This window comes from Carcharodon carcharias, chromosome 5 (genome assembly GCF_017639515.1).
Source record: "Carcharodon carcharias isolate sCarCar2 chromosome 5, sCarCar2.pri, whole genome shotgun sequence".
NCBI classification, from domain to species: Eukaryota; Metazoa; Chordata; class Chondrichthyes; order Lamniformes; family Lamnidae; genus Carcharodon; species Carcharodon carcharias.
In genome coordinates, this window is record NC_054471.1 from 78,610,338 (window position 1) to 78,898,695 (window position 288,358).

The following is a 288,358-nucleotide window of genomic DNA, read 5'->3' on the forward strand; positions in this document are numbered from 1 at the left end:
CATCCCACCTAATTAAGTGCCCTTCCCATCCTAAGCTTGCCACCTCTGGGAGCAAAAGATTCTGACCATAATGCATTGCAACATGCTAACTTAAGAGTTTAAGAATTGAGAGGGCCACTAAAACTACATCTCATCTTTTGTGAGAGATTGCTAGGTAAGGGAAGGAAGGAAGGTCTTAGAAAAGAGAAAGAAAGCTACAAACTAAAATGAAAATAAGGATGCTTCAAGAATAAGTGGCATGTTGTGGGAGACAGAATAATGGGTGCTTCAAGCACGGCATATGGAAGGATAATGCATTTCAACTGATAGAAGCAAAGAGCAGGATTGGTGGAAGAGTTATAGAAAGGAGGGAACCACATTTGATGAAAATCACTGCCAAGCATGCATAACCACAATTACAGATTTGCTAACTGGAAAAATTTATGAACTGAAGAGCGAAGGCTCCCAGAGGTGGCTGGTACTCAGCTAATGATATCAATAGTACAAAATCTTACTCAAATTATGTTTTTTATTGTTTCATTTCATTAGTACCTTCTCTTCATAATCAAACTTCGAAGGGCTGATAAATCTATCCCGATGCCACCATATCTTAAAACAGGATCTCTCATTGTGCATTTTTTTAACAACTATCATTTACATAGGTGGCTGAATGTCCCAAAGTGCTAAACAAGAGTTATAATCAAAATTTGTCATCCAGACATAGGAGATATCAGGACAGATGACCAAATGTTGCTGTGAGTTTCGATATGGGCAGCAGAGTTTTGGATTAGCTCAAGTTTATGAAGGATCGGAAATGGGAGTGCAGCCAGGAGAGTATTGGAATAGTTAAGTCTAGAAGTAATAGGGGCATGGATGAGCGTTTCAGCAGCAGGTCAGGTGAAGCAGGGTCAAAGTCAGACAATGCTATGTGGATGACATTGGGTGTGGACTTGGGAATTATTGTTGTTTCAATTAGTAATCAATATTAAAATAAGCATTTACATGTGTTAAAAGTAACTTTCTGTTGTGTTAATGAATAAGACACAAGGCACCAATCACTCGTAAGGGATTAGGTAAATACATTGTGGGTTAAGTTATTAAGACTAGGCACATAAGAACAACTTACGTTGTTGTAAAACTTGGAGCACTGGGAGCTCTGTCTACTCTGCTGCCTAAAGCAAAAGTGAAACTAAAATTGGAACACACAATATGCACATCATTTCCCTTCTCATGATGTATACCGAGGCAAGCTCAGATCCTTAAAGGCATGCTACAACACTTTTCAGATTCAGTTCACTTGACGCTTGGACAAGCTTTTAGATTTGGTTTAGACTAGTTTGTGGAGATTTGGGATGAGTTGTAAACCCAGACCCCTAATATTTCACTCCAGGGGTGTGACCATGACATTGGGCTGAACGTTCCCCTGGGAATCGGGACCCCAACATCGTGTCCCTATATTGGTCCCGAGCCCATACATGGCTTCAACCTGCCTGCTGGAGTAATTTTACACAAAGCAGCTTCCAAATTGGAATCCCACACGTTCACCGTCCAATTAAGGACAGTAGGTGGGATCGTGATGTGGGAGGTCCAATGAGCCCTTCGCAGCATTGGAACTCATGAGACTCACATGAACTAATATTCATTTTTCTGTGGTCTTCATACTGCAAACCTCCTTTTCTCTCCACCCCCAACTTTTACTGTGTGAACGTGCGGAGTGGGAAGTGGCAAACACTCCTTTTTTCCAAGTTTTGAATGTGTAAAATAAACTAAAGTTCTGAGTTAATCCTAACTCGAGTTTGCTGTGGATTATTGTAAAATTGAATCTCAAAAACGGAGGGATTGGGGAACGCGCCATCGCCTATTCCTTTAAAAGCTAATTCAAAACACCTGCTTATGGGCAAGTGGTAAGAGGAATCAGTGTAGTTTTAACTGTCGCTCTTCTGTCTGTAACAATGTGTTAGGACTTCCATGGGGTCCTGATGCGCATCTTCCAATTTAGGGCCAGATTTCGAAAATCCAGACACTGGAAGATTTGGGCCATTAAAGATGTTATACTGATATTAAAGCATTTAAAAACTGGTGATCTTCTCTGAGTATTTTAGTAGTCACATACATTATACTGTAACGTAACTGGATGTGTGTGGATATTGTATGTTTTAAACTGTATGTTGCAGGTGTCACTGAAACTACTGCCAACAAGTTGTTCAAGGAGTTTGCAGCTAAAAAAAGCAATGTAGCAATGAAAAGGAGGGGGGCAGATACTATACCCCAGAGGCAGAAGGTCATTAGTGTTAACATTTGTGATTATAAAAAAGAGGATCTTGCATGAATGCTCAGCAATTTACTCATCTAAATGAATGGTTTGAATTGGCACATCTACTCAAATTGTGACTCACCTCCTAGCTCTCTAAAGCTCTCCTGCAAAGCACGAGTCAGGAGAGTGATGGAATGCTGTTCACTTGCCTGGATGAGTGCAGCTCCAACACATCATAAGCTCGCACCATCCAGGACAAAGCAGCCTGCTTGATTGGCACCTCAACCACCAATTCAAATATCACCCCCTCCACCACCGACGCACAGCGGCAGCAGTGTGCACCAATTACAAGATACACTGCAGCAACTCACCAAGGGTCCTTCGACAGTACCTCCTAAACCCGTGATCTCTACTGTGTAGAAAGATAGGGAAAGCAAGCCCATGGGAACACCAACTGCAAGTTCTCCTCCAACCACTGACTTGGAAATGTACTGCTGTTCCTTCACTGTCACTGGGTCAAAATCCTGGAACTCCTTCCCTTACAGCTCTGTGGGTGTACCTACACCACATGGACTGCAGCAGTTCAAGAAGGCAGTTCATCACCACCTTCTCAAGGGCAATTAGGGATAGGCAACAAATACTGGTCTAGCCAGCGACACCCACACCCCATAAATGAATCAAAAAAAACTCCACAATCTTTTTTAATTGAATATTTTGTATTTGTAAGGCTGGTTCTCCTGTGCCCAAATCCTACTACAGAATACAGCCGTATGATTTGACGTTGGTCCTATGTAGGGTTTAAGGTGACTTGTTTTATTTTTAAGCATGGTGTTAGCTGCATTTTAAACTCAGTAAAAACTGTAAAACCCAACAGACACCCATCTTTTATCTCACTATCGTTGGTCTGTTCCAAAGCCCTCTATAAATATCTCTATATTATTTAACATTTAGGATGTATATGTCATCAGTGAGTCAGTCAATTTTACGAATTAGTTAACCCACCTAGTACACAGTTCTTTATACTGAGAACTCAGCCAGCATGCATTCCCCCCACCCACCTGCTGATTTTCTGTCTTTTCTTTCAATTGATGGAAAATTGTACGGACTGTGTCGAACTTTGAACCCGAGCTCCTGATGTGGGCTCTCGCCCACGAAGGTTTGCACTGAGAATGCTTAAAATGTGAAACTCCATGCCATAATCAGTGATTGAGGCAAACAGTACAGACGCATTTGAGGGGAAGCTAGAACATGAGGGAGAAAGGAATAGAAGGAAAATATTATGGACGCTGGAGATCTGAAGTAAAGACAGAAAATGCTGGAAAAGCTCAGCAGGTCTGGCAGCATCTGTGGAGAGAGAAGCAGAGTTAACATTTCAAGTCCAATATGACTTTTTTGGAATTGGAAGAATTAATCAATTTTGTTTTCAATTTCCCCCCTCTCTCACCTTCCCAAGGTCCGTCTCCAACACTTCCCTTCCCTTCCTTGAGTTCTCTGTCTCTATTTCTGGGGATAGACTATCTACTAATATTCATTACAAGCCCACCAACCCCAACAGTAATCTTGACTACATCTCCTTGTTTTGAAGGGGACTCTAGGCATGGTACTTAGTTACTGGGCAGTGTGTAGTCATACCCTGGTACTTGCTTAACTCTTGTTTATTAGTACGATATCCAAACAAGTAGGCACGTTGCTCCTGGGCATGGTGTTCCAACATCTTCCTCTCTCTCTCTCTCTAGTCCAACACATGACTGACAACACATGACAGTGATGCATCATCATCTATGTCATATATTAGCATATCCCATCTGTTAATGCTTTACACTACACTCCCCAAGCCCTGCTTCCTGTAAGGACTCCATTCCATTCTCCCAGTTTCTCCATCTCCATTGTACCTGTTCCAATGAGGCCACCTTCCATGACGGTGCTTCTGACATGTCTTCCTTTCTCCTCAGCTGAGGGCTCCCCACAATCCCCCCCACACCCTTCACTGTGCTTGACAGGGCCCTCAACTGTGCCCGACCCATGTCCTGTACTTCTGCCCTCACCTCTTCCCCCTCCCTCCCAGAATCACGATAAGGTTACCCTTGTCCTCACTTTCCAGTCCTCCTGTCTCCATATAAAAAAAAAAGTGCAGAAGGATATACTGATAGGGCTGGAGGTTTGAGAAGGAGCCAGGCTCATGTGGAGCATAAACACCAGTGGACCAGTTGGGTCAAATGGCCTGTATCTGTGCCATGCATTTCATGTAAATCACAAAGGAAACCCATTTCTTTTAAATATCACCAAAGACACTGAGAAACACAGATTACAGCTAAATCACAGACATGGCAATCAAAATGCTGCACATAGTTTCTTTTGTGTAAACATTAATTTATTGCTATGCATGATTAAGCTAACTTGATCCTTTGGTATAACAGCACTAGAGATACTTTAATCATTTGATATTTTGCTTTCAGAAGAATTGAACTTTAGACCCCATGACATGACACAGTTACATTAAAATGGCAGCAGCTATGCTGCAAATTAATTGACATTGGCAAGCCCTGCTTCTTCATGCATGTATAAAACTTAAACATAATGAATATTCAGAAGGCAAGGGAGCAAAACATGGATCAGGTTGCTCTGAGCAGTGAAGCAATATTTTAATTTACTTTGAAGATTTAGGCCCCATTTTATTATTCAATCTCCTCTTTCTAAAGTTGCTGGCGAATATGGCAACACCGTTTCATGGAGACTGAGACTCCACTGATACTTCACCCAAGATGTCATAGCCAGAATTTGATGCCTTTCCCTGCAGCGAGTTATCCCCATGGTGGGGAGGGTATTTAATTGGGCTGGAGGGTACGAGGTGGGGGGCCTGCCACCTTCCCACCTCTGCTCCAATTAAGTCCATGGTGGGAAGGCGCATGGCAGGACTTCCTGCCCCACCACCAATTGAAGCCCTTAAATGGGCAATTAATGCACACTTAAGGGCCTCATCTCACCACTGCTGGTTTTGCTCCAGTGGTAGGCAAGAGACTTGCCATGCGGGGCGAGCATGAAAAGCAAAACATGTTGGTGCCTGATCGATGGACCTGTCCTCAGGAAGACGGCAGGGGGCCTGCCGAAAGCCACCCTCAGCCCTGCTGCCGTCTCCCCTCCCCTGCGATCCCCACACTGCCCTCCCCCTTCCTGCATCATTTACCTGTGGCCTGGGTCCCTTGGCAATCCTGGGCCTCAAGTGGGTGCATTATTGGCGCCACTGATTGGCCAGCAGCTCTCAAAAGGCAGGGCTTCCACTCCCCCGGTCCTCGATCCTGGGGAACACCTGCTGCTGTTCAGTTAAGCACCCGATTGGTACTTAATGCAGCAAGCCTTCCCATAAAGAAGTGATGGCAGACTCACGCCAGCTCTCCACCTGGGAGGTGAGAGTCCTGTTGCTTACACTAAATTCCACCCCATGTGTGAGGCTAGGCGTCAAGTTATAGAATATATGATAGGGCAAAAGACAGGGGAACCATGGCATACTTGCATTGGGGGCAGTACAGTGATGGTTCACTAAATTGGTTGTTGGGATGAAGGGGTTGTCCTATAATGAGAGGCTGAGTAAATTGGGCTTATATTTTCTGGAGTTTAGAAGAATGAGAGGCGATCTTATTAAACCTAAAAAATTCTGCAGGGGCTTGTTAGGGTGGACGCTGAGAGATTGTTTCTGCTGATCAGTGAATCTAAAACACGGGGACACAGTCTCAGAATAAGCGGCCAATCATTTAGGACTGAGATGAGGAGAAATTACTTCATTCAAAGGGTTGTGAATCTTTGGAATTCTCTACCCCAGAGGGTTGTGGATGCTCCAACTTTGAATATATTTAAGGCTGGGATAGACAGACTTTTGGTCTCTCAGAGAATTAAGGGACATGAGGAACGAGCAGGAAAATGGATTGAAGCCCAAGCTAAGCATGATCATATTGAATGGCAGAGGAGGCTAAATGGGCTGTGTGGTCTACTCCCGCTCTTATTTCTCATGTTCTTATATTCTTACAGAGTACTACAGCACACGAAGTGGCCATTCAGCCCGTTCTTCCTGTGCCAGCTCCTTGAAAGAGGTATCCGATTTGTCCCACTGCTCTTCCTTTCTCCCCTTAGCCATTCAAAGTTTTCCTTATTACGTATTTATCCAATTCCCTGTTGAAAGTCACCATTAAATCTGTTTGCCTTTCAGACAGTGCATTCTAGATCATAACAACTCGCAGTATAAAAATGTTCTCCCCATTTCTCCAATTGGTTTTGCCAATTAGCTTATAATATTCCTGCCAACGGAAACAATTTCTCCTCATCTATACGAGCAAAACCCCTCATCAGTAGAACTCTTTGACTATGCTGTATATGGTAAGGCAGTTGAGCTCACCTGACAAGCCCATGCAGGGGCAAGTGTTACTTGATAATGACAGAAAGTCCTGAGGCCAAGTATGTGAAGGTGAATCCCGGCTTCACATTGCCTCAGCTGAGATACATTTTTTATAAAAAGCGCAGACCAGAAATTGAACTCCAGGATCCTTCTGCGAAATTATTTCAGCCCTGCTGAATGAAGCACATTCACCCACTGTGAAGTTGTTAAAATCAGGAACAGGCATTTCAAAAGTGGTTTTATCCCCTTCTTTACCATTCCTGAGATGCTTTGGTTTAGCACCTTGGTGAAGCGGTCGCTAGATAGATGCAGCTCAGGGAAGGCATTCGATCCATCCTATCTCATCTATCCAAAGAGATCTTATCAGCTCCCCTTTCTCTTGCCATATCATGGTACCCAGCTACTTCTTAGTTTTTCTTTTTGTGCAGTGAGTTGTTGTGATCTGGAATACACTGTTTGAATGGGTGGTGGAAGCAGATTCAAATGTGACTTTCAAAAGGGAAAGAAAATTGCGGGGCTGTGTGTAAAGAGCAGCAGGTTGGAGATAATTGGATAGCTTCTTCAAGGAGCCAGCACAGGCACAATGGGCAAAATGGCCCCTTCCATGCTGCATTTTACCATTCAAGAGTTTTCATCTGCACTACTTTAACTAACTGTTCATGTGAAGGAAAATTTAATGTGGGAGCACGGTGGAAAGGAAGCAGGATAGCTGGGGAATAACTGACACCACCTCCCTCTGCGTTCCACCAGTTGGAGGCAATTCAAATGGGGGCCTTTGGGTTTTGATCTTACCGAACACACATCCATCCTCTACCTTTGTCAACCATGTATATTTACAAAGACCAAGTTTCCATTTCAGACTTGAAGGAGCATAATTTAAATTAATCTGACTGTAATGCTGACCTCCATTGGCTAAATTTTAAGTCCCGCAGGCGGGCACACACCTGACCCGATCAGGCATAAAATCGCACGAGAATATGTCGAGCTAGCGTCCCGATGACATTGCACACTCATATGATATTTAGTTCGATGGACAAAAGTTGGAAGCACACCCACTGACAATTAAGAGGGCAATTAAACCCACTAATGGCACAATTGGCTTGAATTTTTCATGGCCCGTCCAACCTTACGGATGAGCGAATCGGCCAGGCAGTCCTTGCACTTTTCATTAAACCTCAACCAAGGGTGGGATGAAATTTCCATTATGAAATAAAATAAACCTAAATATCTATGGGCAGCATTTTTATCAGCTACATTTTCAGGGGATTGTGATGCATGGATTTTTTTTTTGCAGCTTTTTAAAACTTATTTTAAGCTTTTACAGGTCTCCAGTTCCCTAAGGCAGCTGTCCACCTTCAGGGAGCTTTCTTGCAGCGCTTGCCCGCACCCGCGGAAACGTCATCACCTGCTCTCTCCCTGCCCCTACCCTGGCAGCATTAAGCATTTCAGCGCACGTTTCATGCTGGCTGGTTATGGGCCCGTTTCCCATCCGTTCCTGGGCCCACCGATTGCACATGCGCGCTTGGCAAAGGTAAAATTCAGGCCCATGTAGTCATGTGTAGGGCAAATGCCATGTTTATATATTAGTGCAAAACATCCAATATTACAGCCAACAAAACCATCAAAGAGCCTCACAGGACAGTTTCCGCAGCCCTTTTCTCTCAAATTCACATCAGTGTTTGTATTAATTGCCACAATTGGTAATTTTGCCTGCAGTATAGAACCATGGTAATAGCAGAGATGGTAAGGTTTCCTCAGGCTATATCTGCACAAGGCCAATTTACTTTGATATTTGCTGAGGAAAAAGCTCCCCAACTTGTGGTTCTTGGACTATGTGTAGACAGAAATTAAGTGATGGGCAAGAGAAGGATCAGATGGTCCACGTAGCCTGCTCCACACCATATTGGGAAGACCATCGTGATTAAACAATTCTTCCCTTCCCTCACCTCCCACCACCTCCTACCCCTCCCCTTCTAGCAACTAAGTGATCTCCTAGGAGAGGCAAAAAAAAAGGAAAAACCCTGGACCAAGCAGGAAAAATACGGTGGAAAATTCCTCTCCGGCCTACTCAGGTCATCAAAGCCACTCTAGGAGATCACATCCTGCATTACCTGTAGCAACAATAGTTATAGTTATAATGATTGACATGATCTTCCATTGCAAAATTGCAGGACCATTGGGAGATGGCATTCAATGACAAAAAATGCTGTCATGTGTATCACCAACAAAAAGGATCCACCAACAGCTAGTTTTAAGTTGTGGAATCAAATTCTCCAACAGGTAGATACACAACCATACCTGGTGGTTCATCTTTAAACTGATCTGCAATGGAGTTGCCACACTCAGCAGATCACATCCAAAGCAAACAGGGCTCTTGGATTTCTGAGGAGGAATATTTGGTATTGAAACAAAAACATCAGAGTTATAGCTTATCAAACATTTGTTCATCCAATCCTGGAGTATATGAGTTATGTGTGGGATCTTTATATGGCGAGATATATAAATAAAATTGAAGTGATCCAAAGAAGTGCTGCCCGATTCCGCACGAATCAGCATGGGAAACACACCTGTGTCACATCCTGGATCAAATATTTAGAATGGGAATTGCTACAGCAAAGGAGGGAGAAAAGTAGGCTGACTGTGTTCTATAAAATATGGAATGGACTGGTGGGAATTGACAGAAACAAGTAGCTGGTGCCCTCCAGCAATGACAAAACATGAGGTGACCATCCACACAAACTAGAAAGACCACATGTTTCCAAGACAATGAATCAACAATCTTTCTTCACAAGGACAATCCCACAATGGAACAAGCTGCCAAAGGAAATATTCACAGCCCCACCACTTGAAATCTTCAAGACCCATCTGTAGATTCCATGTATAGGTTTTATCAGGATTACCATTTCAGGAGGGAATGCCTAGTTTAGCTGGTGCTACCCATATAAATGTTGGCGGAACACGGATATTTGTCTGTGATGTGAACACAACTGAGGCAGAAACAGAAGTCGTTGAGGTTCTCATGGCTCAAGCAGGAGTTGTCAGTCTGTGGGGGACAACTAAGGAGGTTGAATGGTGGAAATGGGTGGTGTGTTTGTTGTTGAGGGATCAGATAACACTTCTGCAGAAATGTCTCTCATGCAATTAAACAGCTGCAGGTAGATCATCTCAGTCTTTGATGGGTCTGATGGCTGTTTCTTATTCCCACTCCTTTCAACGAAATGCTCTTAAATTCTTTCATGGCTTCTTGCCTACTGCATGCGGTCAGTTTAAATATGGCTGACTTCTGTAGCTTGAAAACAGCCTCTGCTCTTGAAATGTGTGAGTGTCCATGCAAGCCGAAGACTAGACTTAATTATACTACAGCACCAAACTAAGCTGCCTGTCACTAGTGCATTATTAATAAGGATTAATTGCAGTGTTAGATGTATGCAGTTGGATAACGATGTAACTAGTTTGCCAAGTAGAAATGTGATGCTTGGGTCAGGATTATGCTGGATCAGGGTTTCTATGGAGCACTTTATAAAATGTGACCAATTTGTAACATTTGTACCTCAGTCCATTTAATCAGCTTCACACTGCAATAGAATCTAAATTAGAACACTTTATTGCAGGAAATATAATTTACAAGAAGTTGTTCAGACCCAAAGGATGGCTGACAGGCCCGACTGATAACATTCAGTGCGTTAAGCAATGAATAACCTGGAAACATTTATTCCAGGACTGACATTACAAATCTGAATTGTCTGCCAGGCTGACAAATTCTTTATAACGTGAGTGAATGGAAAGTGATTAAGGTACAATTGAATTCAATGCTTGGATCAAGCATGTGTTTATCTGCAGACTGCTGCAGTTTTGAGTTAATTTAAATGAGCTTTCCTGAATCACTTGAAATTCAGCAGTCATTACAGCGGGCGCATACTTCTGATCCTGACGCCAAAACAAAGGTATCAATCAACTGATCAATACAACAAGACAAATATGTTTTTCTTTTGGTTCAGCAGCTTCACTGTCTATGTCAGAACGATCAGAAAATTATTTTTTTTTACTTCAGACATTTGATTTAATTCAGCCATGGTCATCATGGTTTCCTCACAGGTTGACCCATTAATTTAGGAACAATGGAATAGCATTAGGAGCAGGCCATTCAGTCCCTTGAGCCTGTACTGGCATTCAATTACATTGTTCATCTCCAGCTTAACTCCATCTCTTTGACCAAGCTTTTGGTAATTTGTCCTAGTATCTCCTCATGTGGTTTGCTGCCAAATTTTATTTGATAACACTTCTGTGAAGCTCCTTGGGACACTTTGTTAAAGGTGCAATATAAATGCAAGTTTTGTCCACAGCCAACAAAATCATTTGAAAGATAGTCACTGACACAGTTCTTGAGGCCAATTTCTTAGAGTCATGGAGTCAAAATGGCACAGAAGGGAGCCATTCATCCCACTGAGTCCATGCCAACTCACTATAGAGCAATCCAGTCAATCCCATTGCCCTGCCCTATCTTTCTGCATTGTCTCACACTCTTCTGCTCTGCCAAAAGAGCTGACAATTTCAACTGTAAAAAAGAAATAACTAAAAATACTGGCCGTCACTACAATGGAGCTGGGAGGTTGTGGCACTATTTGTTATGAAACATTAAATCAAATCTACCCTCCTGCAGCAGTGGTGTGATTTGGTTACCAACTCTGGTTGGAGTTATTTCTGGAAGTATAGCCACATGAGCCTCCTACCTCCCTGCCCCTATGCTACTGGCATTGGTCTCCTTCCTCTGGGTACACCCCCTTGCCAGAGCCAGCTGGACAAAGAATAGATTTGTTATAACAATAACTTATATTTATATAGCATCTTTAATCTCATAAAACATCCCAAGGTGCTTCACAGGAGCATTATAAAACAAAATGTCACTAAGAAGCAGAGGTCAGATGACTAAAAGCTTGGTCAAAGAGGGAGGTTTTAGGTAGTGATTTAAAGCAGGAAAGGGATGTAGAGAAGCAGAGAGGTGGATGGAGGGAATGTCAGAACTTGGGATCTAGGCAACTATTAGTTATAGGTGGCGGCCTAAAATTTGGGGATGCACAAGGGGCCAGAATTAGAGGAGCACAGAGATGTCAGAGGGTTATGGGGTAGGAGGAGGTTGCAAAGATAGGGAGTGGTGAGACCATGGAGGGATTTGAAAACAAGGATGGGAACTTTAAAATTGTGGCTTTGCTTGTCCAGGAGCCACTGTCGGTTGGACAGCACAGGGGTGGATAGGCACTATGAGTTAAGACGCAGGAAGCAGTGTTTTGGATGCCCTCAAGTTTACACAAGGTAGAATGTGGGAGTCCAGCCAGGAGTCCATTGGAACATCAAGTTTCAAGACAATGGTTGATTCTTAACTGTTAGCCAAACAACTTTTAATTCCCAACTCCAATATTTTTATAATTAGTAAACAAATGTGATCATTTTCAAAGAAATATAATTTTTTAATGTCTTCTGAATTTTCTCCCACAATTACTCACAGCAATGTTCAATAGAATAGTCTTAAATTCTTGAAAACTTCAGGGTAATCCTGAGGATTGGATGAGATCTACGAACATACGAACAGATAAACAAGGAGCAGGAGTAGGCCATTCAGCCCCTTGAGCCTGCTCCTCCATTTAATAAGATCATAGCTGATCTGATAGTAGTCTGAAATCTGCATGCTGTCTACCCCTGTTAACCTATCACGCCCTTGCTTACCAAGAATCTATCCATCTCTGCCTTAAAAATATTCAAAGACTCTGCTCCCAACACATTTTCAGGAAGAGGGTTCCAAAGACTCATGACCCTCTAAGAGAAAATATTTCATCTCATCTGTTTTAAATAGGCGACCCCTTATTTTTAAATAATGATCCCTAATTCTAGATTCTTCCACAAGAGGAAACATCCTCTCCACATTCACCCTGTCAAGACCCCTAGGATCTTATTTGTTTCAATTAGATCACCTCCTATTCTTCTAAACTCCAGCGCATAGAAGCCTAGCCTGCCCAATCTTTCCTCATAAGGCAACCCACCCATTCCAGGTATTAGTCTGGTAAACCTTCTCTGAACTGCTTCCAACACATTTAAATCCTTCCTTAAATAAGGTGACCAATACTGTACACAGTGCTCCAAAATGTGGTCTCAATACTGCCCTGTACAACTGAAGCATAACCTCCCTACTTCTGTATTCAATTTCCCTCACAATAAATGATAACATTCTATTAGCTTTTCTAAACACTTGCTGTACTTGTTTGCTAGCCTTTTTTGATTCATGCACTAGGACACCTAGATCCCTCTGCACCTCAAAGCTCTGCAATCTCTCATTGTTTAGATAATATGCTTTTCTTCTATTCTTCTGCCAAAATGGACAATTTCACATTTTCCCACATTATACTCCATCTACCAGATATTTGCCCACTCACTTAACCTATCTATATGTAGCCTTCTTATGTCCTCTTTACAGCTTACCTTCCTACCTATCTTTGTGTCATCAGCAAATTTGACAACCATCCCATCCATCCCTTCATCCAAGTTATTTACATAAAATGTAAACAATTGAGGTCCCAGCACTGATCCCTGTGGCACACCACTCGTTACATCTTGCCAATCTGAAAAAGACCCATTTATGCCTACTCTGTGCTCCCTGTTAGCCAGCCAATCGTCTATCCATGTCAATTTGTTACCCCCTGTACCATGAGCTTTTATTTTCCGCAATAACCTTTGATGTGGCACTTTATCAAATGCCTTTTTGAAATCTAAGTACAGTGCATCTACCGGTTCCCTTTTTTCACAGCAAAAGTTACTTCCTCAAAGAACTCCAATAAGTTGGTTAGATACCATTTTCCTTTCACAAAACCATGTTGACTCTGCCTGATGACCTTGAGTTTATCGAAGTGCCCTGCTATAACTTCTTTAATAATGGCTTCTAACATTTTCCCTACAACAAATGTTAAGCTAACTGGTCTGTAGTTTCCTGCTTTCTATCTCCCTCCCTTTTTGAATAATGCAGTTACATTTGTTATCTTACAAACTAATTTGACCTTCCCCGAATTTAGGAAGTTTTGGAAAATTAAAACCAATGTATCAACTATCTTACTGTCACTTCTTTTAAGAGCCTAGGATGAAGTCCATCAGGACCAGAGCTCTTGTCAGCCCGCAGCTCCAACAATTTACTCAGTACCACTTCTCTGGTGACTGTCATTTTCCTGACTTCCTCCCCTACTTCCATTTCCTGGCTTATAGCTGCTTCTGGGATGTTAGTTGTATCCTCCAGGGTGAAAACTGATGCAAAATGTCTGTTCAATTCATCTGCCATCTCCTTGTTTTCCATTATCAATTCTCCAGACTCACTTTCTGTAGGACCATGGTCATGACTCCAGCTTATTACTGTTGAGCCACATAGTGTGTGTCACAATGCAAAGGTATAAGCCATTTAATGACAACACTTCTTGGGTGAAATGAGCTTTCTCAATCCTGTTATCCTAACATTTTACTTATTGTAATTTAAATTGCATCATTTAGTACAGTGGAGAGATAGTCATTGTAAAAGTAAGGATTTGAAATTAGGCTTGGGTTACTAATGTCGGGAGTGATTGATACATTCATCTGAAACACTTCTTGCCACTATTTTAATGCAGATGTTCACCCATTTACTTTAGGATTACTGAAAACTAGCCATGGAGGATCAGTTGAATTAATGTCTAGCTTAGATAGACCATGAATTTCTTTAATTGTGAAAAGCAGGGTAGGGAAGCCCAGCAAATTATTTACCTGGAGAAGGGTAAGTGGAGACCTGGAAACCAGCATAGGAACAGGAGGAGGCCATTGAGCCCCTCAGGCCTGTTCCACCATTCAATGAGATCATGCCTGATCTGTATCTTAACTCCATCAACATGCCTTGGTTCCAAAGCTTTTACTATCCTTTTTTAAATTTATTTACAGGATATGAGCATTTATTGCCCATCCCTTATTGTCCTTGAGAAGGTGGTGGTGAGTTGCCTTCTTGAACCACTGCAGCCCTTATCTAATAAGAATGCTTTTGCAAAAGCCATGGGGAGAGGAACAAACATTAAAAGCTCTAGCAGAATTTGAAGGCTGAGGTGGCTTTTTTATTGCTGGAGCTTAGCAAATCCAACAATGGTTTTCATGTCTCTAGTGGGCAAAGGACGTCTTGCGGCGCTGTGGTAGCATTCCTATCTCTGGGCAAGAAGCTACTGGTTCAAATCCCACTCCAGGACTTGATAGCCACAGAGGTAGGTTCATGAAAGGACCAAATAGGTTGATTATCAGCCTGTAAATGCTTCCAATACACGTGGTTGCAGGGGGTAGGAACAGGAGAGTTTCCTGGTCAGCCACACTGCAGAAGGCAACAGCAAACCACTGCAGCACTTTGTCAAACATAATCATGGACCAATCCAATGAACATCCATGGTTGCCAACACCCTCTTAGGGCAGGGTACCAGAAGGAGGAGGAGTAGACAAAGCTTCATGTTGTGAGCTTGGATTTGTAATATCAGCCCTATTGTACAGACAGCAATTTTAACTCTAAGATTGTTGCCAATCAGAACTGGCAACCATAGTGTCTGATCCCATGAAGCAGCTTTTGTCATCTATGGCAGGCCAGAGAAAGGAGGAAATGCAACATTTCCATGTGGCTCATAGATATTGTAAGTTGGGGGACTTTCTTCTAGAAAGTAAAGGCTGGATTTGAAAGCGGGTCTGTCCAGGTGAATTAGCATCATGTATGAATCTCTCAAAAAGCAATGGCAATGAACAACTTGTCACTTGTATTTATAATTGCACTTTCAACATAGAAAACAGCCCAAGCCACTTCACAGCGGGGCAATCAGACAACATCAGCTGAAGATATTAGGACAGGTGACCAAAAGCTTAGTCAAAAAGGTAAGTTTAAGGAGGAGCTTGATGTGGAGAGGAGGAGGAATTTTGGGGGTGTTGAATTTGGCAGTAACTGTGTATAATAATACTGCAACATTGCTCAATAAAAAAAGGCATTTAGGAAATTGTGGTCCAATTAACTTACCTCAGTTGTGGATAAGCTACCATAAGGTCCATAGTATCAGATAAAAATAGTGAACATTTTGAAATTTGGCATGGATTTGAAGTGTGCAGATTGTGCTTGATTAATTGACTGACCTCTTTGGGAAGTCACAGTGCATACAGGATAGGCACATGACAGGACTGGAGATTGTAGTGGGTCAAATCACAGCACCTATTTCTGTTGGTGTGCTACATCAGTCCATTGAACATCCTTAACAAAAACAGAATTACCTGGAAAAACTCAGCAGGTCTGGCAGCATCGGCGGAGAAGAAAAGAGTTGACGTTTCGAGTCCTCATGACCCTTCGACAGAACTTGCGTTCGAGTCCAAGAAAGAGTTGAAATATTTCAACTCTTTCTTGGACTCGAACGCAAGTTCTGTCGAAGGGTCATGAGGACTCGAAACGTCAACTCTTTTCTTCTCCGCCGATGCTGCCAGACCTGCTGAGTTTTTCCAGGTAATTCTGTTTTTGTTTTGGATTTCCAGCATCCGCAGTTTTTTTGTTTTTATCATTGAACATCCTTTCTCTTTTAAAACTGCACTCAATAGGACAGCTTTCTAAAAGGAAGTTGAAAACATGTTACAAGACTTTGTTTTGTTGACTGAATTGGTGGCTGGGATAATTAAACTGCACGGCTTACTTTAGAGGTGATAAATTGCAGGGTTGAAGATCTAATCTGCGTGCTTCCCCTTCTCCCCTCAATCTGAATGCTTTAGCAGTTATCTAGCAGATGAGCTCTTCTTTGCACCTGATGACATGCGAATAGCGCTGGCAGAAAATAAACTATGACAAATCAATCACTGCAGTAACTTTCAGATGTGCAACATGGCAGGCTTTTTACTCTGTAAATATTTAACATCCATACTTTACCTCACTAATGTAGAATAAGCCTGGGGCTCCAATAGTGTTTATTCAGCATGTCCAACCTTTTCAGCAGATTGGTCAATAACATCAACTTGTATTTACACGGCATCTTTAAGGTAATAAAATGTTCCAAGGTGCTTCACAGGAGTATTATAAAGCAAGGTTTGACAGCAACGCATGGAAGATGATATTAGGACAGATGGCCAGAGCTTGGCCTAAAAGGTAGGTTTACTGAATGTTCTAAAGAAGGATAGAGTGGCTGAGAAGATTAGGGAAGGAATTCCAATGCTCAGGGCCTGGGCAACTAATGGCACAGTAGTGATAGAGCATCCAAAATCGTGGTTGCCCAAGAGGCCAGAATTAGATGAGTACAGATATCTCAAAGGGTTGTGGGGCTGGAGGAGCTTACAGGGATAGGGAGGGCTGAGAGCAGGGAGGGATTTGAAAACAAAGCTGCAAATTTTAAAATTGAGGCATTGTTTGTCTGGAAGCCAATATAAATCAGCAAGCACAGAGAGGTGGGTAAAAAGGACTTGGCCTGAGTAAGGATGAAGGCAACAAGAGTTTTGGAATGGCATCAAATTTACAGAGGTATATGGGAAACCTTTGCTGATGACTGAGAGGAGGTTCATGGGTGGTAATTGGTCAGGTTGGATTTGTCCTGCCTTTAGGAGTGCGTTAGAATAGTCACATCTAGAGGTAACAAAGACTAAATGAAGGTTTCAGCAGCAGATAAGCTGGGGCAGAGGGTGGAGTTGGGCAGTGGTATGAATTTGAAAGAGGTGACCTTAGTGACGACGAAAAATACCACTACACTTACGATTATGTCATGAATGCAATACAGCTTGCAATTTCCTCCTCATTCACACCCACCTACATTCACAATCTGGACACAAATTAATCACCCGTGTGAAAGGACTGTGGATTCTTTGGGCATAAGTGAGTTATAAGTAAATGTCCTTGATCTTTTATGTCTGTCCATGTAACCCTCCATCCTAATGAAGATCTGAGTCTCAAATACAAGCATCCTCCAGTTGTGCTCGTTTAGGGCTGTGGGTGGGAGTGTACCTCTCAACATTGCAGGCAGCTTTTCAGATGCAACAGAAAAGATTATCATTGTTCTTGCCTTCCAATTGCAACTCTTTAAGTGATCTTTTAAAGAAAAGTATCCTCCCTGAGACGTGTTCCGTATTTTGTGTTTCTTTGAATAGTTTTTTTATGGCAGAAGTATAATCCACATGAATAACTGAAATTATTCCCCATTGCAATTTCTTAAATGTCCTGTGCCTGAATGATGATTATATGACCTGAAACTTAAAATTTCAAACTTTAAGGAGAAATATATGTGATATCAAGAAATGGCTGAAGGCACTGGATATTAAAAAAGCTATGGGCCCTGACAACATTCCAGCAACAGTACTGAAGACTTGTGCTCCAGAACTTGCTGCGCCCCTAGCCAAACTGTTCCAGTACAGCTACAACACTGGCATCTACCCAGCAATGTGGGAAATTGCCCAAGTATGTCCTGTACACAAAAAGCAGGACAAATCCAACCCGACCAATTACCACTCATGAACCTCCTCTCAATCATCAGCAAAGTGATGGAAGGTCAGGGCTATCAAGTGGCACTTACGCAGTAATAACTACTCAGTGATGGTCAGTTTAGGTTCTGCCAGGGCCATTTAGCTCCAGACATCATTTCAGCCTTGGTCCAATGAATTGAACTCCAGAGGTGAGGTGACTGCCCTTGAAATCAAAGCAACATTTCACCGAGTGTGGCAAAGATACTTGACATTGATGATACTGGATGCATTTTGGGCTCTTTGTAAATACAAAGTACCTGTCTACAATTAGAAAAGAATCATTGACCATTCAGTATCCAGCCAATGTGTAGTGATTGCCAACAAGGCCATGAGGTTGGATGTTAAGGACAATTTCATACAGAGATAATTTAATGAATGCATGTTTCTAGAGCACTAGCAGGAATTGTATATCCATTCAAGGGGATGAAATTTATCCTTTGTAAGCCAATCCATATTAAGTTGGTCTGTTATAAATAACTGGTGAAGGCCCATTAAGGAACACTGGGGCAGATTTTACGAGTTTGACATTAAGAAATGGATCTAGATACTGGCGATACTTCAGAGAGCGGTGACAGAGGTGATTTTATGATATAGTGCTGTCAGGTAACAGGAATTCACAAGCTTTACTTGCCATATTTTTATGGGAACAGGTTTAAAAAAAAAGAAAATATAAATTAAGCTGAGCCCAATCTACATTGATCAGCTCTGTCTTAGCACAGATATCTGTCTCAGAGTAGTCTCAGTGCAGCCTATCCCCGCTCACATAACATGGATGAATTGTCAATGGATGAAGACTTTCAGTTGACACATCAGAACGTGAGCAATTTATTCACAGATCAACACTTCATAAATTATGTTTTTTAGTTACACTCGATTTAGATCGCAAGCATTATCAGATTGGAGACAAGGAACAAATGCTCCTCAATGAGGTACTCAGCACCAGCTTGGCTCCCCTGAGCTGACACTTGTCCTACACAATGAAAGTGTCACCAGAGAATGCAAAGAGCTTGCTTCACAAGCCAGTTTCGAGTTCTCATCAAATTCATCACATTTGATTTCAGAGTACAATCCATAGTTGATGAGTGATAAAAAAACAGTTGATAGTGATGTTCTGCAAGACAATATTTTCCTCAGTCCTCTATTACCATTGACTGCAAAGGAAAATAGCAAGTAAATCAGCACTTATGCTTCTGGAACAACCTGGGTAGACCAACTCAGTCCCTTGAGTCCATTCTGGCATTCAATTAGATCATGGCTGATTGGTACATGTGCTCCAACTACATGCTTTAGTTCCATTAACCTTAACACCCTTGTCTAACAAAAATCTATCAACTTCAGCTTTGAAATATTCAATTGATCTTTTTGGGGAAGAGAATTTCAGATTCCCAATATTTTTTGTGAAAATGTGCTTTCTGACATCACTCATGAATGGCCTAGTGCTAATTCTAACGTTATATCTCATTCTAAACCGTTTCACCAGAGGAAATAATTCTCCCTATCCAACCTGTCAATTCTTGAAGCATATTAACAACTCAATTAGTTCACCCCTTAATCGGTCAATAGTTACTTTTTGCTTTCTCCAGCCCTCCACATCTGTAACGTCACATCCAACCTCCTGAATCTAGGGACCAGATATTCATGGAGGAAGCAGGAAGATTGAGTCTGGAAACTTTCTGACCTAACAGACCAGTGTCCTTTAGAAAGGCCCTTGTCCATCATATTTTCATTCCAGAAAGGCAGGGGCAGAATGGAGTTGGCCTGTGGTGACAATGATGGCAGGCAAATGGGAAGGCTGACAGGCTAGAATGCCTTCTCCGTTTACTGGGACATCGGCTAACTTTATTGATGAATGTCAAGTCCTCAAACCCTCACCTCTTGCCCTCCTCAACCCCCACCCACATTACATGTCTTCCATGCCCCCTCACCACCCATGAACCTCATGCCTCCTCACATTCCCCATGGCCCTGCCAACCCCCATTCCTTCTCCATGCTCCCTCATCCCCCCCTCCCCCCCATATATTCTCCATAGTCACTCACCCAGTATCAACTATGGGCAGACCATAGGAACCATGTCTTTGAAATGGGGATGAAAAATACTTTGAAGGGTCTACCTAAGCTGCCACTCAAAAACACTTTATACTGAGAGAAATCACATTCAATAAAGACATTCAAAGATTTTAAATTCCCCCAAGCAGTCAATCTGTTGTACTAACAAACATCTTTTTCACTAAGCACATTAAAGCAGATAATCCTAAAATAAGTTCTTAAAGTTGTTAAACTGTGAACACAGACACCCTATTGGGAAAAGTGGTTCTGGAATTTTTTGAAACTCAGCCAAGCATTCATAATAACCTCAGCTATCAGAACAAACCGCAGGCAATGAAGCTTATTGAAATTGCAAAATATAGGTGGCTATAATTTATTCTAAGCTACACCAGATGGTCTGTTAATCAATGCACTCCAGCAGTAGGTGGCTGCTTTTTTCTCCAAGCTAAAGCTGCAGACTGTTTTGTTTTTCAATTGTAAAGGACTGCAAACATTTAAATCACTTCAGATCATTTCACTTAGAGTTCCCAAACAGTGTTTTCTTCAGGTTTGAATGCATAATTGCACTTTTTAAAATGGGAAAGGTACTCTAATACATCTCAAGACTTACACAATGTAATGGCCAATCACTGCAGTAAAAACACATTTACCTTACAATACAGCATCTAACTATTGAAAATGAAAGAACAGGTTATTTTCTTGTATTTCAAAGCCTGCCTATGAAAGGCTTCCTGGAGCAGATAACTTTTTTTGGTTCCTTAGTTGGGACTTGGATGCCCCGTGGTTCATGACTCCTCTGAGGCGATGTGAACCACGTGTTCTTACAGAAGGGGCCAGACTCCACAGGAATTGCAGGGGTGGGGTTGGCGGGGGGGGGGGGGGGGGGGGGGGGGGGGGGGGTGGAGGGTGGCGGTGGTTGGGCTAAACTGCCTGGGGAGGGTAGAAGTGCTGTGCGCAGGCTTATCCCATTCTGGCAAAAATAGCTGGAAATGGGAATAGGCATGGGAATCCCAGAATCACGTCCCACCTGCCATTTCTGAAGGATTCATGAGTCGGATCAACTGGGCAAAAATCCGGGCCCAGAAGTTTGTCTGAGAATTGAACCTCAATATGCGGAATAAATTCTTCCTCTGACCAAGCTGTTCAGTGCATTTTCCATTTGTTAAAGATCCACATAGAAGCAATTTGGAAGATTTAAAATGAAAGTGAGCTTTGCCATTCTACACTGATTCAGTTCTTTTCACTGGGAAATAATATACTCAGCTGCACTGCGACATCTGCCAAAGGAGATGTTTTCTTTTCTTGTCGAGTTAGTGGCTGTGAGCAAAAAGAGAATTGAGCATTGCAAAGCCTGGAGAAAATCAATAAAATAACAAATGGCAAAAAGGCTGTAGCTGACAGAACAATCGGGGGATGAGGCCAATATAAAGGATTGTGATGGAAAAGATAAATAATCTGATTTACTGCAAGATTAGAGAGGGGAATCCATAAATGAAAAAGCAAAGTAAATATTGCTACAGGTACAAATACAGTATGGCTGGCACAGGACATGCCAGCTAATGGGAGTTCTAAGGAGGACTGGTAGCTGAGAGGCTTCTCCCACTGCTTTCCCCCTTTTGAGACCTGACTTTGAATCTCCCACCTATCCTGCTTGAAATGGTTTCAACTTAATGCAAAGCTTAAGCAAACGGACTGCACAAAGGTAAAAAAAAACATGTTTCCTTTATTCCACCAGCATCAAAACTGTACAGACTGTCAAGGGAAAGTGTAACTCTAAGAAACAACTATTTACAGAGAATATTCCCCACCGATGCTCCAGTTTTCTGTCCTACTCAGGGCCTCGGCTCCTCAGCGCAGCATTCACCTGGCATATTAAGGCTTGTCCTGCTGCCCAGATCCTGGCTGCAGTCCTGCTCTTCTCTCTCTCCAAGAGACTTCTCAGATTCAGAGATGCTGCCAGTCAGTCTGACTAGGTCCCAATTCTCCTTCCCGGCTTTTCAGCCAGCCTCAGGGGCTTCAAGCTGCTCTAGGCTCCCGCCACACTGTCACTCATGAGTCGTGGCTGTTTTCTCCCTCCTCTCACAACATCTGCATCTGCCTTTGTCTCTGTCTCTGCCCCTGCCCCTCAGCTTGTCAAAGACAAGTATCTGACACAGGCTGACCAGTTCCCCTGTTCAGTGCTTTCCCCCACCATCACCACTTGCTGCTAGAGACCCCAATACAGAAAGAAAGGACTTGCATTTATACTATGCTTTGCATTGCTTTCACTAAGTGCTTTACAACCAATTAAGTACGTTTTGAAGCGCTGTCATGGTTGTTAGGAGGAAAAGGGGCAGCCAAATTGTGCACAGTGAGCTCCCACAAACAGGAGTGAAAAACTCAATTTCACAAAATGACCCAACTTGGGGTCAAAGCAGGCACTCTCCCTCAAGGTAACTATGAGGATTGATAATAACAGAAACATAAAAGCTGCTAGTGCTAAGGAATAGGACAATTCGGCCTTTCAGCCCGCCCTGCCTCAACCAACCTTAGATCAGTTGCAGCAAAGCCAATTGCAGAGTAAAGCCCCTTTTACCCTGTTCCACCAAATATGCCTACGCTTCAGCCTCAGAAGTGCTCCCACTTATGCTGTACCTTTGTGATAGTTCCTTTTCCTTTGTGATCTCTCAAGCGCAAATTCAGTGCAATAGCATTCCAACAAAGGAGTTCTCGCGTAATGGGAACATTGAACAGAGATGGAGCGAGCACACTATAGCCTGATCCCCTGCTATACTCTTCAGTCTAATGGGACTTTGGACATAGCAGCCTCACTGAATTTTCTCATTTGTGGAATAGTCAATTTAGTGCAAATGTTGGGGCAGTTTTGTGTTGTGGGAATCTCCCAACAAAGAGATGCTTCTACTCCTTCAATCTGACATAGATTTGAAATCAGTTTCCAGAGCTTATAGGTCTTTCTTCTAAATTCCTCCAGCATAATGTTCCTTTCTATGGTCCTTTGAAGTAGTGATTTGGAACATAAATCAGAGCAACAGTAAAATACAGAGAGTGCACAGAGATTTATCCTTCAAACATGATACACTTCACTTGTTATTTCAAGGTTGATTATGACTGCAGAAATGGTTGGTACTAATGGGGAAAAACTACTTTTGTGTATAGTATGTAACAGAATCATAAATCTGTTCATAAGGAACAGGTTTATAACTTTCTTGCATGTAATACAGAAGTGAGGCCTTTCTTTTGATGCTTCAATCGGAGTTCAAAAACTCGAGGGCCAGTTCTCTGAATGCCCAGTGCCAGTAAATTATGCATAGGCTGCCTATGCTGTCTCTTCAACGGGTTCTGAGATGGCTGGTAAGTCCAATTCACAATCTGCAAGCTCTCCACATGCAGTACAGGTGGTGCTTGGGTGTATGGGTTGTTTGGAGGTTTGTGTACTCTCTCCAATGTCTTGACATCAGCTCTGCGTGTTCCTGATGAAGTCTCTCCAACTGTTCGATGCCTTCCCGAATAAGCCTTCTCCATTTTGGTCGGTCACAAATCAGGGTCTCCCATGAATTGGTGGGAATGTTGACCTCTTCAGGGATGCTTTGAGGACATCCCCAAAGCATTTTCACTGTCCTTCTGGGTTCCTCCTGCTATGACCAAGTTCTGAGTAGAACAGTTGCTTAAGGAGCCTGGTATCAGGCATACGGACAATATGTCCTGCCCAGCAGAGCTGGTCTTGAATGATCTATACTTCTGACGGGATGCTCTGTGTTGTGTGCAGACTTTTGGAATTTGGCCCTGGAGTTTAATACACATATCACCACTTTCACACACAAGCACAACAATGGCTATTTTAGTTTTGGAAACATATGGGTGTTTAGATCTAGACTGATATTTCAGCACAGGATGGAGTGCGGCACAGTGGAACATGCCTTCTTTCAAGTAAGACGTTAAACTGAGGCCTTGTCTGCTCTCCAAACTGGACAGAAAAGATCCCATGGCACTAATTCGAAGAAGAGCATGGGAGTTCTCTCTGGTATCCTGGACAATATTTATCCCTCAATCAACATCACATTAAAAAGATTATCTTGTCATTTTCAAATTGCCATTTGTGGGAGCTTGCTGTGTGCAAATTGGCTCCTGCGTTTCCCACATTACAACAGTGATGACACTTCAAAAAGTAGCTAATTGGTTGTAAAACACATTGGGATGTCTGAGGTCAAGAAAAGCACTAAATAAATACTAGTCTTCCTTTCTTTAAGTTCTGGAATAGCCATTTAAGACTCTCCACTCCTTGTGTAGTGTTATTCCTTTACCCATTAATGGAGAAGTTTGAGAAACCCTGAATATTTGGCCTTGCACTTTATTGTAGTGAGGAAAGCACTGCAGAAAAGGGAAGGTTAATGAATATTGGCCAGGACACCGGGGAGAATGTGCCTGCTCTTCTTTGAAATAGTGCCATTGGCCACAGTTTAACATCTCAGCACTCTCTCAGTACCATGTTGGAGCGTCAGCTTAGAATTTCAACTGAAGATTCTAGAGAAAGATTTAAATCCACTTAGTGATGGCTCATGTCTCCTTGTCCCAAGCCATTTCATGCTTGCATATAGAGCACAGTTGAAGACTTGATCTTTGAATAACATTCTCTAATTCTCTCATCAGGAGAGTGAAAATAGGAGGAACTGAGCAATACTGTATGAAAATGCATTTTGGGGTGTTGGAGCAAATCTCTGATGGGTTTTAGACAGGCTGGAAGGTAGCATTCGGCATGATAAGAAATGCCTTCATATAACCCCTGCTGCTAAAGGATTTGTAGTCATTTATTAACACAATCTGGATAGCATAACTTATTCCAACTTGAAAGGACAGTAAACAGCTCAATCTGGGAACACGCTACAAAGAAAATGCAATTATTTTCAGTCTGCTCTGAAGCAGAGACTAGACAAGCTGTGGTTCTTCTTCTAAGAGCAGAGAAGGTTAAGTGGAGAAATAATTGAGGTGTTCAAAACCATGACAGGTTTTAAGAGTAAAATAAAGAGAATTTTTTTGCACTGTCATGAAGGTCAGCAACCGCAGCACACAGATTTAAGATAATTGCAAAAGTATCAGATGGGAGATGGGAGGGGGGTGGGGGGGGGAAACTTTTATGCACCACATTATTATGATCTGAAACATGTTTGCTGGAAAGGAGATTCAACAATAACTTTCAAAAGGAAACCTGAATGGGAAACATTTTCAAGGCAATGGGAAAGGGGTGTGGAATTAATTGAATCATTCTTGTAGAGACATGATGGACTGAATGGCCTTATTATGTGTTCCATGATTCTGTGAATCTACTCAAAGGAGGAAGCACTTCGGTAGATCCATGTTAAGGTAAGCTTAAATAAAACTTACCTGCATTTTTTTTCCGTGGCTTCCCCATCCCTCCTGGACTTCCTTGTGGGCACGGACTAGTATCCAGGTTGGGAAACATTGGTCAGGTCGTGACAAGTCGAGTTGCCTCAGGGCATCTGATTGATGCCTGCAGCTCAATGCACTTATAAGAAAGAGGCCCATGGACCAATTTAGGATCGTGACCATCCATTCCAATGCGCCTGGGCTACAATGCCTGGTGAGATGTTGCAACTCAATGTTCCACACAGAACATCAGAACTGGAAGAGTACTAGGCCATACTACCTCTCAGGCCTGCTCTACCATTTAACATGGGCGACCTTCCATGTTGATTCCATTTCCCACTCTATCTTGTATCCCATGATTCCATGAAGGCCCTAAAATCTACCGATCACAGTCTTCAATATCCTCAGCAATTTAGGGCAGAGGCCCAAGCCAATGCTCTGAGGACAAGGATTCAAATACCACCAAGGCATTTGGTGGAATTTAAATCCAATTAATAAAAAGAATCTGGACAATAAAGCTAGTCTCAGTAACGGTGACCATGAAACTATCATTGATTGTTGTAAAAATCCCTCTGGTTCACTATTGCCCTGTAGGGAAGGAAACCTGCCATCCTTATCTGGTCTAGCCAATATGTGACTCCCGACCCACAGCAATGTGGATGACTCTTAATTGCCCACTGCATTGGTCTAGCAAGCCATTTAGCTCAAGGGCAATTAGAGATGGGCAATAATTGATGGCCTTGGTAGCGATGCTGACACCCCATAAAATAATTTTTAAAAAATTGGGCGTCTTACAGTCCACCGAGGTAGATTCATGATCCTCTAAGTGAAGAAATTTCCCCTCAACCCAGGCCCTAAGGGCAGACGCTTTGTCCAGAGACAATGACCCCCTAGCTCTAGACTCTCCAACCAGGAGAATCAGCTTCTCAGCATCTACCCTGCAAAGCCCTCTAAAAATTAGGAACATAGGAACATAGGAGCAGGAGTAAGCCATTGGGCTCATCAAGCCTGCTCCGCCATTCGGTATGATCATGGCTGATCATCCACTTCAATGCCTTTTTCCACACTATCCCAATATCCCTTTACATCATTGGTATTTAGAAATCTGTCAATCCCTACCTTAAACTTACTCAATGTCTGAGCTTCCACAGCCCTCCGGGATAGAGAATTCCAACAATTCACAATCTTCTGAGTAAAAAATATTCTCCTCATCTCAGTCCTAAGTGGCTTCCCCTTATTTTGAAATTGTGTCCCCTGCTTGTAGACTCCCCAACCATGGGAAACATCTTACCTGCATCTACCCTGTCTATCCCTTTAAGTATTTTGTAGGTTTCAATGAGATCACCTTTCAGTCTTCAAAACTCTAGAGAATACAGGCCCAGTTTGCCCAATCTCTCTTCACAGGACACTCCTGCCATCTCTGGAACAAATTTGGTGAACCTTTGTTGCACTCCCTATGGCAATAATATCCTTCCTAAGGTTAAGGAGTCTGTCACTGCACACAGTAATCCAGGTGCAGTCTAACCAAGGTTCTATACAATTGAAACAAGTCTTCACTACTCCTGTACTCAAATCCTCTTGTGATAAAGGCTAGCATTACATTAGCCTTCCTAATTGCCTGTTGCACCTGCGTGTTAGCTTTCCGTGACTTATGGACAAGGACACCTAGGTCCCTTTGTACATCTATACTCTATAATCTCTTACCATTTAAGAAATACTCTGCACATCTGTTCCTTCTACCAAAGTGGATAACCTCACATTTTTCCACATTATATTCCATCTGCCATGTTCTTGCCCACTCACTAAGTCTGTTCAAATCCTCTTGAAACTACTTTGCATCTTCCTCACAACACACATTCCCATCTAGCTTTGTGTCATCCGCGAATTTGGAAATATTATATTCGGTCCCCACATCTAAATCATTGACATATGTTGTCAACCAGGGGTCTAAGTACTGATCCTTGCAGCACCCTACTTGTCACAGCCTGCCAATGCGAGAATGGCCCATTTATTCCTATTCTCTGTTTTCTGCCTGTTAACCAATCCTTACTCCATGCCAGTATATTATCTCCTATCCCATGTGCTTTAATTTTGCTAACCAACCTCCTGCCGGGGACTTCATCAAAAGCCTTTTGAAAATCTAAGTACACTCCGTCCACCGACTCTCCTTTATCAATTCTATGAGTAACATCCTCAAAAAGCTCCAACTAGTTCATCAAACATGATTTCCCATTCATAGATCCATGCTGACTATGCCCAATCAGATCATTATCGAAGTGTCCATTTATCACTTTCTTTATAACAAACTTCCTCATTTTCCCCACTGCTGATGTAAGGCTAACAGGTCTGTACTTCCCCATTTTTTGTCTCCCTCCCTTTTTAAATAGTGGAGTCACATTTGCTACCCTCCAATCTGCAGGAACCATTCCAGAACGTGTTTCAATTAGATCACAGTTCATTCTTCAATTCTCCATAAATACAGGTCCATTCTACTCATTTTCTCCTAATAGGACCCTCTCATTCCAGGAATCAATCGAGCGAACTATCATTACACACACACCTCTCCACCCCTAAGACAAATGTATCCTTCTTTCAGTAAAGAGGCCAAAGCTATACACAGTAGGGCAGGCTCTTCCGGTCGGCGAGCGGGGGCAGGGTCCACTCACCAATGCATAAAATGATGCGGAATGACGTCGAGTGGAACTCCTGCCGTCACCCGGCGTCATTTCCATTTTCAGGTCGGCGGGGGTGCAGGCAAGTCAGCTGCGCACCCGTCAACCTGTCAACGGCCTATTGAAGCCATTGAGAAACTAATTAAAGTCATTAATGGACCTGCCCGTCCAACCTTAAGGTTGGCGGGCAGGCCAGGAGCCCTGGCAGGCTTCAGAAAAAGCAAGAAACCTCAACCACGGGCGGGATGAGGTTTCATGAGGGTATTTAAATTTGTAATCAAGGTTTCAATAAAAGTTATGGACATGTTCTCCCAACTCATGTGACAGATTCACATGAGGGGACAAGTCTGGGAAATTTTTATATCATTTGTATTGCAAATTTTAATTCGGATCCGATCTCCCTGAGGCAGCTCTTAGCCTCAGAGAGATCAGTGTGTTATTTCGTGTGCATGCACAAAAGAGCGCACTCCTGGCTGAGGGAATACCCCCTCCACCTGCACAGGGAGCGCATTGCACTTCCTGGCGGACATCATGCTGGGCAGGCCTTAATTGGCCCGCCCACGTAAAATGGCGGCTGAGGCGTGCTCGCCCGTGCCTACTCCTGCACTTCCCCCCAAACGGGGGGAAGAAATATTTCCCCTAGGGTTGCTTCACCAAAGTGCTTAATAAAAAAGCAAAATACCATGGATGCTGGAAATCTAAAATAAGAACAGAAAATGCCGGAAATACTCAGGCAGCATCTGTGGGGGTAGAAGTGGAGTTAATGAGCTGGACTTTATATGCCCCCACTGGGCATGTTTTCAGCTGAAGGGTGGTGGGACATGTAAATTAGGGTGGGTGCCAACCCCACTAATTTCCTGCCCACTCCCTGACCTTACCCCCATAGCACACAAGATGGGCGGGTGCCCAAGCCAATTGACCCTGGTAATATGCTGCCCATGCCATACAACGGTTGGCATGTGCAGTTGAGTAGGAATGTGCAGGCCTTCATCTAAAACTTTTTAGAAGGGCGGGAAGGAAGGGGCTATTATTTTCGGGAGGTGTCTTATGTGTATCGTTGGGACAGCCATCCTAAAATAGTACCCTCCCTTTCTTCCTACCCATCTACTTGCCAAAACCCATTACCCCACCCCCATCCATAAGCTGCCCAAACCCTCTCTGCCCTATACCCCAGACTTACTTTGCTCTGGGATCCATCAGGCCTTTTTCTTGGGCCTGTTTGCAGTTCTGGTAATGACCACTAATGTGTTCTTGGTGCTGCTGGGACTGCTGAAACTACTGGCCAATCAGATTGGCCGGCAGCTCCCAAAGGCGGGACTTCCTCCCCAATTTAGCTTGCCTACAGCACTTTAAAGCTGCAGGGTGGGCTTGCCTGAAGTGAGTTGGTGGAGGGGGGGGCACCAGAATACGCAGCCCAATGTCTCAGGTCGGTGAGCTTCATTCTAATGAAAGGTCATCGACCTGAAACATTAATTCTGTTCTCTCTCCACAGATGTTGCCTGACCCACTGAGTATTTCCAGCATTTACTGTTTTTGTTTCCAAATAGAACCCCTCTCTCTCTTGCAAGACCCACCAGCCCCCGTTGTCCCAAAATAATAAGAGTACAATGTTTTTGAACAAAGTTTAAGCATAAAGAAATGCAACTTGACTGGAACAACACTGACCTGCAACTGAAGTTTGTGCCTGGCCCATCCACACATGCTCCTTCATTGAGGCAACGGCTGAAGTTCAGTGCATTGTCTTCACAAACATCAAGGTCTGCTTGGCAGTTCACACCATCATATCCATCTGGACATAGGCAGGTGTATGCGTCAACTAACTCCTGACATATTCCACCATTTAAACAAGGATCGGAACTGCATTCCTAGAAGATGATAAAACAAAATTCAAACAGGAAACAACAAAAATGCTACTTTCAAGTTCCATGTTAGACTCGAATGCTACTTCCCAATGCAAGATTCAACTTCTAACTGCACCAAAAAAAGTGTGGAAAATCAAGGCAGAAAACTCTGGTATACAACCACCCCTCCACTTCCCCTTCCCCCAATTTTCCCTGCCTCTGTATTTGCTTAAAAATGGTTTACTCTCTAACTTCATCCAACTCTGATGAAAGGTCATTGACCTGAAATGTTAACTCTTTTTCTCACTCCACAGGTGCTGCTAGACTTGCTGAGTATTTTTAACATTTTCTGTTTATTTTCTGATTTGCAGCACCTATTGTATTTTGTTGTTGTTCAACATGAATGTACAGGGTAACAAAATCAGGTCAAATGCAATCTTGCTTGCGGAAGTGATCCAGAAAGCATTGCTGAGCCCATTCCCATGCAAAGTATTTCATATGCAGTCACTGGCACTGAACGTAGAACAATGGACTAAATGGCAAAGAGTTTTTAGTAGTAATGATGGTCAAACTGTAAGTGTTTGCCATCATTACTTCTTGAAACTGACAGCAACTTCTGGAGCCCGCACATGCACAGAACAATGTGGAGAACCAGTTGCGATTAGTGATTCTACATTTTTCCAGATGGCGCGCTGTTGAGCTCAGTCCAGAGTGCAATCCCTATGCAATCAGTAAATTCATGAAAAAAATTTACTTTTACGTGATTACTCTCATTGTAAAACACCCTTTAAAAAGTTATACCTTACTGAATGAGGTGTTACTAAGCATTTAACAGTGTACCAAGTTCATAATTACTGTTAAGTACCCGCACTGGCCCTAAGAAGCTAATTCCATTATTATGGAATGCCAAATTTCTCCATTATGATTTGAAATTTCCCATGTTTTTATTTTTAAAAATTTGTTTACACTGATATTCTAGCTCCTTCCTTAATCCAATCATAATCATTTATTTTGCTGTCTGATCATTTAATTTAAAGGTGGTTTACCTTCCTGGTTTCCTGTCTGTGAGAATTGGTGTCTGTTGATATCACTGCTACTGTTCTCCTGAAGTCTCCTTGGCTTGGTGCCAGATTTATATTGCCATTGGAGAAAAGGAAAACCATGCCACAGAGGTCACCAGACCTTTATGGGCAGCTTTCTTCAAGGTCAGGCTAATGTAATATGTTGTCCGGCCAGTACAACTGGAATTGCACATCAAAGGATTTGGTGCTTTTGGTATTGATATTGAAGATGCGTATTAACATCTCTGATACAAGTTTACTCCAAAGAGCAACATATGTAGAGCTCACTTGATTGACATTAATATGTCACATTGCAACATGCGGGTGTCACTTAGGCTCCTGTTTAAAATGGAGCCATTTTGCCTCCAGTGGTAGGTAACAACAGATTACTAGGCTATATTCAGGAGAAATTACATAGTTACAACAAAGAGAATTCAACAGATATTGAAGTAATTTTAGCCAAATCTTCCCAACAAATAATTGATGGGAAAGGGGGAAAGCTTGTTTTATGGCCATGCATGATCTTACTCCCTGCTCCTGCTTTATTCTGCTTTGTCAGCATCAAAGACCCACAGGGCCCTGATTTCAGGAAGAGAGGAAAGAATAGAAAATAAAGAGAGAAGGAAGGAAAAGACTTGCATGAATATACCGCCATTCAAAACCTCAGGAGGTCCCAAAGGGCTTTTGAAGTGTAGTAACTGTTGTAATATAGAAAACCCAGCAGCCAATTCTAAACAGCAATGAGATAAAGGCCAATTGAATCTGTTATACTGCAATGATGTTGAATGAAAGATAAATATCTTACAGGACACTCAGGAGTGTGGCCGACAAACTTGCTAACAATCATTTTAGGATATTGCCCAAGTCAAAATTGGTGGCGATCTGGAACTCTCTCCCCAGAACTTTTGTTCAGGCTGGAGGCCAACTGAACAAATATTTTGTTTCTGTCTTCACTATAGAGGGTGAGAAAAACATTCCAGTAATAGCTGTAAATCAGGAGGTAGAAGGGAAAGGGGAATTTGGTGAAATTATAATCATTAAGGAAATGGTACTGAGTAAACTGATGGAGCTGTGGGCTGCCAAGTCTCTGGGTACTGATGGACTTCATCCTAGGGTCTTAAAAGAGGTGGCTAATGAGGTAATAGACACATTTGTGTTAATTTTCCAAAATTCTCCAGATTCTGAAAAGGTTCCATCAGATTGGAAAGTAACAAATATAACCTTCTATTCAAGAAGGGAAGGAGGCAGAAAACAGCAAACTATAGGCCAGTTAGCTTGACGTCTGACATGGGGAAGGTGTTAGAGGTGGGGACTTAGAGAAACACAAGGTAATCGGGAAGAGTCAGAATGGTTTTATGAAAGGGAAATCATGTTTGACCAATTTATTGGAATTCTTTGAAGGAGTAACATGCACTTGGGTAAAGGAGATCCTGTATATGTGCTGTACTTGGATTTCCAGAAGGAATTTGATAAGGTGCCACATCAAAGGTTATTGCAGAAAATAAAAGCTCATGGTTTAGGGGGTAACATATTAGTATGGACAGAAGGTTGGTTGTCTGGCATAAAACAGAGAGTATACATAATTGGTTCTCTGTCTGATTGGCAGGATTTGACTAGTGGGGTCCTGTAGGGGTCTGAGATGGGCCTCAACTTTTTACAATTTATATCAATGACTTAGATGGGGGGAGTGAAGGCATGGTAGCTAAATTTGCAGATGACACAAAAATAGGTAGGAAAGTATGTTGTGAAGAAGACATAAGGAGGCTGCAGACAGATATGGATAGGTTGAGTGAGTAGCAAAAATCTGACAGATGGTGTATAATGTAGGAAAATGTGAAGTTGTTCCCTTTAGCTGGAAGAATAAAAATGCAGAGTATTACAAATGGAGAATGGCTGCAGAATTTGGAGGTGCAGAGGGATCTAAGTGTTCTAGTGTATGAGTCACAAAAAGTTAATATGTAGGGACATCAAGTAATTCAGAAGGTTAATGCAATTCTATCCTTTATTATAAGAGGACTTGAACATAAAAGTAAGGATGTTATGCTTCAGTTATACAGGGCATTGGTGAGACCAAATCTCGAATACTGTGTGCAATTTTGGTCTCCTTATTTAAGGATGTAAATGCGTTGGAAGCGGTTCAGAGGAGATTTACTAGATTGATACCTGGAATGAATGGGTTGTCTTATGAGGAAAGGTTAGACTGACTGGGCTTGTTTCCACTGGAGTTTAGAAGAGTGAGGGGTGACTTGATTGAAGTATAGAAGATCTTGTACGGTATTGACAAGGTGGACATAGAAAGGATGCTTCCTCTTGTGGGTGAGTCCAGAACGAGGGGACACTATTTTAAAATGAGGAGTTACTCTTTTAGGACAGAGATGAGGAGAATTGTTTTCTCTCAGAGGGTTGTGCGACTTTGGAACTCTCTGCCTCAGAAGGCAGTGGGGGCGGAGTCATTGAATATTTTTAAGGCAGAGGTGTTTAGATTCTTGTTAGGCAAGGGAATCAAAGGTTATTGGATATAGATGGGAATGTGGAATTCAAAACACAAACATCAGCCATGGACTTATTAAATGGCAGAGCAGGCTCGAGGGGCTGAATGACCAACTCCTGCTCCTATTTCGGACGTTCGTAATTGAAAAATCCAAATCTGAGGCAATAGATTTTTGTTCGACAAAGGTATTAAATGATATGGAGCAATGGTGGGTAGGCAGGATTAAGATACAAATTACCCATGATCTAACTGAATGGAGAAACAGACTTGAGAGGCTGAATGGCCTATAGGCACATTTGAAGTTCCTCATAGCTTTATCCCATAAAAAATGGGTTTCTGCAAATTTTCCACTGGAATTAGAGAGGGAGGAGACCTGAGGAAATTTCCAGTGAATGAACTGCTTGTGATTTTTATTTAGAACAATGCAGAAGGCTCAGTCACATAAGCAAAACCTAACTTCAACGACTTGATACACAACTGTATCATTTTTTTACACATTCTTTTCTTGAGAGGTTGGAAGGATGTGAGAGATTTATTCAAGTATAAGTCTCTTTTAGCAGAAAAAGCAAATGTAGATTTTCAGTGGGGAATTCTGTCAGAATGTCATATATTTGTTAAATATTATGATACATAGGCTATAGAATTATTATAATCTGCACTTCACACTGATTGAACTATGAATCCCATGCAAAACATAAAAAATGTTGATTTTGGAGGCTGCCACATATATTATCCCATAATAACGGCTTCTAAAAGGTCAAAATTTAAAGAGGAGAGATAATTTTTAACGATAATCAACTCATCATTTTTAATTGGTCCTGTATTCCCCATTCCAGTGAGTCTCAGATATTTACAATAAAGCTGCTCTAAAAAATGGTACCTTGAGTCAAAGCAGAATGTCAATGTTCCTACTGCAAAGAGAAGGCGAGAGAGGGAGAGAGAGAGAAAGAAAAAGAGACAGGGGGAGACAAAGAGGAAGAGAGAGAGAAACAGGCAGAGACTGTGGGATATAGGATGACAGAGAGAGAGAGAAAGAAAGAGACATAGGGAGAGGGAAGACAGGGAGGTAAGTTTAAAAAGACATGACAAAGAGAGGGGGCAAGAAAAGAGAGGTGGAGTCGAGAGAGAGAGAGGGATTTAGAGAGAGAGAGAGAAAGAGATGGAGAGAGAGGAGTAGATGGAGGCCTGGATTTATGCCTACTAGTCAAGTGTGCAGAACCAAGGAGAATTCCTGACTCTGTGAACCCAACTTTTAAAAATGACTGTCCAGGTGTTGGATTTTCAATATGGGGTTGATGGGGTGGGGGTGTTGGGGCAGTGGTGCAGCCATATTAGAACTCAGGGCAGACAACCCCAGAAGAAGTTGAGAGGAGGATGTCGGGCGTGGAGGCTGGCTGGGTGGAAGGCCTGCCTTGGGGCTCTGGCACTGTGTCCAAGAATTTAAGAAGATGAATAAAACATGATACATCCATCCAGTGCTCATCCCCCACACACTCCCCATGCCCCACCCATGCCAACCCATGGCTCCTTATGCCCTGTGCCCAACCCCATGGCCCCTCATATCCTCCATGCCAAACTATGCCCCTGTACTCAATCCCATGGCCCTTTATTGCTCCTATGCCAACTTAATGCAAGCTCCTACCATCCCATGTCCCTCACTCTACACCCTTTGTCCTTATTCCTGCCATGCCAACTCACCCAGTATCCACCATGGACAAACCTCAGGACCCATGCAGAGGTTAGATAAAATAAAGTTCTATAAAATAAAATTCTAAATATCACTTTCAGACTTCACTATATTGAAAAAACACACTCATTCAAAAAACCTTATTACTACATTACATTCTTTCAACTACATAAAGCCTTGGAAAAACAAACATTTCATTTAAGTTCATAGTCCTTTACAAATACAAGCAAGGGAATTCTTAGTCCTGCTTCAAAGAGTCTAAAATTCATTGTAGCTATCAATCAAACTGTGAACAGGCAGGCATCCTACTGTGATAATGGAAGGTTGTGAAATCAGTCATGCAGCAGTAATCCAGTAATGGAAGCATTCAGGCTTATGTCAACAGGCAGAGTGAAATAGCAAGCAATGATCTTTTTAACATTCCAGGCACTTTCTGAATGATTTAAAGGGCTGGACTTGACAGCTTCACAGTGCCCATTGTAAGATGCTTTTGACAGTTCATCTTGACACTTTTGACAGTTCATCTTGACAGATCTATTGACAGTTCCAATGAGCTCGACAGTTAATGAGCTTATGCACTTCTTTACACAAATTGATGCCTTCTTTTAACAATGTCAAAGAGCACCCTAACTCCTCCAAAGGGCACCTGACTTCCACAAAAGGGCACCTGACTTCCTTCAAAGGAAAGCTTACACCTGCCACCCTCTCCACCACCACCCCCCACCCCCCGGAGCCTCAAAGGTGCCCAGGAGTCATATCCAAAGGGTATTTTATCTCTCCACGAGTACCCTGGTAATCCAAATAAATCCGCAATGTTCAGGCCTGCTGTTCCCAGGTCTATTCTGCAAACTTTGAGTTTCATAATCCTGGGCTACCAACATCTCTAGCAAAACTGGAGTCAATGGGAATCAGAGGGAAAGCTCTCCAACAGTTGGAATCATACCTTGTACAAAGGAATATTGTTGTGGTTGTTGAAGGTCAATCATCTGAGGCCTGGGACATCTCTGCAGGAGTTTCTCAGGGTAATGTCCTTGGCCCAACCATCTTTAGCTGTTTCATCAATGACCTTCCCTTCATCATCAGGTCAGAAGTGGGGTCATTGATGATTGCACAATGTGCAGCACCATTCATGACTCCTTAGATACTGAAGCAGTCAATGTCCATATGCAACATATAGACCTAGACAATACTCAGGTTTGGGCTGATGGGTGACAAGTAACATTTGCGCCACACAAGTGCCAAGCAATGAACATCTCCAACAAGAGAGAATCTAACCATCACCCTTTGACATTCAATGGCATTACCATCGCAGAATTCCCCACAATCAACATCCCACGGGTTACCATTGACCAGAAACTGAATTGGACTAGCCATAAAAATACTGTAGCTACAAGAGGTCAGAGGCTGGAAATCCTGTGGCGAGTAACTCACCTCCTGACTCCCTAAAGCCTGTTCACCAACTACAAGGTACAAGTCAGGAATGTGATAGAATACCCTTGTCTGGATGAGTGCAGCTCCATCAACACTCAAGAAGCACATGACACCGTCCAGAACAAAGCAACCTGCTTGATTGGCACCCCATCCACTATCTTAAACATTCATTCTCTCCACCACCAAAGCACAGTGGTAGCAGTGTATACAAAGATGCGCTGCAGCAACTCACCAAGGCTCCTTTGACAGCATCTTCTGAACCCATGGCCTCTACCATCTAGAAAGACAAGGGCAGCAGACACATGAAAATAACACCACATGCAAGTTCCCCTCCATGTCGCACACCATCCTGATGTGCAACTATATCTCTGTTCCTTATCTGTCGCTGGGTCAAAATCCTGGAACTCCCTCCCTAACAGCACTGTGGGTGTACCTACACCACATGGACTGCAGTGGTTCAAGAAGGCAGCTCACCACCACCTTCTCAAGGGCAATTACGGATGGGCAGTAATAGCTGGCCTAGCCAGCAACACCCCAATCCCTTGAATGAATACAAAAAATATTCATTTAGAGGAGGCAGCTGATGATTTCATTGCCAGCTGGCCTCTGTAAACTGCATATATGCAAAACGTGAACCGCCCCACAAAAATGGAAAGTGCCATGTTGGAGAGTGGGACTTACAAGTTTTTTGCTCTCCGTCCTGGCAAAAATCTGGGCCGGAGAGGCAGAAACAGACAGAGGTGGATAGAGAGACCAAGAGAGATATAAAGACAGAAAAAGAGACAAGACTATATGTGTGAGAGCGAAAGAGACATTGAAAGACAAAGAAACAGACAGGTGCATGTGAGAGAGGGATTTAAAGAGAATGAGAGAAATAACGTGAGAGAAAGAGAGAATGGATAGAGGCAGAGAGAAGGGGATTTAAAGACAAAGAAAGACGTACGGAGAAAGAGAGAGAGAATCAGGGAGAGTGTGCTATAAAAAGAGAGAGGGAGAATGAGAGAGGGAGCAGAGAGAGAAAAACATACAAACAAGAAGCAAAAGTTTACATTTAATAATACCTATCTTTTACATATAATTGTATCCTCAGATTTGTACTTATGGCAGTGTTTTCATTTTTATCACTCAATTCAGGAGTTAATTATTTGGCTGCTGAGTTTTCCTGGGGGATTTATTCCTCATTGAAGCTTGAAGGCTGATTGTGTTTCAATCTGGCTACAAGTGAGGTTGATAAAAACTGTAGTATTAAAAGGATAAATCCTAGCACATGGATTCACTATTAAAGCTGCATCCAACCATTTAATTTTTTAAATCAAGTGTGTGCACAGCTATCTTTCACACCTACAGAACATGGGTCATAGTCATCTTGTGGGTGAAGAATGTCCACATTTCCGTCCCAAGATCATCCTTCTTCACGAGTGGTTTCACATCTATTCATTTCTTACTGGAATAAAGGGTCAAGCCGGGAGCAATCCTCAAAAAACGTAGCAATCATCAGCTCAGGCAAACTCAATCAAACAAGGCCTCTTCCAGCCAGAACCATCAAACTAGCTTCAGAAATAGAGAGACTTTGACCTCACACCATCTTTAAACTAATATTTGGTTGCCAGCATGACTAGAGTTCACAGGAACAACTGCTCTTCTTAATAACTATTATGAACTACACCTGAGAGATTCATTCAACTTCACAAATTAACATCGGATAAAGATTAAATTAGACTTCAATGCAGGATTTTCCTCCTCAATTGTGCATATGCCTAAACTGCAACCCTCTGCCAACTTCTCTAAGCCAATGGGTTCCCAGCTATTCATTTTAACACAGCAGAAAATCTCCCTCTAAGCTCAAGGAGGAAAAAATAAACTTTAAAGTAATCATAATAAGCAATAGGCAAACTAGGGCATCCCAAAGCAATTTGCAGCCAATAATGTACATCAGATGTCTAACATGAACAGAATTACCTGGAAAAACTCAGCAGGTCTGGCAGCATCGGCGGAGAAGAAAAGAGTTGACGTTTCGAGTCCTCATGACCCTTCGACAGAACTTCTGTCGAAGGGTCACGAGGACTCGAAATGTCAACTCTTTTCTTCTCTGCCGATGCTGCCAGACCTGCTGACTTTTTCCAGGTAATTCTGTTTTTGTTTTGGATTTCCAGCATCCGCAGTTTTTTTGTTTCTATTTAGATGTCTAACATGGTTTGTTGAAAATAGCGGCATTGCAGTGAATGCCAAGCCAATCTGTTTCAGGGATAAATATTGGGCAGCACACTTGGCGAGCTCCCCTGCTCTTCTTCAAAATGGTGCTGTGGGATCTTTTACACCCATCTGGGAGGGCTAATGGCGTCTTCAGTTTAACATCTCATTCAAAGGTCTGACAGTGCATGATTCCCTTGATACTGCATTGGAGTGCCAGTCTATATTTTTGTGCTCAAGCCTCTGGAGTGGGACTTGAACCCTCAGCATTGGAACAAGAGCCATTCAATGAGGTCACGGGCAGAATTTTCATCTCGGTGGGCGGGCGCGCACCCGAACTGCTCGAGTGCGATATGACACGCGTTAGTTTAGTCAGCAGGCGTGTGCGGGAATTTGGTTGGCGGGCAGGCGAAAAGGCCAAGCGGGCTTTGCATTTTTTTGAAAACCTCATCCACTGGGAGGCTGAAGTTTCCAAAAGCAAATGAAAATAAAATATAAGTTTTAAAATGTAATTAATAACGTGTCCCTGCTCATGTGATGAGGGGACATTTTTAATACATTTTTCAAGTCTTCATTTAAAAAAAAACTCTTCATCTCCCTGAAGCAGCTCTGTGCCTTGGGGAGACTCTGAAGCACACGATTGCGCACATGTGCAAAGTTCATGGCTTGCCCCAGTTGCCTTTCCTCCCAATGCCACCTGCAAAGGTAGCGCTGAGCGCTGCCGCTCGCATTTAACACTGGGCAGGTCTTAGTTGGCCCGCCAGAGTGAAATCACCTTCTGGCCTCGATCGCAGGTGGCGATCAGCTTCCCAACCACCCCCGGCTGCCCCCACCTGACAAGGGCCAAAGTCTGCCCCACATTTCACAACCACCTTCTCAAGGGAAACGAGGGATGGGCATCAAAAACCTGCCTTTCCAGCTATGCCCGCATCCCATGAAATATTTTTTTTAAAATTGCCTGATTGGGATTATCAAATTTCTGACTTTGAGGCAAGACTGATACCACCCAGCCTGGTTCATTCTTCGTGGCCTCTTTTCTGGGAACGCCCAAATTTCAGACCAGAAGCTTCAATCTCCTGGCTGTACATGCTCTTTATAACCCTAGACAAACACAACCCACGGAGATAGGCTTGACTGTCTTTTATTTCTGCATTCAACCAGTGAAACCATGAAGCCCAGCACACTGGGATACCCTCTCCTGAACGGATTTAATTGGCTGGTGTAAATTAAGGGCAAAAGGTCCTGGAGATCCACGAGGAGATTCCAAACAGTTGGTGAGGCTATCCAATCTTTACCTGCCCTGGTGCCAGCCATGTGCGCCGTGTCTCAGGAATGCAACATGCGACACAGTTTTTTCCCAAGTGTTGACTTACTTCATGCAGTTTTTACTTCTTTCAGGGTTCCACCTATCGTACTCAAGTGGAATTTGGTTCATTTTCTATTTTTGAATTTTGTATCTCTCCTCACGCTAAAGGCAGGGGGCGGGATTTTCCCTGTGGGCCTCGGAACCCCTGCTGTCAGACTCAACCGGGAGTCAGTAGCCAGCACCGTGTGGGAAACGGTCGCTCAGTGTGGTTTCCCTTGAAGTGACAGTAGCAGGATGTTATGGCAGGTAAGGGAAGGAGAGGGTGCCTCAAAGTGGAGGCACCTTGTCTCCAACCTATTTAAGCTTAAAGTAAAAAAATAGATTTGGCTGCTGGCCACCCCTTCCAGGGAGCTGAGGGGATCTTCTCCACAGGAAGGTCTGCAGCTTTCTGCTGCACCCAAGCAGGCAAGGAGGGCCTCAAAGCCTGCCTGGAGCCAAGGCCCCTACAGTCTCCTGCCAGGAGGCCACCTCCAGGCAGCTAAATTGATCCTTGTCACCTGCGGGGACTTGGAGGCCAAGTGGAAAATCGACCCAACAGGCCTTTAATCACTTCAATTGTCGACCCGCTGCTGGTGGGCAGGTAGCCCTGCTGGTGACTCCTACCCTCCCCCATCTTACCTCTGAGAAAATGGCCTGGCATTTGGAACTGGGAAACCAGCACCAAAGCCAGGGGCACCATTTCATTTCAGCCCTGGAGGCGGCAAAAAATCCAATCCTTGCCCAAAATGTTTATATTTGCCATTAACCGCCAGGCACGGCTGGTGGATTTATTCACTTAAAGGGAGACCTGCCAGCCTCAAAACTGTACATTTACACAAACTCTTGTAGTTTTGGGATAACGGGATGACTTGCAGTTCATGTTTGTTGATGGTTTTTCTGGTTTAGTTAAAACAGGTGCCAGAGGATCCTAAGCCAAAGAAGAGGCATTTCAATCAGAATGGTAACTCTCCTTAATGGTTCAATAAGTTAACAGCACCCATCACCCCTCACTCAGACAAGTTTTTAAAAAAGATTTCTTTCTGACCCTCTTTCTCATTCACTTTTTCTCCATGTTACCCTCTTCCCTTCTCATTTTTTCTCCATCACCCCCTGCTTTTTCTCACTCACGTTCTCTCCCTGTCAACCTCCCCCCCCATCTCATTTTCTCTGTGTCTCACTCTCAGAGACACTGCATTTGTGTGTGAACATATAAATAGCACTTAATACGAAAAAAGAGCACCAGTTAGCTTGGGAATCACCAGCTTGAAGATGGAATGAGAAGGACAGGGAAGTGATGGATTTCCCTCTTAAAAATGTATTTCATTTAGTCATAGAGCCACCTGAGATATGTTAATATTTATAGGGAGTCTTTGGGAGTGTGTCAATATTTGTAAGGAGTCCCCACACACAAGTGATTAAAAATCAGTGTCTTACAACCTTGTTATTGATTGATTTTATACTGTACACATGGTTGAAACCAATTTAGTAATTAAGAAGTGAGACCTGCTACACCTGGCTGATTTTGCAGTGTAACCATTTCAGCTCCAATTCCTTTTTGCCAAATCTGCAGAATCACTGCTACTTCTCAGGTGATCTTGGTTTTCCGCTAAACTCCCTCTCTGTCTGTGCCACCTTTCTTCAGGCTTCCACTTATCTCTCATATTTCCTCCCCTTTCCTGACACTGCTTCACCTCCCCACTGTTCAACATTCACCTTTCATTTCACAGAGGTGGACAGTGATTACAATTGCCATTCTGTCGCAGTGGCATTGCCCTCAACATGAGCCACCTATCCGTTGCTCTTCCACAAACTTTGTAAACTTGCCATGGGCATATCTTGCCCTGGGTGCTGGCATATGCCAATCTGTGACCTCCATCAATGGTTGAGGGGAAAGGCCAGGGTCAAAGGAATGGGCCTTTGGCAAGTTGGAATTCCTACTTCACAGTGACCAGGTGGCTATAATATTCTTGGTAATGCTTGATGAATACAGAATATTTACTGAGCCTGAGAGGTATGTAAGACAGGAGTTTTATTGAGAAACAACTTACTGTGATGGCTGCATCTCACATGAGGCTTCAAGAGAGAACAAGCCATGTGATGATGCATCACTTCCTGCGATGATATACACAGTATAGATTAACATATTAAACAGTTAGAATTAACCCCTTATCCACCACCCACTACCACATCCTCCCACTTCCCCCACATGCCTCCACCCACCACCGCCCCACCCCCCAACCCCACCCCCACCCCCGACCAAGTCTCTGACTTCCATTTCTGTACTGTGAAGATCAAACAAGCTTCAACTTTAACTCTGGTGCGTACGCAGTCCTTGATTTTCAGAGAATTGTTTTGGTGCAGAAGGAGGCCATTTGGCCGACCGTGTCTGCACCAGCTCTCCGAATGAGCAGTTCACCCAGTGCCATTCTCCCACCTTCTCCCTGTAACCCTGCACATTCTTCCTTTTCAGATAACAGTCTAATTCCCTTTTGAATGCTTCAGTTGAACCTGCCTCCAACATAATCTCTGGCAGATCCTAACCTCTCGCTGAGTAAAAAAATTTCCCCTCATATCACTATTGCTTCTTTAACTAATTACTTTAAATCTCGCTCTCGATCCTTTCATGAGTGGGAATGGTTTCACCCTATCTACTCTGTCCAGACACCTCATGATTTTGAATACCTCTATCAGGTCTCCTCTCAACCTTCTTTTCTCTAAGGAAAACAGTCTCTAATATATCTTCATAACTGAAGTTCCTCATCCCTGGAACCATTCTCGTGAATCTTTTCTGCACTCTCTCCATTGCCTTCACATCCTTCCTAAAATGTGGCACCTAGAACTGGACGCAATGCTCTGAGAGAGATTGAACTAGTGACTTATAAAAATTCAGCATAACCTCCTTGCTCTTGTGCTCTATGCCCCTACTAATAAAGCCTAGGATATTGTATGCTTTATTAGCTACTGTCAGCTTGTCCTGCCACCTTCAATGATTTATGCACAAATGCACCCAGGTCCCTCGGCTTCTTCTTTTTATTCATTCTTGAGATGTGGGCATCACTGGCTAGGCCAGCATCCCTAATTACCCTTGAGAACTGAGTGGCTTGTTGGCTATTTCAGAGGGCATTTAAGTGTCAACCACATTGCTGTGGGTCTGGAGTCACATGTAGGCCAGGCCAGGAAAGGACGGCAAATGTACTTCCCTAAAGGATATTAGCAAGCCAGGTGGGACAATTGACGATGATTTCAAGTCATCATTAGACTTTTAATTCCAGATTTTTTTCTTGAATTCAAATTTCATCATCTGCACACTTTAGGTGTCTGGATTACCAGTCCACTGACAATACCACTATGCCATCTCCTCCTTCACCCCCTTGACAGTTGTACCCCTTATTTCATATTGTCTCTCCATGTTCTTCCTACCAAAATAGATCACCTCACACTTCTCTGCATTGAACTTCATCTGCCACCTGTCCGCCCATTCCACCAATTTGTCTATGTCTCTTTGAAGTTCTACACTAACCTCTTCAAAGTTCACAATGCTTCCAAGTTTTGTATCATCTGCAAACTTTGAAATTGTGCCCTGAACACCAAAGTCAAGGTCATTAATATACATCAGGAGAAACAAGAGCCCCAACACTGACCCCTGGGTAACTCCACTACAAACCTTCCTTCAGCAAGAAAAGCATCTGTTAACCACTATCCTCTATATCTTGTCGCTCAGCAAATTTTGTATCCATGTTGTCACAGTCCCTTTTATTCCATGAGTTATAACTTTGCTCACAAGTCTGTTGTGTGGGATTGTATCAAACACCTTTCGGAAGTCCACATACACCAGATCAACAGTATTGCCCTCATTAACCCCCTCTGTTAGCTCCTCAAAAAACTCCAGCAAGCTGGTCAAACATAATTTTCCCTTAATCTTGTTTTCTTCTCTTTGGTCTTATTTCCTCCCTACCTTTTTATAAGGGCAATCACAGACAGTTTCATGGCTGGTCATCCTTTGACCTCGTACTCTCTAACCTGAGCACGTTCTTCATCAGATTTCTGTGCATCTCTGATTTCATTCAGTAACTGAGTGGATGTTGGTAGAGTTGTGGCTGTTCTCAATGCAAACAAGGCTTACATCACCTTGTTCAGGTCTTGCCACTGGGATATGGGACAAAGCATCCGCTAAATTCTGATGCTTTCCCAGAATATATTCTGTCTTTTCATCAAACCTCATCACCCTCAGTCTGAATCATTGTACTCATGAAGGTATTTCTGCTAACTCCATAGAATTTAAGAGTGTCACTGTGGGTTTGTGGTCTGTCTCCATCTCAGCTTCTCTCCCCTCTGAACTACTTTTCAGGATCCCATCCCCCTGCCAATTTAGTTTAAATCCACCCCAACAGTGTCAGCAAACCTCCTCACAAGGATGTTGGTCCCGTTCCTGTTCATGAACTCTAGTGTTACGTTCTGTCTGAGTGGATCCATGGATCAAGACAAGATCCATGTGACATGCGACCATGCAACTCCATGCAGTCGTTTTAGGATGCTTGACATTGTCCTCTGGAAGATTTATGGTGCTGATGTGATGCCACAGGATGGTGTGTTGAAACAAGGACTCCCAAGGGGAGTAATGAAGGTTGTGAGCAACTTAGACTCTTCATCTCTGTCTTAAATGAATGGCCCTTTATTTTTAAACAGTGACCCCTAGTTCTAGATTCTCCCACATGAGAATCTACATCCACCCTGTCAAGACTCCTCAGAATTTTAAAGGTTTCAATTAAGTGGTAAGCCTGACCAAATGGCTGATACAAAGGCGTTGGCTTGGGCGCTCTGATTGAGCTCCTCTGCCTCCTCCGATTTTATCACTACCATTAGGAAATCTGATGGAATTTCCACGCAGCGCCCAGTTTGAAAGGAGGAAGAGTGGTGATCAAGAGATTAAGATTTCAGAACGCGACTGGTCTATACCCAATTGTTTAAAAGTGGGAGGCCGAACGAGCTTGGTGAAAGATCATTGCTAAAGGTTTGAAGCATTTTCTCCTGCTGGATTTGACAGTTTGCAAATCGGGCTCTTTGGACGATGTTGTAATCAGGCGAAGTGTGTTCCCAGAATGAATGGGTGTGTGTACGGCACAAAGATTATAATTCAGAAAATAAGCCTGTCTTGGAGCAGCAGGGCATTTCTTTCCTTCATGTGTGCGACTTGTCAATCACAAGGTTTTGCCACACACAATGATTTATTTTCCATAATCCAATGGCTAGCTCATCTGGATCCTCTAGTTATCAGTAATTGCACCATCCCTGGGGAACACTGTTTTGTCAAATACTGCTGATCTGTCACTTCAAGTTTCAAATATTAGACCTTGTCACTGGAAAGACAGTGCTGAAAGAGACCATTCAGCCCATCATGCTGCTGTTGGTGCAAGCTCTTCAGTTGCAACTGTGGACTCTAATGCCATCCTCCTCCTTCTCTTTTTCAGTTAAATCAGGCCTGGAATTTGTGGGAGATTTGATGTCGCGCTGTAAACGTTTGCTTTCATTGCCCTCTTGAATCTGAACACAGCGGGGATTTAGCATAAGCGCAGCTTGAGAAGAGAATTCTGAAGTTGAGGTCTGTCATGCTCTGGTCTGCCACAGGTTTCACCATGGATCCCCCTTGCCCCAGAGCCAACAATCAGTGAAATCACTAGATCTGGTGGGAACTTGTCCTTTACTGATCTCATATCGTTGTTAGAAACCCCATATAAAGTTAAAGCTTGTTCGATGAGGTGTAACTGGGTTTTGATTGGCAATCAATTAATAACTATTGTGAAACAACAAAACTGGTCCTCAAAAAGTATGCATATGTTTGTTAAGTGCCTCCGTTATGATTAACCACTAGATTAAAAAAAACTATATCTTTTAAAGTGTGTTCATGATATTTCTTTTACCTCAATCCCGTATGTATCTCCTAACCTTTGTTTCATTCTTCATAAAACTTTGAAAATGTGCTTGATGATTAATGCTTTATGTTTTCTGGTTGTTGTCTGTGAGAATTCGTTAATGTGATTGGCCATTTGAGCAGCTGATGACATCATTGCAGTTCCATGCTGGGAATCCCCATTAAAGAACATTACAATGAATCATTCAGAGAGTTAAAGCTCTCTGCACGGGGATTGCTTGATCTCTCAGTGAAGCTTTCTCCGAGGTCAGAGGTGAGTGCCCTTGCTTCACTGCTGACCGCAAATTATGGGCCATCACATTCACCCCACAAATACAGTTCATCTACGTTTCACAGACAGGATAGAAACTCACCTATTTAAAGAGTCAGAATGCAGTCATTAGTGCAACTGGAGACATGCAATGAAAGTTCAGTCACATCTCTGTATACAATGCACTATCTTCAGTCTACCTGTTATCAAACACTTTCAGATTCATGATTGAAACATCACACAGAAATCCTTAAACCATAAAGGCTCCTCCGCCAATAATTATATTCATATTTTCGCCCTCATTGCTGGTACTGAAAAGCATACGTACTTTGTTATCTTTTTTTGATTGAGGTAAGAGCATATTTGGAGAGGCAGATGACAAATTGATTCAATATTCAAGGCAGGATACAGAGGGGTCACCCAAAAGGCTTTACTGTATTTTCTTCTCATTTTAAACACTTGCTGGAGATGCCCAAGTGTTTTCTTTTCCATATTTGATGGTCTTTAGCCGCAATATAAAAGCTAGCATTCAGCAAACATAATTTTCAAATCCCTCCATAGACACCCCCATCTCTATCTCTGTAATCTTCCTCAGTCCCATAATGCTCTGAGATTTCTGCGCTGCTTCAATTCTAGCCTCTTGCGCAACCCCAATTTTCATTGCTCCGCCATTGGTGGCCGTGCCTTCAGTTGCCTAGGCTTCAAGCTCTGGAATTTTCTCCCTAAATCTCCTCACCCCCTTTCCTCCTGCAGGTTACTCCTTAAAATCTCTCTCTTTCACCGAACTCACGTGCCCTAATATCTCCTTGCATGGCTCAGTGTCAAATGTTGCCTCATAATGCCCTTTTGAAGCACCTTGGGATATTTCACTATGTTGAAGAAGCTATAAAAAAGCAAGATGTTGCAGCTGTTGTTTTACAGGTGTAAAACAGGCGCCTGTTGTGTGCACACAACTTCTCCAACCACTTTGGTAAAGGCTCCTGTATCAACTTTCAGGGCACCTGAAACAGCTGGGAGTTCCTCTGAATGTGCAAATCAGTGGCCACAATGGTTTTTATAGGCCCCCTTTGCAAAACTGATTGCAGTATTTAGATTCATAGATTGCTGCTCCCCCACTTCACCTCGATTCCCAGGGTTCTGCATACACGGCCCTGCATGTCAGGTTGGCTCACTGCACCTCGGCTGGTTCCGCTCCCCAGCAGTTTCTCTGTAGCTCCGAGATTTTTTCCCGCTAGTCAGGTAATTATCCAATTCCCTTTTGAAATCCACGATTGAACCTACCTCCAGTACGCTAATGCCCTTTAGGGATGGAAATCTGCCATCCTTACCTGGCCTGGCCTACATGTGACTCCAGATCCACAGCAATGTGATTGACTCTTAACTGCTCTCTGGATTGGTCTAGCAATCCACTCAGTTCTCAAAGGCAATTAGAGATGGGCAACAAATGCTGGCCTCGCCAGCAATACCCACATCCTATAAAAGGGTAAAAAGTAAAGATTCTCACACAATGCATTCCAGATCCTAACCACTTGCTGTGTAGAAAAGTCTTTCCTTAAGTCACCATTGGTTCTTTTGCCAATCATCTTAAACCAGTGTCCTCTGCTTCTCAATCCTTCCACCAAAAGGAACACTTCCATCAAAGCACTCCTCAATCTTCTTTTCTCTCAAGAAAACAACCCCAGCTTCTCCAATCTATTCATGTTATTGAACCATTCTCATGAATCTTTTCTGCACCTTCACTAAAGCCTTCACATCTGGCCTAAAGTGCAGGGCCCAGAATTGTCCAGTTGAGGCCGAACCAGTCTTTTTTTAAAGGCTCATCATAACGCTCTTGCTTTTGTGCTCCATGCTTCTACTTACAAAGCTCAGGATCCTGTATGCCTTATTAATAGCTTTCTCAATTCCTGCCTTGCCACTTTTTAGCACACTTACACCAGCCAGTCCATGTCCTCTTGAAGTCTATCACTATCCTCCTCACAGTTCACAGTACTCCCAAGTTTTGTGTCATCCGCAAATTTTGAAACTGTGCCCAGTACACCCAAGTCTGAGTCATTAATAAGTCAAGTGACCTAACATCAGTACTATGTGAAACCCCACTACAGACTTCCTTCCAGTCCGAAAAACAACCATTCACGAATACTATTTGTTTCCTGCCAGTCAGCTAACTTTGTTGCTACTGTCCCTTTCAGTCCATGGGTTTTACCTTTGTGGACAAGTCTACTATGTGGCACTTTATCAAACTGTGACATTTCATCAAATGGACCTTGGTGCCTCAGGACAAGCGAGTCACATCTGAGGTCATGACTGGCGCCTGCATCTCGCCGGTAATGAATGAAGGAGTCTGGAGGATCAATTTGCCCTGGTTTAACACTGGATTGATTAGGATTAATGGCAGCTTGTCTTTCCTGACCCATGTTGCTCACCTCTGCCCAAATTCAAAAAATCTGGGTTTAAGTTGTGCAACATAAAGAGGCGGGAGCCAGAGGCACGTGGCCATTTTGTGTGGTGAATTTTCACTGGTTGTGGGTGAATTGCACTTAACAAAATACATCTGAGTTACACTGTTAGGCATTTTTGCTTTCAATTCTGAAGAAAAGGGAGCTATTTGCAAATGGCACTGGGTGAATTAAAATTTTCTAGACTCTGTCCGATCGAATTTTGTAAGTTAAGAGTCATGTGAGCTGAATGGACAATGGCTGCATCCCCACATACATGCTCTATGGTGAGCTGGCTCTCGGCATGAGACCAAGAGGTCACCCACGTCTGCAATACAAGGTTGTCTGCCATCGAGGTGTCAAGTTGACTGGGATTGAAGTTGATGCATGGGTAGCCCTCGCTGCTGACCAGAGTGCCTGGAGCCAAGCTGTCAGGAAGGGCATGGAAAAAGCAGAGGGGCTAAAGAAATGAGATGCAGAAAAGGGAAAAACATCAGTCAAGCTCGGGCCAGCACTCTTCATCTATGCCAGCTGCGGAAGAGACTGTCAGTCATGAATCAGCCTCTACAACCATAATAGATGATGTTCACTCCGGAAGTGGTTTAACACTGAGTCCAGGAACAGAGAAACCTCGGTGTGTACGTACATCAGTAATTGAAGATGGCAGGGCATGTTAAAAGAGCAATTAATAAAGCATATAGTATCTTAGGCTTTATTAATAGGAGCATTGAGTACAAGAGTAAGGAGGTCATGTTGAACTTGTATAAGACACTAATTAGGCCTCATCTGGAGTGCTGTGTTCAGTTCTGGGTGCCATACTTGAGGAAGGATGTGAAGACATTGGAGAGAGTATAGAGGAGATTTACAAGAATGATACCCGGGATGAAGAACTGTAGCTATGAGGATAGACTGGAGAGGTTTGATCTGCTTTCTTTGATGAAAAGAAAGCTGAGAGGAGATTTGATAGAGGTATTCAAGATCCTGGGGGGTATGGACAGGATAAATAGTGAGAAACTGTTCTCACTCAAGAAAGCATCAAGGACAAAATGGCACAGATTCAAAACAATTGGCAAAAAGAGTAGAAGTGACGTGAGGAAAAATTTTTTCATCCAGAGGGTGGTTGGAGTCTGGAACGAACTTCCTGAGAAGTTGGTGGAGGAGGGTTCGATTGAGGTATTCATAAGGGATAGAAACAGAATGTGTTAGAAAAACTCAGTAGGTCTGACAGCATCTGTGAAGAGAGGATCAGAGTCAACATTTTGAATCCGTATGACCCTTCTTCAGAGCTAAAGAGAAGTAGGAATATGATGAAATTTATACTGTTTAAAGGTGGGAGGAGCAGATGAAGCTGGATAGAAGGCCAGTGATAAGTGGGGGCTAAGGAGAGATTAACAAAGTTGTCACGGACATAAGACAAAGGGAGTGTTAATGGTAGGGGTAAGGGCTAACGAAGGTGCTAATAGTGGCCTAAAGGTAAGAGAGCAGAATGTGTTAATAGCAGAAAGGTCAGCACTCTGTGAAAGAACAACATGGAACAAGTAACAGATGGCCCTTTGGGGGATGGGGTGGTTGAGGAAAAAGATGGAAAAAGGGATAAGGGGATAAAAAGGAGGATAAAACAATGAATAAATGAATAAAAATAAGTAAATAAAATAATAAAAATAAATTTAGAAAAAACGGGTTTAAAAAGGATTGTAGATAGAGGAGACAGTTCACGATCTGAAGTTGTTGAACTCAATGTTGAGTCCAGAAGGTTGTAACGTGTTTAATCGGACGATGAGGTGCTGTTCCTCCAGTTTGTGTTGGGCTTCGCTGGAACATTGCAGCAGGCCAAGGACGGACATGTGGGCATGAGAGCAGGATGGTGTGTTGAAATGGCAAGCGACAGGAAGGTCTGGGTCATGTTTGCAGTTAGACCTCAAAGCGGTCACCCAGTCTGTGCGAAATCGTGGTCGGGGGGCCGATCGCGGGCGGCAGGCCATTTCCCGGTCACTTCCGGGCCCACCCAACGACCTCAAAATTCTGCGCATAATGGCAGCAAAGTGCCATTGTGCCTCTGTTAATGTGAGAAATATTACTAAAGGGACATCATTTCTGGACAGCCTAATGGACCAGCTGAGAAACACTTGGAATGTCACCTAATAACGGTTGTAACTATAGCAAATGTGAGTTCAAAAGTGGGGGCCAGGCTACCTTCTGGGAATAGACTCACATCTCTCGTTATTTGAGAGGCTTCACACCTGGATTGCACCACTCAGTTTGTGATGTCAGCACCACTTTACAATCTTTTTGGGATTGCAACTGAACGGAGTCAACAGCAAACATGTTTCAATACAGGTAAGTCTCATGGCCAGTACGGGAATCGAAACCACAACCTTGATGTTATTAGCCTCGTGATCTAATCAGCCTAAAATTTAATTACAGATGCCAGTGAGGATTGACTTCAGGACCACTGGTTTACAAGACCAATATTTTAACCATTGAGCTATGCCAACAGCTCCAGCAGGTACAAAGAGTACCACAGGTTCTTTTACATCCACCTGAGTGGGTCAATGGGGCCTCAGCTTATCCCATCTGAAAGACAACACCTCTGACAATGTAGCACTCCCAGAGCATTACACTGGAGTGTTAGTGTAGGTTTTTGTGCTCAAGCCTTGAGTGGGACTTGAACCCAGAACTTTGTGATTCCAAGGTAAGAACCACAACTGACAGATTTTTCTTTATTGAATTCAAATTTCACTATCTGCCATGGCGGGATTCAAACCCAGGTCCCCAGAGCATTACCCTGGGTTTCTGGAATACTAATGCAGTGACAATACTGCTATGCCACCACTTTGCAAGTCTAAAATATGGAACGCTTCATGAATTTGCGTGTCATCCTTGCGCAGGGGCCATGCTAATCTTCTCTGTATCGTTCCAATTTTAGTATATGTGCTGCCGAAGCGAGCACGCCACCACTTTGCAATAGTACAAATTATGCAGCACAACTAATTGGCTTCTTGATAAGCCTTGATGCTCATTACCGTTTCCTTGCTACATAAAACAGGATAGATCAGACTTTCTGATTGGTGCTTTGGGTCATTTTACTGGCTTAAAGGCAAATCGTTGGTGCTGTTGTTGTTGAAGAAAGACATCAGCATTCTTTGGATACAAATGGTTAAGTTACAGAACTTGATAATCAATTGATGGATTTCACTAAAGGGCTTTTTAGCAGGTATGTGAATTAGTTTGTTCACAGAAATCCCAGATGAATAACTGTCATAAAGGCTCCACTTGAAATTGCTCTCAATTTGGAGGGAAAGAGAAAAATAATTCCAGCTGCCAAATGTAATCTTCACCTTTGCGTATAATAGTCCATCCTCTTTTTAAGAAAAGCTATTTGTGTATCCAACAGGCAATTCTCCCTTTTCATTCTCATACAGCACTACAGCAAAGAAATTGGTGAAAACTATCAAACTATCAAAGAGACTTTCTTTTCATCCCTTAAAGCCATCCTTTAAAGATGAGTAGTAAATGCTGGCCTTGCCAGCGACGCCCACACTGCAAGAACAAATGAAAAAAGGCTTGCTCGATTTGCACTCCATCCTCATATTTTAACTAAGTCCTCGTTGTAATGAAGCACATTCGTCTTCCACCCAAATGAAAATTTCAAACGGCATGTTAACCTCCTTCGTGTGACTAAGCTGAGAACCCGAAAGGCCCCTTAGAATTACCAAACCAGCTCACCCATCCAACTAGGACTGTGTACGCAGCCTGGCCGGGATTTTCCAGCCCCATCGTGGGGGCAGGAATCGCTGCAGGAGATTTGGCGGCCCAGCCAGAAGTCCATTGACTTTCGATGGGATTGGATGATCGCGGCAGGCGGGGGTGGAAAATCCCACCCAGGGGCTGCAGCTGTAGGTACAGAATAACCTATGCCAAGCATACTTTCCGGTTCAATTTGACTCTTTCTGATGCATGTTCTGAATCACACACTGCAGGAGTTTTCTTCGACCAACTCCTGCCACATTGTTTATTGTGTGTTTGAAGCGATTCTGTTTGCTGAGGTGGCTTCACCAAGGCACGATGGGGATTCTCCCTCTCTGAATCAGAGTTGCAGCTCCCCAATGCCAGGGGGTTGAATTTTATGAGGAGATGCGGGACCCTGGTGTAGAAAATAGCTCCTGAGCCCATACTTGCCAGCAGTGGGGCCTACTCAACAGTTTATCAAAGACAGCCTCCAAAATGGCTGCCTGTGGGCCACTGCCCAATTAAGGGTGGCGGGCAGGCTTCTGATGCTGCCAGCCAAATCACAGGATTGTCAGCTCTATAGCCTCCGCAGACCCACTGGCAGAGGTGGTCACTGCTGAGGACTGCAGGAGACTCCAGCAGCTAGGCCAGCAAATAAAAAAATAGCTTCAAAAAATCACTGGGGCCAAGGGTCAGAAGGGAAACCCCTCCAGGGAGGTCATTGGGATGGTGGGTGCTGCTCCCTGCCCGTGGCCCCTTCTTTGGCCCATGGAGATTTGTCCACCGGCCTGCAGCAACGAGACTGCCTCCAAACGAACATACAAATTAGGAGCAGGAGTAGGCCATTTGGCCCCTTGAGCCAACTCTGCCATATATCGTGGCTCATCTAATTGTGACCTAAAGCCTATTTTCCTGTCTAACCCCTCCTCCTCCCCATACCCTTTGACTCCCTTAACAAAAACAGAATTACCTGGAAAAACTCAGCTTGTCAGTCAAGAATCTATCAAACTCAGCCTTAAGAATATTCAATGGCCCAGCCTCCACTGCTCTCTGGGGAAGAGAATTTCACAGACTAATGACAGGCTGAGAGGAAAAAAAAATCTCCTTATCTCTGTCTTAAATGATTTTATTGCATTCTTGAAACATTGCAATGGGGCTTAGGATGGGGGCAGCCTGTTCTTAGTTTTTCAGATGTCCAACCTTTGCCCCATTTAGCCGGTAGCCTCCCCATATGGCAGGGCCAGGAGTGGGGTGACAGGGGGAGCACCCCGTTGTCAGAAAATGCTGAAGGCAACATGAAATATCCTCCAATATGGCCTTTACATTTGTAAATCGGCTGTCTGCTTCCTTGGGGCAGTCAGTCTCTTTGCATCCAGTCCTGCTGTCAGTAAAACCCCCGCAATTTTACCAGCTTCCATGCCACCTACCCCTCCGCCCAAGGGCTGGTAAAATCCTGCCTTGGATTTTCCCCCCTCTTTCTACTGCACCTCAATCCTCACTTTGTGTCTACAGATCCCACTCCCACAACAGGTTCTCTCTCTCTCCCTCCAGAACCAAGGTACAGTGGGATTATGAAAAAAAAACAAAAATAGCTGGAAAAACTCAGCAGGTCTGACAGCATCTGTGGAAAGGAAGGCAGTTAACTTTTCGAGTCCATATGACTCTTTATCAGATCTGCTTTCACAACACATTTTTCTCTTCTCTAGCAAATATCTTTTCCACCTAACATTTTTCCAGCCCTTTTCCTTCCCCATTCTGGAGTTAGCTTTCTTTTCCTCTTTCTACCAAAAGTGGCTGTTTTTCGCTCTCTTTCTTGCCCCTTCATGCTTGTTTCTTCATGCTAACCTCAACAGATTCTTCAGCCTCTTTCATTCTTCCCTCCCCCCTCCAGCTGTTTTTTTTTGTTTCAGCCCCAAGTGTTTGTTTCCTCCTTTCCTGTTCTCAAGATCCATGTGGAAGATGGTGATAGACCCAGGCTGGCAGTAGTTGAGTCCTTGCAGTCAGCGATTGGAAGAATGCTGCCTTCTAAAGAGCATCTTGCCCTCCATAAGCAAGGACATACATGGGTAGGTTTCATTCTCTGCCGAGTCCTGCTAAATGGAGTGCAAAACATGGCACAACATCTTGCATTTATATAGCGCCTTTAATGTGGTGAAATGGCTAAAGGCACCTGGCAAGAGATTTAGCAAACAAAATTTGACACCAGATCATGTAGCTACAGGACCATGTTTGTGCACAAACACTGCCTGCATCCAGACCAGGTAAAAACCCGATTTGACACCTCTGTACTCATTGACCTACACTGGCAATACAGTCTGGCAATGCAAAGATTTTAAAACTCTGAATTGGTAGGTAGGAAGGTTCAAGTCCCACTCTTCAGACTTGAGCACAAAAATCCAAGCTGACACTCCAATGCAGCACAGGATGAGCGCTGCACTCTCTGAGGTGCTGTTCTTCGGATCAGATGTCAAACCGAGGTGTTGTCTACACTATAAGGTGGGTGTAGGAGATCCCTAACAATATTTTGAAGAAGAGCAGGGGAGTTTACCCCAGTGCCCTGGTCAATATTTATCCCTCAATCAACATCACAAAAAAACAGATGATCCATTTATCATTGCATTGTTATTCCTTTGTGGATCATGCTGTGCACAAATTGGCTTCTGCTTTTCCTACATTACACAGTGACTACACTTCAAAAGCACATCATTGGCTGGAAAGAACTTTGGAATGTCCAGAGACCTTGAAGGCATTATATAACGGCAGGTCTTTCTTTGTTTAGTAGGGCAGGTGACTAAAAGCCTTGGCAAAGAAGGTTTCAAGGCCTTCCTTGAAGGAGAGAGAATTAGAAGGTGGAGGGGTTCAATGAAGGAAATGCAGAGTTTTGGGCCTAGGCAGCTGAAAACATGGTCACCAAAAGTGGACTGATGGAAATCAGGGATGCACAAGAGGACAGAATCAGAGGAGTGCAGAAATCTCAGAGGGTTGTACAGCTGAAAGTGATTGCCAACATAGGGGAGGACAAGGCCATGGAGGGATTTGAAAGCAAGGATGGGAATTTTAAAATCTTTGCGTTACCTAACTGGGAGCTATTTTGGATCAGCGCGCATAGGGTGATCAAATCCAGTTTTGTACCAGGTCTGGATATGAACATTATTTGTATACAATCATTGTTCTAACCAAGCATGCAATAACAAATTGGATCAAGTATGTTAAATATTGTAATTAAGTATGAAGTTGACAATATTGCTGTTCAAAGGCTATTAGTCTGTAAACATCAAAGTCTTGTTGAACATGTCAAATTTATGAGGGAGATGATACCAAGTTCTATCTCAAGTTTAACAAACAGCTATATCCTGCATTACCTAATCAAATTTCAAATGCAGGCTGTTGATTGTTTGTTCCCACTGAATGGGATTAGATATACAATGATACAGCTCAAAGAACTCTGAAGGTTTGGTCACAGTGGCTGAGTATTGTGCATCTCTTACACTGACAGAGACTAAAACAAAATAAGCATATTTATTTGTTGTATAAGCTTACCTCCAGGCTTTCCTCACAATCAGCCGCTGCCTTTTCATTGGAAATCCAAGATAGATGTACAAATAGGGTGCCCACCAGTCTCCCACCAACATCACAGAGGCTGGTAGGGAGAACCACCCAGCAAATTTCCGGCAGATGTTTCTTAAAATGATTTTTTTTTGTCATTAGCTTCCTTATTGATTCAATTTCTGTTTTGATGCTGCTTAATGTTTGAAATCACCTTACTGTTAAAACATTTTATTAGTTTATCTTCCTATCTTTCCATCCACCCAACACTCTGTTGTCTGCCTATTTATCGGTCTTCATCTTATAGCTAAATATCTATCTACAATCTATACATTCATCAGCCTACTGCCTTTCTATCAATCTGTCCGCCCTTTTCCTATCTATTTAACTGACTTTGGTATTTCTAACTATCTTTCTACTAAATCCATCTTTCTAACTATTTGACCATATATTTTCTACATCTGTTAGATCTATTTATCAAGTATCCATCCATCACTTTTAATCTCTGATCTATCTCTCCCTCTAAGTACCCATGTTCTGTTCATTTACCTGTATCTCCACCTAACTGGCCTTTTATATATCATCTTGTGATCCAACTATTGACTGACATTTCAAACATCTATTGTCTGCCTATATACACATTAATCATCTCCTTATTCATTTTATGTCCATCTTATAATTCATTCAAGCAGTCTCTTGCTCCCCAAACATCCATTCCAGATATCTTCTGTCAATCCAGTCACTTACCCACCTATTTATTTTACAGATGCAGTAAGTACCAATGATCTGAATTGAAATCTTTTGCAAGGTATGTTAGATTGAGGAGGTGGTGTAGTTCTGTACAATCCCGTTACACTCTAATGATTAGTTTTAGCTTCATGCTTTCTAGTGGTCTCTAGTGTGTTGAGGCTCAAGAGGTGCTTTCACAGTGTCCCCGTATCCACAACTTCAAGCTGCAGCTCCTGTGTTGACATAGCATGAAGTCTCGCACATTGGACTATGAATGTGAGGTATGAAGTGAACACATATATTGATATCTGTATCCTAATTCTCACCAAATCCTGTTCATCCAAAACTTCCTTGCTTTGCTAACCTGTACTGTTTACTGGTCCATCTTCATTTAAAAAATTCCAATCCTTGTGTGCAAACCTCATTTCCGCCTTGTCCCTTCCCTGAAACCGCCTCCAGCCCTACAACACTACGAGAGTGCTGTGTTCTTTAACAAGAAACTTTTTCTCCTCATTTCTGGTGTTAAGGAAGGCAAGCTCCAACAACTTGTTGGTAGCAATACCCATTGAAGTCCTTCCACCCCTCTCCTAATCCCAGCTCTTACCGTGTATCCACTATACTCTCTGATCTTTCCCTCCCTGATGTTAAACGTTCTGTGCTCAGCAAAGAACTTAGTTTTATCTTCACATGCCCTCACCTCAAAGAATTTCGGTCTCGGCATGACACTGAACTCTTCTTCTGTTGCCTTCGTCTCCGTGCTCATTTCTTTGGGCAACAGTCCTCCATCGCCTCCATTATTCTCCCTCTACCTGCACCCAGCACTCCGGCCTCTTATCCACTTTTGATCCTTTCACTGAGAACTGTTGGCATGAAATTGGCTGTCTTAATTTCTTTGCTCCTCTCACCCACTCCAACCTGTCTCCTGAACTTGCTGCACTCAGTTCTCTCAAGTCCAACCCTGACTTTGTTATGAAACCTGCTGACAAGGGTGGTGCTGTTGTTGTTTGCCGCACTGACTTCTACCTCGCAGAGGCTGTGCGGCAACTCTCGGACACTTCCTCCTACCTCCCCCTGGACCACGAGCCTACCACCGAACATCAAGCCATTGTTTCCAGGACTGTCACTGACCTCATCTCCTCTGGAGATCTCCCCTCCACAGCTTCTAACTTCATAGTCCACCAACCCTGCACAGCCTGCTTCTACCTCCTCCCCAAAATCCACAAACAGGACTGTCTTGGTAGACTCATCATTTCAGCCTGTTCCTGCCCCAATGAACTAATTTCTTACTATCTCAACTCTATTCTATCTCCCCCCTTCCCACCTACATTCTTGATTCTTCTGATGCCCTAGTTTCCCAGCTCTAAATGCCTCCTCTGCACTATGGACGTCCAGTCCCGCTACATCTCTATCCCCCACCAGGGCTTTCAGCTTCTTCGTTGAAGAGAGGCCCAAGCAATCCCCATCCACCACCGCTCCCCTCCACCTGGTTGAACTTGTTCTCTCACTGAACAATTTCTCCTTTAACTTGTCTCACTTCCTCCAAATAAAAGCTGTGGCTATGGGTGCCCGCATGGGCCTCAGTTATGCATGTCTTTTTGTGGGGTATTTGGAACATTCCTTGTTCCAGTTCTACTCAGAACTCCTCCTACAACTCTTTTTCTGGTACATCGGTGACTGTTTCGGTGCCACTTCATGTTCTCGTCTGGGACCTGGAAAAAATTATCAATTTTGCTTCCAATTTCCACCCCTCTCTCACCTTCACATGGTCCATCACTGACACTTCCCTTCCTTGACCTCTCTGTCCCCATTTCTGGTGATAGACTGTCTACCAATATCCATTACATAGTCACCGACCCTCACAGCTGCCTTGATTACACCCCCTCACACCCTGCTTCCTGTAAGGACTCCATTCCATTCTCCCAGTTCCTCCAACTCCGTTGCATCTGCTCTGATGATGCTACATTCCAAAACAGTGCTTCTGACTGTCTTCCTTCTTCCTTAACCAAGGTACCCCCCTGCCCCCACCCCCCCACCCCGCCACTCTGGTTGACAGGGCCCACAGCCGTGTCCAACCCATCTCCTGTGTCTCTGCGCTCACACCTTCCTCTCCCTCCCAGAACCATGATAGGGTCCCCCTTGTCCTCACTTTTCACCCCACCAGCCCCCGCATTCAAAGGATCATCCTCTGCCATTTCCGCCAACTCCAGCATGATGCCGCCACCAAACACATCTTCCCTTCACCCCTCCAGTGGCATTCCGCAGGGACTGTTCCCTCCGGGACAGCCTGGTCCACTCCTCCAGCACCCCGACTCCTCAGCCCCTTCCTACAGCAACTTCCCATGCAATCACAGGAGGTGTAGCACCTGCCTCTTTACTTTCTCCCTCCTCACCATCCAAGGCTCCAAACAGTCCATCAATGTGAAGCAGGGATTCACTTGCACTTCTTCAATTTGGTCTACTGCATTCGCTGCTCACAATGCGGTCTCCCTTACACTGTGGAGACTAAACGCAGACTGTGTTTTGCGGAACTCCTTTGCTCAGTCTGCAAGCATGGCAGAGACCTTCCTGTTGCTTGCCGTTTCAACACACCATCCTGTTCTCATGTCCATATTTCTGTCCTTAGGTGCTGCAATGTTACAGTGAAGCCCAACACAACCTGGAGGAACAGCACCTCATCTTCCGATTAGGCATTTTACTATCTTCTGCACTTAACGTTGCGTTCAACAACTTCAGATCATGAGCGCTGTCCTCCATTTTGATATAATCTTTTTCCAAACACCCTCACCCCACAGGGCCAGTCAGCAGCTTGTTCTTATGTTTAGTTTTAGAAAGCATCGACCATTGCTCTGCTATTAACACATTCTGCCATCTGATCTTTGTGCCACAATTAGCACCTGTCCGAGTCTTTAACATTACCACTTCCTTTGTCTTGTGTCCATAACATCTTTGTCAAATCTCTCCTGAGCTCCCACCTATCCCTGACCTTCTATTTTGCTCCACCTGCTCCATCACCTCTTAAACAGTATAAACTCCAACACATTCCTACCTCTCTGCAGCTTTGAAGAAATCAGAAATGTTAACTTTGTTTTCTCTCTCCACAGCTGCTGCCAGACCTGCTGAGTTTTTCCATCATTTTCTGTTTTTATTTCAGATTTCCAGCATCCGCAGTATTTTGCTTTTATTCTAAGCTCTGGAATTCACTCACTAAATATCTTTACTTCTCTACCTTCCTTGAAGCCAACCTGTTGACCAAGCATTTGGCTACCTGTCCTTTTGTCTCCTTCTTTTGCTTGCTTTCAATTTTTATCTGAATATGCTCCTGAGGTATGCCTTATGATGTTATGTTAAAGACACTCTGGGCAGAATTTTCTGCACCCGCCCGCCGCCGGGATCTTCCGGTCCCACCGCAAGTCAATAGACTACTGGCTGGGGCGCCGCCTTGTTTGCGGTGAGTCCCGCCCGCAATAGGGCCAGAAAATCCCGGCCTATATAAATACAAGCGGTTGCGGTTATATGTTGTACAGTGAAAATTGCTCTTCCTTGATGACGCACTTGCTAAGCAATTCAGTTTGCCTTTTTGTTGAGACTGCTTTATAATCTTTGTGAAATGCCCCTAATTTGGAAATAATAGTGAAAGTTTTGCTGAGAATTTAAGCGAAAGGTCCTTAATGACTTATTCAGCTGGCAGTTATCAGCCTTTATTGTGTTTGTAAATTGCTGGAGTTCTTTATTTTTGGCGACAATGATCTCTGCTTAATGTGCAACACAATTAGCAGCTGCAGCTAGAGATCTTCCATTTGTGCTTAATTGCACATTACATGTTGTAGATTTACTGGGAATTTAGCAGGATGCTGTGGTACAAAGGCTATTCTGTTCGGTAACTTTTCTTTCAAAGATGTGAAGCTCTCATCTCTAGCCAAGATTATGAAAAGCTGACAGGGTGAGTTGGTGGATATGCTGTTGTATAAGAAAAAGGAGGTTTATTCGGACCAATGAATTACAGTGGAAGAGCAAGTCAAATTCCAGTTTTATTAAACAGTGCCCTGGGATTTTTATCATTACTGCTTTGGGGATCAAATTTCATGATACTGTCCATAAAACTGGAAGCAGCCTCCCTTTAGATTACTTTAACTAAGCATTTAATTTTTTATCCCTTTGCAGTTTTAAAATACTGGCAGTAACCTTGACACAGAGCAGTGAAAATATGGAGCTTTCGACCACATGGAGTGATTGAGATGAATAGCATAGATTTAAAGGGAGGCTTGATTAATGCATGAGGGAGAGAGGAATATGAGGGCAAGTTGGAGGAGGCTCATGAGAAGTATTACTACATATGAAACATTTATCAGTTGGTCTTTTTGGGGTTAAAAGTTATATATAGATGGTAATTTGAGTTTATCTTTAAAACTCCATTTAAAAATGATCAAATTAGGATGAGGAAAGTCTGTAGGTGAAATTCGTCTTGGGAAATGAAGGATTGGCGGCCCAATTTACTTTCTGCCCAGGGCCCATTGAAATTAATTGATCTCTGCATTCCTCTGAAAGGATTTATATTGAAAAAAGCAACTTTCCCAACCTCAGTACATTCCAAAAGCGCATTACAGCCAATTAATGCATTTCTGAAGTATAGTCACTGTTGTAATGTAGGCAACCTGGCAGTCAACAAATAGCAAAGAGATAAATCATCTGATTTTTTAAATTGAAAATATTTGGGGGATAAAAGGATAGTGTTATGGCATCTTTTCTGTACACCTGAGAAGGCAGATGGGGCTTTGGTTTAACATCTGTTCTGAAAGCCAACACCCCCAATAGTGCAGTGTTCTCTGAAAACTGTATTGAAGTGTTTGCCTAGATTATGTGCTCAAGTCTCTGGAGGGGAGCTTGGACTCATGGCAGTCCAGCTCGAAGCCAAGAGAGATATTCACTGAGTCATTCCTGGTAGCTTGAAATATGGGAATACTTAAAAACTCAATGGCACAATGGGAACCCAATTCAAATCCAGCCAAAAAGGGTGGGATCCGATCTTAACCTGTTGAAGGGTTCTATGTGAAATGAGATTTACGATCTCCATGTCGATGCCTGGAGATACTGGTCCACATCACTAACCGACTCTAAATATTGGCATTTTATATACGAGGCCTCTGTGCAGCTGGTCAGAGAAATGCACACTGATGCAGAAGTGGTGGGAGGCAGTGGCTCTTCTAGATTTGGGTTGAAGCAACATTGTTGGGGCAGATGGAGCTTAATTCTGCACCTAACTGTGCTCTGCTTGACCTGGAGTTGTTTGATACTGATACTGGGTACTGAAATGGGTGGAGTTCCTTTCCCTGGCATTAACACCTGACTGTCTCCTCACAGATGCTGCCTGACCTGCTGAATATTTCCAGCATTTTCCATTTTCATATCAATATTGCTCACATTGATGAAAATACACTTGCATTTATATAGCAGCTTTCATAACTTCAGGAATCCTAAAGTCCTTTACATTCAGTGAAATACTTTCAAAGTGTAGTCAGTAATGTAATATAGGAAACACAGCAACCAATTTATGCATAACAAGCTCCCACAAACAGCAGTTTGATAATGGCATATTAATGACTACGTTATATTAATGACCTCCCCCCACATTTTAAGCACAATTAAGAAACATATACACATGGGCCGGGCATTTCAACTTGATTTTATCAGCGCAATTTGCCCAAACTGATGTGACTAATTGATGCAAAAGATCGCGGAATTTTAAACACAAATAACCTTCGGAGCAAGTCAAGTTTCTGTGATTCTTTGCACTAGTTTATATAACATTGCACTTAGAAGTCAGCCCTGCCTGCAAAGCTGACCATCCCTCCAAACCAAATGATCACCCAGGAAGGTTTCCACAAATTACAACCCATTTGTGGCCCTTGGAGGAGCCTTTCAAATTTAAGTTGATTCTTTTGCATGCAAAGGCACTCATAGGCATGTTTTAAAAACCTTCTAATGTAACTTCTTTTCTTCATTTTGTAGGAAACAGACTACTGTATGTCAATATAATGAGGAAATGATTCTGCGGGTGGGTAAAACGACGTTTCACATGCCGGCCGCGATGGTGGGGGCGGGGGGGGGGGGGGTGGGGGGGGTTGTCACGCCATATCATCCCAAACCTGCCACATTACTTAGGAACTCCCGGGAAACACGCTGTTCCCTTGGCATTTGGGCTCTCATTCGCCCGCCTGCCATCACCTCGCCGCTGCATCACGCCGGGCGCCAGGTTTAAAGTCCAGACGCACGCACGCATCTCAGTGCTTCCAGACCACCACTGCTGCACGGAAGAAATGGCCCTGAAACCGAAGAAGACTGCAGCCCCCAGGTTCAGTGACGGGTCACTCGAGCACCTTTTGGATGATGTGGAGGCCCACTGGGATGTCCCGCTCTGGCCACAGGATGGGCAGCAACAGCGCTAACCGGGCTTGGGAGGCGGTAACAGTGGTGGTCAGCACCAACGCCCTTCAAAGGAGGACAGCCACTCAGTGCCGCTGAGGATGAATAATCTCCTCCTTCTGCCAGGGTAAGTCACTCTTCTCATCATTCCCAACTCACACACTCACAAACCCATCAAGGGACATCACTATTCACTCTCTAACACTCACTGTCATTGGCCTCATCCCATCCATGGGACCCCTCACTGCCCATACAGGCCAGGCATTCTTATCATCTGGCTTGGCAGGCACCCTGCTTACACTTTCCCTGTCTCAAGTTGGCACGCAACAAGAGGAAGAGGTCACAGGCCGATGGCGGAATGCCCGAAATATGGCCCTCGCAGACTTTGCAAATAGAGCCATCTGATTTGTTCCTGGGCTGACAGTGAGGTCGGCAGTGCTCTATCAAGTGAGGATCCAGCAATACAACAGCCATTAGACAACCATGTTGTGAGCGATGGGTCCTGTTTCACAGGCCACTGCCATGCACTAATTATCTCTCCTTGCTTTCACAGGCACATCTGCCAAACAGCTGACAGAGTCCTTGACCCAGGGCCTCCAAGCCTGAAGAGGAATCTGAGGCACCCTCCAGGAAGTCCTGTCACAGCGCTCACCCACAACCTTCACCAGCGCAGAGACACACACCTTGGTGGGGCCTAGCTTTAGAATAGACCCGGGATCACAATCTGGTAAGCACATCGCACTTTCTGATCCACAGCAGTTGGAGGCAGGAACTTCCTAGGTTTCTGACAATCAGAGGACAGTTGGGGGCCAGAACTTTGCTGAGCCTGAGTCAGATGATGAGTCTCTGGACTCGGTCATGTCACAGTTGCTGGAGCTGCAAAGGCAAGCTCGGGAACATCAGGAAATTATGTCTGCTGCACTCCTCAGATTGCAATGCATGATGGAGGAGTCCTTCTGTCTTCAGGCTGAGATGGTAACGTTGGCATGCCAACTCATCGAGGTCAACACTGGTAGGATGGCAGCTGCCATGGAGACCTTGGTCCAGGACATTGGTCCTGCACAGCTGCACGGGCTCAACTCCATCACTGATGCCATAGTTAGCCTCCAACAGTGTGTACACAAGAGGGGTGCCGAGCAGCCTGATCTCACTCCAGTTACCCCTGCTTCTCCCATGGGGAGGAGGATCAGCAGATGCACATTCCGTGTCCATCCATCCAGGTGACTCTGGGAGTGACCGGCCCATCCGACTCCCCTCTTCCTGTGACCCCACCAGCTCCAGCTCCACAGGCTGAGGAGGGTGCCATTGCCACACAGCAGGACCCTGAAAGCAGGCCAGGGCCCTCCAAGTCTCAGCCCTCCAGAGGTCGCCCGCCAAGATCATCACAGACAGGTCGCTGCAGTCAGCAGACTGCCTCCACCTTCATTGTGGATGTCATGGGAGCACCAAGATGTAGCAGCAGGGTTAGGAAAGTTAAGGAGAATTAGTTGCACAGCCTGGGTGTTAATCACTTGTACATACCGTTCACTATTCTCAAGGATGTCTTCCTGCCTATGGCTCATTGTTCTGATGAGCAGTGTTCATGTCACTCAGATGTGAAACCTTTCTGCACAATATAAAGGCAGGTGTTTCAGTCCAGGGCCTCTTCCCTGTGCTCTGTGCAGCCTTCAGACCAAAGTGATAGTTCAGCCTCACTCTCTGGATACATTACTGATGCCTGTACCTCGATGGTGCTTGTCATTGCTGTCAGAATGTCTTGGGCAGGTGCCACAGAGTTCTTTCATTCTCTCGGTGCGCTCTCAGCACCTTTGAGGGGGGGCTGGACCCCAATCTCTTCAGCATCTGTCACCACTGATGCTGTGCTCCTGAAGAGCTCAGGTGATGAAGGTGGACGAAGGATCAGATGCTTCTAAAGTTTCATGGCTGCGTCTCTATGATATAAAAACAAAAAAACTGCGGATGCTGGAAATCCAAAACAAAAACAAAAACAGAATTACCTGGAAAAACTCAGCAGGTCTGGCAGCATTGGCGGAGAAGAAAAGAGTTGACCTTTCGAGTCCTCATGACCCTTCGACAGAACTTGAGTTCGAGTCCAAGAAAGAGTTGAAATATAAGCTGGTTTAAGGTGTGTGTGTAGGGGGCGGAGAGAGTGAGAGAGAGAGAAGTGGAGTGGGGGTGTGGCTGTAGGGACAAACAAGCAGTGATAGAAGCAGATCATCAAAAGATGTCAACAACAATAGAACAAAAGAACACATAGGTGTTAAAGTTAAAGTTGGTGATATTATCTAAACGAATGTGCTAATTAAGAATGGATGGTAGGGCACTCAAGGTATAGCTCTAGTGGGGGTGGGGAGAGCATAAAAGATATAAAAAAATTTTATTTTTTTTTTAAATTTTTTTATATAGATATTAGATATTTTTTTATAAATTATATAGATTTTCCTTTTCCCACCTATTTCCATTATTAAAAAAAAAAAAAAATTTTTTACATCTTTTATGCTCTCCCCACCCCCACTACAGCTATACCTTGAGTGCCCTACCATCCATTCTTAATTAGCACATTCGTTTAGATAATATCACCAACTTTAATACCTATGTGTTCTTTTGTTCTATTGTTGTTGACATCTTTTGATGATCTGCTTCTATCACTGCTTGTTTGTCCCTACAACCACACCAACCCCCTCCACTTCTCTCTCTCTCTCTCTCTCCGCCCCCTACACACACACCTTAAACCAGCTTATATTTCAACTCTTTCTTGGACTCGAACTCAAGTTCTGTCGAAGGGTCATGAGGACTCGAAACGTCAACTCTTTTCTTCTCCGCCGATGCTGCCAGACCTGCTGAGTTTTTCCAGGTAATTCTGTTTTTGTTTTTGTTCTCTATGATATAACCCTGATCATAGAGCGCAAGCCATCTATCCTCAGCCAGACATTCTCAGAAGCTATGTGAAGATCTATGGAGTGTCTTCACTGCATGTTGTCATCACCCTCCTGCAACTTAGTGACTGTTAGGGCCTCCATTGTGTCTCCATGAGCATTCTCACAGAGGGTATTAGTGCTGCCATAAGCCAGACTGGAGTCAAACGTTCACAAATGCGATGTGAGGAACTATGGGGTCACCTCACTGCATGTCGTCATCATCCTCCACAAATCTGGCACCTATGAGGGCCTCCCACATGTGCCTACCTCATCTGGCCAGTGCGAGAGCCTCATACCCTTCATCGTCACCTCCGAGGACACCCTCACCCTTCATCCCTGTCGACATCCTCTTCATCGGGGGAGACGTGCAGCTCCTCCATCTCCAGCTCAGCCAGCTCATCTTCCTGTTGGAAAGCCAGGTTGTAAAGGGTGCAGCAGATGACGACAATGTGTGACACCCCCTGTGGACTGCATTGCAGGGCTCCACCAGATCAGTCCAAGCACTGGAACCTCATCTTCAGCATCCAGATGGTCTGCTCCACCAATTTGTGAGTTGCAGCATGAGCCTCATTATACCGTCGCTCTGCTGCAGTCTGAGGCCGCTGCACGTGTGGCATCAGCAACGGCCTCTGAGGGTAGGTCTTGTCCCTGAGGAGCCATTCCTGCAGCTTCTGTGGATCTTGGAAGACTCCAGAGATTTGTGACTGACTGAGGATGTAGGTGTTGTGCACATTCCCTGGAAACTGTGCGCACACAAGCTGCACGTTCAGCGAATGGAACCTCTTGCGGTTTATGTAGTCCACCGTGTGTTGTGATGGTGATCTGAGCACCACATGAGTGCAGTCGATCAGGCCCTACATCTGTGCGAAACTCGAGATTGGGTGAATCCAATCGCTGTTGCAACCTGGCTGTCCTGGTCCTGGGCAAAATGCACAAAGTTGTGTGCCCTCGCAAAGATGGCATCTGTGACCTCATGGATGCTTTTGTGGGTGGAGATTTGTGACATCCACAGAGGTCACCTGTGGAGCTCTGAAAGGAGCCACTGGCATAGAAATTGAGCGCCATGGTTACTTTCATGGCCACTGGCAGTGGATGCCCTCCATGTCCCCTTGGAACCCAATCCTGCAGTAGCTGGCAGATTTGACCAACCAGTTCCCCAGACATGCGCAGTCTTTGGTGATGCTAGTTCTCAGTCATCTGCAGCAATGAAAGGCTGCGTCTATAGACTCAGGTGTCGCTAGGCCCTGGCCTCCGGTTGCTCACTGTGGCTCTTCAGCTGTGTGTGCGGGAGCCCCAGCCGCCCCCTCTTCCAGAGGGTGCTGTTCCTCCCTCTGCATAGCCAGGAGCATCAATCGCTCTATCCTCAGTTGTCTTCGCTCTCTGTAGGCTATCAGGCGTACAGCTAGGTCATCAGGCTCCATGATCCTGATGTACTCCTCCTGCAGGATGAAAGAGAGACACGTGGTTAGTGTGGGTGTACTAAGAACCTGGCCTGGTTAAGTGAAGGCCCCTTAATGCTACCTGGAGAGCGCTGACTGCCACTTGGATGGCTAGAGATTAGTGCACTGCATGGCTACCCTGTTACCTTGAACCATGGGGGAGATTGGCCCAAGCCGGGATGCTGACATTGTAAGGGGCTGTGAGCATAAAAGCTGGGAAGTCATGCTGCAGCTGTGTAGAACCTTGGTTAGGCCACACTTGGAATATTGCGTGCAATTCTGGTCACCACATTACCAGAAGGATATGGAGGCGTTGGAGAGGGTGCAGTGGAGTTTACCAGGATGCTGCCTGGTCTAGAGGTTATTAGCTATGAGGAGAGGTTGGAGAAACTCGGATTGTTCTCACTAGAGCGACGGAGACTGAGAGGCGATTTCATAAAAGTTTACAAAATTATGAGTAGCATGGACAGAGTAGATAGTCAGAAGCTTTTTCCCAGGGTGGAAGAGTCAATTACCGGGGACATAGATTTAAGATGAGAGGAGAAAACCATAAAGGAGATGTGCGGGGCAAGTTTTTTACGCAGAGGGTAGTGAGCTTCCGGAATTCGCTGCCAGAGGAGGTGGTGTAAGCAGGTACGATAGTGGTGTTTAAGAGGCAGCTCGACAAATACATGAATAGGATGGGAATAGAGGGATACGGACCCCAGAAGTGCAAAGTGTTTTAGTTGATGGGCAATGTGATCGGCGCAGGCTTGGAGGGCCAAAGGGCCTGTTCCTGTGCTGTACTTTTCTTTGTTCTTTGAGCACCTCCAGCAGTGACTGCTCCGTGGCCAGCTCATGCAAGGAGATTGTACAATGTGTGCAGTCGTCCAACTGTTCTGCAGTCCACTAAAATGCTCATGAATTTGTAGTCTGTGCCTGGGATGGGGTGGGGGCTGATGTTGGGGGTGGGGGGAAGCCCTGGAACACTTGGTGGCACTTTGATGCCTCTGCATTGCTTGAGTGGGCAGATAAGTAAGGAACCCGACCCCAAGCATATCAAAGTGGCTGCGCCTGAACTGTCTCAGTTGCAGAGGAATGGTCACTTAATACAGGTTTCCCTAATGCGTGGCCACTTCCCTCTCCCACCCTACCCCCACCCTGAATGCTTGTGTGCTATTTTCAATGACAGGGATGCTCTTAAACCTAACCCACCGACGCTCCTGAAGCTTGAAGTCCAACAGGCGACCCTGGCGGGCGCTGTGCAACCTTACAGTGTACTCACCTCCGAGTTCCCCTCAAAGTGCAGGCTGCCAAGTGCACGCCTTTTATGTGCTGTTGTGAAACACGTCAGCATGCTTTCCCACCAGCATGGATGGACGACGCAGGGGCGATTCCAGATGGCTGGCCTGATAATGATATGCTGTTGTGTTACAACGAGATTCCTGACCTTCCCACTGTTGGCGGGCTGAGCGGACGACTGTGAACTGGTTTCCAGCCATTGTAAAACCGATCACGCCATATTATCCGCTCACGCCACCAAACAATCCCAATGACAGCTGGCAAAATTCCGCCCTGTACATTTTAGAAAAGCCATTTTCAGTAATATACTTTTTTATTATTCATTCAATTTAAAGTTGGCTTAGCCACAGGCAGTGGATTAATTGACATCGCAATAAAAACATTAAAAGAACAAATCAGGTTTTAAGACGCTGACCAATGGGGTTGTTCCTTGGCAGATTTTGCATCTGGCAATAAGGAAACGAGTTTGTAAACCTGAGGAAAAAATACTTTTCTAAACTTGTGTGCAGTTTTGAGTGCGCTTTGTGCTCACTTTGCCTTTTTTTAATCTGTTAATTCACGGGATGAGGGCATCGCTGGCTAGGCCAGCATTAACTGCCCATCCCTAACTGCCCTTGAGAAGGTGGTGGTGAGCTGCCTTCTTGAACTGCTGTAGCCCATGTGGTGTAGGTACACCCACAGTGCTGTTAGGAGGGGAGCTCTGGATTTTGACCCAGCGACAGTGAAGGAAAGGAGATATATTTCCAAATCAGGATGGTGAGTGGCTTGGAGGGTAACTTCCAGGTGGTGGTGTTCCCATGCATTTATTGCTCTTGTCTTTCTAGATGTGAGAGGTCGTGGGTTTGGAAGGTGCTGTCAAAGGACCTTTGGTGAGTTGCTGCAGTGCATCTTGTAGATGGTAAACATTGTTGCCACTGTGTGTCAGTGGTGGAGGGACTGAATGTTAAAGGTGGTGGATGGGGTGCCAGTCAAGCAGGCTGCTTTGTCGTGGATGGTGTCCAGCTTGTTAGTGTTGATGGAGCTGCACTCATCCAGGCAAGTTCCATCATATTCCTGACTCCACACTCCAGTTGTGCCCAAAGTGGAAACTCCACTCACTAAGGCTCCATGTTTGTTCTATATAACTTAATCACTGGTTCAAATCTGGTAGTCTATCAGCAAATACTGAATGTAACATACTTCAACATCAGTGTCACATTTGGAACCCATCCATCCTGGTTCACAATGGCATTCAAATCCATCCACTGAGTCGGTGCAACTACAAAATAAAGGGAAAGATTTCATTTTAATTAGCGGGACATGCATGGATCACGTAAAAGTGCAATCTAGAATAAAGGCCTCTATTTTAACTGGGTTGGGGTTTGGGAGTGGAGGTGGGGAGCTATTTAAGCTCAGGGTGAGTCACATCAGAGTCTGATCCACAGGGAAACCTTCATTGCGACCACATCTAAGGTCTGGCCCCTTTTAATACCTAGGTCTCATTTAAATAATAATACAGAATAATCTCCCTCCCAAAACCAACAGGACCGAGGTCAGGTCCAATGGACAGGAGCAGGGAAATCTTCTCAGGAGCGCTGGGCTACCAGGGATCTGAGAAAACAGCCCTTGAATTTACCTTGGTAGTGTGCGTGAGGTTTGGCAGCTGATGCCAGGGTGTAGAGGGAGAGGGAGAAGGAGAGGCAGGTCCCCAGCTGGGGAGCCCCAACAGCACCCTGCAGGGCCTGTGGGATGGGCTGGAAGTAGAACAACTGCCCCTTCAGGCTTACAAGGTTTTCCAAAGCAAAAATACATTTTCCTAAACTTAATTCAGCCCCTTCTGGCCAGTTGGTGCCTCCTGCAGGTTTCCTCTGGCATGTTTGGCACCAGGGGCCTCCCCATGAGACGGCATGAGAATCATCTCATGGCGTGGTAACATTCTCGGGCCTGGCCTACAGTGGGAGCCTTGGCCCGCATCAAAACAGGCAGTAATGCCGTGCATCCTGGGTGGGAATGGAAGGGCCTCAGTTGGCCTGATCTCAAACCCCTCCCAATGAAACGTTCTCACTGGATGGAGAGGGATTGGGAGCCATCGTTAAAATGAATGCCTTAAGTCTCTGAATAATCAGAAAAGGAAGAAATACTGTGCTGGCTGAACGCAGCATTGTAAGCCGTTACATTTGGTATAACATTTAGCCGGTTGATTGATACCAGGGGCATGGTCTCTTGAACAATTGATTTATTTTTCTTTGCTTGTTGGTCAGACCTCCCGTTGGGAAGTGGATCCTGATTAATGTAACATATAATGGCACAAAAGCACACAGTAATAACAGAGTAAAAAAAAATTAAGAGATAAACAGGGGAAAGCGTGCTGAGAGTCTCATCTACAAGCAGAAAGTGCATCAGCAGGTCTGTCAGCACCGAAAGTAAACAGGGAGATTGATGCTTTCCATGGGATTCATCCCATTTAGAAAGCTAACTCATCTCTTTTCTATACTATTGACCAACCAGATACACAGTTTCAGAATTTTTAAGTTATTGATTCAGTTGAAAAAAACAATTTTTATTAAGAGAAAAATAGGAAGTTTCTCACCTGTTTCAACATGTATGGTGATGACATATACGGTGCTTAACCCTCTACTTACCTCCATCAACCCAAAAGCTTTTTTTACATTCATAGTAACTTAAATTTTTATAGTGGCTTTAATGCAAGAGACTTCCTTAAGGCGCTTTTGTGGAATAGGAATTCTGAAAACAAGCAAAAGGACAACATGGAGAGTTTGGAGGAGTTACTGAAAGGTTATCAAAGTGATGGGCTTTGAGAAACTTCTTAAAAGGCAAGGGAGCTAGGTGAAGAGAAGGATGGAGTATTAAGGAGGGAGTTGGGACGAGGTGTTTAAAAGCTCTGCCACCAGTGGTGGGATGAAAGGACAGGGAGACACAGAATGACCAAGATAAGATGACTAAAGTGTGCGGCAGTGGATGCAAGGCTAGGAAGGAAGTTGCAGAGAAAGGGCAGGCCAAGGTCACAGAGGGGTTAGAGGTAAGGGTTGGGGATTTAACTTTTATGTGCTGAGAGACAAAGCTCTACAACAGGTCGGCGAAGACAGAGGTGATCAGAACTTAGGGCAGCACAGCTTACAGGTGACAGAGCATTGGACAAGTTGTATGGTGGAGGATGCAAGACCAGCATTGAAATAATAGAGTTCATTGATGGGGGTAGTGGGGGAGGTGGGGTTCAGGGAAGGGCAGTGTGGTGAACAGAAGCATCTAAAGGAGTTTGGCACCAGGGTAGGAGAATAGATGACCAATGCTGTCAACACAGTGAAGGATCGTGTAATAAACTTGGTGTACCGGACAGGTTTCCTACTTGAAACAGATAACTTTATTTACAGGTCTCTTGTAGAAGCTACATGCTTGAACCAGGTGCACGGCTATAAAGCTCCATCCCTAAGATTACCCACGCTTAGGGCTGATTTGTCCGTACAATCACGTGACCTCTAAGAGCAAGAGGAACAGTTTTACTACAATCACTACACATAGGATGTGGACCTTCAAAGCTCATTTCAGGTAAACCAAGGCTGTGGGTGCTCCACGAGCTGATATCATGGATGAAATAGTCATTAGAGATGGATATCAAAATTATTCATGTGGAACCAGCCCCCGTGTGAACTGTTGATGTTCAGAGGAAGCATGGAGTCAAAGAAGAGGTAGTCAAGGACTTTGGGAGACTGCTGACATGACAAAGCAAGGCTAAGAAGAAGAGCATTTTCTGGTGATGCATTGGCTGTGCGGCAGCAATGGACCAGCCGTCCTATGGACCTGGTTAGAGGATTACAATGTAGAGAAAAATGGTGTCAGCAATCATATCAAAAGAAAGAACTTGCATTTATATTGTGCCAGTATCAATTTCAGGACATCCTAAATTAATTTACAGCCAATGAAGTGCCTTTGAAGTGTAGTTAATGTTGTAATATAGGAAACGTGGCAGCCAATTTGCGCACAGCAAGCTCCCACAAGAAGCAAAGACGAGATCATTGGCTTTCACTGATGTTGGATGAGGAATAAATGTTCACCTGGACATTAGGGTGAACTCCTCTGCTCTTCTTCAAACTCCTAAAAATAAATTATCCGGTCATTATAACATTGCGGCATATGTGATCGTCCTGTGCAAACTGGATGCTGAGCTACATTATAGCATTGACTACTGTTCAAAATGGGGTTAAGTGGCTATTAATTGGCCACTTAAGGCCTCAAAAAATCTAAGGGATGGTGGGCCGCCCGACGCCTCCCCTGGCCCCTGTAGAATTCCATACAGGTCGTGAGCGGGAGGGTCGGCAGTGGGAAGGCCACCAGCTGGATTTTAGGTGCCCCCCCCCACACCACACCTTCAAACCTACTGGCAGGGGAGCGTAAAATCCAGCCTCATGACTTTCTGACTCAGAGCCGGGAGTCAAGGAAGAGAAAGAGGAAAAGTGTGGCTTGGGAACAGTCAGAGAAGTTGGAAGTCATAGATTCAATTCCGACCATCAGCGCTGTGAGAAGGACAGAAGCAGACTGGAGGGATTCAAACAAGGAGTTTGGGGCTATATGTGCATAGAATTGGAAGGTGATGATACGTTTCAGAACTTTAGGGTCTGAAGGCAGGTTGGAGTTAGGATGGTAATTTGAATGGATACGGGTAACGTGATGCCATTTGTTTCAAAAAGGAGAGGGATGTTTTCTGAGAAAGGGAAACCATTCGAATATATTAACATACAAATTAGGAACAGGAGTAGGCCACTCGGTCCCTTGAACCTGCCATTCAATAAGATCGCGGCTGATCTGATTGGAACCTGAGGCCCACATTCCTGCCCACCCCCAATAACCTTTCACCCCCTTGCTTATCAAGAATCTATCTAGCTCTGCCTTAAAAATATTCAAAGGCTCTGCTTCCATCGCTTTTTGAGGAAGAGAATTCCAAAGACTCGCGATCCTCAGAGAGGAAAACTTTCTCCTCATCTCTCTCTTAAATAGGCGGTGACCCCTCGTTCTGGATTCTCCCACGAGAGGAAACGTCCTTGCCACACCCACCCTGTCAAGACCCCTCAGGATCTTATGTGTGTCAACTAAACAGAAGCCAGAAAGGGGATTTGAAAGGGGTTTATATGATCAAAAGATGGATCTCATGAAAGCCTACTGTCTCAGGCAGACATAAAAGATCCCTTGTCATCATTTGATGGACAGCTGGGGAGTTCACCCTGCTGCCTTGTCAAGTCATACTCCTCAGTCAACTCCGAAAAATAAATTATCTGGTCATTATAACATTGATGCTTATGCGATCTTACAGTGCAAAAATTGATTGTTGTGTTTCTCTACATTATAACACTAAAAAGTACAGAGGCTGTGAAATGTGTTATAAAAGTAGAAGTCATTCTTTTCACGAATCAATCATAGCCACAACCGTGACAAAATTGCTGTAAAAAGAAACTTTTGTGAGCAAAATAAAATTGTTTAGAGTCTGGTTTAAAATATTAATTGTGACTGGAAATGAAGACAGCTTGAATTTTTCAGCCCGTTTCTACCTGTCAATTAGTTCAGCAGCCTAAGTACTACTTTCAGCTGTATTAAAGCCTAATTAATCCCCATTTATTGAAAATATCCTCATGCTAATGAAAGCAAAAGAAAGAACAGCTTGTATCAATATACTGTATCTGCCATACTTTAAATTATTGCCTTTAATAAAAAGAGAACACATCTTTACGATAATTATGCACCAGAGAATTAATTCAAGACATTTGGACATTTATCATGAAACGAAAGGAAAATGCTGAAAGGCATTACATTGCTTCATGAACACAGCTGAGGAAAAGTGACTTTTGATGCAGGAAGACTCTTGAATTTCTTACCACATTTTAAAAATTAATTTTAGTAAGCTTAACCGTAAAGATCTGGAATTTTCACTCGCTTGAGCTGACTGTTTTCAGTACAACTTGCTTGAAATTGGCCAAACCAGAGCAAAAGATTGTGAAAATCAAAGCACAAAATTATGTCCAGTGCAAACCGAATTTCTGCAATTGTTTGATCTAGTTTAAAAAACACCACACGGCAAATTGTCCCTTTCCTCACAACTGGCCACACCCCAGATCCAGTTATTCACCCGTTAATGGTGTCTGTTTGCAAGCCTACACAGATGCTCCAAAAACTAAGCTTATTTTTAGATGTAAAGGCTCCAGTAGGCTTATGTTAAAAGCTTTTAAAAGTTTGCTTTTAATTTACGAAGAACTGCAGTTAGCAAATATAGCTTGTAAAAGCTGTTGTCAGTAATTTCAAATCAGGTTACTCACAAGTGGATTGAGGCTCTTAATTTGATATGCTTATCTTTGGTGATAAATCCATTTTCAGCTGTATTATTAAAATTGCACCAGATTACTAATCTTAAATATAATCAAGGAATTATGTTATAATGCAAGAGTTTTGATTTTAAATTCTTTCTAAAATGCTGCGTGGCACTGCTGGTTCATGGAAGAATTTATGTCCTGCGATATGCAAACAGGTTTGAACGAAAACTTGAGAAAAACAAAAGCCAGCACAATTTTTGAGCAGTTAGTGCCCAGATTACTGACTGTGCCCAAATTGGAGACTTTTTGCCATAGGTAATATATTAATGGCATGCTCGCTCGGCCTGGCTTTGAACATCCCCTATTTTCATCCCTCCACCATTGGCGGCCATGCTGTCAGCTGCCTAGGTCCACAGCTCTGGTATTTCCTCCTTAAACCTCCCTGCCTCTCCACCTCCCTCTCCTCCTTGAAAAAGCTCCAAAAAAGACATATTGACCCAAAGTATGGCTGTCTTTCTATATCCCCTCACATGGCTTGTTGTCAAATTTTGTTTGAGAATTGTTCCTATGGAGCAACTGTGGATGATTTATTACATTACAGGGCAGCATATGAATATAAGTCACTGTTGCTGTTGGTGTTGAAGCTCCTCAGTGTTGTTTAAGTGAAAATATTAAGTAAGTTATGGAACCTGATAGACTCAAAGTAGGATTCCACTGGGGATCAAGGTCTGCTTCCATCACATTGATTTGAATTGAATTGGAGTGCATTCCCACTTTCATCACATCTTAACCTTCGCAGATAAACCAAATCAGATCACTCAAGCACAGGGAATAGTTGTGTGGCAGAAGGCACAGGCAACTTCACAATAGGCTACTATTATAACTATCACTATAACCTCGAAACAGGAGGAGGCCATTCAGTCCCTTGAGCCTGTTCCACCATTCAATATGAGGGGAATAGATAGAGTGGACAGGATAAAATTATTTCCCTTGGTGGAGAATTCTAGAACCAGGGGACATAGATTCAAGATAAGTGGCGGAAGGTGTAGGGGTGACATGAGGAAGATCATTTTTACGCAGAGGGTAGTGGGTGTCTGCAATTTGCTGCCCAAGTTGGTGGTAGAGGCAGAAACTCTAAACTCTTTTATGCACCTTAAGTGCTGTAAGCTGCAGGGCTATGGGTTGGGTGCAGGAAGGTGGGATTAGAAAGGGCACCTGGGTGTCCTCAAGCTGGCATGGACAAGATAGGCCGAATGGCCTCCTTCTGTGCTGTAACTTTTCTATGGTTCTATGGTTCTAATTAGATCATGACTGACTTTAACTCTGTCTGGCTTCAGTAACCCTTAATACCCTTCCTTACCAAAAATCTATCTCAGTTTTGAAATCTTCAAATGACTCTCGGCCTCCACACTTCTTTGGGGTAGAAATTTCTAGATTTCCACTCCCTTTTGTGTGAATAAGTGTTTCCTGATATCAACACTGAACAGCTTAGGTCTAATGTTCAAGTCACGTCCCCTTGTTCCGGACATCACCACCAGAGGAATTCATTTCTCTCTCTTTATCTACCCTCCCAGAACCATTTAAGATCTTAAACATCCTAATTTTCTCATCCCTCCATGAGCGATATCACCTTAAACAATGTATGTTAAATGTATGAAGCAGATGTGGGAGGATGGTGGGGAGGGGCTGGAGGTGTGAAATGATCAACTTGCCTCCAAACTGGGCATGAAGTTGGCAGAACAACTCTCACAGCGCGGGGATGTTCAAAATATTTTCAGGTCCGAGCCTTGTTTGAGTGCAGCCAAAGAAGGCATAAATAAGGTGCTTCTAGTTTCCGGCTTGCCGGTTATGGTAGAGCCGCAAGTCTTCCGGCAGAGACACATCAGTAGCTACAATTTGGAAGGTACTTCATTGGCTGTAAAGCACTTTGGGGTGCCCTGCGGTTATGAAAGGCACTTCATGGATGCAAGTTTTTTCTTTCCTTCTGATGAAAAATGAACCGCTCGGGCATTGTACCCTCAGTCAATAACCCTATTTGAACTTTTCAACCAAATTGCTAGCCCAATATTGAATGGCTTGGCCCGGGATGGGGCAGGGTCAGTTTTCAAGGGTGGTAGGTACAAGGGAACCTGGGAGGGCAGCAGCCCAGGTTTCTTTTGTGGGGCCAAGTTGAGCAAGTCCTGCAACCTACCAGCCCTAAAGGAAGAAAGAATTTCTGGGGCCTGGAGTTTGTTCTCTGCTGTGCTGTTTTGCTTGGTGCAATTTAGCTGAATTTGGCATAACCAGCGTTAGAGATCGCAGAATTTTAGGTGCAATTTGCATTCACCCAAAAAGAATTTCTGCAATCTTATCATTCAGCAGTATGCCTATTACTTACCAAGATCCTGAGGGGTATGGACAGGGTAAATAGTGAGAAACTGTTCCCACTCAAGAGTACATTAGGAGCTAGAGGGCACAATTCAAAATAATGGGCAAAAAGAGTAGAAGTGATGTGAGGAAAACTTTTTTCAGCCAGAGGGTGGTTGAACTCCCTGAAAGGGTGGTGGAGGCAGGTTCGATTGAGGTATTGGATTGCTAACAGAAAAGAAAGAATGTGCAAGCTTACGGGGATAAGGCAGGGGAGTGGGACTAGGTAGAACGCTCTTTCAGGGAGCCAATGCAGACTCAATGGACCAAATGGCCTCCTTCTGCACTATAAAGATTCTGCAATTCTGTGATATGAGTTTAAGTGGAAATTCAAGGTTGAGGGGTTGCGGCTGGTTTGGGCGGGGGAGGGGTCTGATGATGGTGTAAAGAAAATACACTCACCAATGCAGATATAATTTTGGATGCAATTAGTACCAGAGCTGGCAACTGTGCCCAAAGTGGAAACTCTAACCCAGGGTAAGTATTAAGGAAGGGAAGAACTCTATGCTGTGCTGACCAAGATCTCGAGATGTTCCAACATGCTTGACAGTCATTGAAATCATTTTGAAGTGCAATTAAAAAAATATTTTCCCATCTCATAATAACAGCTACAACAATGAACTCTTGAGTTGAAGTAATAGTGCAGTACAGGAATGGTCCTCCCCTTCAAGTAACAGGATGTTGCTTCTTTGTTGAAAACCATACTACTGTAAATGCTGAAGGCCTTATCATTATTGAACTTACATGCCATGAAGACAAGGGTTGGACACACACTCATCTACATTATGTTCACAGTTTATTCCAGCAAATCCCTTCAAACAGATACAGCTGTAGCCACTGATAGCGTCAATGCAGGTTCCCTTATTCTGGCATGGAGCAGACGCACAGTCATTGATATTAGCCTCACATCTGAGACCTGAGAAAGAGAATACAAGGGCATTTCAGCTGTGCCTCAAATTGACTCACCAACAAACTCAGTTCAGCCAGCTTGTGCAAATATTTTACAAACAGAACAGCAAAATTGTTCTTCAAGTGAGCGAGAATGAACATTAGCCCTTCAGAAATGCCCCCCTGTATAGTCAATGTTGAAAACATAATATACAAACAAAAATAATACAATATAAAAATGTAATCAGCATAACCCCAAATATAATAATCTCTGGATTATTACCTGAGCCACAAGCAAATTGGTGTAGGGTAAATCAGATTAAAGCATTGAATACGTGGTTCAAAGTTTGGAGTGGGAGAAATGGGTTTCGATTCATGGGGCACTGGCACCAGGATTGGAAAAAGTGGAAGCTGTACCATTAGGAGTGTCTTCACCTGAGCTGTGCTGAGACAAGCATTCTGGTGAATTGTATAACTAGGGCAATAGAACAGTTTTAAGCTAAATAGTGGGGGTGAGGGATCAAGCGAAGGAAGATGTGATAACTTAAAGGGAGAGGGCATGGCAAAACAGCCAGTTAGCAAAAAGAGTAATGGTAATCAGGGCATGGCAGGAAGAGACAGATCGTACAAACTTAAGAGTGCACCAGCACATAAGGCTAGAGGTTGCAAAAATAGTAAAAAGACAGAACTAAGGCTCTGTATCTGAATGCGTGTCGAATTCGAAACAAAATGGATGAATTGTCAGCTCATATGGAAATAAGTATGTATGATCTGATAGCCCATACAAAGACATACAAGATGACAAAGGCTGAGAATATTCAAGGATACTTGACATTTTGGAATGACTGGAAACTAGGAAAATGTGGAGGGGTTGCTCTGCTAATTAAGGATGGCATTGATGCAATAGTGAGAGATGACCTCAGTTCTAAAGGTTAAGATGCAGAATCAGTCTGGGTGGAGATAAGAAATAGCAAAGGTAGGAAGTCACTTGTGGGAGTAGATTATTAGTCTCTTAACAGTAATTACATTGACAGGGTGTATAGGAAGAAATAATGGGGGTTTGCGGGAAAGGTACGGCAACAATCATGGATGATTTTAATCTACATATAGATTGGATGAATCAGGTTGGCACAGGTAGCCTAGATAATGACTTCATAAAGTGTTTTCAGGCTGGTTTCTTAGAGCAGCATGTTCCAGAGCCAACCAGACAGCTGGCTATTCTAGACTTGGTAATGTGCAATCAGACAGATTTAATTAATAACCTCATAGTGAAGAAGCCCTTAGCCAGAAGTGATCATAACATGACTGAGTTTCACATTCAATTTGAGGGAGAGAAGATTGGGTCCAAGACCAGTGTTTTAAACTTAAATAAAGGCAATTACAAAGGTATGAGGACAGAGCTAACCAAAGTGAACTGGGAAATTAGGTTAAGGTGTAGGGCAGTAGAGATAGCAGCGGAATATACATTAGAAAACATTTCATAACACTCAGCAAAGATATGTTCCAGTGAGAAAGAAAGACTCTTGGTGAAGGGTGCCTCATTAGTGGTTAACTAAGGAAGTTAAGGATAGCGTCAAATTGAAAGAAAAAACACACAATTCTGCAAAGATTAATGACAGGTCAAAATGTTGGATAGAATATAAAAACTAGCAAAGAATGACTAAGAAAAGGAGAAATTAGAGAATGAGAGAAAAATAACCAGAAATATAAAAACAGACAGTAAGAGTTTCTACAGGTATTTAAAACGGAAAAGAGTAACTAAAGTGAGCATTAGTCTTCTAGAGAGTGAGTCTGGAGAATTAATAATGGGAAATAAGGAAACGGGAGATACATTGAACAGATATCCTGCGTCTGTCTTCACTGTGGATGACACAAATAACATTCCAGAAATAATTGTAAATCATAAGGTGAAATGGAGGGAGGAACTTAAAAGAATTACAATAACCACGGAAAGGATACTGAGAAAATTGTTAGAACTAAAGGCTGACAAACCCCTAGGTTCTGATGGACTTCATGCTGGGGTCTTAAAAGAAGTGACTGCAGAGATAGTAGATGCATTGGTTTTCATTTTCCCAAATTCCTTAAATTTTGGAAATGTCTCATTGTTTAGAAGATAGCAAATGTAAATCCTCTATTTAAGGAAGGAGGGAGACATAAAGCAATAAACTACAGGCCAGCTAGCCTTACATCTGTGTTAGGAAAAATGCTAGAATCTCTTATTAAAGGATTATAACAGGGCACTTAGAAAATCTTAATGCAATCAGGCAGCGTCACCTTGGTTTTGTGAAAGGGAAAAACTGCTTGACTAATTTATTAGAGTTCTTTGAGGAAGTAACATCAACATAGATAAAGGGAACTTGTAAGTGTGGTATATTTGTATTTCCAAAAGGCATTTGACAAGGTCCCACATCAAAGATTACTACACAAAATAAGGGTTCATGGTGTAGGGGGTAACATATTATGGATATAGGAGTGGTTAACTAACAGGAAATATAGAGCAGAGATAGATGGGCCATTTTTGAGTTGGCAAGATGCAGGCAGTGGAGTATCACAGAGATCAGTGCAGGGGCGTCAACTATTTACAGTTTATATCATGATTGGATGAAAGGACCGAAGGTATGGTTGCTAAATTTGCTGACACAACGCTAGTGAGGAGAATAAGCTGTGAAGAGGACACATAGAGTCTGAAGAGGGATATAGACAGGTTAAGTAAATGGGCAAAAATTTGGCTGCTGGTGTAAAATTTGGAAAAATGTGAACTTGTCCACTTTGGCAGGGAGAATAGAAAAGCAGCATATTATTTAACTGAGAGAGATAGCAGAACTGTTTGGTACAAAAGGGTCGTGGTGTCCTGGTACATAAATTACAAAAAGTTAGTGTACAGGTGCAGCAAGCAAACAGGAAAGTAAATGGGATGTTGGTGTTTATTGTAAGGGGAATGGAATATTAAAAGTTGGAAGGTTTTGCTACAGCTGTTATAGGGCACTGGTGAGACCACATCCGGAGTATTGTGTACAGTGTTGGCCTCCTTATTTAAGAAAGGATATATATGAATTAGAAGCAATTCAGAGAAGGTTCACTCGACTGGTTCCTGGGATGAAGGGGTTGTTTTATGACGAAAGGTTGGACAGGTTGAGTCTGTATCCATTAGAGTTTAGAAGAATGAGAGGTGATGCTATTGAAATATACAAGACCCTGAAGAGACTTGATAGGGTGGTTGCTGAAAGGGTGCCTTTGTGGTAGAACTAGGGAACACAGTTTAAAAATAAGGGGCCTCCCAGTTAAGATGTAGGTGAGAAGAATTTTTTTTCTCTCAGGGTGTTGTTAGTCTGTGGCATTCTCTTCCCCAGAGAGCAGTGGAGACAGGGTCATTGAATATTTTTAAGGCTGAATTTGATAGATTCTTAACTGACAAGGGGGGTCAAAGGGTATAGGGGTAGGAAGGAAAGTGGGGCTGAGGGACTAAATGGCCTACTCTTGCTCCTAATTCCTGTGTTTGTATAATATAACGTGCGAATGTCTTTTAATCAATTTCCTCTCAGCCAGAAGGTCGAGAGTTCAAGTCCCACACTAAAGACTCGAGATCATAATTCAGGCTGACATTACCACTGCAGTAGCGAGGGAGTGCTGCACCTGTCAGAGCTATCTTTCAAATAGGATGTTAAACTGAGGCCACATCTGTCCTCTCCAATGGATGTAAATGAACCCATGGCGCTATTTTGAAAATGTTTTGGGGAGATCTCCCTGGCTCTTGGCTAATATTTATACCTCCATCAACATCACTCAAAAGAAGCCCGAATATTATCTAGAATTATATAGAATATACAGCACAAAAACAGGGCATTTGGCCCAGCTAATCTGTGCTGGTGTTTATGCTCCACATGAATCTTCTCCAATTCCATTTACCTCATCTCAGCCATTCAGCATGTCTTTCTATTCCCTTTTCTCTCATTTACTCATCTAGTTTCCTTTGGAAAGCATCCATTCTATTTGCCTCAACCACTTTCTGTAGTAGAGAGTTGCATATTGTAAACACTCTCAGGGTAAATTACTTCTCCTTATTTTGTAGCTAATTGTACTGATAGCCCCTCATTTTGGATTCACCCACAAGTGAAAACATTCTCTCCACATCTTCCACAAGATCTCTGTTATCTTGCCTCTAAGTCCTCTCTTTTGTCAGTAAAGTCCCAACCTATTTAACCTTCCTATGAGCTAGGATCTCCCAGTTTTGGTATCTTCCTTTATATGTTTTGTCAACCTTATTAAGTGCTTCTATGTCCTTTCTATAGTATGGAGAGTAGAACTGTTCATAGTTCAGTCTTTTTTATTCTTTCATGGGATATGGGGGTCATTGACATGGCCAGCACTTGTTGCCCACCCATAATTGCCCTTGAACTGAGTCGCTTTCTAAGCCATTTCAGAAGGAAGTTAAGAGTCAACCACTTTGCTGTGGGTCTGGAGTCAAATGTAGGCTAGACAAGGTAATGATGGCAGATTTCCTTCCCTAAAGGATATTAGAGAACTAGATGGGGCTTTACGAATTGATGATCGTGACAGTCAGTAAGACATGAAAGAAATTATAAACTATGCAAATCAAACATTATTCCTTCTTTGCTTATTTAAAAATGAAGTTTTCTGAACCAAAAGATGGCTTCCACAAGTAATCTGATGTCTGGAATTGTAAGATGACACTAAGACATTATATGGATTGCACTGGAGGCATACCCTGACATGTTGCTCTTGGAATCTCACACCTGGGACTGTCAAGGTCCCTTTCAAAAATGAACTATTAAACAGAAATGGGTGTCATTTGCATCTTCATAAGCTTATCCTTGTAGTGGTGTCCATGGGATTACCAAGACAATGGCTACCTGGGACAGGGTCATTATTATGGATAATTTTTCTTTCAGGGGCTAATAACTGGGACATTATACATCAGAACAAAAGTCAGATCCAGACCTCAGATAAGCATTCCTTTATGAAACCAATGTGGAGGAAGGAGGTCACATGACCCAAATGACCATTTTGAAATCACTTTATACAGTTGAGAGCTCAGAAGCAGGGAAGTATATTGATTTATCTCCAACCTGCTAACACCTGAAAGTTGGGCTCTAGGCTGACCAATCAGCCTGCAACAAGCCACTGGCCACCGCCTGCCAACTAAACCAAGTTCCTGACTATCAATCTCATCTCAATATGGCACCATGATCTTAAAGGAACTCTGCACTTTTGCCTTCAGCCAGGAACTCACCTGAATTGGAACTTCCATATGAAGGAACTCCCTCTGGATCTGGACTTTCTGGACCCTGGAAATCATGTGAACTGATATCTATTTCTGTGGCTCTTTTTACTGTTAAGTTATTCACAGTTGTAAAACCCCCTCATTTCTATCCCCCTTACAGTATGTGTGAAGTAGCAATCGCCCCCTGGGTTTGAATGTTTGAATAAACTAAACTTCCAATTTTTCCCAAGAGTATTTGCTGTGAGTTACTTTAAACATTAACTACACAAATCAGGGTTTTTTGGAATAAGCACCACAGCGTACTTTTAAAAGAAAAATACCTCTGCTTATGGACAAATGGCAAGAGAATAAAGGAGTTCAGTTTTTCTTCTCTCTTCTGTTCATAACAATAGTTTCATGGTGACCATTACTGAGACCAGTTTCAATTCCAGATTTATTAATTGAATTTAAATTCCACCAACTACCATGATGGGATCTGAACCAATGGCCCCACGGCATTTGGCCAGGCCTCTAGGTATTTAGTCCAGCAACATTACCACTATGCTACCATCTTCCCTCAAATGCCAATTAGGATCCTATTGTGTGAATGCAAGATTTTATAAGGTGGTCATGTTTTAAACTGTCTCCTTTAATTTAAGGTGTTTGCAGTGTCCTCAAAAGATACATAGTGATCAAACTAATTCTGCCTGGAAACAGCGTTATGTGTTCTGGAACTAAACCTACAGAAGCTCAGCTGTCTATTTACACACCTTGAAACAAAAGAGGGGCAGCTGTTATGCTGGTTGGAGAGGCAAATAGACTCAGAGACAGAGAGAGGGAGACAGAAGCAGCTGCTGCTGTTTAAAGCAAAGGAAAAGAGACTGTTTAATGCCAATGAGAGCTGGTTCTTTGATGGAAGAGATGAGCCTTACAGAAATTTAAGGAACAAGGAGTTGAAGTGTGCCTTGCTGCTGGAAACTGATTCAGGGATACTCAAAAGACTGAGTGAAGAAATTTTCAAAGGGCACTGGAAGGCTCACCCTGACATGGCAAGGAGAAGGTAGCCTCCTGAAAAGTTGGGAGGAACTTGGAACTGAATTTTCAAGGCTACATAGCTACTGGGAATGTGATGTAAAGTATTTTGGTTTTGTTTATTAGTTAATAAGGAAGGATTTTTTTTTTGTAGTTTGGTGTATTAGTTACCTATCAAGACATGTTTAGTCAATGTTGATTATAGTTTGTATCAGTAATAGTCTTAAAACTTGAAATGTTGTTGTGCAATTCTTTCGTCAGTCACTGTTAAAATCATATCTCTTTTTAAAAGTGATCGGTCTCTATGGGGATCATAACGCCTATAAAAGTTTAATGTAACTTCACTATTTCTGAACTATTTATCAATAGCACTAAATCCCAGTGCTTTGGTAGCATTTTAAATTGTTTTAATGAGTGGTGCTACTTTTGTTAATCTGTATCCCTAGAAACCTTTGCTCTGCTAACCATTCAGTTTCTTATTTCCCAAGGTGTAGGTGATGATTCTATTTTTCCTACTCAAGGTGCATCATCTTATATTTATTCATGTTAAAGTTCAGTTGCCAGTTCACATCCCACTTGAAAAGTTTTCTAATGTTTTCTTAGCATAAAACTTGAATACTGCTTAAAAGGTAGACATTTTGCTGAAGCTTTACATCTTGCACTCATCAGGACAAATGCAAGAATGCCCAATTTCAAATGATCACAACAATTTATACTATCGGAGCTGATTGGTTGACAAGTCAACTCTGATTGGCCGAGGCGTTGCCATGGAGAGAGCAGTGGGGAATATAGGCTCGCCAAGCTCCCAGCTAAGCGAGTGGTATTTTCCACTAACAGGATGCTGCAGCCAGTCCGAAAAGACCTTCTGCCTACCATATAATTGAGCAAAGTCTTGCATGAATTTCAGTGTGATACCAGGCAGGTAGGCCATATGTCCCAACAATTCGCTGATCGAATCAAACATGTTTCTTCGGTTGTTCATAATGGTAAGATTACACACCATAGTCAACCAGCCCGCGCTTGCAAATTCTAAAACAAGGCTTAGATGTGTTTCCACCATTGGGCACCACTTGCTAAACAATCCTTAGTGTGCTAACTGTGTTAACAACTGATTTAACATAATCAACCAAGCTCATAATGTCGGCTCATTTACACTTGCTAGAAGCAACATACAGTCATACGTAAGGACCTGTTCTCTGCAACCAAAAGGAACATGCACCTTCTTTGAATTACCCAGGTGCTTGGAGAGCCTATAGTTTTCTCCATGGCAAAGGTTCGGCCAATCAGCATCAACTTGCTAACCAATCAGCAGCCTTTTCTCTTGTAGTATAAATTGTTGTGATTGTTTGAACTTCTTGTGATTCTCCTCATGAGTGCAAGACAAAAAGCTTTAGCAGCATTTTCAGCAATATTTAATGTCCTCTTGTATTATGTTGCATTTTTCCTCACTTAGCTATACACCCCAGTTTTTTGCATAATCTGCAAATTTGATACTGACTCACTTATTACTAATTACAAGTCATGAATAACAGTGGTGGCAGCACTGATTATTGTTGAACACCTCTTTCTATCTTCTTATAATCTGAAAGCTAACCTTTACCCCTAGTGTCTGCTTTCTTTATTTTTTCTAGCCAATTCACTATTTATTTAACTATTGTTCCATCTCCACCTTCCCTAACGTTCGTCAAGAGCCTAGCATGTGCTACTACTTCAAAATTTTTAAAAATCCAGTTATATAACACCTACAATATTGCCTTTGTCCACTTTTCCTGTTACCTCTTCAAAAAGTTTTATCCGTTGAATAAAGCCTTTCAGAATCCATGCTGACTATTTTTAAGTACATTTTCTGTCTCCAGACTTTCATCTGTCATTTCTCTTGTATAGATTTCAATACCTTTCCTACCACTGGCACCAGGTTGATTGATCCATACTTCCCAGGATTTGTTCTATCTCCCTTTTTTGCGCACACTAACGTTAGCTTTCTGCTTACCTTCTGGAACTAGCCTCTCTTCTCTAGAACATACAAATTAGTATCTCTGCTATCTTCTCTTTAGTTTCTTTGAGTATGTGTGGATGCGTACCACCTGGACCTGGGTTCTTTCAGTTTTGCTGAATTGTCAATTTCTCCTGCCTTTCTATCCTAACTATATCAATATTCTTTTTAAGTTCATCTTCCAGCGAAATTTTAATTTGATTTTATCTTTCTGAGGACAAGCTGAGGTCAAGCAACAGATCCGTACTTCTGCCAGTTCTCTGTCATTTCCTGTCAGTTCATTTTGATGGTCCTTAAGTGTCCCTAACCCGACTTTAGTTTTCCTTTCTTCATTCATGTATCTGTAGAACAATTTATGATTTTTTTTATATTCCTTGATCATTTGATTTCATAATTTATTTTTGTTTACTTTTAACTTCACTCCTAAGATACCTTGTATTCCTTCTTATCTCCTTTTCATTAGTATCTATGTACTTTCTATATGTATTTTTCTTTAGATTCAATTTTCTCTTCAGTTATTTATTCAACCACATGACCCAATAAGTAGTTGACTTGATTTTGGCTTTTAGTGGAATACATTTCTCTTGAACTCTATTGATTTCCTTTTGAAAGGTTGCCACTGTTGGTGTCTCTTTGCCTTTCAATATTTTCCCTCAGTTTACCTTCTATAGGGTCACCAGGATTCCCTCATAACTTATAACTTATTCTTTTCTGCTCCACTAAATTTCTGCTCACTGAATAGGAACAGTGGAGTTTGAATTTTCCATCTTACTCATCAATGGCCTGAAATCTGATGGCAGATCATCAATCTGAGCCACGAATTAACTCTGTTTTCTCTTTCTTTACAGATGCTGCCTGGCCAGATGAGCATTTTCCAGCATTGTCTGGTTTTATTTCAGATTTTGATCATCTGCAGTGTTATTGCTTTCCTTTGTTCCCATCCCCTCACTCCATAGCCCTCAAGGCAGCTACACTTCCTGTTCCAAATGTCACCCAATACATAGGAAGCATGCTGGATCAATTGAGCTGTTGCTGAGCAGCTTTGTCCATGCTCACGGTCTCACAGAAGACAAATGACTATTTGGCAAAGTGCCAGAGGGCATTCAGTGCACAAAAACACCAAACAACATCAACTTTCATTTATACAGGTGCCTTTAACATTGTAAAATGCTCAGGGAACTTCAAAGGAGAGATTATCAAAGAAAAATGTGATGCCGCATGTTAGGACAGGTGAACAAAAGCTTGGTTAAAAAAAGGGTAGACTTTAAGGACTGACTCAAAGGAGGATCGGGGGTGGAGGTGGGGGGGGTGTGGGGTGGAGGAGGGGCGTGGTGGGGTGGTGAGGGGGAGAGGTTTAGGGAGGAAATCCCAGAGGTTAGGGCCTGGGCAACCAAATGCCAATGGTGGAGTAATGAAAATCGGGGATGCACAAAAGACCAGAACTGGAGGGGCGCAGGGATCTTGGAGCATCGTAGGACTGGTGGAGGTTACACAGGTAGGGAGGGACGAGGCCATGGAGGGATTTGAAAGCAAGGAACACCAATCAATGATCTCAAACAATTGGAGGGTGAGAGCATCAGAATAAAGGTTAAAAAAGATACATATTTCTATAATTAATAACATATATATTGGAAGAAACTACTGATCACTGATGATGTCATTTAATTCTCCTTTCATTATCTACTATTACGTTTTTTAGTACTATTAATAACACACAATGAAACAACATGAATCTATTTAAAAAATTGGACATCTCTTGTAACTGAAACATTTCATATTCAGCATTATCAACAAATTGTAAAATATATTACACAGATTTCAGCTGCTAATAGGAGCACAGTTCAAAGTAAAGGTTTTAAACTGGATCAGCACGACACAATTTAGCAAAAATGCATTGCAATAAATATTAAAGGTTAAAATGTATCAAACTGAAATAATTTATCCAATTATGAGGAGAACATAGTGTAGTAGTAATGTCACTTGAATGACATTTTCCAGAGGCCCAGGCTAATGCTTTGGGGACATGGGTTCAAATCCCACCATGGCAACTGGTGGAATTTAAATTCAATTAATAAACGTGGAATATAAAAAAAGTAATGGCGACTATGAGCTATCACTGATTGTTGTAAAAACCCATCTGGTTTGCTAATGCCCTTTATGAAAGGAAATCTGCTGTCCTTACCTGGTTTGGCCTACATGTGACTCCAGACCCACAGCAATGTGATTGATTCTTAAATGGCCTGGCAAGTCACTCAGTTCAAGGGCAATTAGTGATGGGCAACAATTGCTGGCCTTGCCAGTGATTCCCACATCCCATGAAAGAGTAATAAAAAGATCAGATCATGGATGTCAACAATCATGCTATGAAGCAAAGTGTTGTTTAAGAAGTTGTTCTGAACTTTGCTGAAGCCTTAGAAACTTTTAGAGAGGGATTTCCAGAGTTTAAGGTCTAAATGGCTGAAAGCACAGCTGCCAGTAGTGAGGTGAAGGAACTCTGGACACACTCAAGAGGGCAGAATTGGAGGATTGCAGAAGCCACAAAGGGCTGTGGAATGGGAGGAGGTACAGAGATAGGGAAGGGTGAAGACATGGAGGGATTTGAAGATGAGGTGGAGAGTTGGTGGACTTTGAGTTAATGGAACAAGAGCTATTCTATGGATAAAGTTTCTATCAGACAGTCATGGGCTTTGTTACGGTAAAATTAATAATAATTTCTGCAGCAAAAGTAAATGCCAGTTAAGTTTCATTGCATTTCATTGACTGATAAACTTTAGTGTCTTTTTTTGTGCCAGTCGAACACTAGTGGGTCAACAAGTTGTATTGCTCCTGGTGAGTTAGATGACATTCTGTTTTCCAATGATGGGAATATTAAACTGTGATATAAAAGGCTATTTAGGTGAGAAATATTGTTCCTTTAAGACAGGAGCCTAAAGTCAATCAAAGCATAGGCAGTAGCTAGTATCAGATGTAATTTCCTGACTCAGTTATGGTGTCATATTTCAGGTATTTCCTTCTATTCACAAATTTTATATCTTACATCACAGAATCACACTGTACAAAGGGAAGTCCTTTGATCCATTGTGTCTGTGCTGGCTCTTTGAAAGAGCTATCCAATTAGTCCCACTGCCCTGCTCTTGCCCCATATTCCTGCAATTTTTTCTCCTTCAAGTACTTATCCAATTTCCTTATGAAAGTTACGAATGAATCCGATTCTACCGCCCTTTCAGGCAGTGCGTTCCAGAACACAACAACTCACTGCGTGAAAAGAAAACCTTCCCTGCTCTGGTACAATTGCCAGTCATCTTAAATCTATGTCCTAATGACCATCTTGCCAGTGGAAACAGCTTCTCCCTATCCACTCTATAAAAATTCTGCTTAATGTTGAACACCTCCATTTAATCTTCCTTTAAACTTCCCTGGTCTAAGGAGAACAATCCCAATTCTCCAGTCTCTCCAGCCCTGATATCGTGCTGGAAAATCTCCTCTGCACCCTCTCCAAGGTTCTGATAGCCTGTTGAAAGTGCAGTGACAAGAGCTGAACACAATGCTCCAGTGGAGCAGGCCTAACCTGTGATTTACAAAGATCTTGTGTCACCTCCTCAACTTGGCATTGGTTTGTCCAGATGAGTGGGGCTCATCTCTCCACTGGCTCGAGGGATTGCTGGCCTGAAAAAATATTGTCACTTGCAGCACACTGAACGAGTGTGGGCCTAGACACTATGGTGTGGTAAATGCATCAAATCTCTCACACTGAGCAGTAGAGGGAGCTCCAAGGCTGATTTTATGAAGCATTGTTTGAATTGGGAAAAATATATTTACTTTCTATATTTAATCAGGTCTGGAATATTTGAATAAGCTTAGATGTGGCTGAAAAATTAACTCACAAAATATGTATTTGATTTTAAACATTAAAAACAGTGCAGGGCATGCTGGTCCACTGCATGGCTGCCCTGTCAGCCAGCGACACGGGGGGAGACTGCACCTAACCGGGTTGCTGAGATTGCAAGGGGCTGTAGTCCACTGTGAAGGATTCAGGTATCAGGGAGGCCAGGGGCGGAATTTCCCGTGCCCGTTGGTGGCTTGCGTGGACAAAATGGTGCGCAGTTTTCATGACGGTAGGAAGGCAGGTCACAGTTGTCCGCTCAGCCCGCCGACATTGGGTTGTGTTTTCTGCCAATGGTCATCGGGGAGCTCATTGTAATACATCAGTATCTCATTAAAAGGCCATCCTGCCAGGCTCTTGGGCCCCGCTGAATCGTCCGTCCACGTCGCTGGGAAAGCACACTGACATGTTTCACAACAGCACACAGGCGGCGTGCACTTGGCGGCCGTCACTTTGGGGGAACTAGAGGTGAGTGAACAGCATCGTTTTCCACAGCTCGCCAGGGTCACCTGTTGCTTTGCAGGCTTCAGGGGCACCGGGGAGCCTCAGAGGCGACTGTTGTTCGGGGTCGGGAGGGGTGTCTGGGGGCAACTGCTGCTGTTGTATGGTGGGGGGGGTGTGGATGGGGGGGTTGGGGGATGGCAACTGCTACCCTGGTGTTGGATTCCACGCACAAGGAGTTGTGGTGGGGGGAAGGGTAGGCGAGGGAAGTGGCCACGCAATAGAAACACCTGTATAAACTGACCATTCCTCTGCAACTGAGGAGTTCAGGCGCAGCCACAGTGATATGATTGGGGTCAGGCTCCTAACCTGCCCACCCACGCAAGCAATGCAGAGGCACCAAAGTGCCACCAAGTGCTCCAGATCTTACGTCCCAGTCCTCTACCCATATCTCCCACTGCCCCCTCGCAACCACCACCTCCCCCTCCCCCACGCCGCCTCCCTACCCAGCCCCCCCACCACCCTCACCCCCAACCCTGCAGCCGCCCCGGCACAAGCTGAGAGTCCGCAGCCATTTTATTGGTCCAGATCCCTGACATCTTCACAGGGTCCACAGAAGCTGCAGGGATGGTTCCTCGGGGACAAGGGCTACCTGCAGAGGCCGTGGCTGCTGACACCTGTGCGGTGACCTCAGACTGCAGCAGAGCCACGGTATAATGAGGTTCATACTGCAACTTGCACTTTGTTGGAGCAAACCATTAGGATGCTGAAAATGAGGTACCGGTGTCTGGACCGGTCTGGTGGAGCCCTGCAATATCGTCCGCAGAGAATGTCACACATCGTTATTGCCTGCTGCGCTCGTTACAACTTGGCGCTCCAACGGGGAGAGGAGCTGACTGAGGAGGGAATGGAGGAGTTCCACTTCTCCTCCGATGAACAGGCCACTGACGGCGATGAGGGTGAGGAGGTCCTCGGAGGCATCAATGACGGGGATGAAGCCCTCGCAGGTCACTCTCGCAGTCACCTGGGCAGATGGGCCCAGAGTGTGCACCAGCTGATCCTCCTCCCTATGGGTGCCCACGGTCCACTCCGAGGCTAACTCCTTGAGGAGAAGGGGTAGCTGAAGTGAGAATGAGCTGTCCCACATTCCTCTCACATACACACTGTTATAGGCCAACTATGCTGTCAGCGATGGGGTTGAGCCTACGAGGCAATGCAAGGGTGATGTCCTGGGCCAAGGTCTCCATGGCAGCTGCCATCCTACAAGTGTTGACCTCGATGCATTGGCATGCCAGTGCTATCACCTCAGACTGAAGGCGGACAGACTCCTCCATCGTGCCTTGCAATCTGAGGAGTGCAGCGGACATCCCTTCCTGATGTTCCTGAGCTTGCCTTTGCAGCTCCAGCAACTGGGACATCACTGAGTCCAGAGGCTCGTCATCTGACTGAGATTCAGCAGATTTCTGGCCTCCAGCAACCCTCCGAATGCCAGGGACCTGGGAAGTCCCAGCCACCGCCTGCTATGGATCAGAAAGTGTGAAGTGATCCTGTGTTTATTCTAAAGCAAGGTCCCACTGAGATGTGCGTCTCTGAGCTGGTGAAGGGTGTGGGTGAGCGCTGTGATGGGACTTCGAGGAGGGTACCTTCAGATTCTCCTTCGGAGGTTTCTCTGGGGCTTGATGGGAGGTCCTAGGTCATGGACTCTGTTGGCTGTTCGGCAGATGTGCCTGCAAAAGCAAGGAGAGATAATTAGTACATGGCAGTGGCCTGTGAAGCAGGACCCATCACTCACAGCATGGTTATCTGATGGATGTTGCACTGCTGGGTCCTCACTTGGTAAAGCAGCGCCAACCTCACCGTCAGCACAGGACCGGTCCAGATTCTCGCCAGCCAGCTGAATAGCTCTGTTTTCAAAGACTGTGAGGGCTTTGATTTCGAGCATTCTGCCATCGGTCTGCGACCTGTCTCTCTTTGTTGTGTGCCAGCTTGTCCTGCATGGATAGAGATGGAGAGAGTATAAGCAGGATGCCTGCCAGGCTGGATGATAAGTATGCCTGGCCTGTGTGGGTGGTGAGTGGTTCCATGGATGGGATGAGGACAATGAAGGTGTGTGTGAGAGAGTGAATGGTGATATCCCTTGAACTGGCAGCGTGTGAGGGTCCTGTGGATGTGTGATGGGTTTGTGAGTGTGTGAGTTGGGAGTGATGAAAGAGTGACTTACTCTGGTGGAACGGAGGATATCATTCATCCTCTTCCGGCACTGGGTGGTTGTCCTCTTTTGCAGGCCATCGGCGCTGACCACCGCTGCCACCCAAACCCAAGCTGGATTGGTCATGCTGCTGCCCATCCTGCTGGGCAGAGCGGACATCCTGGCAGGCCTCCATGGCATCCAGCAGTCACTTGAGGGACCCGTCATTAAACTGGGTGGGGGGGGGGTGGCGGCGCTGTGGTCTTTTCTCCTTCGCTGGCCATGTCTCCCAGGGACTGGTAGTTTGTTGGTAGCATTGAGTGGTGTGCTGGCAGCTGCTTTTTAAACACGGTGGCTGGCGTGATGCAATGGCGATGTGATCACAGGTGGGCAAATGAGATCCCGCCTGCCATGAAAATGGTGTGTTTCCCAGGAATGCATAAACAGTGAGGCGGGTTTGGGACGATACGGTGTGAAAACCCGTCATTGATAATGCAAATCTAGGAAAATTCAAGCCCAAATTTTTAAAAAAGGACGAGGTGTTTATCATTAAAAAGCGCCATGGCAGCTGTGAAATGGCAAGGAATTTGACGGTGTTGTGTATTTCTCAGGCACAAAAAAGCTAAAGAATTCAACATGGCGGGAGGGTGCACATGCACATTACATGTTTGAAGGGCATTGCCAGTGTACGAGTGAAGGAAAAGGAGGTGCCCAGGGCATGCACCTGAAACAGGTGTTAGTCTATTTGCATGTGAAAATAGGGCCCGCAATGCTTGACTGAGGCCCTCTTTGTAAACTTGTCTTGACTGAATGCAGGCCGGAGCTGGGTCGGCTGTGCTCAGGAATAGCAGATCAACAAAAAGTCCTCTGAGCGGTACCACAAAAAAAGATCTAGTGTTTAAAACAGACTTACATGATTTGTGCAGGTCTCCTTCTGCCAGTTACATTTTCAATATAGATCACTGCTTGGATCCCAACCCAACTGGCGGTGCTGATCAATGCCTTTTGCTAGCAATCAGGAGCCCCTCCCCTTGCTGATTACTCCAACTCTCTCCCTCTCAATCAATCCACCTCCCCATCACTGCACCATCCCTCTCCCAATCAAGACTCTCTCCTTTTCCCCCTCTTGATCATTCATATCATCTTTCATTTAATCACTCCCTCTCCCAATCAGGACCCCTCTCCTTCCTGATCACACTACCCCTCTCTCCCAATCATTCCCCTCCCTTTCCTGATCACTCCTACCTCTCTTTCAATCACTCCCCCCATCTATCAATCCCATCAGCTCTCCCTTGATCACACCCCCCTCTCGCCCAATCACTCCCCTCTCTCTATTTAGCAATAATAATTCTCAGTGGGCTAAGAATTACGCTGACAACCAATTTAAGATTGTGAGTTCAGCTCACAGTGTGGCACATTTGCATGTACTGGAAGGTAAATATATTAATACACAGGTCCCTATTCTTTACAGACAGAAAGAACATGTACACGTGTTGCACCTTTTTCAGCTAAACAAAATAAGTGACACCCTTCACTGACTCATACCTCAGGAAAATGCCTTGACCAATCAGGATCAAGCTGCCTGGTTTAAATTTCAAACAATGCTTGGCAGTTAATTGTCAGTCACCATCACTGGTGTAGTCTCCATGGCAAAGCCTCTACCAATCAGAATCCACTTGCCAACCAATCAGCACTCTCTTCACATACAGTATAAATTGTTGTTTTCTCCTTACATTGGTATTCTTGTGAGTGCTGATGAGTGCAAGATGAAAAGCTTCTGCATGTCTCTTTTTTCAGCAATACGCAAGTTCTGTACTACCAAACGACGACTCTCCTCATTAGTGGCAGCTGTATCTGCAGCTACGCTTCATGCTCTCTCTCCCTGAATACCTCTGTTTCTCACCTCCCTCCCCACCTTGGAAACCCTCCTTTAGACAGATCTCATTCATCAAATTCATCCTGAGTAATAACACAGAGTGGTCAACCTTACAATTCACTCAATGGGGTCAATGGGAATGAAATTTCTTTAATCATTTATGGGATGTGGGCGTCCCTGGCTAGGCCAGCATTTATTGCCCATCCCTAATTGGCCTTGAGAAGGTGGTGGTGAGCTGCCTCCTTGAACCGCTGCAGTCCCTGTGGTGTAGGTACATCCACAGTGCTGTTAGGGAGGGAGTTCCAGGGTTTTGACCCATTGAGTAAGATCCAATGTCCAAGAGCAATCTATAATTCCGTGCAGAAGTATTATGGGCAATCAGTTCTAATTTCAGCCATGGCTCAGTGAGTATGAAGAATTAACTACCCCCCTATTTTGCTTCTGTCTGCAAATTTAGGTATGACTCCCTCTGTCCAAATCATTGCAAGCTCACCTCTGTATCAGAAAGTCATGGGTTCAAGTCCCACTCCAAGAGATTTACACACATAATCTAAACTGACACTCCAAGCACAGTACTGAGGGAGTGCTGCAGCATCGGAGGTGCCAGCTTTGAGATGAGACCCAGCCCTCTCTCAAATGGATGCAAAAGCATCTATTTCAAAGAGGAGAAGGGGCTTACTCCCCAGTGTATTGAACCAATAGTTATCCATCAACTAACATCAGCAAAAGTGGATAATTTGGTTGTTATCACATTGCTGTTTGTGAAAGCTTGCAATGCGCAAATTGGCTGCTCTATTTCATATAGTACAACAGTGACAACACACCAAAACAGTACTTCATTGGCTGGAAAGCACTTTGGAATGTTCTGAGGTCATGAAAAGTTCTATATAAAAACAAAGTCTTTCGAATATGAAAATAAATAATCTTATGCAATTTTTTCTTTATCTGATTCATTGGCGAGAAGAACATTTGCTGATGCTTGCTGTCTGAATGTAATCCGCTCATTACTTCACTTTGACATTGCTCCTTTTCTAAGTTTGGTTTCAATTTGTCTTCCAACAAATTCCAGCATTCGTTCAGCAGGTTTCCCCTGCCCAAGTGGGAACAGAAATGCTGCACTCCCAGACAAGCAGCAGATAATTAAAATCTTGCAATTAAACTGTGATGTCGGTGCTTTGCTGTGATGCCCCCTTTTCAACCATTTTGACTGAGTCATACCCAGTTAATTAATGATTAATTTCTGCTTTCATAGCTCTGTACAAACACTATGAATCTGTGTGATTTTATTGAACGAAGGCAAATTAGGCGCAAAAATGTACTTAATGATTAAATAATTGCCTGGGATTACATCCGATGTTGTACTGACCATCCTGTGGTGAAACTGTATTTGAAAGTTTAATTTACTGCTTTTCAGGGGTTCCTAGGCAGGATTGGAGGGATCTTGCTCAGGGAAAGGCTTTTTTTGAGATCTGGGTTGCAATGCAGCTAAGAGTGAGAAATAGATTTTAGTTTCACGGCTCAACTGCTGACAGATAACCACTTCCTCTGTCATCGACACACAGTGGCTGCAGCATGCATTATCTACAAGATGTGCTGTAGCAATTCAACAGTATCTCCCAAACCCATGCCCTTTACCACCTCAAAAGGCAAGGGTAGCAGGTGGATGGGAACACCGCCACCTGGAAGTTTCCCTCCAAGCCAATCACCACCCTGACTTGGAAATATATCACTGTTCCTTCACTGTCACTGGGTCAAAAACTGGAACTCCCTTGCTAACAGCACATGGACTGCAGCGGTTCAAGAAGGCAGCTCAACCACCGCCTTCTCAAGGGCAATTGGAGTTGGGCAATAAATACTGGCCCAGCCAAACTTGTTCACATCCCAAAATTGATTCTGAAAGCTAACTTCAAGATTCACTTCAAGGAACAGTAAGTCAAGGGACTAGTGTTGTGAGCAGAAAATTATTCTTCAGTATCTTGAATCCTGAGTTCAAAGTGATAAGAAAACGCCTTAACTCTCTGATAGCTACAAACTGCTAAAAAATTAACTTTGGCAGCCGCAGTCTGTTCTGTTCACTTAAGGTTGCAACTTGGTAACACAGAAAAATACCTCTGCTTAGCAACAAATGAACATTGAATTAGCAGGCTCATTCAGAGGTCACAAAGCTGGCTGGAAGGAGAAATGAAAATGTCAAAACAGTGCAGAGAATGAAGTGTTGATGTTGGCCGTAATCTGAAAGATGACACATTTGATGGTGCACTGGGGCATCAACTTAGACGTCCTGCTTATGTCTCTTAACTGGGACTTGAGTCCATAGCCAACTGAGCCACAACTGATGTGAGGTGTGTGTGTTTACATACGCGTGTATGGACTGGGAGTTCAACACAGGATCCTGCTGTAACTCCACCGAGAACAATGACCCACCTGTTAGTTTTGGGGAATACAGGTGACGGGAAAACATGCCTAGAATCACAAAATGAAAGGCAGCATGGAATACATTTAACTTAGTTGAGTTGAACTGAAGCTAATAGCAATATTGTAACATAAAGTTATTCTACATTCTAGTCACTGTTACCTTGGGTATGGTCTTTGGAACTGGCAACTGGAATGGCCAGGCTGTTCCAGATGGGAGGCCAAGTGAGTTGGAATCAAATGTTGACAGAATAGATGGTGGCTGAACAACGGGCTACCTCCAAAGAAAAAATATTGCAGGCAGTGCCAAGGTATACTCCCTTGAAGGGGAAAGGTCAGACAAATAAATCCAGAGTGCCGTGGATGGCATGAGAGAAAGAGGTGAAGATAAAAGGGAAGAGCTGCGCATATGACAGATGTCAAGTAGAAAATACAATGGAGAATCAGGCTGAATATAGGACTGGAGGGGAAGTGAAGAAACTAATAAGAAAAGCGAGGAGAGTGCCTGAAAGCGAACAGTCCCAAGGTCTTCTATTAGCATGCAAATAAGAAAAGGGTGGTAAAAGAAAGAATTGGGAAGATTAGGGACAAAATAGGGTCCTTGCATGTGGAGGCTGGAGAAATAGCGGATGTGTTGGATGAGTACTTTGCATGTGTCTTTACAAAGGAAGGAGATGCTACCCAGGCCAAAGTGAGAGAGGAGGTAACTGGTACACTAGAAGGACTTACCACCAGTAATGGAGCTGGCAAAGACGCTCCAGGCGGGTGGCCTACCCATATGGTTATCCGTGGGAATGGGGGTAGGAATCCTGGAATTGAGTCCTGCCCGCCATTTTTAAAGGGCTTCCAAGTAAGGTCAAACCTGTCAAAATCTGGGCCTGAGCATCCAATCAGTTCCAACCATCCAATCAAGCTTTACGATCGCTCTTTATATATAAAGCTATCTTCCCATAATGACCTGGTACAATTAAGCGAGATAGGATTAACACTGGCCAGGATATTTAGGTCGGTGAGCGGGGGTGGGGGGCATGCGCGAAAGAGCGCACTCTAGGCTGAGGGAATCTCCCCCCCTCGCCTGCATAGGGAGCGCTCAGCGCTTCCTGGTGGACGTCACGCTGGGCGGGCCTTAATTGGCCCGCCCATGTAAAATGGCGGCACGCCCCCAATTGGGGGCACCGATCGGAGGCACGCTCACACGCTCCTGACGGGGGGAAAATTCTTACCACAGTCTAAATAAATCTGTTGATTTAAAGACCTATCAGTTTAACATCTGAACCAATATATTTAAAAGGCCCACATGCCTGACTCCCAATTTTATATTCTACTCTAATCTTACTACTAACACATCTCTCAAACTCTGCAGGATGACTCCATAAGAAACCATCAACGTGAATCCTGAAGATGCCTGAAAGCTTTCCTTTATTTAAAAAAAATGTGGGCTCTGCTTTTAGCTACTTTCAGCAAACCAGCTCTCGTCAAAAAAATGCCACAGCCTAGAAGCATCATTCAGGCCACAGACTTTGTTTGTTTAGTTCCCCCCATCTTCCTTTTGTATCAGCCGCTTCTTTGGGTAGATTCAGGAACATCTCTCTCTAAAAAGCATCCACCTTCATAAATGTAGCTTTTTATGTTGACTGTTGTGCAAGAGTCCACTCTAATATCTGATCATCCAATCACTCTTCGAAGCCCCGAGCAAATAACCTTGTATTGTACTGGCAAGGATGTTGGCAGTATAAGTCCCCTGATGTGACAAAGCTGGCTGCCCCTTACCTGGCACCTCAGAATAAACCTCAAAATTTCTCCAACTATCTAATTTCCTTTTTAGGCAAGTCTGCTACCCACTGAGCCATGCCAACACCTCAAGCTGAGAAGGGTCACAGGCCACTGTAAGGTGGGGGGGGATGGTGGTGGAGGGGGTCAGTAAGTTACTCAATCTGACTGAAAAATGGCTATTTATCTGTTTGTTTCAACGTATTTCCAGCATGAGGCTGACGACAAGTGGGCATGGATTGCCCAGGAAGTATAGGGGTTAAGCTTTCTGTTTTGCTTGAAATAAATAATGGCTTTTCTCCAATGACAGGCTACAGCTGCCCTGTAAGAAATTTTGCGCTACTTGCATGTATCATTCTCTAGGGCATGGCTAGTGGCATGCTGGCATAACATGTTTGAGTGCCAATTGAATTCAAGGGCATGGGTTCAATCACTCACCCCTCACTATTCAAAGAAGTGGCAGCAGTAATCACTCGGTGGGAAAGAGAAATTGAGTGTGCGAGAGCTCACAACAGCCTGCAGTGAAGGTAGTGCACAAGTTTCTGGGAACAGCCGACAGGCAGGAGAAAATACCTCCTGGGTACAAAGAGCAGTGGTCCTCGCAGGAGAAGTAGTGCCTTCCAGGAAAGAACATTTGTTGCCTTTGCTGCTGGAGTAGTTTATGACTGGGGCAGAGATACCCTTGGACTAAAGATAGACATAGCACAGAATTATCAGGGCCACAGTGAGCTCCTGGACTAGTTTTGACTGCTCAAGAGGAAAGAGAAGAGAGAGGTCAGAGATGAATTTTCCGGATTTTCTTTAATCTTTTTTGTCTCTCTCAGGAGATTACATGGATGTGGATGGGGTGGAGAGAGTGCACCTTGCGATGCACAAGAGATGACACTTGTGCAGGACAGGTCCCGGGTGCACCAGCAGATCTTTTTTTCTGTCAGTTACTGCTCATATATTTCGATAATCATTCCACAGTCCACTGTGCAATGGAGTATTGTGAACCAGTTTTGACCCTCTCACACCAGACTGAACTAATGGTCAGGGCATTGCTGTAGTCTGGCTGGCAAATTAATCAGCGTTACGAGAGCTGCCCTGGCATGTCATGCCAAAGTGGCACTGGGCAGCCCTACCACCTCACCAGCAAAGTGAAAATCTGCAAATGCTGTGATTCGGCTCATGAGGACCAAATGTAACCCACCAGGCTCTTCACAGCCATGTTTCCTCACCATACAGCCCCCTCATACTCCATAAAGACCCCTCATACCAAGCATGTTGAGATAGCAGGGCTGCCACCTGTGGAAGTGCCATTCAGGAGGAGGAGGAGAAATAATAATAAAAAGAGATTTGAAAGTGATGCTTAAGGCTGAGACTGAGACGATAATTCATCAGCACCTGTCGTTCCACACTCCATTGATAATTGATGGATGATGAAATCTATTGACAGCATGCATCGGTATAACTGAAGCAGATTGCCATGGACAGCACGGCTACACTCTGTGAACTGGTGGCTGCCGATATTTTCAAGTGTGTACTTTACCTCTCCTGAGTCAAAAAGCTAAATTGAATTCATCCTGTAAATCTGCAGCATGGTAATCCTCACAGCTCATGCACAGAATAAAATCTGGGGCTTTGTGTGTGTGTAAAGCTGGTTTACACATGATTGCCTTGTGCGAAAAAAAGGGCTTGCAGAGTGTATAGCCCCATGTTCTCTCCCTAACTGCACTGCGGGTGTACCTACACCACATGGACTGCAGTGGTTCAAGGAGGCAGCTCCCTACCACCTTCTCAAGGGCAGTTAGGGATGGGCAATAAATGCTGGCCCAGCCAGTGACACCCACATTCCATGAATGAATAAAACAGAATCTTGAAATGTATCTATAATTTGTTGGTATGGTTTGAGCCTGAACTTGAAGTTGGTGTTAGCTTTGGATCGACAATGGTATCTGAAGGTATTCTGATCAGTTGAACATTTCACTTGAACCCAAGTCAAGGGCTGTGAAATTAGCTGAGGTTGCACCTTGTGAGGCATTCTAAGGTATGGTCGAGTGCCAGACAGTGAACCCTTCTATAATAGAGCTTACAGGAAAGGCTACACAGGATAGGACTCTATAAAAGGGAAGGATGAGAGGGGAACTACTAGAGGTCTTTGATGTAATAAAAGGGTTTGATAGGGTAAACATATAGAAGGGAGGTGGGGGCGGGGGCGGGGTGGGGGGCACGATTAGCTCAGTTGGTTATATGGCTAGCATGTGGATCAAGTTAGTGCCAAAAGCACAGGGTTTGATGCTTGTTCCAGCTGAGGTAGGCTTGGGGCCTACCTGCTCATCCTACCCAGAATAAAAATCATGGTACTTCATTATGGATCAGTGAATAATTGTCAAGGACCTGTCTTGGGTAGAGATCTCAAGAAGACGAAACATAGAGAAGATGTTTTCACATGCGGGGGAAGGCTAAAACTAGGGTCCATCAAAATAAAACAGATAACTAACAAATCTAATAAGGAATTCAGAAGAAATGTCTTCATTCAGAGTGTAATTATGTGGAACTCGCTGCAACAAGGAGTAGTTGAGGTGAATAGCATCAAAAGGACATATTGGTCAAGTTAAATTATGAGGGGCCAGGGAGGTTTACATAGAATGTAATTGGCACAAGGACCAGCTGAGCTGAATGGCCTGTTACTGTGCTGTAAAATACGATGTAATTCTGTGCCATTCTATGACTATTTATTCACTTGTCTTTGAGTCCAGGTAGTGGTTTCAGAGGATCACAGAGTGTGTGCATGTCAACAGTCAGCAGGGTCGATTTTAATTCTCAGTAGGTTTCTGCGAGTGTCAGTTGGTTTCCATGTAGGATTTGGTATATTTTTCTGACTTATTTTTATGTCTTGTTTATGAATAGTTCTGTAAGGTTATTTTCTTAAGAAACTGTCATGGATTGCAAAGCATGATGGTCAGCTTCACTGAAAAATCTCAATATTGGAGTGTGTGTTTGTGTGTGTGTGTGTTTGTGTGTATATATATATGTGTGTGTGTGTGTATGTGTGTGTGTATGTAGCTGCACATGGCTCAGGAAAGTTATGTAAACGGGAGGAGGCCCACATACTGACTTGAGGTGGTTCATTGTAAGGGCTACAGACGATAACATACTTTATGCTTGTGAAAGTTAGAAAGGTTCAACGAATAGAAGTAATGATATATTATGTGCACTGGTATATTGAAGTCTGTTTGAGTTAATGCTTGCTTTATTATGAAATAGTTTTTCAAGGTTATAGTCTGCTAAAACCTGGGTGTAAGAACAATGGGAGAAATAAGACTTAGAACTGGGCTAAGAGAGATAAGACTTGTTTACAGAAAGGAAGAACAAGATGAATGTGAAACTACAGAACTGCTAATCTAAGAACCTTTAGAAAAACAGGAATCACCTCTGAGTGCTCATGTGTTGGGGCATAGGAGGTCAATAAACTGCCAATGACCTCAAATTGATCCAATCATTTTGGCCAGGACAAACTATGGCCTAATATGGCATGGTAAGGGCCGTTTGATAATGATAAAAGGAGGATGCTCTAAGACATCATTGGCACACATCTAGAAGAAGAAGACAGGCTAAGCTCAACAGAACACAACAGGAGAAGACGATAAGTATGTGCCCCAGAGAACTCGGGCGCGGGAACCGTCGGAGCAGAGTCTCACTGCATATCAATTGCCAGAGTTAAGTATTAGATTTGTATTTCTTTGTGATGCTCAATAAACTCTCTGACTTACATGAACCCAAATCTTGTAGGTCAGAATTGAGTCTGAAGAATCCTGAGTGAAATGGGTTTGGGTATCTTCTGCCTCACATAGATTATCATATCCGTGTCTCTCTCTCAGTGATATCTTACACGTGGCCTGCCCAGTAGCACGATATGGTCATGGCAATTTTAATCTGTAGACATTATTACCAAGCTGCTGCTTCTCTTCACATGTGGAATAGGCCGGAAAGTGATGGCTGTCCTTGCCCATGGCCACACAGCAGTAGGCAGGTGGAAATATGGAATAGTTGGCTCCAGGGAAGATTCACAGGAGGAAATAATTGGGGTGGGGGTTTAGAGGCTCGAACTTTTCCACACCCCGATGCTGCTCCGTGTTTCTGGCTGGGTCTTCTGAGCCCGGCTTCTTCAGAAACGTAGGATACACAGTCCCACAAAGAACTCCATCACGGAGCTGTATCGCCGGGGTGAAGACAAGCCATGCTCTCTTTTTATGGCACTAGCTGCTGTATGGTAAGTTTAAGTGTCCAGTGTGAATGTTACTGAATGGGTGAATGGATTGGTGGATGAAGGAGTGAATGAATGGGCAGGGAGGTAGGGTGGGCAGATGGGTGAGGTAAGTGGATTGGGTGGTAGGTGGGTGAAGTGGCAGGTGGGTAGGGTGCACATGAGTAAGGTGCCAGGCGGCAGGGTGGCAGTGGATAGGGTGGCAGATGGGTATGGTGGCAGGTGGGTGAGATGGATCAGGGGGAATTGGGTGGTGGGGGTGGTCTGGCCTGGTTGAGTTGTTTCAGGAGTGGCAGTCGGGAGGTCAGGGATTCACTTGGTCAGGAGGGGTTGTTGGGTTAGGTCAGGGGGTGGTCAGGTTAGGTCAGGGAGGGTAGTTAGAGAGTTGGGAGTGGGCGTCAGGACGTTAGTATAAGTGATTAGAGGATCAGTTCTGTAGTAATCTAGGAGTTAGACTAACATATTTTTGTCTAACGTTTTCCTGGGTAACTACCCAGGTAAGTACATTGGAACTTTCTAAAGTCTCTGAATCTAATTCAGAATCAGAGACTTTTGCAGAGGGTCCTGGGAAGCAGGGGAATTGCCCATTAGAAGTTCAAACTTCCTGGGCAATTTCCATGGAGGTCAGCACGTTGGGACTTCTACATGGTCACGACACACATCTTTGGTCGTACGTCCATTGAAGTCAATAGGGAATAAAATTGGGTGGTGTGTTAAATAGGCAGTCGATATGAACCCTTCTGTGTGCCTCCCATTGGATGGGGTAAGTCAAAATGACACCTCTATGTCTGTACTTTCCTCAAATCTTTGGCATGTAAACCTGGCTCTCACTTATGGCCAATCAAAATTCTTCCATAAGCTGTTGACAATCAATGATGTGACCTTTGCCTGTGTGGCACTGCCCGCAGGTCAGGTGCTTTTCACTGGAGTGCTGAATATTTACTTAAAGAGCTCACATCAGGGTGAGCATTCAGGCTTCATGTCCCACTGATATGTGTAAGGCCCAAAGCATGACACAGGAAAGAAAGACTTGCATTTATCTAGCACCTTTCATGACCTCAAGTGTCCCAAAGCACTTTTCAGCCAATGAGGTATGATTTGAAGTGCAGTCACTGTTACAAAGTAGGGAATTGCAGCAACCAATTTGTGCACTGCGAACTCCCATAGGCAATGTAATATGCCTCCACGGCACCATTTATTAAATACATTGCTTTTACCAAATTGTTCATTGTTTTCTGGAGACCAAATCAGAATATAAGGCAGTGACCATCAAAAAATGTTTTACTAAGTTTTTTTTTCAAATAGGGAATAAAATGATATTCTTTCAAGTTACAATTTGAGTAGACTATCCTGTTTTCGGTATGAAAATACAGTGCCCCAGCATGTGTAAGAAAGAATAGCAGGCATGACCATGATTTTCCCACTATACGCAGCGGGCGGTAAAACCACCAACATATTTTCGAAAACACAAGGAAATATCTCACTCGGCATCTGCCTTTCATTGTTAGCAGTCACATCCAGAATCTCATCACTTTGGTAATCGCACTTAAATGAGGTACAAACAGCTGATTGAAGCTGATCAAAAGACCCGGCTTTGGCTGAAATCAGCAGAAGCTTTAAAGTAGGAAAGTAGTCACTGAACTGCCTGAAATGGTCGGTGAGCTCCCATGGTAACAGCAAATGGCTAGCACTATTTGTCCGAGACAGGCAGCAGGTTGTGATAAGAGTAGATGGTCTAGGTGTATGCATTTTAATATACAGCATCTGAACCAGCTTTCTATAATTATACAATGTCTAACACGCAGTTAGAAAATGAAGAGCTCTTCCTGTTCACATTATCTTCTGAATACATTTACATACGCAGTAATAACAGTGGTAGCAATCACCTGCCTCCATGTTATGAATATCTTCTACTGACTGTCCCATGGCTGACCATTCTCTGATGCTAGGGGGAGCTAAGAGAACACTCTTCTACTTGTGTCCCAGTAATGCTCTATGAAGGATTGAACAAGGTGGTTCCAAATACTTTTAATGCTTTTAAAGAAACATGCTAAAAGTTGCTTATTTAAGTTTCAGTTTTTAAAAGCTCTCTTTTGTTTCTGGCAGGGGTCCCTGTTAAAGTTTTGAATGGACTGAGTCTAAAAGTGCAAAAGTTGGGAGAAAGGAGTGCGTTGTGGAATAAATCACCATCAACATGGACGGTAGATTTGATCTATTTCCAGAGAAACACTGGATGGAGGACCTTGTAAGAAGTCGATGTCCTTACTCACGCCCGTTCACTGATCACTGCTCTCTGTGTGTTGATCCACATTGGCTCCTGGTCCGGTAACATCTTGATTGTAAAATTTTCATCATTGCATTCAAATCCCTCCAAAACCTGTGCCTGGGCCCTCAGCTCTTAAATACCTTCCTAAACCTCTCTGCCTCTCTCTCCTCCTCCTTTAAGCCACTCCTTAAAACCTACCTCTTTGACCATTTGGACATCTGATCTAATACTTCCTGATGTGCCTCAGTATCACATTCTGTTGAACATTCCTGTGAAATGCCTGGGGATGCTTCACCACATTAAAGGTGCTGTATAAATGCAAGTTGTTGGCTTTATAAGTTAAGGGTTTCTTGGGCCTAAGACACTTTCCCACTCCTATGGTGATCATGCTGCCTTATGGAGGAATTCACAAGAATTGGGCAGAGATAAAGCAGCATTTCAGATGCCTGATAACATCTTATTTTCCTTGGATAGTCATGAATGGTTTGACTTATTTCCTGTTAAGCTCAGACTGTATGCCTCTCCTCAATTTTCAGACCGAGGAATGATGGCTGGACATTCTCTTCATATAGATAGACGGAGAATAGATAGATGAAGAGAAACAGATAGAGATATGGAGATAGACATACAAGAATAGCTGCAGAAGTAATCAGACAAACGATATGGAGATTGATAAAGACCTGGATAGGCAGAAAGTAATAAATATAAAGACATAAACAGATTCTGATGGATAATCAAAGATTAAAGATGGACAGAAGTAGATGGATAGGCAGCTACTGAGGCAGATAGATAAAAAAAGAAACTGAGGCTAGGTAGACAGACAAAAGGAATGATTTAAACACAGCTCACAGGGCAGGAACAGGACAGGCAGGGGAGTTAAAATTAGGTTGGGGAGGGTTATTTGCACCCTTCCAACACTGACACTCCAACCATTTTAACTAAATGCTTTCCATTTAATTTGCCAAGGCAACTAGGATCCTAATTAAAAGTTCATAGTCATGCTCTGATGACATCATTGGCACCCCACACATTGAAACTGGGGATGTCCTGTCCAGTAATAACGACTAGGATCAGTGCCTCAGAGATCCTGAAGCAGCGAGAACGGGGCTTTAAGCTCCATCTCCAAGTGATCAGAGGATCTTTTGCCATCTGATTTTCCAGGATTGTCCCAGCCTGCAGATGGTTACCTCGGCACTTTTAGTTGCTTTACAATCCTTGAGTCGGGCTTCTCTACTGATTATAGTAGCCATGTTTGCTCCTTAGTCCTGAATGGAACATGACAGGGGAGAGGAGGATCAGGAGAAACAATAAGAAGCACCAGCACCCCCAGCAACCACACTACCAGCAGTGGGCCTCTCTGGGATTAGGCCTGTTTGCAGGATCCCATTACTGGCACACTGGGTCTACAGGCCAAAACTCAGCCTCTTAGGCCCATCTGAAGAGCTGCAGAGGAGGAGGCTGAGCTTCTCTAGGAAGGCCGTCTCAGATCACTGCAACTTTGGGCAATGCGACCTCCTGCCTACTGGAACACGATGGCATGACACGGCTATGCCAGTGGCCTCAAACTCACCACAGCCCTGAATTTGTTTGTCACCAGATCTTTCCGGCCTACTACAGGGGACATCATTCATACCTCGCAGTCAGAAGCTCAAAGCTGTGCTATGCAGATGCTTTGGCTCTCCTCTTAGCTGGTGCTGAGGAATACAACACCTTCACCCCTGGCCCCAGCAGACATTGGGCTAAAGTTTGTGGCAGTGAAATGTCTTCCCTCGTGTGTAGGACATGATTAACTGCACACCCGTGACCACCGAGACACCGGAACACCAGTCAGCAACATTTGTCAATATAGAACCCTTCTATCAATGTACAGTGAGTGGCTGATCAACAGGGACAACATCGTACATATCTGGGCAAGGCACCTGAGGAACTGTCACAGTGCATTTATGTTCGGAAACTCTATCATCATTTTCTCCATGCTTTTAACCCTGTCAGGAACATGACAGCGTGGCTGCAGAGGGAGGAACAAGGAATACGCAATGTAACTGTGGCTGTTGACACCATTGAGAAGCACAGATAGAGAGGACGCCAGAACACAACCCCAATATTTACAGAGCACATGCTAGAAATGTTCAAGCAGACCATTTAGTCACTGGATCACTTGGGGTGCCCCTACAATATACCCCAGATAGAATCCTGTGTATTGTGTGCTGTATATTGTGCAGCAGTGAATTGCAGGTAGCCCATAAGGGAAAAGCAGTTGGACCAGTGCTCTTATTTCCCAGTTTTTACTGGTGTTCCATTTTAAGGTACACAAGACCAGTTCAGACCAGTATTCTTATTTCCCAGTTTTTACTGGTGTTCCATTTTAAGGTACACAAGACCAGTTCAGACCAGTATTCTTATTTCCCAGTTTTTACTGTTTTTTTCATTCTGGGAGGCCTGGGGGAGATGGGCAGCAGAGGTGCTCCTTATCAAAAGAGGAAGCTGGGGAGAAGGAAAGGAACGAGGAACATGTCATCGCCTTGCAGCCAGAGATGTGAAGGAGAAGCTTGTCAGTCAGTGATTCTACTGGCCATCACACAGCCTTCTGCTGAGAGCTTAGACAAAGGCCCCTTTGCCTTGTTCCATCCTTCAGCACCTTTTATGCATCAAGCATTGAAGTATATTCAAACCATTTGGATTGGTTCTAAATCAATACCTTTTTGACAATGGAAAAAGAGGACAAAAAGAGATAAAGAAAGGAAATGAAAGCTACCCATTGATCAATATGCACCTCATTTTGATTTCAAGTGAACCCTTGGGGCAAATTGGTAGCAACAATAATAATGAAACGGCACAGTTCTTATTAACTGGTACATATGTTACAGCAAACAGTAATAACTGACATATTGATTTAAATGTCTGTCTCTTCTTCATTATTCAAACTTGTGATTGCTGAAGCCACAGCAAATGAGTGTATTTTCCATTCCTATAAAGAGCTGACACAAACCCAATATAAATGGCTGCACTGGGCATAGATCACTCCACACACCTTCTAATTGTCTCTTCAAGACATTTTTTTTTTGCAAAAGAGCTTCTCGATTTGTGTTGCCAATGAATGGCTTTTAACTGGAGGAACTATTAGCAAAGGAACAGCACCATATTTCAGTGAATTGAAAATGGATGGCTTCACTAATATCGACCTTCCTATTAGTAAATAAATGAGGGCATTCACCATCCAATTGCTTTGACACTTACTGCAGCAAGTGACGCATGGAGTACAAAGAAAAAACACCACACAAGTGATAGCACTTTTCAGTGGGGAGCAGTGTGCACCCAACAATGAGAACTTCATTGAAAAAGTAGCAAAGGCTGACAAAGCACATCCCTTCGCAAACCTGCCAGTGTCATTGTATCCAGAAACCATTCATCTAACCACTCCCAACACAAACAGAAAAGTCAGAGATCTGTGGCCTATAAAAACACCAATACATGCATTTTCTTTTGAGCTAAAATTTCCAAAAAGCAATGCAAGATTTCTATCCTCAATTCAGATTATTCCTTGCAAGGTTTGAACAAACACTTCAAAAGAAGCTGCTGGAAGGAAATTGCAGCTGTACATTCCCTGAGTAGGTGCTCTGCGGAGGAGTTACTATTCCCAGCCACTGCTTCAGAGAATAGGAAGTAATAATTCACAATGTACTGAGCATGTGTCTAATATGGAAGTCACTATGCTGGGATTTGGAGGGGTCCATGTCAGACTTTACTTTCTAAAGGACCTTATCCTGTTGAAGTTTGTTTTCATTCTGCTCTCCTAAGACTGAATTTGTAATGCAGAGTGTAGGTGGAAAGAAAATCATTTTGATGAGGGCCCAATTCTTATATTAATAATAATCTCTTACTTGCCTTTTTTTTAATCAGCAGCAACTTACACTTATATAGCACCTTTAACATGGTAAAACATCCCAAGGTGCCTCACTGGAGCACTGTCAAACATAATTTGATACTGAGTCACATAAAGAGATAAGAAGACATTTGCCCAAAAGCTTGCCAAAGAGCTTGGTTTTAAGGAGTGTACGAAAGGAGGAGAGAGGTGGAGAGAAAGAGACAGTGAGAGAACAGGTAAAGATATGGAGACTCAGAGAGGGAATTCTAGATCTCCATGCCTAGGCAGCTGAAGGCAGGGCTGTCAATGGTGGAGCGATGCAAATCAGGAATGTGGAAGAGGTCAGAATTGGAGGTGCTCAGAGATCTTAGAGGTTTGTACAGACACAAGCAGAGGTGAGGGCATGGAAGGATTTTAAAACAGGAAACTGAATGGGTCATACTTTGTGCATGTGCATGGTTCCATAAGTGCTGGTGTTTCAGTTGCATCATGCTGTAATAGAAAAGACAGGCTACCAAGTGCAAATGCTGCATTGGCATTCAGGAAGCATGTCTATACCTGTGAATCCATGGGGACAGAGACACTGATAGCCTCCAGGCATATTGTAGCAGCTGCCATTGTGTAGACAAGGTAGGAGCTCACACTCGTTCACATCCAGCTCGCACAAAGCCCCGTAATATCCCATTGTACAGATACACTGGAACCTGAGGGAGAGAGATACGCATATGTACACAAATTAAATCAATAAACAAGTGTGAAGGTGATAAAACACTTTGTATGTTATCCATCTGCCTCACTATTGATTCTGCTTCTTCTTTTATTTAGATCCTGAGGTAGTGTGATTGGTTGATGCTACTAATTTTCATTTGGATTAAGATCAGTGTAAGCATTGATTTGTTTCAAACACTATATATTTTTTTACTCAGGTTTTGATGGACACCATGTAAAAATCAGTTACACAGGGTACAGCTTAGAGAGGAATAATACAGGCTTAGATTGGCTTCTGAGTACTAAAAGTTATATTTCAACTGCAGTTTTGTTCCAAATCAAATTTTTCCCTTATTGCTAAGCCTTTGTTGCACTGAAAGATACTGAGCATGTGCTACATCTATTATAGACAGAGTGATTTTAAAAGAATTATAGCTTTTCCAACAAAATTGTTCATAAAATTTAATGGGGGTTTTCTCTGTCCCCAATATATGTTTGTGGAAGTCTTTATAGATGGTGCATTGGGATATTAGACTGATATATTGGGGTTGTTGGTATGGGTGTGCCTGTGATAGACAAAACAAACTGGGAAGCAGGATAATATAGTCATGATTGCTTTGTGCAGTTGTGTCTTCTCGCCTGAGTCAGAAAGTTGTGGGTTCAGAGACTTAAGCACAAAATCTAGGCAGTGCAGTACTGAGGTAGTGCTGCGTTAACATTGGATGAGATGTTAAACTTCTTCTGCCCTCTAAGGTGGATATAAAAGATCCCATGGTATTATTTTGAGGAAAAACAGGGGAGTTTTCCCTGATGTCCTGGCCAATAATTATCCCTCAGTCAACATTGCAGAAGCAGATGATCTGTTCATTATCACATTGTTTGTGGAGGCTTCCTGCATGCAAATCAGCTGCTGCACTTCCCACATGACAACAAAAGTACTTAATTGGCTGTAAAACATTTTGGGATATCCTGAAGTTATGAAAGGCACTAAATAAATGCAAGTATTTCCTCATTTCTTTTCAGAATTTGATGGGCTAGATGAATATAAAAGTTCCTCTGTGCATGGAGAGGAATCTCACAGAGTTAACTTGCTGGCCTTTTGGAGTTTGTGGTGCTAGCCTGGGCTGGCCTGCTTTCACATTTTGGAAACAGAGGGGAGTCTCCCAACAAGCCCCTCTTCCCCTTGCCCCCTGGCTCCTTCCACCATCAATGAGAAATGGTTACAGGCTGCTTGATACATTCCATAGCAGCAAATAGAGTCGGCACATCCCTCTTATATCTCCATCAGTTGTTTTCTTCATGCATTTTTGCAAGCTGAAAAATTTGAATCTTAAAGGCATGTGATGAATGATGAACTGTTTCTGTTAAATAAGACCAGAGTGACTTTCTGCACATTAAGAATATTGAACAATAATAATTCCCAATCCATTGGGTGGAAGCACTGTGAAAATGTCTTGTCATTAACATTGCTCTCAGAATAAACAAAGGCAAATGGTTATTTCTAAAAAATTGTGCCTTTTAAACCATTGCAGCCCTCAGGCGGTAGAGTTGAGTCAATTGGTCAGAGAGTTTAGATGTAACTGAGGTCAGGGAGGGAGAAACAAATCGGCCAGCATTTTTTGCTCCCAGTCACAACTTTGTTTGACAGGAAAATGTGGTCGTTAAGTGCTCGAACAGAATCTTGGAATCATGAAAGAGCCAGGTCAGCTATGAGCCAATGACAACACCCTGAACCCCTGAGTCAGCCCCACTTCGCCATAAAATTCCAGCCACACAATCCCATTGCAGCACTGAGGGAGTGTCACACTGTTGGAAGTGCTGCCTTTCTCAGGTGGGAATGGAGCATCCTGTAACACAATTTTGAGGATGAGCAGCAGAGTTCATCCGAGTGTGCCAACCAACATTCATCCCTCAACCCACATTTATAAAAAGCTGATTAACAAATCATTATCATGCGCAACTGACTGTTGCAGTTCGCTGCGTTACAACAGTAGCTTCAGTTCAAATCAAGTACAGAAGCAAATTATCATGGAGGCTGAAAATCTGAAATAAAAATTTGTTGAAAATGCTCAGAGGATCAGGCAGCATCTGTGGAGAAAGAGAATTTCAGGCCGATGACCTTTCAACAGAGCTGGGACATCCTGAAGTTGCGAAAGGCCTGATATAAATATGAGTCTTTCTTTTTTGTCATGGATTTTCTAAACTTAGATTGGAAGGCGGTCTGTACGTGAGGAACTCCTCCTGATCAGTGAGGGAACAGAGGAGAAGAGAAAATTGAAAGATTAAACTATATAAATATTTAAAGCCATAATTAGCTTCCAACGGTACAAAGGGCCAAAAAATTGTCAGCAATTTTATTGCACAGATGAGTTCTGGAATCATTGTTAAGTGAAAGGGATAACCGAATAATTTGAACGTGGGTTCACTGCTAGTTTCCTCTTACAATAAGCTCAAAAGTTAAAACCACAGATATATTTTATTTGGTTCCATTTCATTCTTAGGGCAGCTTCTGTTAAAACGGTGAATACTGATAATGTCAACTAGGAGGAGCTGTTGAGCTTAATAATGTAGAATGGTAGAATAATGTCCGTAACTAATAATGCAGGAGCGATTCTGTTTTTCCTGAACTTTCAGGAGGGAAGCCACACACACACAGGGAACTGTAGATTAGAAACATAGCTACAACGTGCTAATGCCCAAGTCTCTGAGCTGGACTCCCCAGAGGCACAGCTCCCCCATGAGGGAATGCATAGATTGCAAAATCAACTCCGACAGGTTTTCTGGAATCAAACAGATTAGTAGCTCTGACCTGAATATTCACATTGGTTTTAGGAGTTGAGCAGATTTAGGGCTCCCAATGGAGGTGCGAATTGGAAAAATTAATTTCCTCTGCCTTCCCGGCCCCACACCATTTTCGTGTGGCCTTTTCTTGGGTTGGGAAGGCCTTGGGTGAAGAATAGAAGAGAATGGTTATGGTGTGGAAGGCAACCATTCAGACCGTCACGCCTGTGCTGACTCTCTGTAAGAGCAACTCAGCTATTCCTGCTCCGCCATCTTTTCCAAGTAGCCCTGCAATTTTGTTCTCTTCAGATAATTGTCCAATTCTCTTTTGTACGACTTTATGCTCTTCCCCAGAAGAGAAAACATTGGGCAGAATTTTGCCCTTGGCAGGGGTGCTTGGCGAGGGCAGGTGGGGCAGCCGACTGTTGCCCGCAATTGGCATCGCACTGTGAGTTTGCACTGGCAGGCCAATTAAGGCCCACTCAGCATGAAACGCGTTTGGCAGTGCTGAGCACTGCCTGTGCTGGGGTGGGGGTGGGGGGGAGGGGTGTGCGAGCTGGCCGAGCGTAAGCTTCATGCAAAAGCGCGAGTGAGCACTACATAATCTCTCTGCTGCATGAAGCTGCCTCAAAATGTAATAAAATTGTAATAAAACATGTCCCCTCATGTGACTCCGTCACATGAGCAGGGGCATGTTATTAATGAAAAATTGAAGTTTTAATTTTATTTTTATTTGCTTTTGGAAACCTCTTCCCACCCAATGATGTCACTATTAGATGCTGTGTTGTAATGTAGATGTGTTTTTAATACAGTGATTCATTATCGGAATCTGTCCTGCAAAGGTAAGTTGAGCCTTCACATTGCCCAGCATAGTGTAAGTATTATCATGCAGTATAACACTTTTTCCTTGGATAAAGTGCCATAATGAATTAAAAATGTAGAAAAAATTCTCTGTCAGCCTCTGCTGTCATGTTTTGTGCTGTGATTTAAATCAACTGACAGCCCTGGCTGTTAAAAAAACCCTGCTTGTGAAAATGGAAAAAAACTCTGCACCTTTGATACACGTCTGCTTTGAAATGGAAAAGGGAAACTATTCTGTTCTGTCAATTTTAGGCAATGTAGCTGGAAGATTTTGTTATGACAGCTATAGCTATAATGAATGCTTGGTTGAGTTTCAAAAGCTATTAATGGCTTCAGATCAGCAGGTAGTTTATTGATCCAAGAACCGTCAAAACTTTTCAGAAACTGTAATAACAGAATAAGCCTCTGATGTGGTTTCTTGTCTAATTACATACCTAATAGGCACATATTGGATTACATTTGTTTTTACACTGGAGTAGATTTTTTCCAGTATCAATGATATTGTGTTTGAATTCAGGATTTTGTTAGATTGTAACGTGTTTATTTTTACAAATGATTTTTAAAATAATTCCCATTGCAATTGTACGGCTCTTGAAGGCTGTACATGGTGCATACTTGGGTGAGTGTCAATGGAGGATACATGGAGGTGACATGGGTTATCGCAAAGGGCAATGTGTGATATATGGGGTGGGTGGTGATGAGGGGGCATGGTGATGGCATGGGCAATCTGAAAGTGTATGGAGGTGGCAGAGGGTGGGTGAGGGGATGAAAGGTGACGTTTAGGGAGCCTTTAAATGATAATGGGAGCTGCAATGCTGTATTGGAGAACCAAGGAAGGCCTTCCGACTGGCATGCCTCTGCAGCCACACTCCTCGTGAACTCCATCGCAGCTTGCAAAATGCACCATGAACCCGACCCTTGTGTAAAAAGACAAAATTCCTGGGCAAAGTCACACATGGGTCAGGTGTGCATTTTGGAAGGTGCAAAAACGTGCAGTTTGGGGTTTTCCTGAGCCCACAGGAAGGTCCGGTCCTTAGTGTTAGTGGTAACCTTCCTTATCTGGAGGAATAGTGTTAAATCTGTCACCAGTGGTGACGTTTAAAACTGAAAATAGTCCCTGTTTCCCATCATCCCACCATTTAATTATGGTCATGTTTGAAATAGTTATTGCCATTAATGCATTAAAGCCATTGCAATGTATGAGCTAAATCTTTCACTATTTTCTCCAGCTGCACTATTCCTGAAAAGCAGTAAAGGATTGATCTGGGCTCTCAGCAATTGACAGTGCAGAGATCTTGGAAAATTTCAAACATGAAGCCTTTGATTCCACAGATAGAGACTAAGGATATTGGGCCATAGGAATTGCTGGACGAATGTTCATCTAGTGCACCCTCTACAGTCCTGATGGTCACATGATACAATGATAATGGGGCTTCTGGCTTATCATAGTGATAAATCTCCATGAATTATTCTACAACAAACTCAGACATGAGGTGAAGAAACCCCTTAGTGGTGAAATGCTTTGGGAGCCACACAACCATAGCCACCTCTCAAACATTTCCCTGTGGTGCAGCTCCCGAAGGGAGGTCAAGCTTGAAAAGAATGCATCAGAGACAACCTTTTCTGCAGGACCAACTTTACAGAGGAGCAGGAGGAGGCGGGTTCCTTCACCAGGCCAATCTGAGTCATATTTAATTTTAGTCACCTCCTGTTCTCAATGTTTCAAAAAAAGTACGCTCGATTCCATGAACCGAAAGGGGTTTTCAATCTGCCTCAGGGGCTTCCAGGAAACAATACAACCCTGATTTTCTTTTGGACTTCTTGCCGCTATTTTACTGCTGTAACTTCGCCAAGAAGGTGTTGGCCAACCCGCTCATGTGCAAATGGGGGTTACAATGCATTTGTGGTACAGTTACAATGGCCCAGTTCTGAGGAAATTCCATAAATATGTGATCACTTTTGATGATCCTGCATCAATGATCAATTAACAATTCAATGTGACCCTGATTCTGTGCCGCTTATAGAATGGGGCAAAGTCAGATAACTGGCATCAATGCTGGAACAACTGTATGGAATTTATTGCGTAGAAACAGGTCATTCAACCAATGCCAGTGTTTACGCTCTACATGAACCTCTTCCCAACCTACTTCACCTCTCCCTGTCAATACAGTTCCCTTTTTGCTCATGCACTTATCGAGCTTCCTTTCACATACACCTAGGCTACTCACTCAACCAACTCGCCTCAGCTCTGGTACTGCAGCAATCTGTTTCAACACAAGCTACTGTCTCACTTTATCTCTTTATAAGCATAAGAACAGGAGGAGGCCATTCAGCCCCTCGGGGCCTATTCTGCCATTCAATTAGATCATGACTGATCTATATCTCAACTCCATTTACTCACCTTGGTTCCATAACTTAATACCCTCAGCTACCAAAAATATATCACCCTCAGCTTTGAATTCTTGGCAAACTGACTCCCAGTCTCAACAGCTTTTATATGGGGAGAGTTAGATTTCCACTGCCCTATGTGTGAAAAAGTGTCTCCTGACACCACCCCTTAATAGTCTAGCTCTAATTGTAAGGTTACGTCCCTTATTCTAGGCTCGCCTACCAGAGGAAATAGTTTCTCTCACTCTCCCTTACCAATTCCTTTGACCACCTTAAACTTCTCGCTTAGGTCAATCAAGTGTGTGTTGCATTTCCTCCAAGACCAAGATAGCCTTTCTGAGGTGTGGTGCCTAGAACTGCATGCAATACTCCAAAAGTGTTCTAACCAAGGCTTCATATATAGCTATAGCACAGTCATGAAAACTGTGGTCCTGTTAAATCTGTAAAAGATGTCTTAAAAAGAATAATAGAGAAACCTCAATGTAACAGTGATTGGCGAGTGCCTGTAGACATATCCCAACAGAACTGACATACCTTACAGTCAGAATTCCACATTCAACAGTTTTGTTAACATCAGTTGGTGATGTTCTAAACTTATGGCTGTGAGCATCCTTTCATAATACACTTCAGCTAATAATCTTGTTCTTTTGTTCTTTCTCTATTCCTTTCTGTGACTCTGAATTTGTTTAAAAGCCGTTCATCTCTAAACATCTTCCAGTTCTGATCACATTTCAGCTCGATGACCTTTTAGCTCTGTTTCTCCCTCCACTGATGCTGCCTGTTCTGCAGACTATTTTCCAGTTTCCGTTTCGATATTATAGCCAATAACATTAAGAGTTGAAATTCCTCCATTTCCCCTAAAAAATGTGAGGAGTTTTGTCCTTTCAAAAGTTCCCGAGCAGCCAGTATGAGTTTGTGCATTTCTACGTGTTTAACATGCAAGCCCTGAGTACAAGATGTTTTTAAACTGTAAGAAATCACAGCCAACCTCAGTGTACCTGCAATAAAAAGCCTTTACTGTCTTCTGAAACAGCTAATGAGCTACTTAATGAGTACACGTGGTGAGAAGTTTGTTGTTGCAAGCAAAGGCAGAGCTTCAGCATTTGGCTGCTTCAGAGCAAACCCTCAGGGAACTGACACGGAGGGGCTGTATACTATTTACACACTAACAGTAGGATTGTAGTCCTAACTAGCAGATAGTGAGTGGACTCACAGAGGCCTGTAGCTTGAGGCTTGCAGCAAATTTGTCACTATAATACCCCGAGGATAGCCAACTCTGGTTGCACCTATTCTTGGAGGTTTCCACACAAGACCTGCGGCCTTCAACCAACCCAGAAGCCCACCCCCACCCTCCCACTCCTCATCAGGCAGACACATTCAACATCTGACCGGACCAACTTGCCAGGCCAATTGGAAAGAGGGTCATTTCTTCAAAACCTGATTGGATAATTCTTGATCGGTCAAATAAAAATCTCCAGTGTTCCTATAACCAATAAATGAAAGTATTCAAAGGAAATGAAAAAATTTTCCTCAATGCCCCAATGAATTTTCTCCTATATTGCTTTGCAACAGATTAACCTATAATCCCTGCAGACTCTAGGGCAATCCTGCAGGGTTGGCAACTGAATAATATCCTCAGCAAGTGGCAAGGAACAGAGTTATTGAAATATAAATCCAAAGGTATTTAAATTGTTCAGCAGCTATGTTTACATGGATTGTTATAACAGCTTTTGAGTTACAACTTTTTATAGAGAGTTTTGAATACATATGGGAGTTGAATAATCTGTTTGACATACGTTCAGCTGATATACACCTATGATGAATTGAACTTGAGTTACTGATTCCCATTTTCTCTCAGACAAAATCTGACTGATCACGTAATCTGCATAGAGAAACTGACAGACAGCAACATCACTCACTCCAGGAACAGATACCAGATAGCTATTGTTGTTGGAAATAAGTTCACCAATACTGTGACGCTGCAGATCTAATCTGTTCATTAAGAATATCATGTAGCTCTCCTGGGTACAGTCATTGCCTAGCTTTGCACTGTGAGTCATGCAGACCAGAATAGGCCCAGGTTTTATTCCTGATTGCAGAAGAGAGTTACACATGAATTAGGAGCAGGAGACGGTCATTCGGCCCCTCGAGCCAGGTGGGTTAACTGAACTTAGCCAAGGTGTGGTTGCGAATGTTAAAATTGATCCTTTGTAGCATTGAACTAGGGAACGGAAAGGTAAGCCAAGGTTCCTGATCCATTGACATCTATTGCATCACCTGTCTTTCAAATGATATATTAAACCAAGGCACCTCCTGCCCTGACAGGTGGATGTGAACAATCCCATGTTACTATTCAAAGAAGTGTAGAATTACCCCCGTGTCCTGGCCGATATTTATCCCACAGTCAACATCACAGATCTCTTGGTCAAAGTTACATTATATTTTGTGGGAGCTTGCTATGTGAAAATTAGCTACCCCGTTTCCAACAGTACAAATGCACCTATGCTTCAAAAATGCTTCATTGCTCTAAAGTACTTTGGGACATCCAGAGGTCAGTATAAAAATGCACATTCTTTCTTTCTACTAGAAGGTGCACCTGTTGACCTGTCAAGTGAGAATAAAATTGGTCTTGGACACAATATTCTTTGTAGTGTGGTGGCCTGTTGACACCAAGGGCTGGATTTTGCCTTGGTTTTTTGACACCCTGGCATCGGGACCAAATGGGGGTCCCGAGCCCGCATTTGCTGGAGTTGAGAGCAATCTTCCAGGAGATCGCCTCTGTGCATGCTGCCAATTAAGTGGGGGTGGTTGGGGCTGGTTCTTGATGGTGCAGATCCAATTAGAGGGCCAGCAGCTGTGGATCCTCAGCAGCTACACTAGGGGTAGGTGCTGTTGAGGCAGGTTGGTGACCATGAGGGTATTTCAACATGGAGGAGGCTTCTGCTGGTCTATGCAACAGTAAGAAAATAAAAAAGATCTACACTGGTAGGTACAGAGGGATGGAGGGGAAAACCTAGATCGACCTTGGACATGATTTTAGCCTTTCATAAATGCAGCCTTTGGCTCCAATGGTCCTATCTTGCCCCATGCACCCAGCCTGACCTGCTGGAGGGATGCCACCTCCATTGAGCTGGAGCTTCTGCATTCAGACCGGGACGGTTGGGGGGGCGGGGGTGGGGTTGTGTGTGTGTGTTGGGGGAGGTGTTGGACACACTGCCACCAGCAAATTCTCCCCTTATTTGGCCTTAACTATGTTAATTGGCTGCCCACCCTGATCCACATCCCAGCCTACCTCCCTGGGAAACTTCCCTGGTGGTGGGAATGCTTCGGGGCACTGTCCTGACCGAGCTATGCCTTATTTCTGCTTCCCCCACACACCCTTTAAGAATGGCCTGTCGGTAAGGGGAATTCGAGGGCTGCCTGCTATTGCCTGTGGAACTTTGCCCCAGCTAAGGCCTACACCATTAGGAGAGAAAAGTAAACGGAATAAGATGGAGTGTCACTTCACAGCCAATAGCTATTATGTGTCATCAGTATCATAATGTGAGATGGCAGCCAATTTTTGCCCAACAAGGGTATGCAATCAGCAAATGAGATGAATGACCAGATAGTCAGCGTCAAGTGCCATATCTAAAAGATGACATCTCAGATAGTGCAGCATTGGAGTTTTAACTGGATTGTGTGCAATGCATTAACTTTGACACTTTGAGAAATTCAGATTCATTTCTACCGCTGTGCTAAGATAAGCATGATGGTACTATAGTTGTGCTCAGTAAACCACATCTGTGCAGCCAAACCCCATTTTAAAAACCAATTTGTGGACTGACTTTTTCATCAATGCATTTGTTACAACGGGTCGGTTTGTCATTATTACTTGCAACCAATTTATATACTAAAATAAAACATTTTCATACCATGATTTTTGATGTTCTTTCCACAGTTTGACTTCAAGAGATAGACCTTGACTTTGCACAAAAATGTAAGACAGGTGATAATGGGTCAGCAGCCCATCTCTCCACTCAAACCAATATAAATAAACATGAGCAGAGGGGTGAATTGTGCTGCCAACTTGCTCCCACCCATTTTACATTATGGAGCAAGATCAGGATCCACCCTAACACATCTCTTGTGCCACACAACCACCACAATTGGATACCTTGAAGTGAATTTTGCTCGAAGTCCCAACATTGGGGGTCATTTGTGGCTCATGCAGCTGCAGGCAGTGGGGACTTCCACAGAGATCTCCCACCATGCAGTCATTCAATGTTCAACTGGTGCTGTGGGGGAAGGTGTTGAGAGGGGGTGGGGGGAGTTGGTGGCAGGGTGGATCAAAAATTGGTGGTGGGCATAAGGTTAATGGTGCCACTTTTAAAGGCCAGTCTGCAGCCCTCACTTACTGTGTGTACAGAGAGATGGCAGAGGGAGAGGTGCAGCTGAAGAAAACTTGTGAAGGAATAGCTGCAGTGAGAGGGCGGATGGCTCCACATTTCAGTGACTCCTTCCTGAGGGGGTGGTCTTGCAGGTGGCGAGGGAACAGAGAGAAGGCCTGTTCCTGAAGGGCAGGAGGAGGAGACCAGCCAGCCTCATGAAGATGGCCTGGCAGGAGGTGGCTGTGGAGCTGAGGAGCCACACCAATGGGGTGGTCACACAAACATGGGTACAGTGCCGAAAGAGCACCAATGACCAAGTAAGGTCTGGCAAGGTGAGTGATATAAACACTGACAAGGTTGGCAGCCCTGCAAGTTTCACATGGCGGTCATGAGATTTGAGCTTAGATGACCAGCCCATGTGCACGGACTCACCAAGGCTGCGTGCAACAGAGTGCAGAGTGTCCTCATGCCAGAGGATTATGGCCAGTCAAAGGTTCTTGCTTCAGTGCCAAGCATGAATGACTGCTTGCAGAAGGCGTCCCACTGTTGCAATGATGACCATTTAAAGTGGTGCAGCCTGATAAAAATAGTTGGACCAGGAGATTAGTGCGGCACTCTGTATTTCTGTCATTGCAGTCTAAGTGAGCAATACTAGAGAGCGGGAAGAGATGTAGCTTTCTTTGCTCTAATAACATTATGGAGGAGGAGGAGGCAGACATGGAGATTGAATGGGTGATAGCAGACCAATCTGCCCCAGAGGACAAAATGGCTGTGGAGCTCAGAGAAAGTGAGAAAGACAATGGTGCCAAATCTTCCCAGTGGTCTTTGCAGTGGAGTCTCTATGGCCATTGATGGCAGGTAGGGAGGGGCAATAAATGCTTGCTTAGCCAGCGAAGCCCACATCCCATGAATGAATAAAAAGAAGTAAAATGCCATCCCTAACTTCCGAACTCTACCTGTACCACTCTGATTTTTACAAAGCTGGTAAGTGCAGCTTGAAGCAGCAAGGTCTACATTGCTGGACATCACTGGGAGCAGGAGAGAAGGTGGGTGAATAGAGAAATAGATCATTTTTCTAGGTTTTATGTGGCTCACATGCCACAACCATACTGGAGAAGCAGGAAAACCTCTGTGGAAATGAAGCTTGGCCTAAACGGATCATGATGATTCAGGTAAAGCAATAAAAAGCACAACACCCCTCACCAAAAAATGGTGCAAGTGGAAATGCTTATTTTTCATTTATTCATTCATGGGATGTGGGCTTTGCTGGCTAGACCAGCATTTATTGCTTATCCCTAATTGCCCTTGAGAAGGTGGTGGTGAGCTGCCTTCTTGAACCACTGCAGTCCATGTGGTGTAGGTACACCCACAGTGCTGTTAGAGAGAGAGTTCTGGGAATTTGACTCAGCGACACAGAAGGAATGGAGATTTATTTCCAAGTCAGGATGGTGTTCCCATGCATCTGCTGCCTTTGTCCTTCTAGGTGGTAGAGGTCGTAGGTTTGGAAGGTACTGCAGAAGGAGCCTTGGTGATTTCCTGCAGTGCATCTTGTAGATGGCACACACTGCTGCCACTGTGTGTCAGTGGTGAAGGGAGTGAATGTTTAAAATGGTGGATAGGATGCTGATCAAACAGGCTGCTTTGTCCTGAATGGTGTCGAGTTTCTTGAATGTTGTTAGAGTTGCACTCATCCAAGCAAGTGGAGAGTATTCCATCACACTCCTGACTTGTGCCTTTTATATGCCTTGGGGAGTTGGGTCACGAGTCCCCTAATATGACTCCTATCATTGTCACTTCATCAATAAGTGAGTGTAGCTGAGGCAATAAGTGGGTTAAACTCCTTTGTGAGTTATGGGTCCTTCACAGCTACAAAGCACTGCCAGAAATATCCTACAGTTCTAATGACAATTCATATGCTTCTATTATTTTTTATAGTTCCTGTTACTGGTGATCTATCACATTGGTGAAAATAAACCCATTACGAATGTGCAAAGGAAGAATACTCACAGTCCTTGCTATCCTTCACACCATCCATGTACTGCAAAAATGAAACACACTGTACAACTCCAACACATCGCAGATGATCGTGTGATTTCTCCCACCTCAAATATTTATCCAGCACTTAAAATCAGAATATGAAGAAGCACAAGAATCTCTTATTTCAGAGCTACCTTGGGCGAAAGGCCAATTAAAAGTGACATGCAACTTGTTAGGGTAAGGAATTTTCAATCCACTCTCAGTTTATTTTGTTTTTCAAACAATTTCTCATTTTAGCAAAACATCATGCGAAAAGCACCAAGTATGTACTTTCCCAATTTTGGTTCAGTAAGGCCTGGATTTTCATGCAGATGGAGAGGCTCTCCATTTTAGTGAAAATGGCTGCAGACGTCTGGATCCTGAAGCCCCGCACCCTAACTCCACACCCACCATTTATGCGTGGGGTGGGGGGGCGGAGGGGTGCTCTTTACACATTTGTGGTTCATGGAGGCACTGCTCATGTTAAAGTACAGCTGCCCTCAGACTGATTTGATTTTGGCTGCTAAATTGTCAAAACACAACTTGTGCACTTTAGGCCTGGTAGATGAAAGTCTAAAATTTGCAGAATTATTTGGAGAGGTAAGATACCCTTTTGGAAAGGTAGGGTATATTTTGGATATGATCGAGGGGCACCTTTAGGAGAGTTAAGGTACCCTTTAGAAGTGGGAACTTGTCCTTTGGGATTGTTAAAATTAGCCATGAATGTGTGTAAAAAGTGGATAAACTCATTGAAACTGTCAAGCTCATTGGAACGGTCAAAGGGAACTATCAAGCTGTCAAGAAATTTAAGTCTCCTGCCCTTTAAATGTCCCAAAATAACTGTCTGCAATTTATAAATTAAATCAGTGCTTGCTATTTCACCCTGTTTGTTAACATAAGCCTGAGGGCTTGCATTTTAAGATTTGTGCTGCATAACTGATTTCACAGCCTATTGTTATTACAGAGGGGTGCCTATGGGTTCACAGATTGATTGATAGTCCAAGTGCTTATAAAGTCTTTGCAGCTGGACTATGGATTCCAAATGCTTTTTATTATAAGGGAATAAAATTTGAAGGAAGTTAAATGTAGTGACTGGGTTTATATCAATGAGTGTTGTTCTTTTAAATAGTGAATTCATCAATAGGCACTTAGGAACTTTCTTCAACTTCAGCTTGGTTCCTGAGTGTCCATAATGGACACTGGATGAGTTGATATTGGAGGCTGCAAGGGCAAAGGGTGGTGGTTTGGGGACATTGATTGACATGTATTGACACTGACTTGGCATAGGGGCTATGAAGGGCCATGATGGTGGTGAGTGAAGGGATATAGGTTGGCATGGAGAGTATAAGGTGCCATGGAGGGTGGGGAGAGGGGTATGGGTTGGCATGGAGAGTATGGAGTGCCATGGGAGCCGGAAATTATACCAACCATACGCTCCCAACCCAGGAGTGAAAATTCAGGCCGAAATTTCCTTGAAAGCAGTTATAGGGAGACAAGACCAGAATTTCCTGGAGCGGGATATCTCATGGCTAACTAACAGCAGTTAATTAGACTTATTCCAACTCCCTTAAATTCAAAAATGTTTTACACAAAATTGCTGGAAGTGTGAACTGAGAACAGTATATGGGCGCAATAGGATACCTTGGTGAGCAATGAAACCAACAGTGCATCTCCGTAACCAATTAGATTTAAGGGTTGAGAAAGGAACAGAGGAATGATGTAAAAGGAATTGCATTGAATTAGAGTCAAATCAACATAATCAGGGGCAAAGCGGCCCACTGGATTGGCACCCATCCACCACCTTAACATTCCCTCCATCCATCACTGATGCACAGTGGTAGCAATGAGTACCATCTATAAGATTCATTGTAGCAACTCAGCAAGGCTCCTTTGACAGCACCTTACAAACCCGTGGCCTCTATGACCTCAAAGGACAAGAGAAGCAGACACATGGGAACATCACCACCTGGAAGTTCCCCTCCAAACCAACCAGACTTGGAAATATATTGCCATTCCTTCACTGTCGCTGGGTCAAAATCCTGAACCTCCCTCCCTAACAGCACTGTGGATGTACCTACACCACATTGACTGCAGCGGTTCAAGAAGACAGCTCATCACCACCTTCTCGAGGGCATTTAGGGATTGATAGCAAATGTTAACCTTGACAGTGATACCCATATCCCATGAAAGAATAAAGAAAATATAGGTACAGAAAGAGAAATAAAGAAAAGGAAAGAAAGGTTGGATTAAGAGAGACAGAAGAAAATGGTAAATCAAGGAAAACAAATTAAGGAATTAGAAGTTGACATTTTAAAATCAATTCAATACCAATTTAAATGTAACACCTACACACAACCTGGAGGAATGAGAATCCACATTTTTAACTCTTTAGTTTCTGGCAAGAGAGGTTTATTAACAGTCATTCACAACATTCCTGTTGTTAGCGGGTAATTACACTGTTAATTACCAGCCCTAACTTCCTGTGGCATATTTAACGGGTAACTATAGGCAGAATTTTCTGCCTACCAGGCGGGTGGACCCGACCCAAACTCCAGCGGGCGGGGAGCCGATCCCCACCGGAGAAGCGGGCCTCATTGCCATTTTAAGTGGGCAGGCCAATTGAGGCCCGCCCAACGTGACACCTGGCAGGAAGCGCTATGGGCTCCCTGTGCGGGCGGGGGGGTAGTCCCCAAATGCTAGAGTGTACTCTTTCGCGCATGTACATGAAAGAGCGCACATCTACCTGAGGCTAAGTGCTGCCTCAGGGAGATCACTGAAAGCTATATAAACATTAAAAATAGAAAAAAAATCCTTAACATGTCCCCTTCATGTGACAATGTCACATGAGATGGGACATGTTAATAAATTTCACTAAAACTTTGTTAAGCTTTTTTAAACCCTACACGAAACCTCATCCCGCCGGTGGATAAGGTTTCATGTTTTTTCTAATTCCCGCCGGGGCTCCTGGCCTGCCCACCAACCTCAAGGTTGGACAGGGAGGTCTTTTATCGCCATTGACAAGTCGGCGGGCGCACAGCTGATTTTGCTGCAGGCCCACTTTCCTGCAGGTTTAAATGGGCAAGATGACGTCGGGGGTTCCCCCGATGTCATCCCGTGTCACTTTGCGCATTGGCGAGTGAGCCCCGCCCCCTGCTCGCCGACGGCAAAATTCAACCCTGTGTGTAAAGGCAGCAAAAGCATGGCACTCACGGGGAGTTTGAGGGTGAGCTGCTCCTTTCGTGAATCTAAAGCCAGAGCGGCACAAGTTATCTGGTGACTTGTGGCCATTCTCAATTCACGAGATATCTCTCCTTCACCACAAGTTGTCAAATGATTTACAGGCGAATAACAGAATATTCTAGACAAGTGAGTCTTTTTGTAGCAGGAACTTCATACACTACCAGATACAATCACTGGATCAATCACTACACTGGAATGGGGAGCTCTGAGACCCACTGGAACAGTGATATATTTCCAAATCAGGATGGTGAGTGACTTGGAGGGGAACTTCCAGGCGGTGGTGTTCCCATCGATCTGCTGCCCTTGCCCCTCTAGATGGTAGTGCTCGTGGCTTAGGAAGGTGCTGTCTAAGGAGCCTTGCTGAATTCCTGCAGTGCATCTTGTAGATGGTACACACCACTGTTACTGTGCATTAGTGGTGATGGGAGTGTATGTTTGTGGATGTGGTGCCAATCAAGCAGGCTACTTTGTTCTGGACAGCATCAAGCTTCTTGAATGTTATGGGTGCTGCATTCATCCAGGCAAGCGGAGAATATTCCATCACATTCCTGACCTGTGCCTTGAAGATGGTGGACAGGCTTTGGGGAGTCAGAAGGTGAGTTACTCGCCACAGGATTCCTAGCCTCTGAGCTGCTCTTGTAACCATTTATATGACTAGTCCAGTTCAGTTTCTGGTCAATGGTAACACCTAGGATGTTGACAGTGGGGGATTCAGTAATGGTGATGCCATTGAATGTCAATGGAGATGGTTGGATTCTCTCTTGTTGGAGATGGTCATTGCCTGGCACTTGTGTGGTGTGAATGTTACATGACACTTGTCAGCCCAAGCCTGGATATTATCCAGGTCTTGCTGCATTTGGACATGGACTGCTTCTGTCACTGAGGAGTCACGAATAGTGCTGAATATTGTGCAATCATCAGCGAACATCCCCACTTCTGACCTTATGATGGAAGGAAGATCATTGATGAAGCAGCTGAAGATGGTTGGCCACACTCAATCAACTGCGGGCTTGATGTCAAGGGCAGTCACTCTCACCTAACCTCAGGAGTTCAGCTCTTTCGTCCATGTTTGAACCAAGGATGCAATGAGGTCAGCAGCTGAGTGGCCCTCTTTTGAATCAGATCTACTGCCACCTTCTGCATGTCCCCAGGTGAAGAGATTTGGAATTTGAGGCTCCTGCATTGCCAGTAGATATCTCTCAGGTAACTGCTTAAAGGGGAAGGGAATGCAATGGGCTGGAGGCTGACGATCGGGAGGCGAGGGCAATCAGGGAGCACTGGGAGAAAAGGGAAAATCAGGAAGTGTGCTGAATGGGGTGGTGAATTGGGAAAGGGGTGTTTGGATGACTGGGTTTGATTGGTGAGTGGAGGAAGGTGAGCAATGATCAGCAATGACCTGTAGTTTGAATGTAGAGTTAGAGGAGGACTCCTGCGCTTCCCTGCTCCATATTCAGGTTAAATATTTATCTCTTTGCTGGCTGCCTACAGTGATCATTTTAAGAAACGCATGTAAGCCTGGTTTTCCTGAAGGCAGCCGGTGAGATTAGCAAAACCCAACATTTCACCAGGGGCCTCAAATATGCATTAGATCCCTCACTTGCATATGCAAAGGATCCTAATAGCTGTTCTGGTCATGGGCACTGCATACCTCTTATTTTGTCTACATCAATGTGGTGGGGAGACTTAGGCACCCATTTAGTGCCTAAAAAACATGCTTGAATTTCTAAGCCAGTGACCCAGGTACAGGAGAAGAAGCTGTGAGAACATAGAAATGAGAAGAGGAAATGGGTGAAATGATTAGTGTCCAAAATAAATACAGTTCTTTTTAATTGTTTTCTTTCATAACCACAGCCTCAACGTTCCCCCTGTCTGTAATCCTCCATAAGAGGATATGTTTTGCCCTTATTCAATCCATAAGTGATCCGTCTGATCTTCCTGCTTGCTTCTGCTCATCTATTCCGTCACGCTTCTCTGCCTGCTCCCATACCACTGCACAAAACATGTATTTTAAGAACTCAGTTCGCTGCAGAGCATTTAGTTTTGTTTCAATAACTGCTTGCGTCAATACAGAAGAGATCAGTGACGCTGAAAGCTTCCTGGAGACTTTGTGAGGTTTCTGTTGGTTTGCTCTCCCTCACTTGGAGATCAGCATTTGCTTAAATCAAACAAGCAAGGAGAATTTCTAACTTTCATTCCTAAGCCATATGGAATTTACAGTACGGAAACAAACCATTCGGCTCAACTGGTACATACCACTGTTCATGTTCCACACCAATCTTCTCTCATCCCTACTTCATCTCATCCTGTCCACTGTGCTGAATTAGTTGGTCTCAACTAGTCCAATGGCAGGGTCATTAGATTTGGTCAGGGGGGCTATTTGCAATTCTTGCTGGAAAGGTGTAAGAGTTTAGATAAAGAATGCATTGAATCTGGCCGTGGTATCCCTCTGTAGTCAAGTAACCAACTGATATTCAAAGAGAAATTTCAACTCATCCCGCTGTTTGGAACAGTGTAGGAATGCATTTAAAATAGCCATGAGAAGACTTACTGCACCATTCCCACTCCATAATTCTCTCCTTTCAGTGTCTTAACTAGATGCAGTTAAGACATGGGAAGTTGGGAATGAAACAGGAATGGGGCTTTAAGTCTTTGCATTTCCATTTTAACTGGGCTTCCGTCCTATTGCTGAGAGGTGGTACTACTAAACCTCCCCGATGAATGTCAATAGGCTGCAGCATGGGGTCCAAAAAGGAAAATAAAGGACCTCTGTTGTCCTGGGCACCCTTTGCCCATTTCCAACCTTTGAAATGGCCCCATTCCACCCTTCCCCCTCTTGTCCCCTTTCCCCCAACTCCTCCACCCCACGAATTGGACTAGCTGAGACCAACTAATTCCTCATAGTTGACAGGGTGAGATGAAGGAGGGATGAGAGGAGACTGGTGTGGAACTTGCCTTGGTTCCTGAAGGTGGTCTCTGGGCCCCATGAGTTTGACCTGTCCAGTTGACAGAGGGGATGATAATGAGGCTCAACTGCTCAGGTTAGCCTCCCAAAAAGACTCTTGAGTGAGAAAGCTGTTAGTTCACTGCCCCACCACTCCCACTTCCTGGCTTCCCACTCAGATATTCAAATCCATCCTTCATTGTCTATACACACATAAAAAGAAGAATCCATTGGGCCATGATTGTTGCCATTGAATTTGAAATTCAACCCAGAGTGAATAGTAAAGTATACCCAAATACAACGGTCATAAATCTCCCTTTTAAATGCATAATTCTCAGTGAAGAATAAGAGTTTCTCTTTTTTTCCCTTCTATTTAGGTTTGAGGAAGTGAAGTACTTGGTATTTATAAAGCCAAATCTGCACAAAATGTGCTTTAAGGTTCAGCTATGTGCTGGAGTCATCGAGCACCATAGGCTTAATCCTACCTTTATGTACAACATGCACATTGGAAATTGGAATAGTATTGCCCATGTGATAAAAGTACAGTGTGGACACCAGATCGGGTACAGGTCTACCTTGGATGCCTTGGATATTACGAAGAATCAAGGGACATAGGGCCAGAATGGGAAGGTGGAGCTGAAGTAGAAGATCAGCCTTATCTTTTTGATTAGTGCAGAGGACTCCAGAGGCTGAATGATCTCTTCCCGGTCTTATTTCTTAAGTCCTTATGTTCTTATGGCTGAGGTACACTTGTAATGATGGCGCTTTGTGGCCTGGTTCATTGAGCTGATGGGTATATTGTGCTTATTTCCAGTTACTGCAACAACTGTCGGTCAGAATGAACCATGATAGAACATGGGAATACGAGCAGAGTCTCATAAGTCTGCTCCTCCATTCAATTAGATCAAGGGTGATTTGTGCCTCAACTCTATTACCAACTTATCTCCTTAACTCTCGGTACCTGTACTGAACAAAAATCCATTGGTCTCAGTTTAGAAAAGTTCAATTGAGCCCCAGAATCTTCAGCTCTTTGGACTCTTTGGAGAGTTCCAGGTTTCCTGTATTTTTTGTGTGAAGAAGTGCACTCCAATTTCACTCCTGAATGGCTTTGCTCTAATACTAATTTTATCTTAGATTCCCCTCCCCATTAAAGAAAATAATATCCCTGTATAACTCCACTGAACTCTTTTAATATTATAAACACATCATATAGATTTTCATTTCATGTTGGGCAACTTCTATAAAGGGTGAACAACCCACGAGATCTGATTACCCACACAAGTGGCAAAGGTAAAAAAAAATCTGTCCCAAGGCCTCTGAGATCAGAATCATAGAATGATACAGCACAGAAGGGAGTCCATTGTGCCTGTGTATGCTCTTTGAAAGAGCTATTCAATAGTCCCACTCCCCTACTCTTTCCCAATTGTTCAGCAATATTTTTTTCCATCAAACATTTATCCAGTTTTATTTTGAAAGTTGCTTTTGAATCTGCTTCCACTGCCCTTTCAGGCAGCACATTCCAAATGCTAACAACTTGCTCCATCTAAAAATGTTTCCTCTGGTCCTCTTGCCAATCACCTTAAATTACCCCCACCTATCAGGACCGATCTTTTTACCTGTTTCTTTGTACCCAGTGTAGTGGATTCAATAGAATACAAATTGTAAGATTGAAAGAAATGTGTTCAGACTGCAGAGTCTATGATTATCTCCCTTGAAGGCGTTTGATGCAACAAATTTTACAGGATTGGCAATTGCATATTGCAACATAATCGGTGTTTACAAAAAGGGGAAAGAAGCTATAGGTAGCAATTAAGAGGCAAAGGCTGGGAAGATGAATCAATCTTCTGGAGCAAACTATAACCCTGTAGGTAAGCATGGTGATGGATTTTGAAAAAAGCTAGAAAAGGGAAAATACAAATTATTGGCATAGTTTGATATATGAACATTTGTGACTTTACTTCTGGGATTTGTGTAACACTTATCAACAGGAGATTTAGGCATTAAATAATATAATCATGCAGTGGTGTTTTACTGGAACCTGAGTGGCACAGTGCTTGTGCCTCTAAGCCAGTAAGACCCTGGGTTCGAGTCCCACTCCAGGACTTGTTGGCTACAGAAGAAACTAATCACGTTTGCAGGCAAGCCAGCATGTATCGGTGGCTGTTTCCATGCTGCATAAATGGGGGAGGTTAATGGCAGGCAGAGCATCTGGCTGTAAAACCACTGCCAAACCCAAAAACCGATGATTGATATGAAGCTTGATCAACTAGCATTGTGGCAACCTCATACAACATGGGTAAAGCTGAAAGAGAAGGCAAAGCATGCAGTGATGATGTTGCTTGAAATGCATGTCAACTGTGGCTTAGTTGGGTAGTGATCTGATCTCTGTGTTAGGGAGTGGTGGGTTCAAGTCCAGAGACTGAACACAAGATTTAAACTAATGCTCCAGGGCACGACTGAGGAGGGGGCAGAATTTTACGCCTCACGGGCAGTCAAGCATCCCACCCGAACAGACCTGAAGTAGCACGAGATGAGGTCGGCGAGCTTCCTGACGTCACCCCATAGTGAGCAATCTTCAGGCCGACAGGTGCACACGGCAGTCGGAAGCACGCCCATTTAAGCAGGCAATTAAGCCCATTTAGGAGGGAATTGGCCCGTCCACTTTTATGGTTGGTGGACGGGCCAATTGACCAGACAGCCTTTACATTTTTGCTCAAACCTCGATCCAGGGCGAGATGAAATCTCCTTGGGGAAATAAAATAAAAAGAGATATCTGGGGACTAGTTTTTTTTGTAAGATATGCTTTCAGATCTTGATTGTGCTGCACAGACATATTTTGCAGCATTTTTGTTGTTTTGTTTATTCTGTGACGGTCTGCAGCTCCCTGAGACAGCTGCCTGTTAATTGGCCAGCCAATGTGAAATCACGGTTGGGGGCCGATCGTGGTCGGGGCCCTGTTTCATGTCCGCTCCGCATGCCCGACGAACGGAAAATTCAGGCCTGGGAGTGCTGCACTGTTGGTGCTGTAACCTTTTGGATAAGCTGTCAAATACTGGCCCTGAATATCCCTCTCAGGCATCTGAAGAAGAGCAACAAAGTTCTCCCCAATGTTCTGGCCAACATTTCTTACTCACACAACATCTCAACCAGATGACCTTGTCATTTATCTCACTGCTCTCTATGGCAGCTTGCTGTGCACAAATTTGTTGTCAGGTTTCCTGTATCAAAACAGTGACTACAATTCAAAAGTACTTCATTGGCAGTAAAGCACTTTGAAACGTCATAGAGTCATAGAAGTCTACAGCACAGAAAAAGGACCTTTGGCCCATCGACTCTGCGCCGGTCAAACAATTGCCTACTATTCTAATCCCATTTTCCAGCACTAGGCCCATAGCCTTGTATGACATGGCATCGCAAGTACACAACCAAATACTTCTAAACCTCCTGTCCCTTACCTTAAATCTATGCCCCAGAGGTTGTGAAAGGCTCAATAGAAATTAAAGCTTTTATTTCTTCTTTCCAATGAAGAAATATAAGTCCTGGCGCTGGATTTTCCCTCAGGAAGCAGGAATTGTGGGTAGGCAGATTTCTCAACATCATAATTCCACCTTCCGCTCAGCAGTGCCCTTCTATGCTATTCTTGTGGCTGGGGTGGTGGGGTTGGGCTGGATTCAGAGCTCCCAGCTCCTGAAGCAAGTCCAAAATGGGAATGGAGGTGGGCAGATGCCGAGGCAGTCTATGTAGAAAGAACACCACTGTTCACTGGGCCATCGGCCTAATTTTGTGCATGAGCGACAGGCACCCTAGTCCTCACCCACCTCACCCTCACCTACCCAACATCCACTAACCCCCACCAACCATCCCTGTCCCCTCCATTGTCTCCATATTCCACCCCCTGCACCTTGCTCACTCACCCAGTATGCACTATGGAATAGCCGTTTAGTAACATTGGGAATTCTTTGAGATGCTCATGAAACTGCTAAAATAAGCAGTCATTCAAACTCCAAAAAAATCTTCTTAGGTGCTCATAAAACTGTCAACCAAGCACAGAGCCATTCAATCTCCATTTCGAAAAAAAATCCTGTTTAAGTGGTCATGAAACTATCAACACAAACAAATGTCCATTCAAAAACCACTTCTAAAATATAATCCTGTTAAAGCTGTCAATCAAAACAAAGCTCACAATCCCCTCTATAGATTTATCAACAACCCCTGCTGAGCTGAATCCATTAGTAAGGCTTGGAACACAGCCAAGCCTTCATAATGAGATTCTATTGCACCCCCCCACCCCACCCAAGCATACTGAAGGTGCGCTGCACTGTTGGATGTGATAAGTTAATGAAAGTCCAATGTGCTAGCTAATTGGATGCAATACATCCCATGGCACTATTTCGAAAGAGAGCAGGAGAGTTATCCCCAGTGTCCTGGCCAATGTTCATCCCTCAAACAACATCTTGCAAACAAATTATCTGGTCATTATTAAATTGTTATTTGTGGGAGCTTGCTGTGCACAAATTGGCTGCTGTGTTTCCTACATTACAACAGTGACTACACTTCAAAAGAGTCTTATTGGCTGTAAAATGCACTAATGTGCCCAGTGCTTATCAAATGTGCCAAATAAATTCAATTCTTTCTTTCTATTTTTCTGTAACATTTAATACCCTTACAAAACCAAAATCTATCACCCTCAGTTCTGAAATTTTAAGTTGATCCCCAGCAACAACAGCTTAAAGAGAAAGAGAATTCCAAGTTTCCTTTGTGTGACATCTATCCTGAATCTAGCTCTAATTTTAATATTATGCCCCTGTGTTCAGAGGAAATAGTTTCTGTTTATCTACCCTATCAAACTGTTTAATCATAAACACATTAATTAGTTCATACCTTAATCTTCTATATTTGAGGGAACACAAGTCTATGCATCCTGCCCTCATAGTTTAAGTTTTATTGCCCCGTATCCTCCTGGTAAATTTCCTCTACCCCATCCAAGGCTAATACATCCTTCCTGCAGTGCAGTATCCAAATCAATGCCATTTTCTAGCTGGCATCTAATCAGAGCCTTGTACAGCTGAAACATAATATCCATCCCTTTAGATTTCAGCCTTTCTGAGGTAAAAGTCAACATTCTATCAATCTTTTAATTTTTTTGTTGTACCTGTCCACTATCTTTAATGATTTCTGTACCTGGATCTCTAACTCCGCTGTAACAACAGCCACACCATAATCTGTGGTGACAACCAAATGGGAATTAGCTCCATTGTAGGATTAAGGCATCGGGCACAAGGCAATGCTTGACATGATGCTTTTTAATGAAATTCAGCAGCTAGATTGCACTGATGCCACGGGCTTGTGCCTGGGTTTCAGGCCTTTTGACCTCAACCAGTTTGTACAAACCTACATTAAGGCTTTGAACTAACCCCGCCTTGGCCAATTGGCTTCCATTCGATGGTCCAAACGTTTGTTCTGCAGTGACACCCAGCCTTTCTCATTGTGTCTTAATTAGGTGAGCCTTAGTGTAACTCTTGCTCTTATAGAACTAAAGCTAATTTGAGTGTCGCTGAAAAAAGAGACATAGCTGTTGAAGCTTTTCATCTTGCACTCATCAGGATAGATTTGCAAGGACACCAATTCTAAAGGGAACAACAATTTATACTGCATGAGAAGAGAGTGCTGCTTGGCTGGCGTGGACTCTGATGGGTAAGGCATTGCCAGGGAGAATGTACCAGGGAACAGTTAACTTACAAGCTTTTGTTTAAATTCAACCAGGCAAGTCAAATTGGTATTCTTGCAATTGTGTCCTGATGAGCGCAAGATGAAAAGTTTCAACACCATGTCTCTTTTTAGAGCAATACTCAAGCTCTGTACCACTAACCGACTATTTTTAAAGCTAATTTTATGAGTAGGAAATGGAAAGATTATGGACTTTCCAATTCCAGTTTTCAGGGAAAATAAACTGACTCTGCTAAACAAAATAACTGAATCGCTCAAAGACCAGAATTGCTGAAACATACTTACAATAAAAGGATGATAGGAAACTGCATTCATATAAAGAAATTTAAAATGCCGGCCACTGTAAGGTGGCAGCTCAGGGGTAGGGGTACATTGTGCAGCTGTAAGATAAACCCCAACAAAAACAAAGGAACTGGCCTGGTCAAAGTGGGGAGGGAGATGATGCACTTCACAATAAACCAATGGAGGCAAAAGGCATGTGAAGAGGCTGATGGGTGAGATGTGCCAAGCCATCAGCAATCACTTAAGCCTGTGGTAAGGGGAGTATAAAGACAAATGCTTTAAGTCTACCTCGTACAACAATAGAGGGGATGGAGTTCACTTTCTTAGAAGCAAGATGATGTCAGGATTCTACCACAAGTGTGCAATCAACCCTTCACTTGAGCATGACACAAACTATCCTTTTAAAGGTTATATTGTTGTTTATTGAATAATAATGTGTCATCAATTTTATCAATATACAGATTTGTATCAGTGAATGATCTACTTTCTGGGTTCAAAATGAAAACCTAAAGGCAATAGAGTGGATTCCTACAATGTGGGTAAAATTCTACAAAATCATATTGTGAGCTTCAGTCTTCAAATGGCGCCAATTGCATCGCAAAAGTTCCTGTTATTGTTCTGAACAGTTCTGACCAGTTGATTCATGTCGATCAGAGGTACCTGGCTTGAATTTCTTTGTAGCTAGTCTCATAAGTATATGTAATTCTGAGTTATAGCTCAACACTGTGTGTGACTCTTCACTTGAATTATGGTGTCACCTCCCAGGCTGGTGCACTTGAAGCACAGGTCAGGTGGCCCCACTCTGACTCCTGTTCACATGCCATCACTCAAGGTGGCTATGTCAGGTAATGAGTCACCGAGTCTTTAGCATGTATGATGGACAGTGTATCTGTAAAGTGTGTGGAAATATTTGAATTTGAACTTAAGTGGAACTGTAAGTGTGGACATGGATCATCTGACATTTCTTTGTTGTCTTCCTTTCCTTGATTATTAAATGTGAACTTTTTACGAGACCTAGTTCTTAAAAAATTGGGGGTAATTTCAAATGCCACAACAAGCTGCCTCAAACCTCCCCTCTGCTGGTTTTAACAAAGGTAGGGTGAGGGATGGGCAAGCAATCCACTATCAGGAGGTGGGTTGGTCAGTAAAAAAAAACTATTAAGGAGGTCGTGAGCCTCTATGTTAAAAGAAAACTCTCTTATTTCTATTGGTCGGGTCACCAAGGCCTTGGCAAATATTAAGGTATAATAAGGCAAGAAGGGATGGATCCGTGAGGACAGTGCCTTTACAGCACTGCTTGGGGGCCAAGTGGAGCAGGGGTTTTCTTCCAGGCCCAACAAGCTGATCAGATTCCCTCCCTGCAATCATCATGTCCCCAAATATTTTATACAATATCACTTGTGATCACTGTTGATCCCAAGTTTTATTTCCCAGAACCTAACATTATTCAGTCTCATACATGCATTAGGAATATTCCTGTCTCCAATTAAATGTATTTGTGTATAAACCTACATAGTCTAATTTTTACTGGTACATACTCATTTTCAAAATCCAGGCAAGAGGCATTATTTCTGCAGGGTCCAGATAAACATTCATTGATGTTTGTTTCACAATGTGTTCCAGAGAATCCCGGCAAACAGAGACATCTGGTAGAACATGAGGAGAACAGAGTTAAACACCATATATCAGAACAGAGGCTGACAAGCATGTCAACATCACAGTCGAAGGGATCAACAGCTAACGAGAATGAATAATTATGTAATCAATTAACATCCATGTCAAAACATCAATGAGTAGAGTATTTATTATTAAAACTGAGTCAAATTCAAGGTTGTAAGTTATAGCTGTGTAATAAATAAGCCGTTGGCCCTGGTTCATTGAGTCAGGGCAGTTGTTGGTTGAAGTCACATTCCAGAGACCTTTGACTGCATAACCTAGGCTGACACTCCAGTGTGGTACTTGGCGAGTAACCTATAACCTTTTTTTTTACATCTTTCTGTTAACTTGCACTTTCCCTCCATTTCCCATCCTCTCTTCTTTCTCCCTTTCTCTTTCTTACCTTGTCTGTCCTGCCAATGCATCCCCTTCCTCTCCTCACTTCCCCTTGCTCCTTCTCCCACGTTGTTTTCCCTCTCAAGTTGCTTACTGAACATGTTCCTTGTGCTTAGGAGCAGCATTAACTTCCTAGCAGCTTTAACTAGAGATATAGCTTGTTCTGTGACACAAACAACAGTCCCTTGGGAACGCATGGCATTCATGTCATAATATCTGAAGAAAACAAGGGACCATGGAAAGATTTACTTGTGGGATATTTCTTTGCTCATCACCATGGTTCAGGGTGTGCTGGAATAGGGTTTTTCACCACTTAACATGGCCTGCTAGTTAAGTATTTTCCTGCGCAGTATAGTTTGAACTAATTTTATACTTTATCCTGCTGGAAGTGCAAGGTTAAATCAGATACAGAAAGAGAAATAACAAGAAGGAAAGAAAGAGTGAATTAAGAGAAAAAAAAAAGGAGTCAGGAAGGAAAAGTAAGAAGAAAAGGTAAAAGTTAAAAAAAATTGGCATTTCAAATCTCTGAAGAAAATGTATTACTTGGAACAATGAGATTTATCAGTTTAAAGTGTTCACTTACTGGGCCAGAGAGGTTCATTGCCATTGCATAACTAATGGTCACATCATTGTACATGGGTACAAATGCTGTTAAGTTCCAGCCCTAACTTTCTGCAGTAAATTTAATGGATAAGTAATGTGTAAATCCAACAAACTCATAAATATCTGGAGGTTGAAGGCTTGATGCTGTTTGTGCGATGCTAACTGTGGAGAGCTGTAAATCAACCAGCAGGTTCTGGAGATTCACAACATTATGACTTAATCCTCAGCACTTTCTGTTTGATTTGCCTATCCATAATGGTATCTATTATTAACACAGCATTATTTTGGCAACAAGATCTGGCCCAATATGTTTACAATTAATTGCGTAGCTAACTGAAGCCCAATTGGATGCTTATTATTTTCCTCATGACATGACCATAGTTTGTAATGTGAGGACTAATTTAAATACAGTTGTAGTGTAACCACGAACAAGTCATAATTCATAATCACAAATCCTATTGTCTTTCCTATTGATTTTGTATGGGTCCATCATGATTTTATTGCCTTAAGTTTCAGGCCACTTGGTGCTGCCTGGCCTTTCCATTTCCCCGCACAGACGGGGCGACATTGCTATCCAGAGTTGAAGTTCCCTCGGAACTGCCACTAAGATACACAGCTACTGCTTCTGTTTCCATTCCACACCATTACCTGTAGCTGTTGACCTCATCCCAGCAACGGCCCCTGTTCTGGCAGGGACTGGAGAGGCACTCATTGGTGTCAATTTCACAGCGAGCTCCTTCAAATCCTGAAATGAAAGATGAGACGGCACGGATCAGAGAGCTGTAGTCCCCGGTGTGAGCAACAGCCTCAATCATAACAATGGCCCCAGTGGGCACAATCTTAATGGAGCGAGTAACCCCAGTCGCCGATCTTATCGCTCAAGCTTCAAACACCAGAGAAGAGGTGGATTGACTTGAAATGAGGAAACATTTTGCCCACTAAATCTGTACAAGAGAGGCAGAGAGAGAAAGGAGAAAAAAACTTCGAAAAAATGTTTTTGCTATCATCGAGGAGATCCTGCTATACTTAAAGTCACAACACTCCTGAATTTGAAAATTCTGATCCTTGTTTCCAAACATCTCCCTGGCCTTTGAAATCAACTCCAGTGCTACAACCCTGTGAGATATGTGCATTCCCAAATTCTGGCTTCTCGCATTTTACCCATTTTTATTACTCCACCCAGGGCAGAATTTTAAGAATCGGTGGGGGCGGGGCAGTAAAATGCAGCAAGCCTTTCAAAAGTCCATTGACTTCGGCAGGACCGTAGAATCCGGCCAGCGTAAAATTCTGCCCCATAGGTGGGCATGCCTTCAGTTGCCAATGCCCTAGGCTCTAAAATTCCCTCCCTAAATCTCTCCACCCATTCAACTCTCTCTTCTCGTTTAAGACTTTTTTTAAAGCCTACTTCTTTGACCAAGCTTCATGTCACCTGCCCAATAGCTCCTTTTTGTAGCTCATTGTCAAAAGTTAGTTTCAATACATTCCTAGTCATGCAATCATAGGCATAGAAATATTACAGCATAAAAGGAGGCCATTTGGTATATCAAGTCCAAGCTGGCTCTCAGTAATCCAGTCACTCCCAGTGCCCTGCTCTATCCCTGTGAGTTTATTTCTTTCAAATGCTCATCCAATTTCCTTTTGAAATCACTCATTGTCTTTGCTTCCACCACACTTTTAGGTACCAAGTTCCAGGTCATTATCACTTGCTGTGTCAAAAAGTCCTTTCTCATGTACACTTGCATCTCTTGCCCAAAACCTTATATTTGTTTTCTCCAATCCTTGGACCATCAGCGAAAGGAAACAGCTTTTTCTGGTCTACCTTATCTGAACCTGCCATGATCTTTTACATCTCTATTGGTCACCCCTCAATCTCCCTTGATCCAAGCAGAAAAACTCCAGTTTCTTCAATCTAACTTTGTAACTAAAATTCCTCATGCTGATAAATAACTGAAACACCTTAGGACATTTTACTACATTAAAGGTGCTATATAAATGCAAGTTGTTGAATTTAGAAAAATATTGTCCAAAGTCGACATTGTTCAGTCTCTACTGTTGCAAGTATGGGTCAGGATTTTCCAGTTGCTGGGCGGGCTTGGCGGGAGCGGGCCGGGGCAGTCATGGAGCCAACCGCTGCTCGTGTGGGTTGCGAGTGGAGCACTACCTGTGCGGGTGGGGGGAGGAGGGAGAGTCGGGTCCAGTGCTATTTTGTCCATGCGCATGAAAGAGAGCTTCAAACTCCCTGCGGCACGGAGCTGCTTCAGGGAGATTGAAGTGCTTTTTAAAAAAATATATAAGGACACTAAAAATTTAATGAAACATGTCCCCTCATGTGACTGTGTCACATGAGATGGGGCATGTTTTTACTTTCAAAATAAAGTTTTTATTTCATTAGTATTTACTTGAGGAAACCTCATCCCGCTTGTGGATGAGGTTTCCTAAAAAATATAAAGGCCGCTTGGCCTTTTTGTCTGCCCGTCAACCGTAAGGTTGGACAGGCAGCATAAAATTCAACTTAATTATCCCGTGAATGGCCTTAATAGGTCCTTTAATTATCGGTGGGTGCATAGCCGACTCTTGCGGGTGTCCGCCAAACGTATTGTTGCATGTGTTCGTGAAGACGCACGTCTGACATTCACATGCATCATTTTACGTTCCAATGTGTTGGGCATGTGCCCACATGCCAAACTTAAAATTCTGCCTATGAAGTGCCTATATTTTTGATACATTAATCATGTTAATTATGTTAACTGCCGGGAACACTAATTACTTTGTTGGTTCTGCAATTTTACTAAAGGGAATAGCCTTAATTTTAAAATAATTAATTAAAATGAACTGATTAAAGGTTTCGCAATATTTGACACCTGGATGTAAAGATGTAATGAAGTATGCACTAAGGGAAAAAGAACACAGATTCTAACTATGGAATGCTTCTTTGGAAATTTATTGGCCTCACAACTTGATGGGAGCAGAGCTTCAGCAATGGTTTACTGGCTTGCTCGCTCCCAGCTTCATTCCCTCATGTGTGGAAACTTTGATGTTACACTTCGCTTTTATATCCATGGGCTAGGGAGGGACCAAAAAATAAAAATTCATCAGATGGTCCAGCTTCTGATCGCTATCCTATGGCTGCCACTGGGAATTGTGCACGTATGTGAGAGGATGCCAAGAGGGGGCAGGAATTGACTCAGCCTGTGACTTCCTTCACTCCCTGGATAAACAGCTGGTCGACACTCACTGTTTAGGCTCAGGCATGTAAATAAGTTGTGACTGGCAACCATCACAGTGGAGCTTTACCTTGGAGAGTCAGCGCCTTGATGGGTGAAAGGGAAAGAGATGGCTGGGGTGGCGGAATGGGGGTGGGGGGGGCGGTGATGTCTGTGAGTTGAGGATGGAGTTTGGGAGGGGGAAGTGGAGAAAATAATTAAGGGACTGAATCCATTTTTAAATAATAAACTAAGACAATCATTTAAATGAATATTTTGTCAACATTTTAAAGTGGAGATGTGGAGAAATTATTTTACTCAGTGAGTTATCATAATCTGTCTGAAAGGGTAGTGGAAGCCGATTCAATAGTAGTTTTCAAAAGGGAATTGGATAAATACTTGTAGGGGAGAAAATTTACAAGGGAAATGATGATAGCTCTTTCAAAGAGCAGCACAGATATAATGGGCTGAAAGGCCTCTTCTGTGCTGTATGATTCCATACCTCTCTGTTCTCAGTGTAAAATGCACCTCTTTCAGTGATGTGATGATTTCTGATGTCTTCACAGGTTTCTATTTTTAAATATCTTAAACCCTCAGAAACTGAAATCTGAACTTCATCCAACACAGGCATTTTGATGTAAAGCAGCAATGATTAAAGATTGAAAAAAAAATGCAAAAGGCTTAGGCAGGAGTTCCACAATCTAATTTCTTGAGGAAATGAAATTGTATTAGACCAGCATCTCGAACAGCATGCCAGCAGCTCTATTATTCAGAAAGAAATAATTATATCATGTGAATTTGAAAGGAATATGGATTGCTTGTGTCTGTTTCCAATCATCTCCTCGATCCCAATCTACTCCAAGAAACAAATGAATGACAGAATAAATTAGAGACAATGTCCTTATCGCAGGTTTCTGCGCCAACCATTAATTCCCACCTACATGTTTTTGCATAGTCAGGAGGCAGAGTGATGCTAATAGCTGTGTCTTGACACTGCTAAAGCAAGGGGGAATATAAAATTTATAAGCTTGTAAACAAATCACATCCAAACTGCAATGTGATGCATGGCACCAAACTGTACAAACTCCAAAGTGAAACAACCATTGAACTACAAGTGCTTGCTGTCGGAATTATCTCGGTTAAATACGGGCAAAGTTTCCTCCTGACAGAGTCACCGACCTTTGGACTTGCTGCTCGTCCGGTAGGTGCAGGTTCCCTGAAAGTGTTCAAGAGGAGGTTGATACTGCAACATGCAATAGGTAGGTGGGATGTTGGGTGGTGTAACTCGTGGACACTTTCCTAGAATTCAGCTTTGATCGAAGATTGGGGGTCTGAGAAGAACTTCCGCCATTGTCTTCCCTTGAATTGGCTGAGAGATTTTTTCTTTCCATATCTATTTTGTTTGTAGCTTCTCACAGGACGTGTTGGTGGCTGATGTGCACACAGGTTTGTGATGATTCTGTTATATATTGCTGTATTATCTGGAAGTATCTGTAAAGAACTATTGTTGTAAGTGTTCCAGGGAGCCACATTTCACGGCTACACTAGACACTGATGCATACAGAACTAGTTCAATCTGGTCCTTCTTTGTACCAGGCCATATAGCAAGATTAAAGAAAGAGGTTCTGATCTTTCCAAGCGTAAAGTGTGATTACTAAAAACATCTGGGAACCAAAATACAACACATAGCAGATTAGTTGCACCATTACTCGATGATCCAGTTGTTTCTTAGAATCACAGAATGATATAGCAAAGCAGAAGGCCTGTGCACTCTCTTTGAAACAGCAATCCAATTCATGCCATTCTCCTGCATTTTCCCCAAAGCCCTGCAACTACACCACCTGTCCACCTTCATATATTTATCCAATTTAATTTTACAAGTTATTATTGAATATGATTCCATCACTCTTTCAGCCAGTGCATTTCAGATCACAACAACTTGTTGAGTCAAGAAGCTTTCTCTTCATTCCTCCCTGGCTTATTTACCAATGACCTTAAGTTTGTATCCCACCCATCCGTGAAAATATTTCCTCTTTATTTAGCTCCTTATTGAGAGAACTGTCTCAAAGACTAGTCAAGCTACAGCCTGGCATAGTCAAACTCACGGAATCATATCTGACAGATTATGTCCCCAACGCCACCATCACCATCCCTGCATTTGTCCTGTCTCACCAGCATGACAAGCCCAGCAGAGGTGGTGGTGCAGTGGGGTACAGTCAGAATCGAGTTGCACTGGGAATCCTCAACATCAACTCTGTATCCCATAAAGTTTCATGGCATCAGGTCAAATCTGGGCAAGTAAATCTCCTGATGATTTCTTTTTTATTCATTCAAGGGATGTGGGCTTCATTGGCTAGGCCAGCATCTATTGCCCATCGCTCATTGCCCTTGAGAAGGTGAGCTGCCTTCTTGAACTGCTGCAGTCCCTGTGGTGTAGGTACACCCACAGTGCTGTTAGGGAGGGAGTTCCAGGATTTTGACCTAGCGACAGTGAAGGAACGGCAATATATTTCCAAGTCAGGATGGTGAGTCACTTGGAGGGGAACTTCCAGGTGGTGGTGTTCCCATGTATCTGCAGCCTTTGACCTTCTAGATGATAGCGGTCGTGGGTTTGGAAGGTGCTGTCTAAGAAGCCTTGGTGAGTTTCTGTAGTGCATCTTGCAGATGGTACACACTATTGCCACTGTGTTTCGGTGGAGAAGGAAGAGAATCTTCACGGGCCAATCAAGCAGGCTGCTTTGTCCTGGATGGTGTCAAGCTTCTTGAGTGTTGTGGGAGCTGCACTCACCCAGGAAAGTGGAGAGTATTCCATCACACTCCTGGCTTATACCATGTAGATGGTGGACAGGCTTTGGGGAGTCAGGAGGATTCCTAGCCCCTGACCTGCTCTTGTAGCCACAATATTTATATGGCTAATCTGGTTCAGTTTACCACATACTGTACCAGCCCCACCCTCAGCTGATGAATCAGTGCTCTTCTATGTTGAACACCACCTAGAGAAGCATGAAGTATGGCAAGGACGCAGAATGTTTTCTGGTTGGGGGACTTCAATGTTCATCACCAAGTGTGGCTCAGTAGCACCACCGCAGACCAAGCTGGCTGAGTCCTAAAGGACATAGCTGCTAGACTGGGTCTGCGGCGGGTGGTGAGGGAACCAACACGAGGGAAAAACATAACTGACCTTATGCTTACCAACCTACCTGCTGCCCATGCATCTGTCCATGACAGTTTCAGGATGAATGAACACCGCACAGTCCTTTTGGAGTTGAAGTCCCAACTCCACATTGAGTATGCCCTCCATTGTGTTGTGTGGCACTACCACCATGCACTGGGATAGATTTCTAACAGATCTAGCAACCACAGACTGGGCAACCAGTAGGGTCATCAGCAGCAGCATAATTGCACACATCCACAATCTGTAACCTCATGGCCCGTCATATCCCCCACTCTACCATTACCATCAAGCCAGGGATCAACCTTGGTTCAACGACGAGTATAGGACGGCATGCCAGGAGCAGAGCCTAAAAATGAGGCATCAACCTGGTGAAGCTACAACACAGGACTACTTGCATGCCAAACATCATAAGCAGCAACTGATAGAGCTAAGCGATTCCACAACCAATGAATCAGATCTAAGCTCTGCAGTTCTGCCAAATCCAATTGTGAATGGTGGTGGACAATTAAACAACTCGCTGGAGGGGGAGGCTCCACAAATATTGCCATTCTTAAGCAAGGAGTCAGGAGGACTAAAAGGGGTCATGAAAAGTCACTGGCAACCAGGATTAAGGAAAATCCCAAGGCTTTTTATACATATGTAAAGAGCAAGAGGATAGCCAGGGAAAGGGTGGGCCCACTCAGGGACAGAGGTGGGAATCTGTGTGTGGAGCCAGAAGAAATTGGAGAGATATTGAATGAATACTTCTCCTCACTATTCACCAAAGAAAAGGACTTAGCGGTCGATTTGTCTAGGAAAGAGTGTGTAGATAGCCTGGATCATGTTGAGATCAAAAAAGGAGGTGTTAGGCATCTTGAAGAATATTAAGGTGGATAAGTCCCCAGGGCCAGATGGGATCTACCCCAGAGTACTGAGGGAGGAGATTGCTGGGGCCTTGACAGAAATCTTTGTATTCTCACTGGCTACGGGTGAGGTCCCAGACGACTGGAGAATGGCCAATGTTGTTCCATTGTTTAAGAAGGGTAGCAGGGATAATCCAGGAAATTACAGGCCAGTGAGCCTTACATCAGTGGTAGGGAAATTATTGGAGAAGATTCCTCATGACAGGATTTTCTACCATATGGAAGCAAATGGGCGTATTAGTGAGAGGCATGGTTTTGTGAAGGGGAGGTCGTGTCTCACTAACTTGATCGAGTTTTTCGAGGAAGTGACAAAGATGATCAATGATGGAAGGACCGTGGATGTTATTTCCATGGATTTCAATAAGGCCTTTGACAAGGTCCCTCATGGCAGACTGGTACAGAAGGCAAAGTTGCACGGGATCAGAGGTGAGCTGGCAGGATGGATACAGAATTGGCTTGGTCATAGAAGACAGAAGGTAGCAGTGGAAGGGTGCTTTTTTGAATGGAGAGCTGTGACTAGTGGAGTTCTGCAGGGATCAGTGCTGGAACCTTTGCTGTTTGTGGTATACATAAATGATTTGGAGGAAAATGTAACTGGGCTAATTAGTAAGTTTGCAGACGACACCAAGGTTGGAGGAGTTGCAGATAGTGAAGAGGATTGTCAAAGGATACAACGGGATATAGATCGGTTGGAGACTTGGGCGGAGAAATGGCAGATAGAGTTTAATCTGGACAAATGCGAGGTAATGCATTTTGGAAGGTCTAATGCAGGCAGGAATTACACAGTAAATGGTAGAACCCTTAAATGCATCGACGGGCATAAGGATCTGGGTGTACAGGTCCACAGGTCACTGAAAGTGGCAACGCAGGTGGATAAGGTAGTCAGGAAGGCATATGGCATGCTTGCCTTCATTGGCAGGGGTATTGAGTATAAAAGCCGGGAAGTCATGCTGCAGCTGTATGGAACCTTGGTTAGGCCACACTTGGAATATTGCGTGCAATTCTGGTCGCCACATTACCAGAAGGATATGGAGACATTGGAGAGGTTGCAGAGGAGGTTTACCAGGATGCTGCCTGGTCTGGAGGTTATTAGCTATGAGGAGAGCTTGGAGAAACTCGGATTGTTCTCACTACAGCGACGGAGAATGAGGGGGAACTTGATAGAAGTTTACAAAATTATGATGGCATGGACAGAGTAGATAGTCAGAAGCTTTTTCCCAGGGTGGAAGAGTCGATTACTAGGGGACATAGATTTAAGGTGAGAGGAGAAAACTATAAAGGTGATGTGCAGGGCAACTTTTTTACGCAGAGGGTATTGAGTGTCTGGAATTCACTGCCAGAGGAGGTGGTGGAAGCAGGTACAATAGTGGTGTTTAAGAGACAGCTTGACAAATACATGAATAGGATGGGAGTAGAGGGATACAGACCCCACAAAATGTTTTAGTTGACGGGCAATATGATCAGCGCAGGCTTGGAGGGCCGAAGGGCCTGTTCCTGTGCTGTACTTTGTTCTTTTTTCTATTCTCAATGATGGGGGAGCCCAGCACATCAGTGCAATAGAAAAGGTTGAAGCATTTACAACAATCTTCAGCCAGAAGTGTTGAGTGGATGATCCATCTTGGCCTGCTCCAGAGGTCCCCAGCATCAGAGATGCCAGTATTTAGCAAATTTGATTCACTCCACATGATATCAAGAAACAGCTGACGGCACTGGATACTGTAAAGGCTATGGGCCCTGACAATATTCCACCAATAGTACTGAAAACCTGTCCTCCAGAACTTGTGGTGCCCCTAGCCAAGCTGTTCCAGTACAGCTACAACACTGACATCTACCCGATTATGTGGAAAATTGCCCAGGTATGTCCTGTACATAAAAAGCAGGACAAATCCAACCCGGCCAATTACCACCCGATCAGTCTACTCTTGATCATCAGTAAAGTGATGGAAGAGGTCATCAGCAGTGCTATCAAGCATTGCTTAGCAATAACTTGCTCACTGACGCCCAGTTTGGGTTCCACCAGGGCCACTCAGCTCCTGACTTCATTACACCTTGGTTCAAACATGGGCAAAAGAGCTGAGCTCCAGAGGTGAGGTGGGAGTGACTGCCATTCACATCAAGGTAGCATTTGACCGAGTGTGACATCAAGGAGTCTTAGCAAAACTGGAGTTAACAGGAAACAGGGAAAACTCTCCACTGGTTGGAGTCAAACCTAGCAGAAAGGAAGATGGTTGTAGTTGTTGGAGGACAACTCAGTTCCAGGACATCACTGCAGGAGTTCCTCAGGGTAGTGTCCTAGGCCCAACCATCTTTAGCTGCTTCATCAATGACCTTCCTTCCATCATAAGGTCGGAAGTGGAGATGTTCGCTGATGATTGACAATGTTCAGCACCATTCACGACTCCTCTGGTACTGAAGCAGCCCATGTCCAAATGCAGCAAGACCTGGACAATATCCAGGCTTGGGCTAAGAAGTGGCAAGTAACATTGATGCCACACAATGACCATCTCCAACAAGACAGAATCCAACCATTCACCTCCTGACATTCAATGGCATTATCTTCACTGAGTACCACACTCTCCTGGAAGTTACCTTTGATCAGAAACTGAACCAGTCATATAAATACTGTCCATACAAGAGCAGGTCAGAAGCTAGGAATCCCACAGTGAGTAACTCACCTCCTGACTCCCCAAAGCCTGTCCACCATCTACAAGGCACAAGTCAGGAGTGTGATATAATATTACTTAAATGGAGAATGACTGCAGAATTCTGCAGTGCAGAGGGATCTAGGTATTCTAGTGCCTGAGTCACAAAAACTTAGTATGCAGGTACAGCAAGTAATTAAGAAGGCTAATGGAATGCTATCCTTCAATACAGGAGGGATTGAACATAAAAGTAAGGATGTTATGCCTCAGTTATACAGGGCATTGAAGAGACCACATCTCGAATACTGTGTACAGTTTTGGTCTTATTTATGGAAGGATGTAAATGCGCTAGGGGCAGTTCAGAGGAGGTTTACTAGATTGATACCTGGAATGTGCAGGTTGTCTTATGAGGAAAGGCTAGACTGACTGGGCTCGTTTCCACTGGGGCTTAGAAGAGTGAGGGGTGACTTGATATGAGATACTTGAATGGTCTTGACAAGGTGTACGCGAAAAATATGCTTCCTCTTGTGGGTGAGTCCAGAATTGTTTTAAAATTCAGGGTTGCCCTTTTAGGATAGAGATGAGGAGATTTTTTTTCTCTCAGAGGGTTGTACGACTTTGAAACTCTCTGCCTCAGAAGGCAGTGGAAGGAGGGTCATTGAATATTTTTGAGGCAAAGGTAGATAGATTCTTGTTAGGCAAGGGAATCAATGGTTATCAGTAGAAATGGGAATGTGGAACTTGAAACACAAAGCAGATTAGCCATGATCTTATTGAATGGCGGAGCAGGCTCGAGCAATGAATGGCCTACATGTGCTCCTATTTCATGTGTTCGAATGCTCATATAGTCTCCACTTGCCTGGATGAGTGCAGCTCCAACAACATTCAAGAAGCTCGACACCATCCAGGACAATCCAACTGGCTTGATTGGCCCCGCATCCACAAACTTTCACTCTCTCCACCACTAATGCACAGTGGCAACATGTGTACCATCTATAAGATGTACTGCAGGAGTTCACCAAGGTTTCTTAGACAGCACCTTCCAAACCCAGTACCACAACCATCTAGAATGACAACACCACCTGGAGGTTCCCCTCCAAGCCACTCACCATCCTGATTTGGAAATATATCACCGTTCCTTCACTGTCGCTGGGTCAAAATCCTGGAACTCCCTTCCTTACAGCACTGTGAGTGTACCGACACCACATGGACTGCAGCGGTTCAAGACAGCAGCTCACCACCACCTTGTCAAGGGCAACTAGGGATGGGCAGTAAATGCTGACCTAGCCAGTGATGACCACATCCCATGAATGAAGAAAAAGCTCCAACAAAAGATTTCACAATTTTGAACACGTTTATCAAATCTCCCCTTAACCTTCTCTAACCTGAAGAAAACAACCCCAATTTCTCCAATCTCTTCATGTAATTGCAGTTGCTCTTCCCTGGTGCAACTGTAGTGAAATAAAAACAGAAAGTGCTGGAAACACTCAGCACTTAAGCATCTGTGGAGGGAGAAACCAAGTTAACATTTCGAGTCAAATACGACTATTCCTAAGAACCCGGGAACAAGGTGAAAGTGACAGAAGGGGATCCCGCAAACATTGCGAGGTATATTTGACTCGAAACGTTAACTGTTTCTCCCTCCTCAGACCTGCTGCTGGACCTGCTGAGAGTCATATTCGACTCAAAGCGTTAGTTCTGATTCTCTGCTGCCAGGCCTGCTGAGTATTTCCAGCACTTTTCATTTTTATTTCAGATTTCCAGCATTAGCAGTGTTTTGCTTTTATTTTAGCTGCTATTCTATTGAATCTCCTCTGTACTCTATCTAGTTCTCATGACAATGTTCATAAAGTGTGGTGCCCAGAATTGAACACAACACTCCAGCTGAGGCCTATCCTGTGAACGATAAAGATGTAAGGTTCTTGCTTTTGTACCCTCTGCCTCTATCTGTAAAGCCAAGGGTACCGTATGCTTTTCGGCAGCATTCTCAACTTGTCTTGCCACCTTCAAAGGTTCGTGTAGGTAAATTCCCAGGGCACTGCTCATTTTCCCACTTTAAGATTATACCATTAAAACTAAATTCAAGTAAAGACTTGGAATCATTGTCTGAATTATGAATCCAGTAACATAACTACTACACTATAATACTACATAATTTTTCCACTGGACCCTGCTCAGATAACAGCTAAGACCCCACTCCTAATGCTTTAGACACCAAGGCTAGACTTTCTAGTACTGGTGGTTAAGCTCAAAGGTAATATGCAATTTTCCTTGGACAGCTCAATGGTATAGTTATTCCTTAGTCACACATACATCTTTGGATGTTTCTGCAGCCAGGTAGCTGATGGCAGATCAGAACAGTGCACTTCAGTAAAACTAAAAGGGAGATGGGCAATTAAGTATAAGCAGCAGAACAGGAAGCCGAGAATTTCTTATGACTTTGGTAATAACTCAAAGGTCATTGCTACTCATTGAAATCCTTAGCTGGGTGTAAAAGAGCAGGGGGTAGGGGGCAGGGGTGTGGGTGGGGTTGCAGCGGAGAAGGAACGGGAAGCATAAAAATATAGAAACATAGAAACTAGGAGCAGGAGTAGGCCATTTGGCCCTTTGAGCCTGCTCCGCTATTCATTATGATCAAGGCTGATCATCCAACTCAATAGCCTGCTCCCGCTTTCTCCCCATACCCTTTGATCCCTTTCGACCCAAAAGCTATATCTAACTCCTTCTTGAAAGCATACAATGTTTTGGTCTCAAGTACTTTCTGTGGTAACGAACTCCACAGGCTCACCACTCTCTGGGTGAAGAAATTTCTCCTCATCTCAGTCCTAAATGGTCTACCCCATATCCTCAGACTGTGACCCCTGGTTCTGGACTCCCCCACCATCGGGAACATCCTTCCTGCATCTACCCTGTCTAGTCCTGTTAGAATTTTATAGGTTTCTAAGAGATCCCCCCTCATTCTTCTGAACTTCAGCAAACATAATCCTAATCGACTCAATCTCTCCTCATATGTCAGTCCCGCGATCCCAGGAATCAGTTGGGTAAACCTTCGCTGCACTCCCTCTATAGTAAGTACATCCTTCCTCAGATAAGGAGACCAAAACTGCACACAATATTCCAGGTGTGGTCTCACCAAGGCCTTGTAAAATTGCAGCAAGACATCCCTGTTCCTGTACTCGAATCCTCTGGCTATGAAGGCCAACATACCATTTGCCTTCTTTACCGCCTGCTGCGCCTGCATGCTTACCTTCAGCGACTGGTGTACAAGAACTCCCAGGTCTCATTGCACATTCCCTTCTCTCAATTTATAGCCAATCAGATAATAATCTGCCTTCCTGTTTTTGCTACCAAAATGGATAACCTCACATTTATCCACATTATACTGCATCTGTCATGCATTTGCCCAGACACTCAGCTTGTCCAAATCACAGTGAAGCATCTTTGCATCCTCCTCACAGCTCACTCTCCCACCCAGTTTTGGGTCATTTGCAAATTTGGAGATATTACATTTAATTCCCTCATCTAAATCATTAATATATATTGTGAATAACTGGGGTCCCAGCACCGATCCCTGCGGTACCCCACTAGTCACTGCCTGCCATTTGGAAAAAGACCCGTTTATTCCTACTCTTTGTTTCCTGCCTGCCAACCAGTTTTCTATCCATCTCAATACACTACCCCAATCCCATGCGCTTTAATTTTACATGCCAATCTCTTATGTGGGAATTTGTCGAAAGCCTTCTGAAAGGCCAAATAAACCACATCCACTGGCTCCTCCTCATCAACTTTACTAGATATATCCTCGAAAAATTCAAGCAGATTTATTAAGCATGATTTCCCTTTCATAAATCCATGCTGACTCTGTCCGATCCTGCCACTGTCTTCCACGTGCTCAGCTATTAAATCTTTTATAATGGACTCTAGAATTTTCCCCACTACCGACGTCAGGCTGACTGGTCTATAATTCCCTGTTTTCTCTCTGCCTCCCTTTTTAAAGAGTGGGGTTACATTAGCTACCCTCCAATCTGTAGGAACTGTTCCAGAGTTTGTAGAATCTTGGAAGATGACCACCAATGCATCCACTATTTCTAGGGCCACTTCCTTAAGTACTCTGGGATGTAGATTATTAGGCCCCAGGATTTATCGGCCTTTAATCCCATCAATTTCCCCAACACCATTTCCCTAATAAAACTGATTTCTTTCAGTTCCTCCCTCTCACTAAACCCTCTGTTCCCCAACATTTCTGGTATGTTATTAGTGTCCTCCTTTGTGAAGACAGAACCAAAGTATGTATTTAGTTGGTCAGCCATTTCTTTGTTCCCCATTATAAGTGCCCCTGTTTCTGACTCTAAGGGACCTACATTTGTCTTCACCAATCTTTTTCTGTTCACATACCTATAGAAACTTATACAGTCAGTTTTTATGTTCCCTGCAAGCTTACTCTCGTACTCTATTGTCTCCTTCTTAATTAATCCTGTGGTCCTCCTTTGCTTAATTCTAAACTGCTCCCAATCCTCAGGTCTGTTGTTTTTTTCTGGCCAATTTGTACGTTTCTTCCTTGCATCTAATACTATCTCTAATTTCCCTTGTAAGCCATGATTTGGCCAACTTTCCTGTTTTACATTTGCACCAGACAGGAATAAACATTTGTTGCAATTCACCCATGTGCTCTTTGAATGTTTGCCATTGCCTATCCACCATCACCCCTTTAATTAACGATTCCCAATCAATCATAGGCAACTCGCGCCTCATACCATCGTAGTTTCCTTTATTAACATTCAGGACCCTTGTCTCAGAATCAACTATGTCACTCTCCATCTTGATGAAGAATTCTATCATATTATAGTCGCTCATCCCAAGAAGCCTCCCACAACTAGACTGCCAATTATTCCTTTCTCATTACACAATACCCAGTCGAGGATGGCCTGTTCTCTCGTTGGTTCCTCAATGTATTAGTCCAGAAAAACATCTTGTATACACTCCAGGAATTCCTTTTCTATGGTATTGTTACTAATTTGATTTGCCCAATCTATATGCATATTAAAGTCACCCATAATTACAGATGTTCCTTTATTTCGGGTGTCTTTAATTTCCTGCTTAATGCCATTCCCAACATCACCACTACAGTTTGGAGGTCTATACACAACCCCCACTAAAGTTTTGTGCCCCTTAGTGTTTCTCAGCTCTACCCATACAGATTCCACATCATCAAGGCTAATATCAACAAATGAAGAGGAGTATGAAAGGAAAGACCTTGCATTTATCTAGCATCTCACACAACATCAGAATGTCCAAAAGTGCTTTACAGCCTATGAAGCATTTTCTAAAGTGTCACCACTATGCTAATGCAAAAAAATGCAATTTATGCACAGCAAGGTCCCTCAAAGAGCAATATGATAATGACTAGATAATGTTCCTTTTTGGTGATGCAGGCTGATGGATAAGTGTTGGCAAATACCCTGGAATAACTCCCTGCTCCTCTTTGAAATAGAGCCAGGGAGGTCTTTTACATCCATCTGAGAGGATAGACGGGGCCTTGTTTTCACATCTCATCCAACAAACTGGTAGTAAGGTCCGACGTGAAATGAAATCTCCTTCCACCACCCCATCCTCCACACTCACCCCCTTCAAGGTCTCAACTAGGCAACATTAGGGAAGGCTGAAAATGGGTCCAGTGTTTTGGAAATGAGATAAAGAGCGGAGGAGAAGAAAACATCAATGAACTGACACTGCACACATCCAGCTCCAGGGCAAGGGAGATTCAGGCTTGACAGTGATGTTGCCCATGGTTGAATATTTCACCACCATTTGCTACCTCAACTCACACAAAAAGGCAGAACAGTTGTTGATGGCAGTATCTATAACAGAGGGAGGAGGGGGAACAGACCCAAACTGAGAAATAAAACATTGAGAAAATCTGACAACCTAGCTGACTTCAATCATATAAAGTACACTGGGCGAAATAGAGAAGGGCGTCCCTACACAAGCAAAACACAACTAAAAATATTTTTTTGAAAAGCTAAAACCCATGATGTGAGTGCCATGCCAAGATTTTTTTTTGATAATCTTTGAGTATGGGAGCTGGCAGACCCCATTGCGAGCCGCAGTGACCATATCTGGAACTCCAGCTCAGAATTGATGAGCTGGAGTCCGAGCTCCAGACGCTGCAGCACATACGGGAGGGGGAAATTTACCTGGATGCTTTGTTTCAGGAGGCGGTCACACCCGGTAGATTAAGTACCTCAAATTCGGTCAGTGGTCAGGGTCAGCAGGGTGTGACTGCAAGAGAGGCAGGTAGAGGAATCCTGTGTTCAGGAACAGAGGAACCTCAGCTCTTGACCTTGTCCAACAGGTACGAGGTACCTGCTCCCTGTGTGGATGAGGAACAGGGCTGTAGGGAGGATGAGCCAGCTGACCACGGCACCGTGGCACAGGAGGCCATTCAAGAGGGGGGAGCAAAAAGACAAGTGGTAGTTGTAGGGGATTCTATAATGAGGGGAATTGATAACATCCTTTGTAAGCAGGATCAAAAGTCCCGCATGGTATGTTGCCTGCCCGGTGCCAGGGTGAGGGACATCTCTGACCGGCTTGAAAGGATTTTGGAGAAGGAGGGGGAGGATCCAGTTGTTGTGGTCCATGTTGGGACAAGTAACATCAGTAAGACTAGGAAAGAGGACCAGTTTGGGGATTATCAGGAACTCGGAACTAAATTAAAGAACAGGTCCTCAAGGGTTATAATCTCCGGATTACTACCCGAGCCACGTGTAAATTGGCATAGGGACGCGAGAATAAGGGAAGTAAACACGTGGCTAAAGGAATGGTGCGGGAAAGAGGGTTCCATTTCATGGAGCACTGGCATCCGTATTGGAACAGGAGGGATCTTTATCGTTGGGACGGTCTCCACCTGAACCGATCTGGGACCAATGTTCTAGCGAAAAGGGTAAATAGGATGGTCAACAGGACTTTAAACTAGAAAGTGGGGGGGAAGGGAAGGGTAAAACTCCAAGAAGTATGACTAATGGGAAACAAAGCAGCAGGTTAACATGTGGGGGGGTGGATTCAACTTCGTGGAAAATTACGTAAAAACTGAAAAGGAAGGAGAGCCCAGGAGAGGCTATTAAAAATCTCCAGAACACAAAATAGGACAGAGCGGTTGGAAAGGGCTAGGAATCTAACTTCAAGCACATCAGATAAAGGGACAACAATGAGAAGGGGGATGGGAAATACAGGACTAAAGGTGTTGTATCTGAATGCACGCAGTATACGAAATAAGGTAAATGAGCTTGTGGCGCAGATTGAAATTGGCAGGTATGATGTGGTGGGCATCGCGGAGTCATGGCTGCAAGGGGATCAGGACTGGAAGCTAAATATCCAAGGATATGTATTCTATCGAAAAGATAGGCAGGTTGGCAGCGGGGGGTGGGGTTGCTTTGTTAGTAAGAAATGAAATTAAATCGATAACAAGAAACGACGTAGGGTCAGATGATGTAGAATCTGTGTGGGTAGAGCTGAGGAACTGCAAAGGTAAAAAAAACCATAATGGGAGTTATGTACAGTCCTCCGAACAGTAGTCAGGATGTGGGACACAAGATACACCAGGAGATAGAAAAGGTGTGTAAGATAGGCAAGGTTACATTGATCATGGGGGATTTCAATATGCAGGTAGACTGGGAAAATCAGGTTGGTAGTGGATCCCATGAAAAGGAATTGTGGAACGTCTACGAGATGGGTTTTTGGAGCAGCTTGTGGTGGAGCCCACTAGGGAACAGGCAATTCTAGATTTAGTGATGTGTAATGAGGCAGATTTGATAAGGGAGCTTAAGGTGAAGGAACCCTTAGGAAGAAGTGACCATAATATGATACAATTTACCCTGCAATTTGAGAGGAAAAAGCTGGAATCAGATGTAACGGTATTACAGTTGAATAAAGGCAACTACAGAGGCATGAGAGAGGAGCTCACTAGAATTGACTGGGAGATGAGCCTAGCAGGAAAGACAGTGCAATAGCAATGGCAGGAGTTTCTGGAAATAATTTGGGGGACACAGCAAAAATTCATCCCTAGGAAGAAGAAGGATGCTAAAGGGAGGATGGGGCAACCATGGCTGACAAGGGAAGTCAGGGACAGCATATAAGCTAAAGAGAAAGCATACAATGCGGCAAAGAACATTGGGAAGCCAGGGGATTGGGAAGCCTACAAAGACCAACAGAGGACAACTAAAAAAGAAATAAGGAGGGAGAAGATTAAATATGAGGATAAACTAACCAGTAATATAAAAGAAGATTGCAAGAGTTTTTTTAGATATATAAAGGGTAAGACAGAGGCAAAAGTGGACATTGGGCCGCTGGAAAATGACGCTGGAGTAGTAATAATGGGGAACAAAGAAATGGCGCAGGAAGTGAATAGGTACTATGCATCAGTCTTCACGGAGGAAGACATGAGTAACATCCCCAAAATTCAAAAGAGTCAGGGGGTAGAGGTGAGTATGGTGGCCATTACCAAGGGGAAGGTGCTAGGAAAACTGAAAGGTCTGAAGGTGGATAAATCACCTGGACCAGATGGATTACACCCTAGAGTTCTGAAGGAAGTAGCTGAAGAGATAGTGGAGGCGTTAGTGGTGATCTTTCAGGAATCACTGGAGTCAGGGAGGGTCCCAGAGGACTGGAAAATCGCTAATGTAACCCCCCCTGTTTAAGAAGGGAGTGAGGCAAAAGACAGGAAATTACAGGCCGATTAGCCTGACATCGGTCGTTGGTAAAATTTTAGAATCCATTATTAAGGATGAGATTTCAGAATTCTTGGAAGTGCATGGTAAAATCAGGCAAAGTCAGCATGGTTTCATCAAGGGGAGGTCATGACTGACAAATCTGTTAGAATTCTTTGAGGAGGTAACGAGTAGGTTAGACAAAGGAGAGCCAATGGATGTTTTCTACTTGGACTTCCAGAAGGCCTTTGACAAGGTGCCGCACAGGAGGCTGCTCAGTAAGATAAGAGCCCATAGTGTTAGAGGCAAAATACTAGCATGGATAGAAGATTGGCTGTCTGGCAGGAGGCAGAGAGTGGGCATCAGGATGGCGGCCGGTGACTAGTGGAGTTCCGCAAGGGTCAGTGTTGGGACCACAACTTTTCACTATACATTAATAATCTAGATGAAGGAACTGAGGGCATTCTGGCTAAGTTTGCAGATGATACTAAGATGGGTGGAGGGACAGGTAGTATTGAGGAGGCAGGGAGGCTACAGAAGGATTTGGACAGATTAGGAGAATGAGCAAAGAAGTGGCAGATGGAATACAATGTGGGGAAGTGTGAGGTCATGCATTTTGGCAGGAAGAATAGAGGCATAGACTATTTTCTAAATGGGGAGAGAATTCAGAAATCTGGAGTGCAAAGGGACTTGGGAGTCCTAGTCCAGGATTCTCTTAAGGTTAACTTGCAGGTTGAGTCGATAGTTAGGAAGGCAAATGCAATGTTGGTATTTATTTCGAGAGGACTAGAATATAAAAGCAGGGATGTATTGCTGATGCTTTATAAGACTCTGGTCAGACCACATTTAGAATATTGTGAGCAATCTTGAGTCCCGTATCTCAGGAAGGATGTGCTGGCCCTGGAGAGGGTCTAGAGGAGGTTTACGAGAACGATGCCAGGAATGAAAGGCTTAACATTTGAGGAACGTTTGAGGACTCTGGGTCTATACTCGATGAAGTTTAGAAGGATGTGGGGAGATCTGATTGAAACTTACAGAATACTGAAAGGCCTGGATAGAGTGGACGTGGGGAAGATGTTTCCAATAGTAGTAGAGACTAGGACCCGAGGGCACAGCCTCAGAGAAAAGGGAAGACCTTTTAGAACAGAAATGGGGAGAAACTTCTTTAGCCAGAGAGTGGTGAATCTATGGAATTCATTGCCACAGAAGGCTGTGGAGGCCAGGTTATTGAGTGTATTTAAGATCAAGATAGATTGGTTCTTGATTGATAAGGGGATCAAAGATTACGGGGAGAAGGTGGGAGAATCGGGTTGAGAAACTTATCAGTCATGATTGAATGGCGGAGCAGACTTGATGTGACAAATGGCCTAATTTCTGCTCCTATGTCTTATGGTCTTATTTATTTTAAAGTATAATGTTTTTTGAAGCTCTTATTCTGCTATCTTGCTGCAATATTCAATTAAGCAGAAGTTCAGGTGTCTGTCAGAAAATGGGAGTGTGTTTTCCCCAATTGTATCCAATGATACAGGTGTCAGGATAATAAGCGCATTTAAATAAAACCATTTGGAGCCATTGCTTCTGCAAATTTTTCAAGCTTAGGTCTCAAGTTGTTAATCCATGGTGATCTGATCCAGGCAATTTTTTTTTTAGAAGGTACAGGGCTTGTGTTACTTATTGGCTGCTCAAATGATTTAACATCAAATTTCTTGACCTTGTACTCTTGACAGGAAGTATTAGTTACACATTCTGAATCTAGCAACTTTTCTTCTAACCTTTCTAAAAAAAGCCTCCATCATTAGATCAATACAGAAGCAGAGAATGCTAAGAGAGTTGCATCAATAACCACCGTCATATTGGGTGAATGTTTTACTGGATGTTCCACCATTCTTGACAAATATCAAAATAATCTTTCAGACCTTTCGTGCCAAGTCAAAACAATAAATGAATTTAGCTCGGAGGAGCACTGTCATTCTCAAGAAACCCCTGCAGTCCAATCAGATGAAATGTATAGCAAGTGTCACAAGTCACAAAAGCCAAAGTGACATTCAAGTTTCCTTCAGTCTCCCACTGGTCTGCTCAAGCACTTTTGAATATGCTGAATTCAAATTCCAAGAAAAATGCGATTACTATGGATTGCATGCTCATAGAATATTATTTCTTCTTTGTTACCCTTCAAAGCATCTGACACTCGCTCTGAATAATTAGTCTAGGGCACAAATCTGATTGATTGAACTTTTCTTTCTTGCACAAGTTTCTTAACTAAAGATGTCCTATTCATTAAACAGGGGCATTTATATTTGGAACTGTTGAACACATTAGTTTAAAATCTTCCACCCATCAACTGATCTTCCTGGAGTTCCAGCCCAGGTTCCCTGGCGAGACCCAATTCTGGAAGTGGACAGAGTGGAGAAGAAACAAATGAAGAGAAATGCCAGACGTGGAGATTATGTTTTTACTTGTAAGGAGTCCAAACTGAGGAGAAGGGTCGTGTGGAACACAAATACCAGCACAGACAAGGCGTAATGTTCCTGCACAGTGTCAATCAAAATAATTTCTTTTAGTTTCTATCAAGTCACACACTTAAACTTTATTTTCACTTGGGCATTGAATGCTGCCCCATAAGTCATGCCGCTTGAAGTGCCCGTTACAGAGTCACCCTATTAAATGCAAACTGCTGAGTTTTCCTGTTGGAATTTCCTTTGGCAGTAGGGAATGAAAACATTTTTCTGAGACATTATTAGGCAAATGATATTTGGATATAGGAACATCGGAAGAGGTGGAGGCCATTCTGCCCCTCGACCTTGTTCCACCATTCATTGAGTTCTTGGCTGATCTGTATCTTAATTCCATCAGTTGTCTCAGTTCCACATCCCTAAACATACTTGTCAACCCATAATCTATCCATTTCAGTTCTGAAATTTTGTTCCTTGATAACTTTTTTTTTGAGGTAGGTGGGGTGAAGAAGGGGTGACATAAACACTGAAGAACCAAGCTCTAATTTTAAGAGCTCCACCATAACAGCTCCTTAATCATCTGAAACATCTCAATCAGATATAGACAGTAAGCCCGAGAATGGCCACTCAAAAAGATAATGAGGATAGTTCAAGCCATTGTCTAGTCTGATTCTCCTCAACATTATGGAAATGGATTGAGACAGAGGCAATACTTGAAACAAAGGCAGAACTGAGATAACCTGACATGGAACTATTTCTCTTATTTACTGCATTCTCATTTGAATTGAAGTGACTTCCAGCCAGACATCACCCCAGAACTGCTTAGAGGCAAAGGTCCAATTTGTACAGGATGACAATCAACTGTTAAATCAGTCTGCAAATGCATTGCCTTTTAATCACCAGAAGAATTGATATCCGATTGGATAACACCAACCACAGAGATTCATGGCATCGCAAATGGAGATTTGATGCCAATGGTTCTGTTTACATTATTTAAAACAATCACAATGCACAACCAAAATGAACCTCCCCTTTTTCGCTTGAAGAGTAAAATTCAGGCCCCTTGAACCCCAGCAGTTGATTAGGGGCGGTGGTGGTGTAGTGGTATTGTCACTGGACTAGTAATTCAGAGACCCAGAGTAATGCTCTGGGGTTTGAATCCTATGGTAGATGGTGAAATTTGAATTCAATAAAAATCTGGAATTAAAAGTCTAATAATGACCATGAAGACATTGTCGATTGTCATAAAAACCCATCTGGTTCACGAATACCCTTTAGGGAAGGAAATCTGCCGTCCTTAGCTGGTCTCTGTCCTATATGTGACTCCAGATGCACAGAAAAGTGGTTGACTCTTAAATGCCCTCTGAAATGGGCTAACAAGCCCCTCAGTTGTATCAAACTACTAAGAAGGCTCAAAGGAATGAAACCGGATGGACCACCCGGCATTGATCCAGGCACCGGAATCCACAACGGCAAACTCAGCCCTGTCGACCCTGCAAAGTCCTCCTTACTAACATCTAGGGCCTTGTGCCAAAATTGGGAGAGCTGTCCCACAGACTCGTCTAGCAATAGCCTGACATTGTCATCCTCACGGAATCATACCTTACAGATAATGTCCCAGATTCCACCATCACCACCCCTGGTTCTGTCCTGCCAGTGGGACAGAGGTGGCAGCACAGTCATGAGGGAGTTGCCCTGGGAGTCCTCAAATCGATTCCGGACCACATGAAGTCTCATTGCACCAGGTCAAACATGGGCAAGGAAACTTCTTGCTAACTACCATGTACCGCCCTCCCTCTGCTGATGAATCAGTGCTCCTCCAGGCTAAACACACTTGGAGGAAGCACTGAGTGTGGCGAGGGTGCAGAATGTACTCTGGGTGGGGGGGCTTCAATGTTCATCACCAAGAGTAGCTCGGTAGCACCACTACGGACCGAGCTGGCAGAGTCCTAAAGGTCATAGCTGCTAGACTGGGTCTGCGGCAGGTGGTGAGGGAACCAACAAGAGGGAAAAACATACTTGACCTCATCCTCACCAAACTGCCTGCCACAATGCATCTGTCCATGACAGAATTGGTAGGAGTGGCCACCCCACAGTCTGTGTGGAGACGAAACCCCATCTTCACATTGAGGATACTCTCCATCGTGTTGTGTGGCACTACCACTGTGCTAAATGGGATGGATTTCAAACAGACCTAGCAAATCAAGACTGGGCATCAATGAGATGCTGTGGATCGCAAACTCAAGTGTTCCTCATGCACAACTGGTCATTCATTGCCAGGCCCTATGTGCCCACATTAATCATCACTGTGCCTTGCTCTCAGGAAAGGCCAGCAAATGCTCTGGGACTATACCAAGTTCCAAGGGGAATCAAAGGCTTCTCTTCTCCATGACCAACAGCCCCATTGTAGCCCTGTTCCCGGTCCTTCCACCCTCACTTCCAATACTAGGTGCAAAGAGTGCATAGGTTTTTTCATTTCCAACATGAAGTTACCTGTGCTGTTACTGTCCCTTCTTCATCCAACCCATTCTTTCTGTCTCTTACATATTCCAACTACAAACCCCGTGTATTGCTTCTTTGATTCCCTCCCCACTCAATTGCTCATGTTGGATGCTGCACTAGATGAGATTGTTAATGGGTTCATCTCTTCAGGCATCATCTCTGCCCCTTTCAAAATTGCCCTCATCATGCCTTTCCTCATAATAAACCAATCTTGGAGTCAGTTGTTCTCTCCACCATCTGGCCCATCTCTAACCTCTCCTCCTTCTCTACAATCCCCGAAGATGTCATTTGATGTCCATATGTTTCAAAATTTAGTTCTAATTCCTCCTCTTTAGGTTCCAACCTGCTGAAGGCACTGAAGCTGCCTTGACTTAAATCATGAACTATGCACTCTGTGACCGCAACCATGGTGCATTTTCACTCCTTAACCTTTCCACGGCTTTTGACACAGTTTGGTCTCCTCCACTGGCTCAGGTCTATGGTCTAACTCTGTGGGGCTGCCCTTGTGTTGTTCTTGTCCTGGCTTTCCGATTGTAATGCCAGCCTATCTCCAGCAATAGCTTCTCTGGTTGCTCCTGCAAAGTGCCACCTCTTGAGTGCTCAAAGGATTTATCCTTGACCCCTGCCCTTGTTGCTCCTCAATTCCACAATGCGACCAGTTCCAGGTATGGGCAGGGTTGAGGGTGGGATGGGGGAGGGGCATAGTGGTTGGTGGACGTGGTCAGGCTCCATATGTATCTTGATGACAATCATCTATAGATCTTCACCTCCTTATCAAAATCACACTTGGGTTGTCAGGTGCCAGTCCCATTTCAAGTCATGGGTGAGTCATAGTCTCTTGCACTGGAACATCTGGAAATACCACCTTCAGCCCTTCATAAAGTCTGGTCCACTATTGCTGAGTCCATTCTCCCATCACAGGAACTCAATGAGGCAAAACAAGACCATGCAGAGCTTTAGTAACCTGCTGATGCCTCAACTAAGCTTCAAAATGCACATTCTATCCATTGCCAATGCTGCCAAACTTCCACCGACACACTTTGTCTCTACCCCACCACAGCCAATATGCTGCCAAAACTAAGTCGCCTCAGCCATACTCTCCAGAAATCCCAATAAAAACCCTTCCCGTCTTCTGTTTTTTCTCTTTTTCCAAAAACCATCTTTTCAATCAAGCATTCGGTCAATCCTCCTCCTCTGTCACTGTGTGGCTCGATATCTGTTTCTTATAAAAACAAGAAAGAAAGATGTTCAGTCCTAGGTCTGGCTCAGTGCTGGCTCTCCTGCCTTTCAGTCAGACGGTTGTGGGCTCAAGTCCCACTCCAGAGACTTAAGCACAAAATAAAGGCTGGCCCTCCAGTCTGCACTGAAAGAGTACTGCACTGTCAGAAGGCCACATTTCTGATGAAACATCAAATCGAGCCCACCCCCCCACCACCACCCCACCACCAACACCACCCCCCCCCCACCCCTCCCCCCAATCCATTCTCTCAAGTGGATGGAAGAGCAGCAGAGTTATTACCAGTGTCCTGGGTGAACATCTATCCCTCAATCAACGTCACCAGAACAGATGATTCATTGCAGTTTGTGGGAGTTTACTGGGTACAAATTAGCTGCTGTGCTTTCAACATTACAGCAGTGACTATGCTTTAAAAGGTCTTCATTTACTGTGAAGTGCTCTGAGATACCCTGAGGTAATCCAATGTATTATATAAGAAAAGACTTGCATTTATAGAGCACCCTTCATGATTACAAAACATCACAAAGTACTTTATAGCCAATAAAATGTTTTTGAAGCATAGTCATTAATGTCATGTAGGAAATGTAGCAGCTTATTTGTGCACAGCAAGCTCCCACAAACAGCAATGTGATAATTACCTGATAATTTTGTGATATTGAATAAGGGATAAATATTGGCTAAGACACCAGGGACAACTCCCCTGCTTTTCTTTGAAATATAGTGTCATGGGATTTTTTTTAACATCCTGCTGAGAGGACAGGCTGGGTCTCATCTGAAAGACAGCATCTATGACAGTGCAGCACGCACTCAGTACAGCACAGGAATGTCAGCCATGATGTTTGGTTTCAAGACTCTGCACTAGGACTTGAACCCAGAGATTTCCATCTTAAAGGAGAGAGTGCTACCACTGAGACATGGCTCACAATGCCATATTTATAAAAAGCTTTGGTTTAGTGTCTCACCTTGAAGGAAGGCACCTCCAACAGTGTAGCACTCCCTCGAGTCCTGTGATGGGAAGATATGATGAAGAAGTACCCAGGGGATACTTTATCAACTTTGTACAAAATGTTTGACTTGCCAGTACGACAAGGCTACAACATTCATTCTGCAGGGGTCTAGGTATTCTTATTGATTTGCAAACAGCACAATCCTCAATGGTGAAAAAGACCACCATCTTAAGGAATCACGAGGATGTGGATCTTGGTGTTCCGATGTTTGGCCATTCACTCACAAGTTGCAACATTGCAGAGAACTATTGATTTTAATCCTTGAATGGGATCACATTGGTTACAATACACAGAGAGACATCGTATTCTAGAGAACTCTGTCAAGTGCCTTTAATATTACACCCTAGACTAGGAGTTGCTAGTGTTTAGGTCAAAATTGGAATGCTCTTCCATCACATTCCAGATTTCTTTCAGTCAACTTCATTTTCCGCAAACAGAAAGAAAAAATGAGGTCTTTGCAGTTAAGTGACTGGCAAAGAAGCTCCTGCAGATAACAACTGCCCTGTTAAATCTAGCAATGATCTTGTCAGCAATTATTTTGATGCAGCTGGCATTTGCTATTACTGCACCGACATTAGGGCCTGATTTTAGCTACTGGGACAGTTAGCTCGAGTCGTGGGGGGAGGGGGTGCGGGCGAAGGACACAGTTGGGTCTGCCAACCCCAGAAGCAGAGTATAGGTGGCCACTGGGGTGACCAAATGCTGAGGGAGGTTGGTTAGAAGGCCTGACTTGGTTCTTTGGGACTTTATACCAGTTGCTTTGGAAACTGTTGGGCCGTCTAACCCTCACAGTCCCATGCCACTCACCCATGGCCCATCTTACCTTCCATGCCAACTCAATGCCAATTCATGCCACTATCCATCCCCACATAGGCACTCATCCTGGAGCCACATGGAGAACAAAATAAACTTTTCACAGTCTAGTACAGCTCTCACTCACAAACAGCTGATAATGAAAAAAATTCTCATTCATGAAATCCTTTCAAAGCTTTTAACTCTACTCAAGTGGTTAATCTCTTATAAAAACAAGCAAACTTATACTTAGAACCCACATCCAAGACAGAAAATCCTCTCATGGCCTCTTTAAACTGTCAGTCAACTATGAACTCCGAACCCCCTGTTGAGATAATTGTAGCGTTCAAACTCAGCCAAGCATTCATTATGACTTAATAACAGCCCTTGGGGAAATGACAACAAAGAACACTATTGGTACTTGCAACAGCCAATATAGGATGTTTGAACTCAGCACTGAGTTCAAATGGCCTTGCTGAATTTAGGTTTCCCTCATGTGTTTCACACCCTCCTTTTGCCCTGCAGCAAAAATGGAATCTGTCGGAAATAGGAGTGGGAATTCCGCAACCAGATGCTGCTTACCATTTTTAAAGGCCTGAGAATGTCTTCCCGAATCTGCAAAAATCTATTCCTCAGACCAGCAGAAAAGCGGGCTCTGGTGAAAATATGGAGCAATTTGAGCTGCACTGAACAGGACCTGTCATGTTGTCTAATGTCTTCATTTCGATAGCAATACCTTTAATTATAGTTAAGGGCATCTTCTTAAGACTAGAGATAAACCTGGGTAGAAGTTTAGGAACCCATGCTGGACAATTTGAAGATGGAGGTCTTGTAAAATGCAGTGCGTGGCCTGCATGCCACCTACTGACCGGCCACCTCCCGTTTTACAGCAGGGGTGTGGATGTGTCAGGTGGCCTGCCTGCCCTCAGGCCGAATCAGGCCCTTAACTGGGCCACCCCACTGATATTTTACCGGCAGCAGGGGGAGACCCATGCTAGGTTGTTAGCCCAGCACTACGTCCATCGAAGGACATCCCTGCCATCCCTGCCCAAAGCCAGGTCATTTCCCATTTTTAACCCTCCCCCCAGCCTCTCAGAATCAGCCCCTTCCTCACCTTGATGGAGCCTGCCAACCAGAACTAAGAAGTTCTGCTGAGGGTGTATGAGCAGATAGGGGCTTAATTAAAAAGCAGAACTACAAAGCTAGGAAACTTTGGATTACTACCTGAACCACAAGCAAATTAGCATAGGGGAAATAAGATCAGAGTTCAATGCATGACTCAAAGATTGGGATGAGAGGAATGGGTTTCAGTGAGGTTGAAATGCGAGGTTATCCACTTTGACAGGAAGAATAAAAAAGCAAAATAGTATTTAAATGGAGAGAGACTGCAGCATCCTGCAGTGAAAGGGGTCTGGGTGTCCGTGTACATGAATCACAAGAAGTTAGCATGCAGATACAGCAAGTAATTAGCAAGGCAAATTGAATGTTGGCCTTTATTAAAAGGGGGGATTTGGTGCTGTGGTTGTGAATGATTTGGTGCTGCAGTTATGAATGATTTGGTGCTGCGGTTGTGAATGATTTGGTGCTGCGGTTGTGAACGATTTGGTGCTTTGGTTGTGAATTATTTGGTGCTGCGGTTGTGAATTATTTGGTGCTGCAGTTATGAATGATTTGGTGCGGTTGTGAATGATTTGGTGCTGCAGTTGTGAATGATTTGGTGCTGTGGTTGTGAATTATTTGGTGCTGCGGTTGTGAATGATTTGGTGCTATGGTTGTGAATGATTTGGTGCTGCGATTGTGAATGATTTGGTGCTGTGGTTGTGAATAATTTAGTGTTACCTGATTGAGTGGCCACGGGAGGGATGAAATCACTGGCAATAGAGCTGAGCTTGTGGCATGACTCTAGGCAGTGTCTTCAATGTTCTATTGGTAGAGGTTATGAATCATCCATGACTTGTTTAAAGACAGAACAGAGTAATCTCTAACTTGCTGCCCAAACCAGCCTAAGAAGAGTTAAATGTTCTGAACAAAATTTTCACTAAGGAGTTGACCAATGTACAGATGAGCGCCAAGGGAGATTGAATCATTCCCAATTCTGACAGTGAATTATCTCTGATAGTTGATACATTGGGATGAGGGTGGTAGTATGTCATTGGCATTAAGTTATGGATTGGTCTAGCAAAAAGCCAACACAGAATTGATGAATCAAATGGCCTCTCTCTCTGGGCTATAAACTGCTATGACTGTAATGGATTGAAAGGAAGAAGAGTGGGCCCATTCCAGCAAAACCTTCAGCACGTGATGCTTAATCAAGGGGTCAAGACAGCAAGCTTCTCTTTCACTCAATAAAGGGCAACTTTGAGAGATGAGTACAGTGCTCATTCGGAGCACTATTACATCTGTATCAGCGCACCTCAGTATTAATAATGATCACCTGATATCTTTCCTCAGGCACTCTGAACATAGCAGATGAGGGAACAGAAAGGAAATACTTTACATTATGTATAGCAACACTTGCTCCTATTTTTGTTTGATGATTTTTTTTTTGGCCAGTTTTATTTGAAGGCTGGATTGGCAACAGACTCTCTCAAAAGCTTCACTAGGGCGAATTTAAGAAAAGTAAAGGTTTTTGTTTAAAACTGTGAAAAGGACACTAAAATATTTTCATCTTCATGTAGAAGAATTCAATACGTTAGCTGCTTTCTATACCAAACTGTATGAAATTCAGAGGTGTGTATTCTGCATAAATTTACATATTTGTTGCAGTGTGGGAAAATTGTGAATATTAAGTGCTGGTAGAACTGATGTTATGCAAAAACTGCATAAAATGTACTTCCAATAGATGCAAAAATGTTACTCTACGAGACATACAGAAATTCTCATTATGGAATGCAATGTTCCCGAAGTCTTTAGTGCTTGCAGAATAATTTATTTCCAGCCATAACCAAATAGCATTGTTCTCTTCCGAAAACTCTTTTCAAAAAGACATCATTATCTGAGCAAAGCTATTCGGCATCACTGATGAGATAACTAACTTAACTGAAAATGAGAAACTATAAAAGCAGTGTCCTGACTAACTCAAGTATAAACATACCTCATTATAGTACAAGCACACACAATACATTACTTACCGACCTCTGCTTTATGGGAGGTTGCAATACTATTCAAATTTTGGGGAAAATTAAGTTGTATTCATGCAACACATGATATACTCTATTTAAGATTATATGAATCTTGCAATTTAATGAAATGTTTATGACTATTTAATATTACTCTGTTGGTTCACTGGAATACCAACAGAGCTCCATTATGTGCCGTGGACTGCACACATTTGACATGCGTCTCTCTCCTCCCAGCGGTGGCTTATTTTGCTGCAATTCCATGGTGTTGCAGTAATTAATAAGTAATTTGGTGCAAAGTGACTGTGGGGCTGTATTTTAGTGCCAAGGCAGACAGCGAGAAATTGCCCTAATCGGGCAGGGATGGGGGACGATTTTAGAAGGTTGGGGGTGGGGAGCTGGTAATGTCGGGATGACCCTGAACCCAACGATTTTCTGCCCCTCTTAAAATCTTCAAGCAATATTGCACTTCATGGCTGTTTCTGAATAGATATATTGGAATGTCATAGTGATGCCTGACATGCATTCCTATTTTACTGTTGATTTAAACCATGCAGTCTGTCCCAAATCAATGGTTTCTTCTGTCCTGGATCTAAAATTTTTTAAAAATCTAACCGCAACATTAACCTCCAAGTTATGCAATTAGAGGACCTGCGAGGGAGGGCTGGGCGGGAATCATGATTTGGAGCCAATCCCTTTTTATCTCACAGAACTTTCACCTGTTAACAATACGGCATCTGTGTCACACAACCAATATGTCACATAACATCCTTCCTCTATTTTGGTAGCCACATAATTTGCTGTCCATCTGTGGGCCTTTCATGTGCCTCCTTCATGTCCAAACAATTTTATGCACACTTAGCAGCCACACTTCTTCATCATTCTGTCCAATACATACACCAAAATATAACAGCTCTAAAGTTCCTTCAGCCACATCTATACAACACCATTTCACTGAGGGAAAGTCATACGCTTAACCTCTTTCTGCCAGGATTAACATATTCTTAAATAGATGTGGCTGAAGGAACTTTAGAGCTGTTATATTTTGGTGTATGTATTGGACAGAGTGATGAAGAAGTGTGGCTGCTAAGTGTGCATAAAATTGTTTGGACATGAAGCGCTTACTACAAGATTAACCACTTGGGGTGCTGGGGGGTGGTGGAGAGAATGTGGTTGGGGTGGTGGGGAGGATGCGGTTGGGGTGGTGGGGAGGATGTGGTTGGGGTGGTGGGGAGGATGTGGTTGGGGTAATGGGGAGGGTGTGGTTGGGGTGGGTGTTTTTGTAGGCTCTGAATTTAACCTACAAAATTTTGAGCCCATTCAAAACTTTGTTACCTGCATCCCAACTCGCACCAAGTTCTGGTCACCCTTCAAGCCTGTGCTCGCTGACCTACATTGGCTCCCGTTATGGCAACACCCTGGTTGGTCAAAATCCCGGAACTCCCTCCCTCACAGCACTGTGGATGTACCTACACCACATGGACAGCAGCGGTTCAAGAAGGCAGCTCACCACCACCTTCTCAAGGGCAACTAGGATGGCAATAAATGCTGGCCTAGCCAATGAAACCTACATCCCTGAAAGAATAAAAGATATTCTCATCCTTGTTTGTAAATCCCTGCATATGCCACCCACCCCCCTCCAACCCCACTAACTCTGCAATCTCCAGTCCACCAGCCTCCAAGGTCTCTGCACTTCTCCAGTTTTGGCTTGTCCCCCACTAAATGTCTCTTCCTATTCACCTCTCTCTCCTCCTTCAAGAAGTTCCTCAAAATTTGCCTCCTTGATCAAACTTTTAGCCATCTGACCTAACAAGTGGCCAAGTCAAATTTTGTTTCGATAGCACTGCTGTGAAACATCTTGGAACATGCTACTACATTAAAGGCACTACAGAAATGCAAGCTATTGTTGTTTTTGGCATTGTTTATGATTGGCAGCTTTATGTACCTGTCCAAATTGTGACTGATATTATTTCTTACCTGTCTATACTTTAGCCTATCAGCTTGTTAAATTTAACAGATGATGGATCAATCACATCGCATAGCAGAAACTTTGGAAATGAGATGAACAGTTTGCATTTGCAATACTTAGAACATAACGTCCACTTTTCCATTCACAACTGCTGTATTATACATAAACAGATTAATTACACCTTTATCGATTGGGCAGTTTTAAGTTTGTGGATCCATTTCACAAGAGAGTTTTAGAATCATAGGATTGTACTGCACAGGAGGAGGCCATTCGGCCTATCCTGTCTGTGCCAGGTCTTTGTCAGAGCTATCAAATCAACTCACTTCAGTGCTATAGAGCTGCAATTTTTTCCTTACACCTTAGGAATGAGCTATAAAGTGGGCCAAGTTGGTCTGATTTAGATCTAACAGTCTTATCATTGTAAGACTGGCGGAAGAGAAGGCTGAACACTTTTGGGCAGAATTAACGGATTTTTGCTTGTGGAAGTCTGCATTTCCAGTGGGGTTTGTTTCTGCATTCAGTTCCGAAGCATGCAAGGAAGGGAATTTGTCTTTGTCAACAGCTCCACGGTCAATGGGTTCAGTTGCAAGTGCAGTCCAAAGGGGGCAGACGGGCAGTGCACAGCAAGATCCCACACTTAGCAATAAATTTGATGACCAGGTCATATTTTGTATTGCTGTTGGCTGAGGAAAATTTATTGTTCTCCACAACCAGTGCCAGGAGATCTTTTATGTCCCCTGAGTTGTCGATTGAATGTTTCAACCAAAAGGTGAGAACTCCAAGTATGCAGTGTGTTCTCAGTGTTGCACCAAGGTGCCAGCTTGGAATATATGCTCAGATCCTGGAGTGGTGCTTGAGCTCGTGACCTTCTGTTTGAGAGGTGAGTGCGCTAACATTTAACCAAGATGATCCTTGTACATCTACAGGCAGATGGCAGCCATGGCTCAGTCGGTAGCATGCCTGTCTCACAAGGTTATGGGTTCCAGCCCTACCCCAATGGGCAGAATCTTCTGGTGCCACCAGCAACGGGAATTATGGTGGGTGGGGGAACTTAAGTTGACATGAGACCAAAGATAAATTAACTAGCATGGGGATGAACTGTCGGAATTCTGTTCTTGGGGTTTTAAAGGCAGGGCAAGCTTTCCAACCAACAATGTCGGAAGCCCTTTAGCATGCACTGGCATCTCTTGCATGCCCATTAAATGGCTACCTCATCGGAATTAAGCTCCCCCGGCAAGCTTCACTTCTTCCATGACTTTGAGATCAGCGGATGCTGCTTTTGCCTTCTTGGAGACCGCTTGTAACTTCACTCATATCGGGTGCCAGCAGCACAATCTGCCCAAAGGCTAGAATGGAATGGGATGGGGTTGTGGTGTGGGGGGAGAGGGGGGGTGAGTGGGGGGGGTGCAAGCGTGGGAAAGGGGTATGGTGGAAGGCTGGAGCAGAGGCAAAACCTTGGAAGCAGGCTAAGGGGGGAAGGGAGGGAGGCTGTCCGGGCGCCATTAAATATGGTGCCCGAATCTTCGAGTCCAAGAAGTAATGGTGGGGAGGGTGACTTCCTGCCACCCCCATTCACCATGCTCCACATGGATGAATAATTAATGAGCTGAACAGTACAAATTGCACGTATTCAGACATCCCGTCCCTCCAGCGGGAATCACTCGTACTTCCGTACCTACCACCGAACTAAGATTCCAGAGTGGAATCTTCTGCCCAATGATACTACAGCCATAGCTAACACTCCAGCAAAGTACTGACAGAGAACTGCACTGCTGTCAGTGCCATCTTTTGGATGCGACATTAAACAGAGGTCACATCTGCCCTCTCAGGTGGACTTAATCTCATGGCACTACTTTAAAGAAAGGCAGAGACATTCTCTCCTGACTAATATTTATCTCCCATCTGGCACATCTGGTAATTATTATTGTTTCTGTTTATGGGATCTGACTATGCAATTGGCTGCCATATTATTCTTGCATTACATCAGTGACTACAGTTCAAAAAATACTTCATTGGCAGTAAAGCATTTTAGGGACATCCTAACGTTGTGAAAGGCATTGTATAAATGCAATTTTTTCTTTCTTTAGATTGACTGGATTTATATGTACCATCAAACCTTTTGGGGCATTGGTGTGGTTTACAGGAACTTGGGGACAGGACTAGGTCATACAGAACAATGTGAATCAACTTAAATGTCCATTGAGTCTCTGTGCATAGTAAGAACATTGGGTGGAATTGTCCATTCCCGTTGGTGGTGGACATCATGACAGGTGAGCGGACAATATGGTGGGAAGGCCAAAAATCGGTTTCAAGCTGTTGTGAAATACGTTTGCAATTTTCCATTCTGCCCATCAATGGCGGGCCGCGTTTCCAGCCGTCAGACATCAGGAACTTCATTGTAATACATCCGGGTATCATTATAAGCCCAGCTCACCAGAATCACCCCCTCACTCTGGATCATCCGAGCATATTGGTGTGATTGCACACTGATGTGTTTCACAACAGCATATATAAGACATGCACTCGGTGAGCTGCACTTCGAGAGGAACATGGAGGTGAGTGCACAGTAACATGCAGCACTCGCGAGGGTCGCCTGTTGGACTCCAAGGTTGAGGCGCTATGCGCTCAGGAGACGGCACAGGAAAGTCGGATTTTGCCGGCTGGCTGACAGTGTGGTGCCAGGGCAAGAGCTGCACTGCGGTTGGGGCAAATTAGGTAGGGGGGGGTGCGGACAAGGGCTGCATTGTGGTTGAGGTGAGTTCAGGAGGGAAGAGGCCCCACATTAGGGAAACCTTATATAAAGTGACCAATTCTCTGTAGCTGAGACAGCTCAGTTACAGCCACATGACATGCTCAGAGTCAGGCTTCTAACTTATCTGCCCCCTCAAGCAATGCAGAGGTCTGAAAGTGCCACCAAATGCTCCAGAACCTTTCACCCCTCAGGCACAGACTACAGTTTTAGTGGACTACAGAACAATTGGATGACTGCACACATTGTACAATCTCCTTGCTAAAGCTGGCCATGGAGCAGTCACTGGTACAGGAGCTCACAGCCCCTTGCAATGTCATCATCCCAGTTTGGACCAGTCTCCCTGATGGTTCAAGCCAACGGTGCAGCCTTGCAGTGTGGGTTAGTAGAATGCCTGTGCCTGAGCTGAGAGCACAGCATGCAGTCCAGTGGGCAAAGCTACCACCAATCGGTCGAGTAGAGTGGGGCAGAGGTGGGTGGGGTTTCAGGCAGCCATGCAGCGCACTAAATTCTGCCATCCAAGTGGTGGCCAGTACTCTCTGGAATGCGTTAAGGAGCCTTCACACTTAACCAAGAGAGGTTCTTTGTACACCCAAGCTAACCCATGCGTCCCTCTCTTTCATCCTGCAGGAGGAATATATCAGGAACATGGAGCCTAGTGACATAGTTGTATGCCTCGTGCCATACAGAGAGCAGAGATGAAGGAGAAGAGTGACGGAGGTGCCTGGCTGCACAGAGGGAGGAGCAACAGCCTCAGGAAGGTCTGCACACAGTTTCAAATGAGTGTCCATGACTCCTACGTTCTCAGTAGGTCTCAAATCCCTGGTATCTCCCAGGGTTTACAGAGGCTGCAAGGTTGCTCCTCAAGGACAAGGGCTACCCCAGAGGATGTGCTGATGACTGCAGCAGAGTGAAAGTATAATGAGGCTCATGCAGAAGCTCGCAACTTGGTGGAGCAGACCATCGGGATGCTGAAGAAGAGGTTCCGGTGCCTGGACCGGTCTGGTGGAGCCCTGCAATATAATCCACAGAGGGTGTTAGGCATTGTTGTCGCCTGCTGTGTCCTTTACAACTTGGTGCTGCAACAGGGAGAGGAACTGGTTGAGGAGGAGATGGAAGAGTCGGGCGTCTTCTCCAGTGAGAAGAATGTCAATGGGGATGATGGTGATGAGGGTGAAGAGGCCCTCAGAGGCGATGATGATGGCGATGAGGCCATCGCACTGGCTAGATGAGCCAGGCGCCCTTGGGAGGGACTCGTAGCTGCTAGATTTGTGGAGGATGATGACGTCATGCAGTGAGGAGACACCATAGATGCTCACATTGCATCTATAAACGTTTGACTCAATTCTAGCTGATGGCTGCACACATACCCTCTTTGATAAGGCTCCTGTCATGGAGATGCAGTGGAGGCCCTAATAGTCACTCGATTCCAGAAGGATGATGACAACATGCAGTGAGGACACTCCATAGATCTTCTCATAGCCTCTGTGAATATCTGACTCCTGCCTGGCTGAGGGCAGCTTGCTTGCATTCTGTGATCAGGGTCATATCATGGAGACACAGACATGAAACTTTAAATGCACCTGATCCTTCATCAGCCTTCAGCACCTGACCCCTTCAGGAGCACAGCGTCACTGGTCACAGATGCTGAAGAGATGGGGGGGGCGGGGGGGCAGCCCCACCTTAAAGGTGTTGAGAGCACACAGAGAAAATGATGGAACTCTATGATGCCTGCCCATGTCATTCTAGCTGTAATGACGAGCACCACCGAGGTGCAGGCATTACTGATGTGTCCAGTGAGTGTCAAGCCAGACTATCATTTTGGTCTGAAGGTTACACAATGTACAGGGAAGAGGTCCTGAACTGAGACACCTGCCTTTATCTTGTGCAGCAACCAAGGTTTCACATCTGAGTGATGCGAACATTGCTGATCAGAACAATGAGCCATAGGCAAAGAGACATTCTTGGGAGTTTATTTACAATAGTGAACATTATGCACAAGTGATTAACACCCGTGCCCAGGCTGTACAAGGCTTCTCCTCATTAGTATAGTGACTAATATCCCCACCGGTCACCTAGGAGACTGGGGTTCAATTCCCCGACTGGGTGCCATGTCCTTGTTTGAAATGTGTGCTGTGGAAGCAAGGTTCCCGCTATGATGTACAGCTCCTGGTCATAGACCTGAGGGGCCTTTGTGGCTCCTTGCAGGCGTTGCCCATCTTTTACCAGGACCTGATCAAAGTCTGGAACATGGTTGCCTTGCGACGCAGCTCTCCGCCGTCAGGAGTAGCGGCTTTCGTCAAAGAGCTACTGCTCAGGAATCCGTCCCTCCATCCGTTTCAGTGGCTGGCAGAGAGGAGAGCTGTGGCTATCGGGGTAACCAGGATCGGGGAGGTGCTGGGTGGTGGAGGAGTGGGCTCGATGCTCCCACAAGAGTTGGCGCGTCTGTGGATGTCCGGCTCACGGCCAATGCCATTCAAGACCTCAGGATGATTGTGCTCGGACCCGAAGTCATACTGGGCCTTGAGGTAGCTCAAGTGCGCGGTGGTCTTCTGTCTGAGCATTCCCCTGTTTGGACAGAATTCCACACTGGCCCCCAAGCCCAGAACACTCCCTCAGGAGCCAGTGCCCCGCAATATGAACTGCCTCGCGGAAATGCCCTCTGTGTCCTTTAGCATGGCATGGAGGGGCTTCCTGTACAGGCTGCTGCTGTACACCTTTAAGTTCCTTGCCCTTGTCTGGGGCCCTCTACGGAGGTGTCCTTCCGCTTTCCATCGGGGACCTGGGGTGGAGGGTGTTGCATGCAGCAGTTCCGTGCAACCGCAGAATGTGTTGCTTCATGAACTCCCAAGATACCTGCCCTTTTTGTGGTCTTGTGGAGTCCGTGGACCACACTTATATAGGGTGTTGTCAGCTGCACTCCCTTTTCAGTTATTTAAAAAAACCTTTTATTACTGTTTTGTTTGCACTTCAGCCCCACACTCCTGATCACCCAGTGCAGAGGGAGGCCGGGAGGGAGGAGGACCTTCTTGTGAACCTGCTCCTGGGCCTGGCCAAGTTGGCCATTAACAGGTCCAGGCAGTGGGCGATCGAGGGGGTCATCCCGCCCGACTGTCTGCCCCTCTTCCGCGGCTACGTTCGCGGCCGAGTGTCCCTGGAGAGGGAGCAGGTGGTGTCTGCCGGCACCATTGAAGCCTTTTGTGCCTGGTGGGCACCGCGGGGACTGGGGTGCTTTATCGACCCTCTTAATCATATTTTGGTTTGATGTTGTAAGTTTCCTTTAAATTTTGTCTTTGGTTTTGCAGTGACCCTAACTTAGGGGCTGTGTTCAATTTCTCCCTCGTTTTGTTAATTTAGTTTAATTGTTTGACTCCAAAAGAGGTACATCTTCTTAACTTTCCTAACCCTGCCGTTATGTCTTGGTGCTCCACGGACATCCACAGTGGAGGTGGAGGCAGCCTGCTGACTGCTACGCCCTGTCTGTGATGACCTTAACTCGTGTCCTCTGGAGGGCCAGAACCTGGAGGGCCTGGCCTGCTTTCGGGGTCCTGTTGTGTAGCAGTGGCTCCCTCCTCAACCTGTGGACCTAGAGCTGCTGGGATCACAGGAAGAGGGGATTCGGATGGACCGGGCACGCCCAGAGTCACCTGGGTGGATGGCCCCAGAGTGTGGACCTGCTGATCCTCCTTCCTATGGGTGCCTGAAGGCCCCTGACTGAGTCCTTGAGGAGAAGAGGAAGCTGGAGTGAGATCGAGCTGCCTTGCACCCCTCTCGAACTGACACTGTTGGAGGCCAACTATGGCATCTACAATGGAGTTGAGCCCGCACAGCAGTGCAGGACAGATGTCCTGAACCAAGGTCTCCATGGCGGCCATGATCCTGCTAGTGTTGATCTCTGTGCATTGGCATGCCGGCTCTATCACCTCAGACTGAAGGAGAATGGACTCCTCCATCATGCTTTTCAATCTGAGGAGTGCAACGGACATTCCTTCCTGATGTTCCCGAGCTTGCCTTTGCAGCTCCAGCAACTGTGACATGACCAAGTCCAGAGGTTCGTCATCTGACTCAGACTCAGCAAATTTCTGGCCTCCAGCCTCTGAGTGCCAGAAACCTGGGAATCCCTGCTGCCACCTGCTGTGGATCAGACAGTGCAAAATGCTCACTGGATTGTGATCCTGAGGCTACTCTAGAACTACTTCCCATTGAGGTGCGTTTCTCTGCACTGGTGGAGGGTGTGGGTGTGCGCTGTGATGGGTCTTCAATTGGGATTTCAGCAGATTCCTCTTCTGAGGTGTCTTCAGGTCTTGAGTCAAGGACCTGAGTCGTGGACTCCCTTGGCTGTTTCCCAATGTGCCTGCGAAAGCAAGGAGAGATAATTAATGTATGGCAGTGGACTGCGGAACAGGATACATCACTCACAGCAGAGTTGTCTGATGGATGTTACACTGCTGGATCCTCACTTGGTCGAGTGTCGCTGACCTCACCATGAGCACAGGAAAGGTCCAGGTCTTTACCAGCCAGCTGGAGGGTTCTGTTTTCAAAGTCTGTTAGAACCTTGATGTCAGGCATTTCCACCCGTGGCCTCTCCCTCTTGTTGTGTGCCAGCTTGTCTTGCAGGAAAACAGATGGAGAAAGAGTAAGTGAGATACCTGCCAGGGCAGATGGTAAGTATGCCTGGCATGTGTGAGTGGTCCCGTGGACAGGATGAGGACAATGAAGGTGTGTGTGAGAGAATGAATGGGGATAGACCTTGAACTGGCAGTGAGTGGCGACCCTGTGGATGAGCGATGGGTTTGTGAGTTGAGAGTGATGAGAAGAGTGACTTACCCTGGAAGATCAGTGGAGATAATTCACCCTCTTTCGGCACTGGGCGGCTGTCCTCTTTTGCAGACCATTGGCACATACCCCTGCTGCCACCGCCTCCCAAGTTGGATTGGTAATGCTGTTGCATCTCCTGCGGCCAGAGCAGGGGTAAAGGGCCTCCCAGCAGCCTCCAAGGAGCCTAAAATGTGCTTGAGGGACGCATCACTGAATCAATGGGCTGCAGTCTTCTTGCATTTCGGGGCCATGTCTTCTGTGTAGCAGTCCTGGGCTGGAGGTACCTGAGAGGTGTGCATGCAGCTGCACTTTAAATATGGCACCCGGCGTGAGGAAGCGGCGAAGTAATGGCGTGGCGGGCGAATGAGAGCCCACCCACCATCGAGGCGGCGTGTTTCCCGGGAACACATGATTAACAAGACAGCAATGGGACGATGAGCGTGAAATGCTGCCATTGCAGTCGGCGGGTAAAACATTCTTTTTCCCGCCCACTACCATGCTTAGGGCAAACCAAGGATGACTCCACCCATTACCTTCACTGATGAGACCACTTTTGTGGATCTACGTTGGAAATATTTGAATTTGAAAGATTAGAATGAAAATTTCTTATCAGGCAAACATTTCAGCAGGAGATCTATTAACTCAGGCACCTTCAGATGACCGCTTGACAATGAAAGAAATTAAAGATGATTCAGTAAGGACTCAGGCTCTTCTGGGATTGCATATTTTTAAATGTTTGGAAGAAAGAAAAACAAACAGAGGGCTAGAAGCTGGATGGCAGCGGAAGCAGAGCATGATCCCAGAGCCAGAACAGGTAGGCCGGGGCACGCCTGATATTGGTTCCTCAGGCTCTCTCTTCATGAGTTTCAACGGTTACAGAATATGAGCCACCAAACTCAGATAGTTCCTTGGTAAAGCGAAAACTAAGTTTTACTGAGAGGGAGGAGTCAGAGGGAAATCAGGAAATGGGGCCATGGACTCCTCGTACTCTGCCCTTACTGATAAGGCACTCCTCCAGCAGTTATTGAGTGCGCACACTCCACCTGCTGTATTGGATGCTTAATGTTGTACCTGAAAAACTGCCAAGTGCCACCAAATTCCGAGGCCACAATGTGTAGGATAGTCTAGGCCTAGGAGTGTCTAACTCAATTAAGTACTGCATTAGACAAATTGGCCTTTGTTACACCTTAAAATAAACTCATCAGTGAAGCATAGTTACTTGCTTTTCTTTATGTCTAACCATGTCTATTTGCTTTACCCAGTCAGGAACCAAGCACACAGCCAAACTCTCCATGCCTTCTTTTCCCCTATTTCTCCTCGGACACCTGAACATTAATAGTCTCTCACCCAGTTGACAGCTGCAGAGAGCAGTCCCGTTGCTTTGGGTAATGCAAGTGGAATTGTTTCTGCACGGATTGTAGGGGAAGTCGCAGGGATCGTACAGCTGCTCACACAGGTCACCAGTGAAGAACGGAGGGCAGATGCATTCAAACTTTCCAGGGACGGCAGGTTCAAAACAGGTGGCACCATCCCAACAGGGATTGGAATCGCATTCATTGACATCCTCTGTGCAGGTTGACCCTCGCCAGCCTGGAGTACACATGCAGCTGCCAAAATATATTGAAATTAAAGGGTATTAGTTCAATGAATCACTTGGCAATGGACAGCCATACTACAGTCCTCGACAATAACTCAAGATGTTAAAATGCTCCGACAGTGTTTCAGGCACCCTGACTGGAATGGAGCTTGTGTGAAATATCTAATATACCAAAGTGTGGATGTGAAGCTTCGCCAATATTTAATTTTAGCAATTGAGGAAGAAAAAATATTTCAATCTAAAGATACCATGAAAATGTTGATTATAACATTAGGGTTATTTTTACTCCATTAAGCACTCAAAGGATAGATTGTTCAAAAGCTCGAACACTCCCCAGTGCTAAGCAGAGTGCTAAACATGAGTTTCCTTCTTTCAATTAAAATCTTCAACTGGAACAGGGCACCATTCTTATTTAACATAATTCCAAGATATTCTCTTCAGATATTCCCATTGGTGGCATTGCACTTTTCATTGGGTTTAAATGCTCAAAGGGCACAAACATTGCTTCTTTCACCTGTTTCAAGAGGAGGCAGCAGACTGCATGCTGCATTTGGCAACTTCCATGTTAGCATAACTTCAATGGTTAATGGAGTAATAAATTGAAAATAATTCACAATAAAATAAACTAATTTTAAAAATCTTGCACCACAGAAGGAGATCATTCAGTCCATTGTGCCTGTGCCAGCTCTTTGAAAGAGCTATCCAACTTGTCCCACTCACCTGCTCTTTCCCCAGGGCCCTGCAATATCTTTTTTTTCCCTTTTCAAATATTTATTCCATTCTCTTCTGTGAGCTATTGTTGAATCTTTCAAGCAGTGCATTCCAGATCGTAACAACTTACTGCTTAAAAAGGTTCTCCTCAGCTCCCTATTTGCTAATTGCCTTAAATCTGTGCCTACTGGTCACTGAATCTTGCCAATGGAAGCCATTTTGCTTTACTCACTTTATTAAAGCCCTTCATAATTTTGAACACCTCTTAAAAATCTCCTCAATGCTCTCATCTTTAAGGAAACAAACACAGAGTCTCCAGTCCCTCCCTGTAACTGAAGTCCTTCATCTCTGGTGTCATTCTAGTGAATGTCCCCTTTTGCAATTATTGATCATTTAAAATTGTGACCTAAGTATGTATTTTTGTAGTATGGGGTGTGCTTTTCCCCCTTCATGAATCATGTGGTATACTTCCATTGTCCTGCTCATTTCAAAAATACTTTAATGCTCCCCTCTTTTGCAAGCAAATATTTACTTTCCTATGATGGATTTTGCTTCTATGATACTTTGTGATAGTGAATTCCACCTTGAGATTGATTTTCATTCTCAGCACCTGGGGGGCAATCTGGCAGAAGGCAATTGTCCAGTTTTAGAATGAAAATCAAATGGAATAAAGGGCAAGTCAGTTGCTCGTCCGATTATCATCCAAGCATTGAGGGCTAAAATCTTCATTATAAAGAATGAGTGTCTCTTTTTAACCTCACTTTGAACATTTTATTGTGGCTATCTTAGACTCTTGTCCTCTCTTGCAGTGCAGTGGAAACAATCAAATCCCATTTTGTGAAGGTATTTAATCCCCTCCTTTTGCTATGTTGGCCTTGTAGGTCCTGCTGACAGTGTCTTGGAGATTGTGGCAATTCTATCTGAGGCCAGCATTCATAGGGAAATTCAACATTTCAGTGAAAAACCTTCTCAGGATTCTTTTTCTTCATTGTGCAATGAATTGGAGGTGGGAGGGGTGAGGTTTACAACAGGAAACACAGCAACCAATCTACTTTACACCAGAGTCAAGTTAAACAGTGTACTGCAGCAAACAGTCTACAGAATCTACTTAAAAATAGTCTCAATGAACCATAGCAAAAAAAAACTCATGACCAAAATTACAGCCACCTCTCCCAATAAGAGCAGGAAGATTTCTCCAACAAAATGTAGTGAGTGGAGGATAGCACAGAATATGAGAGTATAATCCCAGTCACTTTCAACAGTGCAAGCCCCTGGCACGATTGGTGGGTAAATTACCCAATCATTGCCATTCTGTTGTGGAATAATGGTGACACCAAACGCAGTCATTGAAAAAAATGTTCTTGGGGTGAATGCGTCGCTGACAGGCTGGTAACTAGTGCCAAACCCTAATTGCTCTGAATTTGATATGATTTGACAGGCTTGCTAATTCCCTACAGTGGACAGCTAAACAGACTTAACACTGAGTTCAACAATTTCAGATCATTACCCTTGCCCCTTTTTTTTTGGATGGGAGCTGTTGCTGAAGATTCTGTTGTTTCCATTCACACCATTTCTGGACACATATTTTGTTCCTTTGCTTATCCCATTCCCATCTTTTTTTGCCATGCACTATCATCCTGTTTGCCATTTAATCTCTCTTGCCTTCCATACAAATAATGATGTTCCCTTTTGCTCTATTCTCCTCTCTCTTCCCCAATCCCTCATAGTTTGCCTGGTTTGCTTAAAAACTGTTATATCTCTAAGCACTTCCAGTTCTGACAAGGAATCACAGACCTGAAATGTTAACAATTTATTTCCCTATGTACATGTTACCAGAGCTGCTGAGTATTTCCAGTATTTTCTGTTTAGATTTTAGGTTCCAGCATCCAACATACTTTTCTCTTATAAGGGCGAACCTTGTTAGTGCGAGATTGGAGTCACCTAGAAGCCACAGCTCGTAAGAGAGGCAACTCTCCTTCCCTAAACATCAAAGCATAGGAACAGGAGGAGGTCATTCGGCCCCTTGAGCCTGTTCTGTCATTTGACGAGGTCATAGCTGATCTGTGACATAGCTCCAAAAGCATATCCGTGAATCAGTTGGGAGTTTACAACAAACCAAAAACATCATGAGTATTTTCTTGGCACCGCTTTTGTACTTCCGGACGTTTCTTTAAATGAAACTGAGCTTAAAATTCCTAACTGTCATGATGGAATTTTAACTTACATTCATTGCATTTACCCGTTCATTCAATACCGCCATGACGCTGTATCCAATGTTTTCTTTTCCATTACTTTATACTGAAACTACAGGACACGGCACCACATCAAGCTGGTTGTCAACATGAGAAGAAAAGGTTGGCTGTTGAAACAGTCAAATTCCTCCAAACTTCTCACATCTTTGAGCAGCCTATGGGATAATTCCTGGTAGTTTTCGAACCTTAACAAAGGAACATCAACTATTGCCTCAGGTTTGTCACTGAGGTGCTCAGAAAGTTTTGCTTCTCACGATTGTAGACATAATTTAATTTATGAGATTCAGTCACACAGGAGAACGTACACATTGCTAATGAAGTGTGTGTTTTGATGTTACGGCGGCGATATTCCCACCTGATGTGTTCTGCAGGAATTGTTAGTTTAATTCATACTTATAATTGAGAAGCTTACCCAGGGAGTGTTACAAGATTGAAAAGGATCTGGTGCAAAGGTGGCCATACAAAGTTAGATCACAAATCGGCCATCATCTCACTGAATGGTGGAACGGGCTCGAAAGGCTAAAAGGCCTCCTCCCATTCCTATTCTCTTCTATTCCTGTGTTCTTAGGAGAATTTGAAATGGCAAAAGAGATGGAGTAAAATTAATCAATGCACACTGCATTAATCTAAGGAAAATTATAGATGAAACAGCAATGGTATCTCAGGTTAACACAATAATAAAAATTATTTTCATTTAATTATATTGAGAATTCTTATTTATGAAATCCCAAATGAAATTACATATAAGAAACATTAGTTAATAGTTAATTTTCAGATAAGATCACATTTAGGTTTTAAAAGCTTGGAAGAGAGTGGGAAAACTAGGGGAGGTTTTGGGAGTTTTTTTTACTCTTTCATGGGATGTCAGTGTAGCTGACAAGGCAACTGCCCTTGAACTGAATGGCTTGCTCGGTGATTTCAGAGAGCATTTAAGAGTCAACCACATTGCTGTGGGTCTGGAGTCACGTGTAGGCCAGACTGCGTAAGAATGGCAGACTTCCTTCCTATCCTAAAGGACATTAGTGAGCCAGGTGGGTTTTCACTGAGACCAGCCTTATATTCCATATCTAATTAACTGAATTTAAATTCCACCAGCTGCTGTTGCAGGATTTGAACATGCTCTGCCAGTGCATTAGCCTGTTCTTCCGAATTTCTAAGCCCACTAACTGTACCATTATGCCATTGAGCAGTAGGTTTACATTTTAGACCGAAAGACAGATGAAAGTTTTGAGGTGAGCAATGGATCAGTTAATAGCACTCGCACTATTGAGAGATAAAGTTGTGGGTTCAAGTCCTACTCCAGAAATTTGAGCACGTAATCTAGGCTGACATTCCAGTGCAGCATTGTGGAAGTGCTGCACTGTTGGAGGTATCATCTTTTGACTCAGACCTTAAACCAAAGCTCTATATGCCCTCTCAGCTGGCCATAAGAGATCCCATGGCACTATTTCAAAAAGGAGCAGGTGAGCTTCCCCTCAGTGTCTTGGTCTTTCTCTATCCCTCAGTTCATACAAAAACAGATTATCTGGTCATTATCACATTGCTGTTTGTGGGAGCTTGCTGTGTGCAAATTAGCTGCTACATTTCCTAAATCCTAACAGTGACAACTCTTCAAAAGTACTTCATTGACTGTGAAGCACTTTGGGACATGAAAGATGCAATATACATTCAAGTCTATCTTTTGTCTTTTAAAGAAGAAAAGCATACTTCAAAGAAAGAACATCTGCAATGGAGGGAATTTCAAATGAGCTCAGAGAAGGTAATGGGGCCCAGAATGCCAAACAATGAAGCCTATCAAAGGGAAGAGGTCACGACTGCTGATTATAGTTTAATGGGATTTTACATCACAGAATTAGAAGAAACAAAACATTCATAGACCCACAGAATGGATCAAGAAGCAATGATTAAACTATTATACTGAGTGGACAGAAGTTGTTTACACTGAGGGCCTAACATCTGAGGAATATTAATACCATCACTATTGCTTATATTATTGCTGCCAAAACTGTTTGCCCACTATTTAAGGTGGACAGTAAAATGAGTAATGCTTGTCAATCATTAACCTTTACATAGAAATATGCAGAATTTATAGCACAGAACATTTGACGCAACAAGTCCTTCCTAGTGTTCATGCTCCACATGATCCTCCTTACATACCTCTTTATCTAACTCCATCAGCATATTCTCCAGTTCCTTTCTTCCTAATTTTCTGATCCAGCATTCCCTGAAATGCTCATCGATGTTTACAGCACAGAACGAAGCCATTCGGCTCATCGTGTCCACACCAGTCAACAAAGATCTGACTAAACTAATCCCATTTTTCAGCGCTTGACCCACAGCCCCGGAGGCTATGGCAACGCAAGTGACTATCTAAATACTTCTTAAATGTTATGAGAATTTCTGACTCAATCACCCTTTCAGGCAGTGAGCTCCAGACTGTGAAAAAAATTCTCAATTCCCCTTGTACCTTTTATCTATGTCCTCTGGTTACTGACCCCTCTACTAATGGAAAAAGTGCCTTCCCATCCACCCTATCTAGGCCCCTCATAATCTTATACACCTCTATCAGGTCGCCTCTCAACCTTCGCTGCTCCAAGGAAAACAACCTCAACCTATTCAATCTTTCCTCATAGCTCAAACCCTCCAGCCCAGGCAGCATCCTGGTAAATCTCCTCTCCACCCTCTCCAGTGCAATCACATCCTTCCTATAAAGTGGTGACCAGAACTGCACACAGTACTCCAGTTATGGCCTAACCAGCATTTTATACAGTTCCAGCATAAACTCCCTGCTCTTGTATTCTATGCTTCGGCTAATAAAGGTAAGTATCCTATATGCCTTCTTAACCGCCGTATCGACCTGCCCTGCTACCTTCAGGGATATGTGGATATGCACACCGAGGTCCCTCTGATCTTTAGTGCTTTCCAGGGTCCTACCATTCATAGTGTAATCCCTTGCCTTGTTAGCCCTCCCCCAGCGCATTACCTCACACTTTTCTGGGCTGAATTCCATTTTACACTGCTCTGCCCACCTGACCAGTACATTCATATCCTCCTGCAGTTTATGGTTTTCCTCCTCACTATTTACCATCCTGCCAATTTTCATGTCATCCGCAAACTTCTTTATCAAATCCCCTGTATTTAAGTCCAAATCATTTTTGTACATCACAAACAGCAAGGGCCCCAGCACTGAGCCCTGCAGAACCCCACTGGAAACAGACTTCCAGTCACAGAAACATCCCTCTACCATCACCCTCTGCTTCCTGCCTCTCAGCTAATTTTGAATCCAACGTGCCACTTTGCCTTGGATCCCATCGGCTCTTACTTTCTTGACCAGCCTGCCATGAGGGACCTTGTCAACAGCCTTACTAAAGTCCATGTAGACCACATAAACACTCCTAGTTACCACTTCAAAAAATTTGATCAATTTTGTCAAGCATGACCTTCCTTTAACAAATCCATGCTGACTATCCCTGATTAACCTGTGCCTTCCCAAGTGTAGATATATTCGGTCCCTCAGAATTCTTTCCAGTAACTTCCCTACCATCAAGGTTAGACTGACTGGTCTGTAATTTTCTTGTCTATCCCCCCCTCTCTTTTTTAATAATGGGACAACTTTAGCAGTACTCCAGTCCTCTGGCACCTCACCTGTGGCCAGAGAAGATTTGAAAATTACTGCCAGAGCCCCTGATATCTCTTCCCTTAAAACCCTTCCAAGTCTACAGATCTATCCACTTTTAAGGATAAATGCATCAATGCTAGACGTCTCAACCACTCCTAGCAGTAGTGAACTCCACGTCGTTGTGATCCCCATAGAGACCAATAACTTTTAGAACGATATTCAAATTTCTAGTGGCTGACTGGAAAGATCACACAAGATTTCAAATTTTATGATTTTCACTGTAGTAAACAAATTAAAAGCAACATTGTCTAAACACTATTCAGTAGGTAATTTATAATCTAAACTACAGAAAAGATCCCCCATTTAATTTTTAAAGTAAGAGAAAATCACCACCATGGTAATACTTTACTCTGCCCTTTAAGTGGACACTTCATTCTCCAGTCCAAAGCTATTCTCAGCTCCCAATGACTTGCTTCCTTTTCCAGCCAGGTAAATTCTAATCCCTGAACTGAATTTCATGATGAGACACAAACTGGAAATTCCTCTCTCTAGCCAAGCTAAGCAAATCTTCAAGTCTTATTTAAATTCTCAAAAGCTCAATTGCTTCAATCTGAACATGAGCTCCCACTTGCATTTTGCATGGTGGCTGACAGGGACAGCACTTTCTCTGCTTAAAGGTGCAGGACTAGCTGTCTCTATCTTTTTGTGTTCTCCCTCTCAAGCAGACTCTTGCAGGCTTACCTGTTTGAGAGGTTCAGGGAGATCTTAAGAAAAATCTGCAACTTGATACTACAAGGGCTTCCCATGGGCTTCTATCTTCCCAAAGCCCACCTCCATTGCAATGTGAATCACGTGGGCCTTGAAACCAGGTTGAAATGTTAATTAGCTGTCCTTTCAACCCCAATACCACTCCATCTTGAAATTAAAGTTTACAGAATAGCCATTCTAAAAATATGACATTCCTAACTCCTTCAGGTGAAACTTGGAGTCTCACAATCTACACATTTATCACAGATGCACTTGCCATTGTCTAAAGGGACGAATATTTTGCACCTTCTTCTCAGTAATCACTCCGGGCCTCACTGTCCTATACAACCAAGCCACTCAGACTTGTTGCGAAGCAGCATTTAGAGCAGGTCACATGACCCCCTAAATTCCTCCATTTAACCTACAGTAAAGGGACAATCCCAAAACATAACAATCTTACAAATGTCATATTTCTAACAGCATTCTAGCCGCGCTTTGGGTAAAGGAATTTCTCCAGAATTGCTTATGTTAGTGATATTTATCTTGTTTTTATGGCCACAGTTTTTCAATTTTTCACAAGTGGAAGCAACTTCTCCACACCAGCCTTTCAAGCCCTTTAATAAACTGAAAGACCAGGATTAGGTACAATCTTCATAAGATCTCAGTGTTGGTATCATCCTGTAAAATCTTTTTTGCCACTCTATATTCTATTGGCAACATGGGAGATCAGGACACTGCATGGTAATCCAGTTTTTCTGTCTCCAGTTCTAACATTAAGGCTTAAATTTTCACTCTCAGGTCAGGAATGCATAATCGGGACAATTCCCAGCTCCACAAACTGGACCTGGGAAAGGGTGCCCCGAAGTTCAGATTTTCAACCTGGTGGTGCGGGGGCAGAGGTTGGTGTTCATGTGAAAATGCGAGTCTAGGAGTTGTGGCGGGGGTCTCTGGAAAGAGTTCGGTGCAGAAGGCCTGCCTTAGTGCTCCGGTACTTTGTTGAAGATATGAACAACCCTCACTGCCCCTCAATTCTCCCCTCCAGACACTCCCCATGTCCAATCCATACCAACTCATGTCCCACACAGATCCCCAATGGCCCTTCATATCCTCCATGCCAACATATGCCCCTCACCCACTCCACTGCCCTTTATAGTCCCATGCCAACTTAGTGTCAATGCATGCCATCCCATACAACCACTATCCTTTGCCCTCACATCTACCATACCAACTCATCCAGTATTCACCATGGGCAGACCTCAGGAGTCATGCTGAGATTAAATGAAGTAAAATTCTTAAGTGCATATTGATGAATTCATTATTTTAAAAATCTCTCATTGACAAATGTCATTCACTTGATTTAACTTCCTTTAATCCCTATAAAAAAATTACTATAATTATAGTCCGACTTCAAAAAGGTTACAACCACTTGGAACTGTCAATCAAACAATGAACTGACAGATATCCCATTGTCATGATAGGTTTGAAATACTTCATGCAGCACTAATCTTATAATGGTCATTCTCAGGCTTATGTCAACAAACCGAGTGAAATAGCAAGCACTTTTTTTTTACACTGCAGAGAGCTCTTTCAAATTTTTAAATAGCAGGAGATTTAAATCTCTTGACAACTTGACAGCTCCCCTCAACAGCTCTCTTGACCTATCCAATGAGTTTCTGCACTTTTTAGGTACTTTACTTCTCCCAAAGGGCAACTGACTTCTCATAAAGGTGTACTTGGACCATATCCAAAAGGGTACCTTACCTCCCCAAACAACTCTGGCAGCTTTAAACCTTCTCTTACCAGGTATAAAGTGCACAAGTCATGTTTTGGACATCTCGCTAGCTGCACTTGTGCAGTTGCCTCCATGAACCATGGATGTGCAATTTAGAACCTTTCCTGTGAAAATGGCAGGAGCACAGTTCGGGCACAGGGCTGCCGGATTTGAGCCTCTGCTGCCATTTTCGTGAAGACAGAGAGCCTTTCCATTCTGCACGAAACTTCCGGCCCAAAGATCTTCCCAAATCCCCAGCAAATAGACTATTGCCGACTGCATGATAAATACCAATCACATAACAGATAAAAATATTTTGTAACCTTTGAGAAGCCTAGGCGGCACATTTTCTAACCATTTTCTGCACCCTGTAACAATTGAGTTGCGTTCACTTCCGTGTACCTGGACGAACCACATGTTACATACGAACAAGGAGCAGTAATAGCCAATTCGGCCTTCGAGCCGCTCCGCCATTTCATAAGATCATGGCTGATCTGATGGCAACCTCATATCTGCATCCCGCTTACCCCAGATAACCCATCACTCCTTTGCTTACCAAGAATCTATACACTTCTAGCTTATCCAACCTTTCCTCATAACTCAACCTGCCCATTCCAGGTATTAGTCTGATAAGCCTTCTCTGAGTTGCATTCAATACATTTACATCCTTCCTTAAATAAAGTGACCAGTACTGTACACAGTACTCCAGATGTGGTCTCATTAGTGCTCTGTATAACTGAAGCACTACCTCCCTACTTTTGTATTCAATTCCCCTTGGAATAAATGATAACATTCTACTAGTCTTCCTAATTACTTGCTGTACCTGCATACTAGCCTTTTGCAATTTACACACTAAGACACCCAGATCCCTTTGTATCTCAGAGCTCTGCAATCTCTCATCAGGTAGATAATATGCCTTTCTTTTATTCTTTCTGCCAAAATGGACCATTTCACATTTTCTCACTTTATCCTCCATTTGCCTGATCTTTGCCCACTCACTTAACCTATCTATCTTTTTGTAACCTCCTTTTGTCCTTTTCACAACTTACTTACTTTCCTACCTATCTTTATGTCATCAGCAAATTTGGCAACCATCCCATACAACACTTCATCCAAATCATTTATACAAATTGTAAACAGTTGAGGTGCCAGCATTCATCCTTGTGGCACACCACTCGTTACATCTTGCCAACCTGAAAAAAACACATTTATGCCTACTCTCTGCTCCCTGTTAGCCAGCCAATCTTCCATCCATGCCAATATGTTACCCCTCACCTATACCATGAGCTTTTATTTTCCGCATCTCTGAGGGTGACATCAGGCCTGCCAACCACTTGAGTCTTTGGGGCTGGAACAGACAATCACAATATCCCTGTCTAAGTTGGCATCAGTAGATGTAGGGTGTTTTTTCTTTATTCTTTCATGGGATGTTGCCATCGCTGGCAAGGCCATTCTTAATTGCCCTTGAATTATATGGTTTGCTATGCCATTTCAGAGGGCAGTTAAGAGTTAACCACATTGCTGTGTGTCTAGAATCACATGTAGCCCATACCAGATAAGGATGGCAGATCACTGGACACTTAGTTAAAAAAAAATGTTTTTACAATGGGTTTTTCATGGTCACTATTACTGAGATTAGCTTTCTATTTGAGATTCATTAATTGAATTCAATTTCCACCAGCTGCTGTGTCCCCAGTGCATTAGCCTGGGTCTATGGATTACTAGTCCAGTGACATCACCACTATGCCATCATCTCCCCCAATTCTGGGGGTGAGGAGTCTGGGGAGATTGGGGAGAAATGTTTGAATCTATTATAAAGGATGTGATAACTGAACACTTAGAAAATAATGGTATGATTGGGCAGAGTCAACATGAATTTATGAAATGGAAATCAAGTTCAACAAAGCTGTTAGAGTTTTTTGAGGATATAACTAGCAGATTAGATAAGGGGGAACCTGTGGATGTGGCATATTTGAATTCTCAGAAGGCTTTCGATAAAGTTCCACACAAGAGTTTCATAAACAAAATTACAGCACATGGGATTGGGGGTAATATACTGACATGGATTGAGAATTGGTAAACGGACAGAAAACATAGGGCAGAAATTTTTGCTCAGCTGGCGGGTGCGCATTGACGTTGGCCGAGCGTGCTGACATTAATGCGCAGTTGTGCGATAGTTTGGCCAGCGGGCACGCGCCGGAGTTTGCAGCGTGCTCACCAACAATTAAAAGGCCTGTTAAGGCCATAAAATAATCAATTAAGTTAAATTTTTGCTGCCCATCCAACCTAACGGTTGGCGGGCAGGCAAAAGGGCCAAGTGACCTTTGCATTTTTTTTGGAAATCTCATCCATGGGAGGGATGAGGTTTCCAAAAGCAAATAAAAATAAAATAAAAGTTTTGCAATTGAATTAATAACATGTCCCTGCTTATGTGAGAGTCACATGAGGGGATGTTTTATTATATTTTTATTTTCTTTATTATTTTTTTGTTATATCTCTTCACCTCTCTGAGGCATGGAGCTGCCTCAGGGAGATTATGCAGTGCTCACTCGCGCGCAAGCGCAAAGTTCATGCACGGCCCGCTTTCCCTCCTCTGGCTGCACCCCCCCCACTCTCTAACACAGACAGCGCTCAGCGCTACCACTCGTGTTTCACGCTGGGTGGGCTTTAATTGGCTCACCAGTGTGAAATCGCAGTGCGGTGCCAATCGCAGGCGGCGGTCAGCTTCCTGACTGCCCACACACCAAGGGCAAAATTCTGCCCATAGCATAGGAATAAAAAGGCCATTCTCAGGTTGGTAGGCTATGACTAGTGGGGTACCACAAGGATCAGTGCTTGGGCTCCAGCTATTCGCAATCTATATGAATCATTTGGATGTGTGGACCAAATGTAATATTTCCAAGTTTGCTGATGTCACAAAACTAGGTAGGAATGTAAAAGCAAAAAACTGCAGCTACTGGAAATCCAAACCAAAAATAAAAATACCTGGAAAAACTCAGCAGATCTGGCAGCATCTGCGGAGAGGAACAACAGTTAACGTTTCGAGTCCGTATGACTCTTCAATTGAATGAAGTAAAAATATTTTTATAGTCCAGTACCAGGAGACACCGTCTCAGAATAAACAATAGGCCATTTAGGGCTGAGTTGAGGAGAAATTTCTTCACTCAGAGGGTGATGAATCTTTGGAATTCTCTACCCCAGAGGGCTGTGGAGGCTCAGTCATTGAGCATGGTCAAGACAGAGATCCATAGATTTCTAGATATTAAAGATATCAAAGGATGTGGGGATAGTGCTGAAAAATGGCATTGAGGCAGGAGATCAGCCATGATCTAGTTCAATGGCAGAGCATACTCGAGGGGCCAACTGGCCTTCTCCTGCTCCTATCTTTCTATGTTCCTATGTTACCTTGCAGTCGCTTGGAAGGGTCCATTGCATTATGGCTTAATGAAGTGATGACCATTCTTATGCTGCAGAAGGATGAACACAGGTAACGTACAGGTAAGACCGAGTGTATAACTGTGACTCTGAGGGGTATAATGAGTGTATAGATAAGATCAAAGATGCAATGCAAATCATGTAATGCTATCAGGACTCCCAAAGATATTGTTATCCTGAAAGTATTGTTTTCGCCAGTAAAATTTGAGCAGCACAATTGTTCTCATAAGAGGAATATTAGAAGCCTTGCAATGCAAAAGCATCTGTCCTCCATTGAAGAAAAAGGCACTGATTCACAAAACAATAAAGCAAATTTACCTAACCGCTAAGCGGAAGGTAGTTAAGCTTTTCAAACAACATTTAAACCCACACTACAGTCTTAAGGAACCTCGGCCAGCTAAACTCTTGTCATAGCATTATAGAATAATACAGCTTAACAAGAGGTCACTTGGCCCATGGTGACTGTGCTGGCTTCCTGAAAGAGCTTTCCAATTAGTTCCTCATCCCCTGCTCTTTCCCCATGCTGTTGCAAATTTCCCCTTTGAAAGTTAGCACTGAATCAAAACACATACTGAAACTTTCAAAAACCTCCAGTGCAATCTAACAAAAGCTTTCAGTTTTATTACTCATTTAATACAGTAAAATGCCCAAAGGCATTTCACAAGAGCATTATAAACAGAATATATGATGGGCAACATAGGACAGGTGACCAGAGGCTTGGTCAAAGAAGTAGCTTTGAAAGAATGTCTTAAAGGAGGAGAAAACGTGGAGATGTACAGAGGGAAAAGATTCCAGAACTTAGAAACTAGGCAACTGAAGACACCTCCATCAATGGTGGAGAGATGAAAATCGAGAACGCGCAAGAGGCCAGAATTGGAGGAGTGCAGAGATCTCAGGGAGAGGAAGGAGGCCACAGAGATAGTGAGTGGGTAAGTTGCTCCTGATCACCATCGGTGAGTCCTTTTGGAAGGTGAGTGCAGATATTGAGTGTAATTACTGTGCACCCCACATTTAGAGGGACTGTCAAGACTCATTTTGAGTTCACACATGAAGAATTGTCACTTGAGGCTGGCATTGAGAGGAAAGATTGGGAGGGACTTATGTAAATGTGTTAAAGTCTGTGCGCTAACCTGAGATTCTCTTTGTTTATAGGGAGTTCTGTATTTAATATCCATTACTGCAACAGAGCAGTAATGCAAAATAAAATATCTTTTCCATGAATGGAAACACAGGTTTGAGGTTGATCTTGACCAAATAAGTTTTCTCTGAGACAGCAACTTTGACTTTTCTCCAATTGAATTCCATTTGCAACATATCTTCCAGTTGCTCCTGTTTAGTAAAAAAAATACTTGTTTTGGTTTAAAATTCATAATCGTATCCCTCTCTGGATTCATTTGCTGGAGATTTGTATAACTTGTGTTGTACGGAAATTGTTTTATTGAAAAGTCAAAGGCAGTTTCAATTAAAAATGCTTCGCTCTTAGTCTGACAGGTAAAGAAATGTTTAAATAGGACTTTTAGAAATAACTGCTGTTTTGATTAATTGCTATATCAGTTTTGAACTATGCAATGATTATTAGTTCAATGGCGAAATAGATGAAATAGTATTTAGGTTGATGCAGTTTATCAGCTTTTGTATGGAAGTTCACTCTCACCTCTGCACAGTTCAATTATGTAACACCAAGTGTTCTTAAAACCTATAATTATACAACAGTGAATATATGGTTCTGGTTTCCATATGAGAGCAAAGATATCGAGGCACTGGAGAAGGGACAAAAAAGATTTATAAGCATGAGACCATAAAACCATATAAAAGTTACGGCACAGAAAGAGGCTATTCAGCCCATCGTGTCTGCGCTGAGTGGAAAAAAACTCACCGCTCATTCAGAACCGAGGAGTTCTAAACATCATGAAAAGCTAAATAGGCTTGGGCTCTTTTCTCCAGAAAAGAGAAGTATGAGAGCTTTAAGATTATGAGAGGGTTTGATAGAGTAGGCACAGAGATGTTTCCATGTGTGGAACCAGGCCAAAACCAGGGAAAACCAATATCAGGTAGTTGCTGTAAATCCAATAGGAAATACAGGAGAAATCTCTTCATTCACAGTAACTTGCTGACATTCAAGGTTGAGGTTTAAATGATCCTGCCTGTCAGGAATAGAGTGGGGTTGTAGTTAAAATAACTGGGCCAAAACTTACTGCAAGGATCTGTGTTAGGCCTCAATTATTCACTGTATTCATTAACTATTCAGTTGATGGAACAGAATGCAACTTACCCAAATTTGCCAATGATGTAAAAGATAGGCAGCATTGTAAAGAAGTGTAGATGGAAGTGTAACATAAAGATAATAAAGAATGGGAAAATAAGTGGCAAATGGATTTTGATGTAGGTGAATGTGAGGCAAGCCACTTAAGACCCGAAAAGGATAGAACAGAGTGCTTTCTAAATGGTGAAAAGCTAAAAACAGTGAAGCTCCAAAGGGACTTGTGGGTTTAGGTACAGAGATTAAAATTCCATGGACAAGTACAGAAAAATAAGTAATAGAGTTAATGGAATGCAAATCTTAATATTGAGAGAACTAGAATAAAAGGGGATAGAAGTCATGCTTCAGCAAGACAAAATCCTGCTTGGACCACACCTGGAGCACTGTCAGTGATTCTGGGTACCACAACTTAGGAGGGAGTGCCACACAGATTTACTAGAGTGGAACCTGGATTCCAAGCATTAACGTACAAAGAGAGTTCAAATAAACTAGGTTGTGTTCCTTGGAATTTCAAAGGTGAAGGCGTGATTTGATCAAACTTTTCAAGGTATTAAGGGGAACAGATATGGCAGGTTGGGAGGAAGTATTTCCACTATTTTGGGACTCTAGGACCAGGGGTATGGTCTCAAAATTAGAGCCAGACATTTCAGGAGCAAAATTAGGAAACATGAAGGATGGTAGGGTTTGGGAACTCTTTCTGCTAACGGCAATTGATGCTAGATTGTAAATGTTAATTGTGAGATTGTTAGATTTTTGTTAGCCAAAGGTATGAAGGGTTAGAGGGCAAAGGTCCATGTGGAGTTGGGTATGGAAATATGGGCGCCTTCACCACCTGAAGAAGATAGATGATGGAGTTAGATTTACCAAAGAAAAAGGTCACAGGAAAGGAACCTCATACGTTGTTGTTTGGACGTTGTTAGCACCATTGTAGAAGTGAACATTTCAGAACTTCTGGACTTATCATCAAGGCATTTACATTTTGGAAGCCCTCCTAAATCACACCTATAGGGTAGAGGCGCAAACCATGGATTGGAGGTGGAAAGAGTATAAAAGGTGAGTAAAAATGGTTTTGCCTCCTTTACAGTTCACCATGAAATGCTGTAGCCTAAGTTATATATGTGCTTAGTAAACTGAGCGATGATAATGCTGTGATTGGAAAAAGTAAGTGACAATTAAATAATGTGGTTGCCATGTTGTTACTTCCGGACACTGTTTTGCTGTCAAGTGAAAGAATAGCATTGTAAAAATGGAAAAGTAATCAGATACGTTAGAATGGATTATCCACTGGACAAAGTGCTATTCTGTATTGTACAATATTGAAAGGCTAGCCCAGTGCAAGGTCCAGAGCTAATTGTTTCAACTTTCCTATTGCTTTCATTCATTCTTTACAGATAAGCTCAGCCATCCATTTAGCTGTTTGGGAGCTTTGCCAGATACATGTTCTTTGGTTGCCTTCCAAAGCACTAATAAATTTTATAGTGGAGAGCTTGTTTATTCAGCTGTCCTGAGGCATATGAGTTTGATGGCATTGACAGTTTTATGAGCTTCTGAAGAGGACAATGGTTTTGAAATATTTTTTCAAGTAATGTTTGTGTCTTTTAATATGTTTATAAGCTTCTGAAGATGATTATGTTTCAAGCGTCAATTCAAGTGATGGTTGTTTATTTTAAGAAACCTATGAGCTTTCCAATGACTTCCAGATGGTATTATAAGGTTTTTGAGTTCTGTTTATAAAGGGGATACTGGATTAGTGGGTTGTAGGGGGATAGTACGGGGGAAAGGGAGTGAAGGGAGGGTAAAGAGAATGTAGGGGGTGATGGGAATGAAGCAGATGAGGGGTAGGAGGTTTAAGGGTGAGGGCAATGGGCACCTTTACACTGACCTGAAGAATTGAGTTAATGTTCCTGAGAATGGAGGCAGGCGTTTTAACCTCGCTGTTTGAATAGTGACCACTTCCATCTGGTCTCAATGATGACTTTAGGCTGTTTGCCATCTTGGAGATGAAAATCCCACCAGCCAGCACTGCCTGGACAAAGGCAGGATCGTGATGTTGGCATTAACCCTGACTCCGGCTACACATCTCCAACCGGAAAATTTTGGTCATAAACTTGGATCGTAGATCGGCCATGATCCCACTGAATGACAGTGGAACAGGCTCGAGGAGCTAAGTGAACGATTCCAGATCCTATGTTCCTGTACCCCATTCCTACTCCTTTTCTACCTTCCTATATCTTAAATTAGTCCTTTCTTTAGGTGGCCAAGGCACTTGCCTGATTAGGTGGGAGTCTCATTAGTGTACAGCCAGTCCACCAATAGGTCATGACCTGTTTCATCCTCAACTGCCTATCAACTCAATGCACTATGTCTTCTTTTTAATGTGCTTTTTGATTTAGTACCTACCGGTAGCCATTCACCAGGTCTTCACAGGTCGCATTATTTTCACAAGGTTCAGAAGCACACTCATTGACTCCGTGTTCACAGAAATCCCCTTCCCACCCTGGGAGGCAGACACACTGGTAGCTCTGAGAAAAAAAAAATGAACAGGCACTTGGATTAAAATGTCGTGAAAACAGCCCCCTTCCCTGCTAACATCAACCTAATTGTGCACTGCCATTTGCAAACTTTTCAAAACACAACAAGAGATGTTACTCGTGAGGGAGCAGACTGAGGGATATGCTGTATGGGCCAACTTGTGAGGTTAATCAATCAAAAAGAAAAAGAGTTATTAAGCCTATTGCTAAAAGTTTTCATCTTCCATGTTCTGGCAAGGTAACATGCGCAGCGTTTATTGTCAAACTCTCGACTGATTTATAAGAGAGATGATGAAGATCTTTCCCCTTTCAAATCACTGATTCCTACATATGAAATCTCTTACTGGAAGGCAGTTTCATCATTCATTTCTGCTACCCAGGTACATTTTTTTATTGATGCGTTTCACTTAGTTTCTTCTGTATAGTTTATTGTCCTCCCATGTCTCCTTGTTTCTCTAATGTTCAATTTCCTTCTCCATTCTGTCTCTCTCTGTGTTTCATCCTTCATTCTCTTGTATTTCTACATGCCATTTGCCACAAATTGGCATCCGCAAGATAGTTAACACATCTATTAAACCTGACAGCAGCTTTTTTGTCTTGGTTGTTGCCGCAAAGCACAACCCAGCAGGGCGGATCATGCTTTGATCAGCTCTGCTAACAGCAGACGTGGATGATCAAGGGTGTCTTCAACACCCAGAACTCACTGCATTGAAACACATATCTTCCAGTATCAGGAGCAGTGAAGCTCTGAACTTAAGCGGCTGTTGTGCGTTAGCACCCTGAGGAAGTCAGAGACCCTACGTGCACACAGGTGCTGTAGTTGCCCAGGAAGTTCAAACTTCTGACAGGCTGATTTACACTGTCCAGGGCCCTCCACGAACGTCCCTTTCAGTGATCTGTGTTGGACACTTCAGTTGGGTATGTGCTACTTACCCAGATACTTACCTTAGAAATATTAATTCCTGGTAAAACTCAGTGAATAACGGTGCAACTCAGCCCACCATCACAACCAACTACTCCACCTAACCCCATCGCACTCCCTAACCTGACCCGATGACTCCACCCAGCATCGCAACTGATTGGAAGATATGGGCCAATGTATTACAGATCAGCCTGGATAAAGAAAAAATCTGCCTTGAAAATCAATTGCCAGCCCACCCGTCATTTTGAAAGATCTAATTAACAAGCAATTAAAGCAGTTTAGAGTGCAATTAACTGGGACAAAACATTGCTTGTACCGTATTGCGCTGGGTGTGCAAGAAACACAGCTGGTAGGGGTCACTTTTTTTTGGAACTGCTGAAAAGGCGGATATAGAGGCTGCAGGGGTGACTATGTCTGACTTTGACTTCAGAGAAGGGTCTGATGAGACTTAGGTAATGTTGGAAATTATGTCTTTCATATCATTTTCATATGATTCAGGGCAGTTCCCTAGGGGAGGGGCCAAAAAAGGAAGTGCTTTTGTCATCACTGAGCATTGCACCATTTGTTCTGTGAAATGCTGTACCATATGGGAATTGTACATTCTGTTGGAGGCACCTCCTCCAGAGAGGAGGAGAGGAGAAGGAAAGGGTGGAGGCCAGCTGGCCAGGGGCAGGTACACTTGCTGAGCAAGGGGCTGTGGAGGGGAGGTAGAAGCAGGCAGGCGGAGATAGGTGAAGGCCCTATCTTGCCAACAAAGTGCACAGTGTCAGAATGTCCTACCTTCATATGACAGAGCGACTGTGCTTCCAAAGACTTCATCACATCCCTCTGTGACCTGCCTTCAGCTGAGATAGCCTTAAATTGTCTGGGTTACCACCCAATGCCTATGACCTTAAAAGTAACGGTGGCATTGATCTTCTTCGCCTCTGGGGTCATTCCAGGAGACCTCAGTGGGATCACCCAGCCTTCAGCACATCATTAAATGCAGGCCTTCACTGATGCCATGTCACGGCGGCACATCAGTATATTTTTTTTATACCTGACAACCCCAGTCAAGAGGAAAGAGCCAAAGGTTTTGCAGCCGTGGCTGGATTCCTACAGTTACAAAAGGTCATTGATTGTACCCTTGTAGCCATCAAAACAGCAGCTGAACAGCCAGGGGCTTTCATAAAGAGAAAAAAATTCCACTCCATCAATAATGAGATCACAATCAAAGAACTATACAGGTGTGTGCACGTTACCCGGGAAGCAGCCACGACACATACATCTTCAGACATTCCCAGGTACCAGGGATGTTTACCTAGATGTTTTCGATGGCTGGCTACTCAGCGACAAAGGATACCCCTTAAAAAAATGGCTGATGACTAAAGTAAGAAATCCATGGATGGAGGCGAAGCATTGGTACAAAGATAAACACGCTATGACCAGGGCCATCATCGGAAAGGTCATTGGTCTGCTCAAAGTATGATTCTGATGACTGGGCCAATTGGGTGGTGCTCTCCACTATGCATCAGCCAGAGTTTCCCTTATGTAGTTGTTTGCTGTGTGCTGCGCAACCTGGCCTTTTGGAGAGAGGAAGCCCTGCCAGAGGATGAATTGGAGACTGTCCGTTCCTCTGAAGAGGAGCCTGATGAAGAGGAGCATGAGCTGCAGCAGGTGACTGTGCAACCCGGTCCACGGGAGAGTCTGGATTCCTGTGAGACAAGGGAAGTTCTGATATTTAGAAAATTCCAGTCACTGAGTGTCTCCAGCTCCGTTGCACCGTCTTGCCTTTGGCACCTTCTCTACACAGCTCCCTGGTATGAACACCAGAAATGCGGAAGAGAAATGTGAGTCAACCAAATAACATCAAGTGGAGGGACCCACATAATCACAAACTCCCATCACAGCAGTAAAGAAATCCATATCCAAACCATCACCCAGAAATAATGCACAAAAGTAGTTGGACAATGATTTGAAAAGAAAAATCATTTATGTACACAATAACTCAGGACAATGATAAAATTTCACGAATAGATGTGTGATGAATGTGGATTTTCTTGAATCTTTTCTGGGTGCTATGGCGTGGTGATCCCCTCTCACTGTTGGCTGTGCTGGAGACAGGTTGATGACAATTATGCCCCTTTCCCTGGGTTAACGTTAGGTGGCCGTCCTCTGGTTGCCTGAGGCCATGAGGGTCCCGGCATGTTGGGAGCGACTTGCATAGTGGCAGTGGCTCACCTGTTGCTGTGGCATTCAGAGGCATCAGTGCCAAGGCAGAGGGGCAGAGGAGGGGTTGTCCCCGTCAGAGATGCTCTGAGAGGTACCCCCTGATGGCATCAGCAGCTGCTCATCTGCTGCCATGAGGTCCATTTGGCCCTCACTGCTTTCCTGTGATACCAGGACCTGGATGTGATTCTATGCTCCTCGTCTCCTTCTTGCCCTGGCTCAGGGCCCTCTTCCTCAGAGGCAAGGCGATGGAGTACATGTCAGAATGGATACCTGGGTATCATATCAGTGATCTGTTGAGTTTTGCTTTCCATGACAGTCGTCAGTCTCTCAATGGAGGAAGCCATGCACTCTGTAGAGTGGGCGATTGCAGTGTTCATGGCCTGCATGGACTCCTCCACTGTCCATGTGTGCCAGTGCACACAACACCTCTAGTTCTTCTGCCACATCTCCATGTACCTCAAACTCGACATCCAGCATTTGTTGTCTGACAGATGACTCATCATCAGGCCGGAGCTCACCATCTAGGTCAGCTTAAGCACTCCTCCGACTGCCAGAGGCCAGCTCCAACTCAGCCTCTGATAGCTGTTCGAGCGGCTGTGATGTGCTCTCATCAGTGTGTCTTTCCATAACAGCCGAACCGCATGTATCCACCAAGGTGCCTGTATCTGTGCTGGTGCTGGGTGCAGAGCAAGGATGTGACAGTGCACCTCCTGAGGCATTCTAATCCTGCTCAGAGTTAATGTTGGTCCCAAGGGGCTACTGCCTGCAGCTGCCTATGTTGCACCTGCACAGGGAACAGGAGGAATGTTAGGGGCATCTTTAACTTTCGAGTCAGGCTTCCTCATTGCAAACACTGGAACTACTGGAAGATGGGAATGTTTGAACCTTAGAGCCTTCAACATAGAGGCACATCCTCTTCCCCAATGTCAGGAAGCCTTCAAACTCACACACCACCCATGCTGCCTTCCTACCAGCTTGCCCATTTTCAAGCATCACCCCACCCAACCCTCCTCATACCCTTCAGAACTGTTTTCTGGGGCTATAAAAATGCATCCTTGGAATCTCATCATCCTGTGACCTTCCTTTTATCTTGCCTCGACCTATAGCCTGGCTCCATTCATTGGCAGCCAACTCCAGGATCTCTTCTGCGATGGGTGTCGGTAGGGCCAAATTCGAGACACCACCGGTCATTCTGCATCTTCTTCTGCAATTAAAGAGCGAAATTGTAATGATGATGACTCTCAGGTCTTCAAATGTATGGCTGTTATGTATTTTGTTGGCAACCCATTTTTCTTAGAGCTCTTTGTCAACTAACAAGTGTGGTAGCTCCACTTCTCACGCCCCCACCTTATGCCACACAGCGGCATGCATGCATCATGTGTGTCTTGTGTGTTGCCTTATACACCTGGGCAACACACAAAATAATCCCATAATGGTCCCACATCACATCATTCCATATACGTCCGTCTCCAGAATGGTAACGGACCCCCCTTTGCAGATCGCAGAAGGCCATTGAGTCTTTTGCGGCACTGCAGCCAGATTCTCCAGATGACCCAAGGCTGCTGACGTCCACTGTGACCTCCATCAGGCTGCTTTTGTCTAGATGGGAGGCCTCCCCTTCCCATCAGCAGGTATGCAGAGTTCCTGCCCATCACTTACAGCCTGGAAGAGGTTTGCAAGGAGTGATCATCAAACCTTGGAGCCATCTTGCTTTTCTGCCCTCCCCAACCGCTGGCTTCATTCTCTCATGAAGAGACAAAGAGTGTTAACAGCCTGAAGTTTAATTTCTCCCTAAACACTTGCTATTCATTGGGGGGATGGATCAGCTGCACTCCAATGTTATTTCTTTCCTGGCAAAGATTCTGAATGCTTCCAAACTAGCAGAACGGCCAGATATAGAAACGAGCTCTTACCTACTGTAATAGTTTACAGGAATTCAAATCCTTCAGCAAAAAATTCTTAAGTGTCCAAAGAATGCTTTCTGGTGCAGCTGCCACAGTCCCATGCCAGGGCTGCCTTTAAATGGGTGGCTGTGACCTTGTGACCTTGTCCTGGGTCACAGTCTGCACCTGCTGCTACCCAATTGCTGATTGGGTGTGCTGCCCATCGTTTCTCAAAGCTGTTGGCCGACACTCCGCCTGTAGGCTGTTAAATGGCCGCTACACATATTATGCGCCAACGGCGCAGGTGGGAGTCAGTGGTAATCCACTGACTTCCAGGTTGGACTCCCACCCACCGCCGAGGTCCGTGAAATTCAGCCCTTGATGTATTGCACGCAGTTCTAGCCTCTGCACCATAAAAAGAATATCAAAGCACTGAAGAAAGTACAGGTAAGAGTCACAATGATATGAGCAGGGTGGGCTCGTTTCTCTAGAAAGGAATAGGTTAAGCGGAGTCCTGGTGAAGGTCTCTAAAATTACAGAGGTCTGATGGAGAAATCATTTTCACTTGTAGGTGAGTTCAAAACAAGGAAAATTAAATGTAAGAAAGCCTCTAACAGATCAAGCAAAGCAGTTTGAGGAGAATATACACAATCGGATCCTATTATATATTTTATTCATAACAGTGGTTATGAGGCTTTCTTTTCTGTGCAACTGATGTGACATTAGCATTGACCATGATTACATGCAGTTTAAGATGAATGTGAAGATCTCAGTTATCTTGTCAGTTATTCGCCATAGAGCTCATTGGCGCCTGGAGTAAATGTCTCAACTGAAAGGTCACGGTTATTCTTGGAACCCTGATGAGAAGGGGTATGGATTCACGGAGGTAAGTTGAATCTGTGCACTTCATCAAAATTCAGGGAGGGGGGGGAAGACAAAAATATCCTTCCCCTGTTCCCCTCAGGTCTTCCCAAGTCACATGCAGTTTAAATCAAAAACGCACATTCATTCTCAGTCTCTTGGTCTCTCTCTACATACATTTAGACACAGATTCTCGAAACACTCCAGCTGTGAGATGGCTGTTACGTAAGCACTGACAGATGGCATTTGTGGTTCTCTATACACTTGTTAATTCCCACCAATGTAAAGAGGAATTTTGGCCATTTCTAATCAGAGTAAGGATTTCCCATCTAATAATACAATATTAAAAGTCAATGTTCCCTTCATCCAGACATAAAAATATGAGATAATCTTAAATCTTAAATGCCAAAGGAGGTCCCTGTAGACCATAAAGTAAAGATTTCTCCCTATCTTAGCATTTTACAGGTGTCCTGATAGGAAATCATTCTCTACAGAAACAGGAAATATGCTTCATCAACTCAGATCAGATCCCTTAAGTAGATATAAAAAGTCAGCGTTATTGTCCCTGTTGATGGAATCCCTATCTAATTCTGGCACTGGCACTTATCAAATCAGCTCTTCTGTGGTCTCTGCGTTACAGGAACAAATCACGATGAGCATAGAGAGATGGAAAGAAAACCGTCATCAGAAAATTTGAAATCAGCATTTTTTTAAAAAAAGGCAAATAGATCTACACTCATTGGAGTTTGGAAGAATGAGAGGTGATCTTATTGAAACATATAAGATCCTGAGGGGACCCAATAGGGTGGATGCTGGAAGAATGTTTCCATTTGTGGGGGAGACGAGAACCAGAAGACATCGTTTAAGAATAAGAGGTCTACCATTTAACATTGAGATGAGAAGCAATTTTTTCTCTGTGGGTCATTAGTATGCGGAATTCTCTTCTCCAGAAGGCAGTGGAGCCTCGATCATTTAATTCAATCAAGGTTAAGTTAGACAGATGTTTGATAGGTAAAGGAGTCAAGGCTTATGGGGGCAGACAGGAAAGTGGAGGTGAGACCAGAAGCAGATCAGCCATGATCTTATTGAATGGCGGAGCAGGCTTGAAGTGCCAAATGGCCTACTCCTGTTCCAAAGGCCTATGTTCCTAACAGTTACATCGTATTTAACTCTTTGAAATTATCATTGAAGGCAAAGGTCTGTACAAGTTCAAATAGAGAAGTTATAAATTCCTAACTAGAAAGCATAAAACTTGCCTTGGTCTTACTGTAATAATTGCTGTAAAGATGAAACTGAATGATGTTTTCAACTCTTTCACAATGCTGTTGAGATACTTTTGCAAAAAGCAACGTAAACAAGATGACCAGCCGAAACCACAGAAGTTTACTGCATAGGAGCAGGCTATTCTGTCCATCAAATCTTTCAATGATGTATGCATTAGCCACCTTTGTGATATATGCAGAATATTGACTGACACCATAGGTGAGTTCTTTGCCAGTCTGGAAGAAGCTGCTGTCAACACAAAATTGAGCACCACTGATCTTGACTATCACCAGCAGTGCCAACCTTATGGTATAGATTGCCCTTGCCACAGGTGGCGCAGCTCAGCAACTGACTGTTCGATGATGCATGTCCACACAGACAGTTCCCTACTGTTTTTGCCCGGTATGTGTAAGATGACCTGTCTGGTGATACCTGGAGGTAGTTCAGGTGCCTGCTAGTAACCAATGTAAGAATACAGATTTGTTTTCACCTTGTTTTTAAATATGGAGTGAAGACGTAAGACGGAATGAAGTATGGTAAACAACAGGGTAAGTCAGCACTGGTTTAAGCTGCGTGCTTGCAGATTCTATTTTGGATCACTGTGACACTCTGGACTAAAGACATAGTACAGGAAAAGCAAAGTTAGGAGACAAAGATTACTGAAAGAACATCCTGGAATTTCCTCTCATCGCTTCTTCCACTGTAATTTGCCCAGTATCGACATAAATGGCACAAAAGATTGTGGAATTTTAAAGGTAGATTGCATTAAGTGCGACTTGAATTTTTGTGGTCTTTTGCGATAGTTTAAAAAGATCAAGCTAGAAGCAGAGTCTACTTGCAAATCTGGCCATGCCCCGCAGAGTAAGTTAATCACATCAGGAGTTCCAGCTGCTTGTGTTCGTTTGTGTGCCTTCGAGAATGCTCCATAGAATTAAACTGGTTCTTCTGGCCACAAGGGCTCTAAACGGCATATTTAAAAGGTTTTGAGCTTGTTTTCAATCATTGAAGAACTCATTCAGGGCAGGGGTAGTTGGAAGGGTGTAGTCGGGGGTGGGTTTGGGGGGTTGGGAGGGTAGTCAGGGGGTCCAGCAGGGGTTTGTGGGGATGGGGTCAGTACAATAGCCAGCCAGGAGTTAGAACTGGCTTTAATCCTTCTAACATTTCATGGGTAACTATTCTGCTAGGTGAGTCAGAACCATCCAAAGTCTCTGGCTTTAAACCAGAGTTTCGGACAGTTCCAGACACATCAGACGTTGAAACTTCCTGGGCAATTCCTGTGCAGTCCTTGTGTAGGGACAACCAAGGAGTCCCCCAGCGTATCTTCCAAGGCACCTCTGGAGTACAACCACCCGGAGAACTGAGGATCTGGGCCATTAACTCTGTTTCTCTCACCACAGATGCTGCCTGACATGAAGTGCTACTTCCAGCGTTTTCTGTTTTGCTTTATTGTTATTCATGATTGATTAACTTAATTGAAGTGTTTTGATGAAGTAACAAAGAGGGTGGATGAGGACAGTGAAATTAATGTTGTGTGTATGGACTTTCAAAAGGTGTTTGATAAAATGCCACAGAATAGAATTGCTTGCAAAATCATGCAGTTTCAAAGTGGATGCGAGGACAGAGAGGCCTAGGATTGAAAATTTGGCCCTATGTCCAATTTTGGTCTCTAGCCTTCTGTCGTGAAGCTATTAATGTATATAATATTTTGGAAAATATTTTCTTTTAAAATAGAGGTTTTCTCTGTGGGTGTGTCTTATTTGGATTAAACCAGCTAGTCTTGGTGCATTGATATGTACTAGTTTTGATATGTAAGAGAGATAGAGTGCATTTGCATTTTTTGAATAGAGCATTCAAGAAGTGAGGTGAAAGCTTGATGCCGATCTAGCAGAGACCAAGCCATATGTTTTTATTACTAATAAAATTGGTACTATAAAAAGGGGTTTCATTGTTAAAAGGTGAAGTTCAAAGAGGTTGTTGATACAATGAGAATATGAATTCAATCAATGCTGGTAGGTATAACTTCAGTAGTTTTCGGGTGTGCAGAGTGGAGGCAATATAAGATCAAAAGGCAGCTGCAAGCCTCCAACTGGCTCCATAGTGAAAGAACCTCATTCTGAATTCGTAAGGTGAAAATGCTTTGCCTGGTGTTTGGTTAAGTCTATGTTGCTGTTGCCTTAATGGAGATTAGTTTGGAATTTGTTAAAAGTTATGATAGTAGTAATTTGTAGCCATATGTACATATATTTTAATCTGTGTAAGTTACTAAAATGTTTCATTGAGTTTAAAGTAAAACCTTGAGAACTAGTGGTCTGATTCCTGAGTTTAGCGTCACATCTCAAACATAACACTTAAAATTATTGGTTATGACAGTTGTTTAAAGTTTCCCCCTGGGATGTTTTGAATAACTCCGCTTTACCAACAGCATCGGTCATAACACCTTCAGGCACAACATAAACATGTTACCGATGCTACAGCAAAGATTAACTCAATAGATTCCAAGGATAAGGAACTTCATTTGCATAAATAGACTGGAGAAGCTGGGGTTGTTCCCCTTAGAACAGAGAAGGCTAAGAGGAGATTTGATAGAGGTGTTTAAAACGATGAATGGTTTAGATAGAGTAAGTAAAGAGAAACTGTTTCCAGTAGCTGTTGCGTTGACCAATGCCTATGTTTAAGGTGATTGGCTAAAATACCAAAAGTTACCTGAGGAAAAAATATTTTTTTATTTCTGCAACAGAAGGCTGACCATATGATGGTGGATATAGGTTCAATGGTAACTGGCAAAACAGAATTTGATCACTATTTGAAGGAGGATAGGTTGCAGAGGTATGGGATAAGAGCTGGGGTGTAGATCCAACTGGATTGCTCTTCATATGAGCAGGAGGGAACTCAATGGGCCAAATGGCCTCCTCCAGTATGGTTCGAACAACATTAGAATAGAGCAATAACATTGAAACAGGATGCAGCAAGAGTTAGGTCACATGCAGGTTAAGTATAAAGATACCGGTTTGCTAAAACAATATGAACAAGCATGACAAAGCAAAACTCAGATCGGAACCTGCATTCCCTTCAAGGAGAGGTTTCAGCAATAGCTTTACCAGGCAATGGCTTCTGCTTCATTCCTGAGGAACTCTCTACACTTGACCTGTAGTATTGAGCTGTAGTATTGTCTTGTACTGTTTCACAAGTGGTCTTCAGATAAACATTTTGAAACTATGGCCCGAATCTTCTGAGGAACAGCAGTCACTGTCAGATTGTCACTTCGCTCCTAATTTTTTCCGTCATGCCAGTGCTCCGCATTTCTGGCTGGGACTTCCGACCCTGGCTTCTCCAGAGCATACCTGAAATGGCACTGGCTCAACAGGGGAAGTCAAGCCACACTCCTTTTTAATGGCACTAGCCGCTGGATTCCAGTAAGTAAGGAGCTTAATATCCCAAAGTTTCTTTGAAAAGCTGCAGAGAGAAGATAAATGGATAGGGTGGGTGAGGGGGTAGGGTCGGTGAGGGGGTAAGGTGGGTGAGGTAAGATGGGTGAAGGGGTAGCTGGGTGAAGGGGTAAAGAGAGCGAGGGGGTAAGGTGAGTGAGGGGTAGGGTGGGTGAAGTAAGTGGTAGAGTGGCAGGTGGGTGAGGTGGTAGGGTGGCAAGTGCATAGGGTGGCAGGTGGATAAGTGGGTAGTTGGGTTGATGTGGGTGGGTTATTCAGGTTGGAAGGAGATTTTGGGTCGGGTCCCGGGTGGTTGGGGGGGTGCAACCACGTAATAATGGCTGGTCAGGCTTGGCTGTTGGGGTCAGTGAGCAGAGGATAGACTAGGGTCCAGGGGGGATTGGGGGATCGGGGGCATTCGGGGGGTCGGGGAGAGTCAGGTGGTGGGGGCTGGTCAGTTCGGGCTGCTGGGGAGCCGGGAGTCAGGGGATAGGTTGGGGGTCGTGGAAGGAATCAGGTGGTGGGGCCTGGTTAGATCAAGTCTGGTGGAAGTGAAGGGGTGAGGGGATAGTTAGGAGGTTAAGAGGTGTGTCAGGGGGTTCAGTTGTATAGTTACTCAGGATTAGACTACGATCTTTCTGTCTAACATTTCCTGGGTAACTGCCCAGATAAGTAAGGTGGAACTGTCCGAAGTCTCTAACTCTAACTCAGAGTTAGAGACTTTTTTGGAGGGTCATGGGAAGCGGAGGAATTGATCATCAGAAGTTCAAACATCCCAGGTAATTCCCATGGAGTCATGTTTTGGGACTTTTGAGGGTTCCCATACCCCATCTTCTGGGGTACATCTGGTCCCTGACAATCTGGGGTCTGCAAGATCTGGGTGATTCATTAATTTAAGGCAGAAAGACATGCACTCAAATAACACCTTTCACTAGGTCCCAAAGTGATGCACAGCTGATTAAACCCATCTGAAGTGTGATCATTGTTGTAACACAGCAATCACGGCAGCCAATTTGCAGACAGCAAGTTCCCAGAAACAGCTATACAGCAGTGATAAAGGCCAGGTAATCTGTTTTAATGCTGTTAGTTGGAGGATAAATATTACTAGGGCATTGGGGCGAACTCCCCTGCTCTTCCATGAATAGTGGCCATGGGATCTTTTGAATCCACCTGAGAGGCCACATGGACCCTCAGTTTAACAGCCCATTTGAAAGGTGGCAACTCCAACAGTGCAGCATCCCTCCATTTGTACACTAGTATATCTGCTTAGATTTTGCGCTCGAATAGCTGGATTGGGGCTTAAACCCAGGAACTTCTGACCCCAAGGCGAGGCTGCCAACTGAGCCAGGATTGATACCAGTTAATTTTTAGATATATTACTTGTCTCCAGTATCCAGGACTCTGTCATCAAAAGGGTAATAACTGTTCAACAGCCCTGTCATCCCTTTTGTATCCTGGGCCATTTAAAGTATAAAGCACAGTGATTGGGGAGCTGTCAAAGAGAACATTAATGGTAATATAACATTGACTTGCTCAAGAGCACTGCAACTGATATATGTTGTAGAACGCCCTGAGGTAATTGTGCATATTGGGACCAGGAGGCACATTACTGTTGCTGGCTTCTTTTCGAGATTTTCTTATTCTAGCTACGGGTTTTAGTACTACCAAGTTCTCTGTGACGCCAGGAACAATAATTCCATTGCTCCTTTTTTTTATTCATTCATGGGATGTGGCCTTCGTTGGCTGGGCCAGCATTTATTGCCTATCCCTAGTTGCCCTTGAGAAGGTAGTGGTGAGCCGCTTTCTTGAACTGCTGCAGTCCATGTGGTGTAGGTACACCCACTGTGCTGTTAGGGAGGGAGTTCCAGGATTTTGACTCAGCAACAGTGAAGGAACGGCGATATATTTCCAAGTCAAGATGGTGAGTGGCTTGTAGAGGAATTTCCAGGTGGTGGTGTTCCCATGTATCTGCTGCCCTTGTCCTTCTAGATGGTAGTGGTTGTGGGTTTGGAAGGTGCTGTCGAAGGAGCCTTGGTGAATTCCTGCAGTGCATCTTGTAGATGGTACACACTGCTGCCACTGTGCGTCGGTGGTGGAGGGAGTGAATGTTTGTGGATGTGGTGCCAATCAAGAGGGCTGATTTGTCCTGGATGGTGTCAAGCTTCTTGAATGTTGTGGGAGCTGCACTCATCCAGGCAATTGGGGAGTATTCTATCGCACTCCTGACTTGTGCCTTGCAGATGGTGGACAGGCTTTGGGGAGTCAGTCAGGAGGTGAGTTACTAGTTGCACTATACATAGCTTCTGACCTGCTCTTGTAGCCACAGTATTTATATGGCTAGTCCAGTTCAGTTTCTGGACAATGGTAACCTCCAGGATGTTGATAGTGGGGGAATTCAGTGATGGTAATGCCATTGAACATCAAGGGGCAATGATTAGAATCTCTCTTGCTGGAGATGGTCATTGCCTGACACTTGTGTGGTGCAAATGTTACTTGCTACTTGTCATCCCAAGCCTGGATATTGTCCAGGTCTTGCTGCATTTGGACCTCTTCAGTATCTGAGGAGTCGCGAATGGTGCTGAACATTGTGCAATCATCAGTGAACATCCCCACTTCTGACCTTATGATACAAGGAAGGTCATTGATGAAGCAGCTGAAGATGGTAAGTCGAGGACACTACTCTGAGGAACTCCTGCAGTGATGTCCTGGAACTGAGCTGATTGACCTCCAACAACCACAACCATCTTCCTTTGTGCTTGGTATGACTCCAACCAGCTGAGTGCTTTCCCCCGATTCCCATTGACTCCAGTTTTGCAAGGGCTCCTTGATGCCACACTCTGTCAAATGCTACCTTGATGTCAAGGGCAGTCACTCTCCCCTCACCTCGGGTGTTCAGCCCTTTTGTTCATGTTTGAACCAAGGCTGGACGAGGTCAGGAGCTGAGTGGCCCTGGCAGAACCCAAACTGGGCCTCAGTGAACACATTATTGCTAAGCAAATGCTGATTAATAGCACTGTTGATGACCCCTTCCATTACTTTACTGATGATCAAGACTGATGGGGCAGTCATTGGGTGCGTTGAATTTGTCCAGCTTTTTGTGTACAGGACATACCTGGGCATTTTTCCACATAGTTGGGTAGATGCCAATGTTGTAGCTGTATTGGAACAGTTTGGCTAGGGGCACGACAAGTTCTAGAGCACAAGTCTTCAGTACCATTGCCGTAATATTGTCAGGACCTGTAGCCTTTGCAGTATCCAGTGCCTTCAGCCGTTTCTTGATGTCACATGGAGTGAATCGAATCGGCTGAAAACTGGCACCTGTGATGCTGGGAACCTCCAGAGGAGGTCTTTACCCTTTATGTAAACATTGTCACCCTGGTCTAATCTAAAAGTGGGATGAATAATTTAAATCACATACTTTATAGCTGCAAATTCATTGAATAAATGATTACATTTATATATTAAATATTATCTGGAAAGAAACCTAAAATACGCCAAACATGAGCTAAGAAAAATTTTTTAAAAATTTTGAAATTCTCTTCCAGCCTGGCTGTATACAGGAGAAACAAGTTTCCATGTGACCTACCAGGCAGTCCTTAAAGGGACAACGACAGTCCAGCACCAACAGGCATTTAAAATAAATTTATGTGAATGCGTAGCCAAGACAAGTCCCCTATTGACCCCCCTCTTCAAAGAAGGTGGGCTGCTGCCGATTGCTGCTCAGATTGCCACCTTGTCTCTCCCCCCACCCCGCTCAATATGTACCCTTCCCAATCACCGCCAGCATTCCCCTCCCAAGCTCCCTCCCACCCATTTGATGATTCACATGGGGAATGTTGCTGGTGTCTGTGTCTCTATCACTCAATCTTTGAGCCTTCTTCATCATTGAGCTCTCTGAGGGCACCTTTTAGCTGTCCACAGCTCGATGATGATGTGATCTGAGGCCCAAACATGGGAGTCTTGGGACCATCAATTCAATTTGCTCCCTGCGACCCTTCCCCTCCACTTGCATTTATGATCATGCTTGAATGTTTAGGCCAATACATTTAATGAGCTTTTATTAGTTCAGGAAGTAACAGTCATGCCACACAAGTACCAGGCAACAACCATCTCCAAGAAGAGAGAATCTAACCATCTCCCCTTGACATCCAACGACATTACCATTGCTGAATTACCATCGCTGAATTCCCCACTGTCAACATCCAGGGGGTTACCATTGGCCAGAAATTGAACTTGACCATAAACACTGTGGTTACAAGAGCAGGTCAGAGATTGGGAATCCTGCAACGAGTAACTCACCTCCTGTCTCCACAAAACCTATCCACCATCTACAAGGCTCAAGTCAGGAGTGTGATGAAATACTCTCCATTTGCCTGGATGAGTACAGCTCCCACAACATCAAGAAGCTCAACACCATCCAGGACAAAGCAGCCCGTTTGATTGGCCCACCATCCATCACCTTAAATGTTCACTCCCTCCACCATCGACACACAGTAGCAGCAGTGTGTACCATCTCTAGGTTGCACTACAGCAACTCACCAAGGCTCCTCTGACAGCACCTTCCAAACCCACGACCTCTAACACCTAGAAAGACAAGAGCAATAAATGCATGTGAATCCCACCACCTGTAAATTCCCCTCCAAGCCACTCACCATCCTGACTTGGAACTAGGCACTTTACAGCCTTCTGGACTGACTATTCAACAACTTTAGATCTTGAACTCCCTCCTCCATCCCCACCTCCTTTCTGTTTCTTCCCCCTTCCTTTTGTTTTTTCCAATAATTTATATAGATTTTTCTTTTCCCACCTATTTCCATTATTTTTAAATCTATACCTTTTATGCCCTGTTAGTCTTTCCACCCCAGCCCCACTAGAGCTGTACCTTGTGTGTCCTGCCATCCATTCTTAATTAGCACATTCATTTAGATAATATCTAACATCTCTTTGTTCTTTTGTCTGTGACATCTTTCGATTATCTGCTCCTATCACTGCTTGCTTGTCTCTACAACCACACCCCCCTCCACTTCTCCCCCCCCACCCCCCCACCTTAAACCAACTTATATTTCACCCCTCTCCTAATATTACTCAGTTCTGTTGAAAGGTCATGAGGACTCGAAACATCAACTCTTTTCTTCTCCACCGATGCTGCCAGACCTGCTAAGTTTTTCCAGGTAATTCTGGTTTTGTTTCTGACTTGGAACTATATTGCCGTTCCTTCATTGTCACTGGGTCAAAATCCTGGAGCTCCCTTCCTAACAGCACTGTGGGTGTACCTACACTACATGGACCACAGCGGTTCAAGAAGGCAGCTCACCACCACCTTCTCAAGGGCAATTTGGGCTGGGCAATAAATGTTAGCCTAGCCAATGATGCCCATACCCCGTGAAAGAATAACTACTGTGTTAAATTATTCAATAATTATCTGCAGCTCAAAGATTGAGGAGGAGATGGAGATGAAGAAAAGCAGGAGAAAAAGAAGGGTATTTGCAAACAAGAGCAAATATTTATAAAGTGCCTTTAACTTGGAAAGGTATCCCAATGTGCATCACAAAGGAGTTATTAAAAAATATGTACCTAACAAAAGATGAAGATACTGGGCTGAATTTTATCTGAAAGAAATCAGTGGGTTTTGGGCTGGGAGAAGGGTTGAAGTCTGATAGGGTGCAAGTCGTCTCCAATCAACCCATTTCCAGCTTTCACTGAGGCACGAAGGTGGACTGGTGATCAACCCCTCCATGGGTTTGGTTGGAACTTTAAATATGACAAGGTCATGAGACCCATTGTCATGCAGGTTTTTAACTTTAAAGGTTGTCAGATGGGTTTTCCAATTGTCAGGTAACCTGGGAACTCCCTCGAAGCAAGGACTTGGTGGGTTCAGGAAATACAGCCTTCAAACATACCTCCTGGTACCAGCCTGTGAAGCCTCAGTGATCAGCCGCAACATTATGGGGGTGGGGGGCAATGGTCTTCTCCTGGAGGTCCCTGATATGACCAAGAGGTCTCTGACCTCAACCACCCTCACCCGTCCCATCATTAGGTCCTGATCCACCACTATCATTTATCCTGGATCCACCAATCTCGGTCCAATCAACTCCTCCTGCTCCCTCCTTTGACTGACTACGCACCCAAATTACTGCCCCCAGCCCGATTGCTGCATTCCCAGGTCAACCTGTCCCAACCCCCCCAATTGACCTCATCTATTAGATCAACATCATTATCACCCCTCCCATTCAATCCCGAAGCCCCCGGCCAAGGTTTACCTGCTGCTGTGATTGTCACTGATTCCCCACCTGACTGTTTGCTGAAACAAAAACAGAATTACCTGGAAAAACTCAGCAGGTCTGGCAGCATCAGCAGAGAAGAAAAGAGTTGACGTTTCGAGTCCTCATGACCCTTCAACAGAACTAGGTGAATCCAAGGAAGGGGTGAAATATACTGAGTTTGTCAATCGACCTGGCCTCCAGATAAATGGCTGGATTTTACAGCTTCAAATTGGGCAGGCCACCCTCTGCGTAAATGAACGCGGCTAGATGGCATCAGGTCGGCAATCCGAAATCATCACGCCAGACACCGATATATTGGAAGGCGAGCAGGTGCAGAAATCAGAAGCCTGCCTGCCATTTTTACGTAACCAATTAACAAGCTACTGAGCATATTAAAGAGCCAATTGTTTAGAATTTTTCATTGCTTGCTCCATTTTTCAGGTGTCAGATGGGAAAAAGTTTGAAAGTTCTTTAAGGCAGGAGATGGTACAAGAGAAGGCCTGCCACTGGGACCATGGCTGCATGCAGCAGCAGAGGCTGCTGGTGAATGTAGCAGCATTTGTATGTTTTTTGACTTATTTTATTCATTGTTTCGAGCCTGATGTAAGGAGTAAGGAGAGCTTGAGAGGGCAGGGGGCCTTTAAATTAGTGGCCATGGCCAAATTCCTGTTCAGGGCGTAACCCCCTGCCACATGATGTCCGGCCTAGACTCTCAAATGGCTGTCTTCCTGCTGGGCGGACACTAATTAACCATCCGACACTTGATTCACCCTGGTGAGATGGCTGGGTCGGGAGCGAGCAGACCATTCACATTTTGCTCCCTAACCCTGCCCAAGGAATTGATTTGTGATGACATGGCTGCTCCCCACAGGTCCGGTTAAGAAAAATTTGGCACATTAGGTGGGCTTGCCAAAGCTGGCCTGAGTCCAGGTTTGGACCAAGGGGTGGAGATGGGAGAGCAGAGGGTTGGGGTTGGAATGAGTCAGTGTTTAGGAGATATATTGTTATATATTGTTGTAGTATCTGTAAAGAGCTAAGAACTAATTGTTTTGTCTAAGTGTTCCAGGGGCCAAATTTCACAGCTGCATTAGAGACTGACGTGATGTACAACTGAATCAGTTCAAACTGGTCCTTCTAGTGTACAAGGCAGGAGGCAAGTTAAAAATAAAGAGTTTCTGATCTTTCCAAGCTTAAAATGTGATTATTAACAACATCCGAGAACCAAAAGACAACAAGAACTCACAGTAGGTGTGAGACCATGAAAAGATTTAAACACATAGATTCTGATGTTTAATTGGAGGAATGGGTGGACCAGGAATCAATGTAAATCAGTGAGCACACGGGTCATGGATGAGTGAGATCTGCGACAGGATATGACTGAGCAATGGAGATGTCAATGAGCTGACGTTTATGGGGGTTGGAGGATGGGAGACTCACCAAGAAAGTATAGGATAATTAAGTCTTTTAATGACAAAGACTTGGAGGGTTTGAGTGGCAGATAAGGTGGAGCTGTGGGAAGTATTTATGCAACAGAGAGGAAGTTGGAACATCAATGCAAGGTGCAGTAAGAGGCTGAGGTTGTGACCAGGCTGAGACAATGACTGGGAGGTGAGAGGGAACTATTGCCAAGGGTGTGGAGTTTGTGGCAAAGACATTGGCCAGAATTTTCTGGCTCCGTTGGCATCCAGTGTCATGATGGGTGTGGGGGCAGGGGAACAATAGGGCAAGAAGGCCAAAAATCAGTTTCAAGCCATCATGAAACTATTTTGCGATTGTCCACTCACCCGTCAATGGCGGGCCTTGTTTTCCATCGCTTCACGTCACAAACCCAATTTCAATACTTTAGCACCTTGTAATAAGGCCTGATTGCTGGAATCATCCCCTCATGCTGGACGATCCCGGCACGTCAGCATGTTTGTACACCGACATGTTTCACAACTGTATATAAGCGACGTGCACCTGGCAAACTGCACTTCACTCGGGACTTAAAGGTCTGTTTGCCGACCTTGCTTCAGGCAGCACTCACGGTCATCAGCGCCAGGATTCACAGACAGCACCACAACACTTTTAGGGGGGGCTCAAGGGCAGGTCTCTACTTACCAGACCAGCCGAAAGATGGGGTGGCTTTTCAATGGCTGGGGGCTAGGGCTTGCTTGAGGAAGGGGTAGTAAGGGCCTTAGGCAAGGGAAGAGGCTACAGGGTGAGGGTGCTAGGGAAGGGGGGTTATCCCAGGGTGTGTGTGGAGGCATCTGTTGATCTGTGTAAGTGGTCTCAAGATGGTGAGGGCTGAGGAGGTAGTCTCCAACGATGAGGCCAGTTGGACATGTGAGGGTCTGTGTGAGAGAATGGGTGGTGATGTCCCTTGATCTGGCAGTGAGTAAGATGCCAATGAATGTGTGATGGCCTTGTGAGTGTGTGAATTTAGAGTTATAAGATCTTTGCCATACCCTAGTGGTACGGATGAGATCATTCATCCATTTTCTGCACTGGATGGAGACCTCTTGTGAGCAGCATTGGCACTGACCACCACTGCTACTACCTACCAAGTCAGAGTGGATAGGTCTCCTGTGGCCAGAGCAGGGGAAAGGACATCGCACGGGCTTCCAAGGCATCCCAGGGATGCATCATGGAATTGAGTGGCTGCACTCCTCTTGGCTTTTGGGCCCATGTCTTCACTGCAGCAGTCTTGGGTTGCAAGAATTGAGAAGTGTGCACCCGGCTGCAGTTTAAATATGGCACCCTGCATCAGGAAGCAGCAAGGTAACGGCATGGTGGGAAAATCAGAGGCCGCCCCCCACGAGACCGCGTGTTTCCTGTGGCTGCATAATTAATGAGATGGGAATGGGATGATATGGTGCAAAAACCCACCATTGCAGCCGGCGGGTAAAGCCACTTTTTTCCCACCTGCTAATATTCTTTTTAATTCCCGGCCTCTGCTACACTGCAATATTGGTACTTGTCTTTGCTGTTTCATTTGTCAAGTAGTGGCCCTTTGTAAATCAGCAGACCTAGCAGATGATTATTCTGTTACAAATGTGTTTTTTAATGAGTAAAAAGGTTACAGTATATTATGCTGCACCTTGGACAAAAAATTTAATTCCTGAATCTAATTCTGAAGGCTTGCTGTCCAAACAATGCATAAAAGCTCACAGTGCAAACAGAACGAAGAGCTTTCAATGTTTGCACAGCTGATGAGGGAACACATTTGGAATGGGTTGAACAAACTTGCATTTATATAACACCTTTCACAACCCCAGGATACCTCAAAGCACTTCCAGCGAATGAAATACACTTCTTGCTTTGGATTTGATTTTCCAGACAGGTTTCTCATTAGAAACATTGAACTTTATTTACAGGCTGCAGCAGCAGTTACATGCTTCCATCAAGCCCCCCAACCAGAAGAACTCTAAGGCTCCCCATCCTTAGAGCTGATTCGTTCACACAGTCACATGATACTATACAACACAATAAATCTTCGAGCTGTCACTACATTCCTTAAAGCTACGATTACTACATTTCTGAAATGTCATTATTGTTGGAAAGTAGGAGACCAAAACTAAAGTCCATAAATGTAAGACATTCAATAATAAATTCAGAAGAAACTGTTTTTACCAGAGTGTTAGAACTCGTATAGCCAGACGGTGAAGTATAGAACGCTTGAACCTAGTCTTCATGCCCGAGCTTTCATTTACAGACACAATTTGTACATTATTCGCCTCCAACCAACAAACCCTCTTTCCAACTGTTCTTATATGAGCACAAATGAGTCCCTAATTAATATTCATTACAAGAATCCAATAACACTCAAATGATATACAATTAACACTGAGTGGTGAGAATGTGGAACTTGCTATCATAATGTGTAATTGGGGTGTACAGCATTGAAGAGGAAACCAGGTACATAGAAGAGGGAGAAAGGACTAGACGGATATGCTGATATAGTTAGATGATGAGGGGTGGGAGGTGACACATGTGAAGCATAAATACTGGCATGGATCTGCTGGGCCGAATGGCTTGTTTCTGTACCATGCATTCTATGCAATATAAATGCACATCTTTCTGCATTTCTTTATATAACCTGAAACAAGTTGCACTTCTACAGCACAATAGAAGAAAGACATCCAATTCTTTCTATTCTGCAGACTAGCTACGACTATATTTTTTTGTTTCAGATGGGGGGGGATCTTTAACCTTCAAAGTTGGTGGGGTTGGGATGTGGGGCAGGTGTGGATCATGCAGGAAGTTAAAGGAAATGATGTTGGCGTGTTGGGAGCCCACCATTAACCTACTGGGCTTCCGCATTTCACCAGGGCGTGTTTTGAGGTGCTTGGGAATCCTCTGTGAAACAGGCGAGTCAGCAATTTAAATATGTCAGAAGGCAATTGTCTGAAGATTTAGCTCTACATTCTTGTTTTAACTGGGCATTGGTTTCCCAGGTCATCATAAACTCACGAGGGTCAAGAAGGTGAGTGCACAGCGGGGTTTGACAGGACTTGTGAAACTGACAGGCTGGAAAGATTTTAAATATTGAATCAGAACAGCTGCTTCTTTGCAGAAGTGAAAGGTTTTTGCTCACAGGTCTCATTGTGAGAGTGTTTTCACTGTTTTGGAGCTGATTTCCAACACTTTGGAGGCCATATCTACTACCTTGGTCTTTTTAAAAAATTTTGATCTGAACATTCCAGTTGTCAGCCTTCACTGGAGCTCGGGAGTAGCTTAATGCAACTCCACTAGAGACCTCCAATGAGGAACAAGAGGAGCAGCACCAACAGAATTAGGAACAGCACTAACAGGAGCAGGAGCTGTCTTCTCCTCCCAGCACGGGATATACAGAGGATCACCATCCGTGACGTAATGGAGTAAAAATGGCTCCACAAGGCTCAGGGTTTTGTGGCAGGTCATTGCCGACATTTGCAGCCACCTGAACAATGACCTCATTCCCTGCGGATCAAGTAGGCATACATTGCAATGGGCTGGCAAGACTAGCACAGCCCTGAAAATCTTCGCCTCCAACTCCTTCCAGGGATCTGCTGGTGACATCGACAGGATTTCACAATTTGTTGCCCATAAGAGCACCTCCCAGGTGATCAATGCCATATTTGCCAGGGCGACACTTAGCTCCATTTCACTACTGATGACTGCAGTCAGAACCAAAGAGTTCTCATCTTTGCTGCAGTGGTTATTTTCCACTGGCGCAGGGAGTCCATAGACTGCACATATGTGACAATAAACGCCCCCTCAGATTAAACAGGGGCCTTTGAAAGGAATCCCATACTATCAATGCTAAGGTCCCTTTAAATAGTCAGGCTTGAACAGTCAAGTCGGGCTGCCATTGTGCTCGCCTACTCCAATCGGCCAGGAAACTGGGAAGCAGCACACTAACGCTGTGGCTGGATTAAAAAGCTATGGCACCCAATCCATGAAGTTCTGAGTTCCTGAGATGCTGCCGGCCTCCACAGCAGTGAATGGATCCTTCTGTTCAAATTTTGCCCAAGTGCTTAAAATGAGGTGCATTGGTTCTAACAAACAGATGTTGAAAACCACATTTTCATCAACAAAATGGTACAGCAGAAAAGGCGTTAACTGTACTGTAGTCGAGTTCACAAGGCAAAGTATTTTTTTTTATTCATTCACGGGATGTGGGCTGCTCTGGCTGGGCCAGCATTTATTGCCCATCTCTAGCTGCCCTTGAGAAGTTGGTAGTGTTGCCTTCTTGTACCACAGCAGCCCACAGTGCTGTTAGGGAAGGAGCTCCAAGATTTGGACCCAATGACAGTGAAGGAATGGTGATATATTTCCAAGTCAGGATGGTGAGTGACTTGGAGGGGAACTTCCAGGTGGTGGTGTTCCCATCTATCTGCTGCCCTTGTCCTTCTAGGTGGTAGTGGCTGTAGGTTTGGAAAGTGCTGTCTAAGGAGCCTTGGTGAATTCCAAGAGGGACTGTGCATTCCCTCCAATACTGTGACACATGGATCTAGGTTCACTTAGCACCAGGAGGCATGGTCTCCGTCAAGAGCTTTGCATCAACTGACAAGTCAATGGAACCTCCATTAACATACAATGCTTCAAAAGTAAGAAATAGGTGCCTGAAGGAGGAATGTTGCTAGGTTTTGCGGATAAAATGATTACTCCATTTTGAATCTCCCTCACCATGTTTTGATTCACACATACCTCAGAATGGTTGACTCTGGCTATGGGCCAGAAAAGATTTCAATTCTCAGCTCTGTCAACTCTCACTATAATGAGTGCCAAAAGCGAATAGGGCACCCGACAATTTCTCTTTATGAAGAAATCTTCTGTTTCCCCACAACAGTCAGACTGTACAATTTTGATGGCTGTGAAAATGTCTTGACAGTTCGATACAAAGGGATGCTCTCTGTGTGATGCACATGCATCAATGAGCAACATACATAATTCATCAACATGACACCTGCTTTAAGAAGGGAAAATGATCTAAGAAAGCACTGGTGGATGTAAAGCTGGAAAATTCCCTCATATCTTGGACGATGCAGCTCCATGTAAGCCTCAGTCTGAAATCCCAAGGTTTGAACAGTATAAACTAGCGGAGTGAGTACGTTCCCACAGCCCAGAAGCTGATATTTTAGAACAGGAAGAAAAGTGTCTCTGATGCAAGGGACAATATTTATTTGTCCAGCATCTTGGGCAGGGCCATGAATAAGCATCATTGCCTGAGAAGTTTCTGCAGCTCTTGGTGTTCCTGGGGCCCCGAATTGGGGCAATTCAATGCAGATTTAATTATTTGAATTATAAGTTCAGCTGCTGTGGTGAGATTTGAACCCATGTCCCCACAGCATTAGCCAGGGCCTCTAGATTACTGGTCCAGTGACATTACCAGGATGCCACCATCTCACTGAAATGGGGTGTGGTAGAGGTAGAAGCACTTACCACATTTAAAAAGATTATCTATTTGAAGAGCGATGACCACAGGATCTAGAGCAAAATGGTGGGATTAAGACGGCTTTTCTTCAACTGGCATGGATACAATGGGCCAAATAGCCTCTTTCCGTGTTACAAATTTTGTGGGGTTTCTACGATTTCTAATGCCCCAAAGCTAGGGGCCATCAATATAAAGTAGTCATTCATAAATTGAATGGGGAATTCAGGACAATTTTTTTAAAACTCAGATGTAATGGAAGTGAATAGCATAGATTCATTTAAGGGAAGGCTAGATAAGTACATAAGGGAGAAAGGAAAAGAAGGAAATGTTGATGGAATTAGATGAAAAACGATGAGGGAAGGCTTACCATAGAATCATAGAAAAGGTACAGCACAGAAAGAGGCCATTCAGCCCATCGTGTCTGAGCCGGCCGAAAAATAAAAATTTTTAAAAAGCTGCTCATTTTAAATCCCAACATTCAGCACTTGGTCAGTAGCCATGCAGGTTTTGGCACTTTAGGTGCAGATCAAGGTGCTTTTTAAGTGAGCTGAGGGTTTCTGCCTCCACCACCAAACCAGATAGCGAAGTCCAGACACCCATTACCCTCCAGGTGAAGAAGGTTTTCCCCATGTCCCCTCTAATCCTTCTACCAATCATATTAAATCTTTCTGATTCCTTAACCTACACCCTCACCTTTTTTAGCCGCCTCTCTATCCTGCCTGAAAACCTTATATGCAGGGATGTTGAGCTCTCTGCTAGAGGAAACAGGTCATCTCTGTCTAATCTATCTAGGCCCCTCATAATCTTATTTACCTCAATCAGGTCAGCCTTCAGTCTCTTCAGTTCCAAGGAAAACAACCCCAGTCTACCCAGCCTATCTTTCATCACAACTACAATTTTCAAGCCCTGGCAACTTGTAAATTTCCATTGTACTCTCTCCAGAACAATTATGTCCCTCCTGTAATGTGGTGACCAGAACTATGCACAAAATTCCAGCTGTGGCCTAACCAGTGTTTTATATAGTTCCATCATTACATCCCTACTTTTGTATTCTATACCTCATTCAGTGAAAAAAGCATTCCATATGTGTTCTTTACCACTTCGTCCACCTCTCAAGCCACCTTCAGGGACCTGTGGTCTCACACTTCCTCTACCCCTCCCAATATCCTCCCATTTATTGAGTGTTCTCTGGCTTTGTTTGCCCTCCCCAAATGTGTTACCTCACACTTCTCTGGATTGAATTCTATTTGCCACTTTTTTGCCCACTCAGCCAAACCATTGATATCAGTCTGGACACAACACTCTTCAACATCAACTGCACAGCCAATTTTTGTGTCATCTGCAAATTTCTCAAACATATCTCCCACATTTATGTCCAAATCATTAATATATACAACAAACAGCAAGGGCCTGAACACTGAGCCCTGTGGAATGCCACTGGAACCCATTTTCCATTTGCAAAAACATCCATCAACAATTACCCTTTGTTTCCTATCACTGAGCCAATTTTCTATCCAACTCGCCACATTTCCCCTGTATCCCAAGTGCTTTTACTTTTCTGACCAGTCTGCCATGTGGGACCTTGTCAAATGCCTTACTGACATCCATGTAGACAACATCCACTACAATGCCCTCATTAATCCTCCATGTTACTTCCTCAAAAAATTAAATTAAATTAGTAAGACATGATCTTCCCCTAACAAAACCATGCTGACTATCCCTGATTAAACCATTCCTTACAAAGTGACAGTTTATCTTACTTCTCAGAATCGATTCTAATAATTTGACCACCTCCGAAGTCAGACTAACTGGCCTATAATTATTTGGTTTATCCCTTACACCCCATTTAAATAATGCTAGAATGTTCGCAGGCCTCCAAACCTCTGGGGCCTCGCTTGTACCTAGTGGGGATTGGAAAATGATCCTCAAAGCATCCATTATTTCCTCCCTGGCTTCTTTTAACAGCCTGGGATACAATCCATCTGGCCCTGGTGATTTATCCACCTTCAAGGATGTCAGTCCCTCCAGTACACCCTCTCTCACGGTGCTTATTGTGTCCAGTATTTCACACTCCTCCTCATCAACTGGAATGTCTGCATCATCCCTCTCCTTTGTGAAGACAGAGACAAAGTGCCCGTTGAAAACCCTGCCCACATCTTCAGCATCAGAGCAGAATTTAGCATGTACATCTCTGGACGACCCTAACTTTTCCTTTGTTATCGTCTTTCTCTTAATGTGCCGGTAAAACATCTTTGGGTTTCCTTTGATTTTACCTGCCAATGTTTTTTCAATATCCTCTCATTGCTGCCCAATTACCTTTTTTACTTCACTTCTGTACTTTCTATACTCCTCTAGCCTTTCTACTTTATTAAGTTTTTTGCGACTTTCATAAACTTTTTTTTTCTGCTTTATCTTACCTTGTATACTTCTGGATAACCAGGGCTCTAGATTTGGTGGTACCACCCTTTTTCTTTGTGAGGGGATATTATACACTGTGCCTGTAGAATCTCTCTTTCGAATGCCTCCCACTGGTCTGTCACTGATTTCCCTTCAATTGGCTGTAAATAATCCACTTTCACCAAATCACCTCTCAGCTTCATAAAATTTGTCTTTCCCCAATTCAGAACTTTTGCTCTTGTTCTATCTTTATCCTTTTCCATAATTATATTAAATCTAACTGTATTATGCTTACTATCACCAAAATGGTCACCCACAGCTACTTCATCCACTTGCCCAGCTTCATTTCCTAATACTAAATCTAGAATTGCGCCCCCTCTCATTTTGCTTGTTATGTGCTGGTAAAAAAGTTCCCATGAATGTAATTCAAGAATTTTGTGCCCTTTGTGCCTATTACACTGCTCGTATCCCAGTTGACCTTAGGGTCGTGGAATTCCCAACTATTATTATTATTAGAAATTTGCCTACATCTTTGTTCTTCTATCTCCCTCTCACTATTTGGGGGTCTATAGCGCGTTCCTAGTAGTGTGGCTGCCCCCTTTTTATCCCTGAGCTCAACTCATATGACCTCATTTGATGATTCATTTAGTATATCATCGCTCCTCTCAGCTGTAATTGATTCTTCAATCAATAATGCTACATCCTCACCTTTGTTAGCCCCCCCTCTATCCTGCTTGAAAACCCTATATCCAAGGATGTTGAGCTGCCATTTTTTGCCCTTCTTTAAGCTAAGTTTCCCTTATAGCAATGATATCATGCTGCCATGTGTCTATCTGTGCCCTCAGCTCACCGGCTTTGTTTGCTTTACTCCTTGTATTTAAATAAGTACCTTTTAACACAGCCAAATTCCTGGGCTGTAAACCTTTGAACCTTTCCTTCTTCTGTCTTTCAGAGTCCTGCTCATTTTCTGACTCCCACTCCCTGTTCTGAGTTTGTCCTATCTGAATCTGCACGCAGGTTCCCATCCCCTTGCCAATCTAGTTTAAACCCTCCCCAACAACAATAGCAAATTTCCCTACAAGGACAGTCCTATTCAGGTGCAGACCATCTGGCTTGCACAGATGCCACCTTCTCCAGGACTGGTCCCAATGCCCCAGAAATCAGAAACCCTCCCTCCTGCACCATCTATCAAGCCACGCATTCGTCTGGTGTATTCTCCTATTTCCATACTCACTAGCACACGGCTTTGGGAGTAATACAGAGATTACTACCTTTGAGGTTCTGTTTGCTAATCTCTGTCCTAACTCCCTGAACTCAGCCTGCAGGACCTCATCCCTTTTTCTACTTATATCGTTGGTACCAATGTGGACCATAATCTCTTGCTGTGCACCCTCACCCTCCAGAATGTTCTGAAGCCTTTCGGTGACATCCATGGTCCTTGCACCAGGGAGGCAACATTCCTGGGATCATGTCTGTAACCACAGAAGTGTCTGTCCCCTAACTACAGAATCCCCTACCACTATTACTCTCCTCTATTCTCCCCGTTCCCTGCACAACTGAGCCTCCTACGGTGGTCTGGTCATGACTCTCGTTGCTCTCTCCAGAGGAACCCTCTCCTCCACTGGTACTCAGAACTGAGTACCTGTTAGGAAATGAGATGTCCTCAGGGGGCTACTGCACTACCTGCCTTGCCTTTCTTGTCTGTCTGTGTGAAACATAAATGCCGCCACAGACCAGTTTTTTGATTGGCTTGTTTCTGTGCCATTAATTTGATGTAAGTAGAATGAATGAGTGGTGAGATGCTGAAGTAAACATCTCAAAGGAAATATGCACAAGTATCATCATCATACATGCATGTAAAGCTAGTCACATTGTTTAACACATCTCACCCTTGTCTATCAGCAAATCAGAATCGATTAAAGAGCCTTTCACAACTTCAAGATGTCCCAAGCTATCGTACAGTCAATGAAGTACTCGCGAATGGTATTCATTGTTGTAAGAAGCATGACAGTCAATTCATGCACAGCAAGCTCCCAAAAAACATCAATTAAATAAATTGTTTGAAATCTGTCTTATCTGGTTGAGGAGTAAGTATTGACTCTCCAAGTATATGGTTGACTGGTACTCAGTAAAACTGTTATTATTTATCCACCAGAATTTACACATTATCAGCCTGTCATTAGTACAATTCCATCACTGCGAGATTGGGAACGAAAAACGTACTGGAGCACAGACCTCTATGTCATTTCCCTAAAGCTAATAACTATCGCTGAGTTCTTTGGTGGCATCAGTCTTTAAGTATTGTAGGTTACTAATCCTTTTCTCATCAGCTTGCTTTGTTTTAAAATGGCACACAGCATACACTACAAAAAAGTTGGCACTTACTTTTGTCTTGGATGGCTAGGTAATCCGAAACTATAAGGTCAACTCCATTCTCTGCTTTTCAATTCTATTCCTCTAGAAATGAACCCCAGAGCTTTGTATTTCTTGTGGCCTTGTTAATTTATGTTGCAACTTTTAATGATTTGTGAATCTGTACCTCCGGATCCCTTTGTTCCTCCGCCCTATTCAGATTCTTACTTCCTGTAATGACTTGACATATCAGGCAGGTTCCTACTCGAAACAGATAACCTTATTACAGAGAGCTTTTCAGAAGCTACATGCTTGAACCAGGTGCTCGACTAGAAAGCCACGTCCCCCACCCCGTGCTTAGGGCTCATTGGTTGGAGTCTCCAAGAACAATCTCGTGATTCCTGATAGGCAGTAGGAAAAGCTATACCTTCAATTACTACATTTTACCTTTTTTACACTTCCTATTTACAGAGAACATTTGTATAATCCACAACATACACACATATATATATACAAGTCAGGTGATTAAAGATTAAGTTTCTGGGGTGGTTTCTTTATTTGGTTAGAGCGGCACAGCTCTACTACTTGAGGTTCTTCCACTGGATCGGCATGGTCAGGAACTGCAGGATCAGGTACATCATGAGAAAGTGGCAGTTCAGGGTTAGGCAACTCTACCGAGACATCAGGTATGTCTGTTCTAGGTCGATCTGTCACTTCAGGGATTAATGACTTGACATTAATCACAGGTGGACTAGCTGATTGTAGGAATGTCTCTCTATTCTTAAAATGATCCACATGTTTTTGAACAACTTGGTCTTCCACTTCCACCTGAAAGTGCAAGGGACCACTTTCTGAGACAATTGTGCCAGGAATCCAACAAGGCCCACTTCCAAAATTCTGCACAAAAACTGTATTTCCTACAGTAAATCTTTGAGCTTTGCCTTGAATATCATGATTTAATTTTTGATTACTCTGATTCTTCTCTACTTTCCCCTCTAAGTTTGGAAAGACTAGACTTAACCTTGTATGTAGGCGGCGTTTCATCAGTAATTCAGACATAGTTGAACCCACAGTTGAATGAGACATTGTACGATAGTTGAGAAGAAAACGGGAAAATCGAGTGTCTCGAGTACATTTGGATAACTTCTTCATTCCAGATTTGAAAGTTTGCACAGCTCTTTCAGCTAAACCATTTGATGAGAGATGATATGGGGCTGTCTTAATATGTCTGATTCCATTTAAACTCATGAATCTCCTAAACGCTGTACTGGTAAAGACTGTTACATTATCTGAAACAATGACTTCTGGTAGGCCATGTGTACTAAAACATTGATGTAGCTTTTCAACAGTTGCGCTCGATGTTGGTGATCTGACTTCATACACATCTATCCATTTAGAATGTGCATCTACGATCAATAAAGACATGGTACCTAAGAATGGACCTATATAATCAATCTGTAGCCTCACCCAGGGTTGACCAGGCCACTCCCACGGATGCAGTGGAGCTGAAACAGGCAACTTCTGTTGTTGCTGACAGTGAAGACAGTTCTTGACCATTCTTTCAACGTCACTGTCTATGCCTGGCCACCAAACATAGCCTTGCGCAAGCATTTTCATCTTCGATATGCCTGCATGCTCACTGTGTCTGTATCAAGAGTGGGTCTCTTCCTTGCGAAGGGACGACGAATCTTGATCCCCACAACAAGATTCCAGCTTGACAACTTAACTCTTTTTTACGGGCATGGAATGGTCTCATCTCTTCAGACACTGCTGAATTTGACCACCCTTGCAATACAAATCTCGGACTTCAGATAAAATTGGATCTGTGTACGTCCAATTCCTAATTTGCTTCACACACACTGGTGAGGAATCCAAGAAATTCAGTACAAGCGCAACATTGTGTGGCATTGGAGCATGTACAATGCTCTCTAGCAACAGGGGATGACTGAGTGCGTCTGCATTTATAATAAGTAAACCAGGACAGTGCATAAAGGTATACTCATTAACAGATAATATCAAAACCCAGTGTTGAATTCTTGCTGATGCTATTGGCGGAATGGCTTTATCCACATTGATTAAACCCATTAATGGTTTATGGTCTGACAAAATAGTGAAATGTCATCCATGCAGATAATGATGGAATTTCTTCACTCCAAATATCACTGATAAACCTTCCTTTTTAGTTGGGAATAACCCTTCTCGGCTGCAGAGAGGGTTCTGGAGACATAGCCAATTGGCCTTTCTTCTCCAGCTTCCATCCTATGTGACAACACAGTTCCCACACCATAAGGAGACACATCACATGCTCATGCCAATTCTTTTAATGGATCATACCGTACAATTAAACATGATGACTGTAATAGCTTCTTAACTTTCACAAAGGCTTCTTGTTGTGAATTCCACAACCAACTATGATTCATTTTTAACAACGAGTGTGATGGTGCTAACACTGTTGACAAGTTTGGCAAGAAGTGGCTATAATAATTGATCATGCCCAGAAAAGACTTGAGTTCAGTTACACTGGACTCTTTAATTGCCCTAACCTTCTCTTCTACTTCATTTAACCCCGTGGCATCCACCCGGTGACCCAGGTAAGTAACTTCTGGTGCTTGGAATGTACATTTTTCTTTCCTTAATTGTACACTGCTTTCAAGAATCTTAAGGTTGTTCAAATGTTTGACTTCAACTGACACTCTGATCAGGACATCATCTAGGTATACGGCTACTCAGGGAAGTTCTTGTGAAGGACTCTCCATTATCCATTGGAATATTGCTCATACAGACGATACTCCAAAGGGTAGGCGGGTATACTGATAGAGGCCCTTGTGCACCCTCGAGATGTGCTATCCGGCTCTAGCTGTTGGTATGCACGGCTCATGTCCAATTTGGTGTAGGGTTTGCCTCCAGCTAGCTTCGCGTTCAAGTCGTCCATCCTCAGGATAAGATATTTATCTAGTTTAGCTGCCTTGTTCACTGTCAATATATAGTCCCCACAAATGCGTATAGTTTGGTCAGGTTTCACCACTGGGACTATAGGCGTTGTCCATTCAGAAAATTGGACTGCTTGGATGATGCCCAGCTTTTCTAAGTGGCACAATTCTGCATCTGGCCATGGGGGAGGTGCCAGAGGACTGGTGAACAGCTAATGTGGTTCCACTATTTAAGAAGGGTTGTAGAGATAATCCACGGAACTACAAACCAGTGAGTCTCACGTCAGTGGTAGGGAAACTATTGGAGAAAATTCTGAAGGAGAGAATCTATCTCCACTTGGAGAGGCAAGGTTTGATCAGGGATAGTCAGCAAGGCTTTGTCAGAGGGAGGTCATGCCTAACAAATTTGATTGAATTTTTTGAGGAGGTGACCAGATGTGTAGATAAGGGTAGTGCAGTTGATGTAGATTATATGGATTTCAGCAAAGCCTTTGACAAGGTCCCACATGGGAGACATATAAAGAAGGCAAATGCGCATGGATACAGGGTAATTTGATAAGTTGGATTCAAAATAGGCTGAGTTGTAGGAGACAGTGGGTGAAGACAGAAGGATGCTTTAGTGACTGGAAGCCTGTGTCCAATGGCATACCACAGGGATCTGTGCTAGGTCTCCTATTATTCGTCATTTATATAAACGACATAGATGACTTTGTGGGGGGTGGGATTAGTAAGCTTGCGGATGACACAAAGATTGGCTGGGTGGTTAACAGTGAGATTGCGTGTCTTGGGCTACAGGAAGATATAGGCAGGATGGTCAAAGGGGCAGATAAGTGGCAGATGGAATTTAACCCTGAAAAGTGTGAGGTGATACGCTTTGGAAGGAGTAATTTGACAAGGAAGTATTCAATGAACGGCATGACATTAGGAAGTTCTGAGGAACAAAGGGACCTTGGCGTGTGTGTCCATAGATCTCTGAAGGCGGAGGGGCATGTTAACGGGGTGGTGAAAAAGGCATATGGGACATTTGCCTTTATCAATCGAGGCATAGATTACAGAAGTACGGAGGTCATGTTGGAGTTGTATAGAACCTTGGTGAGGCCACAGCTGGAGTACTGTGTGCAGTTCTGGTCGCCACATTATAGGAAGGATGTGATTGCACTAGAGGCGGTGCAGAGGAGATTCACCAGGATGTTGCTTGGGATGAAACATTTAAGTTATGAAGAGAGGATGGATAGACTTAGGTTGTTTTCACTGGAGCAGAGAAGACTGAGGGGCGACCTGATCGAGATGTATAAGATTATGAGAGGCATGGACAGGGTGGATAGGGAGCAGCTGTTCCCCTTAGCTGAAGGTTCAGTCACAAGGGGACACAAGTTCAAGGTGAGGGGCAGGAGGTTTGGGGGGATGTGTGGAAAAACTTTTTTACCCAGAGGGTAGTGACGGTCTGGAATGCACTGCCTGGGGGGGTGGTGGAGGCGGGTTGCCTCACATCCTTTAAAAAGTACCTGGATGAGCACTTGGCACATCATAACATTCAAGGTTATAGGCCAAGCCCTGGTAAATGGGATTAGGTAGGTAGGTCAGGTGTTTCTCACATGTTGGTGCAGACACAAAGGGCCAAACGGCCTCTTCTGCACTGTGTGATTCTGTGATCCACCTTCTCCTTTACAGCATAAGGTACAGGTCTGGCCTTAAAGAAACATGGTGTTGCCTGAGAATCCACATATATTTTTGCTTGCAAGCCTTTTAACTTTCCTAATTCATCACTGTTGTATTTCCTTAGCAACTCAGAAATGCCTCCTGTTCTCAAGTGAAATATTTTAGACCAGTTGAGCTTAATTTTTTGCAACCAGGGCCCAGAAGACTAGGTCCTTCACCTGTCACTATGATCATTGGAAGCTGGGCTGTCTGTTGCCTATAGGACACAGGTACTGTAGCAATTCCCTTTACACCTGTATGGACTCTCCAGTGTATGTCTTCAATTGAGCCATTGTTCACTCCAGATTCAGTGACTGGGTACCTTCATTTAGGTATGTAAATGTTTGCTCTCCCACCACTGTGGTTGAGGCTCCCGTATCTACCTTCATTACTTGTGACTTCCCATTCACTTGGATTGTGATGGTGGTAGGTTCAGTTTTTACCACTGTGAAATTATATAGGGGATAGATATCAGAATTGGCAGCTTCAGGCTCTGTTTTATCATTCACTTCAATCGTTTTGATCTGCAGTCTTATGTGCTGTTTTGATTTCTCCCTGCATTGCTTTATTCCGTGCCCTTTCTTGTGGCAGTGATGGCATTCCGCCTCCTTGAATCTACAGGTGTCTGGTATGTGGTTACCCCCACATCTGTAACAGATTAGCCTCAGAGTCGTTGCTGAAATGCTTCCACTCGGCCTTTTCGTTCTTCCAGCAGCAGAGACTGACTCTCGCTTCGCTGATGTGTCTCTGGTTTTCGTGCCATGCCCAGCGAGAGGTTCCCGCCCCACATGAAGATCAGCACCATGCTGTACATGCTGTAAAGCCTGTGAGTCTCTTGCTGCACTTTCCATGGCTAGTGCTAGTTCCATAGTGCAATTCAAATCGATGTTGACTTTTGCGAGTAAACAGCGCTGAATGTTGTGAAAGATACAATCAAATCGGTCCCATAACATATCATTGAGTGTGCCCCCGAAGTTGCAGTGCTCAGTCAACTGCTTCAACTTTGCTATATAGGTTGTGATGGATTCTCCCGAGGCCCTTACTCTGGAGTTAAACTTAAACCTCTGCAGTATTACCGATGGCTTCGGCTGAAACTGTGTCTTCATGAGGTCCACTAATTTGTTAAAAGATTTAGAATTGGGGCATTTGGGGCCATCAGGCTACAGATGAGATCATATGTCTCGCTACCACATATACTCAAAAGGATTGCTTTCTGATTCTCCTCTGTGGTAATTCCGTTCATTATGAAATAAAAATCAAGGCGCTCTACATGCTGGCTCCCGTAGCTGCATCATAAGGATTGATTCTGCTGAAGAATGGCATGACTAGTCAGTATATTATTCTTTTCTCTTAATATTCGATATATTCACATTCACAAGGCGAGGTGCAGCTTCGGAGCTATTTTACCTCGTCACCAAATGTAATGACTTGACATACCCGACAGGTTTCTATTTGAAACAGATAAACTTTATTACAGAGAGCTTTTCAGAAGTTACATGCTTGAAGTAGGTCCTTAACTAGAAAAGCCACATCCCCACCGGATCACCCGCACTTAGGGCTCATTCGTCGGAGTCTCCAAGAACAATCATGTGACTCCTGATAGGCAGCAGGAAAGACTGTACCTTCAATTACTACACTTCCTAAAAACATAGATAGTTTCTTTATTCCTTCTACCAAAATGTACCAACTCACACTTGTCTGTTTTGAAATTAATTTCCATTTACATGCCTATTCTGCAAGTTAATTGACATCTTACACTATTTTGTCACTGTCTTCTTCAGCTTTTACTGCACCTCTCCAATTTGCTGACATCTGTAAATTTGGGAATAACATTTCTAATCTTTTAATCACTTATGTAACTGGTGGTCAACAGTGGGTCCCTGTGGAATGCTACTTGCCACCTTCTTCCTTCATCACTCTTTTCTGTTTGTTGCCCTCTAGTCTCTTCCTTGTCCCCTGAGTCCACAAGCTCCATCTTGGTCATGCACCTATCATGCAGTACTTTATCAAAAGCCTTTCGAAAATCCACTTTTCTATTACTTTACTCTTATCTTGTCTTTTTTTGTTATTTCTGCAAAGAAATCACTAAGGTTGCATAAGCATTACCTTCCTTTTTGAAAGCTGTGCTGGGTCATCAGTCAGACAGTGGCACTCGCTACTGACCTCAAAGGAAGTTGTCCAGCAAGGTCTAGTGTGCTCTGTGGAGTGCCTTTCCTATGTTGTAATATGATTTTAAGGGATAGGAGCATGACATCACTAGAAAGGAAGTGCTGGTGTCTTCAAGATTTATACCCATGTATATCTGTTCCATGTGCCTAGTCTTAATAAATGTATCCACATCATTAACCAATCCCTTATGAGTGATTGGTGCCTTTATGTCATTATGAAAACATAACACCAACAGCAATTTAAATCTGGTGCCAATTCAAGTCTTATCTGCAATGATGGCTGCTTACCTAGTTGCCGACAATCACATTGAAGTATTCTCACAGACAGCAAACCAAGAAACTAAAAACACCAAGATTCCACGGGCAGAATTTTGCCGTCGGCGAGCAGGGGGTGGGGCCTGCTCACTGACGTGTGAAATGACACGGGATGACGTTGGGCGGAACCCCCAACATCATCCCGCCCCAGTTAAACTTTCAGGAAGGTGGGGGCGCAGCAAAATCAGCTGTGCGTCCGCCAACCTGTCAATGGCCAATTGAGGCCATTGACAGGATCATTTAAACAATTAAAGGACCTGCCTGTGCAACCTTAACGTTGGCGGGCAGGCCAGGAGCCCCGGCGGCAAATAGACAAAACATGAAACCTCATCCCGCAGCGGGATGAGGTTTCATGCAGGTTTTAAAAAATTTAATAAAGATTTACTGTAATTTATGAACATGTCCCATTGTCACATGAGGGGGACATATTAGGGAATTTTTTTTTCTATTTTTAATCTTTTTAAAAGTGTAAGTGATCTCCCTGAGGCAACACTTAGACTCAGGGAGATGTGCGCTCTTTCAGTGTATAGCGCTTCCTGCCTAACATCATGCTGGGCAGACCTTAATTGGCCCGCCCACATAAAATGGCGGCAGGGCCCACTTCCAGGTGGGGATCGTCTCCCCGCCTGCCAGAGATTGGGTCTGGCCCACCCGCCCAGCAGGCAGAAAATTCTGCCCCACATGCTTAATGTAATTTATTTCACCATCCGAAAATTTTTGGATTAAGGTAGAAGCTGCAATATCGTGAACAAATGTTTAAAAACAATCTTTATTTATTTGAAAAAACATGGATTTTTTATCATAATGGAGAAATTTGGCATTTTGCAAATATAAAATTAGCTTTTCAGGATAAGTAAGGGTTTTTAGCAGTAATTATAAACTTATTACACTGTCAAAAACCCAGTTACCCCTAATTCAGCAAGGTGTAACTTTTTCCAGAGGTTTTGTTTACAGTGAGACCAACAGTATAATACTGGAAGATTTTGTAAATTCATTGATTGCTTAGATATTGCATTTGAGCGAAGAAGGCTTAAAGGAAGGGGTTTGGTGGGGGTGGGGGGGTTGGAATCTAAACAGTGCACCCTCTAAATAAGTGTAGGATCACTGACAGCGACTTCCAGATTCCCACATTACTCTGCACATGTGCGGAATCCCAATGTTGCTGTCATTATTATTGGAGTGATGATGGCAGTTTTGCCACCATAAAATTCAGACCAGTAAATTTTTGTTTTCTAGATCTGCCATATGTTACAGCTTTGGGCAAAGATTCCATTATCCTTCCTACTACTGTGATGAAGCTATTGGCCTCGAGTTCCTTGGGCTTATTCTATTTCCTTTTTAAATGCAGCTGTAATCAGCCCTCTGGCATAACTCTATTTTCTAATGTCTCTCCTATCTCTCTCCAGGCTTCTTTTAATATGTGAAGATGCAATCCATCTGGACCAGGAGTTTCGTCCGATCAAAGTCTGATCAGTCTATCAATTATCTCCTCCTTTTCCATCTTAAATGTCATAATATTTTTTTTTGATCCCTTCTAATTTCATGCCCAACCTGTTCGGCTGCCTGATAAATGCTGAGGCAAACTAATTATTCAAGTTTTCTGCCATTTCACTGCCATAACTGATGAATTCATCAGGTGTATCCCCAATCTCTACCTGGCTTTTCCTTTGGTTACTCATGTGTCTACAGAATACATTACTATTTATTAATATTTAATTATATTGAATCTTGCCTTTCTAATTTATATCTTTTTTGCACTTCTCCCCTAACCACCTTGTATTCCCATTTGACACCCTCATTCCATGTATCTTTAGTTTCAATTTGTTAATTTAAAAATAGCACTGTCCTCAATGCAAAGCTGAGTCAGGTGACCCTAGGACACCTTTTGTCTGAATTCTGTCACAACGTTAGCGATGGAAAATATTACATTTCCTCCAAGCTCCTGCCTGCTCTGTGTGGTAAATATCTGATAGCAGTTTGCAGTCCCTGTAACCAGTTTTAAATTGCAGACCCTTCACTGCTGGTTGGATGATTTCTTTAATTTAGAACCACAAATTGACAGATGACGTCTTGCAGAAAGGACACCATGACATAAAAATAAACAGAATGATGTAGCTACACCAAATGTTAATGGATTTTACAGATTTAGTGCTGTTTGCTGAACTTACTTTTGCAATTTAATTTCAATTTAATAAGGTTGGTGTCTGTGTTTCTTCTCAGATTAAATTCGTAGCTTCAATTGCTTTCCCCTGTAGGAAATTGCTCCCTTTTTAAAAAAAATTACACTGTTTGCCATGGTTGTTCTTATATTACAAATAATGCCACCGCATTCCTCAAAGATTTTTGTTACTGAAAATTCTACTGTTAAAATCACACCATTAATCTCCTTTGCATCCTGTCAACTTATCTTTGGGACAAAGGAACCGAGGAGGCCATTCTACAAGGCAGAGTGTGATGGAATATTCTCCACTTGCCTGGATGAGTACAGCTCCAACAACACTCAAAAAGCTCAAAGAACAAAACAGCCCACTTGATTGGCAGCCCATCAACCCTCCACCACTGACACACAGTGGCCGCAATGTGTACCATCTGCACCGCAAATCGCCAAGCTCCTTCGACAGCACCTTTCAAACCGAAGACCTCGACCACCTAGAAGAACAAGGGCAGCAGATGCATGGGAACACCACCACCTGGACATTCCCCTCCAAACCACACACATTGTGACTTGGAACTATACTGCTGTGGTCCCATGGTGATTTGACATCTGTTGGGACATTAATTACCTTGAGGCAAGACTTCTGCTCCCACTTGGGAAGGAAGCCCCATCCCTAAGAGCTGCTGGCCATTTGAATGGCAGGCAGCTTTCTGGTCTCAGCAGCGCCACTGAGAGTGGTGGCCACTGCTGGGACTGCATCCATTCCTCAACATTGGTTGTTGGGCCTGGACGCAAGCTAAGTGCTATTCCTTCGCTGTCAACTGTGTCAAAATCCTGGAAATCCCTTCCTAACAGCACTGTTCGTGAACCTACACCACACGGACTACAGCGGTTGAGAGGGCAGCTCATCACCACCTTCTCAAAGGCAATTAGGGATAAGAAATAAATGCTGGCCTAGTCAACGGTGCCCATATTCCATGAAAGAATTAAAAAATGATATGGCACCAGTCACAAACTTAGGGCATCGATCCAAAAATACCTTCAACATGACTTTAAGGAGAGCTGAGAACCATTTGGGAATGCCTGCATGACTCTGGGAAACCAGGCTGTGGATTAGGTATTTGCTGAATTTGTTGTTTCTGTAGCAGTTTAGCACGGAGGAAGAGTTTACCTGAGATACATAATTAAGCTGTTGTAGTTAATAAAAACTTTCTCCCTTTGAAGAAACCTGGGCTTTTTGAACAAAAGAAAAAATCCCTTTGAACTTTTCTTCTCCTTTAATTGATATCAAGATATATGAAAAAGATGGACTGGAAAAGGCCAATCAAGTCATCAAAGGCAACGCCCACGCCAAGATTCATGGAGCATCACAACTGGATGCTTCCTTCCTCCTGCCCCCTTGTAGTCTGCTGCAGCCCCTCCCACCTCCCCCCAATGCCACATCACAACTGGGAGATGCAGCAAAAAAAACAATGGAAGATTCCTGGCCAACCACTTCAGCCAATCAAACCTATACAAAAGATGAGAACATTAAGAGCTGATGCAAAAACAACTTTCAAAATGAGTGCCTCCTTCTTATTTTAAGCACTGTGCTAATATAGTGGGGGTAGGGTGGCTGCTGTCCAAGCATTCACTCTATTAGTAGTTAATCATTAACATACAATGGCAAATGAATCATTACCATTCCTATTAAGCACAATGACTAAAACCACTAATGAATCTAGTAGAGAATTGAGGGGAAATTTCTTTACCTGGATAGTGATGATAATGTGGAACATGGGGAAGAATTTTCCGCTCTGCTGCAGGCGGGTTTTCAAGCGGGAAGCCCATAAATAACGTGGGTGCTTTTCCTACCCAACCCTGAACCCACTACAATTTTATGAGCTGCGGAGGCTTTAGGTGTCCTCCCAACCACCTTGTGCCAGTGGAGGCCCTTAAGTGGCCATTTAATAGCCACCTCCCTTTATTGCTATTTCATGAGTGGCTGACTGAGGCTGATGGATCAGAAACCCGGTAGATAACACTGCGTAAAGAGGGGGTTGCCTCCTTGATGGGCCCTCTGTTTCTATGGGAAGCCCCAACCAAGCTTCAGCTGCCCTCACGTTTCCCCTTCACCCTGGCTCCCAATGTTCCTCACCTTCCCTTGCAGGGCCCCAGCACCCCACTTAGCTTGCATCCAGGTCCAACAACCAATGTTGTTGAGGAATGGATGCAACCCCAGCAGTGGCCACCACTCTCGGTGGTGCTGTTGGGACCAGAAAGCTGCCCGCCATCCAATTGACCGGCAGCTCTTGAAGATGGGACTTCCTCCCCAGATAGAGGCAGAGGTCTCACCTCAAGGTAATTAATATCCCAACATGTGTTAAATCGCCATGGGACCACGGGACTGGGCAGGACCAGAAGATAAGCCTGCTTCCACATCCGCCTATGCTAAATGTAAGATCCAGCTCACAGTGTAGTTGAAATGAATAGCATAGATAAGTTGAAGTAAGGTGGGAGATGGCTTGGACTAGCATGGAGCAGCTGGGCTGAATGGTCTGTTGTATGCTATACATTCTATGTTGTTGAAACCTGCTAACAAAATAAACAGGCTTGTCCTGCCCATGTTGTGAAAAAAATGGCCTGACTGGGGAATGGCTTTCTAATTAAGTTGAGACTGAAATTCACTCTCAAAATGAGGGGGGAAATTGCCAAAACTAACCAGATGAAGGTCCATGCAAGTGGAATTATTTTCACATGAATTGTTGATGCAGTCATCAATGTTCTGATCACATTGCACTCCAGCAAATCCAGGGCTACAGAGGCAGTAAAACCCATTCACCACTGCAAAAAAAAACAAAAGGAGGAGAGATAAAGAGTGGAAGAATGGAAACTATTCTAACTCATCGCAGCCTGCCCTGCACTGATTAACATTGTTTCAGTGTGATAAGTTATGCTGTGTTGTTTGATTTCAGTCAAAGAAATGTGCTGATTCAAGAACCACTTCATCACAACCTTCCAGGGCTAATGATCAGAGCCTTTTTCTCAATTTTATCAATAATGATGTCCAAGATAAAGGAAGTGCAGCATCTTTGGAACATTACAGCTGTGCATGGGACCGGTGACACCAGTAATTGCATTTCTTAATGCTGTGGATTATTACAATCCCACTTGGGTCCCTGGATTCTTCATTATTCCTCTGATTTACCACGTAATCTGTGCTGTCACTCTGCCTCTGCACATGCAGTCGCGCTTAGTCTCATTAAATGCTCTAAATTCTTCGTGACGTGGGCTTTTTTTATCCCCCGCTTGTAAAGACAGGCTCTGTTCTTTTGAGTTTTAATAGTCCTGTGTAGTGCTGATTCCATTGAGCCAAACAGAGCCGGAGCTCCCGAAGACCATGACTAATAGCTGACTAGCAAACCCCCTGACAAGGAATGGCCTAACTCAGCACGAGGCTGATGAATCTACTGGTCCTTTTCTTTTTGACACAGAGACACGATGCAGCAACATGGCTTCGCAATAGTTAAAGCATTTTATACAAGCCTCTCTGCCTTGCCCATCTTTTCATTTTTGACTTGGCAGATTAAGTCTGCCATTTATCAACCATTATTTCAAAATTATTACACACTCTGCTTGACTGCTGCCCTTCCATATTGCTAAAATAAAACTCATCAGAAGGCGCTGTGCTAGTCACATTCCACTGGTTTGTGTATCAGAATTAGACAACTGAAATCTCATTAAGGATTTTCTCATTAGCTGCGGTACTGACCCATGGAAACATAAACTGCACTGCCAGGAGTCACGACAGTTTTGGCAAAGAGGCTCAAGAAGACATTTTTGATCAGGCTAAATTTGCGTTAAGTTATCTGCTGTTCACCCGCCAGAGCCACTTGATTGTGATGCTGGCATCAGCACCAACGAGAGTTGCCAACACTCCAGTATGTACCTGGACTTTGTAGGAATTGAAGACTGATCTCCAGGGCACTGCAACACCCTGGTGGTGTGTTATAGTGCAGGAAGTCCGAGCTGCTGTGGCAACATGCACTTTGTATATGCCTGTGGTAGCCTGGGGCTACGGATAGTGATGGTAGAGGCTCCACGATTCTTTCCATCACATGGCTGACCAGGAATCTCTCCCATTCTTAGCGCCTGCCATTGGTCTATGTCGGAAGGATTTTTATACTTAACCTGTTTGGCCGCATTATAAATGCACCTTCCTTGCCCATCAAGTCCTGGAATGGGACTCAAAAGAGAGCTTCTGGCTCAGAGGCAGGGACACTACCCATAAGACCTCCTAACACCCTTGGAGAAAAATCATTTTAAAACTATGGTGTGTTATTTTGTTTCCTTTGATCATTTCTGGTTACTAATTGTAAAAATATTGGAGAAGGATAAAAAAGGCTGTTTGACCAACAGTCAACAATCATCCAATCAGGTAATAAAGATTCTTTCCATTTTCTAATTGGCCATAAAAAAGAGTACCATGACAATGAATGCATCAAGTGACTAATGACAGGAGTGTTGGCAGGGAGGTGGTGAGGGAGGGGTGATGCAGCTGGAGGCAGCAACCCGTCTGACGAAACTTCCAGAAATACATGTAATCAGAGCTGCCAATACTAGCACACTGGCACTGAACTGACTAACCAGCCCCAAACTTACCATCATAGCAAAATCCTTGGAGGCACGGGCTGGTGCTGCAGTCATTAATGTTACTCTCGCAGCGTGGACCGGCATAGCCTCTCATGCAGGCACAGCGGAATCCAAGGGGATACGTGTCCAGATTCCTCTCTTCCACACATGTGCCGCCATTCTCGCAGGGGTTGGAGGCCTCACAGGGCCGAGACTCGCAGTTGAAGCCTTAAGGAAAATAAGCAAAACCGTCAGAACCAGTTCTCCAACATCTTTACCAGCACAATCTAACAGCGGAACCAATCTCTAATAAGTCTTTTCACTGACCGTATTAACTCAGCTCGCTTTCAGCGTTCCTGTATAAATGATCAAAAAAGCTTCTCCTAATTCATTTGGAAACACTTCCCTTCCAAATCTAGAAATATTCGATGCTGGATTTACCCAGATGTTGCGTTATATTTTCCATCATTCTTTTCAGTCTTTCTTTTAACATTAAAATATAATAAAAATTGGAATTAAACAATGAAAATAATACAACAAAGTGGTAGTTGAGTGCTCAATAAAATTGGAAAATCAAATATTTCAAATTAAGTGACTTTGAATTATGAGGAGACTGTATAACCGAGAAATTGATTTAAAAATAATTTTACAGAGTGATGAGAGTAGCTTTATGTTGGTCACATTTAAAACACATTCTAGCTCTTGGGGGAAGAAAATGAAATCACATTAATCATAACTTGGAGCCCAGTGAATTTTGAGAGCTTATTTTTCTTAACCTGTCACAGAATGCGATCATAGGTACTGGGGTAACATTGGTTACTAATAACATTTAATTTGTCTAAACATATAATAATTCACATCATTAGTCATTTATAAGCCCTGAAAGAATGGATGTAAGAGTGAAAGAGCTTGGAAATGAAGTCATCCTGAAATGCAAAAGTTATACATGACACCTAACAACTGTTGCCGACTGTTTGCCGTATCTTTAAAGATTTGCATTGATAGAGCACCTTTCATGATTTCTGGATGAGCCAAATCACTTTACAACCAATTATGTACTTTTGAAGTAAAAACAGAAATGCTGGATGTACTCAGCAAGACAGGCATCATCTCTGGAGAGAGAAACAGAGTTAGGACTAAAAACTCATTGGCGCCATTTTTGGGTGTGGAGTCATGACTCATGACCTTTCCGTGTCTGCTGAGTGGCAGTAGGCAGCGCACAGATTTTGTGCTGCCACCTCATTTCAATGATTGTGGCCTGCAGCTCAGCTGCTGGCTGAATTTTTTTTTAATTATTTATTCATGAGATCTGGACATCGCTGGCTAGGCCAGCATTTATTGCCCATCCCTAATTGTCCTTGAGAAGGTGGTGATGAGCTGCCTTCTTGAATCGCTGCAGTCCATGTGGTGTAGGTACACCCACAGCGCTGTTAGGAAGGGACTTCCAGAATTTTGATCCAGTGACAGTGAAGGAACGGCAATATACTTCCAAGTCAGAATGGTAAGTAGCTTGGAGGGGAACTTCCAGGTGAAGGCGTTCCCATGTGTCAGTGGCTGTTGTCCTTCTAGATGGTAATGGTCGTGGGTTTGGAAGGTGTTGTCACAGGAGCCTTGGTAAGTTCCTGTAGTGCATCTTGTAGATGGCACACACTACTGCTACTATTCATCAGTGCTGGACAGAGTGAATGTTATGGGGTGCCAATCAAGCAGGCTGCTTTGTCCTGGATGTGGCAAGCTTCTTGAGTATTGTTGGTACTGCACTCACCCAGGCAAGTGGGGAGTATTCCATCACACTCCTGACATGTGCCTTGTAGGTGCTGGATAGGATTTGGGAAAACAGGAGGTGAGTTACTTGCCATATGATTCAGTTTCTGGTCAATGGTAACCCCCGGATTTTGATAGGTTGGGATTCAGTGATGGTAATGCCATTGAATGTCAAGGGGTGATCGTTACATTCTCCCTTGTTGGAAATGGTCATTGCCTGGCACTTGTGTGGCTCGAATGTTACTTGCCACTTGGCAGCCCAAGCCTGGATATTGTCCAGATCTTGCTGCATTTGGACATGGGCTGCTTCAGTGTCTGAGGAGTTGTGAATGGTGCTGAACATTATGCAATCATCAACAAACATCCCCACTTCTGACCTTATGATGGAAGGAAGGTCATTGATGAAGCAACTGAAGATGGTTGAGCTGAGGATACTACCCTGAGGAACTCCTACAATGATGTTCTGGAGCTAAAATGACTGACCTCCAACAACCACAACCATCTTCCTTTGTGCTAGGTATGACCCCAACTAGTGGTCAATGATCCCCATTGACTCCAGTTTTGCTAGGGGTCCTTGATGCCACACTTGGTCAAATGCTTGATGTCATTCTCAACTCACCTCTGGATTCAGCTCTTTTGTCTACATTTGAACCAAGGTTGCCATGAGGTCAGGAGTTGAGTGGCTCTGGCGGAACCCAAACTTAGCGTCAGTGAGAAGGTTATTGCTAAGCAAGTGCCGCTTGATAGCACTGTTGATGACCCCTTCCATTACTTTACTGATGATGGAGAGTAGACTCATGGGGCGGTAATTGGCCAAGTTGGATTTGTCCTGCTTTTTTGTGTACAGGACATACCTGGGCATTTTTCCACATTGATGGTTAGGTGACAGTATTGTCATTGTACTGGAACAGTGTGGAGTGAAGTGAATTGGCTGAAGACTGGCATCTGTGATGCTGAGGACCTCAGAAGGAGGCCGAGGTGGATCACCCACTCGGCACCTCTGGCTGAAGATTGTAGCAAATGCTTCAGCCTTATCTTTTGCACTGATGTTCTGGACTCCTCCATCAACGAGGATGGGGATATTTGTGGAGCTTCCTCTTCCAGTCAGTTGTTTAATTATCCACCACCATTCATGACTGGATATGGCAGGACTGCAGACTTAGATCTGATTTGGTGGTTGTGGAATTGCTCAGCTTTATCTAACGCTTGCTGTTTATGTTGCTTGGCATGCAAGCAGCCCTGTGTTATAATTCACCAGATTGACACCTCATTTTTAGGTATTCCTGGTGCTGCTCTTGGCATGCCCTCCTGCACTCTTCATTGAACCAGGGTTGATCCCCTGGATTGATGGTAATGGTAGAGCCGGGGATATGCTGGGCCATGAGGTTACAGATTATGGTTGAGTACAATTCTGCTGCTGCTGATGGCCCACAGTGCCTCACATTTGCCCAGTCTTAAGTTGCTGGACTTGCTCAGAATCTATCCCATTTAGCACATTGGGGGGTATCCTCAATGTGAAGGCAGGACTTCGTCTCTACACGGGCTGTGCAGTGGTCACTCCTACCGATACTTCCATGGACAGGTGCATCTGCGGCAGGTAGGTTGGTGAGGATGAGAATGTTTTTCTCTCTTGTTGGTCCCTTCACCACCTGCCACAGACCCAGTCTAGCAGTTATCTCCTTTAGGATTCAGTCAGCTCAGTCTGTGATGGTACTACAGAGCCACTCTTGGTGATGAACATTGATGTCCCCACCCAAAGTACTTTCTGCACCTTTGCCACCCTCAATGCTTCATCCAAGTGGTGTTCAACATGGAGGAGCACTGATTCATCAGCTAAGGGAGGGTGGTATGCGGTAATCAGCAGGAGGTTGCCTTGCCCATGTTTGACCTGATGCTATGAGACTTTTACGGGTCCCGAGTTGATGTTGAGGACTCCCAGGGCCACTCCCTCCCAACTGTGTACCACTGTGCCGCCACATCTGCTGGGTCTGTCCTGCCAGTGGGACAGGACATACCCAGGGATAGTAATGGTGGTGCTTGGGACATTATCTGTAAGGCATGATTGCATGAGTATGATGTTGCTTGACTAGTCTGTGAGACAGCTCTCCCAATTTTGACGCAGGCCCCGAGATGTTAGTAATGAGGATTTTGCAGGATCGACAGCACTGGGTTTGCCATTGTCGTTTCCGGTGCCTTGGTCAATGCTGGTGGTCCATTCAATTTCATTCCTTATTGACTTGTTTTTAGCAGTTTAATACAACTGAGTCGCTTGTGAGGCCATTTCAGAGGGCATGTAAAAGTCAATCACATTGTTGTGGATCTGGAGTCACATCTAGACCAGGCCAGGTAAAGACAGTGGGTTTCCTTCACTAAAGAAAATGGTGAACCAGATGCATTTTTATGACAATCATTGAATTTAAATTCCACCATCTGATGTGGGATTCAAACCCAAGTCCCCAGTAAATTACCCTGGGTCTCTGGATTACTAGTCTAGAGACAATACTACTACGCCACCACTTCCTCTTTAATGCATGCACAACAGGGGGCTCAATGGCATGCGAAGCAAGCACATATACCAGTTAACCTCTAGCTTTCAAAGGCAGTCGTCCCTCTGAAAAGGAAGCAGACTGCATAACTAAAGGCTGCAACTGACTGACATTACGTCAGCTCAACAAAAGGAACATGGAACAGCAGGATAGGGAGGGGGCTTTAAGGGTCGTAGATGCTGCCCTAAAGGCTTTAAGTAGTGGAAATGGACTCAAGAAGACAGGCCATGTTTCCAAAGGAGGCTAGGAGTTCATCAAAGCACATCCTGTAATGAAGTGGGAGCAGGTGGCAAGAAAGATCCGCACCCAAAGTATGGTCCCGAAGGCCTGGCCTCAGTGTCGAAGAAGTCTGATGACCTAACCCAATTCATCAAGGTCAGTGAATGCATCTTCACACGCCATCTCCCACCCATCATTGATCCACCCTTGTCGCTCACCACGAACAACACCCTCGTCACTCACCCCCAAACCACACCCTCGTCACTCACCCCCAAACCACACGCTCGTCACTCACCCAGCACCACACCCTCCTCACTCACCCAGCACCACATCCTCCTCACTCACCCCGAGCCACACCTTCGTCACTCACCCAGCACCACACTCTCGTCATTCACCCCCAAACCACACCCTCCTCACTCACTCAGCACCACACACTCATCGCTCACCTTGAAACACACCCTCATCACTCACCCTGAACCAGACACTCATTACTGAACCAGCACCACACCCTCGTCATTCACCCAGCACCACACCCTCCTCAATCACCCAGCACCACACTCTTGTCACTCACCCTGAACCACACCCTCCTCACTCACCCAGCACCACACTCTCGTCACTCACACAGCATAACACTCTTGCCACTCACCCAGCAGCACACCCTCGTCATCACCCAGCATCACACTCTCGTCACTCACCCAGCACCACACTCTCGTCACTCACCCCCGAACCACACCCTCCTCACTCACCCAGCACCACACACTCGTCACTCACCCAGCATCACACTCTTGTCACTCACCCCGAACCACACCCTCATCACTAAACCCGAACCACACCCTCTTCAGCCACCCAGTACCACAACATCATCACTCACCTTGAATCACACCCTCGTCATTCACCCAGCACCACACCCTCGTCACTCACCCCTGAACCACACCCTTGTCACTCACCCCAAACCACACCCTCGTCACTCACCCTGAATCACATCCTCATCATTCGCCTTGAACCACACTCTCGTCATTCAACCCCCTGAACCACACCCTCGTCACTCACCGAGCACCACAACCTCGTCACTCACCAGCACCACATCCTCATCACTCACTTCGAACCACACCTCGTCACTCAACCAGCACCACACCCTCATCACTCACACAGCACTACACCCTCGTCACTCACCCAGCACCACACCCTCGTCACTCACCCTGAACCACACCCTCGTCACTCACCCTGAACAACACCCTCGTCACTCACCCTGTATCACACCCTTGTCACTTACCCAGCACCACACCCTCATCATTCACCTCGAACCACACTCTCATCACTCACCCCCTGAACCACACCCTCGTCACTCACCCTGAATCACACACTCGTCACTCACCCAGCACCACACCCTCGTCACTCACCCAGCAACACACCCTCGTCACTCACCCAGCAACAAACCCTCGTCACACACGCAGCACCACACTCTCATCACTCACCCCGAGCCACACCCTCGCCACTCACCCAGCAACACACCCTCCTCACTCATCCAGCACCACACCCTCCTCACTCACCCAGCACCACACCCTCCTCACTCACCCAGAACCACACCCTCCTCACTCACCCAGCACCACATCCTCCTCACTCACCCCGAGCCACACCTTCATCACTCACCCAGCACTACACCCATGTCACTCACCCAGCATCACACTCTTGTCATTCACCCCCGAACCACACCCTCCTCACTCACTCAGCACCACATACTCATCACTCACCTTGAAACACACCCTCATCATTCACCCTGAACCAGACACTCATTACTGAACCAGCACCGCACCCTTGTCATTCACCCAGCACCACACCCTCCTCACTCACCCAGCACCACACTCTCGTCACTCACCCTGAACCACACCCTCCTCACTCACCCAGCACCACACTCTCGTCACTCACACAGCATAACACTCTTGTCACTCACCCCCGAACCACACCCTCCTCATTCACCCAGCACCACACACTCGTCACTCACCCTGAACCACACTCTTGTCACTCACCCCGAACCACACCCTCATCACTAAACCCGAACCACACCCTCTTCAGCCACCCAGTAACACATCATCATTACTCACCTTGAATCACACCCTCATCACCCACCCAGCACCACACCCTCGTCACTCACCCTTGAACCACACCCTTGTCACTCACCACGAACCACACCCTCGTCACTCACCCTGAACCACACCCTCGTCACTCACCCCGAACCACACCCTCGTCACTCACCCTGAACCGCACCCTTGTCACTCACCCAGCACCACACCCTCGTCACTCACCCAGCACCACACCCTCGTCACTCACCCTGAACCGCACCCTCATCATTCACCCTGAACCACATACTCGTCACTCACCCAGCAACACACTCTCGTCACTCACCCAGCACCACATCCTCGTACTCACCCTGAACCACATACTCGTCACTCACCCAGCAACACACACTCGTCACTCACCCCGAGCCACACCTTCGTCACTCACCCAGCAGTAAACCCTCGTCACTCACGCCAAAACACACCTTCGTCACTCACCCCGAACCACACACTCGTCACTCACCCAGCACCACAACCTCGTCACTCACCCAGCACCACACCCTCGTCACTCACCCAGCACCACACCCTCGTCACTCACCCAGCACCACACCCTCGTCACTCACCTTGAGCCACACCCTCGTCACTCACCTTGAGCCACACCCTCGTCACTCACCCAGCATCACATTCTCGACACTCTCCCCAAGTCTCACCCTCCTCACTCACCCAGCACCACACTCTCGTCACTCACCCTGAGCCACACCCTCCTCACTCACCCAGCAGTAAACCCTCGTCACTCACCCCGAAACACAACCTCGTCACTCACCCAGAAGTCGCTGGCACTCAGGACTCTCATTTAGCATCCACATACTGCTCATCACCCTCACAAACACTCCAATGCTGCCAGATTCACACCCACCTCTCAGTGTCTCCACATACCTCCAGCTGTTTGGCCGTGGCAGGCACATCACTCAAACAGTGTTACACAATCACTGACATCCTGCCATCTCTCTTGCAAGATAAAGTGACCCATGACAGGAGGGAAGAGCAGAGACCCAATGGGGATCCACATGCACTGCCTCTACTCAGCCTGATGGAGGAGATGAGGCTCAGAACAATGTGCCAGCTGCAACAGAGCCCATGGTATCGGATGTTGAAGAGACTATCGAGGATAATGGTATAGAGTCATAGTCATCGAGTTATACAGCACAGAAACAGGCTCTTCAGCCCATTGTGTCCATGCCGGCCATCAAGCACCTATATATTCTAATCCCATTTTCCAGCACTTGGCCTGTAGCCCTGTGTGATACAGCATTTCAAGTGCTCATCTAAATACTTCATAAATGTTGTGAGGGTTCCTGCCTCTACCACCTCCTCAGGCAGTGTGTTCCAGATCCAAACCACCCTCTGGGTGAAAATATTTTTCCTCAAATCCCCTCTAAACCTCCTGCCACTTATCTTAAATCTATGCCTCCTGGTTAGTGACACCGTAACTAGGGGGGAATGTTTCTTCCTATCTACCCCCCTCATAATTTTGTACACCTCTGTTAGTCCCCCCTCAGCCTTCTCTGCTCTAAGGAAAACAACCCCAGCCTATCCAGTCTCTCTTCATAGCAGAAACGCTTCAGCCCAGGCAACATCCTGGTAAATCTCCTCTGCACCCTCTCCATTGCAACCACATCTTTCCTATAGTGTGGTGACCAGAACTGCACACAGTATGCCAGCTGTGGCCTAATTAGCATTTTATACAGTTCCAACTGCCTTATGTCTCTTTGCAACTCCCTCCTCAGCCTTGCCCTAAAATGTTGCATGAAGTGAAAGATGCAGATAGTGTGCCTATGGAACTCTGGCTTTCCTGCCTACCCAGTTCCCTCTACTCAACCCTCCCCTTCTGTTTTTATGCTTTCAGGCACCCAAGAACTGCAGCCTGCATACTCAGGAGGAAGAGGAGGAGAAAGAGAGAGTGCAACCCGATAAAACGTGACGACAAAGCACCATCACTTGATCTGACACTCTCAGCCACCAACTCAAATGCTGGCACTGCATGTAGCTTAATGGGCAGTGTGGAGGGTGAGATTAGCATGTGGTGCATCACTGGGCACAAGTGGGATATGTTGTTGGATAAAGCAGTTATGTAAAGCTTTTTTGATTATTGATTGGTAGCTAAGGGGATACTGTGAGGGTGTGTCTCATTCTCCACTGGAGAATGATGCGTCCATATTCATGTGGAAAAACTGTATCACTGATCATTCTCCCTTTGACAATCCATCCAACTGCAAGGTGTCCAGGATATCTCCTCTCTGCCTCCTCCATTTCTCCTCCTCCTCTTCCTCTGTCTGCTCTTGAGGTGGCTTCAGGATTCTTGAAGGTAAGGGTTCATTTTCACAATGATGAGCTTACGGAGAACACAGGAGTCCGCCATGAATTGTGAGACCCACAACAGCACGTCCTACAGTGCTTCCCCTGAGCGGTCCAGGCAGTGGGATGGTAGTTTCAGCAGGTCGAGTTCGATCCTCTCAGATGATGCTCTGAGTGGTTCTGTGGCTCTTGTTGTCCCGTTCTGCCCGTGTACTGGGATGATGGAAGGGGGTCAAGAGTCATGTACAGAGGGGGTCCCCCGTGTCCCTGAGCAGGCAGCCTTTGGATTCTCTAGGATGCCCAAAGGTGGTGAATAGAGCTGATGGGCCAAGGATGAATGCATCAGATGAACATACGAAATAGGAGAGGTAGGCCATTTGGCCCCTCGAGCCTGCTGTGCCATTCAATAAGATCATGGCCTATATGTTTGTCTTTCAAGTTCCACGTTCCCATTTACCCCCAATAACCTTTGATTCCCTTGCCTAACAAGAATCTATCTACCTCTGCCTTAAAAATATTCAGTGACCCCACCTCCAACACCTTCTGAGGCAGAGAGTTCCAAAGTCGCACAACCCTCTGAGAGAAAAATATTTTCCTCATCTCTGTCCTAAAAGAGTGACTCCTAATTTTAAAACAGTGCCCCCTAGTTCTGGACTCACCCACAAGAGGAAACATCCTTTCCATGTCCACCTTGTCAAGACCATTCAGGATCTTATATACTTCAGTCAAATCACCCCTCACTCTCTTAAACTCCAGTGGAAACAAGACCAGTCTGTCTAATCTATCCTCATAAGACAACTCACTCATTCCAGGTGTCAATCTAGTAAACCTCCTCTGAACCGCCTCCAACACAGTTACACCTTCCTTAAATATGGAGACCAAAACTGCACACAGTATTTGAGATGTAGTCTCACCAATGCCCTGTATAACTGCATCATAACATCCTTACTGGATGCTGCCAAAATAGCAGCATTCACCAAAATGATTGGTCACAGCAGGGTTGCATGCCAACTGCACATTTACAGAATGGAAGCTGTTGGAGGTCCTGTACCTCTCCCCATTGCCATGGGGTAGGGGGGCCACGCGGAGCTATGTGCGGACAGGTGATGGTCCCCTGCATCATCACAGATCATGCTATCCTGTCAGAGCCACATGCGCTCTCTTTCTGCTTGTGCCCCCTCAGAAAGAATACAATGGAGTAGTAGCCTCTCTAACCTTCGGGAGGCTCTAATGGATGGTGCACTGGGAAATGTTGACAATGTGTCTCGCTCCCGCCTGGAAGACCGGGAGGTGTAAAGATCGAGAGTGACAGTGACATTCACTGGCAGGGCCGTCCATGCCCTGGGGTGAGATTCCAGGTCATGTTGAAGGAGGTGGCACAGTTAAGTGACCTTGATGAATCTGAGTCACCTCAGGCATTGTTGCTGGGCCAGGTGTAGGTTGAAGAATTGTTCCTGACACACCCTGTTTCCTTCTATCCTTCAAAAACAAACTAACCAATCATTTGAGGAGGACTGGTAAACTATATTGTGAGTTATTTATTCAAAGATTACAATCATATGTACACATTGCTAGAATGCTCTTGTACATCTTGCTTGGTCAACTAATACAATCCAGCTACTGTGTCACGTGACAGATGGCATCATATCCTGTTTGATGATGGATACAGATTGTTGACATACCCACTTAAAGTCATACTACACCAGACCCTCTGTGGGCAGCTTTCCTCCTCCTCTCTGCTCGCAGATCTTTCCCTAACCTACATACACTGCTCCATTTCCCGATCTGGGTGCAGACCCAGAGACACTGCAACCAAAGTCCCCATACTTGGGTCAGGTATTCCCTTACCCTTCCCAACTGTTTGCACCAGCTCTCAAAAGCCAAACTCGAAACACACAGCATAGCATCTCCACAAACCTAGCCTAAAAACAGTAGTAAGTTCCTTGCGACTTGTTGCCTAGCCTTTTAGGTGCAGGGCCTATCTTACAGCTGAATGCTTGATCTTTGCTGAGTGATGTGCAAAGTTGCTTCAAAGATCTGCATGGTCCAAATTTGGAAAATGCTTCAGATCAGCCAGTAATCCTGTGTGGTATCATGACAACCCTTCTCAACATGGCACGCCATTGCAGGCTACGCCAGAGTCATCTGGTAGCACTGCGCAAATTTTGCATCCATAATGTTTCAGTTCGATGACCTTTTGACAAGTTTATGATGAAAGGTCATTGCCCTGCAATGGTAGTTCTGTCCCTCTCTCTGCAGTTGCTGCTTGACCTGCTGTCTGAGTGTTTGCACCATTTTTGGTTTTTTATTTGTTTTCCAGCATTCGCAGTATATTCCTTCCATGCTTCTGTGGTTAAGGTCATAATTTTGGAAACACAGCAGCCAATTTGCACAAAGTAAACTCCTACTAATGACAACATGATGTGAACCAGATAGTATTCTTCTGATCACAAAAACAAAAATACCTGGCAAAACTCAGTAGGTCTGGCAGCATCTGTAGAGAGGAGCACAGTTAACGTTTCGAGTCCGCATGACTCTTCAACAGAACAGAGTCACACGGACTCGAAACGTTAACTGTGCTCCTCTCCACAGATGCTGCCAGACTTGCTGAGTTTTTCCAGTTATTTTTGTTTTTGTTTGGGATTTCCAGCATCCGCAGTTATAAGTGGAAGGTCTGAAGGTGGATTAATCACCTGGATCAGATGGATTACACCCCAGAGTTCTAAAGAAGAAAGCTGAAGAGGTAGTGGAGGCGTTAGTGGTGATCTTTCAGGAATCACTGGAGTCAGGGAGGGTCCCAGAGGACTGGAAAATCGCTAATGTAACCCCCCTGTTTAAGAAGGGAGTGAGGCAAAAGACAGGAAATTACAGGCCGATTAGCCTTACCTCGGTCGTTGGTAAAATTTTAGAGTCCATTATTAAGGATGAGATTTCAGAATACTTGGAAGTGCATGGTAAAATAGGACAAAGTCAGCATGGTTTCACCAAGGGGAGGTCATGCCTGACAAATCTGTTAGAATTCTTTGAGGCGGTAATGAGTAGGTTAGACAAAGGAGAGCCAATGGATGTTATCTGCTTGGACTTCCAGAAGGCCTTTGACAAGGTGCCGCACAGGAGGCTGCTCAATAAGATAAGAGCTCATGGTGTTAGAGGCAAGGTACTAGCATGGATAGAAGATTGGCTGTCTGGCAGGAGGCAGAGAGTGGGGATAAGGGGGTCCTTCTCAGGATGGCGGCCAGTGACTAGTGGAGTTCCGCAAGGGTCAGTGTTGGGACCACAACTTTTCACCTTATACATTAATGATCTAGAAGAAGAACTGAGGGCATCCTGGCTAAGTTTGCAGATGATACAAAGATAGGTGGAGGGACAGGTAGTATTGAGGAGGCGGGGAGGCTGCAGAAGGATTTGGAAAGGTTAGGAGAATGGACAAAGAAGTGGCAGATGGAATACAACGTGGGCAAGTGTGAGGTCATGCGCTTTGGTAGGAAGAATAGAGGCATAGTCTATTTTCTAAATGGGGAGAGAATTCAGAATCTGGAGTGCAAAGGGACTTGGGAGTCCTAGTCCAGGATTCTCTTAAGGTTAACTTGCAGGTTGAGTCGGTAGTTAGGAAGGCAAATGCAATGTTGGCATTTATTTCGGGAGGACTAAAATATAAAAGCAGGGATGTGCTGCTAAGGCTTTATAAGGCTCTGGTCAGACCACATTTAGAATATTGTGAGCAATTTTGGGCCCCATATCTCAGGAAAGATGTGCTGGCCCTGAAGAGGGTCCAGGGGAGGTTCACGAGAACAATCCCAGGAATGAAAGACTTAACATATGAGAAACGTTTGAGGACTCTGGGTCCATATTCGATGAAGTTTGGGAGGATGAGGGAGGATCTGATTGAAACTTACAGAATACTGAAAGGCCTGGATAGAGTGGGCATGGGGAAGATGTATCCATTAGTAGGATAGACTAGGACCCGAGGGCACAGCCTCAGAGTAAAGGGAAGACCTTTTAGATCAGAGATGAGGAGAAGCTTCTTTAGCCAGAGAGTGGTGAATCTATGGAATTCATTACCACAGAAGGCTGTCGAGGCCAGGTCATTGAGTATATTTAAGACCGAGATAGATAGGTTCTTGATTGGTAAGGGATCAAAGGTTACAGGGAGAAGGCGGGAGAATGGGGTTGAGAAACTTATCAGCTATGATTGAATGGCGGAACAGACTCGATGGGCCGAATGGCCTAATTTCTGCTCCTATGTCTTATGGTCTTATTATCTTTTAACCTAACACTATCTTATCGTTAACTTCCTGAGAAGCCACAGATGAATCTTTCTTTGTGAGCTTTTGTTTTTCGTGGAACCTATTTATACTGAAAATGTTGAATAATTTCTTGAATTGTCTCCCACTAGTTTTCTCTTTTAGTCTATTTACCAAATCAACCTCAGGCAGTTCTTCCTCCACACCAATGTGATTTACTTTCTTTATATTGATGATTCTTGTTTTGGACATGAGTGTATTGCTCTCAAAGTTAGTATGGGATTCAGTTGTGTTATGATCCTTTTTTCCAAGAGCATCATTTACTCAGGTTATTAATTAACGCTGCCTCATTACACAATAGTAGATCTAAAATAGATTTGTCCCTAGTTGGCTCCACAATGTTTTGTTTCAGTCAATGAACTCAACCTCCCCAGACTATCTTTGCCAGTTAGATTGGTCCAGTCCATATGAAGGTTAAAGTGCCACACAATTATGGCTTTGCCTTTGTAATAAACTCCAATCATTTCTTGCTCAATGTTCTGTCCAGTGGTAGAACGACTGTTAGGGAGCTCATAAGTACGCCCAGCAGCATTTTCTGCCTCTTGTTATTATTAATCTCCACCCATACTAATTCTGTTTTAAAAATTTATTCATTCATGGGATGTGAGTGTCGCTGGCTAGGCCAGCATTTATTGCCTATCCCTAATTGCCCTTCAGAAGGTGATGGTGAGCTGCCTTTTTGAATCCTTGTGGTTTATGTGGTGTAGGTACACCCACTGTGCTGTGTGGAAGGGAGTTCCAGAATTTTGACCCAGCGACAGTGAAGGAACAGCGATGTAATTCAAGTCAGGATGGGGAGTGCCTTGGAGGGGAACTTCCAGGTGGTGGCATTCCCATTTATCTGCTGCCCTCATCCTCTGAAGTGGTAGAGGTTGTGGGTTTGGAAAGTGTTGTCAAAGGAGCCTTCGTGAGTTGCTGCAGTGCAACTTGCAAATTGTACACACTGCTGCTACTGTGAGTCAGTGGTGGAGGGAGTGAATGTTTAAAGTGGTTGATGGGGTGCCAATCAAGCAGTTTTTTTGTTGAGGATGGTGCTGAGCTTCTCAAGTGTTGTTGGAGCCGCACTCATCCAGCCAAGTGGAGTCTATTCCATCACATCCTTGACTTGGGCCTTCTGGATGGTGGACAGACTTTGGTGAATCAGGAGGTGAGTTGCTCACTGCAGAATTCCCAGCCTCTGACCTGCTTTTGTAGCCACAGTATTTATGTGGCTGAGGCAGTTCAGTTTCTACAATGGTAATCCCCAGGATGGGGATTCAGCGATGGTAAAGCCATTGAATGTCAAGGTGAGATGGTTAGATTCTCTCTTGTTGGAGATGGTCATTGCCTGGCACTTGTGTCACTTGCCACTTGTCAGCCCAAGCCTGGATATTGTCTAAGTCTTGCTGCATTTGGACATGGATTGCTTCAGTATCTGAGGAGTCGAAAATGGTGCTGAACATTATGCAATCATTAGTGGACATCCCCGCTTCTGACCTTATGAAAGAGGGAAAGTCATTGATGAAGCAGCTGAAGATGGTTGGGCCTAGGACACTACCTTGAGGAACCTCTGCAGCAATGTCCTGGAACTGAGATGATTGATCTCCAACAACAACAACCATCTTTTTTTAAACATTTGTTCTCTCATGGGATGTAGGCATCAGTAGCAAGGCCAGCATTTGTTACCCATTCTTAATTGCCCTTGAGTCACTTGCTAGGGCATTTCAGAGGGCAGTTAAGATCCTGGAGTGACATGTAGGCCAGACCGAGTAAGGATGGCAAGTTTCCTTCCTAAAAGTGCACAGATGAACCAGCTTTTATGACATTCATCAGTTTCATCTGTCACCATTCCTGAGACTAGCTTTCAATTCCAGATTTTATTAACTGAATTTAAATTCCAGCAGCTGCCATGGTGGGATTTGAATGCACACCCCCAAAGCATTAACCTTAAGCATTAATAATGGCCTAGCAAGCTACTCAATTCAAGGGTGATTAGGGAATGAGCAACAAATACTGGCCTTGTCAGCAACACCAATGTGCCATGAAAGAATAAAGAGGGGGCTGGATAGAGTAGATAGGGAGAAACTGTTCCAGCTCGTCAAGGGATGAAGAATGAGAAGGCATGGATTTAAGGTGATTTGCAAAAGAAGCAAATGCAAAAAGCAGCTTTAGTGACTGGAAGCCCGTGTCCAGTGGCATACTACAGGGATCTATGCAGGGCCCCCTATTATTTTTCATTTATATAAACGACAAAGATGACTATATGGGGGGTAGGATTAGTAAGTTTGTGGATGACACAAAGATTGGCCGGGTGGTTAACAGTGAGATTGAGTGTCTTGGGCTACAGGAAGATATAAATGGGATGGTCAAATGGGGAGATAAGTGGCAGATGAAATTTAACCCTGAAAAGTGTGAGGTGATTCACTTTGGAAGGAGTAATTTGACAAGGAAGTATTCAATGAATGGCATGACATTAGGAAGTTCTGAGGAACAAAGGGACCTTGGCGTGTGTGTCCATAGATCTCTGAAGGCGGAGGGGCATGTTAGAGGGGTGGTGAAAAAGGCATATGGGACACTTGCCTTTATCAATCGAGGCATGGGTTAAAAAAGTAGGAAAGTCTTGTTGGAGTTGTATAGAACCTTGGTGAGGCCACAGCTGGAGTACTGTGTGCAGTTCTGGTTGCCACATTATAGGAAGGATGTGATTACACTGGAGGGGGTGCAGAGAAGATTCACCAGGATGTTGCCTGGGATGAAACATTTAAGTTATAAAGACAGGTTGGATAGACTTGGGTTGTTTTTGATAGAACAGAAAAGACTGAGGGGCAACCTGATCGAGGTTTACAAGATTATGAGGGGCATGGACAGGATGGATAGGGAGCAGCTGTTCCCCTTACTTGAAGAGTCAGTCACGAGGGACACAAGTTCAAGGTGAGGGGCAGGAGGTTTAGGGGGGATGTGAGGAAAAACTTTTTTACCCAGAAGGTGGTGACAGTCTGGAATGTGCTGCCTGGGAGGGTGGTGGAGGTGGATTGCCTCATGTCCTTTAAAAAGTACCTGGATAAGCACTTGGCAGATCATAACATTCAAGGTTATGGGCCAAGTGCTGGTAAATGGGATTAGGTAGGTAGGTCAGGTGTTTCTCACGTGTCGGTGCAGACTCAATGGGCCGAAGGGCCTCTTCTGCACTGTGTGATTCTGTGAAGCGAGAATAAACTTTTCCAGGCAGCAAGTGTGTCTGTAATGCACTGCCTGGAAGTGTGGTGGAGGCAGGTTCAATTGAGGCATTCAAGAGGGCAGTAGATGGGTATGGGGAAAAAGCAGGAGAATGGCACTAAGTCACGATGCTCATTTGGCGAGCCAGTGGAGACACGATGAGGCAAATGGCCTCCTTCTGCACCATAACGATTCTGTGATTCTGTGAAAAAGTAAAAGCAGGACACAGACCTTAAAGTCAGCACAAGACACATCCATTATCCATTTTCACACTGCTTCTCCTGGCGAGGGTTGTGGTGGCAGGAAGCTGAGCAGGGCCGACCAGACTTCCCATTTCCTCAGCCACAGATTCCAGCTCCTCCTGGGGGATTCCCAGGCATTCCCAGGCCAGGAAAGAGATGTAATCCCTCCAGTGTGTCCTGGGTAAGCTTTGAGGTCTCCACCCAGTGGGCCGTGTCCAGTACAACCCCAGCCGGAGCCTACCATGGGGCATCCTTATCAGATGCCCAAACCACCTCAACTGGACCCTCTCGATCCGAAGGAGCAGCGACTCTTCTCTGAGAATCTCTCGGATTTCTGAACTCCTCCCCGTCCCGGAGAGGACGCCCAGCAACCCTGTGGAGAAACCTCATTTCTGCCACTTGTACTCACAGTCTTATCCTTTCAGTCATAACCCACAGTTCATGATCATAGGTGGGAATCCTCTCCGAGGATCGTAACCTTGTCGTGTTGTGGGGTGGGGGGGTTTTGTGTGATCCAATGAACTTTGGGGCTATGTCGTCTGGAGACTAGAACTCCTGGTAGGGTCTCCCTCGGTGAACGGGTCCAAGGTGAGGTTCCAGACAAAGAGCGATCCACCAAAGACCCCATGATAATTCTATAAATAACACAGAGAACCTCACCCAAAACAGAGATACCGGGACCCACCCCTTGAGCCAGGCCTGGGGGTGGTGTTCACCGACTAGTGCCTGGTGGCTGGGCCACACACCCATGTGACGCAGCTAGGCTCAGCCCGAAATGGCTTTGTGGAACTGCCTTGTGGGCCCACCCACCCACAAGACGAAGGCAGGGGGTTGGATGCGATGCCAGTATGGCAGTGAGTGAGAGCACAAGAGACAATTTGATTGGAAGTTAAAGTTTAAGTTGGTAAAGTTCTACCTCAATGTAAACATCCTCATCACCTAAATAAAGATGATGTCTGCAACATCACTCACTGGCAACAAAATAATAATTGGTCATTGGATTTATGTCACTCTCCAATGATGTCATTTTATTTGAAATAATTTACATTGGAACACTTTCTTTCATTTTCCGTATTTCCCGTTACAAATAACGGTCTTCAGGTTTCAACTTTGAAAAGTGACAGCAACATCGATCACTCAGTCTACATAACTAAGCAATGTCCCCTGCTTCAGCTCGTTGTATGTGAAGTTGGCATTCTGTGGGGTTACAGGGGTGGCTGAGGTATCTGACCTCCCTCAGTGTCTCCAAACACTGCCTGTCTGCTCTTTTTTTAATTCGTGCATGGGATGTGGGCATCACTGGCTAGGTCAGCATTTATTCCCCCTCCCTAATTGCCCTTGAGAAGGTGGTGGTGAGCTTCCTTCTTCGCTGCGGTCCATGTGGTGAGGGTACGCCCACAGTGCTATTAGGGAGGGAGTTCCAGGGTTTTAACCCAGTGACAGTGAAGAAACAGTGATATATTTCCAAGTCAGGATGGTGAATGAGTTGGAGGGGAACTTGCATGTGGCGGTGTTCCCATGTGGTTATCGGGTGACCAGTAACTGGAAATTACTTCCACATTTTCATTGAAGGGAAGACTGAGCTTTTGCTTGCGACAGGTCTTCAAAAGCATGTCAAAGTCAGCAAGTTATTAAACAGAGAATGGACCAGAGGGCATGAATAGAAAATGCACAAGCCACAAGCAAGATCAGAAGTAAAGAAAAGCTTTCTTCCCCTCACTGCATCCCACAGGATAGCAGGTGTGTGCAACACAAGGTATAAACAGAAAATGCTCTTCCTAAGGACCCCAGTATCACAGATGTCAGGCTTCATCCAATTCGATTTATTTCATTTGATATCAAAAAACGCCTGAAGATACTGGATACAGCAAAGGCAATGGGCCCTAACAATATTCCGGCAATAGTACTGAAGGCTTGTGCTCCAGAACATGCTGCGCCCCTAGCCAAGCTGTTTCAGTACAGCCACAACACTGACATCTACCTGGCTACATGGAAAATTGCCCAGGTATGTCCTGTACACAAAAAGCAGGACAAATCCAACCCGGCCAATTACCGCCCCATCAGTCTATTCTCGATCATTAGCAAAGTGAAAGGAAATATTGTCAACAGTGCTATCAAGCAGCACTTATTCAGAAGTAACCCGGTCATTGATTCTCAGTTTGGATTACACAGGGCCACTCAGCTCCAGACCTCATAACAGCCTTGGTCCAAACATGGATAAAACAGCTGAATTCAGGAATTGAGGTGAGAATGACTGTCCTTGACATCAAAGCAACATTTGACTGAGTATGGCATCCAGGAGCCCTAGGTCAATGGGAATCAAGGGAAAACTCTCCACTGGAGTCATACCTAGCACAAAGAAATGTGGTTGTGGTTGTTGGAGGTCAATCATCTTAGTCCTGGAGCATTGCTACAAAAGCTGCTCAGGGTAGTGTCCTAGGCCCAACCAGCTTCAGCTGCCTCATCAATGACCTTCCTTCCATCATAAGGTCAGAAGTGGGGATGTTTACTGATGATTGCACAATGTTCAGCACCATTTGCAAGTCCTCAAATACTGAAGTAGATTCTATCCATAAGTCCATATGCAGCAAGGCCTGGACAATATCCAGGCTTGGGCTAATAAGAGACAAGTTACATTCGTGCCAAACACATGCCAGGCAATGATCATCTCCAACAAGAGAGAATCTAACCATCGTCTCTTGACATTTAATGACATTACCATCATTGAATCCCCCACGATCATTACCATTGACCAAGAACTGATCTGGACTAACCATATAAATACTGCGACTTCAAGAGCAAGTCAGAGGCTGGAATTCTGCAGTGGGTAACTCACCTAAAGCCCATCTATAAGGCACAAGTCAGGAGTGTGATGGAATACTCTCCACTTGCCTAGATGAGTGCAGCTCCCACAACACTCAAGAAGCTTGACACAATCCAGGACAAAGCAGACCATTTGACTGGCACCCCATCCACCATCTTAAACATTCTCTCCCCCACCACCAATGCACTAGGGCAGCAATGTGTACCATCTACAAGATGCACTGCAACAATTCAGCAAGGCTCCTTCAACAGCACCTTCCTCTATCATTTAGGACAAGGGCAGCAGATAGATGGGAACACCATCACCTGGATGTTCCCCTCCAAGTCACTCACCATCCTGACTTGGAAATATATCACCGTTCCTTCACTGTCACTGGGTCAAAATCCTGGAACCCCCTCCCTAACAGCATTGTGGGTGTACCTATGCCACATGGACTGCAGTGGTTCAAGAAGGCAGCTCACCACCACCTTCTCAAGGACAATTAGGAATGGGCAATAAATGCTGGCCTAGCCAGCGACACCCACATTCCATGAAAGAATGAAAAAAAGGAAACACTCGGGCAGGATCTGTAAAGGGAGAGAGAGGCAGTTAACATTTCAAGTTTGTGACCTTTCATCTTTACTTGCCCTATTTTCACCCCACTTTTGCCTTGCACCACCACCCATTTTGTCATTCAATCTCTCCTACCGTCCACTGTATCACAGACCTTTCCTTTTGTTCTTTCCTCCCTTCCCCCTTTTCCCGCCTTGTATTTGCTTAAAACCTGTTACATCCCTTGACTTCTTCCAGTTCTGATGAAGGGTCATCAGCTTCAAATGCCAACTCTGTTACTCTCTGCACAGATGCTCCCAGGCTGGCTCTGTATTTCCAGAATTTTCTGTTTATATTTCAGGTGTCCACTCTTTGCAGTATTTTGCCTTTTGCTGTGGTATTTTGCCTCAACATAGTAGCGCCTTCTCTTTCTCTCTCTTTCCTGAACCGGAGCCTTCACCTCCTTCAGTGCCAGAAGGCCTCATGTTTTCCCTCCAGCTCCGAGAGACACCTGCCCATTTTGCTTACTTGGATGGTGAGCCCGCCCCCATTGGCCACTAATTGGCCATTTTGGGGAAAATCACTGCTGAGTGACAGTTCCTCACAAAATGCGGGTTGTGACGCCCATTTGACCACGACTTTGAAGTCCACATGCCTAATGAAGGTGAAAAATACCCATCGTTGGAAACTCATGCCATTGATCACAAGTCTGTGCCTTTTGCTGGGTCGTGGAAATATTTTAAGCTCAGCTATAATTTCCCTGTGGCCAGATAGCCTGTCAGTTCTCACTGTCCATATTCACACAGGATGAATGATCACTCGATTAAGGTCATTAAATGTTAGTGGCATGTAATATGAGTCAGGAAAGGAGAAAAAAAATAGTCTCCTTGTACCTTGAAAACTGGCAGAAGATTCAGGCCCTTGAATCTTCGCCAATATTCAACTAGATCATGGCTGATCTGTATCTTAACTCTGTGAACAGCCTTGTTTCCATAAATCTTTTTATCTTTACTTAATAGGAATCTTTCAAGCTCAGTTTTGAATTATTTAGATCACACCCAACCTCAAGAGCTTTCTGGGGGACAGAGTTTGCACTGCCCTTTGTATGAAGCAGTGCTTCCTGATAGCACCTCTGAATGGCCTGCCTCTCATTTTAAAAAGTTATACCCCCTTGATCCGGACTCCTGCCACCAGAGGAAACAGTTTGTCTCTTAAATAAGCTATCAAATTCACGAGACATCTTAAACACTTCAATCAAATCACCCTGAAATGCTTTATACTCAAAGAAATACAAGTCCAGTCTATGTGACCTGTCTTCACAATTTAGCTCTCTGAGGCCCAGTATCACTCATGTGAATCTATGGCATAACCTCTCCAAAACCAATATGGGATGCACGTCCTGTTGTGATCTGCTACCTATGGTCCCTGATTTCACAGCCATCTGCATAGTATCCAGGCAGGCAATTTCTGACATTAAGCAGGAAGTTTTCAGTAACTTGCAGTGAAAAATGCTGAGCTGAAGAGCTTGCTTCCAGCAGTACAAGTATTGGTTAATAATGATGGATTTGCCATCCATTTAGACCAAAGCTTTCCCATTTCATCTGTGGATTAGGCCTCCATTTCACATCTGTCACCTTCCGTCAGTCTGGAAGGTTACTTGCTTCGAGATGTCAGGGTTTCTTTTCCGATTTATTCTTTGTAAGCACAGACAGCTGATATCAGTCAGTACATTTCCTCTCTAGTAATAGATTGATGATCAAATGTCATCTGCACATCAGTGACAAGCCTGAAACAAAGCAATGGTTTGTAACACTCCGTTCTTTCTGAATAGAAACAATTAAATGATGAAATCCTTTCTCATGCAACATTAAACTGAGGCCCTGTCTGCTCTCTCAGGTGGATATTAAAGATTCCATGGCACTATTTCAAAAGGACAGCATGGGGAGTGTCCTGGTCAACAGTTATCCCTCAACCAACTTAACTAAAGACAGATCATCACATTGCTGATAGTGGGATCTTCCTGTGTGCAAAATGGCTTCTGTGTTTTCCACATTAAAGCTCTGACTACACTTCAAAACTATTTCACTGGCTGCAAAAAATATTGCAAAATCACTAGGTCATGAAAATTGCAACATAAATGCAACTTTTCTTTTGACGTAGCCTTTAATGATTCTCCTTTGTAATACTTCCCTTCCGCTATAGGAATATGAGACTTGGGGTGAAAGCCTTCAATTCTTCTTAATTTAGGAGAATAGAGCACCAGTTGCCACAGGCTAGCTGTCCATCCTAGAGTGTCACGTCCGAGTCTCATCTCTCCTCAGACTCTCCGGTAGGAGATTATGGATAACAGTTCTGAGTGGGAGACACAGCTGATTATTTTCCTCGTCCCAAACACAGAGAGGCACTGCCAGTTAACTTGGTCTGGAGCCTGATCTTTGCCATCTATATTGGTGGTGTATTGAGGCAGTGAGCCATCAGGATTAATCCCTTCTTGCAATTGTATACAATGCATCAAAATTTTTGTATACTTATTCTACTTATGAGTATCATCATTCTTTAAAGAATGGCAAGTCAACATTTCTTCAAAAACTTTTCTTTGCTTCACCTATTTTCAGTATAAATGTTCAGTTACCATTGGATAGTTTTCTTACTGTGGGTTACGGCTTTTTACAAGTGGCTAAAACTTTCAAATAAATTAGTCAATTTATTGGTGTGGGAAAAGGCAGACCTCGAGAACAAGAGGTCATCCCAGCTTACTAGATGGTCAGCACACCTAGTGTAGAACTCAGCTGTAAACAACAACAAATACCCAGTTAACCTTGAGATAGTTGGTTGAGATAGCAGGCTACTGCACTTACCCTCAGCACAGCTGTGTTTAGGAGATGGAAAGTCAGCCAGTGTCTTGTTCCTGATCACTATCCCCTTAATCCCAGTGGATAGTACACACTTGCAGTCATCAGGTCAGGATGGGGGATGGACTATTTATCCCACTGGGGGGAGGGGAAGAGAGGATCATGAAGTTACACCCATTTAAGAATTTAAGAATGAGGTAAGGAGAAATCTCTTCACTCAGAGGGTTATGAATCTTTGGAATTCCCTATCCCAGAGAACGGCCAATGCTCAGTCCTTGATCATATTCAAGACATAGATCGTCAAATCTTTGGAAGCTAAGGGGACGCAGTCAGGAACATGGAATTGAGGTAGAAGAGCAGCCATGATCTTATTAAATGGTGCAGCAGGCTTCAGGGGCCATATGGCCTATTCCTGCTCTCTTTCTAATGCTCTTATGTTGCCAATGTTTATTTGGCTCCAAATTTCCTGATATTCTCATTAATGTGCGCCAGAATGTAAAGCTTGTCATAAACAAGCTGGTACAATTGGAGCCAGAGGAAAGCATTAAGCTTATCCCATATATTCCTTTAATAAGTATGAAAAGTTTTAAGCCATCGAACCATCAGTCAAGCATATCAGGGACAGCAAGCAGGCTTCAATCTCCCCCGGAGCATCCCTCAATAGAACAGTGACCGGACTTGCTGACGTGGCTAACTGATGTACAAGTGGCACCTCAAAACCTCGCCTGGCTGTGACTATGGAAACCCTGATCAAACCAGGGAGCAAATAATAACATCTTGCCCCCAACAACACACGGGGAGCAGACCTGCATGAGAAGGGCAGCGGTGGCAGGAGGTAAAAACTGACGGCAGAGAGCCTCTTCTACCTGTCAGAGCCGAAGTGTGACGACAAAGGAAGACAGGAAGTTGATTGGTGGGTATCTCTCCTGTGTCTCTTTTGATTGGCCAAGTGGTTTAAATCAGGCCATGTTATTACAGCAGAAGAGTTAAGAAATTCACTTTTAAAATATTTAACATCCAAATTAATTATTTAACTAGAGTAGAGATGACTGGGCAGGCAATGTGTTGCAGCTGTAGTATGTGGGATCTGGTGGACGCTGATGCGATCCACGGTAACCACATCTGCAGCAAGTGTTGGCTGCTCGAGGAACTTTGGTTCAGAGTTGATGAGCTGGAATCTGAGCTGTGGAAACTGTGAAACATGAGGGATGGGGTGAGTTACCTGGACACTGTTTCAGGAGGCAGTCACACCCCTTAGATTAATTACATTAAATTTGGACAGTGGTCAGGAACAGGAGGGTGTGACTGCGAGCGAGGCAGGTATGAGGATCCAGAATTTAGCTTTGGAGGAGCCTCAGTTAACCAGTGCTCTTGTCCAATTGGTATGAGGTTCTTGCTCCCAGTGTGGACAAGGGCGCAGGCTGCAGGGAGGATGAGCGAACTGACCACAGCAGAGTGGTACAGAGCACCATTCAAGTGGGGGGAGAAAAGAGAAATAGTAGCAATAGGGGATAGCATAGTTAGGGGAATAGATATTGTCCTCTGCAGCAGAAAGTCCCGAAGGTTGTCTTGCCTACCTAGTGCCAAGGTTAAGGACATCTCTTCTGGGCTGGAGAGGAACTTGGAGTGGAAAGGGAATGATCCAGTTGTCGTAGTCCACGTAGGTACCAATGACATAGGTAAGACATAGGACTAGGAAAGAGGTTCTGCTAAGGGACTATGAGCAGCTAGGGGCTAAATTAAAAAGCAGAACCACAAGGGTAATAATCTCCGGATTACTGCCCGAGCCACCTGCAAATTGGTGTAGGATAAATAAAATTAGAGAGGTAAATGTGTGGCTCAAAGATTGGTGTGGGAGACATGGGTTCTGATTCATGGGGCACTGGAACCAGCACTGGGGAAGGAGAGAGCTGTTCCATTGGAACCAGCTTCATTTGAACCATGCTGGGACCATGTCCTGGTAAATCATATAAGTAGGATTGTAGATAGGACTTTAAGTTAATTAGTGGTGTGGTGGGGGCAGGGTTCATCTGAAGGGAAGTTTAAAAATTCTGAAAGAAATGAGAGCACAGAGGTGCAGGGTAGTGAAGAGGTGAATAATAATCAAAATGTGACAAGAAGGGATAGAAAATATGAACAGAAGGGTTCAGCAGAAATTAGAACCAGGGTGAGTGATAATGGTAAAAAGTCAAAGCTTAAGGCTCTTTTTCTGAATGGCAGCATTTGTAACAAGATAGATGAGTTGACGGCACAAATAAAAATAAATGTGTATGACTTGATAGCTATTACAGAGATGTGGTTGGAGGGTGACCAAGACTGGGAACCCAATATTCAAGGGTATTTGACATTCTGGAAAAATAGGCAAAAAGGAAAAAGAGTTGGGGTAGCTTTGTTAATAAAGGAAGATGTCAGTACAGTGGTGAGTAATGATATAGGTGCGATAGATCGTGATGTGGAATCAGTTTGGTGGAAATAAGGAATTGCAAAGGGAAGATGTCATGGGTGGGAGTCATCTACAGGCCCCCGAAGAGTTGTCTCACTGTAGGACAAAGTATAAATTGGGAAATAATGGAGGCATATAAGAAGGACACTTGGCCAATTTTTATAGGTGATTTTAATCTGCATTTGGCTGCTCAAGTCAGATTGGCAGGGGTAACATGGAAGACGAATTTGTAGAGATTTGTAAACAATCAGGGATTGTTTCTTAGAGCAATACATTGCAGAACCTATCTGGGAATAGGCTATTTTAGTTATAACAATGTGTAATGAGGTGGGATTAATAAGGCATATCATAATTAAGGATCCTCAATGGGGTAGCAATCACAACATGGTAGAATTTCAAATTCACTTGAGGGTAAGCAAACCAGTGTCCTCAACTTAAATAAGAGTAATCACAGAGTATGAAGAAAGAGTTGTCTGAAGCAGGCTAGGAAAATAGACTAAGGGGAAGGTCACTGGATGAGCAGTGGCAGACATTTAAGCTGATATTTCATAATGCTCAGCAAAAATTTATCCCAGTTGAAAAGAAGGAAGAACCACCTTTTGTTGACAAAGGTTGTCAAGGAGAGTATCAAATCAAAAACTAAGGCAAACAAAGTGGCAAAAGCTAGTGGTAGGCCGGAGGATTGGGATTTCTTTTTAGGAACCAGCAGCGGATGACTAAAAACCTAATAAAGAGGGAGAAAATTGATTATGAAAGTAAATTGGCAAGAAATATAAAGCAAACAGCAAGGGCTTCTACAGATATATAAAAAGAAAGTGGCTAAAATGACCCTGGGAGGATGCGACTGGAGAATTAATAACAGGGAAATGGCAGATAACTTAAATCAATATTTTGAATCAGTCTTCACGGTGGAGGGCACTATAAACACCCCAAAGATATTAGATAAACAAGGAGCTAATGGCAGGAAAGATCTTGTAACAGTCTCTTTCACGAGGGACAAAGTATTTGACAAACTAATGGGACTAAAGGCAAACAAGTCACCAGGACCTGATGGCCTGCATCCAAGGGTTTCAAAGGAAGTGGCTGCAGAGATCATGGAGGCATTGGTTAAAATATTCCAGAACTCACTGGATTCTGGGAGGGTCCCAGCGCTTTAGAAAACTGCTAATGTGATGTCCCTATTCAAGAAGGGAGGGAAACAAAAAGCAGGAAACTATAGGCCAGTCAGCCTAACGTCTGTCGTTGTGAAAATGCTAGAGTCCATTATTAAGGAAGAAATAACAGGACATTTAAAAAAGCTTAATGCAATCAAACAGAGCCAGCATGGTTTTATGAAAGGGAAATCATGTTTGATAAGTTTGCTAGAGTTCTTTGAGGATATAACAAGCGGAGTTGATAAAGGGGAACCGGTAGATGTAATGTATTTGGATTTCCAGAGGGCATTGGATCAGGTGCCACATAAAAGGTTATTACACAAGATAGGAGCTCATAGTATTAGGGGTAATGTATTAGCAATGGATTGAGGATCGTTAACACACGGGACAGAGTTTCGGGATCAATGGGTCTTTATCAGGTTGGAAAGATATAACTAGTGAAGTGCCACAAGGATCAGTCCTAGGGCCTCAATTATTTACTATCTATATTAATGACTTGGAGGAGGGGTCATAGTGTAATGTACCCAAATTTGCTTATGATACAAAAATAGGCGGGAGAGTATGTTGTGATGAGGACATAAGGAATTTGCAAAAGGATATAGATAGGTTGAGTGAACGGGAAAAAAATTGGCAGATGTAGTTTAATGTTGGAAAGTGTGAGGTCATGCACTTTGGCAGGAAGAATCAAAAGGCAGACAATTATTTAAATGGAGAGAGACTCCAAAAAAGTGCAGCACAGAGGGATCTGGGTGTTCTTGTGCATGAAACACCAGAAGTCAGCTAAGAAATAATTAAGAAGGCAAATAGAATTTTGGCCAATATTGCTAGGGGGTTGGAATTTAAAAATAGTGAAGTCTTGTTACAACTGTACAGGGTGTTGGTGAGGCTGTATCTGGAGTACTGTGTACAATTTTGGTCCGCATATTTAAGAAAGGATATACTGGCATTGGAAGCAGTACAAAAGAGATTCACTAGGCTGATTCCTGGGGTGAAGGGGTTGACTTATCTAGAACGGTTAAACAGGTTAGGCCTTTTTTCATTAGAGTTTAGAAGAATGAGGGGATAATCTTATTGAAACATACATGATTCTGAGGGGGCTTGACAGGGTAGATGTTGGGAAGATGTTTCCAATCATGGGGGAATCTCAAACTAGCGGACACCGTTACAGAATAAGGGGGCACATTTAAAACTGAGATGCGAAGGAATTTCTTCTCTCAGAAGGTAATGAATGCCTGGGATTCTCCACCTCAGATAGTTGTGGAGGCTAGGTCACTGAAAGTATTTAAAGAGGAGGTAGATAGATTTTTGAAACATCGGGGAGTTGAGGATTATGAGGAGCTGGCACGAAAGAGGAGTTGAGGCCTGGGGCAGGTCAGCCATGATCATATTGAATGGCGGGGCAGACTTGAGGGGCCGAATGGCCTACTCCTATTTATTATGTTCTTATGTTCTAATTCCAGTTCGAGGGCAATATCCTGGTGTTATACTTGCTCTCCAGCAGGGCATTGGACTGATTAGGGAAGTTGACATTAAAATTGTGATGGCAGCTTTTGCCCCTAAAGCCACTTGAAAGAAGAAGAAACAAGCATGTTGAAGACTCTGAGCATGGAAGCTTCTGAATTTTTAATGCAACTCATACTTTAAGCCATAAAAATGCATTAAAAGAAACACAAAAAGAGAGCACAGATTTCAGTGAGGATACAATTTTAATATGTTGCTCCCAAATCTCAGCAATGCACCCAAAAAGATGTTGGCCACTTCCAGTTGCAGACAAAAATTTCAGGGATGATCTTACATCTATTTTGAACCAGCATCATGGTCAGGAAATTTGTCTTTTAATCTGAAGGCAGAATTAGAATAAGCCAAGATGCATTTGGGTACAGGATACAACAGGTGGTTGCAAACGGGAGGGAAAATTCAGGTGTAGCGTAATTATGTGCAGAACACATAGCCCCTTGATTTCTCAAGCCTTTATGATGGAATTTGTCTCACATCTTGACAACGAGTGATTCTGGGCACAGAAAATTTCATCCCAATATTAAACTTGCCTGAAATATCTTCCACAGTCAACTAGCCTCTCATCACTCACCGTCTCTGCTAACAAGTCCGATTGAGTTACAAGGTTATGGGTGCAGAGCCCACTCCAGAAACTGGAGCATGTGATCTAGCCTGGCTTGTCACTGCAGTGTCAGGGGTGCTGAGGTTCAGATGAAACATTAAACCAAGGTCCTGCACGTACCTTCAGGCGGATGTAAAAGACTGGATTGCACGATTCGAAGTGCAGGGACGTTCTTCCTGACCATTAACCAAACCATGAACTCTGTCCTCCATTTTGATTCCACCCCCCACCCCCCCCACCCCACCCCTCCCCATGCCAAGTGCCAGTCTGTATTTGTTCTCATGTTTTTCCTTTCAGTCAGCACTGATCTTTATTATGCTATTAACACATTCTGTTATTTTGCTTTCAGACAGTGATGGCCTTAATTCTGCTATGAACAGCTACTCTGGACCAACGCTTGTGTCTTTAATGCTATCATTACCACTCCCTTTGCCTTGTGTTCCATTACATGTTTTTCATTTAATCTCCCCACCCTCTAACCTATCCTTAATCTACTCTTTTGATCCATCTGCCCCTCTCCCTTCATCAACATAAACCTTATTACATTTCTACCTCCCTTCAGTTCCGAAGAAGAGTCATATTGGATTCAAAATGTTAACACTGTTTATCTCTCCACAGATGCTGCCAAACTGGCTGAGTCTTTCGAGCACTTGCTGTTTTTATTATTGAAGTTCTTCCTGTTGCCCTGGCTGACATTTATCTCTCTGGTGACGTTACAAAAAACAGACTATCTGGTCCTTTATTTATTCACCACTTGTGAGAGATTGCTGTGCGCAAAGCGGCTGCTGCTATTCCCACATTACATTGCATTTCAGAAGCACTTCACGAGATGAAAAGTGCTTTGGGGCATCCTGAAAATGTGAAAGATCTTACAGAGATGCAAGTCTTTCTATCTTTCACTTGGGCAGGCTACTAGAGAGCAGGCGGGTGCTCATAAAACCGGATCCTGGTCAAGCACAGAGCCTTTGGGAGAGAAAAGGAGATCGACGGATAGAAAAAAAAAGCATGCTGCCCATTATTTCCCTCTTGCATCTCCAAACCTATTAACATGGATTGGAACTCACTGAAAACACACAACAACTTGCATTTATATAGCACCCTTAAAACAGTTAGACGTCCCCAACTGTTGCTCAACAGTATTATCAAACAAAGTTTGACATGGAGCCACTTATGAGGTAACTGGACACGTGAGCAAATTCTTGCTCAAAGAGGTAGGTTTTAAGGAACATCTTAAAGGAGGTTGAGAACTGAAGAGGTTTAGGGTGGAAATTCTAGAGCTTAGGGCTTAGGCAGCTGAAAGCAGGGCCCTTAATGGTGGAGCTATTAAAATTGGGGATGCGCAAGAGACCAGAATTTGAGGAGTGCTGATATCTCGGTAGGTTGTGGGACTGGAGGAGGCTAAATAGAGAGGAGTAAGGGAATGGAGGCAGGCAGAAACAATTAATGGGCACAACACACTTTCCTTTAAATACCCTTGTTTCTTTTATAAAACCATTGCAGGGTTAGAATAAAAATGTCCAAAGCCTGATGTGCATGCAGATAGATTTTTCTCTTTGTTGTGGGCAACTTTGTTTTTTTTTATTTTCTTTGAAAACAAACATCAAAACTGAGGTAGAGTTTGTCACTGCATGACAGCATTACATCGGTAGATTTTTCTAATGTGGTCTGATGCTTGTATAGACCATGCTGAGCATCAGCTTAAAGGCAACAGTTATTCAGACACTGATTCATGCCCACATGTACATGGAAGACATTACTGGAAGAAGAGGATGATCTGTTTTTTTGCCATGGGTTAATCCCCATTAAAAGGATTGACTGCACTAACGCAACTGAACCTCATCAACAATCAAAGCAATCACCTGAGGAAAGGGAGTTTGAAAATTGAACCCAGCAATCTTTACTTTTTTCTTAAATTGAGGAAAGCAATAACCTTTCATCACCTTAGTTAAGGCTTGTTAAATAAACTTGAAACCTGCTATCTGCATCTCCGAGCTTTCAATCAAGTATTATTCAACAGAAGATTAGTTTCATCCCTCTCGCATTTGAATCCTACTGTTAACAATCCAGTCTGTGTGACACAGCCTAAAGTCAGCTGTAGCAACGCAAGCAGTGAACAATCAATATATGCAGAAAACTGCATTTCCATTCAAAAATCACCATCAGCAAATGAGTCTTCAAACAAAACCATGACTGCTGTCATGGCTGTCCTCAGCTGAGTGCAGGTAGGAAAGTCAATATTGCGTGGGATTATACTGGAATTCTGAAATAAAAAGAAAAAACAGAAAGAAAACTTGATTATGCACAACAGGGCTGTTGGCACCTGCTAAGATAAAGACAAGTAATGATGTTTTGGAAATGTACAAAATCAGCATAACCTGCCTTTCCACTGTGCAGATCTTATTGAAACATATAAAATTCTGAGGGGGCTTGACAGGGTAAATACTAAGAGGATGCTTCCCCTTTGAGGGAATCTGAAACTAGGGGGAAAAGTGTAAAGATAAGGGCTCTCCCATTTAATGTGGAGATAAAGAGAAGTTTATTCTCTCAATTAGTCTTTGGAATTCTCTTCTGCAGAGAGCAGTGGAGGCTGAGTCATTGAATATATTGAAGGCTGAGTTAGACAGATTTTTGTTTGACAAGGGAATCAAGGGTTATGGCGGGCAGCCAAAAAAGAGGAGTTATGACCACAGTCAGATCAACCTCTCAATCATTCAACTCCTGACCTCATTAAAGCCTTAGTTCAACATGGACCAAATAGCTGAACTCCCAAGATGAGGTGAGAGTGACTGCCCTTGGCATCAAGGCAGCATTTGACCAAATGTGGCATCAAGAAGCCCTAGCAAAACTGGAGTCAATGGGAATCAGGAGGAAAACTCTCCACTGGCTGGAGTCATACCTAGCACAAAGGAAGATGGTTGTGGTTGTTGGAGGTCAATTATCTCAGCTCCAAAACATCACTGCAGGAGTTCCTCAGAGTAGTGTTCTAGGCCCAATCATCTTCAGCTGCTTCATCGATGACCTTCCTTCCATCATAAGGTCAGAAGAGGGGATGTTCGCTGATGATTGAGCAACGTTCAGCATCATTTGTGACTCCTCAGGTACTGAAGCAGTCCATGCCCAAATGCAGCAAGACCTGGACAATATCCAGGCTGTCAAGTGGCAAGTAACATTCGCACCACACAAGTGCCAGGCAATGGCCAAATCCAACAAGAGAGAATCTAACCATTGCCCCTTGACATTATCATCACTGAATCCCCCACTATCGACATCCTGGGGATACCATTGATCAGAAACTGAACTGGGCCAGCCATATAAATACTGTGGCTACAAAAAGGTCACAGGCTGGGAATCGTACGATGAGTAACTCACCTCCTGACTCCCCAAAACCTGTTCGCCATCTACAAGGCAGAAGTCAGGAGTGCGATAGAATACTCCCCAATTGCCTGGATGAGTGCAGCTCCCACAACGTTCAAGAAGTTTGACATCATTCAGGACAAAGCAGCCCTCTTGATTGGCACCATATCCACAAACATTCACTCCCTCCACCACCGATGCACAGTAGCAGCAGTGTGTGCCACCTACAAGATGCACTGCAGGAATTCACCAAGCCTCCTTAGACAGCACCTTCCAAAACCACGACCAATACCATCTAGAAGGACAAGGGCAGCAAATAGATGGGAACAACACCACCTGAAAGTTCTCCTCCAAGTCACTCACCATCATAACTTGGAAATATATCACCGTTCCTTCACTGTTGCTGGGTCAAAATCCTGGAAATCCCTTCCTAATCACACTGTGGGTGTACCTACACCACTGCAGTGCCTCAAGAAGGCAGCTCAGCACCACCTTCTCAAGGGCAACTAGGGATGGGGAATAAATGCTGGCCCAGCCAGCGACACCCACATCTCGTGAATGAAAAAAAATATAATCTTGTTGAATGACGGAGTAGGTTCAATGGGCCAAATGCTTCTTTGCTATTTCTTCTGATCTTATGCTCCCAGTGTCCTGTGACAACAATAACTTGCATTTATATGGCACCTTTGGTTGAGTAAAAACACCCGAGATGCTTCACAGAAACATAATCAGAAAAAAGTTAATACCCACTAAGGTGACCAGAAGTTACTTAAAAGAGGTGGATTTTAAGGAGTGTACTAAAGGAGAAGAGAGAGATAGACAGAGAGGTTTAGGGAGTAAATGTTAAAAACTGTTGCTCATTCACTGATTAAAAATGGAATCTGGAGCCAGTCTTTCCTCCACATAGATGTATTCACAAAACCTACAGAATGCAGGCACAGATTCCCTTTACCTCTCCTTCACAGGTGGAAACTAGTTCTTATGTTTACTTAAGAATAATGCCCTAACCTTTCCCCAAGTAGTAACAGCTGCTCTCACTTACAACTAGTGTGAGCACTTCACTGTGACAGCATTGGAACTTTAACAGGAAATCCTAAACCTTAAGTCCTCAATTAAAGACAATGTTGGAGCAAAAATGTGTTGAATGCGAAAGAGGCCAGAATTGCAGGAGGTTAGGTATCTTAGAGAGTTGTATGACTGGAGGATATAGATAGGGAGGGTTGAGGCCATGAAAGGATTTGTGTACATCATTGAAAAATAAAATGACATGTTTGAATGAAAAATTCCACTAAGGAAAAGATATTTAACGGTTTGATTCTTCACTAAAAATTAAGGATGTCTTCCAGGCGCACCAGCGGAATCACTTAGGCTCAATTCAAACAGGTTGGAAAGCACACTAGTAAAGAAAGCAGCCTGATTTCCTTCTGGTTAACTTCATGGAAAATGACTCAGTGGATTCTATCATAGGTGGATGATCCAGCTCACCCAACTTCCTGATATCCACTGTGCTCCAGATTGTGCCCAGGTAAAGACCCAGTTTAAAACAGGCTAATTTTCCTCTCCAATTGCATCTGGGCAAGGTTCAATTGCCAGGGTTATTTGGAGAGGATAAGTTGTTTTAGGTTGTTCAGGATTTTGGGGGTTTCTCCAAAGTGAGAGGCACTGTGCTAGAACCTAAAGCAGAACATGGGAGAAAGAAGCACATGGGAGAGTGACAAAAATGACTGTCCAGCCTCATTTTTAAGGCTGCTCAGAAGATTAGGGGATCAAAAATGGATGAGGAACAGCCAGCAATGACTGAAAGGCTCAATAGTGGTTTTATTTCATCTTTAATGGGCAGTGAGGGTTTGGTGGTGGAAGCCTCCTGGCTGATTTTTTTTGGATAACTGCTTCTGGGCCCTGAATCCAATGGCCATGAACGCTATGATAGCAATTTCATTTCTCTTAGATGAACTTTGTTTGACCACTGTCTGGGCACAGGCAAAGGGAAATGGGTGAAAATCACTCTGTTATATCTTGTATCATTATAAGAATTTCTGGCAAAATGGAGCATATTTTACCTATGATGGATTATTCACTAAATTCTCTGCTATTGGACACAGCCATGCAGGGTTAAACTTGATTAGACTGGGCTTTTTCTGCAAAAGAATATACACCCTTGTCTCGTAGTCATGGGTATCATTCATCCCTGCCAAAGGGTGGTTTAAATATGTTGAGTCCAAAAACATTAGGGCCAATGTAGTTGCTTGGTTAAGCATTAATCACTGGTTGGTCAGAGCAATTTGTACTTATACCTGAGTTTCTCAGGATTGGTTGGCCATTTCCTTCAAATACAAACATGTTGTGGAGTTCATTACAGTAAATAATTGTTTTGTAGTTAATTTGTTTTTTCAGGGGATGTGGGTGTCACTGGCAAGGCCAGCACTTGTCCATTCCTAATTGCTCCTGAACTGGATGACTTCCTAGGCCACTTCAGAGGGTGATTAAGAGTCAACCACATTGTTGTGGGTCTGTAGTCATATGTAAGGACGGCAGATTTCCTTCCCTAAAGGACATAGTGAATCAGATGGGATTTTACAACAGTTGATAATAGCTTTCCTGGTGGTTATAAATGAGACTAGTTTTATATTCCAGATTTATTATTGAATTTAAATTCCACTAGTTGCCATGGTGGGATTCAAACCCATGTCATTAGCCTGGGCCTCTGGATTACTAGGCTAGTGGCATTACCACTACATCACCAGCTCCCCTCAAATGGTGTGAGCATATGCAATATTTCCAACTATGTAGATGTAGTCATGTTTTCCTTTTAACTCCCTTAGTGCTGGGGTATGCTCAGAAATAAAGGAAATTGTCCTTTATATGTATTGCAACAAGAGATCAGTCGGCCTAAGGTCATCAAGTGTAGAATGATAATCTGTCATCTCCATATTGATGTAAGAAGCAACAACTCTGAAGCAAGGCCCAGTGTTATATTGAGGCTTAGCAAAAGTGAAATACATTTCAATGTTTGTGCATTTTGAGGAGAAATTTAAAAATACGGCAAATAAACTGAAATGAGTATTATTCATTTAGCTGTTTAAAGTTCAATATCCTGAATATTGACAATGCATTTTATCATAATGGAGAAATTTGACATACAAAATTTTTTTTTTTCATTGCCAGGGAGGTTGTTCAGCAATAATTATGACTCAAGGTGCTGTTAAAAACTCAGTTACACCTCATTCAACAGGACAGAACATATTCAAGGGTTTTTGCAGCAAGAGTAATTGTGCACAAAGTGGAAGTGGAAATTAAGTGAATTCTAAGATTTCCATCCATGAAGACTACAACACTTATTTGTTCGTTTTCGTACAAATACCTCTAGGGGTGATTACAACAAAGGGGAGTTACATTCATTGTAAAGGGGAGAACCAGAGGATTTAGTGACCCTTCAATGTTTACCAAGCATAGAGCGCAGCACCAACAGAGAAATGAAACTGGGTTCAGGTGTACTTATTGGTCTGGAGATTCATGCCTGAACACATCAAATATTGATTGTTGTGCAATATTTAATAGTAAAATACTAAAACATGCAACTAACAACTACAATAATGAGTTTAACCCAACACACCTAAACTAACAGCTAAAATTTCCACTTAATGTAATACATTGCACCCATCCTCTGAGGATCAGGTGTTCCATCATCACCAGCTTGGAAGTTTCCATACATTGCCCAAGAATCCGGATAATGTCTTTCATTGTCTGGTCTGGGATAATTTTTGTGTCGCCGGGCAGGATATCACAAACTTTCAGCCACCACTTTCCTATGTGATTGTAGAGAGGGGTTTTTCCCTTCCTGGTGAAGTGAAATCCCTTGGTTTCGGAGGCATTTTCCAGCCCCTTGCTGGCAGAGAATGAATAGACGGTCTTTAGGTTCTGCACCATCCCTGCATGAGTTGCTGAGGAGGGTTATGCCGTTCACGAAGGCCAATAATGAATAACTGGTCCGCTTTCCTTGTAGAAGCATTGACAACTGGCTCTTTTCTAGCGGACATATCAAGAGGTCATTGCAATGTTAAATAGAATTGGAGAAAGGGGGTCAACCTGTTTAACCCATCTTGGTGTACAGATCTTAATTAAGTTCTTGGGTAAGCCCATCCTGTTCAGCACTTTGGTCAGAATTTTACATCTGATGGAGTTGAATGTTTTAGCCAGGTCCACGAAGATAACTGCCTGGTCCTTTCTGTTCTTCTTAGCCCTTTTGATGAAGTTCTGCAGGCTGGCAATGTTCTCATTGCATCCAAGGGTTGCTGCTAGAAATCCCTCCTGACAAGGATTGATCTCGACCACTTCACTTAACCTCTTTGCCATTGGTGAAGAGTCACAGCTGCATTGGACTGATGCTTTTCAGGCATTCAGCATCTGCCATTTTTGTAGGAGTTTGCTGCCTGATTTTAACCAGAGGGAGAATAGTCGATGGAGCGGGATATCATCTTCCTCGTTCATGTCCTAGATAGTGTCCATGTTCATGCTGTCAGGGCAGCTGCACTTCTTTCATCGATAGCCTTAATTGCAGCTTCAATGTCGTCCTCCTCAATTGATTTCATTAGAGGAGTATACTTGAGTATTGCTGAAAAAAGAGACATGTCAAAGCTTTTTGTCTTGCACTCATCAGGACAAAATAATTGACAGCCATTTACTGAATCATTCCCCGGGGCAATGCTTTGACCAATCAAGGTTAAGCTGCCTGCTTTAAATTTCAAAAAATGCTTGGCAGTGAACTGTCAGTCATCATCACCAGTGCATTCTCCATGGCAATGCTTCTACCAATCAGAGTACACTTGCCAACCAACCAAAATTCTCTTTACATACAGTATAAATCGTTGTTTTCCCTTTATGTTGCTACTCTTGCAAAGTGCTCTGATAAGTGCCAGATGAAAAGCTTCGACATTTTTTTTTTCAGCAATGCTCAAGTACTGTACTACCAAATGACTAAGAGTTATACGCCTTACGCCCTGCATATTTGATTAATTTGTTTATGTTCGCCTTATTGTTTGGTATGGTTGGTTTGGGTTTGAAACATTGTTCCAGTTCCTCTTTGGTAAGAGGGCATGCCATATTGGATGGTACACTCGCCATCTCTGTCTTGCAAGTTTTCAACTGTCAGTTTTGTACAATAGTTGGGTTTCTTTGAATGCTGGATTTTTAGCTGCCTGTCTCCTTTTTGCAGCAGTGTAGTTCACTCCTCCTTGGTGCTATTATTTCTTTCTCCTCAGATCTCTTAGCTGCTTTCCAAGGGTTTCCTTTACTCATTAACATCTCGGTGAAATTTGCAACTAGACCTATACTTAGGGCCGTGGCATCAGGGTCACTTTGCACTTCCATTAATTCTTCCACCGGTGTAACCTGTTCATCCACATTCCTGTCCTTCGGGATGCTATCCAGTGGTTGGATTACTCTTTTTGGATGAGGGTCTAGATTATTACCATTATCAGGCTCATCTCGCTCACTCGGGAACCACCACTATGGGATGTTGCACTTGCAGCCTCCACCATGGCTTTCTGCAATGACTAGTGTTTGTTCAAAATTAGCTTCCTGGTTTTTGACTGAAGGATATTTGCAATTCTCTGGTTAATGCCCCGGTGTCCCTGAAACATCTGCTCGAGTTCCTGTAGAAGGTTTGTTTCTTTTTGGGATCATTTGTTTCTGGACGTGGCAGCTTCCAATCCCTTCTCATTACTCAGATCAGCATGTTAATGCCTCTCATGCTGACCAAGACCTGCCTGGGTTGTGAATTTACAGGAACATCTTGTATAGGCAGCCCTCTGCCGTTGCAATTTGCACAGTGGAATGTGACTGAGTGATATTCGGCAGTCTTACTGCCTTTAGTGTTTCTGGTATGGATGAGTTTGATTTGATGTCTTTTGGCCAGGTGAATATTGAATAGCCAACCATCAGTAGCAGCATATGTTGCAAAGGTTGCAGAATAGCCCATTGGTGCAATAGTGAATTATTGCTTCCGCTGGTTTGATTTCTACTATACCTGGTTTCAGTGATCATTGTTTCAATGTAGGTGTTTTCTTTCGATGTTTCGGTGCCCTTCAGTTCAGTGTCCATGATGGTCATAGTTTCTGTCCCCATTTTGTCTTGTAATAAAAGGTCTGCATTGGAATAACAACAAGAGTCCGATTTTCCTGTTAGATATGCAGGCTCTTCGACCACATCTTTATTTTCATCATTCACTACGTCTTCGTCCAGCCCCTTGGGTCTGGCAGCTGGACTGGGTTCCCAATAGGGCAGGTAGTGCTACTGTCTATAATGTCTCTGGCTCTGTTCTGGATGGAGAAGAGTGTTTTACTGAGACCATTGATCATGGATCTAACACTTATGTAGCACAAGCAATTTGTACAGTGCACTGCACATTCGGCACAACTGTGGCGACATTGTTTATCCGGGTCACTTCCCAACTGGGCAACTCTGACCCTCTGGGTCAATCATTTTTCTACACAAAGTTTGGTACGCTCAGTTGACTGGGCACCTGATCCCAGCAGATCACCAGTATCTCACGTTCCTACGAAAAACTGTTCAGCCAATGGCGGTGCCATGGGGAAGCAGGAGACATGGTGGACCACAAGAGCACAAAATCACCACAGAGGTAACTAATCCAGACTGGTTCTCTTTTGAGACCTCACTTCAGAGAGTCATAGTTACTCCGGCTACCCCAAGTCCTCCGCATTCTGGCAGCAGTGGCAAGTATTCTCTGTTCAACTCACTGGCCCCTGTTACATTGAACTGGATATTTAAGAGCAATGGGTGCACTCTGGACATAAGGGCCAAAGGGTCCCCTTACTGCAGTGATGGTTAATGTTAAACCCAAGTTGACATACACAATATAAAAAGCCATCAGTGTAACCATGTCAGAGAGGAATTGTTTTATATTAATTTTCCTCTCTGGGCTCTTGCTGGGTGCCAGGTGTGCAAGGAAGTAGACATGCCACTAACAGTGAGGTCTCCTCATTGGTGAAGAACGGAATCAAGAAGGCTTTGAGACCCAAAGATTGTGCTGGGAAGGCAAATACTTTGCTAACACTGTTATATCCGACGTCAGCATTACTGATGCCACAGTCTGTATATGAATGCCAGTCAAGCCCTATTAGCACCTCTTACACCCAAATATTTCCTACACATAGATTTCAATCAGAGAAAAGTAATAGAGGGGAAGAAACAAAAGAGACACCTCAGGATATTCCAACGATACAGCTAATGAATTAGTTTAGTAGTGTAGTCACTGTTGTAAAGTAGGAAACCTGTGTGTCTGGTCCAAGCTGTATAGACGAGAACAGGGACTGCAGGGAAGATGAGCAAACTGACCACAGCACTGTGGTATATGGAGCCATTCAAATTGGGGGAAGAAATAAGAATGTGGTAGGGGACAGTATAATTAGGGATAGATACTGTTCCCTGCAGCCATGAGCAGAGACCCAAAGGTTGTGTTGCCTGCCTGGGGCCAAGGCTAAGGACATCTCCCCAGGGCTGGAGAGGAACTTGGAGTGGGAGGGGAGGGATCCAGTTGTTGTCATCCATGTTGGTACCAGCGACATTGATAGAACTAGAAAGGAGGTTCTGCTGAATGAATTTGAACAGTTAGGAGCTAAATTAAAAAGTAGAACCTCCAAGGTAATAATCTCGGGATTACTACCTGGGCATTGGGTAAATAAAGTCAAGGAGTTAAAGGTGTGGCTCAAAGATTGGTGTGGGAGGAATGGGTTTCAGTTCATGGGGCAATGGCATCAATACTAGGATATACTCTTCATAATTTTGTAAACTTCTATCAAATCTCCCCTCATTCTTCTACACTCCAAGGAATAAAGTCCTAACCTGTTTAATCTTTCCCTGTAACTCAACTCCTGAAGACCCAGCAACATCCTAGTAAATCTTCTCTGCACTCTTTCAATCTTACTGATATCATTCCTGTAGTTAGGCGACCAGAACTGCACACAATACTCCAAAGTTGGCCTCACCAATGTCTTACACAACCTTACCATAATATCCCAACTCCTATACTCAATACTTTGATTTATGAAGGCCAGTTATGCCAAAAGCTTTCTTTACAACACCGTCTACCTGTGATGCCACTTTCAGGGAATTATGTATCTGAACTCCCAGATCCCTTTGTTCCTCCGCACTCCTCAGTGCGCATTTACTGTGTATGTCCTACCTTGGTTTGTCCTTCCAAAATGTAACACCTCACACTTTTCTGCATTAAATTCCATCTGCCATTTTCTGGCCCATTTTTCCAGTTGGTCCAGATCCCTCTGCAAGCTTTTAAAGCCTTCCTCGCTGTCCACAACACCTCCAATCTTAGTGTCATCAGCAAACTTGCTGATCCAATTTATCATATTATCATCCAGATCATTGATATAGACAACAAACAACAACGGTCCCAGCACAGATCCCTGAGGCGCACCACTAGTTACAGGCCTCCTGTCTGAGAAGCAATCATCCACTACCACTCTCTGTCTTATCCCACACAGCCAATTTCGAATCTAGTTTACAACCTCTCCATGGATACCAAGTGCCTGAACCTTCTGAACTAATCTCCCATGTGGGACCTTGTCGAAGGCCTTACTAAAGTCCATGTAGACAACATCCACAGCCTTTCCTTCATCTACCTTCTTGGTAACCTCCTCGAAAAACTCTACAAGGTTCGTTAAACACAACCTACCACAGACAAAGCAATGCTGACTATCTTTGATCAGCCCTTGGCTGTCCAAATAATTGTATATCTGATCTCTCAGAACACCTTCCAATAATTTACCTACTACTGACGTCAGGCTCACTGGCCTGTAATTACCTGGTTTACTTTTGAAGTCTTTTTTAAACAACGGAACAACATGAACTACCCTCCAAACCTCTGGCACCTCACCCGTGGCTTTGCATCAGTCTTCATGGTAGAATACTCTAACAGTATTCCAAAACTATTAAATAATTAAAGGGGAAAAATGGGGGAGGAAATAAATACAAAACTATCACTAGAGAAAAAGTACTAGGGAAACTAATGGGGCTAATAGCCGATAAGTCCCCTGGACCTGATGGGTTACAGCCTAGGATATTCAATGAAGTAGCTGCAGAGATAGTGAATTCACTGGTAATAATCTTCCAAGAATCCTTAGATTCTGGAAAAGTCCTAGATGGTTGGTAAACTGCCAATGTAACACCCTTATTCAAAAAAGGGAGGGAGACAAAAAACAGGCAACTATAGGCCAGTTAGCTTAACATATGTCATTGGGAAAATGTTAGAGTCTGTTATAAAGTATGCAATAGCAGAGCATTTAGAAAAGCATAATAAAATCTAGCAGAGTCAGCATGACTTCATGAAGGGGAAATCATGTCTGACAAATTTATTAGAATTCTTTGAGGAGGTAACAAGTAGGGTAGCTGGAGGGAACCAGAAGATGTAATATATTTGGATTTCCAAAAGGTGTTCGATAAGGTACCATACACAAGGCTCCTTAATAAGATAAGAGCCCATGGTCTGAAGAAGAGTCATACCGACTCAGAACATTAGTTCTGTCTTTCTCTCCACAGATGCTGTTAGACCTGCTGAATTTTTTCAGCATTTTCTGATTTTGTTTCAGATTTCCAGCATCTGCAGTATTTTGCTTTTATATAAGAGCCCATGTGTTGGGGGTAGTATATTAGCATGGATAGAGGATTGGCTAACTAATAGAAGACAAAGAGTTGGGACAAGGGGGCATTTTCAGGATGGCAACCTGTAACTAGAGTGTCACAGGGATCAGTGCTGGGGCCACAATTATTTACAATATATATATTAATGACTTGGGTGAGGGAAATGAATGTACTATCACCAAGTTTGCGCATGACACTAAAATAGATGGTGAGGATGACACAAATAATCTACAGGTGGATACAGAAAGGATGAGTGAGTGGGCAAAAACTCAACAGATGGAATATAATGTGGGAAAATGTGAGGTTATGCACTTTGGCAAGAAGAATAGAGGAGCTGAATATTATTTAAATGGAGAAAGACTGAAGAAAGCTGCAGCACAGAGGGATTTGGGGGTCCTCGTACATAAATCCCAAAAAGCTAGCACACAAATTCAACAGGTAATAGGGAAGGCAAATGGAATGTTGGACTTTATTTCAAAGGGAATGGAGTATAAAAATAGGGAAGTCTTGCTAAAACTATACAAGGCACTAGTTAGACCAGACCTAGAATACTGTGAACAATTTTGGTCCCCTTATCTAAGGAAAGATATACTGACATTGGAGACAGTCCAGAGAAGATTCACTAGGTTGATCCCAGGTATGGAGGGATTTTCGTATGAGGAGAGGTTGAGTAGATTGGGCCTGTACTCATTGGAGTTTAGAAGAATGAGAGGCGATCTCATTGAAAATTAAAAGATTCTTAGGGGGCTTGACAAGGTAGATGCTGAGAGGTTGTTTCCCTCTGTGGGAGAGTCTGGGACCAGAGAGCATAATCTCAGAGTAAGAGATCGCCCATTTAAGAGAGAGAAAAGGAAGAATTTCTTCTCTCAGAGAGTAGTTAAGTTGTGGAATTATTTACTGCAGAGGGATGTAGAGGCTGGGTTGTTAAGTATGTTCAAGGCTGAGATAGACTAGTTTTTAATCAGAAAGGGAATCAAAGGGAAAAGGCAGGGAAGTGGAGTTGGGGATTATCAGATCAGTCATGATCTCATTGAATGGTGGAGCAGACCCGATTGGCCAAATGGCCTACTTCTGCTCCTGTATCTTATGGTCTTATGGCTGAGTGGGATTTGAGCTCTAGGATATCTGCATTTAGTACTGTAACCTATCAAGATCCCACAAACCAAAATAAACTAAGTGAATAAAATAAAATCTGTTTTCCCTGCTGGTTGAAAGGTAACTACTAACCAGGAGACCAGGTGAATTTCCCTTGCCTTTCTTCAAAGTAGTGCCATGGGATCTTTCATACCCATCTTAAAGGGCAGACAGGGCCTCAGTAGGATTGCCAATTCAAGCTGGAGACATACCTGGTAATCATGTGATGTTTTGACCACTTGTCATCTGGCCATGACTAGTCAATTTTTCACCTCACAACTGGATGTTTTATTTACTGGTAGTTTATAAATTAGTGCAAGGAATTAAGCAGGAGATAAGGGTTGTGTTGAGAGGATACGTGGGAGTTTAAGATGCGGCCGCTCTTTGTGTAAGGTGCCGATGACATTTAAAAACAGCCACCACCCAAATCCACGCCAGCGATTCAATTTTATACTTGGAGTACAAGTCAACCCCATTTCTGGAGGGATTTTTCGAGGCATCAAAGGTCGACTTATACACCGACATCTACGATAGTGCTGTTTTCCTATGACATGGTCGAGGAGCAGCACGTAAATGCGAAATAGGAGCGGGACGACACAATGGATCTACAATCCCCTCTTCCATTTCCTCTTCGCTGTGAGTGGGATTTGACTGTTCCCCTGGCTGCAGCAGAGAGGAAAATCTACATTATTATATCCTGTAAGAGTTAGAAAAGCAGCAGTGCACACTGTTTATCATCAGATTGATTTCAGCTACAGTTAGAAGCAAATTGCTGCCATTTCTATCATCGCAGGGGATTCTGACAGTTGAAGTGAAGGTAACTGTGAATGAGGTACAATTTGTTCTTGTGAACCCACATAATCAGATTAAGTGTGATAGTTGGCATCTGTACATTATACCCACTGCCCCATGTAGAGCAGAAAGGACATGAAGCCTTCCATGGGCAGGGTGGCATGATGCAGATGCTTGCTGCATGGCACGAGGAGCCATTTTCAATGAGGCATTATTTCCTTTTAATTACTAATAATTTCCACTCTAACATTGTGCACATCCCATCTCCGGAATATCCTGCAGGAATGAGCTTTTTGCTCTGCTCAAACTCCAGATAATTAGACAGGAAAATAGGTCATTGTTTCCCATGGGATACTGCTTTGGTAACCTCCAGAGACACCGTAACATGGGCACCAACCAATCACATGGCTTCAAAGATGGCAGAATAATGGTTGTCGGCGAATAGCCCATGTAACGACAACATGCGCGAATCCCCTCGATCCTTTACGGCTGTTTGTCAAACCCTCTGCTTGATTGAGAGTCCACCCACAAAACTGACAATATTCTCTCTGCCGCCACCCCCCCCCCCCCCCCCCCCCCCCCCCCCCCCCCCACCCCAAGATGTAGCTGCAGTTTCTGCAGACAAGGTAAGTGCCTAGCCGTTTGTCTACACACAAAAAAGAATGTTAATCAGGCCCAAGGCCCAATGTCAAGCTGGCCTCAAACCTCCTGGTTGGGTGCAATTGCTTTCTCAGAGCCAATACTACATCCAGAAATGGGTCTGGATGAAATTCTATCCCTTCAACAGCAGATTGTACCACAGATTCTCATTTGATCCATTGCCTGTGTAAAGCATTTTCATTTTTTTCCCCTTTAATGCTTCCTGATTGTCTTCAATTTGTAACCTTACATTACATAGAATCATGCAGAATTGAGGAAGGGATGATCAGTAGGAGGGAGACTATCAGGATCGACACAGCCAATTCATTCAGATTCATGTCAGCTGCCACAGGACTCAATGTACCTGTGGAAAAATTGGCATTCTATAAATATAGACTGGTTGATGTTAGGAACCACGTGAGCTACACAGTCTGTAAATGAGTCTGCTGGTAAATCAAGCACAATCCTATACAAATGTACAAAATTTAATCATGCCTTGATAACAAACAGTCAGCAGGTTTACATGCTGTGTTTTGCAATGTGATGAGAAGGAATATAATTGGTGAGGCCTCAATACCTGCGTATATTCTCCTGTTGTGAAAGGAGATGCCAGACAAATGAAGACAAAACTGGATAATTACTGGGCTTCAGTCTGACTAATAACTCAGATCTATCTACTGTGTACAAAGCAATCAAGTGAAAGAGGGCTGCTAATTCACTATGGAAACAGGATAAATGATCAATTGTTAACACAGATAGTTGCAGGTATGCTTATTAACCTCGTAACTAAATGAAACATCACCGCAAACAATGGAGAATAGGTTGAAAATGAAAATATAAGAAGCTACTTTAGTTAAATGTGTACTTTGAGCAGGAGAAGGTTCACTGTTATTAAATGATAATCCTTATTGAATGGGCGAGTTAGGTAACCATTTTCACAACACAAGATACTCAGCTGAAGGGCAGAAATACGGGCAATACAGCCTAAGTACATTAAGGTTCAGCAACCATTCCTCCCACCAATATTTAGGAAAAACAAACTACTGCTGACCTAACAACAGTGGCAGCCTTTACAAAGGTAATCCACTCAAGTGTCCTGGGTCATTCTGAGTACGTGATAAGGCACCCTATAAATAAAAATAGTTTTTTCTTTCTGTTAGTTTCTATTAGACTCCATTGCCAGGTTTGCAATTCTTTAACAGTATGTCATGAAGCCCAATAACATTACAGTTCAAATCATGGCCTACAATTGCAGCTCAATTGAAACAATGGCATTTGATCAGCTGCCACCTGTCCCAATCTGCTACAACATCAGCTGCCAATGGGAATAAAACGTCTCACAAAATACAATAACCAACTTCATTCATAACGGAACAAAACAGATTAGGATCTGCTTTGAAAACCCAGGTTATTTCTGCATTCAGGTATGATTGGCCAACGATGAAATAGCGATCTGCACTTTTGATCTGTGATACTTAAGTTTTTGTGTTACCCAATGTACCTCACGGAGGTTATTGATTCAAAAAAAGTAAAATTAAAAAACTGAATAAACTTTACTGAAAAAAAAACACACAAACACATCAAGGTTTAAACATTTTCTGAAGTGGGCGAGCAGCTACTTCCACAATGCAGATTTCTCGATCGAAGGGCTGACATTCAGTATTCACTCTTGATTTTGTTTTATTATGGCTTTTAAGACATATAATGAAGTGTCAAGGCTCTCATTGCATAGATAGTGCATAGGTCCTAAAAGTAGATGACAATGTGATGGTTAGGAGTTTGTCAAGTAGCTCATGTTGAATTTGGTCTTTAGAGTGAAATAGAGAGAAGGAATGAGGTAAGAAACTCCACAGCTTGGAGGCTCTGAGAAAGGGTGATGTGGAATAGGTGGCAGTGTGATGAGTCAAGATAATAACACATTGACGATGAAATAAGATCTGCACCCAACACCATTTCTTTGGCGACTATAAGAATGTCTCACAGTTGCACAATGAAGTGAAAACAAGGGGCAGTTAAAGACCAGCTGATTCATCAAGGACACCCCAAACCACAGTGACTAAACACTTCCTTTTACTCACCTCCCCCACAGCCAGGTGATCTCTTGAGAGACAGACAGAAGCATAACTGACCAACTCCATTTCAGAAATTCAAATAACTGCAAGATGCTCTATTCAGGATCTTTTAAATGCAAATATTTGGGCTGAGAGGAGAGTTAGGAAACCCTGTTACAGACATTTACTGGAGATTTAATAATGCTGCAAGCTCGCCAAGTTCAACTAGAAGGCATCTGAAAAGACTGGCCAGAATGTCAATGCTGACTTGTCTGATGCCAGCCAGTCAATCGGTAGGACATTAAAATTGACCTCAGTACCCTGAGCTATAGAACAGACAAATCTGCCAGGGTTCCAGTTACTGACTTGCTACCTGATCAGCCCTGCTGAGAAGCATGCCATATACGTCTCAGGCAACAGCATGACCTTGAATTGGATGAAGTGTTTCTGGAAAAGTGAGTAGAGCGAGCTGGATTGTATTTCTCTATACTAAATAAAAACAGAAATGCTGGAAAAACTCAGTAGGTCTGGCAGCATCTGTGGAGAGAGAAAAATAGATAACATTTTGAGTCTGTATGACTCTTCTCCAGAGCTAGAGAGAAGTAGAAATGGGATGACATTTATACTATTTAAGGGCGGGGGGGTGGAGCAGGTGAAGCTATATATAACGTCAGCAATAGGTGGGGACAAAGGAGAAATTCACAAAGATGGACACAAGACAAAGAGAGTGTTAATGGTAATGGTAAAGACTAAAGAAGCTGATAGTGGCATAAAGGTAAGAAAGCAGAAATGTGTGAATGGCAGAACAAGGGTCAGTACTCTGTGACAGAACAACATGGAACAAGTAACAGATGGTCCCTTTGGGAGTGGACTGACGGTTGGGGAAAAAGGATAGAAAAAGGGATAAAAGGGAATAAAACAATGAATAAATAAAACATCTGAATTTTTCCAGCATTTTCTGTTTTTATTTCAGATTTCCAGCATCCGCAGTATTTTGCCTTTATCATTGTGTTTCTCTATGTTATATGGTTGAATAGAATGATTGCCTATTTGGGGTAGTAGGGGAGCTGGGGCAGGGGGTGGGTGCAGTGAGATGAAGGCGGGGAAAGGCATAAAACAGAAAAAATATTGGAGGAAAAAGAAAGACTTCCAATTGTACAGCACCTTTCGCAACATCAAGATGTCCCAAAGTTCTTCATAGCAGATGAAGTACATTTGGAGTATAGACACTGCTGTACTAGTGTTAGTCACGATTCAGCAAGAAGCACTCTCGCCTCTGAGTCAGGAAATTGAGACTTGAGCAGAAAAGTCTGATACTTCAGGCAGAACCCGGGTGAAGGTGGGGTGCACTAACATGAAGCACTGCTAAACATTGGGGCCTGTGCTCCAGGGGGGCCTGGGCTCTATGGTTGCTACTACACAGGACAGGCCAATGCTGGACCAGAGCACACAGCTATGATCGGCCTCTGTTAAGGACTTGTAAGTACAGCTTTAACCCTCGTGATACTGAATTTAATTCTGGAGTTCCCAAATGAACTATTGGTTATTCTGCATAATAGTTTTGATTTTAAAAGTTGCATGGTGACATAATAGTTTCTAATTATTTAACACTTTAAATAATTAGAAACTATTATGTCACCATGCAACTTTTGAAATGCTGATTTGGAAACGTAACAATATTTATATAATTCGACATATTGGAACCATTTGCCTATGAGCATAAAGCTTGAATTAAAGGTAATTGGTGCCAGAGTGTGCAAAACATCAAGATAAGAGCACACTGGGAAACACAACGTATTCTGGCAAAATGCATAACTCATCATCCATCCCCTCCACGCTCATCAAAAACACCTTCAGATGACTACTTCTAAATAAGACAGAACTGGTGGTACAGAATAAGATTGCAGCTTGCTCAGTTTGTAGGGAGGTACACAGGCTCCGCAGTTCCTGGGAAGAAGTTTTGCTAAGGTTGGCATCAAGATGGCCATAACTCTGGTTGACTCTTACATAAACAGTAACACAAAATCCCACTTGCCCCCACTCCCAAAACTAAAAATCAGTAATCATGCGTCCTGTATTTTGGGGAGGGGCAACATTACTTTTGTCTCCAATATAGAAGGAACACCATAAATGTACCAAAGACAAGGTAATCCTTCACTATATTGTGTACTATGCATTATTAACCTTGTGCTGCACAAGGTTATGAGTTTTAAAAATAAAAGGAACAACATTTAACAAAGTAGACTATTAATGTTATACACATTTAGACATTAATTTGTGGTCATGTTCCCTATGTTAAATCAGGATTTCATCTTGCTTCAACTGAACAAGCTAGTCAGTGCATTCGGGCAATATTTTCACTTCAAGTTAATTGCCGATTTGGAATTAATTGTACCAGTATTTAGCATTCCACACCTTCAAATACAGCCTGAAAGATGAGCTTTTCAGAAAGAGGGCACTAACATGAAGCACTGCTAGAATAAGGGGTAAGGGGCCAGGAAACAGGAGAAGCACCAGGGCCCATGATTCCCCTCCCATGCCCTGACTCCAAGGAACCCTACACTGTCGGAGGTGCTGGCTTTGAGATGAGATGTTAAACTTTGGTCCCTGTCTGCTCTCTGAGGTAGATGTAAAATATCGCATGGTGCTATTCTGAAGAAGAACAGGGTACTTCTTTCTGGTGTCCTGTTAAATATATATCCCTCAATCTACACCCCTAAGAAGAGATCATCTGACCATTATTTCATTGCTGTTTGAGGGATAGTGTTGTCCAGAAGGGAAAAACAATAACAACTGGGAAGTAAGAATACTGGTCCGAACTGGTCTTGTATATCTTAAAATGGAACACCAGTAAAAATTGGGAAATAAGAGTACTGGTCCAAACTGTTTTCTCCTTCTGGGTATACACAATTGACAGCCATATTTCCTAGATTATAACAATGAATACACTTCACAAGTACTTAATTGGCTGTAAAGTGCTTTGGGATGTCCTGAGATTGTGAAAGTTTAAATTTATGGGGACAAGAGGTTGGAGGTCAGCTAGGAGTGTGCTGGAATAGTTAGGTCAAGAGGTAACAAAAGCAAGGGTGAATGTCTCAACATAGGTGAGCTGAGGCAGGGGCAGAGTCAAATGATGTCAGTGAGGTAGAAATAGGTGGTCTTAATAATGGAATCTCAACTTGGGGTCAAAAGCCAGTAACCAGGGGAGACTTAAAGTAATTGGCAGGAGGATTTCAGGGAGTTGAGGAGAAATCCATTCATCCAGAGGAGGGTGGCAAACCCATTACGTCAATAGGTAAGACACACAGAAACTCTCATCACATTTTTTTAAAAACCCATGCACTTGACGAGCTGTAATCTACAGGGTTCCAGTCCAGGAGCTAGAAAATGGGATTAGGCTGGATAGCACTGTTTCAGCCAGCACAAACATAATGGGCTGAATGGCCTCCCTCTGTGCTGTAAATTTTCTGTATTTCTATTCAAATGCAAGCCTTTCTTTCTGTAATATTGCAAACACAGCAGCCAATTTGCACACAGCAAAGTTCCAGAAAAAGCAACGGAATAATGACTAGCTAATCTTCTTTGAGTTGTTGGATGAGGTTTATATTGGTCAGGGCACTGGGGAGAACTATCCTGTTCTTCTTCTGATTAGTGCCATGGAATCTTTTATGACCTCCTGAATGAACAAATGGGGTCTCAGTTTAACTCCCCATCTGAAAGATGGCAACTCTGACAGTGCAGCACTCTTTCTGCACTCCACTAGTGCTGACCTAGATTTTGTGCTCAAGTCAGGACTTTCTGATCAGAGGCTAGAGTGCTAAAAATGAGCTGCGACTCAGATTAAAAGAACCTTGGCAGTCTTGA

The 288,358-nt window shown here is 43.8% G+C and overlaps 1 protein-coding gene and 1 non-coding gene across 2 annotated transcripts; both read right to left on the reverse strand.

Moving 5' to 3' along the window:
- Positions 1-51,731: 51,731 nt before the first annotated feature.
- On the reverse strand, positions 51,732-51,838 carry LOC121278510. Its single transcript, XR_005943174.1, has one exon. It is a non-coding gene; the product is annotated as a U6 spliceosomal RNA (small nuclear RNA).
- A 20,711-nt stretch (positions 51,839-72,549) lies between these two features.
- On the reverse strand, positions 72,550-224,542 carry LOC121277722 (versican core protein-like). The gene is made up of 7 exons (XM_041187357.1): positions 224,407-224,542; positions 195,768-195,889; positions 178,323-178,582; positions 138,354-138,450; positions 136,589-136,696; positions 78,397-78,568; positions 72,550-72,748 (listed from the first exon to the last, which is right to left on the reverse strand). Exons 2-7 carry the CDS (start codon positions 195,775-195,777, stop codon positions 72,550-72,552), a joined length of 846 nt encoding a protein of 281 aa, XP_041043291.1. The 5' UTR covers positions 195,778-195,889; positions 224,407-224,542.
- Between the last annotated feature and the right edge of the window lie 63,816 nt (positions 224,543-288,358).

Coding starts and splice junctions, on each gene's coding strand:
- LOC121277722 (XM_041187357.1), bottom strand. Junction 136,697..138,353: donor GATGAGGTCAACAGCTACAG/GTAATGGTGTGG, acceptor ATGTTCTACCAG/ATGTCTCTGTTTGCCGGGAT. Junction 78,569..136,588: donor TGCCTGGATTTTGAAAATGA/GTATGTACCAGT, acceptor TCTCTTTCTCAG/GTCTCAGATGTGAGGCTAAT.